This window comes from Aptenodytes patagonicus, chromosome 4 (assembly GCF_965638725.1).
Source record: "Aptenodytes patagonicus chromosome 4, bAptPat1.pri.cur, whole genome shotgun sequence".
In the NCBI taxonomy this organism is placed as follows: Eukaryota; Metazoa; Chordata; class Aves; order Sphenisciformes; family Spheniscidae; genus Aptenodytes; species Aptenodytes patagonicus.
Window position 1 is genome coordinate 50,639,220 of NC_134952.1, and position 288,358 is coordinate 50,927,577.

At 40.6% G+C, this 288,358-nt stretch overlaps 2 protein-coding genes across 7 annotated transcripts; both read left to right on the forward strand.

The window, feature by feature from the left end:
• Positions 1–3,694: 3,694 nt before the first annotated feature.
• TMEM154 (transmembrane protein 154) lies at positions 3,695–21,165 on the forward strand. Its single transcript, XM_076337629.1, has 8 exons — positions 3,695–3,838; positions 12,248–12,559; positions 14,331–14,358; positions 15,405–15,490; positions 16,951–17,011; positions 19,316–19,346; positions 20,442–20,670; positions 20,988–21,165. Exons 1-7 carry the CDS (start codon positions 3,772–3,774, stop codon positions 20,442–20,444), a joined length of 588 nt encoding a protein of 195 aa, XP_076193744.1. The 5' UTR covers positions 3,695–3,771; the 3' UTR covers positions 20,445–20,670; positions 20,988–21,165.
• A 26,805-nt stretch (positions 21,166–47,970) lies between these two features.
• On the forward strand, positions 47,971–240,965 carry FBXW7 (F-box and WD repeat domain containing 7). Of its 6 annotated transcripts, none has more exons than XM_076336695.1 (12): positions 47,971–48,014; positions 128,706–129,263; positions 210,276–210,358; positions 213,385–213,526; positions 220,926–221,060; positions 225,119–225,242; positions 227,138–227,274; positions 228,952–229,065; positions 232,180–232,361; positions 233,370–233,595; positions 237,738–237,948; positions 238,947–240,965. In XM_076336695.1, the coding sequence occupies exons 2-12, from the start codon at positions 128,775–128,777 to the stop codon at positions 239,213–239,215; spliced, it is 2,112 nt and encodes a 703-aa protein (XP_076192810.1). In that variant the 5' UTR covers positions 47,971–48,014; positions 128,706–128,774; the 3' UTR covers positions 239,216–240,965. The 6 variants fall into 6 exon arrangements, with proteins under 6 accessions (XP_076192810.1, XP_076192811.1, XP_076192812.1 ...); XM_076336696.1 differs by lacking the exon at positions 47,971–48,014 and adding an exon at positions 58,056–58,066; XM_076336694.1 differs by lacking the exons at positions 47,971–48,014; positions 237,738–237,948; positions 238,947–240,965 and adding exons at positions 127,787–127,802; positions 234,354–237,731.
• Positions 240,966–288,358: the final 47,393 nt, after the last annotated feature.

Sequence of the window (288,358 nt, forward strand, 5' to 3'; positions counted from 1 at the left end):
GCTTTGGGGATTTGTATTTTCTTTTATGCTGCAGTGAATTGCAATACAGTGCAATTTCCCGTTCTTTCATGGTGACTTGTTGGAAAATTTTATCTGTCCTTTCCCAACATACGTCAGAGGCAGAAATAAGTCATTAAGGGACTAGCAGAACTCGACTGGCGCTAGCCCCTGCCTGCACTTCAGAGCAGGCAGATTAGCTGCTGACATCTGCGGCAGACAAGCTGCACTAGCAGGAGTTTATAATATAAACCCTATAACTAGCCAGCAACTTGCTCCATCACTCTCAAAAGTTTAGCTGTTGTTGTTGTTGTTGTAGTTTTCATAGGAAAAAGGAACAAGAAAAACGTGAGTCAAGCGGCTGCAGCGTTACAAAACATTTCTGTTTTTCTGAAAATGTCACACTGATGACATCCTGTAATCTCAGTGATGCAAACCTTTCTCTGATTAGGGAAGAACATTAGCAAACAGCCTAGCTAGGTGATCAGAAATGCCCTTTATAACATAAAAATCAATGAAACAGTGCCGAAAGCATGTGCAGGTGTTTCCAGATGGGTAACATATGCTGAAAACACCCAGGAAACTTAGTTGTCTCACCTGTGAAAAGACATTTCTTTTCGCTAAGGTGCATTGTAGATCCTAGGAAATACACTAAGGCCTATGAAATTATCAGATGCAATCTACACAAATTATCAGATACAAATCTCTTACAAAAATCATCTATGATTGAAGCCACCTGGGTTTCCAAATGCACAAGTTTGTTTTGCAGTGAGGTTGTCACTATAGCTCTTGTTTTCCGTATTTCTACCGTGAAGAGAGAAGCATGCCGCTGAAGAAGATGACCGAGGCAAAGATACTAACCGGGCTTCCCAGGCAGGCGAAAGGGAGCCTGCTGGGAGTGCTTCAGGGGGAGCACGATCGCCATGCTGGTGGGGAGGGACCGAGGTAACGGCCCTTCTGAGACAGTCCGATTCTTCAGCATCCAAAATATCTCGTTCCTCTTTCTCTACCTTTTTTTTTTTAAATTAAAATAGTCAAATGCGTGCCAAGCTGCCTTTGTATCACTCTGAAGTCTTAATTAAAACGTAATGTGGCACGAAGTCACATTTCCTGAACTTTAATTTGCCTTAGAAATCATTAATTGTGTACACATCAGTGGGTGGCTATCTTGCTCTCAAGGGGCAGTGACGAGTTGTTAGCCGAATGTGTCAAAAATAGTTGATGGGAATACGAATGGGAAATGCCACAACCTATACAGAAAGGCTGGAATGGAAAAGAGGAAAGGATATAGTCTTGTACATTAGAGATAGGAGATAAAAACGCAGCAAAGGTACAAAACAAAAACAACAAGTCCTTTCCTCTTTTCCCTTCCAGTCTTTCTATCTAGGCTTACGTTTTAGTAAGGGATGAGTGAGTTGGACTAAGCCCACAGAATGGGGCAAAATAGCCAAAAACAGAGGGTGGGATAAACTGAGAGAACATGTTTGCAGCCCATGTGGTATGAGAAAGACGGAGAGTGGCAAACTCGGGGAGGAGATGGGGAAAAAATAACAAGGAGGATACCACATCCTTTATGCAGAAATCAACGACAGATAAAAATACTGTTAAAAAGCATGTCTTCGCCTGCTATTGACTAAAGCTAAAGAAAAGCTGAGGCTGGACAACAGTAATAGCCTTAGGACCTGAGTCTGTGCTCATCAAAACACAGACAGCCCTTGCCTGCGCTGCCCCAAAGGCTGATTATCGGTTTTCCTATCGCCGGACTAGACAAAGCCACAGCACCTCTGAGCTACCCAGGAGATGCCTGGGTAGCCTCAATTTCTGGACTTTCATAATTGAAAGTATCTATATCAATTAGACACTATTACTAATACTTGGAACTTCTGTCATTTCTTAACAGGAAAATCTTAAAAGCATTCGCAAGTCTCACCTCTAATGCTTCTGTCTGGTAAGTATTATCATGTATGGCTATAACGTCATATTAAAGAACATCTCCTAGTAATATTTAATTAGTCAGTCAGCAGTTTCATAACTCAGAGCTCCTCTTTATCTTTTGTAGCTGCAATATTGTAACTTTGCTTTGCTTCCCCCCTGCCCCATTTTATGAAGTGCATAAATGTACATTGCCAATACTAAGCAACCAGTTCAGATTTTTAGTTAACTAAATCATTCAAGTGGTTTAAATCTATTAACAAGCTGGTCATTAAATGAATCACTGACCTATTTCTCAGCTACTCCAGCTAAGAAACTGTAACTGATGACCTATAAAAGCATCAGTGTGTTAAAAGAAATTATTAGTTGCAGAAGGAGAGCAACAAATGGTCACTTCAGCAGCTCCCACCAATCTAAACACAAAGATTCACCATTGCCAGCTTCAACTAATTCCCCAGAAATCACATTTTGACACAGACTAATGTCTAGGGGAAGTACCATGAAGCTGCTACACTGGCAGCATACATCTCTTCTTCCGTAGTTTATTACTGGAAAATTTTATGCAAGTATTTAAAATGGCTCAAACCTGGGATGCTCCAGAATAAAATCTGGGGTGCAGACTCTCCCGGACTCAGTGGGATGAATTTTAGACCTAGCACTTACTTGTACAGTGGAACAAACCAAACCTATGGTCCAACCACACACACCCCTGCTTGGGAACAGGTATGGTTTAGACCCAGGTCCAAATTCTGAGCCCTGGCTAGGCCCACCCCATATAGCAAGAAGATTGAAAATGTTGGTTTTGATGTTGAGCTCCTCTGTTGTTCTTATCCAGCGACAGGCGATACGTGGAAGCCCCTAGTCAACCCTTGCGTGTTTCTGAGTGAGCGGGCGGTGGTGGGGCGGTGGGCGCAGAGGGCAGGGCAGCGTGGAGGGGTGCAGCCATGTCCCGCGGTCTGCACCCAGCCAGAGACCACTGCGGGGGGAGAGAAAATCAGGAGGAGGGAGGAAGGGAGGCAGGAGTTACCTGCCCCCTCACCACCTCCATCAACCGTGGCACCGTGGACCCCCACGCCAGGCACTGCATCCTGGTGGGGCTCGAGACCTTCTGTCCCCCGTCATCTACAGCCATCGTCACACTGGCATCTGAATGCTTTCCAGCTAAACCACCTGCTCCTAACAAAAAATGATGTGGTTTTCTGCTTTTTCCTCTTCCCCTGCTCAAACCAGCCCAAAATACTCAGTTACAGGCTGCCAAGCGAACCAGCCACTTTTCCCATTTGCATCAGACAGCCCCACTTGGGGGTTGCCTTTTGGGATCATAAATGCACCCAGTGTCCCACTGTGCTGGGGCGAGAATTACAGCTTGAAAACCAAGGCGAGGGGGAGGCACTATTGAAATCTGCTCACTCAACCACCCTGAAAAGCAACCTAAAACCTTCCTGCTAACACACACAAATGATCTTTCCTGTCAGATTTGTATTTGTGTGATGTTCATCCCATGGCACTGCATGTAGTTGAAGACAGATGGTAGTAAAGTCAGCAGTCAAAAAAGCAGAGGAGAGTAGGAGCGTGCTCACCTACAGCGTAAAGGTGCTTCAGCCGAGCTAGTGCTTGAAGAGCAACTTCTTTTTTTTTTTTTTTCTTCTTTCTTTTGCAATCATTGCTCGCTTGACAGGCCCAGACGGAATTACATCACTTCCTAAAACCCATCAAAGAGAGTCCATCTCCTGCAGAAATGCAGCTCAGATGCACCCTGGCAGGAAACAGGAAATGTAAATGTTCGGGTGAAGCAGGGAGCCAGCCGAAGCACCCCTCGGGTGGGAGCGCCGCCAAGGTAACATGCGAAAGCAAAACCTCATCACACTACTTTCTGCCCTGCCGCTGGCCGGAGGATCTGCCGGGAATGGTGAGTAAGAAAGCGCCTTTCGCCTTCCAAGGTTTGACCGTGTTTCGTGCCTGCAGCGATGGGACCAAGTAGGAGGGCAACACCCTGCAAACTGAGCGCTAGGAGCAGATCTGTGGGGACGTGCGCTCTGCTTCTTTTAGCTGTGTTTACCCTCCCTGTTTTCAGCTGCCTGGCTTTTTCAGAGCTTTGACTTTTTTTCCTTAGACCTAACCCCGAATGGCAGCAACCAAATCCTACAATTCCTACATTTCCTAAGTTGCATGTGTGTAGGGAACCAGAGTTTCCATGCTGGCCTGCCAGGCATTTTGGTTCTATTTTTAATTATTTGTTGTACTTTTTTAACCCCACACCCATACTATCAGCATTTCATAGTAAAGTTAAAGGCGGAGCACCGCTTCCATTCAAAAGCCGACTGCCGATTTCCGTAGTCCCGGTGCACTGAAACCAGTTTAACAAAAGAACAGCCGGTTCCAGAGACAAATATTTTGAATTCTCGGCTGCAGAACAAAGTGGTCGGCACCGTGGATTTAGGTCCCGACCTTTTGAAGGGAAGAACCGTGAGTGGAAAAGCCGCTTGTGACAAAATGCTGAAGCGTTGGGGTGTCGCTGCAGAGGCTCTCACCCGTTCACAGGGGGTAGTTTGTGCCACTGGCATTTTGGGCGGCCAGCGACTGCGCAAGACAGGCGGCTCGTTTAGTAAACCCCTGCCAGGTGGTGCTTATATGCCTTTTGGTGTCAAACAAATCACTGCCGAAGTGCCTCAGTATGGAGTAGAAATGTTTGCTGCCCCTGTGCTGCTGTAGTGAGCAGAAGCTCTCCAGAGAGCAGGGAGAGAGGACAGTCACTCTCAGCTATCACTGAACTTCTTCCACTAAGGCTTTAAAATGCATTGGTGAAATAGGTGGTTTGGTATGGGTATTTTTTTCCCTGAAAACCAGTAGTATAAGCAGGGTGTAAAACTGGGCTGCTGGCTCCCGGCGTGCTGCCAAGCTGCTCACAGCTAGGAGTCTTGCTTAGCTGTAAGAGTGAGCTAAGCGAGGTATAAAATGTTTTGGTCTTGTCTGCGTTACTAGAGCCCTGCTGCATTACACAAGTTAGGAAAATATGCTGCAAGTGTTGAACGTAGCTCAGAATCAAAGTGGTCAGAGGAAAAAATCCTGCCAAGGACAGAGCAAAACGGAGGTCCGAGGGAAACGGAGGGGCATGATTCAAGCAACACAGAGTGATCAGGCTGCAGCTTCCTTAGCTCATTTGCAATGTACTGATCGCTAGTATCTCATCACCATCTCCACAGGGCGGAGGGACACCTTAGTCCCCAACCCCCCCAGCCCACGGCTGGACCCCCCCTGCCCTTCTTTGTGATGGCATTAAAGGCTGCACAAAGTACCAGGCAGATGTCACATACCAGGTGCCCCAACCCACTCCCCAGTGCCTTTAGAGGCTTCCTACCAGTAGGTCCACTTTTAAATTTTGGTTGATTTTGGAACGGTTCCTCCATGGGAGTGAGTCAGTCCTGCCAGAGCTCTCCCTGACCGCTGTCAGCCCTGCCTCTCTTGAGCCAGCCCCCCACTGCTGGGGAAGGGGAGGAGAGCACCCACCCGGAGAAGACAGGGACCCTTGCTCCCCGCACAAAGGCGGCTTTTGTTTGTGCAACCAGCCCCAAAACGTACCCGGGGCTTACTCTGACTGCAAGGGTGGGAGGGGGGAAGTTGTGAACTTCGGCCTTGGGGTTGAAATTGAACTGGAGGGGGAAGAGTTTATGAGGGGCTTATATACTCCATAGGCACTGGTGGGTCGGGAGCCTCTCTGCTGAGGGCAGTCTGACAGGGGAATCCTTTGCTCTCACCCCTGCTTGCTCACAGGTTAACAGGGCGGGACCTTTAAAGGAGCTTTTTTCCTTTTTCCTCCAGTCCCAGACACAGTCTTCACCTTTAAAGTGGTCTGCTGGAGAAGCAGGGCAGAAACTTTTGGGAATCTCCCAGGTCTCACCTCTACTGTCTAGAAACCATTTACAAAATAGGCAATAAGAGTATGATTAAATCTTGAAGCATAGACAGATTGAAGCCTGTATAAGTCCTGTTCCCATACCTTGCTAGAGCCTTGGAAAACCCTTGCCTTGCCATTTGGATTATGATTAACAGATGGTTTTCTCCCAGCTATGCTACAATTACTCTAAGCCGGTAGCTCTAAGAGCATGCCTGAGGTCTCAGCTCTGGGTGCTGGCCCTCTCCCGGCTCCACACTGAGGGGACATCGGGGTTTGCCCCAGTCCCCTTCCCCCTGCCCATCCCCTTGCTTTATGCAGGCAGAAAGCCTTGCTGGTGCCCTGCTGAGGGCCAACAGTGGCCCTCCCTGCTCTGGTGATGGTGGTCGCTGCTCAGCCTTGCAGCAGCCCCTAGGAACAAGTATTAAGACCCTTACTATAGCTTATAGGAAAAGGCTCTGACCCTACGGGCATTTACCTCCGTGCTCGGTGAAACATGCAGGAAATTGCAGCATAAGTGGTCTGATGCGGGGAGTAAGAAAATGTGTGAGGGAGAGGAGCAGTAAAGCATGTAAGGTCGTTAGGTGGAAGAGCTGGGATGGTTGCAGGTAGTCCTTTATTTTGGCTGTGTCTCTGCACTATTGTTTTGAGCTGTCATTCAAAGAAATGTTGCTATCAAAGATGCAGATATTCAGCAGCTTGTGCCGTGAGTACAGGCAGCAGCTCTGTCTTTGGCAGAGAAGCGCCTTTTAGACAAAGTCCCCTACAAAGCCAAGGTCTCTAAGGGAGTGATATTTTTGACCTGTTCCCCCCTGGAGTAATGAACTCAGAAATGGGTTTGAACCCATCAGAGTCACCTGTTACAATTTTCTAGCAAAGCAACAATATAAGAAATGAGGATTTGCTACATCCTCTCTTTCCAAAGTGCAGCTCCCTAAAAAGCAGATGAAAAACCCTTTCTAGTGAACACATCAATTCCTTGTACATATTTACTCCTATTCATCCCTTTTATCCACACACACAAACTTCCACTGTGTTTTATTCAACTGCTTCAGGGGCATTTCAGAAAATCTCTCCTTTACATCAGCAAGAATGTATACTAAATTTCAGATAGTGACTCCAGTCTATTTTCCCTCAAGAGATTTTTTGACAGCTGGAGAGCCTCCGGAGTTTTGAATCTTTAATTTCAGGGTCCTCCTGAGAACAAGGAGCACCGAAAGATTCGCATCAGAGTGAGGTCGCTCGTATATCACTGATGCAGAGCTCGAAAGCCATGAGGTTAAGTAAGATGCAACTAAATGCATAAATTGGTCTGGAAAACCTTTAGTACTGGGGGTGAGAAATGAGACTACAGGTTCACGGTTTGACTCTAAGATGCGTGACTGAATTTGCAACACTGGCAGTTAACGCAGCATTTCAGCTGGATGGAAGTACAGTGAGGAGAAAGCAGTTTCCATCATCTAGAAATGAACTTAAACAGTTGTTTCCTCTTTCAGGTTATACCTAGATAACACTTTCTAAGCACCCCGTTTTAATAGGCTCTTGTCTACAGATTAGCCATCCTGAAATGTTTGTGCTCCCTCATCAGAAGAGCGTATGCACCCGACAGCCAGCCTGCAGGCTTTTAAGGATTCCTCTTCTAGCCAGACTGACAGGCGGGACCTGCCGCAACAGGCAGCTGGGCAAGCCCTGGCCACGGCAAAGAGCGGCCCTTCTTACAGCAACGTGAAATACAGGGAGAGGAACAGAACAGGGATGAGTCAAGCAATAGGAGAGAGGATCATACGGACCACGTGGAGTCGTATGACTGTAACACCAGAAGGAATGTGTGTATGGAACAGAGTGATATAGGATACGGTAACTTTGCTCCAGCATACACAGCTTTACAGCCTTTTCTTGATTTGTCACCCTCTCATGAGCCTTCCTTTCACTGCATTTTTATAGCTTATAGGAAAGTTTGGAGAAACAAAAAATTTCCTTTCAAACTAATAAGCTTGACTATCCCATTGACTTAGCTCTTGCTTTTCCTCTATCCCATCCCTTTTTCTTCTGGAAGTAGGTACTATAGTGTAATTTGAAAAATTCCCTTCAGAGACCTCAGTCCTCGAGTCTGATGAGAAGGCAGCAGGGAGACTGATGATTTTACAGCAGAACCAAATGTGCTGACTGCCAGCTATTTTCCTCTGCCTCGCATCCAACTGAAATCAGAAACCTGTTTGCCTGCTTACTTCACCAAGAAGCTCATATCGCCACCTCTGAGTGCTACAGCACAAACCTCAGAGGAAGAAATGCTGCAACAACAGAAATGTTTGTTTGTTTGAGATGCAGTTTGGACTCCAGTCTGTAAAGCTGCTTGGTACATTCAACTCCCTCTGTCTCCCTTGAAAGGCAGGCTTGGGAGCACCTCCAAAACTCACACAAAGTCCACCAGTAATCCAAGCATATTTTTAAAGTAGAAAATATTGAATAATACCTTATACCATGGTACCTGCATACAGGGACATAGCTTTTTTGTGATTTGTAAGAATTGTCATGGAACCTTTTTTGAGCCGCTGCTAGTGCTTGCTCAGGCATTTTGGTCCCCTGAGAAACAGATCCTCTAATACCTCAGTGGTGGGAACCTGAGGACTTCTTAGCTTCCAGCTCCAGCTTCTTAGCTTCCAGTTCCAGATGTGCCCAGCTCTCCATCAGGGTGGGACGCAGCTGCATGCCAGCCCCTCTCCCTTCTGCTCTTGAAAGCATGGAAAGCGGCAATATGGGCTGGGCTGAAGCTGTGGCGTGCTCCCATCCACTTCCCTCGACATGGGGAGAAGTCGCCAGCACTCATGCCCCAGGCGGTCCAGACAAAGCTGAAGCCGATGTGGTTGTTGTGTGAGCACCTGCTCCTTGGCCGAGATGTGCAGAGGGCCAAGTATGGATGTCAGACAGTAGCCAACAGCACAAGGCTGAGCTCAGCAAGAGGAAGGGCATGGGCTTTGCAAAGTCAAGGAGATATCGACATGGTCAGATGTGACTTGCTCCTTGTTCCACTCCATTGGCTTTGGTTTTCCATCCTGAATCTATGTTATGTTATGTTATGTTATGTTATGTTATGTTATGTTATGTTATGTTTGTTATGTTATGGTCAGACTCCCTGTTGGAGGGAGCGAGTAGATCTCTGCAAGATGAAACGGGAGCACAGCTGACAAGACAGTTCATGGGATGAATGATCACCATAAATCTGGCTCCCTCCAGGCACGGAGAAAATCTTTGAATAGTGTCTCACAAAATCTCTGACTTTCAGATGCTCTCTTGCCCTGCTCCAAACCTTGCAACGTCCAGCTTTCATTCACCCTACAAAACAGCCACTGGGGGCAGCTGCAACACAGCCTGCTCGCTATTTTGAGCACTTTAAACTGAAACACTACAAAAAACAACGACTACCTTGGGGCCAACCACGTGGGTCTCATGTGGCTCTGGCAGCTGGCTGCGGAGAGTGCTGAGCCTGCACCAGGAGGCCTGAGTCCGTCCCTCCCCGCCGGGCTGGAGGTACAAATCCTTCCTTGGTGCAAGCCACCAGGCCCACCCAGGTGCATTTGTGCAAAATGTGATGTGTGGGTGGTGTGAGAGCAGCCCCTGTGTGGCAGGTAGGGCATCCCTCAGGTCCGAGCTCTGGTCCTCAGAGGTGACGGGCAGAAGAGCTGGAGGGAGATGTGTCGAGGCAGGAAAATAAGAGCCATATCCTTGCAAGAACATTGTGCAATTGGCTGCCCTTCTGCTGAAAGATGTATTTAATTCTCTCGGAGAAAAGATACCTGTAAGAGGAAATGGTGTTCACAGAAGAGATGCTGTTTTGTCCCTGGAATTACACAAAGTGAACAAAAATACATGGCAGCAAGGTCACTCCCTGTGATTTGCCATTTTCTTTGCCTAGGGACTAGAAAAGGTAATTCTATTTCACACAGAGACAAATGATTTGAAATCTGCTTCATAGCTCAAAAACAGGCAAATAAAAAGTACCAGAGACACTGGAAAGGTCTCTCTTGGAAATCAAGCGCAGCATACGCTGCAGCTGAAAGCTTAGCACTGCAGTTAATGAGGTGTGACTGTTTGCTTTTGCTTTAAACTCACACCATGCTTTAGACATTTGAAAAATCCATTTTAGGTCTAAGAGTAAATGAAAAATAAGGTATTTTCCCCACACCCTTTCCCATTTGTACTATTATAAGCAACGGGCTTGTCCTTGTCGATATATCAAATGCGGCAGACGATGGGTTTCAAGGGCGATGGCTAGAGCAGGAAAATGAAGCAAGGTCGTCGAAGCGGTTCAGTGAGGCTGCGGTGGTCCATCGACTCTGCCAGCGGCGCGCTCCATCATGCTGCAGTCTGCGGTGCGGACATCTCTAGTGATACTTCGCCGCTTTGTGCAACAGCGATCGAAATGGAGCGGCTACAGGCACCGGGGACTATAAACTGCCTTGGGAAAGACAAGTCAAGTGGCCAAACTAATAAGGGAGAGGAGCTCTCCCTCCCGTCCTCTGCGATAGGATTAAGGACAGCCAGCAGATCATGGGAAGGGGTGGAGGAGCACACGCGTAAGGAGTCATTACCTGCAAGGGAGGCAGAGATCATGTTTTGCTCTTGACTGAAATGCTAAATACAGAAGAAAGTGACAGAGAGACTATGGATACAAAGTGCTTTGCCACTGAAGAGCTAACATTTTCATTGTCGTATTGTGGTGAAAGAGTCTGGTGACCTTTGCAGTATTCAATACTATAGTCAAGTATTAGGTATTATTTATTAAGTATTAAAGTTCTTTCCTAGCTTTTAGGAAAGGATGAAACAATCAGGTGCCTGAGTGATAAGCACGGCATAAAGATCTAGATAAATCGCTGCTGTCACACTCAAATCATTTTATTCATTTGAAATTGGGTTTCCTGGAATACAGTCTCATGAGATACTCATCTCCTCTTCGAGACAAATTTGACAGGAGAGGAGATGCTGCAGAGTGGATTAAGCAAGAGATAGCGCTCTAATCCCAGTTTTCCTCTCTCACTTGGCGTCCCTGGGAAGGACAGCATCCCTGTCCTTCTGATTTCTCATTTGTAAAATGGAGATGATAACTGCTCATCTCTCAGGGCCATTATGAAGATTAATGTGTTTACAAAAGCATTTAAAATGCTAAGTACTTTTGGTTCCAGTCCTGTGAGATTGGAAATGCCAGCACTGAGGTGCTGAAAACCTTAAGCTTTTGCTAACTCTGGTGGAGACTATGGCTGCCCAGCACTTTACAAGAATGGGGAGAAACATGTCATTGAAAAGTCATGAAATCCCATCCTGCTTTCCTGCATAAAATGAGAGCTGCACCATGCCGGCATTGTATCTGAAAGGGCAGATAACACAAAAAACCATCATTTAATTTCATGCTAAGAAAATTATTGAAGGCTTTGCATTTGGAAACACGTTGGTGTAATTTATCTAAGGACTGATTCCTGCACCTTTGGCTACAACAGGATTTTTGGCACCAGGATAGAATACAGTATCAGCCCAGAATTTGCTGTTTAAAGCTCTGTTAAGCTTTAAACTCTGTGACAGTCAACATAGACTCTTAATAGACTCAAAAAACCCCTTGTTTCACTATTACCAATATAGCCAATTTTAGCCACTTGTCTTGCAAAATGCATGATAAATGAAACCAAAACCCAAATCAAGGTTCAAATCCCCCAGCCTTAGCATTTGTGAAGAATAACCAGCACTGACTCTTTACCATACGCTCCTTCAGCCAGCCCGTAGGATCAGACAGAGGAGCAGTTAATTGGATCTGTATCCAGTAAAGTCCCTGTGTTACTACTACCTCTTCCAGTCCACGCAGAAGTGAGTCAGCAGCTTCTGCAGGCTTCAGACTTCCTTTCACCAGTTCTGTTTTTCACAGTGGAACAAATTTAACAAATTTGAGAAAGGCACAGAAACAGGGAGATGAGTGAGCCGGAGGAATTGGTGAACCAGGGATAATGGTCTCCCCGACGGGAGTACTAACTCCTTGGGTAAGGGGAGGGACGAAAGAGATTGTGGCTGTATACGCCAAGGCTGAGGAGCAAAGCAGGGTGGTGTGGTTTACGGAGAAGCAGAAGATTTTTACGTAAGAGTGAGACTGGATGCCAACCTGCAGAAAAAAAGTCTGTTTGTGCAAGACAGCTGCGTGCAGACAAACCACGCACGCTGACATGTCCCAGTAGAAGCAAGGTCAGGACTGGTAAGATTTTGTGACAAATTTGCGATCTAATTTTATATCTGATGCCCAAGACTTCAAATCTGTGTGTATGGGGCATCTGCTGATTCTTTTTTAAGACATCAAATGAAAAATAAATATTAAAGCTGTACACTTTGACTCACTGATAATACCAATAAAACCCATAAAATGTTAATTCATCCTCATATATTTGGCAGGCTCTGAAAATGATGGTTCAGGAGATGGATCGCCGATATTATCCACTGTTAGAGTAACGCCTCCTCCTGCTATGTGTTCTTCGACCGCGGATCACCACGAGCCAGTACTTGTCACTGCGAGTGCTACTGAAAGCAGCTTTGAAACAAAAAGTACTTCAAGTACTGAACTGAATGCCGTGAACAATCAGGACAGCCTAGAAGCAGCAGAACAGTCTATCTTGATATACGTTGTCCCCGTCGTGCTGCTGGTCTTGCTGATTTTGCTGATCATATTTTTTGTAATACATCATAAAAGGAAAAAGTCTAAGCAAGGTAAATTTGTCTTCTCGTGCATCAGAAGGCTATTTTTAGGATGCGCTTGACAGTCACAAAACATTATCTGGAGGCCTGGGATGCCACATTTAGGATGTACTTCTCTGGTTGTAGTTGCACATTTGACAGATAGGAAAGGGATCCACCCCCGGCCAGCGGTATCTGGGCACGCACCTCTCCTTGGGTGGGAGCTAGTTCTGCTTCTTGGCACCTCCTGCTCACGCTGCACACCCACAGGAGCCACAGCACTGAGCTCCGGCTCCTGGCAATGCCGGGAACGGCGTACGGATGTAACCGTGTGGCTGCAAATGCTTATTCTGTCTCCATGCTTAATAACTTCATGCAAGGTGAATTTAATGCTTCTATTGCCTATACTGCCCACAAGGTAAAGCTGCTCAGAGCTTCACTAAAATAAGAACAAGCAAAACCATTTTAAGGAGCACTTTTAAGGGATCCTGTAGGGTGGTGGCAGCTATGAAGATATCACAATAAATGAGCTAGGAATCCCATGGTCAGACTGCCTGTGATAGTGAGAGCAGCGCTTCAGGAAGGTACCTTGATCTGTTAGCAAAGAAATCAGTAACTTGGAGTGTCAAGCCACAGAAAACAAACTGAAGTGTGATATTAAAACCACGCAGCTGGTAAGTGAAATCCCGAAATAGTCGTATCAGTGTCTCTATAGAACAAGAGTGCAGCTGTAAGCTCCTCAGCCTGCAGGGACATACGCTCAACATAGATTTTAAGTCCATTTTTCAGGGCATTTTTAGGCTGCACCTGCCTTATCACCGGGTCATCCTCGTAGCAAACTCTGAATTCACAACCAGGCACCTAGTTGCCCGCCTGTTTCTGGATGACCTGAAATGCAGGTACACTCTTCAGAGGGATGGGAAATATGGTGCCTTGCACGAGCATGACTGTGGGATCTCTTGCCCTGTGCCTATTGCTTGGAGCTGGGATTTTGGACATTCTCAAGGTGGGGGCAGACGGCTCTGTGGCCCTGGGGTGGCTCTGCAGTCAGGGAATATGCTGGAACAAGTGGGAGGTGTCAGCGCCCATTTGCAACAATGAATTAAAACTAAGCTGATTTAAGACAGTATACGACGTGAATCCTATATGTAGTTCTTCATTCTTTTTTGAGGGCTGAGGCTTTTCAGTCACTCGATTCCTGAAGGGGAAGTTATTTATCTGAATAATGGCTGTTACACTATTTTTTTCCCCCATATTTACTTTGTCTTGGGGTCATAGCTACCTTTGGATCCCTTTTGACATCTGGCTTCATTTGCTTAACTGAGATTTAATTGGCCATGCAAGTCCATCCCCCCCTTCTTCTCTCCATGAGCGGCTCCCAGAGTCTCCAGGCAGAGCCGGATTGCCTGCGTGTAGTCTGCAGCAAAATGTCCCAACGCTTCCAGTAAACAATTTTTTTGCAGCAGTGGTTCCTTTTCAGGATACCATTTCTCTCATGACATCTGTTTTGCTCAGGGAAGCGTGCATCTGCCGTGTCCTGCCCACCGCAGCGCTGACAGTCGGTTTCCTCCCAGCATGACTGAGCTAATAATGAGCTGCTTTTAGTGTGTTCAAGATTAAAAATAATGGGTTCCTCTGAAAATTACAAACAGGATGAGATATTTTGTGTTTCATCTACAAGTTAACTATTGTGCCTTTTGAAAATGCAACCTGTTTTACGTGACCCTATTCAAGGCTTGCTTGCAGTCTGGACCCTGTATATACAAAGAGCAGAACTATGAACACCAAGTGTTTTCTTTTCCAGATGAGCTGGGAAGCGAAAATGTGAAAAGGTAAAGTTTATGAATATCACTCTTTTTTTTGATTCTTTTACTCTAACAGGATATTATGATTTTTGGCTCCTTCACCGCCTGTTTTAATTTAACCGTACACTAAACACCATTACCTTTTGCCATCAATTGCTCCAGTTAAGTATCTCTAGAGGTGGCTAAAGTGTGACTTCGGTATCCAGCTGAAGGTGTAAGACTAGAGCAGGAGAACAGGAGTTACGGTGGCCGAGGCGAGCACTGCCCCACAGGCACCCACCGCCCGCAGCCGCCGCTACGCCTGCTCTAGGCACCCCCGGCTCCACCAGCCACAAGATGCCACAAGACATACGAGGTGCCCCGTGAGCAAAGGGGATCAGTTCCCAGGCTCATCACAGGCTTTTACTATTCAGAATAAGCTCTGTGTCTTGCTCCCCTGTTTTTCAGGTTTGTCTTCTCACTCTGAGGTGAGGCAGAAAGGCTCGCCCAGCTGCCATGGAAGCAATGCCTTAGCTGCTGGGAAAACAAGCCAAAAGCTGCGTGGCTCTTACCAGAGTGATAATTTTTATCATTAACTTTTATTGAGCTCCATCTCGCTAATCAATGCTGGAAGTTATTAAATCGGCTTCACAGGGAAAAAAAGGGGGATTTTGCTAAAAATATTTTTTCTACTGTGTGACTCCAGGAATGATCAGCAAAGGGAAGCTAGGACAAGACTTTAGGCCCTCTGCTTTTATCACTGGAGCAACGGGACAGTTCTCGAATAGCTGCAGTGGTCCTGTGCTCTGGCATACCCCAGACTGCACCGTCTGAGTCCCTCTGCATGTGATGTCCCAGGCAGCCCTCCCTCTGCCCGGGACTGGCATCTCGCCGCCGCTCCTTCGCATCTGTTGGCAGCCGTTTCGTTCACACCCATTGGGCTGACATCTTCTCAGATTACTAGGCTAGGGTGGCTTTCCAGTGTTTATACATGTGTCTGGAATGATGAAAGACTCATACAAAATCACTACATTGTAAGTTACTTGAATGAAGCGTTCTGTGTAATGCCTTTTTTTCCTCTCCCTCCTCTCAAGTCCTATTTTTGAAGAAGACACGCCCTCTGTTATGGAGATAGAAATGGAAGAGCTTGATAAATGGATGAACAGCATGAACAAAAATGGTACGCGGTAACCCTTCTACTCCATCATCCCTCTCTTTCTAGCTGACGTAGATCCCATGCGTAGAAAATCAATGCAAGGCATTTTGTATGTGTGTCACTGCTTTTTGTACATTTTTATTTGCGTTCTTGACTCCCTGCTACTAAAATAGCAGCACAAATGTCAGGGGTAGAATTGTTCAGAGGAGTATTTTAGTTTGTGTGGGAGCTTATTTTTAACATATGATGGATTATCATAAATGTTTTGAGTTTCCAGTAGACATTTCTATTAAAGACATGTATAGCTGTGAACGGTATTTATATTTTTAAATACACATTTTTAATGCTAAATGCCAGTTTCTCTGAAGCATCTAGTCCTTTCAGAGTTTCTACAGTTCTGTGCTCCACATTGTGCTATTGTAGAAGCAACACGCATTTACTCATAGTTCAGACCACTGTTTACATAAAATTGCTGCCAGCATCCTATGAATACATCCCTCCCCGCTCTGTGTCCTTTCCCTCGCTTGCCATCTCTACCGCATGAAACACAAGCTGCTCTTTGCTGCCAGCACCGTTCACCATCTACATCCTCTCTGGCAAGTCTATCAGCCCATGGAGCAATTAGTACCTGCGGTAACTACCACCAGCAGCATCTTCAGCTCCTTCTTAGCTACTTCTAACTATCTTGTATTTTTTCCCCCATTTTCCTCCCAACTGAAATCTCCTGGTGAAAATCTCTTAGGGCCCTGCATCCTCCTTCAAGGCTCTCCTCAAAAAATGCAGGTCTTCGGTAAGGTGTGAATTAACTGAGGCCTGATTTTGAACTGCTAACAGGTTTTCACTGGCTAGGAAATGCTGAAACCCCGATATTTTTTTCATTCCCGGTCCCTCGCCTGGTATCCAAATAGCTCATTTGCCTGACCTCCTAGGGATGCTTTGTTTTTCAGGGCATAAAACTCTTTGGAGCATTTCTTTGCATTAGCACAGTGCTCCACAGGATGGGGTTTTGACCTTCACGGTCCATAAGCTCTAGCAGAAAACATGTGCTAAGCAGCAGTAGTGAAATAGAGACATTAAGTATAGTACACGGGGAAATAGTGCTGTAAAATATTTTTTAAGATTCTGTGGACAGAAGGGAGCAAATTGTTTACATACAGGGGTTTTTTTTGTTAGTGTTCCCTAAACCCCAGCCCCAAATTCCCAGCTGGATCACAAAGCATAGGTGTACATTTGTATAGGTGTACATAAACAACTGAAATATATATAATAAAGAAATTACAGCAACACCTATCAAAGGTAAGGAGGATTTAAAACACGTAACATTTACGCTTATGTGGACTGTGCTGATTTTACAGATAAAAGAGTGCAGAATAGCATCTGCAGTTTTACATTCTAGAGAGACTGCACCAGAAAAGTTGATGCGATTTGGAAATAAATGGAGAATAACTGCCAAGAGTAACTATAGTTTTCTTACCCTTTTTCAGCTGACTGTGAATGTTTGCCTACTGTAAGAGAAGAAGAAAAAGAATCAATTGCCAACCCAAGGTACTTTTAATTCATTATACTATTTGAAAAAATATGGTCCATGTCATTCTAAAATAACCTAATTTTTCTAATATATAATTATAAATAGAGTGATTCCTTGGTCTATTTAAGTTTTAAAGGTTTTATATATAAGGACTTTGATTTCAACTCAAACAAATGGTTTGACGCTCTTTTGTTTCTAAACTGGTCTCTGCCTGTAAATTGCACTCCTAAATAATCTTGCGGTTGTAAACCTGCGCGAGACAGACAACCAGATGGCACAGACAGAGTTTCACTGGCTGATCAGACTTTAATCACAGTTTCCCAAGGTGTTAATACAAGCATTCAGCTTAGCTTCCTTGGCATTCCTCACCGGTGCGGACACCCAGCTCCCTCTGCCACCAGGTGCCTGTAGGTCCCTGAGAACCGCTGCCAGATGTTTTGGCTGGTGCTGTGACCTGCCGGGCAGGGGCTTGTCTGACCCCAAGAGAAACCCAAAGGATCTTCCCGGTGCCCCGTGCAGCGCTCCCCCAGAGCTGGCACTAGCTCATGGTCCAAGCAGAGATCTCAGAGGGATGCAAAACCGCAATCCTGACAGTTTGGAAACTTACTTAAAAACTTTCTGGCTGGTTTCCTCAGGATTTTGGCCAGAACCCCTAAACCCCTCTCAAACTCCCATTTTCCCTAATTAAAAATTCTGGTTCCAGCTGGAAGCAAGGGGCTGTACATCACCCTTGCCTGCACGCTTGCGTTGCAGCTGCATCTTGGGGAGTGGGCAAAGCAGCTCCTCTGTGCCAGGTTACGATAACAAACAATTAAGCCACCCTGTGTGCCAAGAAAATCCCTGGTGCAGTGGAAGCTGCGGGCGCAAGCAGGCAAGGCAGGGAGCAGGGTGGGGTGGCAGGAGGAGGACCTAGGTCTTCCCCTTCCCGTGGCATCAGATAACTCAGCTCAACATGCCTCTCTGACGGAGCTGCAACTCCCACTGTAGACCGTCATAATATCCCAGTCCCCCTCTTTTCTGAGTTTCCTTGTTCAGGAGTGAAATGGAGGTGATGTTAAATCACCACTGCTGGAGAGTTTGCAACTCAGTTGCTCCAAAGCTGCAGTTTCAGGGTAGCTTTTGGATGGGGCTGCTCCACTGCTGCTATTTGTATTTAAAAGGTTTCTGCTTATGCCTATTGCAAAAGAAATCGTTGTTGTTGTTGTGTTGTGGGGTTTTGGTTTTTTTTGTTGTTGTTTGTTTGTTTGTTTCTAATAAAGACTTAGATCCTAGGTTCCAGATGCAAGCAAGCGCAATAATTTTACCCTGAGCAGCTGGAAAAGATGCTGGATTCACTAGCCATCTGGGTCTTCCCTTCCAGCCTCTAAATGATTACTCAGAGGGGGAAAATTGTTAAGGAGAGGCAGCTGCACAGTGGTTCTCTAAAACAGATTTGCTGAGCGTACCACTGCCTGTAGTAGGGAGTATAGGACCAAGTGTGCTTGAGCCATATGCTAACACCGGCAGAAGTTAGTCATACTATAAAAGGCTTTTTAGGTACAACCACACCCTGAGCATTAAGTTTACTTTTGAAAACTTAAACAGTTCATTTTCAGAAAAAACTCGTCATGACCTACCAGCTTGAGCTGACATTTTAAATACCATCCTTGCTAAAGTGCTTTTGTACTGGGTTTGCATTAACCCCATCAGAAGGTGGGGGTTTTGCTCCTGACTGGCAAAAGGTCTCTTTGGGCTACACTCTACCTCAAGTTCCCCACCTGGAAGACAGAGATATTGTCACTTCCAAGCACTATAGTGAGGCTTAAGCCTTGATGCAAAAGCCCTGTTCAGATAAGCGTGCTTCAGTCAGAGTGAAGGCACACACATTATTTAAGCATATTTTCTTATGACCGGTATCTTAGGATCAGACTGTAGAGAAATTTATGCCTCTAAATTGTAGGAAGGCAAACAAATGCAAATAAAAGGAGGAGATTTATCTCTAAAACATTCAGAGCTGCTCAGACAAAGGATATTAGTTGAATACAAAGTGCAAGATTATTAGGTTCAATTTCAAATTCTGAAAGACTGCTTTGTTTGGGCAAATTTCTTCTCAAATGATGGTAATTCCTTTTTTAGATTTTATTGATGATATTTCAATAAGGGAAACATCTCAAGGCCTCACTGAACACAGCTGGCTGAGTGTTGTTTTCCTGCTTCATAAAGATGCTGGGGGGAGTTCATCAAGACCCAAATGTTTTGAACTACGAATTGATTTTGATAAGATATCATTTTGAAAGCATCTGAGACTAAATGTTTCAATAATGACATTTTGACATTTTCAGAATGAAAGTTGTCCCAAAACTACTTTTCAGAGTAAGTGACTTTTTAATATAAAATTTTAAAAAGGTTTAAAGAACAGAACCCTGTGGTGGTGAAATATTTCTAAGTTAAGTGTTTCCTTTAACTCAAAACTACTTTTTCAAATTTCATTTTACATGAAATTTTGAAATGTGCTTCATTTCAAAGTGAAAAGGTATCTGAAGTGGTGGGATTTCCTGGTAAACAAAAAAAATTGGTTCCCGTTTATTTCTGCAATTGAACCTTATCAGACCAAGGTTTTCCTTGCTGCTGCTTTTCCTGACCAAACTCTTAGCTGAACAAATAATGTCAGAAAGAAAACTACGGACAGATAAATAGATGTTTTCAGCAGCTCTTTTGAGCAAGAAAAGTGAAAGACTATGAAGTAAAACGGAACAAAGCTGCTATTACGGCAAAGATTTGTACTCATGAGCATCAAGGCTGCAGATTTGTGCACAAGAGGCAAGACATGACAGCCCAGGCTCCTTTGTTAGGTGGAGGTCATCTGCCTTGCGCATAAGCTAAGTTAAAAATATATATGTGTATATACTTTTTTTTTATATATGTATTTAAAATAATATACCTTGCCTTTGAAACCTAGTGCTAAAATCCTGATTGTGCCTGAGCAGAGAACCACGAAATCTCCCCAGCCTCGCTGGGGCCGGGGTTCCTATCCCGTGCATGCAGGAGGCAGCGGGCAGGCGGGCGCAGGGGCGGCAGGCGAGGGCTGATGCTCCTGTGGTGCACAAGTGGGTGCAAGACCAATCTCTTCTCTGGGGACCTTTACTCCCCCAGCAAAATGGAAGCGCAACCTGTCCCCTTCACAGCATGGGTCTTCGCAGGCTGCTGAGTACGATGAAGCAACGCCCCCCCGCTTTACCACACCTCCCGAGGGGGTTTGGTTTTCCTTGGGCGCTGCTGGGCACCCTCCTAGTCTTTCTGTCCAAAAAAGGGTAACTCTTTCTTATGGAGAGATGTTCTGGGTGGGGAATAAGTCGGTACGGGAAGAAATACTCCTTTCCCAGGCTGTGCCTCAGTTTGGCGAGGTACTGAGACAACTAACCCAGCAGCATGACACTGGTGTGTTTTTTCTTTTCCATGTATATGCAGTGACGGTGAATCATGACGTCAGAACAGCAAAGAACTGGTTAAAGGGAAGCAGCGCTCAAGCTAACAATCCCCCAGATATTGGATGAACTGGATTTAAATATAATTCATCTCAAAAGGCCAGAGAAGCAAATGCTTTTGATGTGTCCTGCTACATACAGTCTTCAGAAAGGAAACATCACCAAGGGGAAAGAAAAAAAGAAAAGGAAAAAAAAAAAGGAAAAGCACTATAGTAAGATTAGGGGCTGATTAAATTCCTTCTGCAATGAAATTCATCACAAATCAAGAGAAGCTTCTTTCCCCCCCCCCCCCAGAAAAATTCTAAAAATAGTCCATGTTTCTGTCTAGTTCTTCAGTTGTGTATCGTGCAGAACCACTTCTGTTCCAAGTTTGGTGGTTTCTTTGTATTTTTTGTGGGTGTTTTTTTTTTTTTAATATAAACAGCATCCATAATTCTGGACTACCCTGGTTTGGTGGATTTGAAGCTCATGCCTATGCAATGTTCGTTTTTCAATTTGCTTTTTGGTAACGGTGCACTGATTTGCACAGGACTTCTGCTGAGGAGGTACCAGACTAGGACTGACAGACCAGCTCGGAGGACGGACAGAGCAGCTGAAAAGCCTCTCAAAGGATTCGACGGAAGCGACTGCAGCCCAGCAAGGGCATGGTCTTTGTAGCGTGCTTTTTGGTTTTCAAATTAAAGGCATTGTAGCAGTGAAAAATATTATTTTGAGATTACCTTTCAGTTCGTTATCTCCACAGATTAGTACCCTGGGCTAGCTCTCACCATTTAGCCCTCCTCCCTGCCCAGTGCTGTTCTCTAACAACCACCTACTTGAGGAATACTCCACTTGAAAACATTTCTTTTTTAAAAATAAGAGAGGTTGAAACATTGAACAATTCAGTGCTCACACCAAACACAAGTTGAGATAAGTACGTGTTATGTGTAACTATTTGGACAAGGTTTTCAGATGCAGTAAGATTTCTGCTTCTTTTGTTTTTGAATATTGAGCATGGAATATCTGAATGATATTGACTTCTAAATGTGCCTGGTCACCTTTAATTACACTGAAAAAAAAATCAGACTCCTGAGATACCTCAAGGTGGGACTATAAATATTGTAATCGCGTCCGTTGATTTTAGGTGGCATGTCTCTTATGGATGTAGTTTAAATATGTAACACACACATGAAAGTGGATCCTTGTCTGTGCAAAGCTTCCCCAGCCTTGTTTGAAATATTAAATTAACGCCCTACCATAACTTATGTCCTACCCTATAATATCCTACCTACCCTCATCTTCTATTTAAATACATAATTCCTTCCCACTCAATACATGTTTAATACGATCGGTTTTGTTTTGCCTGCAAATATTTCACTAATATGTTATCATGCATGGCTTGGTTAAAGAGAGCAAACAAACGCCCCAAGCCTCTGGGATGACAGCTAAGCGTCACTAACAGCTGACAAATACAGAGGAGCTTTGTGAGTAATTGAGGATGTGTCAAAATATAAAATGAAAAAAATGTTTACAGCTAACCATATTCATTCATTACTGAATATGACTTGACTAGTAATTTCCTCAAAGAGTAAAAGATTTCTTCATTGTTCCAAAACAATTTATTGCAAATATTGGATTTAATATATGAGTGATGGTAAATTAATTTTCCCTGCTTGGATGATTTTTAACTTCAAAAAAATATTTTATGTTCATCTTTCACAACTTTTTTTTTTTTTTTAAACATTTCCACAAGTTCCTGAGAGTAAACTCATTCTCTAGAATATTGATTTAAAATAATGCAATCACAAGGGGAAAAAAGTGAAAGACTGAAATATAGAAAATTTTAAAAAAAATGGAAGTGGATATTTTCCGGTAGCAGCTTTGTTAGCAACTTCTTTCCAACAAATGAAGATGTTAGACTTCCTACAGTCTGCAAAGCAGTAACCTGAACGTGCCCAAACCAGAGAATGTTTTCTTTAACAGTACAAGATAAAAAGATGTATTTTGAGGCCATTACCGGCTGTATGGTTGGAGGGCAGTCCGCGGTGACCCAGCGGTTTGCAACGTCCATGTCCAAGTGGTGACTCGTGCCCTACCTTGTTTCAGGCCACGCAGCTCCGCGTCCAGCAGCCACCACCCTCTCCATGAAGAGAGTTGAAGCGCAGCTGGGACAAAGAAGAATTGGAGCCCTCACCTTTTTTTAAATTTTATTACTATTTTTTACTTCTGAAACTTACCCAATCCCCCCAAAAATGGCATTATATAGCATAAGTCAGCTCTGACATGCTGATGATCCTTCACCCTGTCCTAGCTACGCGTCTACAATAGCGTAGTGCAATAACTCAGTCTGCTACAGCATTTGAGAAGAGGCTGTGTCATGCACGTGTTTTGTTATTTGTTTGGGATTAATGTTAATCCCAGATGGTCCTTTTGTTAGATAAAATGCTGTACAGTTTCAAATAAATTTCTCACAGACATTTAGTTTCACTTAAAAAAAGATTTAAGTTTTGCTTGAGGGAATACATATTCTGTAAAATCACATTAATAAGCATTAATTCTTATTCCAGAGTTCATGATTAATCAATTTCTACATCAAGCTTTAAAATCAATTTTGCCCAGAACTAATGTCTAGATGAGAGCTTTATAATTATCCAGGTTATGCCATTTACCGTCTCCAAAATCTGGCATGCCAGGAAATTTCTTTTCCTCTTCTGGAACTTTCTAAACATTGCAAAATACAAAAAATGGTTCGGACGCTTCCTTGGCCAATTTTGAATATAAATTATCTGGATCTACTGCTTTTTAAAAATACAAGTCTCATAGTTGCTGAGTTACTATTGAAAAAGATAGCATTTCGTCAAGTCTTATCTTCCCCATGTGAAACAGATCACTTGTCAAATAATTTGCATTTCAGTATGGTCATGGATATTTCTAATAGATTCCCTTAGTACTAGACAAATACGATTTTTAGTATTTCTATTTTCCCTAAACGTCTTTACATCATTGTTATTCTTCCTCTCCGAACAGAAATGCTAGTCTTAAACTACGGAGGGGATGATTCATTCATCCGATACCTCACCCCGGCGCTGCACTGCCCCATTTCACCCCTCTGGTCTCTTTCTTTGATCTTCATTTTTACGTTGACTTCTGCATTTGCCACGGCCACCGCCCAGGGTCCACTCACTCAGGTTACAGCCGAGTCTTTCTGTGGGCCCCGGGTTCGTGGGCGCAGCTCCAGCGTGGTCGCTGCCTTGGCTCCTCTCCTCCCTCACCCATTTAGTATTTCCCTCTCCTGCTTACTTGTGTGCCCCTTGCTCTCTTGTCTGTTTTACACTTGTCATTAGTTCCTGGTCATTTTCTTTTACACACAGTTTATCTCTATTTTAGTCTTGTAGGTGGATTGAATTACAGGGGATTTAGAGCATTTTACTCCTGTATTAGTACAGCCAAAACACTGTAATATTCCAGCTTACAAGTATTACCTTTACACTTTCTGTTGACGCACCTTAATTTTCCCTAAATAATGCACACAGTCAGGTCCTCTAACCCACAAAACAAAGAGCGGGACAACCAGACAGCAGATAAGATACTAGCAGATTTTTTTTATTATTTTAATATTGCCATACGCTGCACAGTATTTTTGCCTCTGCTGTAATATCCTCATCACCAGCCTGCTCTGAGGTGACCCATCTCACCATCGTCTTGCAACATCTACCACCAACTGATAACTTAAATTATTCTCCCTCAGTAGAAACTGAGAAAAAGCACACAAATAGAAAGTCATGTGCACTATGTATTATTCTAAAATGTTTAGCAAATGTGATGATCCCTAAGGAACTGTTACCTCTTCTTCCATTTCCTTCAAGTATTTCAGTAGTTATGCAGCACTGCTCAAGACAATTTGACATCTAATTTGCCGTGTGAGCACTTTTTGTCCTACAGAAGGCAGAAAAGCCAAAGAAGGAATAGTTTGAGAAACACGTGGATAAAAAGAAGGGTAATTAAGGACCTGCATCTCTCCTACATATTGCTAAAAATCAGTATCTTAACAGAGAATTTTTCAACAAAATAGAAATAACTCCTCCCTAAAGTTACAAACATAAGGTTACTGGCATTACCAGCAGTTAATTAATAGCATAATAGTCATGCATTCGACAAGCACATAACCCTTACACTAACCTCAGCAAAAAAGAATGTTGGTTTTAGTTTCTAGGTAGTCGTAAGTCATGGATCCATAGATAACTATTGATCTAGGAAATAAAAAAAGGAAATTGTTTTGCAATGCTAAGTCTGATGGAGGGCTATAAAAAAAACCCCAGCTTGTGTTTACTTTCTGTATATGGAATTGCTGTATGTGCAATTGTTTTATCAAATAGCTGTTTCAAATGATTTTGTAATTTAAATATTTCAAAGTAATAATATTGCTCAGCTGTATATAAGAGTTTGAGATTTTAAAGAACCTTTTCCAATAAAGGTTTATAGCAGGTTTTAGTGTCTACAGGTTCTCTTTTTCCCCATAGTCCTGCTAATCCATTCAAGTCAATGGGTGCTAATTATTTGTTGTTGATGTCAAGATTACTCAGGCCTTAGAAGATGTACAAAGATATATATGGTATGCTGATATGTTACTCTCATCAGCTAGCTCAAATTCAGGCAACAAAGCCTAAAGGCTAGTGCACTAGCCTTCCCAAATTACAGAAGTGCTTTGAAATTAATTCTACTTAAGCAAAAAAAAACTGCTTTATATTTCATTATATTTTTGTTTGGATATTCCAAATTGTCTTTATCAATAGTCAAATTCTGTCTCCAGTGCAATTGGTGAACACTCCCATGATTTCTTCTTGGGTGACTGTAGCTGTCTTTCTTTAATGATCGATCACTTCTCAGGTTATTCCAGTTAAGCACCAAGATGGGAGTCTCCAAATTGATAAAGCTGCTAAAATAATTTTCAGTGGATATAAGGGAAAAGGGGGGAGGGAAAAAAAGAAGGGGGGGGGGAGAGCACAAGGTATTTCCAGATAGAAATTTAGAAAGGATTAATAAAGCAGAGCATTACTTTCATCTATGTTTGCAACAGACAGTTTCATTAGAGGGCAGCAGAATGGCCCAGGGGTATCCAGAAAGCTCAAGTCAGTCTTGATTCTATGTAATGCTTTTAACGTTCAAACAACCTCAATATGAGAGCATCGTAGCAATGATCAGGCAGAAAGTAGTTCTCTCCCTCTCTCTCTTGCCTAAATATCACATCAGCAAGAAACTTGTCTTTGGTACAAGTACAGACTCTTAAAATCTGTATTTTGGGGCAACACTTGTCTAGTTCTTTAGGGAGGTGCAAGAGAGGACTTGACTACAGAGCCCCAGGATCTGTTTTGACACCTTGGGGAGTAACGCAGAATTACTCCCCCATCCCCAGGTGCTCACTCATGCCCTGCTCTGCCCCGTTGGCACCGCCGTGCCTCTCTGCTTGCTGCCCCACGGACCAGGGGCTCCTCCAACGTGCTCTAAAAGGAGGCTGGAAGGAGTCATGGGGCAGCTGGTTTGGCAAGGGGAGATGAGATGAGGGATGGGCAAAGGACAAATCCTGCACCAACGTTATTATCAACATACATGGAAATGCATCCCAAGCACTCTGTGCTTAGGTTTTAAGAAGGACTTAAGTCATACTTTACGTGAATATCGGTGAAAAGAAAATAGTAGCAGCATGGTCTTACATGACAACGAAGGGCAACATCAGCCACTCTCACACAGGCTGCTGTGCCCTTCCAGCGCGTGGTTGCTTCAGGTCTGGTTTTATGCTGGATCAGTTCTAGATTTTGGGTGGGATCCCACACGCTGAGGGCTGGGAGTGCTGCCCTGCTGCTACACAACCAAGCACACAAGCAGATATTGCAGAGGGGTGTGTAGGGGAGGGCAAGCAGCATTGTCACCCCTCCCCAATGCAAAACACAGCCCAGGGTCAGTTGGTTCACGCAATCATGTAAACGATCATAGACAGGGGGTATTTTATATGTATGTTAGTGCTATTGCTACCGTCTGCTCTATGGGAAATCATCTTTCTCTGCTAACAAAGGCTAAAAGCATACCTGAAATAACACTCACAAGAAGAAAGGTTATAAACACAGCATGGCTCTGGGAGCAAAACTGCACCTCATTTCCACACCCAGGCCCCGAGCAGCGGCAACGCACTGGTACGAGAGCCACAATCGCACCGACACACTCACAAGTTGGGGATTATTTAAGTAGTGCATTATTACAGCCGGATTTGCACTCTCCTATAGGCTTTTATTTGTATAGTAAATTGCTTTTTTTTATTACCAGATTTTCAATGGTTATTTTTATACCAGCAATGCATAACTGTAGTTTGAGAATTGTCAGATTGGTTCTGGCAACTGGAGAAATAAAAATTGCTAATTTGGGCACCTGAAAGACACAGGAAGCCATTTGATACACAGTAAGAGGATTTTGGCAAAGATAAGGTTTCTTTCCTTCCCCCATTTTTTGAAGAGATTAGAAGTGCTATAACTTTCAAATAGAAGGGGAACATAAATACATCTAGCTCTTATTCAGCTAATTTTGATTTTAAAAAGATATCTCAATAGAAGGATCAGGACATCTTTTGACTAGCTGCTTTTTCATGAAAAGGATGATTTTTCTCAAACCCAAACACTTCTAAATATAGACATTTCAGTGGTTTTTAACTTCTGCAAAAACTTTAAAAATTACTGAAAAGGGATTCTCAACATATTTTGGAAGAAAGTTTTGAAACAAATGTATTTTTCCATATAGAATACTAACATCAAGTCCAGAAGTGGCGTGAAACATATTAGTTCAATTAACTTTCCTCCTTGCCCCCAATCAACTCAGATTTTATTTATTCTTACTTCAATTCACAGGAGGAGCTAATGTTTGAGACTTACGCTCTTTAAAATAGAGGAAAGAAAGCTCACTACAAAAATACCCACCCAGATATTACTGTTAAAAATACCAACACAGAAACCTACAATCAAGTCTGAGTTTGAACTTCCATATTTAATTTTGGGAAGCAATACCTAATGAAAATGCACGAAGATGTCAGCACCGGGAAGGTGGTATTATCTCAATATTGTCTTCACAAGCTGAAGAGATCTATACACTTGTGTAATGCACATACACACAGAGTAGAAGTTGAAGACTTGCCTTATAATCTCTGACGTTTACCAGATTTGACAAGTTTCATGAATATACTTGGGATTTGCTTGTTGTAATCAAACTTCTATTTTACAACCTGAAATAAGGAGCAAATGGCATATGTTATGGTGCTGTCATTGGGATTTGTATGACAAGGCATCAAAACTAGCAGGTTTCCCCAACAGAAGAAGCAGTTTTGTTAATTCCTTATTCAAGTAATTGTAGCAGATTCAGCCCCCCCGCCCTTTTTTTTTAAAAAAATAAACATAGTAGTTTAGTTTCATTGGCTTTCTACTCCAAGGGATGCTAGTTGGGCTTTTTGTTGAAAAAATTGTGTTGCTTTTACAACAGGCCCAAATAATACCTGGAAAAAATATTTACAGTCTCTCCAAGCTCTGTAGCAAATGCATTCAGGCAGTAGATGTAACGGTAGCAATAATTTATCTGCCGCAGACCTCTGAGGTCACCATTCGCCACAGATTAGCTGTAACTTTTATTATTGAGTTTACTGTAGTCAGGTTGTAGCTATCAATAATAAGCATACACCCTTACTGGATTAAAGGACCTGCTCACTTGTCCTGCTTTACATTTTTCTTGCAGAATACAGCAAGCAGCACTCACCGCAGGGAAGTGTCCAGTAAACTATTAGAAACACGTGAATTATGCACAGGATGGAATAATATCATCAAAAAGCCCTTGTTCAGATTTCCTGAATATAAATACATATTTGGGCATGGTATTACAATGAACCAAAGTGCCTTCTTTTCAGTGAGTGGCCGGAGGCTTGCTGTGTAGCTCGCTCCCCCAGCTATCAGTAAAGGAGCATTTTTGGTTCCAGTCACACTGCCTGGGGACTCTTCCAGCTGTACCTTGGCTTAGGGCACCCGCTTTGCTCTGCCTTAGACGCATCCAGCTCTGGTTCAAAATGATACTCTGACTGCCACCCCCAGGAGGGAATCCCGATCTGCAACTGCAGAAGTGCTTTTTACTGCAGTGCATATTCCACATTGAACTGTAATTCATATGACTGAAAGAAGGAGCCCAGGGTTTGGGGGTAGCGAGTCTCGGCGGCAGTGCCTGCAGCAAGGGGACAGGAGCGGGAAATACTCTTTCCCCAGGACACACTGGCTTGGCTGCCTTGCTCCCCAGGGTTTGGCCCAGGTTGGTTACAAGCCGATTGCTCTCTCCCCAGCAAAGGGGTGCCCAACACTTTCCGGGGAGCACCGCTGACCCTAGTTGTCTGCCCATCACCCTGGGGGCTCACTGCAGCTGTGGGGCTATGAGATGGCTCGCTGTGCTGGTGGGGATCAGCTGCAAAGGTGATCACCCCAGGGGATGAAGCTGTGCTGATCAGTGCCACAGCCAGAGGAAAACTCTTCCCAAGGGAACATCACCCAGAGCCCAAGCTTCTTCTACAGGACATGTGGCTTTGACTCCCACAGCACACTAGAGCAGTATGATCTTCAGCCAGACCTTTTCAGTCTTAGTCGGTACTAGTCATGCAGACCAGTCCGAATGATACAAGGAGACTCTTCCTGAAGCACTAAAAAATTAAACTTAATCTGTATTTTGACAGTTTTCCTCAAACTTAAACAGGACTTCTCTCAAGTAAGGACTGCAAGGTTGGCCCTGATTGTTTAACAGCAGCATCTACTTTCCCAAGCATTACATGATTTTTTAAATAAATCTTAAGGGTATTTTGTAGCAAAACAGGGGCAGTTTAAGAAAGCAAAGAAACACAATATTTTTTTCCCCTAGAATAACTACAAGCATTTTCCTTGGGGAAAATAGATACTTCTTATCTGCTAGGCTGTATGGTGTTTGTACACAAAGTTAATGCAGAAGAAATCAGACAGCAACTCTCGGGAGCAGGTTGATTTAAGAAGTCTAGCTTCTTTGAGTCACTATATAGCCGGACATGTCAAAGGGTTTAATGCTTTATTCACAAACAGTGACGAGTGAAAATAGGACTTGTGGAGACAGTAAAGTGGAAATCTTTCTGAAGCTGGTTCATCCGGTGTTTGGATGACAATGCTACAGGGATACGTGCAAAGAGCATCACTGTCTGTGGAGCGGTGAGTGTCAGAGTACACAGATAAAAGGGGTAACCAAGGAGAAATAATAGAGTAGATGATAGAAAATAAGGAGCCTATAACCCTAGAGGAAAAACAAGGATTTGTATAGCCATGCATTAGTTGGATTCACAGAGGAGATATATTTTTAGAAAAAACACATGAACAAAGAAATGCCTCTTTACTGTAATTTAAATACTTATGGTTAAACATACTGCTAGCACTTAATTTAACCATAGATAATTCTTTTCAATTTTTAGTGTCATGAGCAGCTTTGTAGGAAAACTTAAAAATATAATAAGAGCAGAACTAGTCAACTCATAAAGGACCATAGTCTAAAAAAGGACAGATCCTTGTGTTACCTCGCTTGAGCCAAATTGCTGAACTGAAAGCAAAAACCAGGAGGAGGCATGAATCAAAGTATTATCCTTGTGCATTCCAGGAGCACGGGAAGAGCTGAGGTCTGGGGGAGGACTCGTAGGTCCAGGCAGGCAGCACAATAAACTGGCTCCTTTCTGTTCTATTTATCTTGCACAGATTGCATCTATTCTGTGAACACAAGATTAGTCACAGGAGACTCGAGTTAATGCTATTTATGGATATACATATTAGCATAAAATAACACCAGCCCTAAACTGCTCCCTCAGTTTTTGATCAAGTTTTATTTATTTATTAATAATTAGGTTTAATGCTCTCACACACTAGACCTCAGAACTTGTTTACACCACTTCATGCCAAAGCTTCAAATACATTAAAGGGGAAGTCCATTATTTTTGATTTATAATTATCTATGACAAGAAAGATCTTAAACAAGAGCTGAAGAGAGCGGGAAATGATCTACTCATCCTCTGTTTATGCAACTACTACAAAGAGGCATGTGATGGTTTTGGCCTCAGGCCGGCTACCACTCACCTCTGTAGGACTCTTTCTATGACTCTCATACAAGTATCACAAAGCCTTTTTTAATGTTGAAGTAACTCAGGTGTAGACAGGCCACTGCTCGCAGTCTACCGAGATCCCAAGCTGCTGCCTTATGGCTGATGAGCTATTAAGTGACAGAACAAAAAATTGTTGATATATGGCATTATTGTTCTCTTGTAAATAAATTTTCCTGTAGCCTCAGTGATTCACTTCCCTCCCGTCCCCATGTCATTAACTATCAACTGGGAAAGTCAACTAAACTTGTGTAGTTCTGGGAAACATAGGCCAAGAAAACAACCAGCCAGAACTGTTGTTTAAAACCAGTAACACGTGACACTTCGGTTATGCCAGCTCTGGAGTCATGTTGTTCCCCGATGTGATCCCTGCGCACCTAGCAGGAGCGCCTGGCAGCAGCCCCCCTGTCCCCTCCTCATGCCCAGGCAGGGCCGCTCCAAGGGCTCAGCAGCCTGGGGGGCTTTGGAAAGTGCCTCTACACCAAAGTCAGTCCCAGTCCCCCCCTCAGGCTCCATCCCTGCAGCACTGCGGCAAATATGACTTGACAAGCAAGGCTTGGCAAGTTCCCTGCCCAGCTCGCTGCATCCCATCTCTGTCCGTCTGCCCCCTCCTCAATAAATGTTATGAAGGCATGGAGCAGTGGGGAGTTTGTCCCCACAGGAGACACGCTGGTTGGACATCTACAGTTTTATTATTAGGGTCTTTTCCACATTACATTGGGGAATTGAATCAAAGCAATTTGTAACTTTATAGCCATCAGCTCTTTGACCTACCCAGTATCTGTGTCTTCTTTCCTCCTCCCAGTCTATTCAAAATGCCAAATATAAAACCCTAATGATTTCTTCATCTCTTCTAGAAATCCTTTTCAGGGTTTTGACCACATCCATGCACATAGGCATTTTATTCCCAGTAGCTCCCCACCTCATTACCCTTGTCTTACCTTGGACCCCAAATTTATGGTTTTGTTTGCTGCTTTCTTGCATGCAGTTCTGTGCCTTATTTATTTTCCTGATGTTTCTTTGCCTGCCTGCTTAACACAATCCTTGATCCTAGACAGACATGGCCTGCATCTTTTTGCTTCAAAAAAATAACTTCCCCCAGTGATTCTTCCAGCAATAACCCTTTAACCTCTTTCAGATTAATATGAAAATCCACATATATTGTTTTTACTTTCAGTCTGCATATTCTTGCATTTATGCATAAAAAATGTTTTACACTTGAATATAAATCTGAAATTAAAAATAATAAAACCAATTAACTGCTCGCATCCTCCCATCCATTCTAAACTGCATTTATAGAATTTATTCCATTGCCACATAAGCATCTCAATCCTTGGCCCCCAACCTGGCTGCCTTATAAATATAATACAGAGTTCCTCCTGACATAATCTGCTGCTCTGTTTTTCTTCCCCTTTCACCTCACTCTGCATCCCGGTTCTCCACACAGGAGCGGCGCAGGGCTGCTGCGGGGAGCTTCGGCCATCTCTGCTGGCAGCGGGGGATAACTCGGAGCAGGACTGAGTCTGTGCCAGGTTACACTGGGGCCTGGTTTTACTCCTCCTAGGTTTGGACTGGGGAGAAGCAGAAATATGGCTTAAAGCTATCTTTCATTCCACCCATACAAAGGATACTGCAACTGCTATCCAGCTGCAAATTCAATTCTTTACTTTTTCTGAGGCAAAGGCAATTGAGGCATTACACCACCACCCCTTCCCCAAAGCAAGCTCCCCTCCCATAGCTGCAGCATGGTGGTTCCCCAGCTACGACCCTGCCCGCCTGGGCAGCCATGCAGCTTGCAGAGGAGAGCTACACACCCGCTCTCACCGGATCCAACAGCTTCAGCACCTAATCTGTCAGTGCTGTGAATTACTGACAGGATTCACACTTAGCAGGGCTGCTAAGAACAGCAGAGAGAGCATTTCAGCTTTGCAGTTACCAGCAGCGTCTGAAAGACAGAGCCACTGGATGTCTATAAGCAGAGGGAGCAGAAGATGATTTTTATACACAGATTGCACAAGCATGTTTAGGCCTGTATTCATCATTAGTTTTGAGATAAAGCCAACAGGTTGTTATTCTTTTCCCAATTAAATATATACGTTCTCAATCCCAAGATCATGCTTAAACCAATGTGCTTTGGGTAGAGGCAAATGTGTCCACCTGTACTGTTGAAGGCAGTTAACCCAAGGGAAATACTGGGATGGGGAGGAGTGGGAAGCCAAGGCTGACTGAGTACACATCCAAAAGAAAGTGTGCAAGAAAGACCCTGGTGTAATAGCCCAGGAGAAGAGGCAGGGGAAGAGCAAGAGCCGAAGAAGCCAACTGCTTGTGGATCCTTATTCCATAAAAAAGGCACTGAAATTAGATGACATCTACACATCGTGATAGCTTCCTTTATACAGATGGATGTAGTTTCTGACTAGTGACTGATAGAAAGCAAGCAAGCACAGCAGTTACTAATTTTATTGTGAAAGAAAACCAGAACAACACAGTGATTTCAAATTGTCATGTCTGAAAGTGACTAACGGAGAAAGAGAAAAGGGCTTCTGATTACAGCACCTACAAGAAGCTCTTTAGCCTCCTCACTCCTTAAGTGTTCTTTCAGCATTGGATGCGCCTACAGCTCTGAAGTGCTTTGTTTGGGTGCCGTTAGAAGAGGTTTCCAGGCAGATGCCTTATGCGAAGCCTGTAATTCTCCAAGTACAAAGCTGCCTCCATGAAGAATGATTTATATATAAAAAATAATACTATGTTTCAGGTATTATTTTTCCATGTGACACATTCCAGTTGAAATTGTAGCATTTTATATGTCTCAACACTGGGAGATTTTTACCATAGAGAGTTCTTGAATCTATAGTCAGTATTAAACGATTCAATGGATGAAAGCTGGAGCTAGACAAATGCAAAGCAGAAATAAGAAACATTTTTAATAAAAAGGATAACTAACCTAGGACCAGGATGCATTTGTTATTCTAAGACTTCTGAAGAAATCTCACTTCCCTCCATGACATGGGAACTCTGAACTACCATCAGCAGTCAGCTAGAGACATTTGTTGGCTGAGAGATGGTTAGAAGAGTTTCTAACATCCCTAAGGTCCTGCAGTTATAAAGATGCCTCCCGTGCACTGTCTTCAATGCACTTGGAAAAGAGCCTGGTTTTCGAGGACACATGGGTATGGCTGGAGGATATCAGCACAGGTGAAGGTCCAAGATCTGGGAGTTATAGGCCAAGCTTATTCCTTGTCTTCCACTTATCTTTGGACTATCTAGAAGTCAGTAGATTAAGAGGATTTGAATTGAGAACCAGATTTTTTTGAATCAGTGTTTCTCAGACTTGTGATCCCTCAGCACACATCACTCTGGATTACAGTTCACAATGAACCTCTTTGCTGAGGCACCCCCCCATCACCAGGCTGCCCCCCAACCACCTGGTGGGTCATACTCTGGCACATTCCACCCTGCAGCTCCTTCTCACAAGCTCACACCACAGCAAGCTCCCACTGCGCTTCTTACGTGCCCGTTGGGAGTAAGTGCTATAAAGGGTTTTATCTGGCTCCTAGCTGTGCAAAGGAGAGTTTCATCTTTGCTTCTCTCGCCACAGACACCTGCCAAAACATGAACCTAAACATTTCCAGAGTTTGTTGCCTTCAGCCTCCTTCCTATGTAGGCAGAAGAAACCGCCCAAATTTGAACCCATACCCTGTTGCTTGCCAATATGTCTAACTGAACCATCCCATTGCTGTTAGACGTTCCAGCTGTGCTATTCATTTACTGCCACTGTGTTACTTTACAACCCCCCCCCCAAAGATCAATTTGAAGTGTCTTGCTTGTTTTGTTACATTACTGAAATATTCCCTCTAGTTATTTCTTAACCTTCAGCAGTTCTGGGTTTTTTGCTAGCCTACTGTGTGTGGTTGCTCCTCAGTTACCATGACACCCACTAATGTGCAGAAGACTAGAGCCTAAGAACAGAAAACAGCTGAGTCACATGAGAAGATGGACAAGTTGTCAAGCAGATAAGGTTAAAAGCACACAGAGGCTCCTCAGCTGATGTAAATCGGTGTAGTGCCATTGAAGTCAGAATTATAAATCTCCCTCCCTGACTCAGTAAATACCTTCAGGGATCAGAGCGCCATACCTGCAATTTGCAGTGCTGGAACAAATGTTTTTCTACAGATACCTTTTCGCCATTTCAGGCTACACAAATCAGGGCACAATTGATTCTAGGTATATGCTTAAAATTGTTCTTCTTTTTCCCCCGCTCCTTTTGCTGCTCCAGACATATTGAAATACTTCAAAATACCTAATTTCAAGCAATACCAGGCAGCTAGAAACATTTGGTAGCAACAATGAAGAATAACAATACGATGCACTCACTATTTGTCACATTACAAATCCGACCATCACTGAAGCACTAGTGACCTAGCCAACAGGACATCTGTTGCCTGATGTCTCCTCTTTTTGGTTTCCCTTTGGTCACACTACAGACTGCCTGACTCCCAATGGGGCCTCTGAACAACAGTCCAGAAAACCCCCATGCTGAGCCAGGAGCTGCTCAGAGGAGACCAATAGAAACACTCAGCACAGGGATATGTCCAATTTCCTATGTGGCTCTTCATTAGACTAACACAAAAGCAGGCCAACTGAAAACAGCTCCAAGAACATAGGAAAAAAAAAGAGACTTCTTAGGAAACCTCTGTCTTCAGCATTCACATGTAATGGCTACTTTCTAATCCAACATACCATTAAGAGCAATCTCCAAGGCATCTGTTGTTTTCCTGGCATGACACAAGATCAACACACCTAACTCATAGTTCTGATGCAAGTTTCAACAGGTTCATAAGAAGCCATTATTTAGGGTCTGGTCAGCCCAAGGCTCCCTAATGTGCATCTTACCTTGGCGCCACAGGAACTAGCATCATGCTGCCTACTTCCCCTGACAGGAGACCTCAGGCAATCAGCCTTGCTTTTATTTCCATGCTTATCTCGAATCTTAAGCCACAGCTGTGAGCCAGGAACACAAAGTTGTGGCACTACTGCTTGAAGTCTACAGTGTAAGAGGACCACACCAAAGCAAACTGGTGGGCAAGGTCATGCTGGGTGATACCCACTCCTGAGGCTGGGCTGAATTGCTCCCAAGGGCTGAGACATAAGGACTTCCAGTGCGGGTGGTTGCTGGTTGGTTCAGGTGAAGGATGGTTTGAAGAGCAGGCTTTGATGTCAGCGCAGATAAAGCCTCAAAGGTTGGTCACTGCCTTACCCAGATTTCAGGCACCTGAGTTCTGTAGTGACTCCAGCATCTAACTAAGATTGTATAGGAAGCTTGTGGCTGATGAGAAAGTAGAGCATGAGAGAGGCTTCAAGCATTCAGCATTGTCAGATACTGGTTTTCTTTGTATTTGGTTTGGTAGAAATCTTTTCTTTCCTTTTACAACCTAAAAGGCAGAAATGTCTGACATTTCAGTGCTGGTCTTCCCTTAAACAGAGACTACTAATTGTGGCTATTAGAAACCAGATTTAAATAATGAAATTCATATCACATGGGAGCTATTCTGAAACAGAATTTAGGACTTTATCAGCGAAAGCCTAACGCGTTAACCCTACTATGCTTCCGATGCTGGAATTGTCATAGACGGATCTTAATGAAACACGTTGTAGTTACTTTTCATTAAAAAAAAAGATAGACAAGATTGTAACCTATTTTAGGTAAAGAGAGACAGATGAAGGAAAAAAAAAAGTAGGAGAATAAGTCATTAAGCAATTTGTTCATCAAATTCAGTATCTTGACACTGCCCATGACAAATACCTTCTGCTTCAAAGGGCAAATCCTCCTACAGTATATCTAGATTCCATGGGTGTATAACAATAAAAATTCCTCCTTGGTTCCTGTAGTTATTATAAAGCATTGGATTTAGTTATCTGACTACAGACTTAAGGCAGTTACCTAAAAAATTCAGCTTATTCTATACCTTTTAAACAATTATCAGCTTTTCTTATGCAACAAGATTTTAAAGGGGGACTATTTTTAGTGTAACAATTTAAAGAACAAAATGTTTGTAGTTCTTCCATCATAATACTGCATGCCAAAGCTGAGCTCTGCAGCCAGTTTGCTGAAATCCTTTTTAATCATCAGGGTGTTATTCACCTGGATCGCCTGCTGAATTTTACTAAGTAGAGAGAGATAAGATAAAGAAAGTGAATGCTGTGGGTTTTGTTGATGTAGTTGAACTTTTAGAAGCTACAGTTACAGATTTCAGAAATAAGCACAAACACGGACATAAGTATGAAATTCAGCATTTATCAGAAGATATTCAATGACTTTTCTGGAAGTATAACAACAAAAAGCAGCTAACATTGTGTATGAAATACAAACACTGAAAGAAAAGCAGAGGTGAAACTATAATTCGGATCCAAAGGGCATGGAACAGATTTGAATTTCATGGCACAAACTTCCCCCCCCTCAGAGACTCAGCCGTGAATATCAAGTGTTTAAAATCCAAGTGACCGACAGGAAAAAATGAACCAAGTTTCACACTTTCTTTCCTGCTGGAAAGTAAAAGTTAAGAAATGCGTGGTCGTTCATCTTCTGCATTAGAAGATCAGGCCATATCCAGCTTGAAGGCTTTATGGCAGCCGTGGGACAGGTAAGTTTATGATGACACCACAAGAAATATTTGATTGCCCTTTTATTTAAATGGGTGAAGTCCTAGTCCTAGTAAGGTCAATGTGACTTCTGCCAACTGGTCAGGAGCCTGTATTTTATGTTTGCTTTAACAACCATTTAAGAGAAATGAGTGAAGCCTTTGGAAGGCTAAATGAAACGAAACCTGCCGTACACTAGATTCAATAGCAGGCTGGATTTGGGAAGTTCCTGCTTCCTCAGCCGCTTGTTCTCAGGTAGGCTCAGCGCACCAGCCCCCAGCATCACCATGTCATAGAAAAAAAGGGAGCAGTTAGTTGACTGAGCTTCAAAATAAACCTCCTAAGAAGGGGTTATTTCTGATCTGGTTTTCATTAAGCCTGTACAAAATGCTGGTATTGCAGTCGGGGTGGGGACAGGGCTGGGCGGCATGGAGGTGAGAGCTGGCACACACTGGAACTGCAGCATGACACTTGGTGCTCCGTCCTCTGCAAATGCACGGGGGAAAGCCCAGCCTGCGTTTCTGAAGCCGCTGCCAAGTCAGGGGGCAAAACTAAGACAGATCTGATTTTTTATAAATCTGCAGATCCCAAGCAGAGTCTGAGATTTCAAAGCATTTTTTACTACTCCTCAATTCTTGAGTGAAAAGCCAACCCCCTGCGACCCCTTTTCAGGTTGGCTAACCTGGCTGATCAGGCAGTAAAATGACGACTTTTTTATTGGTAGCAGCATTAACAAAAATCCAGAAGGCCACACCCTGTCTAGCAGCAGTTGCTAGGGAGCATCAGGTTTTGTGTGCAGCATCATTAACACACCAACTTGGAGGCTGAAGGAGCGGTTCCTGCTGCAGCCCGGGCTCCCAGGGGAAGGCAGCGATGCAGTCTGCTGGTGTGCACCTGGCCAGGCTCTGCCTGCTGAGCCTTAGCATGCTGCTTTTCCTCTATAGCCTTGCAGGCGGGAGTTTGTATTTTTTCCTAACACCCCCCTTCCCAAATTCTGCTGCAAAATTGTGCACGGTTGCAGTGCAAGCAGTGTCAGGAACCGGTACGAGCTTTTCCTCAGCTCTAGCAACCGTTTTCAGTTCTGTGTCATTGAGGCATGCTCCCAGGAGGCCTGATGAGCGTAATGCTGAACAAGTCTGCAAAGTTTAAGAACTATCTAGATAAAGGCTCTCAGCACTATTAATATTCATGCAACTGATTGAGTGTTATAACTCCAGGCATTTTTTCTACAAATAACATGGGTCTTGAGGTTTCCTGCTGAATTAGGATAAGTTTCATTGCATGGTAGCCTTCTGAGCAACACTGAAGATGATAATTGAGTAGACGTTCTGGCTGAGGAATTTTTGTTTGTTAAGTTGTTTTCTGGTACTGCTTCTGCTAAGGGGTAATTCTGCAAAATAACATGTGTAGGCTCATTGCTTTGCTTAATAGAAACACTGAAGAACCTGACTTGAGCAGAGCTGCAGAAAAGATATCATGTTATCTTGCTTTTGTTCAAGCTTATGACATGGTTCAAGCCCATTATACTAGCTAAGCTACAATAAATACTTGACCTGTGAGTGCTAGAAGGGAATTCATCCTTATTTCCTCCTCCCAATTACATAAATCTGAATGACAAGCTATTTAATCTGGGTAATAGTTAACAGTCTCTGATTGCAGCTGTTAATATTACCCAAAGGAATACCAGCTACTAGTCAAGAAAGCTTTGGTAACACCTTGCTAATGAGAACCATATTTGAGGTTACTCAGACTAACAGTTTGATTCCCATAAACACATTCATTTTTTTAAAAAAATAAATTTGGCTTTTATAATGGCAGGGTCAGTTAAGAGGGTCCAACTATATAAGAATCATGTAAATTTTTAGAAGCTTATTTGGACTGCCTCTGAACATCCTGGAATTGCCCTTGGCTTTCCCTCTCAGGCAGCTGAGACTACTTCTTACTTCTAATAAGCAACTGCTTTCAGGTTGGTTTCTTTAATTAAAACTTTTAAAGCACTTTACATTGCACGATATAGCCTGCACAGAAGCACCATCTCTGAAAGTGATGATGACCCTCAGAATAACCCTTGAAAGCACTAGGGAATCAAAAATTGTTCCCCCCCCTCCCCGTTGTATTTCAGGACCATCTTTCCTGCTGATGCTTGGAGATCTCCAGCTTTTCCTTTCTGGAAAAAGGTTTTATGCTGCAGTGCTAACTTTTATATCTGAGATAGATGGAACATAATAATCTGAAGGGATCACTCATGATAGCAATTGTCAGGGCTGTAACACCTCCTCTCTCCAGGGTTTCCTTTTTCAGGGGAAAAAGACAGTATTCAGCACAAATTTATGGTATCATTTTTTCCCCTCCCCTGGACCAGGGTCTTCCCTGGGAGCCTGTGTAGCTCTCGACGCTACTGTCTTCTGGAAAATTTTGTGTCACCTGCCTAAAGCAAAAGTATGCTCTGAAGAAAGAACAAACCCGCAGCCGTCCGCTTGGTTCCTCAGGTAATGTCTATTGGTTCTGCCTTTGAAAAGCAAATTTGGGAATTCTCTCTGTGAAGCTGGGCTCTTGGATGCAGATACTTTCAACGTTTCGTGTTCCCTACTTGCTGAATGTTTCTATGTCTCAATGCATTTGGTTGCCTTTGGACATAATGTGATATGGGTTTATCTGATGAGAAAAGCCATTTTCTAAAGGAAGCCAGAAAGTGTAGCACTGCGCTTTAAACCTGCCATGCAGAAGCCACTCTTCATTATGTAATTTAATTACTTCCTGTTAAATTATTGTTAATTTATTGAAAAATTATCCCAAAGAGCACTGAGGAAGTGTAAAATGTTACACCTCGCTGTCTTTCCATTCTTCCTAGGGCCTGGATTTATGTATCTGAAGCTAAATAAAAAAGGGTAGCAGCATGACTGGCTAACCAAAACTATTATTTTGGATTGCACCATTAAGAGATAGCAAGATCATTCCTTTCTCACAAGGCTTGCCAATGCTGTATAGTTTTCAGATTGTATTGTACAATTCTGTGTAACAGCTATGTCTTGATTTTTTTAGTACACAGCTAAGTACTCTAAAAGTTGTTCTTGCTCTCTCTCTCTTTCTGTATGTATATATATAATTAAAATATCATTATTGAAATATAAGTAGTTAAATTAAAGTCTGTTTATTCTGGAGCGGCACAACTACAGAAACTGGATTATATTTTATTCAGTCACGGGAGAGTTTGATTTGCTTAGACATGGGAGAAGTAAGAATGTACTACCAAGTAAAAGAAAACAACGCAGGAAACAAGTTACTAACTGGAGAGCATGCATGCTAATTGAAATAAAGTTCTAGGCTTATATTCATTTGCCAGTATTTTTGATTGCAAAACGTAATCTCAGAAAAGCCTCCAAAGCCTAGAATTTGATGAGATACTGTTGACACTCTGCAGCAGTACTAATAGCCTAATCCAGATAAATTGAGAGCTGTCTTGCCCAGATAGGCTTTGGGAAAGTGCCTTTACCCCCATTCCGCTGACTATTAGTTTGGAGGACCAGGTGCCAATTGCCTAGAACTTCAGTGTCCTGTTTTATAGCCACATAATTAAAATCTAAAGTAGAAATGTCTTCAGAAACTTTGATTGCTGAGAATACCGTGTTGCCTGTTACAGTTAGTGATTATTCTCCCAGTTAGCTGAATACATGAGTTCAATGTCTTTTTCTTCCCAAAACTGTCTTTTTTACATCTGTGCAAACCTTTTGCAGGAGCTGATGTACTGAATAATTGTTTTATAAAATGTAACTGTTGCGGGGGGGGGTGTTGATGGCCAAGGTAAAATGGCTGAACAAAATGTTAATTATACTGGAGAGCAGGACAGTGTCAGATGGTATTTGAAATAAAGACGAAATACAGGTGTTCAGATTTAAATCAACACAGGAATCTTAAATTTTGTGGAATTACAAATCTCTTCTGGAGACGTGGACAAGAAATTAATGACATTTCAGAAAAAAAAAAGGGGGCTCTGCTATGGCTTGGGCTTATTCACCACTAAGATCAATCTGTCACAGAAAACAGCAAAGTTACTGAAAACAGGTTTCCTCAGTCATTTCTTATGAACTGTTGTTTAATGGTATTATAAATAGTTTAAATATTACAACTGTAACTCAGTTATTTTCAATACCGGGGGTTACCTTATTAGCATTTGCTCCCACCAAACCTGCTTTGCTTACCATGACAGTTAGACTACCACGGCTAAATATAGATTATGGAAGAAAGGTGCTAACACTTTCAAGTTCAAGTACACACTTAGACAAATACTATAAATAGGCTGATGTTTTGTAAACTAGTACTTGACAGAGGCACAGAATAGATGCTCTCCCGTGGGAATTTTCTGTGCTCCTTCTGTGGCTTTTATGGGAGCAAGTAGCTGCTCTTAGACAGATATCTGAGCTCCCTTTTTATTACTATTAATTTCAGGTCCAATAGCAGCAAGAGACTGACAAAGCTTGCTAGCAGTGAGATTTCAGGCAAGCTGCCCAATGTAGTTTTGCCAATACATTGGTCTGCACTACCCTTGCTAAGTCTGCCCTCGCTTTTCCAGGGTACAGTTAATTTTAAACAAGGTTCTAATGCTGGTTTAGTCCTGCTGTAATCAGGGCCTTGGTGGACCTGACAAATTTTGTGTTTTGGTGCAGATTTGGAGAACATTCAGAAATCAGTTCACCTGGGTGCGTTATCAGGTGTGTTAGTAGGGATGGAGTTAAATACCTGCCCATAAGGTTTCTAAGATTGGAGATTTGAGCCTGCAATGTTGCACAGGTCAGGTCAAACTGGGGCTCGGTTCCAAACATTTCACAAAAACCAGTGTTTTTGTTTAAAGCTGTGTCTTTTAAAAGTTTGATTTTGCATGCAGTGTTCAACAGTACTGTAAAGAAAACCCCCAGCAACACTCTTGTATTATAAGCAAACTAGAATATCCGTGTGTAGCATACTTAGGCCAGACCTGTTTTAACTCGAGTTATATTTGCATTAAGCTATAGCCAGACATGCAAAGGTAATTAACTCTGTTATTAAAACGAGTATATTTATATAGACAATCTTTAGCCAACCTTCTCACTGATTGCACTGTTTCTCTTATTTTATAAGTTACTCCTGCCAAAACCATTATAGTACCTATAACAGAATGAGCAGAAATGGAGAAACGGAATAGGGAAAAAAAAACCCAAAAGGTCTTGCAGTGTATCATCTCTGTAAGTACCAAAAATGAGGCCATTTTCCTGAGTCAGGGTAAGAATTCACAAACCCTCTCTGATACGATATTACTGCTATGAAATTTATAAGTAGATGTCCATGGCAAAGGATGGTGTTGCCACCGAGACCTACAGTTTGAGATTGAAATTCCCTGTTGATGAGATCATCTGTGCTATCAGCTTCCTGAGCTGGTGCTGTTGCAGCATCGTCCTTTATCTTTACTTGCAGCCTGATCCTGGCTCTGCTGTAGTTATGTCTGGCTGAACTTTCATCGATGTTGGTTGCAGTAATTTACTCCCTTTGTTTCCCAAGCAGGGAGGAGGCTTGGGAAATAGGCTCCAGTTATTTGACTGCATCCATGAAAACTGGCCTTATCTATCTTGGAAATTTCTTGTCTCTTTCCCAGACTTTCTGTCTGCAACTGGGAAGTATTAGGCTGTTACATCTCTTGAAAATGAGATCTTGGCGAGCTCTTTTTTTCTTTACCTGTTCCTTTTATTGGAACAGAAAATTTGCATTATAACTCTGCTTGAGCTCAGTATGTCCGTGAGGCCCTGTTTCCTATAGGAATAAAGATGAAAGATTTTCATTCTTGTTTTCTTCTTGTCACTTCTGTTGTATCTTCTGTATTTTGTTTGAATGCAATAGGTTCTATCTACAATCATGATTTTATTGTCTAAGTGCGGTGCAACTTGCTTGTGCACAGCTTTACAGTACTCAGTAAAACCATGGGAGAAACGTGAATTATGCCTTACCAGTGACTCTAAAAACATTCTTGAAAAGAATAGCAAGAAAACGGAAATGAACCAAACGTCTAGCTGCTGGGAGGGAGGAGGTTTCAGTTCCATCACGCAGGGTATTTAAAATGACCTTCCCAAGGTCAGCTAGGACAGCAGTTTCATTTGTTGGGAATTAAAGGTAGAACTAACCGTGACTTTGCTAGGAAGGTTGTCTATAAAAAGAGAGAAGCTCTTTGCTTCTTGAAGTCTGTCATATTCTTACATGAAGCAGATAGATAGGATGTTCCATACCATTTAGGAAGTGGCAGCAGGCAGTCTGAATTAGTAGATTTAGTATGAAGGTTCTGACAGCCTATGTGTAACATATGCACTGCTGCTAGTAGGGTGAAGTTTGAGACAGATGAACCACTCTGTATTTCACTAACAACAAAAAGTGTGGCTTTACTCCCTCGTCACTTGCTTATCTTGGCCATTTTGCTACCTTTTGTCTGCTCCTGAGATTTTTTTTTTTTCTCGCTTAGCAGAACATGCTGTGATTAAGACAGCTGCTGATCCGGCATCCCCCGCTCTGTTGCCTGCCGCCTCCTACACCTGCAGCACAACAGCACAGCTTCCCCACAGCTCTGGCCTGCGTTTGGCAGGGGGGATCCAAAATGTGGATAAGCACTAGGCTGCAAGTGGGACTTCGTGTCTAGTGGGACTCCCTCCTCGCAGGAGTCTTGCTAAAGGGTCTGTTTCTCAGGCAGCAGCCCTGCCTCAGAAACCCTCCCCAGCCCAGAACTCCCACATGTGTGCACCACCTGTGACCCCAATACATGGGCTGCCTGCCTCTCCCATCCCAAACCCTGACGCGTGGAGCCTCGGATATGGGCAGGTTAGGGAAGCTGAAACATCCGCCTGAGGCAGCACTCGGTTTCCATTCTCATTTCTGCAGGCAGTGTGATGCACAGCACTGCAAGCCATTAGGATATATCTATCTGTAAACACTCAGGGCAAATAGCCTTAAAAAAAAGTAAGAATGTGAATTTAAATTGCCTTCGTCAAAATGAACTAAACCTTGTTCGGAAGGCCTCCTTCAGCATTAACTTCATTTGGATCCAGGTTTTCCCACACAAAGAAATGCTTTATGCTTCCCTTTATCTGCCAACAGCACTTCAAGCTTACAAAATTTATCACAGACATCTGATAAAACCAGAAATATGGGCAAATGAATCAGATTTTAAAAATGGTGGTTTAGTATTTGAATTTGCTCCTTTCATTTGGTTATTTCACCTTATTATTTATGTCATTTTAAAGATGACATAGGGTCAGCTTTCCTCTATAATAACAATTTTCTTGTAGATTTGTTACTAATGCATGTGCCCTCTCTCTCCTGGCTAACTCACATTTTCAAATCATCATCTAATTTTTCTATGCCTTTTAGCATGTAATCTTTACAGTTACCAAGGTCGTGGGGAAGTTTTAATGTATTTCAGTGCAGTTTTTCTTATACATGCATTTTAAGCGTAATAAAAAAATGACAGATTGCAGTCTTGCCATTAAGCTTAATAGCAGCTTCTTGTACAGATGGTAGTCCATCAAGATTAAAAATGCTATGGGAAGAAAATACATCCAGACAGTCAGCAGGTATCCCTTCAGCCTATAGACAGAGCGCTCAAAAACAGCGTTTCTCTCGCTCTGTCACTATTTCATGCACAGTAATAACCTCTGGCAAGTTTTTTGTGTTTCTCCCTCGATTGTATGTTGAAAACAATACAGTTCTGCTTAAAACTGTTCTATGTCTTATTTTTAAAATAAGTTTTATTGAAACTGTATGTGTGTGGTGGCCTTAGAGTCTGGCATACGACAGTGTTAATCTCCCTGCTTAGTTCTGCCAATGCATTGATCTGCAGTACGATTGCTATTTTTATCCCTACTGTTTGAAGTACAGTCAGTCATGACCACGTTTCCACTAAAGACCAGGCGCGGAACCATTTTAATCTGTGACTAATAAAAGATCGTAACATTTTCATTAAATCCACATACAGTCTCAGCACTATCATCGGTGCTGGCAGAGTAGTGATTTTCTGTTTCTTGAGTGATGCGTCTGCCATTGTCAGTGATCTACACTGATTAGACAGCCAACTTTTTCCTTCACTCCCAAGTAATATGTACTCAGTATTAGTGCCCCAGATATGTTTGAGCTGTGTGTAAATCTATTATTCAACTGGCAGAGGGAGAACACCACAGTGAAGTGGAAAGCCAGAAGAATAAGCAATAGGTCCACGAAATTGGACCTAGTAACCCCTTGATGTGGACAAGGGCTGAGGGAGAGACCTCCATTCTCTTAGCTCAAGGGACAGGGATCCATACTGTAGATGTAAAAGTTTTAGCACTGCTATTTCCTTTGTAGAGGGCAAAAAATGCACACGCATTTTTGTAAACTTAGGGAATTGTGCCCACAAACACGGATGTTAAAATAACATCGTTGTTCTTTTAGTCTAACTTTACCAAAATGAAAATATTAGATTACTCACGCAGACTTAATTCCTGCCTGCTCCAGGAATATAAAGTTTAATTACCTGATTATATATTTGTCTATGTATTTATTACAGGGCTGCTTTGTCATTCTGTGGGAAAGGTGAGCGATGCTCTGTGAGGAACCGGGGCTCGCTAGTGGGGGAGGCTGCTGTCTGGAAAAGCCCCCCCCTGCCAATTTGTGACAGAAAGCGTAAGTTGGGCAGCGGCTGAAGTGTGGAGCTTCAGCTGGTGAGGAAGGGACCTGGCTGTAGCTCTGAAGAGTGAGAGTGCTCCTCTGCTATGTTGTCCCAGTGGGGACAAGGGAGAGGTTTGGAGACTCAGGTAAGCTCAAGCATCTGCTTTTAATACACAGGAAGAGAAAAATCAGGTAAACGAGGTTATGGGAAAGGGTAAAGAAACATCCGGCATAAGATGATGGAGAATAAGAGGCAGTATTAAAACCGAATAGCAGACGGGAAAAAGCTAGTGGGCAATCAGAAGGCTTTTAGCGTGGTTAGACAGCGTCTGGCCCAGAGCTGGCACGGGGTCCGGGCAGAGCAGCTACCGGCTGTCTGCGGTCTGCCCGGGAGATGCATTAATGTGGCAGAGATCAGCACTCAAAAGGTAGGAAATGCCAGACAAGTTACATGAGTAATCTTAATTTTGCTCTTGTGTATGCGTTTTACGATAGTGACACGATCAAATACCGCTTTTTTTACGTTCCACAGGGCCTAAGCTTTTCTCGGTGCACAGGCTGGATGCTGCGAGCAGCCATCCCACGCACTTAATGAGCGGCAATTAAATATTTTCTTTTTTCCTTGTGTTCAATGAACAGCGTCGTATCTTCTGCATCGCGTATTAAAGGAACCCTGGAGGAGCTCTCCTGTAACGGCCACAACTCTGTAACAAATGCTAGAGGCTCCTGTAATTACTATTTTTTTTTTTTGTCTTTAGGAGAGCGGGGCCCGTGTAACCATTATCCCGATTACCGAGCTGGAGGCACCCAGAGCTCAGCGGCGTTGTGGAGAAGCCCGAGCAGAGAGACAAGGTCCTGCTGGGGGCAGGTACATCCCACGGCTCCGGAAAGACCCGCGCAGCGGAGGCACAGCAACGGCCGCTGGATGGCTAACGCCTCTCATCGCCGTTTCTTAAAACCAAGCGGTTCACGGGTACGGAGCAGTACAGCCAGGGGCCGTTGGGAAGCGGCGCGGCCTGGGCCGCCGCCGCCGCCGCCGCTCTCGCACCGGCCGTTCCCATGGCAGCGCCAACGCCCGCCCCTCCCCGCCGCCGGGGCGGGGGCACGCGCACGTGCGCGCGGGCAAGGGCTTCGCGCCCTCCCCGCGCCCCTGACGTCACGGGGGTGAGCGAGCGTTGCCGAGCTGCCCCGCCCCGCGCGGCGGGAGGGGGCGGGGCGCGCCGAGGCCGCCGACTGCGGCTGCGCGCAGGCTCGTGCGGGGTCGGCCCCGCCGCGTGACACCGCCCCCTTGTCCCGGGCTGAACCGTGCAGCCGCGGCGGTACCTGCTCGGCTCCGCCTTGCCGTCCCTTAGCGTCATCGCTCCGCGCCGCCACGGGCGCGGGGCGGGGCCTGTTGCTGGGTTACGGCTGTCATCCGCGCGCGCCGCCGCCGTGCTCGCTCTCTCGCCCGCCCGCCCTCCCCGCCCCCTCCCGGCGCCGCAGGAAACGAGCGGATCCCGGGGCGCTGCTGCCCGCCGCCCCCCCGCGCCCGGCCCCCCGGCCCGGCCCTGCCCCGCCGCGCCGCCCAGCGCCCCGCGCCGCCGCTCCCACATGCCGGAGAGCGGAGCGGCCGCGGCGCCGAGCCCCGCCGCCCGGCTGCCCCCCGCCGCCCGGCTGGGGCCCTAGCGGCCCCCCCCGCCGCTGGAGCCGGGGCCCGGCGGCGCCCGCAGTGCATGAGAGGGAGAGCGGGGCGGGGGCCGCGGCCCGAGCCACTCGCCTCCCGGCCGGCGGCGGCGGCGCGGGGACCGGCCCGGGGGGCAGCGAGGGGCGGCGAGGCGGCGGCTCCATGTGAGAGGACGCGGCGGCGTACCTGAGCCGCCGGGACACCCGCAGCCGGGGGGGAGCGGGCCCGGGGCCCGGCCCCGGGGACCACCTGCCCGCAGCCCGCCCGGGGAGGGCTGGACCCGCCTGCCCCCTTGAAGCCGCCCGGCCCCCGGCGGCAGCCCCGGGGCAGCGGGTCTCCTCCCGCCGGGGGAGGGGGGCTCCGCCTCGCCGCCGGCATCGCCCCGCCGGCGGGAAGGCGTGCGCGCCGCGAGCGGAGGGAGAGCCCAGCGGAGCCCGTCCAGAAAAGTGAGTGCGAGCGGGAGGAGCCGCCGGGGGAGGGGGGCTGGGTGCCCCGGGGCCGCCGGTGGAGCACGCGGGGGCCGGGCCGGGGCGGGGGGCGCGGCGCCGCCGCTTCCCATGCGGCTCACGTTGCCGGCTGCGCACGGTCTGGTGCCCCGCGGGCGGCCCCCGCCCCGCTCCCGCCCGCCGCAGGCTGAGGAAGGGGGGCTCCGCCGCGGCCCCCGGGAAGGGCTGAGGTCTCCTCCGCAACTTCTGCCGCCCCCTTTGTACCCGCCGCGGCGCGGGCCGGCAGCGCCGGCCCCTGCGAACAAAGGCGGCGGGCGGTTAAAGGGCTCGGGACCCCCGAGCTCCGTCCCCGCCCGTGAGAGCCGAGCGGAACCGCCGGGGCGGAAAGTTGTGCAAGGCTGGGAGCGAAGCGCACGGCCGCGGTGCTGTAAGCCGTGAGGTTTTCAAATACACCCCCCCCCCGTGGTTTTTTTTTTTTTTTTTTCTTTAAAGGGTTGAGTGGCTCCTAATAGACCCTGTGGCTGCCTCCTGCCTGCTCATTTGCATAACACTTGGGTGGAAAATGCCGCTGTTATTGTCGCGGGAGAACGCTGTTAAGGAGTTGCTTTTTCACGTACAGCATTTTTCAAGACAGTTTAAAAGCCAGAAGTAGTGCTGGCTCTTCCTGTTTATCGGAGAAGTTGCTTCTTCGCGAAGCACGGGCAAGCTCTCAAGCCAAACCTTACTCTGAGGCTGGGGAACGAAGGATCTCGTTTGGGAATGGGACTCTGTTTCTTTGCTTGGAGTTTGTTTTGCTTTGCTTTTTAGCATTTCTGCAGCGTGCAGAATTTCCCTCTGAGCAACAACTACAGCAAAACTTAGATTGTTTTGGTAGAGTATCTTGACTTGCTCTTAACTGAAGAAAAAACACAGTAGTTAGTCGGGGAAGGAGCATTTATGTCTGTCAGTGTTAAATGGTACTGTTCAGGAGTTAAAATGTATACAACAGTTTGTTACATGTGAAGAGGATGTACTAAAAAGTGAAGAGAGTAGGTTGAATGTCATTTATTTGATGAGACAGTGTTCAGACGTAGATCCAGAAATCGTAACTGTGTGAAAACTGTTGTCTGCATGAGTCTAGCCTCAGTGCTGATTCCTCTCCACATCTCCCTGGAAGGAGTCTGGAAAGACTTTGAATGAAAAGATTGTAGGATTTGTCTGGTTCTTCATTAAAAGAAGAATAAACAGTTTGTGAACATCTCGTGGGTCAGTTGCTAGGGTCCTGCTCTTCTGCATTTTCTTTACCAGATGGAATTGAAAGTAGAGAAAAATAAAATGTAGCAGAAATGTATAGTGGCTGAAAGTCTAAAATACATGTGTGTGAATGGAAAGCCATACTCCAGAATTCCAGCAACGTGTGCTCGCTCTGTGCTTTAGTTTGTGGTACGCATTTGAGAGTACGTACAGTCTGTTTCCCAACTGTGTACTTGCCTGTTCCACTGAGAGACAGCCTCTGAAAACTCAGGGGAAAACCTAGTAGGAAGTTCAAAGGTAGACGGGGCACCTGACGTTTTGCAGTTTCTTTTTGAGACCAAGTATGCTGACAGGTAAGATGACTCTTTTTTTAGACCAAAATATCTCTGTATCTTAAGCTCCCTGTCATCGCTGCTGTTTTAAGAAAGGGGGGTAAAAGAAGTTGAACTCTCCATTCAGTTCACTCTTTGCTTTTCTTGGCCTCGGAACTAGGAGGTCAGGAAAGGAAGTTGCATTCTTTTCAGGCCATAGTGTTAAGGAGATGGTCAATGCTATGCTGTATTTAATATCTACAGGAGCTAAAAGGCACCATGTCCTTTTTTCGATATGGTGATTACACTTGCTTTTATGTTACTTCCTGGTTCCCAACTTAAATCATAGAATCGTTTAGGTTGAAAAAGACCTTTAAGATCATCAAGTCCAACCATTAACCTAGCGCTGCCAAGTCCACCACTAAACCATGTCCCTCCCTAAGCACCACATCTACAGGTCTTTTAAATACCTCCAGGGATGGTGACTCAACCACTTCCCTGGGAAGCCTGTTCCAATGCCTGACAACCCTTTTGGTGAAGCAATTTTTCCTAATTGTGCTGGGGTTAAACCACAATGCTAATATCCAATCCAAACCTTCCCTGGCGCAACTTGAGGCCATTTCCTCTTGTCCTATCGCTTGCTACTTGGGAGAAGAGACCGACACCCACCTCGCTACCACCTCCTTCCAGGTAGCTGTAGAGAGTGATGAGGTCTCCCCTCGGCCTCCTTTTCTCCAGGCTAAACAACCCCAGTTCCCTCAGCCGCTCCTCATACGACTTGTGCTCTAGACCCCTCACCAGCTTCGTTGCCCTTCTCTGGACATGCTCCAGCACCTCAATGTCCTTCTTGTAGTGAGGGGCCCAAAACTGAACACAGTATTCGAGGTGCAGCCTCACCAGGGCCGAGTACAGGGGCACGATCACTTCCCTACTCCTGCTGGCCACACGATTTCTGATACAGGCCAGGATGCCATTGACCTTCTTGGCCGCCTGGGCACACTGCAGGCTCATGTTCAGCCAGCTGTCAACCAGCACCCCCAGGTCCTTTTCTGCCGGGCAGCTTTCCAGCCACTCTTCCCCAAGCCTGTAGCATTGCATGGGGTTGTAGTGACCCAAGTGCAGGACCCGGCACTTGGCCTTGTTGAACCTGGGCCAAGTGGGCCATACAATTGGCCTGGGCCCATCGATGCAGCCTGTCCAGGTCCCTCTGCAGAGCCTTCCTACCCTCGAGCAGATCAACACTCCCGCCCAACTTGGTGTTGTCTGCAAACTTTCTGAGGGTGCATTTGATCCCCTCATCCAGATCATTGATAATCTGCCCTTTCCCACTCTTATCATCATCCGGTTGTTAATGGCAGCCTGGTTCTGTCTCTTGATGGCACTTAGGCATTCTTATTGGTGTTCCAGGTTCATAAATATCTCAAGAAGATATATCACTTTATGTTATTAAAATGATATTTGTCAAGGTTTAAGTTTTTCCTCCTATTGCAGCTTAGATCTAATCAATGTAGCTCCTTTGTTCAAGCTGAATAATTTACTATTACAGCAGTGTCTGGAACCATAAATGTTTATCAGAAAGTATGTGAATTTCATTTGCATTAACTGTTAGAGAAGCTTTTATAATAAGTAGCTTTTTCATTTAGGGAAAGAAATAATTTTTATCTTTAGACTCTTAGACTGACAAATTAACTTCCTCTCATTATGTACGCACGCGATCCTTTGCAAAAGTTTTGTTAATTACTTCAGTGGAATTTGTTGTCTCTGAATCAGTAAAAGAAAGGAATGGTGTGTGATGATTTAGGCCTGGCAATGTTGTTGAACAGAGAGGAATGCTATTCTTCTGTCTCTTTAAAGTAAACTAAGTTAGTTAAGTATCTTTTGGTCAGCATGTTTTAAACTCGGGCTGTATTTAATGAACATGTTTAATCTTCTGGATCTTTTTCTGAAGAACACATGCTTGTTAACTGACTATATGTATATTACATTTGAAATAAAAGTAACATAGATACCCTATCTGTAGAGCTGCTTCAGCCTTCTCTTAAGTGGACTGCATATATCAGGTAATTCTTGAAAGAGATGATGAGGATTACATGTAATCGCCCTTGAAAATGCTCTTCCATGACAGAAAGTATTGTGATTTAGTAATTTGTGGAAACTGATGGATGGTTCTGTCCTGACAATGCTCCATGTATTCACAGGATAGACAAAATCTGTTTACCAGGATCACTTCTACAGACTTCAAGATAGTCTCTTGTGACAGCAAAGGCTACAAAGACTTCAAATATTTTTCTGATGAAGACCTAGAACCACGTAAGTGTAGAAGTTAACTTATTGTTAACAAACTTCTTGGTCTTGCCTTGTGGTGGTACGGCCACTGGTTATTACACAGGCTGTTCTGGCTTGAATCAAAGGTCAGTTTAGCCCAGTATCCCGTGTCTCCCAGTGGTCACCAGTGGATGTCTGTGAAAGACTGTAGGCAGCACTATGTGCTTACAAGTCCCTGTCCCAGAACACCCTTCTGGTCACTATCAGTGTGTGCTTTAGGGCTGTGTAACTTCTGTGCATTTGTCAACCCTTAGTGGCTTCCTCTTGGGTGAATGTGTTTGGTGGCTTTGAGGGAAGAGTGGGCAATTCCCTGCTTAGTGACTTGTTTTGAATAGATGAGTCATCAGCTGTGTTGGATACCTTCTAATTCCTGTGTGAGGAGAGAGGAAGAGTACTTGATCCCTGTCCACTCCTCGCCTGTCACAGTTTCGTGTTCAGCAGAAAATGAAACATGGTTCTCCAGCTTTCACTTTACATAGAATATGGGTGAAATAATAAAGTAGTCATTTTTTAGCTTTATTCGCTGATTAGCTGGAATCAGTAACTAAACGTAACGGCTTGATTAGGTGCTTACTTAAATATTAAAGTACACATTTGCTTTTCTCCTTTGAGAACTTTGCATATGCAAGATGTTTTTTGACTGTAATGCATGTGAGAGGCATTGCAGCTCACTTGTGAGGGAACATTTCTTGGGCAGGGAGAAGGAATGGGAGCAATTATTCTGTTGCAGTGTTGTGAATCCTGTGTAGTTCTTTCCACCAGTGGTTCTGATCAGCCACTCCAGTGTTCATCCTGTATCAATGCATACACTGCAGTTAAGCGTTTTCTAATCCTTGCCCTTTTTTTATCAGTAATGTGGATATGATTTATGTCTGTAAGCACTTCCACTTGCAGCCCATATTCCTAATAACTCTGTGCGTGGGTTTTGTTTTGGTTTGGTTTTTCCCTATATTTACTTGGAAAGAGCAGATTTCTTTTCAGAGCTTGATCAAAATAATTTAAATTTGGAAACATAATGCATGTATATTATATTATAATTTAGTTTGTAAGGTCAAGTACTTCAAAAGTAAGGAATGTCAGCATAAAAAGGAACTATAGCATTCAACCTTTTTCATGCTCACCGTGACAAAAAGTATGTGGTCATCTCTTCAAGACTGCTCATCTTTGCAAAATAGACAGGTCTTTATTATTCAGTAGCTCTTCAATATTTTGTTTTCTCAGTAGCCTCTGAAACAATTACAGTTATTTTTACAAGAGTGAAACAATGTATTTTTTCCATAATGTTGTGTCTTAACATACCAGCAGATGTCTTCTCCCATTTGCTGCGGCAACTGAAGATGTTACCATCAGCTAGAGAATACAGCACCCACAGCTTGGCTGGCAAGATCAGTGGTGGCCGTTGCAGTATGAACTAGTAAAATTTGTCTAGATTTTGACCACAAGTAGAGCCCTAAAATGGAGAAGCATGGGATGTTTTAATTGTATGTCCTGTTTTCAGTTTTGGCTGTAATTTAGAGTTGTACCAGTACGATACATTTTGCGATGCATTTACCTCAGATTGTATTTAAAAAAAGAAAAGCAATTTCCCTTTAATAGTCTCACAAAAGGTTGAGAGTGCTGTTTGGATTTTGTAAGCCAAATACATTGTTATGAAACTGATTAACATTTTGATGTGCTCTAGATGTCATGTGGGCGCAGGGTCATTGGGATGTTGGGGGGGGGGGGGGAAGTAATGTGTTTCTTGAAATTGCTTGATCTGTGTTTCTGATTGGTCACACAAGACTGCTTTCTAGCAGCTACAGCATCAGGGAAGCCTGTAGTAGGTAGTGGATGGCTAAGCTGGCCTAGGTGAATTTAGTTTGTCTTGTGACCTGAAATTGGATGGCTGCTTATAGCAGAGGGACAGCTCTGAGGTAGTTAAGGTTAAGTAATGCTTCCTGTTTAAAGACTGACTATTCTAAGTTGTCCAAAATGTGAATGTTTTGAAGTGCTTTCTTTCTTGAAAACCTTTCAGTAATATGGATGGTGTGAGCTGCCTGTTGCTTCTCCAGAGAAGCAGCACTGAGAAGTCTGTGAGCTCTTCAGCATGGGCAGGCTGAGGTGAGGTGTACTCAGAGGGCAGGGCATACTGCTGAAGCAACACTTTCTAAGCACAAGATTTGCCTCTTTACCAAGGCAGGAGAGCTGCCGAGAGGTGTGCGTGTGCTGTGGTGAGACCTGGCCTTGTGGAGCTGTGGAGAAGGGGACATTGGGGGAGGAGGAGTTGCAATAGTTTCCTCTAAACTCTTCATAAACCTCGATCAGTGAGTCTTGCCACTGCAGTATCCCGGGTCATACCACGGATTCATTCTTTCCCTTCTCTGGTCCCCCTCTTTACACATGGGTCTGTCTTTGAAAATTAGAAACCTGAACTGATTCTGGGATAATCGTTATGCTTGTTCCTGTGTTCCCTTCTCCAGTTCCTCAACCTCTTGGTCTGATGTCAAAGCTTGTCGTTCTCCCTCTTCAGCGCTTCTTCCTTTAGAAATGTCGCTCTGGGTGGCCAGGAAGGTGGGAGGAGAACTTGATGTGATGCAGGTTACCAGAGACTTACTTCCCTTGTGTGTTCCCTTGCTGGGATTATCAAAGAGCTTAAGGGTGGTGGTGGAGAGCTGACTGCACATGGAGTGTTGGGGGGGTCTTTTTGCTGGAATGAAGTACTCCCGATCTTGGTCATGCAGAGTTAGGGTTACCCAGCTGTGATTTTGTGGTGTTTGTAGTTTGTGGCAGTTGCTTTGAACTTCTGAAGGACAGGAACTGCAAACCCAGGGTGCGTGTTGTTGACAGTATCTACTTAACTCTGCCCTCTTTGACTGGTGTAATATCCTTACTGCACACATTGGCTCTGTGTTCTCACAGATGCTGGTGAATACTTTTGGAGCACGTGTTTTTTGGGATAAAGTATATCATGTTTTGTTTAAGGTGAAACGTTATGTTTAGATCTGCTGTAGCATGCAGGACCTGCATATGCTCGTAGGGAGTTTGCCATATTACAAACTGCATATGAAAGGATATTGTTCTCTTTATGTAAGAAGTGCTATGCTTTATAGGCTAGAATGTGTGTCCTTACATATCTGCAGGAACGAAAATAGTCACAATGTTTTCAGAAGCAAACAGGCTACTTCAGGACAAGCTACTTGTCTTGCTAAATGACTTACAAGTCCAAAACACCACACGCTAAAGCCAGTGGGGAAGAAAAGGTTTCAAGCTTTTTCCCAACTTCCCTTTTTAGGAGGGTGAGCTGCTCAGTATGTTCCCTGGTGAGTGCAAGCCTTTCAGCATTGTGGCATAGTTAATGCTTGAGAAGTCCCTCAGTAGGTAGTGCAGTAGCTGCAAAATCTAGCATTTCTTTGCTAGACCTGACAATACTGGGTACGTGTTTTTTTGACTTCTCCATTGCCTAATAAAGCTAGTTTTTAAAGAATATTTTCTTCAGTGTTCAAGGCCATAACCACTTAATAATGATAACCAAAACTACAACTTTGAATTCAGGCCTCTCTGAAGAAATGTTACTCATCTTTTGTGGCAAGTGTGGTGCCATGTAGCTTGGCATGGTTTTGAATCTCTGCTGAAGACAGGATGTCTACACCTTTGCTTTACCAAATGCTGTGTCTTTGCTAAGCAGTGTTACTTGTGGCCCTGAGCTCGGGCCAGGTGGTCAGTAAGCCTGCAGTTTGCCAGGAGTGCCAACTTCTCTTGCTGTTTAGATCTTGTCATTTTGTTTTAATTCATGCAATGATGCTCAAAGCAAGAGATCTTCTAGCACAATAGAAAAGGGCCCTGAAACTGCAGTCCTGGAGATACCCTCGTCTAAGTTATTTGTAACGTTTGTTTCTGATTTCTGCTGTGGCAGTTTTGTCTGTTGTTGCCAGAGCTGATGAATATGTCTTCAGATCCGTGGCATTTCTGTGAGTGGGTGGATCACTGCAATGACAGGTAACTTTTTTTTCTCTTTACTGCAGAGTACAATAGTGACAGTTTTACGCATCTTGAGGACATCTTCAGCATCTTTTAAATCATGCTAAGGCAAAGTTGCTGTGTTTTGGGTTTTGGGTTTTTTTTTGCCAGGAAACTTTTGACACTGTTTCTTTCTCCATGTACCTAGATAGCAGACCCTATTGGATATTCCAGCAAGATGGAATTTGAAATAATCAGTTTGTTTGGGGCACTGTGTTTGGGAATTGCTTTTCTCCTAACTTGCTACTTGTTGCAAGAGTCCTGGGGGAGGAAGACAAATGATTCAACCTGCTATGCTTCCCCCCACCCAGACTGCCCACCTGGTGCATGTTTAAACTTCTCTGAGTAGCCAAGAGGGGGGCAGATGCACACCCTTGTGACAAGTCTCTGGTAGAAGGGGGCAGTTGTACCCCTCCGCTTTCATGGCATGTTACTTGTGTTATCTGTGGTAGCAGATGGATTCTGATTGTGCTGTCTCTGGTCCAGTTAAGAGCAGTGACTTAGTCACTGCTTGACTCCCAGCTTGCTGGGCTTTGTCTTGCCCTGGACTTGCTCTGCACTACCAGCTGTGTGGCACATGGTCCTGAACAGCCGCTTCATGTTCGTGAAACATGGCAAGAGTAGCATGCAGGCTTTGGTAGCCCCTTAGTAATACAGTAGTAATTCTAACTATGTTTTGACATTATGTGTCTTCGGGGAAGTGACAATATGTGTGAAGTAGGTCCTACTAAGAATACCTTACGTGGTCTCTAATCTTAGGTGGGCTCTAATAGACAGGTGTCTGAACTTCCCATTTTTCAAACCTGTAATACAGAAGTGTGTTTGTGTTAATGACCCTGATTATCTCCATAATGGCAGTTTCTTAGCTCGTCTAGATGTTTAACTTAATTTTGAAAGTTTTACATGCCTGAGAGGGCACTAAAACTAGGGTGGTTCTTAGGCATGGCTTGCTGTAGCAAAACAATTTTGACATTCACAGTTACATTTGATTTGTTTCCAGGACATACTGTTTCTTCATTTCAGGTTTTGTGTTGTATTCCCAGCTTTATAGCTTATTGCCATGGTAAATCTTGCAAATTGTTTTGTTGTTATTTGTCCTTTGAATACTGTTATGCTTCACTATTTTGAAATCAAGTAGTTCCTGAAATGCAACAGAAAAGAAGTGGGCTGATACTGAAATAACCGAGGGTCAAACTTCAGTTCAGCCATTACTGATGTTCGGCTGTGCCTGGCAGGAGCACTAGATAACAGTATGACTCAGGAGCACAGGCAGGATTTTTTGTTTGAAGGGTAGAGGTGGGTGGTGTCCCATGTCATGGGGTGGATGTGTGGAGCTACATGCTGCAGTTGCTGGCTGCCTATGTAGGAGGTACTACAGTCATCCCGCTCAGCTTGCGCGTTGTTTACACGGGCTGTGGGAACCTTTCAAAAGGGTGCTGGGAATGACTGGAAAAACAAAAGCTTGTTTGGTGGCACAAAAGAGATGTTAACGTTTTGGTCCTTCTCATGGCTATTGTTTGTTTACACTGCAGCATGGTGGGAACAAAATTGATTGCATAGGTTAGGAACGACCTAGCAAAGATTAAAAAAGAGAAACTTAAACTGAAACAATTTACTCTTCCTTCATAAAATCTTTCCAAACTTTGCAAAGATTGAGGGTTCCTGAGACGTTATATTTACTGGTCCTTTACAGGGTTGTCATTTCTTACTGCATTTGACCTGCTTAGTTGCTGCTGAAAGGAATGGTTCCAAACAGCTTCTCCCACCCCCAACCTCTTCCTGTGCTAGCTACTGGTTTAATCTGACTTTTTGGTAATTAGTTTTGTGCTGTTGGTTTTCTACCATTTTAGTTCCCTGAGTTTAAGTGAGAAGGGAACTAAAATCAAATTGAGTTCACTCAGTGTGACACAGGATGTGCGTTAGAGCTGGCACAGGGGATGCACAGCTGGTAGTGAATCCTTTGGGTACCGGCTGGCCATTAGATCAGCTTAACTGTGCCCTGAAACCTCACGGTTGTGGTTTGATGATCTGCTGAAGCCGGTGTGGAGTATGTGCTGCAACCAAAAGGGCTGATCTTGTTCTCTCCCACGCCTTTTTGGCTTTTGTGGTTGTGCTGTCCACTTCTCAAATCCAGCTGGTTGTGAACGAACATGCGTGCTAGTGCTGCGTGACTTCTTAGCCTTTTGGGTAAGGGGAGAGTCGGATTGCCCCTTTTAACAGCAAGACAAATTTAAGTAATCTAAAAATGCTTATAATCTGTATACTAAACTGCAGAAGTATTGTCTTATGTATCATACTGTAAACTATATGCATGACAAAAAACACCTTCAGCTACTACTGCCAATTCAACCTACAAAATTGAGCATGCACTTGATCTTCAAAGGTTTTTCCCTGGAGTTCTCTTCATATCACAGTCATAGCTGTGCCAATCTGGACAAACTAATCCCTTTATTCAGTAGAGCTACATTTACACAGTGATCAAAGCTACAGTGTGCAGAAATATTAGTATTCAAATCTGTAAAACACGAGGGAAACAAATTGTTCTATGAGCAGCAGAGCTAACAAAACCTAGTTTCCTGTGGATTTGTATCTTCTGTCTGCTGCTGTATCCCACCACTGCAGTAACAGTCTCCTCATTACTGTCCTATTATCTTCTGTGACCTCCCTTATCACAGTATGTTCAGATCCTGCAGTCTGACTGCTATGCTACTCCCCATAAAACCTACCAAACTTTTTTTAGTTTGCTAGCTGGGCTAAAGGCAGCATGTGCTGTGACTATTGCAGAGCTATGTGTATGCCTGCTGGCTGCTGCCAAAGAGGAAAAAAAAAATCATATTAAAGAATTCTACTGATTGTAGAGCTGAGAGTTTAACTTTTATGCTATTCTCTCTGCCTATTAGTTGCCATCTCCAGAAAAGAATTAGGATTTCCTTGTAGGACATGTATCTTTGTCTTTCTTTTCAGAATCACTTTTTGGAAAGGTGGGTAGTGCCACTGAAAAGTTTCATGTATAAACCTTCTAGTAGTTCACTATTCTTCAAGATCAGTCTTAATTGTTGTTACAGCTTATTATGCTGTTTAATAAAACATGTAATCCTTTTAAAAGTATGTTAGGTTTGTAGTTAAAGTGATTTTTTTTTTTTTAACTAAGTTTGGGGATCTGGGCAATTGTTGTATGGAAATGTATTGTCTCATATTAATCATGAATTTCATAGTAATGTTATGTTATTCGTGGTGTTTTAACCCCGTAGTTTAGTTGAATATATTCTTGTTGTTATAAAACTCCAGTTGAACTCAAAGTTCTTGGTTTTTTTTCTATACCTTTTCCTGCGTATTACTCTGCATCTCTCAGTTACAGTTAACATACCTGATCTTTCTGATGCTTTTTGACATCCCCTTTAAGATGACTGTCATCAACTTTCACCTTTTTTGAAACTGTTTTACTTTAATTAGCGTTTCAAACCATTTTTTACATTATGTGCCTGCTTGGAGTGCTGTATATTTATAGAGTGCCTACTTGGAATGCTGTATTCAGTTTGTAATGTACCAATTGTAATATTCTCTAAAATGTTTTATATACATCCTAACTTTTTTTTTTTACTGAATATCATTCTTCAATGAACTATCCAGAGTGAACGTGTGTGTCTGATTTCGTTGTTAAAATCCAGAAAGTTGGTGAGTAGAATATTTACCTTGACACGCAATACCTTGTTGATTGTTCTTTTTGTCTGTCATGTATTTCCCTTTTTATCTAGCTTGGTTAGACTATCTGAAGGTCTTACAGTTCCTTCTCTTGTCTTAACCTTCAGAATTTTCATGTGAGTGAGTTTTGCCACATTTGCTTTCTGGACCATTAGGGAATATGCAAAGTAGTTCTAGTACAGGACCCTGGCCTTCTGCTGTTAACCCTTTTGTGCGAGTTAAACAGACCACTTACTGCCCTTTTTTTTTTTTTGATGCTTTGTTGCTGGCATCTAAACACAAATAATGTTTTCCCCTAACACCAAGATTAATTTTACTTAATGACCTCTTGAGACTTTGGGGGAGGCTTTTTGAAAGTCAGTTTTTCAGCAATTTCTCCTTAGTTCATTATTGTTGTTGTTATAAAATCCTACTAGCCTAAAAAAGCATAGTTTCCTTTCCAGAAACCATGCTGTGTATATTCTCTGATATCAACCTGAGTATGTTTTACAATAGTATTCTCTAAACAATTGTTTCAGCTAGCTTGCTGATGCATGAAAGGCTTGTTTGTTTGTAACACGCTAAATCATATTTACTGGCTCTTTTAAATGTAGGTAAGTACTGTGTTTTCTCACATTCTAATATTAGATATTTTTAGTAGGAGGTTAATGTAATTTTTTAATATTTACCAATTGATTTTTTTCTCTTGCTCCTCTGACATAACCCAGTTCTGATGTCTGCTAATAAAATGAGAAAATGCAAAAGTACCAGATTTTCTCCAAGGTGTTAATGGTTTAGGTTTGTTAGCTCTGTTTCACTCCCCCAAATTGTGTAGTGGAGTGCTGGCAGCTGAGAAACACATGTGCTCAGGTAGTCTTTCTTAGACTTTGGATTTAGGAGGTCTTGAATTCAGATGACAGAAACACTGTGAGATGTGCAGTGGAGAGGGAACGAACAGGAGTATAGAGGTCTCTCTAATTAGTGAACAGGCTGATGCCTATGACTTGTTCTTCCATCTATTTTTTTTATCCCGTTTCAGGAAGAAAAACAACCTGCAAACCCAACCCAGAGTGAGTAATTTAGCTTTTCTGAGGAGAAAAATGGCAGCTGGGACTGTTTGGTAGTAGACCATTCTGCTGCCCGCTAAGAGCTTGTGCACGCACAGTGTGTAGGAGGCAAAGCTCTGAAACTGCTGTAGATGTTTTGGTGGAGAATAATCAGTAATGTTATTCCATTGGAGGTGTAATAACTTTTTAACTAATATTTTGAATGAAAGGTCAAGCTCATTAAAACACTTGAATTTAATGTATTTTATCAAGCTGGAAGTTTTGAGAAGGGGATCCAAACATTAAAATACTTTTTCTATATTTTAATCGGAATGTTCTGTTTTAAAATGTGTTTATTAAATAATGCTAAAACAGAAGAATTGCCACACTGGATCACACTGACATTCTTTCTAGCCTAGTATCCTGTGTCTGATAGCAGCCATTAAAGAGAAAATCATGTACAGGAACCCAGAAGTTCCCTAATTCTTCATATGACCCATCTCAAAAACATGTGTAAGTGGATGCATGGGGAACATTGAGAACAAGATAAGTGTTAGATACTTTTCTTTTCGTGCTTGCTCTCCAGCTACTTTCAGCTCACGGAATCTCTGAGCCAGAGATTGTTTCTGTTTATTAAGAAACTCTTGAATGATTTCTTTTCTGTGAACTTGTCCAGTTTCTCCTTGAACCCATGTAAATTTTTCATCTCTGTTGCATCCTTTCACAACAAATTCCACAGGTCTACTAGCTATTGCCTGAAGAGCCACTCATGTTTTGAAGGTGGCTCCTACTAGCTTCATTAGCTGCCGTCTAGTTTGTGTTGGAAGGAGCAATGAACAGTCAGTCAGTTACTATCCTTTGCTTTTCGTGTCACTTGCCTCTGGCATAGTCCCTTGAAATCGGGCTCTTTGGTCCGAAAGAGGGCATTTTTCAGGTGCCAGTTCTTATATACTTAAGTAATTTTTGCTGAAACAGTGCACATCTGTGAGAAGACAGATATTTCTTCACTAACTGCTTGATTTTATTTTTTTTTTAATTGAAAAGGAGAGGTGCTATTTGGGCACCAGTGCTTACTAGTGTTTCAGGATTGAAGTCAACCCTAGGAATAGCAACTACAACTGAAGTGTAGGCTGTAGGGGGGATGTTTACTGAAGAATTGCTTGACCCTGTGGAAATGACGGGTACTACAGTAAGAATGAGGAATTCTCATCTGTGTCTCCAGGAAATGGCAATTCCTGTATAGCTGTTCCTGTGGCCATCTTTTAACGTAGTTAGAACATCAGCGTAGCAACTCTTAAGTTTCGGTGTCTTGATGATATGTATCATAAAAAAAATAATAATAAAGAAACAGTAGGATCTTTCTGAAATAGCAGGTTTCCTATGTTAGTATTACAACTGTTGCAACCAGGCAAAGCAAACAAAAATTCAGCTCTTGTAATTGTAGTTGTCTTTTGGTCTGCTGTGTTGATAGTGCATTGTCAACTTCCATTTTTTAATTATGATCATATATATGAGTACTTTTGTGAAGAAGAGTAAATTTAGTGCTTATTGGTTTTCTGTAAACTTCTAAAGCCTTTATTTAACTGGGTGATTTGTAGAAGATAAATGTGTAAGAAATAGATTCTGAAAGCCACGTCTTGAGGTCTTATTAAGGTCTTAATGGCTTGTAACTTAAAGTGTTTCCTTAAAAGCTGATTTTAAATAATAATCATAGATTTATAAAAATTTTTTTGGGTCAAATTGATCGCTATCATGAAGACAAATCTGAAGACACTTGTGATGCATTTTAACTCAGTGGTTAATTTTCTGTTGCCACTACTGATAGGCTATCATATCAGTTCTTGTGGAGTACAGGTGAACATAGATAAATGAAATCCAGGTCTGATCCTGCAGTCATTGGAGTATATGCTTAAATTTGGTCATAACAATACCTGTAGAAAGCTAAGTGTCTGCATAAATGTTTGCCGCATCGGTAGCTACAAATGTAAATTTGTCAAACTTCTTAGTGACATACTTTTGTTGCCTCAGAACAAAACTGATTGTCAGTTTTTTATTGATAACACAATCTAAAAAGTACCGGGAGCTTTTCATTAGTCTAAGCTCGCATTTATTTGATTGGAAGAGCAAGAAGTTAATCTCTGAAGAGACGCTTAAGTCATTTAGGAACATAAATTCCATTGACTTTGTACTGTGAGAGGAGTAGAATTGAACTGAAGCAGATCATTAATTTTGGAAGTTAAGCAAACTGAAAAGTGCAGTTGATCACAAGTATCAGGCAGCATATTGCATTATGGAGGTCTCATTCTTGTATGAATCTTTGTAAGCCTAAATGAACATCTGACTGTAAAATTGTTGAAAGACTTGGTCAGGTATGGGCAGGGAGAATTAGCAAAATGTGATTTCAGAACTTAATTAGGAAAGCATTATGTTTAAACTTATTTTTAATTGCTGTTTAGAAGTCATGTTTATTCACTCTCGAGGATGTAGGAAAAGCGTTCTGTAACGCTCTCTTTAGAATCAGTGTCTTTGCAATAGTTTTTGTACTGCTCTTTTCTTTGCCAGCACACATCAGTGGTGCAATAGTAGGCAAAAGACTCCAAAATCCAAGAAAAGCTTTAAGTGAAAACCTTAGAAGATGGTTGAAACGTTACAATTAAGTAAAATTACCTGTCCGTTTTTGCTATGAAATGTAATGGTAGTTTGTTTGCTTCTTGACTACTCATTGATTGACTATTTGTTTGGCAGTAGCTAGGAAGACTGCAAAACTTGTTGTATCACTCTTGTTTCAGCTATCAGTTGTCTTTCTGTGCCTTATCAGGCTGCTTGACAACTGTTTAATTGAAAAGTTTCACATGCTATTGAAGTGTTATTGTTAGAATAAACACTTAATTCCAGGAGGAGGATATAATCTCATGGCTTGATAGTGAGAGTCACAGTGTAGGGGGAGGGATGCTATCACTGTCCTAGATAGGAGACTTGTTTATTTTATAAATACAGATTATTTTTTCTGAATAGCAAAGGACAGAACCTTGGCTAATTGTAAATATCTCTGAGTGGGGACACATATTTTACCGTTGTTCTGTTACAAGAACTTCCGCTGAGAATTCAAATGCTATATCCAGTGTAACAAATGGGAATCTTGTCTCTGAGATATTGCAGTAATAAGGGTGAAACTTGCTTATTTATTTTTGCTTGGGTAGTTGTGCATATAAAAACCCCCAGTAGTTAGCACTATGCTTGCCAAAAAGAAGCAGATGAGAAATGGTAGCAGAAGAATGATTTCGGATTGCTTCTACAATGGCTTGCCACTAGGACGAGGGGTACTGCAATGTTAAATATGAGTAATAGAGTGCATATACATACTTTTTCCACCCTGGATCTTGTTTTGCTTTATTGTCTGTGTTAACGTGTTATGCAGCTACAATACTTGTATGTTACTGCTGGTAAAAATGTCTTTCACAGATTCTAAATACAGTGGTTTAGAGGAACTATATCTACCTGGCTTTTTTGCCTAGCTGATGGTGACTAGATGGAAAGATGCTTTTTTTTTTTTTTTTTTGGCCCAGTCTCTAATGGAGCTGACTTGTTAATGAAGCAAGTTCAGAAATTGTGAGTAAGGGAGGAGACTTCATTTTAATTCTTTCAAGGATTGCTGATATTGTACAGCTAAAGTTATTAGGGTAAAAATACTGATTTTGCTTGGAGGAAGTTTGTGGCCATAGTCATGTTAGAGCTGGTTATCCAGAATAGTTACAAAAAACCCCACACAACAACACTGAGCACTGGGGAATTAAGTTCAAACTTTGCTTCAGTTTAATTGAAAGCAATGGACCCAAGTACTTACAGCAGTTTTGATCTTTTGCTCACTACAGCTCTTCTAATTTCCTTTGTTTGTCAAATCCAAATGAATCTTTGGATCCAAACAGAGTGCATCCATTGAGTGATTTTGTTGTTGTATAGAATTATGGTGCTCTCTTTAGTATAGGTTGTCGGTGTTACACAGGAAGCTTTGCATAAGTCATTAATATGATAAATTTGAGCTTTTGGCAGGGGGGATACCTTCACCAAGAACCCTAAACTTTTCTGTTGATGAATAGGCATGAAAGTTTGCATTGCACTTACTGTCTTTAAAAAGTCAATGCTAAGGCTTTTTATTATCAGTTTAAGGAAGTGGAGAAGTTAACGGATTTTTAGAACTTTTGAGTTGGTGATTTTTAAGAAAGCATAGTTAAATGCATTCTGTGAGGCTTCTGATGTTTCATAGACTAACAAAAGGTTGCTTTATTAGTAGCTTTAATGAACAAATCGCTTTATTGGCTTAGACATACTGGTTGCTTTGTCGGTCCAAACAGCTATGGGTTCTTGTTTCAATTCACCATTGTGCTAGAGTAGAGAAGTGATAGCCATTGACCTTCTGTTAAAGCACAATAAAAAGTTTTTTGTGAAGAAGGAAAGTGTGCAGGGAAAAGAGCAATGCAGTTCTCTGACTTGAGTTCAGCAGCATAAAAATCAAGAGACCGTGTACCTCTCCTATTGCTTTTCTTGCTAGGTGGCTCAGTATAGTGAACCACCTGAAACAAGAAAAGGCGAGACTGACTTTCTGAAGGCTGTTTTTTATGGAACCTGTGTGTAAAGTAAGAAGGTATTTGTATTGTAGCTGTAAGGAAGCATATCAAGTGGGTACTCATTTAGTTCTGAATGGAAAGTGTGTTAGTCTTCAAAAAAAATTCTTTTTTATTATTGATTGTCTGGTTTGTTTTATTAAGTGATTAACACGCATGACTTAATTCAGTCGAAGGCTATGGCTAAGTGACCATATTTTATTTCTTGAATTACTTCCGAAGAATTTGTTTAAATGAGCAAATAGTATTTTTTTTCTGGCTGTATGGTTAAGACAAAGAGGTAATTTGTCAGATGCTTTAGAGTTTTGTTAATGATAATAATTAGTTCTCAAAGTTGATGTCTGTGTAATGAAATGATGGTAAAGCAGGTGGGATGACATTGCAGTCCCCCAGCTCATTCTTGGGAGTTACCAGATTGCTTTAAAAACTTATTTTACTTGTAAAAGATGAACATCTTCTTGTAACTAGAAGAATAGCGTTGCAGTTGAAGCTGGGGATTCAGATAGATTTGCCAAATGTATTTACATTACATAACACATGAGGTTATAATCATGGTTAAAAGGATTAAGAACTTTCTTTTTAATGAAAGCACTGTACGAGAACAATTTACCGTTCTCTGCAAATATTTTTTTTTTTTTTTAGGGTGGGGGAGTACAGTGCAGCTCAGATGTTCTGTAGCTGGCTGGTTTCTGGTTTGCAGATTTGCACTGGAGCACTGGTCATTTGGTAGGAGCAGCTGCTGGAATGTATTTTACACTTTAGTTATACTTCGAGTTTTATTGTAGGGATCGTGTTGTATGCTTGGTGGTTATGATGTGTTGGGCCTAGTTCATAGTGGTGTCTCTACTTGTATTACAAGAAAGTGTTTGAATTACTGCTTTTTCTCATGGAGCAGTTTCGTGCCCTACGGCGTTCCTAATTCCTCAGGAAAGCAAGTTTTCCCTGAAACAATTTATTGGGGAAAACTATGACAAGCAGTGAAGCTTTTCTTGCATAAATTTATCTAGATTTAATTTTTGAGACAGTTGCTCCCTATAAACTTGGTTTTGAAGTTAGGAATGAGATTGGGTGAGCTTTTATATGAATACATTGAGGAGAAGCAGCGCACTGAGAATGTGTTCAGACTGTGCATTGCCGATCCTGTTCAGAGAGGAGCTGACTTGCCATCATGCTCTGGTTAGCAGCTATAGCTTAGCAGTGCTATTTAGAGGAAGTTTTTCTTACTTTCTTTAGTTTTCTTCTGAATCTTATAGCATCAAAATGTGGTTAATGTAAAATTTGCATGGCTTTGCATGGAGGAAACTTAGAGCAGGAAAGCATATTTTTCATTTCCCCTTCCCATGAGGAGATGGGTTGGAGTTCTTTGTTGCCACTGTACGCAGTGCCCTCTTTCCTACCTCTTCTGGTTACTGCCTTCCCTGCTTTTCATCTTTCTCTTTGTGGTCTTTCAGCATGTGCTAGGAGGTTTGTTTTGCTCTCTAGTGTGTTCTTTTCTTTGGTGCTATCTCCCTATCTCCTTCTGGCTGCAGTTTTTTTCCTCTCCCCCCTTGCTTGTCCAGTTCTGCCCTCCCACTCTTGTTTTGCATTTTAATGCTGTTTCAGTAGTTTTATACGTCTTCAAAATGCTTGGTTTTCCTTTGTGAGCCTGAAAAATGACTTGAGTCAGCCCTGATTTTTGAAGGAGCCACTTCTTCCAGGGGCCATGTTAGCACCCCCTTCTGCCAGATATTCACAGATGTTCCTCAGCAACTCTGTGCTTGCCACTGAGTCTGTACCTCAGCTCCCTGATGTACAAAATTAAACTTATGCCATCAGAACTGCTTAGAATCAATCAAGGTATCTGAGTTTTTGGAAATTATAATGGTTACTGTAAAAATACTGTAAAAGTAGTCAACAGAAATTTAGTTCAGAGGCAGCAGTTGGCTAAACACAATTCATATTTGTAAATTCTTAATGTCTAAAGTATCGTTATGAGTAATGGAATGGAAGAGGTTGTGTGGCTTTGAATAATACTTTTTAACCCTTCATCCTACTATGTGGAAACTTGTGTTTCAACAGCCCGCTGTTGGGGAACTGGTTTTGAGGTTGTGTTGATATTATAATGACTGCGCACCATCTGTAACTTGAGTATGTGATGGCAACTGATGCCAGCTGTACATGTCAAAGAAAACTGGTAATTCTGGTGCAGTTTTCATTGGAAAGATAGATTAAGTAAAGATAAAGAAATAAAGCAAATTGCAGCATTCTAGCTGAACAGAGCTCTGCTGCAGTTAGCTTTTCATTATACATTCCTTCAACATCAACTTCCTAAACATCTATCTCAATAACAAATGGCAGGCCACAAACTGCATGTATTGAAGAAAGAAGACACAACTAACAAATGTTTGTTTTAAAACCAGCAACCATCTGCAAGATACAATAAAATGTGTACTGTTTAGCCCTTAGATATCACTGCATCTGCAATAAGGAGAGTGCATTTGATATTCATCTTTCAAAATATATACCTCAAAACACTATTCCTCTAGAGAAATAGTAAAATCTTTGAATATCATGCAAGAACTTGCTGCGGTACAACGAGAAAAGTCCCTGCAGTGGCTTAGCATTGTGCCTTGGAATCTATACAGAAAATTATTAAACATTACCAGCTATAGTGGAAAATGCATGTGGAAGAAATTTCTCTCTGACCCTCTTCCCTAGCTTTCTAATAATCCCCTACCTTCAAGTTCATGATCAGAGCCAAGCTTTTTGTAGGTGAATTTGCATCAAATAGTACCAGGCCCTGCAGAGCAACAAATGCAAAGCTTGCCAATGAATCTTCACCATCCTATGGTAAATATTTGCTCTCCTCCCCACTAAAATCAACAAAATCTGTGGGTCTTACATACTCGCACACCAGAATGTAATGTACTCAGCACAGTTCACCAAATGTTCTTATGGGAGTAAAGGGAGGGAAAGCAAACAACTGCTAAGCACCCAAATGAACTCACGTCTACAAATGAGAAAAGACCTAACTACTCTATTCTTTCAGGCAAGCCCGAGGTATCAAGAGGAACTGGGTAGTTGGAGTTTAAGCAAGGTGGGCCTAAAGGAACCTTCAGAAGACAAATCTGGGTCTTTAAGTATGGGATTATGCAGCCTATCATGGCCTCAAGAGAGGGGTTTTGTGGAATGGCATAAACTTTCCCACTCCTTTAAATCGTCAGTATATCAGAGGTAAATAGCAATTGTCTATTTTGCCCTCCTTGAATGACAAAGGCATTTTAACTTTTCCCATCTTCCTTGAAAAATCTCTCTCCATTCCACAGGTTTTCAGCCACCTCATATTAATTAACATAGCCCAGACGAAATAAGAGCTCATATTCTCAACTTGAAGTTGTTCTGAAGGTTGTTCTCTGTCTTTTTGAAATCTGGAGGTCTTCTGTAACTGCCCTCTTCAGCTATATCTGTTTGACTAATAGAAGAGATTTTTTGCTTTATAGTATCAGTGCTTCTAATACTGTTCTGCAGACCAAAATCGTTGTCTTAGAAAACTCAGTTTCACTTAATTTGAGCAGAATGTTAACCTGGCCTTACAATGTTCAATTTCCCTATCTTAGAGTCTAGTTCTGCCTTGAGTGAGACTCTGACTCGTTCGCTTTCCATAGGGCTTCTGTCTTCATCACTGCCTCGCTAATTGGAAGTTATTTTTAACTCACGTAGCTGCCTTTTTCATCAGTCCTTTGGGGGTGGAGATGTAGACAGAGCAGTGGCATGATAGTTGGAAGAATTGGGGTTTCTATTCCTAGCTTCTGCCACTGACTTTCTTAGAAATTCTCTTATTTAAGATCATAATATTCCTTTTGTGCCTCGTCCTCTATAAAATGAGAGCACTTAGCCACATCTGTAAAATGTTTTGAGATCTTTGGGTAAACAGTATTCTAAGTATTTGTATTTGTTTCAGGGGATCACAGTCTGTGATGATTTCTTTGCGGAAAAGAAGCAGCACCAGTAGTTCACCATTCTGCGTTCAAATGGCAGTCTGTAACTTCTGTGATGTTCTTAAGTTAATGTGGTCTTTAACATATGTATAAATATCCATTGTTTAATGGGAGCAGTGACTTAAAATGAGTTGCTATTAGTTTTATTGGACATGAGATGTTTTAATGAAAACGGGGTTTTATATTAGTTATTTCAGTGTTTGTTTTAGCAGGTGCTAAACTTCTGTCCTGTTGGTATTGCTCAAAACACATTTAATTAAACATAAATATTGTTTTCCTGTAATGCATGCAATATCCAAGACAGACTCACAAACTGCAAATGAGAAGTTACTCTGCTTAATGGTCCACATCTTATGTTTCTTCACTCTCATGGAAACAGCTTACTGCTATAGTTGCTGCATTAATCCATAATCCAATAAAGGGGATTTACTTGAGGGGTTGAAGGCACAGAGAAGAAAAAGAATGTGTCTGTAGTGCACTGTGGGCAACAGTTATGCTAAAAATAAGATAGAGCTCTTGAATGGCCCCGTGTTTGCCTTTCTCAATGTGTGAGACATACACACTAAAGTTTTTCACAGTAAAATTTTAAGGTGTGATTATATCCTTTCTCCTACTCCTCAAGGAAAAAGACCACACCAACAAACCAAACAATCAACTCCCCAGGCCCAAGTTGTTCTTCCTGTTATTTCAGCTGTCACAAATGCAGGGATAACCGGGCCACTACTTAAATCCATACAGTTGGCCTGCATTAAATATTGTATGATATTAAATGAATGCTGACCTTCCAGCTTTGGTAAGAACTATGTCAGTTTAGCATACAACTCTACTGTGGTATACCTAGCACAGCTCTAGTAGCATATATGCACAAATATATAACCTCAAGACTTTTCTGAAATTAAGCATTGTACAGGTACATCTCATGTTGAAGGTCCCATGTAACTTACATGTAGTAAAATGTTTGAATTAAAGCCATTCCTGATTGCAAAGAATGCATATGAATGGCTTGTACCTGTAGCTGAAGGAGGGCTGGCAGATTCTGCATGTGGATTTTTAAAGCTTTAAAGGCAAAACTGAAAGAAGGAATGCATCGATATTTATTGACACTGATGACTGAGTACTGAAAGTTCAGTGACAGTCTGGTTTCTCCAAGGGTATGCTGACAGGCATTGCTACAAGTTCTCATGTTGATACCTTATTGCTAGAATTGCACACTTTTTTCTTTTTCCTCAAAGGAAGCTAAGACCTTGATGTATCTTTGAGTTTGGTGCTTCATAGAAACCGAATGCAGGATCTTCGAACAACATTAGTTGTTTTTGCTAGAGTTTGAAAGGTACAATTATGTGACTCAATCTCTGGAAAGTGAGCTCTGTGGAGTTTTTGACTCTAAATGTCAGGTGCAATAATTTTCATTCCTTTCCCCTTCTTCTGATGTGAAGGCTTTGCCTATAATTTTTAATGAAGTTTGTACAGAGCTCTGAAGAAACTTTATCAAAATGCTCAGACTTCTGAGAAAAGATGTTAGTACTTACCTTTCTTCTTTTGAATATGGGTTGACTTCTATGAGCTGTTAAATGCCCTGTCCGGATCTTGTAAATCACTGTCTGTAAGATAGACTGTTCATACTTTATTTGAAAATGTTGCTCGTTTCCCATGTCTGAAATGAATTTCGCAAAATAGCTGATTTTTAATGCTTGAAAATTTCTCATGCTGGAATCGTCATTTAATGAACTAGTGCTTTACTCTGATTTCCAGTGTACAGTTTAGATATGAATAATGGTACTGCGCTCTTAGGGATAGATATAAAAGTCTGGAAATCATTTGTTGCTCAGATACACAAGTATCTTCCTGTGGGTCAAATTAATTGGAAAGAAGTTTTGAACAGGATTAAGCGAAGATATATGAATTATAGGCCTAAACTTTGATTTTGGCACCTGCCATCATGTGATACAGTCAAAGCCTTGAGCTGTCTACAAAATGCTCGAGCCTGTGGGCTGCAGAGAGAAGCCTGTAGACATCACCAGAGTGTAATCCACAAAGCATTGCCTGCCTGGAACTGGAAACAGCACAGGCAAAAACTGCTGTGAGTGACTGGGAGATCTTGAAGCAAGGTGAGGAGAGGCAAAAAATGGCTCTAGCAAGCTTGTCTCAGTTTGAGTCCATGTTCTAGGTAGTAGTGAAGGGCAGGGGAGCTTGATGCATCCCTCTGGGTCAGATAGCAAGCAGGCAGATCCGGTGTTCTGGCCTGCAGCTCCTCATTCCTCTCTCAGCTGGCAGTGGACTAGTTGCTTCTAAAAATAGTATGTTACAGATGCTCCTGTTGCCACTGCATGAAGGAATGGGATCCTCCTGCTTTGTGTGCGTAGAATTACAATCCCTGAACACGAGCAGAAGCAGAGCTGCAGAAACCCATGTCTTGGTGGATATTGGTGTCTGGAGCACCTGAATCTGCTTGTGGTGCTCATCAGCTGGCTTATATATTGTTTCTTCTAAGTGTAGGTTTTGCAGGTCTGAATACTGTCATGCTAATTTAAACAGCAGCCAGCAGGAGGGTCTAGCACGCAGTATGCCATTAGAAAAGATTGACTTTTTTCCTTTATTTTGAGTGTGGGAATTTGTATAAAGGACATCCAGATTTTTGGACGGAAATACTCCTCAGATTAGATTGTTAAAGTAGAATTCTTTCAGCAAAGACAGTCTTTTTTTTTTTTTAACAAGATTGGTCCATTTAAAGTCAGTTTCATTTTTACCCTTACCTTCTTGTGCTTCGCTGTTGAAGTGGTGGTTACTGGGAGAGAGTACTGTATCCCATTTAAGTTTTAATTCTTTTCTGTTTGTTCATTCTGAGTGTTGCTATTTTATAAAGTCAGAATGTTTTGTTAGCAAACAAATGGGAAGTATAAAGCAAACAGCCCTTCCTTCTCTAATAAATGCTTCCATTATTCTTTCTTATTAGTTAGATAGAATTTTATGTCATGGGCCAAACTTGAGTTGGTAGCCAAGCTGGAAATGATAATAATGTCTCAGTTGTGGGAAATGGATAAAGTTACTGATAAACTTCTTATTTTGAAAGGTGCCTGGTGTCTTCTTGAGAGTCTTTTGTATTTAATTAGTTTAGGCTTACTGGCTTTGCTAACTCTTATAGTAATACTTTCTCTTTCTTTTTTTTTCTTTTTTTTTTTTTGTGTTTTACTTTGGGGTTTTTTTGTGAGATTGGAATTTAGTACTATACTGATAATATGATACCTCAAACTATTGGAAATTGTTGGCATGGATTATAAAGAATTGAGTTTTATCCAGTTAAAATAGGAGGATACATGTAATGAATGCAATATTTATTTTCCTGTTTAAATACTAATATCATAAAAATATTTAGATGGCCACAGAGCGGAAAGATCTTGCAGGATAATTTAACAATACTGCATATGAATCTGGATGCAGACACAGATTTAGCCATTAATCTGAATATCTCAATTTACTAGAGTATTGCACAAAAAAATCGGTGGCTGTATGCAAGTTACCGAGAACCTGAGACATGTTCTCATTGAGAGTAGTTTCAAAGCTGTCCCAAGAATTGTCTGCCTATCCAGTACCTTGTGGTAATTCACTCTTAAAATAACAAAGGCCTGGATCAGCTGAGCTTACATGTGTGAGAAATCATATATATATAGATGAATGGACCAAATGCTTCAAAGGGGTCCGTTGGATTCTGGGTATGCAGTAGAATGACGGGTATGGTGCTGTAGACCAGAGTACTTATGCTATTTGTGTCTCTCACAATTAGCTACACATCCATATTAACATAGAGAAATGTTAGATGCCTTTGGTACAGACTCTTATCCAAGACCATGTTGGGGAATTTCTTGATTTTTTTTCACTTCAGTGATGTTCTGCTTGCTAGAAAGCGAAATTTATTCTGTCTGCTGGTACAAGGTAAGTAAACAGTTTTCCATACTTGGTGCTAAATTTAGACTGATTGTTGAAAGAATTTGAAAGACCCCAGGGACTGTTAAGAGTTGCTTTGACACACCATTCTTTAATCTTATGCAAACTAATCCAAACAGAAAATAAAATTGCAAACCCTCCTTAATATCAGAGACTGATTGCTAGGCTCTTTGGCTGTTTCAGTAGAAAACTTGGCATCTTATCTCTTTTGACACTGCAAATTCCCATTACTGTAAATTTGGCTGCCTTTCTGCAGGTATCTGCATCTGTGTTGCTCTGTGAGGTTTTTTTCTTCGTAAATCATGGTCTGAAAATAGGTATGGAGAGTACTGCTTTAGAACAGTAACAGAGAATAAGCTTGTCTAACTTTATATGCCCAATTTAATGGCACTTAAGCCATTAAAAGACTGGTGTGCAAGGTCAGTAATAAGTTTTTGCCTACACAGTAGTTTTTCTTTAGTCTGAGAGAAGATGTTTCATTACCCCTACCAGGAGAGGTGAGCCTCAGTCTCTGAAAGCATCATCGAAAGAATGCCTTGCCATTTCTGTTTACTCTCTCTTCCAATTGTAAAACAGAATTGTTGTGCGAGTAGTTTGATTCACTGGGTTGGAACTGTTTGAGGTTATCGTGGATTACTCATGGGAACTATTGCATCCTGAAAAGTTGGTTATTCCAATGCTTATAAAAAATTAAAAGAAAAATCCTCTACAGCCAAGGTATCATTGGTGGTAGTTTCAGACAGATCCTAGGAAAATGAGTCCTTGATGGGACCAAAAGATCAACGTTAAATGCTCTGTTAATGTCCTATTAATGTTTTGTATTTCTTTGTGTGAGGTGGCATACGATTGCTTCTTCCTTCTCCCTCAGTTAACTGAGTTAACCTCAGGGAGGCTGTTGAAACTTCCTTATAGAAAACTGAGAAAATACACAGATTAATGCCTAGGCTGTTTTGTTGCTTAATGTTTCCACCAAAGTCATCCTAATCACATCCACATCTGTAAGCATGCACTGGCATTCATAGATCTGTTAAATTGTCTCCATCTTTCAAACAGGACAAGCTTAATGCTGTGCCTTACCTCTTTGTGATTGTCTGTTTGAACAGTTGGTGGTCAAAATACACAAATAACTGTTAATCTTTCACAGTGACCATAGGTTAAATTTCAGTGCCTTTGTAAACTTAACTTGAAGTTATTCTCACTGTAGCTTCGTATGTATGCTGTGGCACGCATTTGTTTTCTTCATGTTACTGCTAAATTGCTGAAATAATTTCCTCCTTGTCCAGCAGTTGCAGACTTATGTTCAGTTCTGTTTAGTGGAACCAAACCTTTATAACCATAAAGAATGAGGTCAGATTGCATTGAAAATGCCCATTAAGTTTTGATTTGAAGGCTTTAAGGCTGCACAGATATAACTGAGGACCTAATTGGGATTTAGAATTTCTATTGCTGTATATGAAATCAGAATAGATCATCTCAACATTCTTATTCTATTCTCTGTTACCAGCTCTGATAATTAGCATCCACTTCGATCCAAAATTTCAGTCAGCCCACAGGCGTTATTCACCAACCTCATTTTTTCCTTCAAAATAAAAAGGAGGAGGCAACACCAATAACTCAAAGGTAGCTCTGAATCTCCAGCTGAATCCTGGGTCATCTTGACAGACAAGCTGAAACAGTTCGTTCCCTTCCTGTTACCTTGGATGTATAACTGTACCATTGAGAAAATAATTTTGGCATACCATTAATATTTTGCAGCGTGTATGGATTGGGGGTCAGAAGATATCAAAAGCATGCAACTGAAGATCTTATGCCCATGGCAGTGTGATAAGGATACTCTTTTTGTTTTGTCACCAGTGTTGCACTCAAAAATGCATGTATTTGACAGAGTTCTTTGCAAGCTTTTTAGCTTCTTGGACTCCTGATATAAAATTTTGCAATTAAAAAAAATGCCTGTGGTTGCAACTTATTGATGCTCTGTTTGGAGTTAAGTACTGTGCTGTGTTTATATGATGTGATCTTTCTGAAGCAATGTCAACTGTGACATTAGTAATGGAGGAGTACACTAGAGGAGCTCCACTTCATCCGTGTTCTAGTTTATCATCCATCTACCTTAAAGCTTTGCAGTGGTTACCTGAAGTATCTAGTGCTTTTGGATATGGATAGTAAAGCACACTTTAAATATTGCATAATGATGTTCTCTAGCCTCTTCCTTGTTCTGTCATACGCCTGTAGTGAAGTAAGTCGTTAAGCAGTGTTCTGAGCTGATGAAGGAAAAAAATCCCCTTTGTCTTTTGTAGATATTTAGAAAACCCGTGTTCTGAAGGTGTTCACTCAGCTTCTGCCTCTTCAGCTTTGAATAGCAGTATTGATGTTTACAGTGAATTGTGATTATTTAAATTAGATCTTTGAAATACAGCAAAATGAGTTTATTTTCTGTTTTGGGAAGCCACCATGGCTTTGAACTCCGAAGCGTTTCCTCCTTTATCTCCACTAGAGAGCACTACCAGCTGCAGTGCTAAGGCCTCTCATGAATTTAGCAAAATGTTGATTGTGACCTGACAGTTGGTCCTGTGTAAAATGTCATTAGAAATTCTATTAACCTCCTGTTATCTTGTCACATGTGCTCATTAAGAGAAACTAGAGCCGGAAGGGACTTTGGGAGATCATTGAGAGCCTTCTTCCTCAAGACAAAAATGCACTGTATCTAGACCAGTGTATGTCAGGAATGTTTTGATCTCTCTTTAAGTCTTCAGTGAAGGAAAGTCCATGTTTTCCCTAGCCAGTTTCTTCTGCCACTTTGTGATCTATAGACTTGCCCTACCGCTTTGCGCCCCCTTCTCCCCGATGTCACCTTTCCTGCACCTCAGTTCCATTTTTTCCTCTATGTTTGCTGTAGGTAGGATAAATAGTATTTGGTTTCTTTCCTCCATACACACATGCTTTTTGCTTTTAAAGAGTGCTGTTTTCCTTTCCTCACTCTTGTCGTCTAAGCCAGAGGTTAACAAATCCATGTGGCACTGTAGCATCGTCAGTGGTGCGGGCATCCAGTGGTGAGACAAGTGCATCTAAAATCATTACCAGTGTCAGTTCCTGGCTCTGCTGGGCCATATAATGCTCTGAAGTGGCTTGTGTGTCAGCTGTGGTGCATTGCCAGTGCTCAGGTGTTCGTGCTTTATAACTTGCATCTTGCTGAGGGGCTACCATGACCACAGGAGAGCCGTGCATGGCTGATGCCTGCCCTTAGCAATGCTGTAGGGGTTGGGAGCACTCCTGTGCTGGAGGCTGAGGAGGTGGCAGCAGCAGAGGGAAGAGTGCTTGTGGCCTGGGGGTGCGCTATGGAAGGGGTCATGCTGAACCTTGCTAGTTTTGCTATGCTGCGCTAGGCTCAGCGACAAAAAAAGGTGGAGAAGCACTGCTTCAAACTGAACAACTCCAGTTTCTTCAGTCTTTTGTTGTAAGCTGCCATTCCAGGCTTTCGATCGTTGTTGTTTCCTCTACTCATAGATAAGATGGTGAAGACTGAAGTGTTTCTTCTGTTCGATTTGTGAAGGTGTGGTCAAAGGAATAAACATCAATAGGATTTTTATTTTTTTTTATTTGCAGTACTTCATCTTTTGTTGAAAGTGGCATTATGGAGAAACTGATTTTCACACTTGTGGATTCAGGGATGCTGGTACCTTTTTCATACTTGAGTTACTCGTTTCTCTACACTTGCTTCAGACAGTATAGCTTCAGGTGAAACTTTGGACTGACCTAGGGAAGAACACAAATGACAGACTACTTTAATGTCCAAAAGTCTGACTTCTGTTTTATAAAACGAAGAATTAGTTCTCTGTGCTTGTTCAGTCACTGTTTTGTGTTTGCTGTCTCCAGAGTGGAGGGCAAGGATTTAAAATCGAGTATGACTACAGCTCCTCCCAGTGGCGGGTCTTTCTCTGCTTCTGTTTGCTGTTAAGGCAATGCCAGACTAAGTGGTATTCTGAGAAACACCATCCATTTTTTACAGAGGTGCGAAGGGGTCATTTTATGCCTGACTGGTGGGATCAGTACTAAGGAAGTGACTGTGTATCTGTAGCAGCCCACTGGACAGAAAGACTGCCAGAAACATTGATAAGGTCTGCTCCCTCATTCAACATCATTTCATGCTGTCTCAATACAGGTTTGAAAAATAGTGTGTCGCCACAAAGAAAGAAAACGCTGCTGTTGTTTTGCACATGCAATCACCCTGGTTCTGCCTGCAGAAAATCTGTGAGATTCATATTCTATCCACATAGTTAAACCTCTCATCCCAGCTCTCATCATCTGGCATCATGATTGCTGCAGCATCCTTTTATCAGGCCTTTACAAATGCAGTCTTGCTCTTGCTGTATCAACTCAGACTATTGCTGCATGCTGAATTTTATTCTTGTACAACAAGCCATTTCAGAAGTGTTTGGGCAGTGCTTCCAGGAGGCAGTGGAGGAGATATCATGATTGTTGGCACCAACTGGTTTTGGCTCTATGCCAATCCATGTAATTTTGAAATCTTTTCTGTGCTGTTATTTGTATATATATATAATGCCTCTGTGCCTCTGTGTATGTATACACACACAATGTGAATATATAACAATGTTTCATATTGTTAAAAATCACACAGGATTTTTGAAAATCATTTACTCATTAGACTTTCTCTTGCATTTCTGATTGCACAGGCAGTTGCATTTATTGAATTCTGTTCCAGTTCTGCTTACAGTATTCCCTTTTCCTTACATCCTTAATTGGTAAGCATCTATACGCATCAACAGACTTGCATTGCAGAGTCTGTCCTTGGAGGTTTTTAAGAGCTGACTGGACAAAACCCTGAGCAACTTGGTCTGAATTCAGTATTGACCATCATTTGAATAGAAGGTTGGGTTAGAGACCTCCTGACATCCTTTAAGTCTAAACTAGTCTGGTATTTTTTCTTTTTATGTGTAGAATGAAAATCTGGCGCTCTAGTCAGGGCCAAAGCTTCAGTGCTGGAGGACTAATACAATGGCGAGTCAAGGGCTCAGCTTCCACTGACTCCTATCAGTGTACTGGAGCGCCGAACAAATATCAGAAATACCCTGCATTTTCCTGTCTCTTTGCTTTGGGTGGAGTGCTAGGATGTGCTTCAGTGCACGTGCACAGCCGCAAGAGAAGCCTCCTGGCTCTGAGTATGTATGTACTCCATACCCTGTGGATGATGTAAAACTTTGAAGTGGCTTGAGCATCATTAGTGATGTGCGCTTCACATCTTGATAACCGCCGTTCTTACCTGTTAGATTATACTGGCCTCATCTCTGTATGGTTGCTGTCCTTCACCTCCATTATTACATCAAACAAATACTGTTTGTACTTTCTTCCCTTTTTTTTTTTAAATTTTTTTTAACTTTTATGGCTTCTCCCTATTTTGGCAGTCAGCTGTAAATCATTAAAATATTGAGACCAGATATTAACAAAAATTCATTTGATAAGAGTTTAAAAAGGTCTATCAGTCTTCTGTTGTAAAAGCAAGTGATGACATTTTTTTCATAAGAAATTTGAGATTGGAATTTTTGTTAATTAGACGTTATTGACTACTGACATTTAAAAAAAAGCCTCAATTTTGATTATAGGGAGATAGAACAGAATAACACTAGGGAGACAGTAGACTTAAAAAAAAAAAAAAGGGGGGGGGTTCTACAACCCTTTCCTCATTTTTACAGGCAAAAATCAAACATCAGTCTTATACTGGTGTGTGTGTTAATGTATTGTTTTACAATGTGATACAGTTGACTCTGCCCGCCCCCCTCCCCCCCCCCCCCCCCCCCCCCCAATCCTCCTTTCAGTTTCATGGAGTCATAAGGTGATTTAGATTAGGAGGGACTTTGGAGGTCATCTAGTCCAGATGCTGACTCAAAGCAGGGCCAGCTTAGATGAAGTTGCTCAGGGTTGCTATTTAGGGTAAGTTTTTAATATCTCCAAGAACAGATATTCCACAGCTTCTCTAGACAGCCTGCTTCAATATTTGACTGCCTGTGGTGTGAAACTTTTTTTCAGAACATATAGTCAGAATTTCTGTTGTTGCAGCTTCTGTCCGCAGCCTTTGTCCTATCATTACGTGCCTCTAAGAAGAGTCTGCCAGAGAGATTCTCTGCAGGATAGATTGTCAGTTATGCAGAGTTAAAGTCGCTTCATTACTTTGCTGTGACAGTAAAAGGCCCATGACATATGAAATTACTTGAAAATATTTCTAGTCTATTCCTTTTAAGACATGCAAATTAATACGTTGGACCTTCTGTAGCAAGCATATAAATTTGAGCACTGGTACGGTATAAGCTGCTCTGTCTGGTATGAATTAGTGTAGGAAGATGTTTGTCTTCACAGGAGTTGTAGCTTTCAAAGGTATTTGGGATTTTTGATATGTGGAGAGAAGTTTGTCTTCAGTGAAGCCAAAGTAGGGTGGCTTATTATGGTGAAATATTCTTTGTTCGTTGTTCTGTCTGCTGTTAAAACTAGTCTTTCATAATTTTAGGATCTATGCAAGATTCTTACTTGGTCTGTGCTACCTAATACAAAGGAGGCTGAACCAAAACCGTTGAATTTTGGTCCCACGGGAGATCTAAGTTGTGGAAGGGAGCACAGACACCTCCCATCCTTTCCTTCAACTGCCAGTCAGCAGTTACTAGACTTGCAAAACTCTTAGCAGCCTTCCTCGAAGACATCTGAATCATTATCCTTTGGTAGTTAATGAATGAGCTTTTTAAAGGGAGCTGCTCTTGGTGGGTTTGGCCAAGGGTCACACTCACTTTAGGAATACCATCCCCTTCTTGCAGCCTGTGTGCTTTCATCTGTCCATCAAGTCTGATCCTTGTTTGGACTTTTTGTGTGCTTGTGTTATTTGGTACGTGAATTGTGTGCATTGTAAACTTTGTCAGCAATAACACTTTGCAGTAAAATGAAGGTAACTTAAAATAATGCATTAATTATTTCCAAAAAGATATTTTATAAAAATCAATTTTTAATGATTTGACATGTTTAAACCTCAACTAAAAGGTGCAAAGGTGAAGTTGCCCAGCAAGTTGCTCGTTGTTCGTTGTCTCTGGTTTAACTTGAAAAGTAGCTTTCTTAAGAATTTGACACCCTCCCCCCCACCCTGCAGTATTCTCAGTGAAAAGGAATTCATGGGGTTTTTTGAAATAGGATCTCCTGGGACAGTCATTCAAAAAATAATGCTTTTTTTTGTTGATGATTACTTTAAGTAGTTGTAGCAACTCTTGATTAATCAGTGTTGTGGGTTTGATCATCCCCCCCCCCCGCCTTTGAAACTCCATTTTAAAAATCTTTATCTTTTTGTGTAATATTTCCTATTGCTCAAATCTTGAGCTAGATGCATTTTGAATAATTAAATGAAACTGTACTTGCACTAGACTATTATCCACAGAAAGATCTTGGGTGTTTTCTAGCAAATTCATTAGATACCAATTGCAAATTGAATTTAGAATTCTGTTCCTTAACTTTAACACTTCAAACAACACAAATTAGTAACTTCATGTAATTTTTTCCTTTTTTCTTTGGAGAAACCACAAGTACATTTCCAGGGGGGCTCTTCATGCATATTACTCCACTTTGTTCCAGAGCTGAACATCATGAAAATATTCTTTAGCTGTCAAAGTCTCTTTTTGTAAGATAACATTGCAGCTAGTGATTTAATATGATAGCCAGCCCTTCATTCTTTAATGTCTGCGAAGAGAGTGCTGCTGTTTCTCGTCTTTTCCTTGAATGGCCTTTAGGAGGATGACTTGCCTCCAGTGAGATAAAGCTGAAAAGCAGCTGTCATTGCCCCGATGCAAAACAACCTAGCCGTCTTGACGGTGGCCGCTGCTGTCTTCTTGCAGGGGTGGCAAAAGAAGACCTTTTGCAGGAGTTGATGGATTAAGCTCGTCCTGAGACTGCCTGCTGGGATGGTCTTAACTGAGAACACCTCTGTCTGCATTGTGGACTGAGCTGCTTATGAAGCAGCTCAACTGCTGCAATTAACAGTCAGGCATTTTTAAGGTAAACAAGCATGAATTTAGTTCGGGTCAGAAAGCCACTTTTATAATTCAGTTTCAGTTGCACAAAATATATGAATACTTAATAACGTACTTGCAGCTGTCTCTTTAACTGAAGTTTTGAAGTATATGCTGATTTGCCAGCTACTGGAGGATGATGAAATATTTAGCTGAATATAAAGTTTAGTAGAAAATTATTCTTTTGGGAAAAATTTAGGGGAAATGCTTTCTTAAATTTGGGTGAATTTTTAAACTTGTATGAAATGCTAGAATAAAAATAAAATCTTTCAATTGGAAACTGTGAGGGGGAGGGTTTGAAATAGAGTTATGGGCATTGTTTGTACCTAGAGGTGATTGTACAATGTTTTCTGCTCCTCACTGACACTATTTTGGCTAATGGGTTCAATATGTGACTGGTTGGCATGTTCCATGAAGGCTTACTTAATTGCATACATTGCATTAAAATACTGAGTAGAAAAAACAGTGGACAGGAATAGAAACTATTTGCAGAAAGCTGAGAAAATATGATTTTGAGATCCTAGAGATGACATGAAGAGTTCCTAAAGAACTTCAGCTTATTTGACATGCTCCAAAGATACTGCTGCTTAGCTAGGGGGGACTAATACTCAGAGACTGTCCTGAGATGAGTGTGTAAAATACTTGGAGGTATCTGCTCTGAAAGGTCCATGCTGCGTTCAGGAGTAGCAAATTGTGTGGCAGCTCTGAAGAGCATTGTGATAAAAGACAGGCTGACCATTGAAAGTGGGAACACTCAAAGTCAGGTTGTTAAGGGTCTGGGAACTGGACTGCAGTGAACCGGGGCTATGGATACAGGTGACGTATCCAGGTGTTAGGATATAATACTGGGAGGGACAGTGGCACTCCTTCATGGGAAAGGTCATTGACTGAGTAAATATAGAATTGCAAATAACTATTTTTTGTGTGTTTTAATATCATTCCTAGCTGTGAAGTCTAGAAGTACAATGTTTATGTAAAACTGAAATGCTTAAGATACATCAAGTAAAAAGCTCCAAGAAACAATGTGGGAGAATTCTTCCTCGTGTCTTGTTGATTCAAATCTTAGTTACTGAGAAATTCAGTATTTGTACCCAGACTGTATATGTTTTCTTTTATGCTGGTTTGAAAGCTTAGTGCATAAGAGTTTTAGAATTACTTAAAATTTTTGTGTTGTGGAATGCGTGAGACACAGGATATACTAGGCATCCTGAAGAGTGGATACAGCAAATCGTAACAGCATCATAGCTGTGATGGGGTAGAAGAATGAGAGTAAGACCAGGCTTGTTGTGCAGTGAGGGGCAGGAGTGGGAAGAAGGGTAATATCCCTTATTATACCAGCTAACGAAAAGGGAGGGGGCGGAATTTTCTAGTGTATGAATTCTTAGGTCTAAATGGCAAATGATAAATTAGTTACACTGATTAATTAACTAAAGCATTTAATTTAATTGAAGTTGATTTAGTTATGTTATGGCAGACAGAAAAAAGCATGAGTAAACCAAGACTTCACCTTGACTGTGTCCTTAAGCACTCTATTTACAGTGCTACAACAAATGAAATAAAATGAGGTTTGTGTTTGAATGGCGACTACACAGAATGAACAATAGACTCTTTATGTCCTAAAAGGTCTTGGTGTCATTGTCTCACTCTCACCCGCTCCCAACTAAATAAAAGAGGGAAAAAAAAAAACCTCCCAAACAATGAAAAATAAACCAAACAATAAAACAAACCAGCTGGTCTAACAAGATCCTGTGCTATTCTGTAGGTTTTGCGTTCTTCAATATGACCCTTAGGAAACTGAGCTGGGAATGGGTTGCTCAGGATGAATTGTACGAAGTACATTGCATCACCCATGTGTTGCTCATCAGATGTTATAAGGTGATTCTTCATTAGGTGAAGGATCTTTAAGAAAAACATTCTGTGTTGCAGGTAAACACCTTAGAATTATGTTGGTAAAAGCTCCACTTGTATTATTCTTTAGTTAATAAATTAGGTTAATAGTAATGTCAATTAGGGTAATAGTAATGTTATATTATAGTATTGTTTTCTGTCTTCAGGGTTTGGTTTTTTTTAATGGTGCCTGCAGATATCCTGTTAATTAGCTCAAATATGATTGTCAAGGCTTTGCAGAGCATGTTAACTTTTCTGTATGTCATAGGTCAAGGAAAAAGCTTTTCTGAAGTCTGTTCAAACCTGGGTCTGAAGTCTGGAGCAAATAATGTCACGATCTTAACAGGAATGATAAGCTGCTTGTTCTTTAGGATCTCAGTTGTTCAGGTATCTTTTGCTAGTTTTTCTGCTCATCAACTTCGAATGTGAAGTGGTTGTCATTTAGGGTTCTTGCATATACTTGTACACTAATCAGTTCATCTTGGTGTTGCTTTAGGGAGAAAGTACTTCCTGAAGTTTAAAAACCAGTAAGTCTTATATATTCTAAAGATGGCTTGTAAATTGGATATTCTGGGACTAAAGATGTTCAGAACTATAGAGAAATTGAATATTTTCTCTTAATTATAAAAATAAAAACTGCTAAAAGGCATGTAATCAGATGTGAATTTTGCAAGATCCTTGTATTATACATACTTCTGCTTCCAGTTAATCATTTTAACTTATTAAACCTTACATGACTTTGTATGGCTTGCTTCATCTGCACTAGCTGCCTACTACTAAGTGGTTGCAGAGATGTGTGTATGTAAAACTTGGCTCCCAGTATGCGCACAGGTAACCTCACTGTGACCTCACTACTTAATTGGTCTTTCACATCTTGATATTAATTAAAGCTTGTTAACATCCAAGAAAATAATGAGCCTTAAAACACAAGAACTAGTTGTCATTTAAAAGTAAACTCTTGTTTTGGTAATACGTAATGGAAGTCTGTTTAGGATGTTATATTGATGGCTAATTATCCTGTATAGCTAGAGTACTAGTTCTAAGTCAGTTCTCTTCTTCCCCTGTAATGTTGTGAGTCCACTTGCTGCTCAAATGCAAAGGCAACCGTGGATGATTAAAGGGCTGGAGTGCTTTGAGCAGCACATTAGAGCGCGTCCAGCTCGAGCTCCCTCTGAGCAGCGTTCAGAACATTTATTGCTGCGGTTCTGCTCGCAGTTTTGAGCGCTTCTTTCTCTCTGGCAAGCTGGCTCCATCATGTTAAAACCCTTAACATTTATTTCTCCTATACTCTGGTTACAGGAAAAGGAAAGAAAACTACTTATTTCTCCCGTTAGCAATTTTTTCTTGTCCTGTCTTCAAGAAGAATTGTATCCCTCTTTTTCTAACCCCTCATTACTAGCATAGTAAGTAAATAACTTAGTCTTTAACTTCTTTACCTTACCAGAGTGCTCTAATAGTAAGCATTAGTCCTGTTTTATAGACAAGGAAGTGAGGAATGGAGCAACAGATTTTTTTCATCGGTATGGTGTATGACATCCATGGATTTGGTTGTGCTTGAATTCCTGTGATAACCCTGCTGTCTCAAACAGCAATATCCCCTGCCTCCCTGACCCCCTTCATCTCTCCTGTTCTCCTCTACCCTCCGCCTCACCGTCCACCTCTGTATTATGTTGATGAAGTCATGTATAGCATAGCAGAGTGATCTAGATTGGCCATCTTATGAAGTGTGGCCTTCTTTTTTCCTGGGTTATTTTTCATCCAAATCAATTTTCCTATTCTTCCCTCTCTGACTAAATGAACAATTATACCTCTGTATTCCCCTCTGTACGGGAGGGAGAGGGGTTTGAAACGAGGGATCAAAGGCAAGGCTGTGCAACCTGGCATAAACAACACTGCTGCTAAGAGCGAAACTAGTGTTAGGCTATAGTTTTTGGGTACTTTAAAGTAGGCAGTGCTATTGAAATAAATTCTTCTGATCAGCTTCTGACTCCTGACTACTTCTAGAAGTTTTGGAGCATTTGTGCAGCGAACTAGATTTCAGAACTATTGCAGGTTAAAGCTAATTATCTAGAGAACATCTAAAATGTCTGTGCAGTCTGCACAGATTCTTGCGCCAACACAAGGCCAGGGATGACATGGGGATGGAAACACCTGAGAGGGGAATGAAGTACATTTTTGAAACTAGTGTAAGTGGTTCTGCTGCCAGTGCTTGTCGGACTGCAGCAGCCTCAGGTGAACTTCCCTGCAGTGAGCACTGACAGTGGGTTACTCTAGCTCAGCAAAATTCAAGATGTGACTGTAGCGGGAGTTAATAACGCCTGTGCTAGTGTGTGTTTAGCTAGTGTCTTGAATGATGGAGGGTGCTTCAGTTTTGCATTCTGGCACACGCTTAACGCCTGTAGTGAAGCATCTGTACAGCTCTTGTTACTTGTGTTGTCTAGATTAAACTCATACACGATAATACCTCGATTTTTCTGTGTGGAAAATAGATGGTATGGCATAAATAGGTAGGGAGAAGCTAATTGTCTTTTATTTTCTGTCCTGTAGATAAATTGATAAATACAAATATATTTGATAGTTTAGAAAAGATTTAACTATTTCTTCAGTTCTTTTTGTATCCGTCTCTGATTTTTGAATGGATGAAAGTATTATAAGATGTATAAAGAAATTCAGTATATAGCAGTCATAAATACGGAATGTCCTTGTAGGTTGTTCCTTACTACTCAACTCAGTTCAAGAACTGACATCCTGTATATTTTTGTGAACAAATTTTGCACTGCATCTCTATGTATGTGGATTTATTTTGCCACCTCCTTTTTGTTAAGAGGAGGTTGATGAAAGAATGTTGTTTCTGTTTACCTTGAGTTAGATTGAACTTCGTATTTTTATCTGTTTTACTTTTAGAGTTGAAGTTCACTTAGTCTTTGTTAAGGAAATGTGAAGTGTCCTCTAGGAAGTACAGTCTGCAAAATGCTCACTTTGACTGATAGCTTTGAATTACTTTCACTTTCTTTAGCTGGAGGACACAGTTTCCCTTCTAGGATTACCAGATTGATGATCTCATATGAAAAAAGTGAACAGGCAAGGTGCTTTTTTTTCATCCTGTTCCATCAACATCTGTTAATGTTTTCTGCTGTTAAGAGGAGAAGCTGGCTACATTTAAGAGGCCCTAGCTTTACACCAGAAAGTTAACAGGGGCATAGAACATAATTGTGTGTTGTGATGAACTTCTATCTAAATTAAAAATAGCTTTTTAAACTTTCATAACCTTCTGGTGTTAAGCTAGCATTTTTCCACATGACTCACTCATACAGATTGTATTAACTGTAGCCGTGGGTAAGGCTGTGCAGAAAGATCTGGACCGTGACTTCCAAAGGGGTAATGAAAACGCATTTGGCAGTGAATAAGGACTTCAGAGTATTGCAGAAGGTAATATTTATAGTAAATATTTTGCCTTACTGTAAGCCTGTAGGTGGAGGGTGAGGCTTGAGTGGAGAAATGGGGCAAAAAATGTCTGTTAATTGATAATGGTTATGTTAATGTTGTAAGCTTTTATTTGAAGTAGCCAGTCATCTTTGACTTTTCTATGTCTTAAATGTAATAAAGGCCAATCCACTTGTTTCCTGCAGCCTGAAGAGCATAGAGGATTAGAATAGCTTCATTGTTGTTTTGGTTCTTTATTTAACATGAAATATAGTGGGAACATTGATCTATATAAGGCTCTTGTCCTCTCTTGAACTTTTGAAATTGGCTTGTAGGGTTTCTTACTTGAAATATTCCTATTGGTTAACCAGAAAGTGAAGGTCTACTTTCCTCTGTACTCAGACGTGGATAAATCTCACATTTCTTGGTTTTGGTTTGGTGTGTTATTTTTTTGTTTGTTTTGGCATTTTCAAAAAATATTGCCAGAAAACTGAATTTCATAAAGCTGACTTCTGTCTGCAGCTCTATGAAGACCTAGATTATGGATGAGGGTAAGTTAGAGTAATTCTGAATATTGCTTGAAATTACAGTGAACAAAAAGAATTACAGGTCTTGCTTTATGGTGTGATTTGACATGGGGACATGATAATTTCTGTATCGAAGGGTTGGCTGTTTTGCCAGAGAGCCTTTCTCCTCTTTTTCCTGTTCTTCCCAGAAATGCACCTTGCTGGATGATGTGGTACTTCTTCCAGTAGCAGGGAAGGAAGCATGGTCTCTCCTTTCTTGTCACTTGGCAGGACTTGCCTGTGAAGGGGCAGTGGAGTCAGGCTGCCCATATACAGCAGGCCTGACACTTTTTACAAGCATCGGGCTTTCATGACACATAAATGTAAGATTATGTCAATGTTACTTCTCATCCCTCCCCGTTTGCCCCAGGTTGACAAGGGGACCAGGGGTTAGATGCAAAGTCTGGGCTAAGTTACATGTGGCAATCGTACATAAAGGGATTGAAAACCACCGTTTAAGACTCGTGTTTCAGCCTCGCCAGGTCAGAGGTATTCTATTCCAAAGGCATAGCAGGAAACTGCCTGGTTGTTATCCTGTGCTTCTTGTGGAAAAATTACCATCCTGTCAGTGGTGACAGCATGGCTGTTCTGAGAAGTAGGTTGTCCTCATCCTCAGCTCCATCAGTAGTAATGGAAATGGGTGGCTCTGAAATTTGCAGTCAAATGGCCAGCCACTTGCTTCCTCTGTGATATTTATTACAGGCTAAGGCATTATAGCAGCATCCCTCTTTCTGTAAAATGTCAAGTTTTCTTTTACAATACTTCGGGATTTTTTTCATTGCCTTTGTTTGAAAAGGGGGAGCACTCGTAATTAAGTCACCTTTAAAAAGAAGTACCAAGCATAAATTGAGAGTGTTTCCTTCTTAAATCAGCAGATAGCCTGAAACAAGAGCTCTGAAAGAGAGAAACGTTCAGTGCTTGCACTGAGGGTTGCCTCTGAGGAAAATAATATTTCAATACTGGGTTGTAACTTGGCAGTCAGCTAAGTGCTTATCCCAAACTGCTTCCCAGAGCTCTAGAGGAGGAAAATCACCAGCTGTTAAAAACAGGCACGTGTGGATATCTTTAACAACTTCTAATACTTATGAGGTAATATTTTAGCATACTGAAAATGAGTAGGTAATATATGGTAGTGTGAATTTTTTCTTTACTTGAAGGATTACTGACTTCTTGTATTCAATTGGTTTATAATCTCCAGCTGTTTTCCTGTGCTGTGTAGAAAACTGTCTTGTACAGATGGTTTTTAGGGGAGAGGCGAGAGGAGAAGGGGAAGCAGTGACTGTTCAGTAAAGCCGTAAGTGCATTTGGGAGGACTGGAGGAGAGGAACAACTCCTGTGCAGATGTCCCTGTATTTAGCTGTAATAGTGCCGTACCTAATTTGGTGCGAGTGGTTGCTGCTGCCTGTGTTCATGACTAAAATGTAGGCTTCCTATCTAATGCCAGGAACCACATGTCTATCAACAGCACTACTTAAGCTAAGTGATTTTAGCTCCCAAGCCAAATTATGAAATCTGTTGTCCTTAAGCCCGCTAGAAAAGGCATCCAGAAATCTGCTACTGGATCATCTCCTGCTCTCTCAGGAGACATCCTCACAGGCCCCACACTGATTACCCTCATTAGACTATACTCACTGTGTGGGCTAAACCTTTTTTTCTCTCATATAGCTGGAAGATGGTAGAAAGGACTTTCTTCTGTTTTAGCAGGTGCTGGGAATTGTTCAAAGTATGTGATTTTTACTTAGGTAGTCAGCCCAGATGAGGAGGCAAATATGACTCCTCTGGGGAGTGAAGTATAGGGAAGTTAGCTAGGGAGGGAAGACCTTTTTTTTTTTTTTTTTTTTTTTTAGCTCCTTGTTTTCCTTGTTTGCCTGCAATAAAGGCAATTAAACACATGGAGCAAGAAAGACTTTGTTGGGGGTGTTGCATGGCCAGGGGAGTGGGGAGACTAGCCTACGTATGGTCCTTAGGTAAGAGCAGATACAGGAGATTCTCAAAAGTTTTACTACAATTTTCCATGGTATGCAACTCCTGTGGATTGGAACAATTAAATTTTAGAGTGCCAAATACCTTCACTCTAAAAGAGATGTTAATTTTTTCCCCCACTCTTAACTTTTTTTTAGGCTGTTTATGAGTATGTTGGAACAAATGTTGAGAACACTTTAACCATACACAGGAACAACTTCTTCCTTGCTGCATCAACATGCAATAAATATCGAATGATGTTTCAGCTGGGAGGAGTACTGTAGCTAAGTTGAGACAAAGAAATGCAGTTGGTATGTGTGTGTGTCTCAGGTATAATGAATAAACACATCTCAAGTCTGGTAAGTGATGGAGTGGTTCTTACAAAATTATAGAGAATGAGTTGTTATCCCATCACCTCTTTTTCTCTCCAACAGAGAGTCCAGGTAGATGGACAGCAAACAAGATGAATACTGAAAATATGAACACAGTATGGAGTTAATGAGAAGGTGGTGTGCCTGTACTTTTAGGCAAAGGGAGCCTCTAATTTGGATGGGTAATGATGATCATGTATCTATACTGAGATATTTGTCAGTTCAGTTAGTTGGATATGTCACTGCATTTCCCGCAGTGAATGGTTTTAAGAAATTAGAACAGCAGTGGTGTGGACCCTTACCTCAGAGCAGATGAGCGAAAAACAGGCCCCAAACCTCCCAGCATTACAGTGCTTTCATGCTCTTGGAAGCCAGGGTTTGGGTCACGTGCCTGTACTGTGCAGGGGGAGATGGCAAGTCCACTGATGTCCAGAAGAGTTCAAGAAAACACATCCTGGTATTGCAAATGCTAGGACTGTGTTTGTCCTTTTATCTCTATGAGAGTCCTTGAGAAAAGCTGATGAAGCTGAAAACCACCACTTCTGTAGCATTGTGTCTTGGGTGAAATTGAACATCCTTTCTTACATCCTTCCTTAAAACTGCTTTGAAATCTGCCAGTTGCAGGGGACAGTGTACTTGTCTGTTGTGATGGCTTTTTAAAAAAATTCAAATCTTTCTGGTTTATTTTATTATCTTTGACATGAGAATCCAAAGAACATTTTCACATCTTTAAGTTGGAACCTTCTCTGATTTCTTGAGTGCTGCAGATGATGTAATTTTTGAAGCAATTTGCTGCTTCTCCCAATGGGGGGGGGGTTAAAGTTTTTATTACCAGTAGCAAACCTTCAATTAGAAGCTATCTTTTGCCTATTTACCTGGTGTACTGGTATATGAAAGGACTTTTAGTCCTTTATATGTACCAGTAAAGCAGCTTTTTGGATTATGAAAGAAATACATAGCTTAGGTTCAGTTCATGGCACTACAAGTTCTTTTATTATTTTAATGAGATTTATAGAATTTCAGATTGCTGTCATCTTCACTTGAAAAATAATTTTTAAAAGCCTACATATTATCTTGTATTAATCTTGCCTTGCACAAACAAATGTATATTCTGACTGTATTAAAAGTTAGGTATGTATTTAAAACAGCTTTTTTTTTTAAAGCAACAAATTGAGAATTAACTTTGAGAAGATCGATTCATTTGCAAGGAAGTACACTAACCAGCCCTCTTCTTGACCAGCTATTGAAAAGTAGAATGTAGGTGGTTGCTCTGCATGTTGGGTTTACTTTCTGAGACAGTGGAACTGGCTGCAGACAGATCAGGGGAGCTGGCCAGGCCGTGTGGCCAGCCCCAGGGGTCTCTTGTTTCCGACTGCCTTTTGGAGAGTTGCCTTAAAACTTGTTCATCTGTTGCAGAAAGTATCTTCCGTCCTTCTGAGCCCTTTAGAGTTGTATCTTCTCTTGCATTCTCTTGCTGTTTTCTAAATGTAACAAATAAACCTGTTGGCTTTTTTCAGTTTTAGTATCTTACTGTACATAAAGCATGTTGGATGTTTAGATCTCAGCAATATGTTTAGACATTCAAACTTTACAATGAATTGTATATAGTTTAGTGGTTTTGCCCTGATTGTGTATTACTAATCATGTGCTACACTGATTTGGCAAGAATTTATTTTTGTAGGAAGGCTTTCCTCCAGTTCAAAGTTGTACATATTTGGTTATTTGTTCAGTAACTGTTTCATAATTTATATATTGTTTCTATATGTATGTCCTTGCGAACAATTAAGTGAAGTATATATTCTGCATATTTTTTTTTTTTATTGATACTTACACTTTTCATAGTCTACAGTCTCTTCCACTCTACTTATCCAAGTGATATTTCATTCAGGCTCTTTAACTAAGAGTGTGTCTGGCTGTTTGCCCATTGAGATTTCGCATACAGGAGAGTATGGCCTTAGCTTAGCATGAAATCATCTCTCCTTTGCATTTTTTTAAAACAGAAAAAGTCTGTGGCTTGTAATGGAGAATATTGCAAGAAAGCTTTGTTAGTATGATAAATGTTTCTTTAAAACCATAAACAATCCTGCTGTGTTTTTAAGTTTGGATTTGACTAAGTTTGTGGAACTCATGAAAGTTAATATAACGATAAAAATAGCTGGTATTCTGAAAGGTAACAACAGTTCTGAGGATGTTGTCTTCATGACTGTGTCCTGTAATGAATATTATGAAGGAGAACATTATGCATTTAATACTTTAGTTAGAAACAGGGAAGCAACAAAAAAGATTCATAGCAGGCAATTTTAATTTCAGGTGAAACATATCGTAGGGAGTAAAGATGTATTGAAAGTTTTGCTGAAAAGACACTAGAACAGTAGAAGAAACAAAATATAGCAGTAACACAAACGTAAAATTTATGCAAGTCTGTCTCTGTGCGTTAAATGACACTATAGGATGCTTTGGGGGGGGGGGAGTTTGTTTATCTTTATTAACTATGTCACTGTGAGTGGGACTTCAATTCTGCTGTCCATAGATAGGCAAAAAAAAAATCCCACAGTGATAATTACTTTGATATTCTTAAAAATATTAATTTATGTTGCAGATACTTATTCTATGAAACTGTGGCTTGTTAGTCACTGGCTCTATCTGCATGCACCCTGGGATCAATAGTACATTAAGGAAACTGACATGAGGAGGGGAAAAATTCATAAATAATGAATAGCAGGCTTCACTGGTGGCGGTTCATTTCCACCGAGAAGAATACAAATTCTAGTGAAGTACCCTTGTACTTCCTAACCCTATTAGACTCGAAACCATTATCCCAAATATTGATGCCTTCCTTTAGTCTGTTTCTTGTTAAGAAATATATCTGTGTAATCCGTAACTACATGCTGCCAAAGGAAAAAGCTGGCATTTCTATCTATCAGAAATACAGGTACAGTAAGAATATTTATATTAGAACCGATCTGCAGTCTACTGAGAGACCAGGATTTGAAGTAGGGGGATGTGGGAGTTGCTTTTAACAACATTTTCTTAGCTTTATAAACAATAGATGCTTGTGAAAAGATATTTTTGTGGTATGCAGGACATGTGAAATGTTGAGCATTAGAGCATGATCCTTGCACTTTAAATCTGTGTATTAATTTTTTTCATTAGCTCTCTCTGCTTCCACATCCTGCACATTGCTGGCAAGCATGCATCAGCAATAAGACTTTCTTCACTAGTGTGTCTGACATACCTGAAATGTGGCTGGTCAGAGCTATAGCTGCTTTTTTTGGAAGTTGGTTCCTTTCAAGCCATTTAAGTAATTTCACCTGATATTACTTTAAATTTTCTATATAATGTGCTCTTTCGATGAATAGCCGTGTAGAATCAGCACAGGAAGAGCAAAGTCCTTGGCAATACCAGCTCAATTGCATCTGCAGATGAGGATTTAAAATTCTATGCAGCAGACAGTACCTCCAGCAGGCGAGTAAAAGGTTACTGCATTATTTTGCTTGTTTGCATCTGTAGTCTTTATCTACCGAAGGTTTTTTTTTTTAATCGTTCAATTTGTTGTGCATGCTTGTATATAGATACTACTGGAAATTGATTTAATAGAAACATGAGTATCAAAAGGGCAGAGCAAGGTGAAGGGAGAGGCTCAGTTCAGCTTTAAACCGAGGAAACAGAGGGGGAAAGAGAGAAAGAGTAAAGGGGAGGGGAGAGAGAGCAGGAGAGAAATTAAGCTTTCAATGCAGTGTAAAAATGAGAAGGTTTTTTGCGACTATATTCATTTCAGCCGCTTTCACATCACTTGCATTTTTCTTAACCTTTTGCTAAAGAGGATGCTATTGAACAAGCACTGATAGCTATATAAATGTGACAATTATTTCAAGTCAGATTATCCCGTAATCAGGTTAAGCAGTTGTGTTAATGTGAGACCTTCTACTTTCAGAAATAGTATTGCATACCATCTTAAACCAATTAAAATAAGCTTTTTACAATATTACTTGCATTTTTTTTCTATGGAAAGGAAAAAGTAGTATATAGTTATTGCATTAGTATCTCTTGCAAATGAGAAAACATTTCCAGCAGTAAGTTACTTGCGTGTGTTAGAGAGATATTCAGTATATTTTGAGCAGAGTATATTTCTTTTTAAAGGTTAGAAGACCTGTTTATGTCTGGCTGCTCATTTGAAGTAGTTTTGCCTTTTTTGTTTTTCTCGGAGCGAAGGGCTCCTCGAAGACTTTATTAAAGCTGCTTATACGATCTGCCTCTAACTTGCTTTGAGAGTTGGTTGTGGTACCTTTGGATATTCTACTATAAATTCTCTCACGCTTGTTTCTTCCCAGGTTTAAATTTCTGTTGGCTTTTCCTAGTGTTGTTCTCATTCACGTAGCTTTGTAGCAGCCGTTTTTATTTCGGGATTTGGTAGACCTGGGTAGCATTTTTTTTCATGCATTCTGACTTTTCAGGAAGACTTTTTGTTGTTGTTGTTTTGTTTTGTTTTGTTTTTCCCCCTCCCAGACGCTGCAAATAGTCAGTTTTGGAGTGCAGCAGCCAGACAGGTCTTGTCGTTCTCCTGAAAAGGAAGGTCCTTTTCAAGCATAGGCGTTACAAAAGGTTGGCAGCTCTGCATGTGTGCAATAACCTGCTCTGTGCTGTGACTGTGAGGAGTGGAGGCCCTCGCCGGTGCAGAGGATGCTGTGGGCGAGCGGAGGATGCTGTGGTTGAGCGCATGGGGCTGCGTGGGGTGGGGCTCTCGGCTGTTGGCTGCTGGCGTAGCCTCCTCTGGCCGGGGCCCAGGCTGGATGGGCTGCACTGCTGGGGAGGGTAAAACAGACTTGAAGTGACAAGAGCTACAGAAGGAATAGTCAGCAAGCAGTTTGGAGAGATTGCCGTCCCTGAATTTACACCTCTGTTAGACAGCTGTCCGTCTTTTCAAAACAGCTTACTTTGCAAAGAGGAGTAGAGGGAAAAACGTACACGTTTTTTAAATGCGAGGTATTACTTGCTGATGAGACTGGCTGACATTTTTTTGAGAAACACTTTTTTTTTTTTTCCTTTCTGTTTAGCAGTCTTAATTTCAGCCAGGGAGCTGCAGAATGAGGCAGCTGGCCAATATTGAGTGTTTATGGGACAGTACTGGTCCTAATTTCTTTAAGAATAAACTCGTCTGATGAGCAAGTCAATGTGTGGCTGTGGCTGCAGCATTATTTCTTCTTTAATGAAGAGGCTGGGCTGTTCGACCTGCTGCTCCAATCTTCTATCTTGCAGTCATACATCAGAGCAGTTGCAGAGACTATCCATTGAATGTCTCAATCAGCCGAAGAAGGTAACTATATTTAAATTTTAACTATACCATTAAAAGGATGCTGTATAATTTGGACTTACATGATAAAAAGACAAATTTCAGATGTTCTTAGCAGTTTTGTTGACCTTGCAGTAGCTATCCAATATCATTTTGCCATTATCAGGTTGTGTAGCAATAGAAATGTGCTGCAGTAATTGATTTTGTAATAGGATCAGGTGATTTACCGGCTGCACTGACAACCACTTGCTTGCTTGTTCTGAAATGTGGAGCACTCTAATGGATGTTTTGATTGCAGCCTCGAGTTGCTCTGAAACTGCTAGATACTCAAAGATGTAACATCTCATTTGTCAGAATAAAAACTTCTCTAGCTGTATTCTCCAATAACATTGGAAATTAATTGAATTTTTTAAATACCGACTCTTCAGATTCTGGATTCTTTGTAAAATCCTTTCTGTGTAGAATTGGAAATTGTCTTAGTCAGCTGTATGCATGTCAACTTGTACCCTTTCCTGATAGCCACTTAAAACACATTAATGCACGTGCTTTATGCATTTCCTGAGAATTTGGTCCGCGCTAAACATAGTCCAAGTCTGTGTCTAGAGGAAAGTATGCAACAATTCTTTATGGATTGCTATTAAATGTCGTATCTTTCTGTTAATATATTATGCTTTGGAAGCAGAAATCTGGCTCTAATTAGAAAACAAACTAAACAGAACTACACAAAATCCATTCCGTATCAGAATATGGATTTTACTGTAGAAAAAGTCATTAGGAGCTGTGATCCAGTGAATGAAGTTGGGGAGCTTAATTGGGTCTACCTTTTGGACCAAGCTGTCTTAGGCTGATAAAATTGAAATGTGTTGTTAAACTCTTAGAGCTTTTAAGATACATAGTGCACCATTCATCTCCAGGTTAATTGGAGGGTAGTATCAGCACAGAGTATGTTACAGTGGTTATTTATAGTTTATACCTAATTCTTTTAACTTTCAAAAAAGTCTTAGTTTTTATCCATTATTGTGCAAGAATAAACATGCCCTTTTGAGTGCTTGTTCACTGTTATGTGCCGTATCACATAAGAATGAAAACTTAAAAAAACCCCACCAACCCATTGAGTTATTAAAAATAGCTTTTAATTGTTGTTGTGCCTATTTTGGAGTAAAAACTGATGGGGAAAAAATTGCATCAGGAAGTAGAAGAGTCTCACGTGGACCTTGAAGTAAGAAACAGTCAAAAGATAACGAGTATGCTGAAGTTTAGAGGATGACACTCACTTTGGCCTGAGGACGTCAGTATGCTGTGTACAATAGGTGATTAAATAACTAATAGCTAAGATCAAATACGTAACAATTTCTGAAGTGATCATATGTACAGTGATTTAAGTGGCCCAAAGTAAATCAAGGTGGCTGGATTTGAAATTGTTGAACCTAATCATGATTAAACTAAACTAAAAAGATCTTTCAGCCAGTTCTCACTTGATAAAGATCAGTGAGCAAGAAAGATTTGATTTAAACCAATAGATTTTAATTTTGTTTTCCATTTATGCCTCAGAGAAGGTAACTAAAAGAAAATTGATTCTCACTCATATAATTTGTTACACCTTTTTCCTAATGAGGAGAATGTACTACTATTTTCATGTTTTTTTCATGTAGTGAATTGCTTGACATTCAGATTCTTCTCAGCTGTTTGGTTTGGGTTTGTTGGTGGGGTGGTTTTTTTGGTGGGTTGTTTGGTTTTTTTTTTTGACATTGTGAAATGAGCATGAGTCCCTCTGCAGAAATAGGTTTCTATCTCAGCAATTTATACATGTGAAAAGAAACCCAAATTCCCATTCTCCAGCATACAAAACGTTTTTTCAGTCTGAAAGAACTGGTCATTGTGTTGGAGTAGCAGAATGAGCCCAAGCGTGGTTTTTGAACCTGCAGAGGAGTAGTGTTCAAAGGTGGTGATGGTGGTAGGGGGTAGCACTTCACTGAGCTCGGGTTGCAGGATTTACTTAGTGATTATTGAGTTCAGTGATTTGACTTTAAAAAAGGTGTGTGGGGATGCCACAACCTCGCAGTGATTCAACTGTTTACTTTGAATTGCCTTAACAGGCAATAGGAAATGCAACTATTAGCTTGAGAGAGGGAATAATTAAAAATCACTTCCATTTAAAGGAGTTAACTTGATGAGAAAAATAACCTTAAATAGTTTGCTTTTACTTTGTTTTTATTTTTATACATCTTTCTCAAGGTTACTTTATACTACATGGGAATTTTGCCACCATAATGTTGTATGTTATTAAAGTATTTGTGAGAAAGTTGATGTGATCTGCTGTATTTTGTGATTCTAAACACAATGATAAAGAGCTAATGAATTATGTTCTGAAGTTCAAGAGAAAAAATCTTTGTAAATCACTGAGGAAAATAGTTGGAAAGAATTGCATTTTTCAGAGAAAATGGAAAATAGGCTCTTTTTGTAAAATAGTAGTGTGTTGTGTGCAAAACTGCACTGCAAAACATACAACTCCATGAAACTGTAGCTAGGGCAGGGAAGAGCAAAGGGCCTTTCTGTTGAGAGTGATATGCTACTGAAATGGTAGTAAATACTGATAATATGTACTGCGGGAGTACTTTTGTGCTAACGGAGCAGGAGGAGTAATGGAACTAATTGAATAGTAGTAGCAGGATCACTGAAATTGGATTTAGCTGTCTGAAAGTTCAGGGGGAGACTTGTCAAAGCACCTCCAGTGTGTGTTGGTGACCCTTGGGTAATGCGGTCTGAGGTGCCCCTGCCCCACCGCCCTGCCCCTGGGCACCCGTGGTACACCCCAGTGTCGGCTCCAAACCCCCACCGCTCAGTCGCATCCAGGGCAGATGGGGCAGCTAGTCCTTATGTACAGCGTGTCACTTTAGGTCCTGGCACCTCACTGGTGCTCTAATTGACAAAAGCTAGCACTTTGCCAGATTTAAAACGAGAGTTTCTGTCTTATTATTCAGCCAGAAGATATTTGTAGTGGTAGCTGCTACAATAGCCCTGAAAAGGACTTGTTTTCTAAAGAAATTGTCATGAGAATGAAACTTTGAGTGTATGAAACATTAGGCTAAACATTATAGTAAAAACCTATATTAAAGTCGCAAAGAAACTGGCTTTATCTTAAATGGTATGGTCACTGTTGAAAATTAACCTTGGTAATTAGGCCTCAACATTTGCCAAAATTGATTTAATTGTGCACGCCATTTAGTGGGATGATTTTGTAGACTTAAAATGTTGCATGTTTGAGGTGTCTCCCAATGTGTCAGCGAAAGGAATCTTCCAACAAATTAAATTAATTTTTTTTTTCTTAAAAAGGCATGTGAGAGAATTATATTGATTTTTATAAAAATCAATGGTGCTAATATACTTTTTACCTGCTTTAACAGAACTCTTAGAGGTGTTTCCCAGAGAAATACTGACAAAATGCTGTTTCATGGAAGGACTTTAATTTTTAACCAGTCTAGTTTAATTTGATTTTGCTGAAATGTGATAGTACTAAGGTTTTTTTGTGCATGTACTGTTTTGCATAACCATACTAGCTTCTAGGGAAACTGGAAGTGTTACCAGGTTGTGAATGCTTGTTACCAGTAGGAGAAACCCCGTACTTCTGTTTACTGATCTCTTTGCAAAAATTAAGTGAAAAAATCGCTGTGTATCACTCTTGAAATATTTCATTCCTTTGCGAAGTTCTAATATTTTCTCTATATTCTGGAAATGGAGCACAGACCTTCATTCCCTTCTGACTTAGCATTACAGTGATATGGATAACTTGAGAGTTGGACATGGAAAACATATGTTGTAATGGTGTCATCAGTAGAAAACATGTTATAATGGTATCATCAGTCTCCACTGAAAGTAGAAGCAGCTCAGCCTCCCCAGCCGGTCTGTGGCAGGGCAAGCGGAGTCTCAGCTTTCACTTGGGCAGCGCTTGCTCTGAGCAGCAGATGGTTTCAGGGAGAGAGTGGCTGAGCAGGGGAGCAGTTCCGGGGGTCAGGCTGTTACCTGGGATGCTCACTGTCTGCGCTATACTTGAGGGTGTTTTGAGTTGGGGTGAGAAGGGGTGAGTTTAGAAAATGAATGAAATTTTGCATGAGTGTGGGAGCAACGTAGCTAGGTTAAGAGTAAGTTATTTCTAGCAACCTTAACTCCTCTAATAGGGTTGGGATATCGGCAATGAGCAAAGTCTGTTTCTAATGCAGAACTGTGGAGTGAAACTCTCTCCCATAGTCTACAGTGAGTGCTTTGCTGTTTGTGAATGCCTGTGTAGCTAAAGACAAAAGATAACAATCTTCTAAACTGGTTTTCTCACTCTCCCTGACCTTCCAGATCAGTTGAGGGCTTCTGTATCTGATTACTTAATGAGGAATTGACCAGATTGATTAATAGCTTCCCCCCCCTCTTCCTGGTGATTTCAGTAGGAACAAATACTAGTTCACCGGTGATTGCAGGTCGTTTTAGGGCCTCATCTAAAGCTAACTTGAATTAAATCCAGAGTAAAATAATGTGACTATGAAAATGGATGCATGGTGTATCTTGCACCTCAAAATTTGGCAGACATGCTAATTTTATAAGAATGTAGATGACTGTATTCTTATATGTTTAGCCCTCATTTCAAACTGGAAAAGTACCAGTAGTGGAGAAGAAGAAATATTTTATTAAAAAAAAAAAAAAAAGTCCTGCATGAAATTGGAGGAGGACTTGAGGAAGCTAAAGACGGGATACTAAGGGGAGAAGCAATAAGTTATAAGGAACTAGAAACAGGCAGGGATTTTATTGAAGGGTGGAAAACCTTGCTGTAAGCCACTGTTCTTATTATCTGTGTATGTATGAATCTTGCACAGCTGCTGAATCATAGTTTTGTTTTTGCTTTTGCAGATAACATGCAGGGTGTGTGTGTATTTATATACACACACACGAATTTTATAGTGGGGATATGTGTTTTCTTGTTTGTTTCCAGCTGCCCTCCAAATTGGTGTCATTAGAAACTTATCATGGGATCTGAAAGTCGGGCTTCATTCTCTCAGAAATAAAATTTGTGATCATAATTCTGCATTTTAGATAGCAGTCCTAATGTGTCTAAAAGGAACCTGGTAACTCCCACATGGCTAAATTTAGCTCTGCTAAGAATAATGTTTAAAGAAAAAGAAAAATCAGAGCCTTCTTTTGGTAGAATGAAGAGAAATATAAATCTACATATATCCAATTAAAAAAGCACAATTATGCCTTTTTAGGTCAAGATCTTTAGTAAATTTAAGGTTAATTCTTCTTGTAAATGGATTTTCATATTTAAATGTTATGTCGTACAGATGCTGAAGAATAAAAGTTCCTAACTTCTGTTTCCTGTGGAGATACCTACTTCCCATATTTTCTGTATGGCAAAAACCAAGTAGCATAACAATGGCATGAAGTATTTCAGCTGAGCGAGCAGATATGTATTTTTTTGGAACTTCTTCAGTTGTGCCATCTTGCATCCACTTTCTGGGTTAAGAGCTTAGCGTAATTGTAAGATAACAGAAGAGAGAAGACTTTGCTGAATTCCAAAGTATGGTGGTCTCTGATTTTTATGAATGAATGTTGATTTATGGGGTGGTGTTTTGTTTGTTTTAAACTGGTCCTTCTCAGCTGTGGGCTGTTCTGTTTGCCAGCAGCTTAACAGTGGAAGAGTCTTGCAGACTTACGGGGGCGAGACTGGAAGGCCATGATGCTGTGCATCAGAAGGGCGGAGAGGGTAAAATGGACTGTGAATACCCCAAGCAATAAGTTTAACTTTAAATAGCAACAGACCTTTTCTTCTGAATAATCGGGGGGCAGTGAACCTTCCTTGGTGTTGTTGGAATGAGGTGGTGAGGGTGCAGAACCGAGAGGGAGGAAGCCTTCTGTGTGTGGGAGACAACAGACTACACCGAGGAACTGAGCGGGGGGAGAAAGGACAAATAGATTTTTAAGGTCAGAGGAACCATTATGATTATCTAGTCAGACCATCTGCATAGCGCAGCACAGGATTGCACCCATGCTGTAACCCTGAGTTTGAGGTTCAACTGTAACAGTATTCAGAGCTAAATCGTACCGCTCGTTCTCTTGATGCAGACTGTTCTGTACCACAAAGCCCTAATCCAGCATTTGTTGCATTGTCATCTATTAACTCTTTAAAGATTTCTTTCTATATTAGTACTTTGATTTTCCTTGGTCTTTGACAAGCTAAAGACAAGGACTTTTACTTCTTTTTAAACAGCAGCACGTAATTTCTTTCCTGCTGTTGGCAAAACAGGAAAAACGATGACAACCCAGTAAACAGTAACGTTTTGTGGTAAAATGCTATTACCACCATCAATATTGTCATTATCAGAAGAACAGCAATGTAAGAGATAGCAAAACCATTGCAATGTCCTCTTGCTCAAAGCTGAATTTAGAAAAAAAAAGATCAATTTCAGAAATAAATGAGATTTCCCCAAAATTCCTAATTGGGACTAATTGGGAAGGTTTACCAGAACGGTAGAGTGTTTCTTCATCTCAACAGGCTGACATCGCAAGTCTTGATTTGAGTATAATCACTCCTTACAAATTACAAGTACTACAACATAGACAATCCTGTTAATAGTATTAAAGACTGTGAGATTCTGGGGTTCAAACTAAATGTCAATTTTAATCAAACCAACTTTTCATATACAATCTTAGTAACTCTCCCCCCAAAAAAGGTTGCCTTTTGCTCATTAAATTACACAAGACAGCAATGAGCCATGGAGAGTGAGATGTTATCATAGCGATAGAGATCTTCAGATTCTTGAGCAGTAATATCACTGGAGCAAAAAAGAAATGCGTGCTTGGCTGGGCTAGTTTGAAAGCCCCTCCAAGAAACTTCTTGCCTACTGGTAGCTTAATGCTCCTTCTGTTCCTGTGAATGAATTTTCATTTTGCTAAGTACCAGACTTTACTCTTTGGGACTTTGTGCCGTGACTTAGAGCTTGTTGACTTTCAGCCTTAGTAGATGGTATTCAGGGACACATCAAGAATAAAGCTGGTGCAGTATGAACCATTCTGGTCATTTTTGCAACACTTTCGGTTGCTTAAAAATATCTTACATCCTCGTAAGCTGAATGCTATACTCTGCTCACTGTTTTTGGTAAAGTGATTGCGAAGACTTTTTTTTTTCTTGTACATTTTTTTTAAAGCTTCTGTTCTGAAGCTTTCAAACAGTCGTTTCCCCAGCACTGTTTTTATTCCAGTTTTAGTAGCATTTTATCTGTCACCTTAATTATCTTTGCAGTTATACTGTAGTGCAAGAAAAATAGAGAAACAAACATCTTGGATATTGGTATGTTATGCTTTGTGGATAATATTAGAATTAAGTTGTAAATTTAACAACTTGCTCTGCACAGACTTCAAAAGATATATATTTTTTTTATTAATACATATTATTTTTCTTAATTCCATAAGAAACCTCTTTTTTCCGTTATCCTCCCTGTTGAGATGTCACTGATGATATTGTATTGATCCACTAAAAAGGTTTGCAGTGAAGCTTTTTACTTGATGTAGGCTGTCTTTAATTATAGCTATGGCACTATGCTGTGCAGAGCTCTGTAGTTAGGGTTGTGTCAGCACTTATGTTTTAAATCCCTCATTTTTATCAGCAACTTAATACTGACAATAAAAAATTGCTTTGAGGTAAATCATAGCAAGATCTTAGCCTTCAGGGTGAGTCAGTAAGAGTTCACTATATTAAAAACTATTCAGATGAATCTGAGTTAATGAAAGGTTACAATCTTCTCTTTTTTACACACACACACGCACACACAGCCTGCAATACTGTTTTCAAAGTATTTCCCTTTTTTTTAAGGCTTTTTTCTTACTTGCGATGCTGTCATTCAGCATCTAAAAAGCAGCAGATTCATTGCCCCGTTCTCTGGGCATCTCTAAGGGATCTACAGTAGCTCCTGAACCTGCCTGCCTCTTTGTCTTGGTTTCCCTCCCCTCCTCCTTTCCTTTCCTTTCCCCTCTCCCCTTCCTGCAGTGGCTTTGAGGAGGACCTAACAAGAATGAAGGATGACTGTCTCAGTTGCGTTGTGTTTGCTGTATGTATACTTACAAATGTCTGATCCCACCTAAGAAAGTAACGTGTGCGAAGGGGTAGGGATTATTTTCTCCTTATATTAGAAACATAAAGCTACTACTGTGAAAGAATGTTTCTAATATTGCAGACTGAGACTGTTGGAAATGGCTGTGCATTATATCCATGCTGGCTCACAATCCAGTGCACAGAGCTATTTTCTAATGATGGGAGCTTAAATGTACAGGACTTGTTTTTTCCAGAATGGTGTTAGTGCCTACCCTTTGCACGAGGGTAATGGCTAGAGCACTCAAGGCCTGGATCAGTTTCTTCCTCATCCTGCAAGGGTGTAAACGCACATCCCTCCCTTTTCTAGAAGAGTGCTGAGAAGGTGTTTGGGTGGGGGGGCATCTTCCAGCTCTGTTGTGGTGTGTAGGCCACTGTGTGATCACGGGGGAAAGCAAGCAAGAAGGAATGTGATTTTGCAGACTTAGTGTACTTTGCCCTGAGTTTGGGGAAGAAATGCTCAAGTACCAGAATCTGCTGCCTGCATTATTTCCAGGTCTCTCTCAAAAATTTTACAACTATGCAGAAAGAGCAGGACTTAAATACAGCTTTCCCTCCTAGCTGATACCCTAATGACTGGTTAGAGTCCTCATCCCTTCTGTTATTCTGCGCTTTCTTGGTAGAATGCTGTACTGAGGAGAAGGAAATGCTGGTTTAAATCTTCCTCATCAAATTTCACCCTGATAATGTGCATGTGTCTGTTTCTTAATTTCTCATCTGTCTAACTGAGCCTGACATACAGACCTTACGATCTTTTGACTTTTTTGTTTTGTTTTTGTTTTACGGTCAGGTGTTAGTCTGGTCATTGGGCCCTCCTGGGATGGGAAAATGCTAGAGGAAAAAGAAACATAATCAGCACAGGCAACTGGTCATGGGTGCAACAAGTGAAAAGAAGAGGGAGGAGGTGTAGTGCTCAAAAAATTGAATTTGAAGAGTCAGAGTTGTAGCGTAGCTGTGCTTTGAACTCTGATACTGCTATAGATAGAAGTCTGGATTTCACAGGAGCTTGATACCACAGTTAAGTTCAACGTAGCTGACCTTGCGGAAGTCTGTGCAGGCCCGTCTGCAGAAGGGAGACAAAATCACTCTTTCACCTTGTGGTTGTTGCTAAGATAAAGCAGTTAACTATGAAACGTACATACATACCACAGCATTGAGCAACCTAGAGAATACATATAATAAAATATACTGTGGAAACTTCCACTGAATAATGAGGGTGGAAAAATACCTCACTAAATACACCTTATTTGCATTCTGTGGGCATGTCGATAGGCTCTGAGGGCAAAAATTGACACGTGAGACTATATTGTAATGCATGTGCAGGAAGAAGTTGGACTGACAAGGCAGTGACATTCTTGATCCTTTCACTTTTTCAAAGCCTTTTTGCAGGGAAGCATACGTAATACACATCACTTTATAAATGGGGAAACAGAGTCTGAAAGTAAAGAGGCTGAAGGTCCCTCTTCAGGCCCCTGGCAAATCTGAGCATGGAAACCAAGTCTCCTCAGACAGAATTCAGCTATTTTCCCACTAGATCACATTTTCTCCACGTAGTATTTCCTTTGTGGGAAAAGCACAAAGAAAAGTTAAGTCTCAAGTGGCTGAAAGGTGGCAAAATATTTGTATGGCTATTCCAAGTACCTTAAAAAGGCGATTGCTACTTGGTATAGCTGGAGAAATAAGGCACAAGGAAGATAGTGACTCACCTAGATTCTAACACCTGGAGTGGGGATAAAAATTAGATCCAATTCCTATCTTTTTAACACTTTTTAACAAAATGGTCTCTCTAGCTTCTTATTTACAGAAAGATGGATCTTATTGCTTCAGTTTCTTCTGTGCCACTTCTTCACAAGTACGTGTATAGCATCTTTGCCAACCGTTGGGGACTGCGTGCCAACTAATGCAGCTGTCACTTGATTATTTTTTTTTTTTTTTCCTCCCCAAGCTTTTTGTTTCCATCTGCTTGCCTGGTCACTTCCATTGTTTGCTTTCCACTTCCCACTGTGCTGGCTTCTAGATGCACAGTTGTCAGTAATAGTCAGTTTGTCCCTTTGGCCCCTGCAGTCTCCCCAAAGGATACAGATTACACCTTTCCTTCCTCCAAATGCCTATGCCCATACTCACAATTCAGGATGGGGAGTAGAAGAGGCTTCCTGAACATGTAATAACTTAATGTATACAAAAGCATTTTCCATCTGCTTTCCGCCCACAACCACAGCTATTTCTTACAATATCTGGAGTGACAACAAAATATTTTTCTTGAGCAGGTTTTGGTTAGGTGGCATAAATTGAGGAAGAAAGGAAACAGCTAGGCAACATGGACTGAGGGATAGTACAGCAGCTGGGAAAGCAGTTCTGTAATTTATTTCTCTTAAAGCTGTAACAACCTCTAATTTTGAGTGGTAATTTACTGATGAAAGATTGGTCACTAATTCTTTTTTCTACTTAGAAAGATACCTTGCATAACACGAGCAATTCAAGATCTTACGATGTACAAATCATGTTGCTAAGTCAGTGCAGAGCATCAGAATTAGTGTGGTGTGCCAGCTGAATTTGAAACAAAACATGAATTGGCAAGCCACTTAACCTAATTCAGGTGAGTAATGGGGATAGATTCTACCTGCTCCTCCCTCATGCCTGTTTGAGGCTCAGTTTTATTTATTTATCTATTTATTTTAAATATTGGTATGTCTCTATATATCTACTTGCAGCTGACTTGGTGTCAATTTTTGTTTTGCAGCTCAAGAAAGCAGCAACAAGTAGCAGTTACAAACCGATTAAGTTTTGCAAGTATTGTTGGTCTAAACTGCTCTCATTCCATTTTTGCAACCAAGATTTTATCTTGCTTATGTGTACATGTACATTAGTAGCTTCTCCTTTAAAAATTTCTTATGATCAGATGGGAACACTGATGCCTATATGTAGGTTAATTTTTAAGTACTTTGTGTATCTTGCTTAACATTTTGCACACCTGGCACTTTTTCCTTTAGAAGAATGAGTAGTTAACGTGTTTTCGCTGTATTTCATATTTGTAGAGCTTCTAAACCCACAGAATTCTGGGGGGAAAAAAATAATACTGCATGTACGGATAATTGTCATTCTGAAGAGGCAAAAAATTGCCACTTCCCAGTTTGATTCTTATTAGAAAAGTGGAGTAATCTTTCCCAGACTGAGAAGTTCCTGGCCATTTGGTGACCATAGTTTCCATTGTGGACAAACTTGCAGAAGAGGCATCTTTCTTTAATAAGAACATAATGGATTTTTATGTTTCATTCTCAAATTAAAGGCTTCCTCAAACCTGTTTTATACAACATATAACATTAATCCTTTCGCTATTCTATAATGCTAGTTGTTTACATGAAAATCCCCCCCCCCCCCCCCCCCCCCCCCGCCCCGTAGTACTATCCTTTCAAGTTCCTTGTGGACCTTAACTTTTATAAAGTAAAGTAAAATAGCAGCCTTCTGTCTGTGGAAAAAGGTAGACAAAGAAGCATAGTGGGTTTTTTTGGAAACTACATTCAACGGTTCTGAGCTGTTACATTGACTCAGTGGCCAGCAAAGGTAGCAAAAATGACTTGGGTTTTGGAATGTTTCAGATCCTTTATGATCCCATGGCATCTAAAAAAAAAAAAATCCCTAAACAAAACAATGCCCCCACTACCACAGAACAAAAACCAGCTATGAACCCTGTTCTGAGAGAACAAAGATACAAAATGTGTATTGATATATTAGAGACATTAGCTCATTTTATGGCAGTGACTATGCTTTCTCTAAACACACCAAGCCAAATCCTGTCCCTTTAGTTGTTGCATCACATCTGAGTAAAGGGAGGAGATGGCACGTTAAGAGTAAGACGAATCTATAGCGCAGAGCAGGCATTGTTTTCCATTAGAGAGGTGAGTGCTTTTATGCAAAGGCCCTGGTCAGCCAATACACAGCAGGGTAGTCTGGCATTTTCTAACAGCTATTATTTATCCTCAGCTTTGTTATGGGTGGCTAAGTTTCATCTCTTCTTGAACAGAGAAGAGTGATATTTTTTTCAGACTCTACAAATACAGGGAAAATTGAATGTGAATCAAACTGTAAACCAGGTAAAGAGTAGAGTTAAAGGAGCGCAGAGCCTCTGGAAAGAATTTTATCAGGACATTTTTTGGGATTTTGTCTACTTTTAAGTCAGCATAAACTTTGTTATATAGATCCAGCCAAATTCAGGATGAAACATATTGAAGTTCTCACAACAAGGTCTTAAGTACCAAGCACTTCAGCTGTCATTTGATGTACTGAATGTGCCAGTAGCAGCAAGCGGGTACAGGATTTGATTTCTCTACAAGTCAGTAGATGAGGCTGTCTCACTGTGTGTTAGTGCACAGAGTGGCTGTTTGTGGAGTGGTGGGTTGCAGAAGTGCTAAAAGCCAGTGGCATCAGATTTTTGTAACTTACGGAACAGACTCCTAATGTCCTCTCTTGTCTGCTGATGTAAGAAACACACTTTTAAAATTTCCTATGTGTGCTAGATCTCCACATACTGAATGAAGTGGATGCTATTCCAACGTGTGTAGTTGATCTTTGACTCTCAGAATTAAAATTCTAGGTGTAGAACGATAGAAAATAATGCATACAAGAACCTGCTTGTGGGAATAGCTGAGAAATAAAAAGGTGATAGCAGTTTATTGGCTGTCTAACTGTTACCAATTTATTTTAGCCATTGCATCTGAAAAGGTTTTGTATTAGCACATGCAGCTTTACAGATGTTTGTGACTGGTTCCACGAGCAGGAAAATGTAGGTAGTTGAGCACTTAAATCTTGTGCCATCACTTGCAGAGTGATGGCTATGGAAAATGTCCTGATGACATATATTATATAAGGTGTAATTAGGTGACAGATGGCATCAAACTTCACTTGCAGTTGTAGTTGGCATAGTGTTTTGAGGAGGGAACAGTAAGGACACGCTGGCATTTTTGCACTTTATTTAACTACTTCTATTCACAAATAACAGATTTTGTGTCTTGTCTTATGCTGTTTGAATGCAATTATACTTTTGGTTTTAAAAAGCAAGGTCTCAGATGGCCAGTGAAGGTATCCTTGATGCTGAGGAAGGCAGCTACTACTGCTACATAAATTTAGGCTTTGTTTTTAATGTGTAAGTATACAGTGGTTATTGTATCTTGACAGGCCATCTATCACAGTAGCAGGATTGATATTCCTAGAACCACAAGTCCACTATTTTCCACAGTAAAACTTACTACGACTGTAAATACAGGCAAGTACTGCTAATACATGAAGACTTTTGTCTTCTCTTTAGTTAGTTTATATTAATGATTGTACTGATGGCTGGAAAAAAGCTTGTGGTATCAGGCAAAATCTATCACAACAGAACATTTGATTTCATTTTCATGCAAGGATTGTAGTACAGTCTTTGCATTTTCTCAGGTAGAGTTCAAAAAGGCATTATTTTGGTATTTCATGGGTTTTAATTCTATAAAATCTATTGCTGTCCCAAGGTCAAATTTTTGTCTCTACTAGTCACAATGAGAGGGCCTGTTGTTTGTAATCTTCTAGTCTTGAATTTGGTTTTGCTCATTTACTTGGTCAATAACTCTCATTAGAGCTGGTATGACAGATGTACAGTAGGATCCAAATAACTTGGCTCTTGCTAGGAGTCCCATGCAAAGGTGAATAGACTTGCTGCTTTCACACGATGTGGAACTTGGAATGTGCTTTAGTAGCCCTTACGTTTCAGGATTGTACACAGATTTACACAGACATATGTTGGGTATGTCAAATCAAAGTGGTTCAGAGAGATGAAGATGTTTTGGAAATACTTGCTTCTTAACACTGCAGCTACTTCAGACATTAATTAGTCTAGTTGGTGAACTTCACTGGCTGACTGGTTTAACATCTTAATTGTTAGTTTCCATTATGAAAGTGTTCACCTAACAGTATCAATAATACGCTGCAAGGACAATGCTGCTTAGGCTCCCTTAATCTCCATTGTTAGAGAAGCTTTAAATATTATTAAATTAAGGAATTGAGTTCTTGGCCTTTATGACAGTGTTCCTCTTCTGGGTGCACAAAGCCAATTTATCTCCAAGCATAAAATAAACCATCAAGTACTAATGTTATGAAGTGTCCATTTCTGCTTGTTTCAGCTGTTACTAAATATAAAAATTGATATGCTGGAACACTTACTCCTGAGTCGTCGTCTTTTTCCAAGCCCTCCATAATACAGTGGATCAATAATGTACTTTCTTGGCTACAGGCACTGAACAGATCTGATCCTGTTTACTCTATATCTAGTAATGAATTATCTATAATTCGTCTGAGACCTTATATTGTATAATTTATTCTACTCTTCACATATTTTTTTTTTCCTTGCTATCCCCTTATGCTTACTTCACATCTAGTTTTATGCTGCCACATCTGCCTGGAATATTCTCTGTGACACACAGCTTCTAACTTCACCTTCCAATTTCTTTTTAAAACACGGTTTTTCTGTGATCTCATCAAGTCCCACTTTCCTGTGTTACTACTTCTAATTTCCTTAGTAGTGGAAGAACTTACAAGCAGCGTATCTATCCCATTGCAAGCAACTAATTCTATATCTTGATTTTACATATTCCTTTTTTTTCTTGGTCTGAGATTTGCGAATTCTGGTGAGCAGATACTGTCCTTTAGACAGTATAAATGATGGACTCTGCTGTACAAGAGTTACTTGGCTCATTCTCTCTGGAAGAGTACATGTGTATTGACAGTGGGAGATCCTAGTATTTGTCAAACCTGTACTTGGAGAAAGGATTTGCCCTGTGAAGGGCAAATGAAAGCATCTGCATTTGGATTTCATGTTTACGTACTGGGTATGAAGCTTACTGGTAACTAATTTGGAGGTGATACGTGCATACTAAGAAGCAAGCTCTGTGGTTGTTCTACTCCCGCAGATCCTAAGGACTTGAACAGACTTTTCAGAAATGCACTGAGGCTGCGGAGCAGTACTGAGCATTTCAGCTGTGGGGTATTGTGTAGTGGAAATGGTAAATGTAATATGTGACCAAGCAGAATAGATTCACTTCCTAGAGCCTTTTGTAGGATATGTTAACACTTGGAAAGATATGTCAGTCTGTCTTCCCCCTCAGATTTTCTTTCAAAAGATAGGGTGGAGCTTTTACATGCCACTTCATTGCCATCTTTCACTACCCCTGCTGTCTTTCATTACTACTGAAGCATACAGTCACCAAGTGTGTGGTCATTACATAAGCAAATAAATGAATGCTCAAAATCAACTGCACATACATTTCAGAATAAACAAAGAATCTTCAGATATTTTGGACTTCTCATCACATCCTGTAAACTTACAGTAACAAGTCCTTTATAAAATATGAATGAATGCATGATCTACAAGTGTTGGGTTTTGAGGGTTTTGTGGTAATGGCTGGCTGATTCCAGATCACTTTTGAAATAGTATATGGCACTGCTGCTACCAGAACAGAAGAGATTCAGTTGGCGTAGATTGACCTGTGTTTTATTTCTTCTACTTTATTACAACATCTGTGAATATCAAAAGTCTGTGGCTGTTTCTGCATTCAGTTGTGATCTTTCCCATTGCTGCTTATTGATGAGGATTTGATAAGAGCAGCATGTACTCCTGAACAACGGTACTATATTTTGTAGCTAGAAATTCCTAATTCTTCAATCATGTTAAATTTATTGCATATTCATGAAGTATCTTAACTTCTAATCTCTCCCACACATCCCTGCTTTGTTTAAAAAAAACAACCACAAAACAAAACCAAAAAAAGGGTGGGAAAGTCCTTGAAGATGTTCAGTTCCTTGAGGGATGCTCCAAGTACAAAAGCACCCCCTTCTTCCACCCAGTTGTCCAATGGATGGTTCAGCACAATCATGTTAACGTGGAAGGTGTTTAGAAAAGGATAGGGTTTTTTTGTAATAGGTTTCAGAGGTTTAGGTTTTTGGTTCCTTATTTTCGGTCATCAGTCTGAATGGTTTAGCTGTTCTGTCTGTATGTCTGTATCTCAGGCTCTCCCTGTGTATAAACTGATCGCTTTGCTTTCTACTTCTAGATAAAGAATGCTAGGGCAAAATTTTTCTCTCAGACCTTCTTGGAGAAGTGAGTAACAAGAAGTGGTAGTAGAACAGAAGCAGACACATATGTGAATGCAACATAACGGTAGCAAAAATACTAAATCCTTTTTGTTTAGAAAGACTGTTTTTCATAGTTCCAGTTGTAGAATGCATATGTCCTTGCATGGCACTTCTCCTTGAAGCCACTGATGAAGGGATTGGATATCTTTGCTTATGCTTTCAGAGTATTTGCAGACTTGGCTTATATATTGTTAAACTTCTGAGGTTATTTTAACAACTTAAGGAAGTTTAAAAAAAAAATCTTTTAAAACTATTTGGGAGTAAAGCAGTCTGGCCAAGTAGTAAATTCTGTGGTGAGTTTGCTATCTGGATATATGCATGTACTCCCCCCCCGAAATTATCTGTTCTCATGAGCTTTCTCAGGATGCTCATTTATGAAAGTGACTGCCAAAGAAGCAGGAAGTCCACGAATTAGGGTAGTAAGATAGGATCTTTCTGGAGATTCTAGTTGAATCTCCAGAAAGAGAGATTCAACTCCTTTCCTCATTTATCAAACAAAAATAACAATAAAATAATTTTGTCCCTTGGAAAATATTTAACATTTTAATTGTATTTACAGCTTGTTCTCTGCTTAAATAAGAGAAGTGGTAGCAGTTTGTCTCTAAATATCAATTGTACGGTTCTTATAATTTCTGAGATGTGTGTTATATCTCAAACTTCGTAGGCTGTAGATGCCAGCTGCTTTGTAAGACTAGGGTTGATATCCTTGGTTCACTTTTGATGGGTCTTATCAACACGGGGAAGCTGTGAAACAGAACAGACCATGAATCTGAAGTGAGCTCTTACTAATTTCCCAGGATGCTGCTGAGCTGCAGTGGGCATTCAGTTCAGGTTCAGCTGGGCTGATTGCAGGTTACAGCCGCGTGGCGCCTGTCCTGTCCCCCTGCTGAAGGAGATTGTTCGTGTCTCTAATCTGCTTGTGGAACTGCTCGTGCGAGTGCTTCCTAATCTGTTTCAGGCAAAACGAATCTGCTTAGCTGAGAATTTAAACTTGTAAGCTAACCTGGCTCTGTCTGAAGCGGATTAGTGATGCTTCTGTGCGCAGGTACGCCAGGAGATCTGGTTGGATGCAGTGATAAGCAGGGTGGGTGTGGGAGGCTGAGCTACGCCTCAGGAAGAGTGTATGCATGTCTGTCTACACTCCTTTCTGAAAGTTTCTTTAAATAGCTTATTTTAACCTGTCAGGAAGTCTACTTTGAAAGCAAAATAAATCTTGTGCAGAATAAGTGTTCTGGGGAGCTTGCTGAGCACTTGCTTTCTACTAGCTGCTAGTCCTTACCTATTCTAAACTTTTTTCTTTTTTTTTTTTTTTTAATATTAGTGCTCTGTTGCAGTTTTATCTCTTAATTCAGTGAGCTAGGATTTCCCTGTGATGTTTGTTTTAGTCCTAGTATATCTCTGGCTATAAAAAGTTCAGCTAATATTTCAGTTCCCAGTGGAACTGTATGTGCACAACTAAAAAGGAAAAAGACCAACTAAATGATCTTTCAAAAATATCTGTTAAAAAACTGCTGTCAGACTTTTGAAGTCGATTTGTTACATTTCGAAAATTTCTGCTAGAAAATCTGCTGAAGCTTTCTTTCATTTTTCAAAGAGGTGTCACCAAGTTCTGTTGCATAACTAGGAGAATTTCTGTGCAAGCTCATAAAAATCTCATGCTTTCTTGAGGTTGGTAATGTGATTTCTACTAAGTCAACCATTTCTTGTTGATGGATGGTGCCTGCATCTGAGCTGCTTAATACTTCCATGTTGGGGTGTAAATGATGGAGCACTCATCATCCAGTCTCTGTTCCTTCACCAGTGGCAGAAAGACCTAGTGATGTCCAGCCTGCTGTCCTGCTACTGTGAGTCAAGTCTTTTCCAGATGTTAGGACTCTTCAGAAAAAGTTCCCTGAATGCATTCTGTCTTGTAACTTTATCATCTGGGACTGAATAGACTTGGGATCAGACTTTTAAGTTGCCTCTTCCTGTCCACTTGTAACAAGTCCTTTAAAACGGACAACTCCAAATCTGTTGAGTTAAGATTTATTTCTGGTGAGCCCTAGCGCTGAGCATGGCAGATGTTGCTCTCTGGGACAGTTCCACCTTCCAAGCCAGATGTGCAGCAGGCTGCTTTTTTTTTTCCCTACACAGAGACTCAAAAATCAGGGAAGGCAAGACTGTATTTGGGCAGTCTGTAAAAAGTGGCTTTGGGCGAGAAGTTTCAAACAGAACCACAACTGCCTAAACTTACACTGACCAGTCTTTTAAAACGGTCAGTGCTTCAACAGAGAAGTCAACATTGAGTGCAGGAGCTGCTGCTGAGAACAGCCACGGTCCTGAAACAGTTGGTGCTCTCAGTGTCAAAGTAGTTATTTCACATACTGAAACAAGATACCAGAAGCACCTAAAAGAGCTTGGGGGTTTCAGGTCAATGCCCACCCATGAAGATGAGATATCTTGGAAATGTATGCTTGATCTCACTAGTGTCTGAGGAGTAAGTGCAAATCTGTGGACCCCATTGGTGCCATTACCCCATGGTAACTGCAATACCTTTGAGAATGGCTATGAACTCCGTGGGAATGGATTTCAGTACATGAGCCCTGCACTGTTACAAGTAGAAAATATTGCCAGGCTTTGATAAAAATCTGAGTAGTGTCACCAGGAAATGAAAGCATTTCTTAGAGCCTAGTTTCTTTCTAGGATTCTTATTGGGGAAAGAAAAATTATTTGCTAGATATTTCCCAGGTGTTGAGATGATAGGAATGGAAATGTAAATACCTTAGAAAATTCAACTGTATTTTTTGTACCATTTTACAATTTATACCTAATCATTGCTTCTATTGAGCAAATAGCTGACTCCTATGTCCTGATGACCAAACAGTAATTTCTGAACTTTGGACAGAATGGTACATTTGTTAATCAGCCTGGCATCTGAGAACATGGAAGTCCACATGTAGACTATAAGAAAAATCAAGATAGACACAGACATGAAGGCTATGATGGATGACTTCGACTTCACGTTGCCAGTGTGGTTTGTACTATATTTTGTTTTCCTCAGTGGAGGACTGGACCTTTTGAAAAGTTGAGCTATTTAGTGAGAGAGCTGTACAGTTACTAAAAGCCTTTTTGGGCTGCTGCAGTGAGAATGGTTACTGTAAGGTCCATTTTGCAGGCTTCAAGCTATGCCTGTCATAGGACATAACCTAATCAGCCAGGTTTTCCAGTAAGGACAAATATAGATGCCCTGTTGTTGATGGTGGTGCTGTTACCGACAACCAATGTATTATTCAGAAAGTCATCCAATTTGGCGTTCTCTCAGTAGAAACAGCTGTAGTGAAATAAAACTGTTAGCAGCTGGACTGTTCCACATATCACTCTTATACGGTAGTGATAAAACCACATTCTGAATTAGTTGGATAATGGCCTCAAAATGTGGTTTAAATCCGTCAGTTATTTTACAAGTCTTTTTCTTGAACAGCTTTCTCTGTTAGAAAATAAACAACCAACGCAGAAATGTGCCTTGCCTGTTCAGTGCAGCCACAGCTCTGTTCTCTTGTGTCGACAGGTTTGACTCTTCAGGCTCCCTTCCCTATTGTGTTGTGGGTCCCCGTGGCACATAGGAGACAAACCATGTTGTCTCACAGATTGTACCATCTCAGCTGCTTTTCCACCTGTTACCAGCAATCTGGCAAGTCTCTGCCTCTGAACATCAACACACACTTCACTAGGGCCTGAGCAACTTCATCTACTTGCTTCAGAAATGTGCTGGTCTCCAAGATCAGCATAGCAGCTGACCTTTGCAAAACGCTGTACACCTGATGTAGCAGCAAGGGCAGACACCAGGTTTGGATGGGGAGTAGTGCAGTCTGTATTTGATCAATACAGCTGATGCTGCTCAGCACTGCTGTTCGGGCAGGATGGTGATTACTCTTCACCTACGTGAATCTGCACTGACAATGCCCTTGAAAAGTCAGGAACATAGATTGGCCTGCAGTAAAGGTGGATCGAGGCAATGACATCGGGGCCTCTTCCTCTTTGCAGCTGCCCTTGTGTGATGGGTTCACTGTTGCAAAGAAACCATCCTTGCCCTGCATGCCTTTCCACATAGGCATGAGAAATGGTGGCTCATGCATGCCAACTCTGACAGACCAGTGGTTTGGTGGGACTTCTGACAACAGGCAAGTTTAGATCCCTAATGCTAGCAATGAAGCATGGCTTGCTTTTGTTAAAGAGTGTAGCTTTAAGTTTATGGGTAGGTGTTTATTTTGCAGTGGTGTAAGATGTTAATTGGTCCATAGCTGTTACCTGCTCTCTGCTGGAAGGGTGTAAGGTCTTCTGTCCTTACAACAGTTCACATCAGTCACATCACATCACCAGTGCCATCAACATTATGTAAGTTAGAGGAAACTGGTGAGCTTAAGTTGACTTGCCTGATTTTGTCTGGAATGGGTTAGGGGTCACTCGGTTGACTTCAGTGAAACTCCACTGGAAATATCCTGTGGCAGAGCAGTAATAGCATCTTAAATGACATCAGTCTCTGAAAGGGATCTCTCTCTACAACCTGTTTTTTATCCATTCAAATTATGATCCCAATTTCAAATTTTAAAATTGTTTATTATTTTTACAGGCTGTATCAGTATCTCTTTTAGTTGGTAGTTCAGGTAAATCATTTATTTGTTCATCTTATCTGTGGTCAGTGCTTTCCTGTGTTGCACTTGGCTCTTTTTACTGCTTGTATTCACCTTTCTGTAGTAGGAAAGTGCTGTAGAGCAGAAACATAGAATATTTAGAGTTGATAGCTTCACAGGGTTTGAAAGAAAGTTTGAATGCCTGCCTGACATTAATATCGTAGGCCACCTTACATTCTTATCTAGGTACCTACTTTTACCTCTGGTCATGCAGATACAAAAAATTACTTTCCTGGTCCCAGAAATAGTTTGGCCAAGCAAATTTAGGTTTCCGTAGGTTGTTAGGCAAATGCCCTGCTGCTGAACCATACTGCTTAATCAGTTATTGAAATAAGATTCTCAGAGAGCCATTTTAAGGGCATTAAATCAATAACAATAATTGCAACCATTTCCATTTCTCTAGTGGAGCCTGCTAAGAGTCTGTCTGGGCTGGGGCCAGATTCTTTTAGGCAGGTTGGGGTATCATCTTCCTTCAAACCTGGCAATCTCGCATGCTGTTTGTCAGCAAGTGCCTTGTTGTTCTGCAAGGTCAGATCTTAGATCTACTGCCGGAAAGCTTCCCTGTGACACAGAGAATGTAACGCTTAGGAACCAATGTGTGGTAGGCAGTGTTCTGGAGACATGAGGTTAACGAGAAGGCATTTGGTTTTTTTAATACCATGTGGAGACCGTAATTAGTTTTTTTTGCTTTTATGTGAGATACTAGGAAGGGGAATTTGTTCTACTGTGTCCTGGTAGTATGTGACCTTGTTTTACTTATGTCTTTCTGCTGCTGAAGATGCTGAAAATGCAGACAAACCAATGTACTAACAGATTTCAGCAAGTCTGGTGAATGCTGCCGTTCTGTTTGTCTTTGTATTTCTTGCCTTTATTAAAAGGAAAAAAGTACAGGTCAAAGGCGCCTTATCTGATGTTGATGCAAATTAAAAAAATTTAACGAGTTCATTGGCTAGCTCTGGAAGAAAGTACATGATTCGACGTTCATCTTTGAAAATACGGTATTCAGAATGGAGACAATATTGCCCAGCGGATACTGCACAAAATCTGATTGAATGTGCACAGCTGAACATTTCATAAGATATAAATTGGGGCTGTGGACAGATAGGCATTCTTCATAAAATATGTATTACTCCTTGTTCTTTTACAGCAACCTCACAGGAATAAGGCTGTATTTTTTTCCCACCAAAATGGTTAAATACACCAGTGTTGATATCTTGCTTCGTGCAAACAACACGTTTTCTACCCCAACCTGATCCCCAGTTACCTTTTCTTATATCAGAAATTCAGTTTATAACTCTGCTGAACTAAACACAAATAAGAAATTATCTTTGTCCATAATATATTACAGCCTTTTACTCCCAGCTGCTTTAACAGTACTGATAGAATTACTTCATCTTTTTCCCAGCAATTAAGACTACGTGACAGCTGAATATTATAGATAATCGTCCTTCAGACTTTTTTTAAAGAATAGGCAAATGAAAACAGGAAATTAAAATAGAAATTTTTGGCAGTAGCCTGGGATAAGCATTGTCCACTATGGATCTTGAGGTAGAAAATGTTGTTGATGATAGCTTGGCAAGACTTGGGGGTTTTGTTCTTTTTCTGTTGTCTGTCATCTCCTTGTATGTTTGGAATAGTATAGAAGGACTGGGAATTTAAAAAAAGTTTTTTAAAAAAAGTGTAGTGTTCAAATTAATAAATGGCTATTTAATCTCTGGTAGGGTGTTCTTTATTTTTACAATAACCTGATAATCTTTTCTAGAAGGTTAGTCTGATGCAGAAGCCTGCATCAGAACAGAATAGAGATTGCACTTTTCATGGCATAACCTGCATTGCTTCTCCTTTACTTTATTAGTCATTATTAAGAGGCTTGAAAATACTGTTCTGTGCCTTGAAGCTTCTTGGGAATAAAGGGAGTTGATTATTCTTGGTGATTAGAAGTAGTGTAAGAGCTGCTTGAAAAGGGGGTATGTATTTTAAACTTTTTTTAATCGTTCAAATACAAATGTTCTTAAATAGTAGTCATTGCTCTTGATTCTCACTTTCCTCAGCTTCAATCTTGCTGTCTTTTTCTTTTTAACCACTAGAATGCTTTTCAGTGTAAAGGGTATGTGTGTTTCCATCAGTTTGTGTGTTGTCATTCCACATTAGAGGAGTCTATCTCAAACAGCTCTGAGGTACGGGAGAGTTTAGTACTTCGTGTTAATTTCCTCCCCTTCCTCCCATTTAAATTTAACCAAATTAGGTTTAAATTCAGCTAAATTTAGTTGCTATTTGTCCTCAAGATCTATTCCCCCACTTCAGTTAAAGATGACCTTTTTTTGGTCCATCTTTTCAGCTCTAAGTTGACCTTTTTTTTTGCTATCTCTGCTGTTCTGCATCTCTGCCTGTTTGTGCTGCACTTCTGCAGCATTTGAATTGGAGATTCAGTCCAAGAAATCATGCTACTGTTTTGCCAGAAGCTGACACCAGCCATCTGGTAAAATTACAATTCACTATCAGTAAAACACATAATTTGGGAAATGTACCCAAAATGACTTTTATGATTAGTGGACAGGAAAGAAACAGAGACAGAGAAGTCAGTTGGGTACTCTGTAAATCACTTTGAGGTTTTCAGACCAAACGTCTTAATGGCAGCATTCTTGCTGCCAAATGCTGTTTTGCTTTTGCCTTCAGAATAGTTTGCATTAATAATGAGCAACTGTGCTTAGAAGTTATTTATGTATTGCTCTTACGATACAGCTTCGCAAAGCAGCACCATGCTAGGTAGCAGACTATGTGAATGGTTTAGCATATCGTACTGCTAAGGTCTGTATGTTTTCCCATTGGAAATGCATCCCAGCCCCAGGGCCACATTCAGCAATGTTGTGAATGCTGAAGAAAAATTTATATTAAGTCTGTTTTGGCCATACCATGCTAGCCTGTATGTTAAGCCTGGTGGTTGTGAAATAAGCCTGCGCTGGAACTAGGCGGGCTTTAATTAGCAGTTCGGTAACATGTTTTGCCTATATGTCACTGTGGGAGCAGAGGGGCAGTAACAACAGCAGCCCTTGTTTGTATACATTTCCAGGGAGAGGTGGTCAGCTAACCATGCCTTGGTAGCTGCGCATGTGCTGCATGTTCTGCAGTGTGTTGAATGTGTGTGTTAAACTAAGATGGAGTATATTTAAGACTTAAAGTGGTGATGAATTTACTGTCTTCCTAGTAAGCTATTACAGTGAGTAATTATCCTCATAGTTAATTCCATTTGGATTGTTCTCATTTCAGCATTCAGGGATTGGATCTTGCTTCTTGTCTATTAGATAAAATCCCTGTTCGCCTAGATAGTTGGGAAGAAAGTAGTTGTTTCTCAATAGTAGTGACGTTGCCTGTTTACTTAAAGTGAGTGTTACTGAATGATTGTTCTGGACTTCGTAGTTGAGATTTCCAGTTCCTTCTGTTGGTACCTATAGCTTAACATGTGTGTTAACTCAGTAGAGTTTTCCATGACACAGTAACTCTCCAGCATAGCTTAACCGAAGTTTACTACTAGAAAGCAAGACTAGCAGTGTTGTTCTTATCGCTCCTTGGGCTCCTTTCCTATGGATGAAAGGCCTTGAGCTGCATAAAACCATCCTAAGCAGTTGTTCCGGGCAGCTGGAGAGGTCCCCATATGCAGTGCTGTTGATGATGCTGTAAAACTGACCACGAGGGCTTTTGTTATAGGGAATATGGGTGGTCTGGTTTGGGGGCAGAAAGGCATGTGTAGAAAGTGGAACACAATGCTTTAGTGCTGTGGAGATTTCAGGCCAGCTTGGAAAGCTATCACAACTACCACAGACCCACAAACCTCATTTACTTATTTTTGAGGAAGAGGGGTGACTTCAACCCCAAAATTATCCAAACCTGTTAAGTTTTAAGGACCGCTTAGTCTCCTGTTGCACTGTAGAGGATTCGTGATCTTTTTTGTAGAGAAATTCTGTATTACGTGTGTATCTATCATGAAGTAAGAGTTGGGATGATTCTGTTTGTACATTTCTAGCCTTGCAAGTAGGCATGCAATCTTTAAATTTGAAGGGAGTATAATAAACTGCCTACCTATTTTTCTAATCTGAGAATTTTTCAGTTCACGTGCTTCTCAACTAATGTAACTAAAGATACTCTGTTTATGTTGCTGTAGGTATGATCTAATGTTTGCTTTTGGCAAGAAACTCTTTCTTGTTAGTATGCGCAGAAGGTGTTACATGAGACTGAAATGTTAACGGATAGAAACTTGCTGTTCTAAGTCGAGCAAACAAGCGTGCTTGTGCTGTATCGCTAGCAATAGTAGTATAGGCTTCTTGTAGTAATCTAATTTGTGAAAAAACAGGTATTAATTATGCAAGGTAAGAATTTTTTTATTTAGAGAGGTAAAAATTTTAATATAGGAACCCAAGTAATGGTACAATTGTCAAAGCAGAAAGGATAAGACAATGTAATTGAAAGTTGTGTGCTTTACATTTCTAGTGCAGAGGTCCTTTCAATGAGAAAATGGACACTGCTTGATATTAAAGATTAAGTGGAGGCATGGAGGATTATATGGAGGACTTGCCTGTTTTGTTTTCAATAGTTGGTGGAAAACTTGGCACCCTTTAAATAACTCAAAGCTTTTTTCTGCTTTCCCTTTTCTGAGCAAAGGGGGAGAGAAGCCTTTCATTAGTTGCACATGATAGTTAACTTGTCACATTTTACAGCTTAACCCTTTTTCTTTAAAGAGTTGTTAGTGAAAAGACAAACCAGCCATCTTCTGTATAACAGTCATTATTAATATAACTACTTAAAATAACATGATTATTTATATGAACACAGTGAGATCAGTCATAATACTGATCTCCTCCTGTGGAGTGTTGCCTCCCATGATATCTTTCAAGGAATTTAAATAATTTTATTCTAAATTATATCCATTCACTCTTCTTGATGAAAACATAACAGTGCAGAATTAAAAATAAGGAGTAACTTTTGTACTTTTACTGTTGGTCTTGGCTTTCAGGGAGCTAAGAGTTATGAACAGGATTCTTGATAAACAGACACGAGCTCCCCACTTCTTCAATGACACTGTACTGGTGTTAGTAACTTGTCAGTAGGGATATGGCTTTGAGGAAAAGGACTTTGAATTTTAATTTTATTTTTTTTAATACAGTTTTCCTATAACTGGGTAATGGAGGCTTTCAACAATTTCCTCATGGGTCACTTTCACATTTCCCTCTTATCTCCACCCCATCCTCACCAGAGTATCTTACAGTAATGCTCATTTTCTTAACTGTCAAATTTTAAGGTAAAAACATAACTTGTGTAACACACTATTCACAAATTATTTGCTATGATATTTTTCTCCTTTTGGAAACAAGGAAAACGCAGGCTTTTTTTTAACACTTCAAATACAAGAATTAAGGTCATGAATTACTTATGGAGAAGTGTTTCCAGAAAAAAAATCAGTGGTTTCCTCTCTTCCTGTTATGTGTTGACTGCTTGCTTTAATTTTCTCATCAGGTCTCTATTAATACGTTTTATAGCATGATTCTCTGTGCTGGAGTGTTAAAAATGGCTACAACTTTAACTCAGATTGATTCCGCCCCCCCTCCATCCCCAGCAAGAAGTCTTTCTGAGTTACTCTTCTGCATAAAATTTTAGCCAGAGCAGTTCTGTTTTTGAGGAGAACGCACGAGGAGGGAAGAAAGGACTTTTGGTTTAAAGCATTAAGACTTGACACTCCTCTTGCTGTTGCAAAGAGAATCCATGCAATCCATTTTAGCTGTAGTACGTCCAGATTCTGCGTTTGTGTGTGTGTGAACCCCGTGGGTGGTTGTGCTGCTGCTGAATCTGTGTGTGCCCTGCCTGCACGCAGCAAGGAAGCATGTTGCACCTTTTGCAGCTTTTCCCACTCTTTACCCACAGTCATGATCTGTGAGGATTAAGTGAACCTGTATCAAAGAGACTGGGCTTTTACAGTGATGGCTGAGAAGAGTTTTGCTCATCCGCTTACTCATGCAATACAATGTTACTTGTTTCTGAATAAAGAATTGACATTAAAAATTAATGTTCTGTGGTGACGTTAAATGTGCACAAATGGAGATTATGTGGAAACACTACGGAAAAAATAAATGTAAAGAGAAGAAATGATAGATCCATAAACTGGAAGAATTTATTCTCCCACACTAACAGGACAAAGACCTATTGAACAGAAAATCTTATCTTTGATTCAGCAGTTGAGTTTTAAGGAGGGTTTGGACATCTGCAGATGGAAATCTATGTATGAATGTAGCTGAAGGTCAGAAGACTGCAATCTGAGTGCTGGACTCTTGTTTTCTTAGTGATATAAAATATCTTAATCTGTATAAAGTACATGATCATACATATTTTATCATAATCTAAAGAATAAGTGTGTTGACTGCTTGTAGCTCAAGCTGCTTGCTGCTTCTAAACTCTTGCTCATGAGAGGTCTAGTCATCTCTCTTCTACCTCTGATATTTCCTTATCCTGCCACTCAGCTTAAGTACTGCTAAATATATGTAAATTCTTGTAGCAATTACTCATTTCCTAAACTACTTTTTGTATTCTCATTCTCTAGTGGGTTATGTGTGCTATTTCATATTTTATCCTATATTAAATACTTTACCTGTGTCTACTGAAAGAGGTAGTATTATGTGATAGGTCCTCCATACCCCTTTGTCTTTCCAGCCCAGAGTTAGTTTTCTTTTTAATGGCTTCTGTGTGTTTGTCCCTGTAACTGATAGCAAGGGACATTGCTTTGTCGTGCTCGTACTACCCACGTATCGTCAGCTATTGTCTCTCATCTGAACCCCTTCACTTTTTGTGGGGCATGGATCAGGATGGAGCGAAGTGTCTGGGACTGTAAAGTAGCACTGTGGGTCAAAAGGGATTGGGAGACTGAGGCATGGGATTAGAGAGGGAGCTGTGTTAAGAGCAGTCCTGGGAGAAAAAAGTAAGTTTGGATGATAAAATAGGGGGAGAAGGGATAAGGTCTGTTGGAATAGGATTGTGGAATACTAGAAGCAGGTGAACAGAAAGAAGAGACATCTTACAGTAGACCATATGTGGTGGGAAAACTGGAGCTGTCTTTGTTCAGAAATATTTAGGAGGGGAGGTCAGGGCACAAGGACTTGATGAAAAGCCTCAGAAGGTAGATACAAAGTCGTGGCCAGATTACAGTAGGGAGGGGGATAATTAAAACTGGCCACACAAGAAGATTAGAGGCAGCTGGGCTTAATTAAATTTGCACAGGAAACTTTAATTGTGGTATTTTTTTTAATTTAATGAATACTAAATCTAGTTTTTTGTGTGTTGTCAGATTTATGTTTGACATAAGTAAGTAATTAGAGGAGCACTTTCATTTAGTGTTGGTTACTTTGACCACTTTGCACTGAATAAACAACATGAATTGATTGTTAAAGTATCTAGAGAGAGTGAAAACGGGAGCAGGATAACTTCTAATCCAACAGAAAAGTTACGTGTGCTGCTCCACAAAGTGTTGGCAGAGCTTTGCTGGGCAGCGTGATAGTAGAGCAGGAGCAGAGAATCTTCTTAGCTGCTAATTTGTTCTGTAGCTTGGAGCTGTGAATAATGGAGTTGACCGAGAGATTTGAGGTGTGTATACGTTTGGAAGAAGCAGTTTGTTGTTCTTAGGAAAAGCATGCATGCTTGTAGAATGAGATGCGTTGTTAATGATGTATTTTATTTTGATGAAAAGTTATTGAAAGTTTTTAAAGCTGTATGTTAATCTTGCTCTAATCAACACTTTGTGCTGATGAAATATAGAAGGTTTGTTTATTTTCCTCTTCTGTACAATGTATTCAACTCAGAATTTTATGACTTGAGGAGTCCGTTACTATGATCAAGTTTGCCATCCTGTGTAACGCAGCAAAATTATTATCCTGTAACTTTTGTTTAAAGCTCATAGCTTTAGTTTAAGTTATGGCTTTATCTGAATTATCTTGTCTTCGTTAAGTCCTTGCATGAGGATAATTGTCCACTACCATAACCTATAAAAGAAAGTGGTGGATTCTTCATTTGACTTTGTATAGTTTCAGTTTCTAGTTACTGCACGTTGATTGTTTTGGTTTGTTACTTTGCTGTTGTTCAAAATCTTTCCCATATACAAACTGTGTAGCCAGTAATCAGATCAATATATTAAATGTTTTCCTTAATACAGCACGTAGATTGCTTGCTCGTAGCGTTTTGCATTGTTAGCTATCATGGCCATATGCTCAAAATATGTTTTTCTTTCTTTTTTTCAAAGAACATGGTCCACAATCTTATCAGTGTTAATTATGTTGTTTATTTCTACCTGCTTGATGCTGCATTTAATTCTCTTTGTATGCATGTTTTTCAAATGGGCTTAACAGGTCTTAGGTGGCTGGCAGCGCTGGTGCATACCTGTACCCGTTGTTAGGTGCATTTGCACTTTGTGTTGTAGTCCAGATTTGGATCGAGAGCATACTTTTAAAGTATAACTCCTGATTGTCCCCACCTGCTCCTCAATAGAATGAGTTAAAGCACAGCTGTCCCAGAGTACCTTCTGGTGAAACTAAACCAGCAGATGTGCTCCAACTGTGAGGGTCATTTTAGGCCCCGGGGATTAGAGCTGCCCTGGAAATAAGAGCCCTTTCCCCTCCCCGGAGCCCATCTCCTGTGGGTGCTGAGTGTCGGCTTTGCACGTCTGCCCCTACTGCACTGCACTGCTTGCTGATGTAGACCTAGCTTTAAGTTACCGACACGCCAGTGTCAGTCTTGGGCAAAGTGTGCTTATAAGGATTTTATTTTTCTTTCAGAAGGTAGATTGCAATGTTGAAATTAAATCATAGGAGATCCTTAGCTTGGGTGGGATGTTCCTTTTTTACTTTCTATTTACCTCAGTTATAATTCAATATTACTCAGTTTAATATATCTCAGCTTTTTTACTGGGTTATTTATATTAATACATGTTAGGCAGGATTTAATTAAATGTCTACAGAAGTTTTTGTGTTAGTCCAGTTGTCTTTGTCCACCAAATCTGTAATCTCAAACAGATTTGTTCTGGGAGCGTCCACTGCCCATAAACCACGTTGTGACTGTAACTATTCTGTCTTTTCACTAATTGCTGTCCTGGTCAGTATTAGCATGACTTAGGTTAGCATCCAAGTCAGTCTAACTCTCTAATTTCAAAGTTAATTCTTTAAAATCTTTTTGAGTTCTGCTATACTTTGTTAAAAAAACAACAAAACCCCCCACCCTCTACCCCTCACCCCCACCTCTCTGCACCCACCTCATTTCCTTTTTTTTTTCTTTACAGTTTCAAGTGATAAAAAAGGAATAATAAAAACCAGCAGTACTGATGGAGACTTCCCAATTTTTCCCATAGTTAAATGTTTTTATAGGTTAAAGATGTTTAACAACTTTTGTATCTACTAGAGGGACAGAGATATTTCAGCAGTAAAGCAAAAACTGAAGTGGTCGTCCTTCTCTCTCAGTACAGAATGCAACCTGTTGTGGTAGGTAAATCTGAGGCGTTTTCTCTGTAGTTTCCCAGTGTTGCTTGGTATTTCTTACAGGTGGTTTTGAGCAACTGTTGTTCTGGGTTATTTTAAAAATCTATCTTCTGTGCAAATTTAATGGATAAAGCTGAAGAATTCTGCTTAAGCAGCATATAATCTTCAGTATAGGTGGGGGATGCATTCATCAACTCTGAATTTACAGTTGGATCAGTCCAGGGACTTCCACTTTCTTTAGGGATTCCTTGTATTTTGCTTTTCCATAAGACCTGCTGCAACTGTTATGAAACTTACCTGGGAGTTGCCAGGTTAGACTTGTTGACCAAGTTTAATGAGTTTTGCATGTTTATGCAAGGCATTGTCACTGAACTGCAATGTTTTGGTGTCTGTCTAAAAAAAACTCTTTTGCGGTCTGAGGTGGGTAGGAAACCAATGGCTTTCCTCTGTGGATCTGCTGGGGTTCAGCTGATTTGAGTCATTTCGGGCTCTGAGAGTATAAATGAAGGAGGCACTGTACTAGCTGAAAACACAGCATTTTAGTTCTCTGGTAGTTGATTCGTAAATACACTTCTTCCTGCAAAATAATAATCCTGTCTTAGTCCTTATCTACCTTATATATGGAAATGATTGTATCTTGTGTATTAGCTGACAGTAGTTAATTCTGAAAGCCCTTACATGACAGAAGGCAGCTTTAATGTTTCAAATCTCTCAGATAATGTACATCCATCTGTTCTTTAGCGAATGCATCACCTCTTTGCACATCGATGATTTCTGAAGTAGCACGCTTGTAACTAAATTCTGACAATGCATTTTACTGGCTTCTGGAAAAACCAAGTCGAGTTTATTCATGCAAATACAGAGTAAAACTGAAATCACTTAAGACTGAAGCTAATTTTGTGAATTGATGGTCACTACAAAAATGTAGGAATAATTAAAAATGTATGATAGTACTAGTGTATGTTCTTTTTTTTAATTGGCTGGAATTTCATTTGGGTATGTTAACAGTAACAATAGTGTTATTTTTGTCACTTAAGCATTTAGCAGAATCATGCATTTTATTACTTAAGTATTTCAGTGGTGACCTTTCATGTTGGTTGCTTATAGATACAAATTGAAAGTATGTATTAAATTATGGAAACAAATGCAGCATTTGCAGTTTTATCAAGTAAGTCCTAAACCAATAATTAATGCATATATTTGAAATAATGCTGTTGATACTGAAAAAATGTGATTATAACTTTTATGCTTCATTCACGGCTATTTAAGAGAATCATTTATGGTGGAAGCTAAAATTGCTAGATTGTAAAGATGTAAATCTCTTGTTTGGTCTTTTTTTTAATTACTGTTTTTTACATAATTTAATGCTTCAAAAACTTCAAATCTTTCCTCTTTTCATGAGGAAAATAAGATGTAGTATTGTCACGTTCATAATGCCCAAGCCGTGTAGCAAGCCTGATAAATAGGTTGTACTAACCTCAGATTATATATGCAACCAAATTTGACATTTGATGAAATGGAGTTATTAAACATTACTCCAATATGCTAAGGTTTCCAGGCTTTGGGGAAAAATGTTAAGTGAAAACATTTCTCTTAGAGTGCACTCTTTGTGGCATCTTTCTCAAGCGCTACTTACTGTAGTACATTCACTTTTGATGCCCCTTGCACTCAAGGTTGGAGTCATTAGCTTCTGGTTTGGGTCATGTGCACCCCAGTGCCCTAATGCTTTTTTTTCCACTGGTAGAAGCAGGAGTCAGCCCAGCCTCTGCTTGCTTCCATCACGTCCTTGCCTTGATGTGTGGAGCTTAATTGTCTTGTAGTACTAGTTTCTCATTCACTGATTGGAGCTAATTGCTAGTGGACACTTTCTTTGGAACACATATTTCAGCTTTTGAGCTCATAAGGTTTTATTTGGGGGCAATTGTCATCTGAGTAGATATGTGGAAACTTGAGAACCATGTCTTTGGGATGTAAGTAATGTTTCCCTGAGGAAGAGGGAACAAGTGTGCAGAATCCCATCTATGAATCCTTCTCAATGCAAGACTTGAAAAACATCTATAAATGTGTTTCTGTGGCTTTTATGGTACAACACAATGAAAATTACCTTAGAGCTATGGTTTCTGGTACTTTCTTCCCTCCTCACCAAGAAGTTGAATGCTTTTACAAATGTCATAGAGCCAAGTTGGGGTTTATCTGTTCCACACCTCCATCCAAGGCTCTAGGTTTTTTGTTTCAAATTTTCTTTTTTTTAAACTATAGGAGATAGAGGACTTTCTAAAAAAAGGAGAGGGGGTGGGAGAGATTAGGAGAATATCTTCCTGTACTGAAGTACTCATGGAAATTTACATCCTTCACTGCTCCTACTCCAAGGAGACTCGGCAGTTGTGCTCCCTTCCAGTATGGTATTGTTGTGCTTTCTGAATCTCTCTCTCACAGTGTAGCCTGCTGAGCGTGTGGTGTGGTCTGTGGACACCAGAGGACAGTGGTTCTATACATGATGAAAGAGCTAGTTATTTTCTCTTTGCACACATTTGCACGTGCAACCTGTGAATCTGACTACTTGTTGAGTTCATCTCTGACTTCACCTACTCAACACATCACCTGCATCTAGGGGAACTGGAGTCAGGATGTGCCAGCCTGAAAGGTTGTATAGCAGAAAATCTAATACCAAATTTAAGATCTAGCTAGACTGTGTTATATCCCTCTATTCTTGTATATTGCTTGCATGCACATGTGTAGCTGAATGTGTGGACAATTTGGAAATTGCATTAATAGTTTTCAATTTCTATTAATATGCACCTAAACTTGGCAATTTTTTAACTTCTCAGTCTTTCATTTAACAATTCCTGTAGCTTCTTAGAGTTTGCAGAACTTTACTGCTAACAGTGATTTTTGCCAGGCAAGGAATGTGCTGTTTCTAGGCTGCACAGGCTGCCTAGTGATGTCTACTTTTGACCACTGGGCGTCTCTGTGGCCAATTTAAGACTTGAAAGTGATAAGGCTATATTCTTTAGTGGGTGTTCTCTTTTTCATTTATCTAAAAGAAAATCATAGTAACAAGAAATGAAACTTTCAATTATACCTGAAAATATGCCTGCTCTTAAGGCATAAGACCAAAAGCAGTTCATCAGTTGTGAGTAGTATATAAAGACTGTAATCAAATGAGAGGAAAAATATAATGCCATTTGAAAATGATCTTTGTCCAATTTTTAGCAAGTACTATCACATACTTGGATCTTCTGTTAATGTGAATGTTAATGGTTCTTGTGGATTCTCTAGGAGGGCAAGTAGTTCTTCTGAATTTTGCAGAATCTGGTGCTTACAGAGATCATGATCAGACTGTTTGATAGAAGACATAACTCTCTTGCTACAAAGTTGTCCGCAGTCTATTTGGGTTTTTCCGGTTGTGTGTCAAGTAGAAATCATTCCTTGTTTCTTGGAATTTGAAGTTGTCAGGACTAATACAATGAAATACGTTTTTAATGCTTTATGTAATAAGAAATATAACTTTGGTAATTCCCCACTGTTTCTTTTTTGGTCTCCTTAGAATGTGAAAGCATTTGCATCTTCAGATAGCCTAGCCAAGGTCCAAGAAGTAGCAAGCTGGCTTTTGGAAATGAATCAGGAACTGCTCTCTGTGGGCAGCAAGAGGCGACGAACTGGTGGATCTCTTCGAGGTAATGCTTCCTCAAGCCAAGTAGATGAGGAGCAGATGAATCGGGTCGTAGAAGAGGAGGAGCAGCAGCAAAGACGACAACAAGAGGAGCAGCACATCGGGAGGAATGGGGAGATAGGAGGAGAAGAACCTGGATTGGATGACAGGCATGAGTCTCAGCAGGAACAGTTAGAAGAAAATAACAATAGACTTATTACAGTGGAGGAAGAATCCACTTGTAACCAAGAGGAAGAAGATGATGAACATGCTGGTGATCAAGAGGAGGAGGTGGAAGAGGAGGAGGAAATGGACCAGGAGAGTGATGATTTTGATCAGTCTGATGACAGCAGTAGAGAAGATGAACACGCTAACAGTAACAGTGTTACAAATTCCAATAGCCTCATGGACTTGCCCATTCACCAGTCATCGCCATTCTACATAAAGACAAAGGTGAGAAACTACATTTTTTTGTCTTCTTAATCCTCGTTAACTCTGGATTTTGGAAAATAATTTGCATATTTAACTTACACTAAAGTTTTACAATGAAGCAAAGATTTTGCTTCCTAAAGAGCTCATTATGAAGAATTTACGCAGTCCACAAAAACTATACCTTTTTAACTGTTAATAATCAAATAATTTGCATGCATTTGACATGAGCAAATACTCCTATATATTTTAAGGAATAGAGCTCTGATGACTATGTTTAAAAGATCAAGGTATTTCTTTATGAATATTTTAACATGCTAACTCATACACTTATTGAGGCCCTCCCGGCATTATTTATGATATTTTTCTTCTTGAAGCAGGCAAGAAGGAAGGTAAGTAATTGTGCATATGTGGTGTTCTCTGAGAATATCTGGTTCATTTAGATGAAAACGTTGTAATGAAAAAATAGGGTGGAATATTACAGAAACATCAAGTTCTTCCTTCTGGCCAGGTTGTAGTGAATTCATTGACAAAATACAGGTTAAAAAAAGAGTGTTAGCCAGTCATTCAGTTACAAAGTCATTACACAATGTCACATGGTATCCTGCTTGTGAGGACCTTGTAAATTGTGTGTGATGATTGTTGAGAAATTCTGATTTACAATAAGAATTTGGAAATAAATATTTGTATTTTTATTGCTACTTATATCACCTAACATTTTAGATTTTAAAAAAATTATTTTGGAGTATTAGCTCCGGTGTGCTTTAGTAGTTCACCGTATTTTCCAAATTCTTCATGAAGGAGGAATTCTGTTAACTCTTAGCAGCAGCAGCAAAAACTGAAAGAATAATGAAAGCGGTGATACTGACTAATAAAAAAGAGGAGCAGGCAAGTGTTCTTGTGGAATAATGTTGTTCCTAAGCCTATGTACCAATTTCTTTTTCTTAATCATTAATTGGTAATAGAACACCTAGCCTCTTCTCACCTTTCAAAAATCAAAACAACAACCCCCGCTCAAATTTTTACAATGTACTTTAAAAAACAAAACAAAAAAACTGATGTAAAAACCACAAAAAAATCAGTTAACGTAAATTAACAGGGTTCCCTATGTGTTTGATTATGAACATAAATGTATAGAGATGGAGAATCAGTCTTGAAGATACATTAGAACAGGTAAATAGGATGAACATTTGCTTTCAGAAGCTGCAGCAATATGTTTTTGGTGATAGTGATTAGGATGTAATTCACTTGTGTGTTTAAAGTATCTCAACTAACATCTTTGATTTTTTGAAGTCATAATGTTTTCACATGAGTTTTTAGTAAATGATATAATTTTCTATTGATAATTCTACTGTTCAAGGTACTAAAATATATGCTTTCTAATTTGGAGTGAAATACTGTCATATTTCATGTCATTCAATTGGCTTTTTACAACTCAAATTCTTGTTTTTATTCCAATGCTTTGGTTTTCCCAGATTTAGTATGACTTATTGAGTATCATGTAACAACTTGCATTCAGTATGGACTTGGTATTTAATGTAGGAATTGCTTACACTCAAAAATATATTTTTAAGTCTCTGAATTAGAAACTTGTTGAAGTGCTTTGTAAATAACCATACTCAAATTATATACAGACAGAACATAGTTTTCAGTGGTGGTCAGTTCTGAAGCTTTTTTTATCATCTCCAATAATGAATGCAGGTGTTTTTCTTTCTTTTTTTTTAAGGCGTAATTGACATAAACTGAAACAAGCTGATTTAGCCTGAAAGAAGTTGTCTGAAAGATTTTTGTATAGATGCACAATTTCTGTGTGGTCTGATAGTTGCTTTGCATATTGTTTTTGTGCAGTGCTGGCCATTTTCATCTGTGCTCTGTCCCCAGGCTGTGCTCCTGCAAGAACTCTTGGGGAGCTAGGTAGCAAACTGTATTTGGGAATTGTTCTTGATTCATGCATGGTGCAACTCTATTTTAGGTAGTTTTAACTGTGTACCTGAAGGATCAGCACAGGTTAGAAAGCTGCTTGAGTCGGCACTGCTCTAGGTCATGGTTACACAGTAAGACTAACAAAATGTAACATTAATGTTGCCAATTCATTAATAAACCAACATTTAACCATAGGAACACATTCTATGTTCATAGAATCATTGAGTAGTTTGGGTTGGAAGGGACCTCTAAAGGTCATCTAGTCCAAACCCCCCTGCCGTGGGCAGGGACACCTTCAACTAGATCAGGTTGCTCAGAGCCCCGTCCAACCTGACCTGGAATGTTTCCAGGGATGGGGCATCCACCACCTCTCTGGGCAACCTGTGCCAGTGTTTCACCACCATCAGCATAAAAAATTTCTTCCTTGTATCTAGTCTAAATCTACCCCCGTTTAGTTTAAAGCCATTCCCCCTTGTCCTGTCGCAACAAGCCCTGCTAAAAAGTCTGCCGCCACCTTTTTTATAAGCCCCCTTTAAGTACTGACAGGCTGCAAGAAGGTCTCCCCAAAGCCTTCTCTTCTCCAGGCTGAACAACCCCAACTCTCTCAGCCTTTCTTAATAGGAGAGGTGTTCCATCCCCCTGGTCATTTTTGTGGCCCTCTTCTGGACCCGCTCCAACAGGTCTGTGTCTTTCTATGTTAAGAAATGTTGTAGAAATATTGCTGTGCTGGAGCATGAATGAATTACCAGAGTAAAAATAAACATGACTAATTGATATGCTGCTTTTGAGAAGAAAAAGGACTGTTTGTAGACTCATAAGCTGTATTTACAAGTGATTTCTGGTTCTACCTGTTGAAGATAGACTCATCCTAGGAGACTCAAATCCGATAGACTTATTTTTACCTTTTCAGATATGCTTCTCAGCATTTGTAGTCTAGTATAGTTCTCCTCATAACTCTGGCTGAATTACCTGCTCCCTTGCTGTATGTTGTACTCGCTGTGAAACTTGCTTTGCGTCACCAGTATCGGCTGCGATGGCTGAATCCGCTACTTACTGTTTGTGTGTCAGATGTAAACCTGGGTCCTCAGAAGCATGCATTTCTGATCCAACACAGTTGCTAGTTTGGTCTGGTTGTATGTAGCAATATTGACAACACAGTTTTCATCACTACCAAATACCAAGAGATAATAGTAAGACTGAATAAAATAGTAACTGCCACTGCTGTAGGTGTCGTTTTGCAGCTCATCTCAACTTTTTGGTATCTCTGTTCTTTGTCCTTCTACTTCTTATTCCTTTCCTCATAAACTACTGAATAAAGTCTCTTTCTAATCTGACTTTTTTTGCCTATTGGCTTGCGGGATCCTGTGCGCTTAAGGAAGGAAATGGCAAGGTTCCCACATAACACCACAATGTATCCTGCTTGTGTTTGCCAGCTGTTACCTGGACTTCCACTTGACAGCAGCAAGCTTGCTGTGTTCTACCTGATAAACTTCATCAGAAGCATAAAAACCATTGTATTTATATATAAATACATTTTATAGATATTCATGTTTTAGGTAATGTTTATATTATATATATATAAAATTATATATAAATATTTGCTTCATACTACTGCTCTATGCAAATAACTGAGATAATTGTTGCCATAATGTTGTGAAAATGTTATGACTAAAGGGCATGTGCACTTGAAATGAGAAGGCCAGTGGTTCAGGAGAGTCTTCGTTGCATTCACCAGCAACACCCAGGAATCCAGAAGCGTCCTTGTGGTTACCTGTTAGGATTTCCTGCATAAAATGTTAGGCTGCTCTGTATTGACTTCTGCACAAGCTAACATGTATTTTTAGAAAAACTTCACGATTTGAAAACAGGAAACAGTCCAGCAAGGCAAATCTATTTCAGGCCTAGGCTAATAGTTTGTTAGTCATCATCAGTGTTTAAACTTCTGCACTTTACTCCACTCTGCCTTCTTCCTGTTATCTGTCTTTTTTTGACCATAACAATTTATTATTTTTGTGTTGTACTGAAGAGCTGTTTAACAAGTGGGCTGTTTTTCCCACATACATAAAACAATCAAGTTCACTCCTAAAAGGTCTCTTAAATGTAAATAATAATGACACTGTGTCCGTTGGGCATATTCTTCTGGTTTTTTGTTCTCGTTATGATACTTCCCTGAACAGTCTCTCTGATTTTTGAACATCCATCTTGAATTGTAGATACCAGAACTGAGATTAAAACTCCAGTAGCAACTGTGCCAATGACAACAAAAATTGGTTCATGCTATATATTTACCTGTTTATATAACAAACGATTCCATTTACACTTTTGACTGCGGCATTGCATTGGGATTTCATGTTCGACTGATTTGTCTAACATGATGCAAGCTTTCTTCAGAGAGCCTTCTGTTGTGTAAGTATGGCCTGTGTTCTTTGTGCCTAGAGATAAGAATTGACACTTGGTTATATTAAAGTGACTAGAGTTTTCTCACATCCAGTGTACCTCATCAGATCCTTCACGGTTTGTAATTTTTACTCCAATTGATCTGTGTCCTATCAAATGTTGTCATGTCTGTTATATAAAAATATTAAATAGCACAGGAGGGCAAAGTAAATGATATGTGCAGGACTTCTACAGAAACGTGTGCTTGATGCTGATTGTTCACTGATTGCATCGTATTTGTGGCATCCATTTCCAGTGCTCTGTGATGACTTTGTATTACTTGAGTTCCTTAGGAATGGTAGTGTAACAATTAACCACAACATAAGCAAACAAATACACTTACAGTGCATCACATATTTCATAGCAACTGCCCTTAAATGCTTTTATCCCTCAGTGCCTGTGGGATTCTGTAGCACTGCGAGAACAAGAACATATTACTGGTAGTCACTGTCACTTGGAAATAGCTCATGTAAATTACCATTCTTGCTTATTTTAGATTTAAATTGTTTGTTTACCTGTGTTCATACTCTTGAAATTGTAGTATTAACAAATATATCATGCCAGCAATATTTTATGTTTAACAAAAATGGTGTTTATGACATAGGTGATAACCAGCACGCTTTTATGGAAAAATTGGCATCAACGCTGTTCATCCTATTCTATGTCAACCATTGCATTATTTTCTCTTGGACTGACACCTGGGTTTCAGCCTATGGTTATCCAGGTTGTACTCTGTTTCCTTTTCTAATTTTTTTCTATATATCGTTAGGTTTATTTGAGATTTCTGGAATATTTTGATTGTTCTAATTCTTAAAAATAATTTTGATCATAATATATATCACCTTTAACTCATTCAATTTTTTGTGTCTTTTTGTTTGCCTAACTATTTCTGCACCTCCCAGTTTCGTAGTTTTTAAATATTAATGACTGTCATCTTCAATATACTTAAATCTTTTGTTTTTAATTAAGGCTTTCCATTTCCATCAAGATGAGTTGTTTTTCTTTAACTGCTGTGAACTTTTCTTATTTGGAGGGGTATTGGCTTCTTGATTATCTTAGAAATTGTTTCTAAACAGTTAAAATAATTTACAGGCTCATTCGGCTTTGGTTGAATTTGACCTATTTTGTGGAAGGGAGAAAAAAGTCATGGTCACTCATACCCAAGCTACCATGAATTTAACTTTGTTCTATTAGTTTTTCTTAATCTAAAATTCTACATTACATAATACTTTAATCTTAAATGTGTCTAATGTTGAAGCCACCTCAGTTAGGAAACAGTCACTCAAAGAAAAAAAAAAAAATAAACCCATGAATTCCTGAGAAGCTTAGCTGCATTCATTCCAGCAAATATTGTCACAGATTTCTATGATTAGGCAAAATAACTACTTCGTATCAGACTAAGATATGCCTCTGGAGATCTGGTGCGAGATCTCCAGAGGCAGATATGTACATGCTCTAGGTCAAATTGTGGTATCAAGGCATGTTTCCTTTCTTACTCCTGCTTGCATGCTTGAAGTTGGTCTCTGGCAAAAGAAGAAAACAATCTGAAGATTATACAGAAACTAGAAGATGCAATTTACTGCGTCCATGGCAAAAAGTTGTATCGTACATGTAGGAAACAGTTGTTGGTAAATACACAAATGGCAGCCCTCTTTCATCTTAAAGTATGCCTTTCACTTTAGGCAGGTGCCATCTTGAATTTTCATATAATTTCTTCTTTTATGCCACGCTCTCCCATTCGAGGTAGGATTCCAGGAGCCATTTCATATTTCTCCACAAACTGTGTTTTGAGGGGAGAATACACCAGAAGGCACTAAAGGTGTTTTCATGTATTCTGTAAGGACCTGAATTTTAAAATCCAAGTGAGCAGGTAGGGCAGGAGGATTCTTAGCTGGTGCGTGGCCATTTTTCTTGTTCTGGGTTTCAGGAAACACATTTGTCTGCTCTGCTTGTCTAGAGGAATGTATGAAGGAGTGTTTTAGCCAGTCTGTGGGAGATGCTCAATCTTTTTGGACAACAGGCACTGTTCAACAAGAGTCTTTGCAACCAAACCTCTCTTACTTAAACATTTATTTCCTTTTCTTCTATTGAGGTGGTGTGGTTTAACCCGGCAGGCAGCTAAACACCACACAGCCGTTTGCTCGCTCCCCTCCCCCCCTGCAGTGGGATGGGGGAGAGAATCGGGGGGGAAAAAAAGTAAAATTTCTGGGTTGAGATAAAGACAGTTTAATAGGACAGAAAAGGAAGGGAAAATAATAATAATGATTAGAGAATATACAAATGCCCAACCAGTTCCTGAGCAGTGGTCACTGCCCCCCAGCCAACTCCCCCCAGTTTATATACTGAGCATGACATCATATGGTATGGAATGTCCCTTTGGCCAGTTTGGGTCAGCTGTCCTGGCTGTGCCCCCTCCCAGCTTCTTGCTGGCAGGGCATGAGGAACTGAAAAGTCCTTGACTAGTGTGAGCACTACTTAGCAACAACTAAAACATCAGTGTGTTATCAACATTATTCTCATCCTAAATCCAAACCACAGCACTGTACCAGCTACTAGGAAGTAAATTAACTCTATCCCTGCCGAAACCAGGACAGTATCCACCCCTTATTCTATACCATCTATGTCATGCCCAGCTCCCACACTTCCCAATACATTCCCATTAATCACCACCCCTTTTCTTGTTTTTTGATATATATATATATACACACACACACACTGATATCATTCCCTTAGTCTATGGGCCATCCCTCTAAAATGTCCATTGAGTTCATTTAGTCCATGACTTTGGGCTCCATCTGTCATCATAATCTTTCAGGGCAGGAAAGATGGGGATGGTATGTGGTGTTGAATTGTTTCATGTTGAAGTCAGTTCTGGTTCCATCATCACTGTGCTTTGCTTGGTTTCATCAAAGTTCATTCTTCATTAATCTGGGTGATTCTTATTGTAATATCATTGGTATGGCATATAATATTATGTAGCAATTAACATCACATAATTCAGATCATTGGCTATTCTCACCCAAAATCAAATCCCCTTGAGGTACACATCGGACTTCCCCATGCTTCCGCATTATCCACCAAGTGCACCCAGGTCATTGAGCAAAAGCAATCCCACGGATGGGTTTGCCTTTGCCTGAGGCAGGAATAACCCAGACTGTCTTCCCCAGCATATTTTTTGCGTGCACTACAGGGACTTTATTCCCATCTACAATACATAAAAGTTTTGACTGGGCAGGGCCAGCTCGATTGGCAGATCCCCTAGAGTTGACTAACCAGGTGGCCTTTGCTAAATGTGTGTCCCAATGTTTGAATGTCCCACCACCCATTGCTCTCAGTGTAGTCTTTAACAATCCATTGTATCATTCGATTTTCGCAGAGGCTGGTGCAGGATAGGGGATGTGATACACCCACTCAATGCCGCCCTCCTTGGCCCAGGTGTCTGTGAGGTTGTTTTGGAAATGAGTCCCGTTGTCTGACTCAGTTCTTTCTGGGGTGCCATGTCGCCATAGGACTTGCTTTTCAAGGCCCAGGATGGCGTTCCGGGCAGTGGCATGGGGCACGGGATATGTTTCCAGCCATCCGGTGGTTGCCTCCACCATTGTAAACACGTGGCGCTTGCCTTGGCGGGTTTGTGGGAGTGTGATACAATCAATCTGCCAGGCCTCCCCATATTCATATTTCAGCCATCGTCCTCCATACCAGAGAGGCTTTAACCGCTTGGCTTGCTTGATCACAGCGCATGTTTCACATTCATGGATAACCTGTGCAGTAGTGTCCATGGTCAAGTCCACCCCTCGATCACGAGCCCATCTATATGTTGCATCTCTTCCTTGATGGCCTGGGGTGTCATGGGCCCACTGAGCTATAAACAATTCACCCTTATGTTGCCAGTCCAGATCCACCTGAGCCACATCAGTCTTGGCAGCCTGATCCACCTGCTGGTTGTTTTGATGTTCTTCAGTGGCCTGACTCTTGGGTATGTGAGCATCTATGTGACGTACTTCTACAGCCAGGTTCTCTACCTGGGCAGTAGTATCTTGCCACAATGCGGCAGCCCAGAGGGGTTTGCCTCTGCGCTGCCAGTTGCTCCACTTCCATTGCTGCAACCACCCCCACAGGGCATTTGCCACCGTCCATGAGTCAGTATAGAGATAGAGCACTGGCCACTTTTCTCGGTCAGCAATGTCTAAAGCCGGCTGGATGGCCTTTACTTCTGCAAATTGGCTCGATTCACCTTCTCCTTCAGCAGTTTCTACAACTTGTCGCATGGGACTCCATACAGCAGCTTTCCATCTCTGATGCTTTCCCACAATACGACAGGACCCATCAGTGAACAGGGCATATTGCTTCTCACTTTCTGGTAGTTTATGGGGGGGCCAGTGGGGCCTCTTCAGCATGCATCACCTCCTCCTCTGGCGATATTCCAAAATCTTTGCTTTCCGGCCAGTCCATGATCACTTCCAAGGTTCCTGGGTGACTGGGGTTTCCTATTCGAGCCCGTTGTGTGATCAGTGCGACCCACTTACTCCACATAGCATCAGTTGCATGATGTTTACAGGGTGTCCTCCCTTTGAACATCCAGCCTAGCACCGGCAGTCGGGGTGCCAGGAGGAGCTGTGCTTCAGCGCCGATCACTTCTGAAGCAGCTCGAACCCCTTCATATGCTGTCAATGTCTCTTTTTCAGTGGGAGTATAGCGTGCCTCGAATCCTCTGTATCCCCGATTCCAAAACCCTAGGGGTTGACCTCGAGTCTCCCTAGGTGATTTCTGCCAGAGGCTCCAGGTAGGGCCATTCTCCCCGGCTGCGGTGTAGAGCACATTTTTTACATCTTGTCCTGCCTGGACTGGCCCAAGGGGTACTGCATGAACTATCTCCTCTTTAATTTATTCAAAGGCTTGTTGTTGCTCAGGGCCCCATTTGAAATCGTTCTTCTTTTGGGTCATTTGATATAGAGGGTTTACGATCAGACTGTAATTCGGAATATGCATTCTCCAAAAACCCACGACGCCTAAGAAAGCTTGTGTTTCCTTTTTGCTAGTTGGTGGAGACATGGCTGTTATTTTGTTGATCACATCCATTAGGATCTGACGACGTCCATCTTGCCATTTTATTCCTAAAAACTGGATGTCCTGTGCAAGTCCCTTGACTTTACTTTGTTTTATGGCAAAACTGGCCTTCAGCAGGATTTGGACTATTTTCTTCCCTTTCTCAAAAACTTCTCCTGCTGTGTTGCCCCACACGACGATGTCATCAATGTATTGCAGGTGTTCCGGAGGTTCACCCTGTTCCAGTGCAGTCTGGATCAGTCCATGGCAAATGGTAGGGCTGTGTTTCCACCCCTGGGGCAGTCGGTTCCAGGTGTACTGAACACCCCTCCAAGTGAAAGCAAAGTGTGACCTGCACTCTGCTGCCAAAGGAATTGAGAAAAATGCATTAGCAATATCAATTGTGGTATACCACTTGGCTGCCTTTGATTCCAGTTCGTATTGAAGTTCTAGCATGTCTGGCACGGCAGCACTCAGCGGTGGCGTGACTTCATTCAGGCCACGATAGTCTACTGTTAGTCTCCACTCTCCATTAGACTTTCACGCTGGCCATATGGGACTGTTAAAGGGTGAGTGAGTCTTGCTGATCACTCCTTGGCTCTCCAGTCGACGAATCAGCTTATGGATGGGAATCAGGGAGTCTTGGTTGGTGCGATATTGCCGCCGGTGCACCATTGTGGTAGCGATCGGTACCTGTTGTTCTTTGACCCTCAGAAACCCCACAACAGAAGGGTCCTCCGAGAGACCAGGCAAGGTGGACAGCTGTTTAATTTCTTCTGTCTCCAAGGCAGCTATATCAGAAGCCCACCGGAACCCTTTTGGGTCCTTGAAATATCTATGCCAAGGATGCACGGAGTCTCTGGGCCAGTCACAATGAGGTGCTTTTGCCACTCATTCCCAGTTAGACTCACTTCAGCCTCCAATACAGCTAGCTGTTGGGATCCCCTTGTCACCCCAGAAATACAGATGGGTTCTGCCCCTTTATAGCTTGATGGCATTAGGGTACACTGTGCACCGGTGTCTACTAGAGCCTTATACTCCTGTGGGTCCGATGTGCCAGGCCGTCGAATCCACAGTCCAGTAAACCCGGTTGTCCCTTTCCCCCACCTGGCTGAGGCAGGGCCCCTCTAGTCCTGGTTGTAGTATCCATTACTCATTCTTGTGAATGCAAATCAAAAGTCCCTTTATTAAGATCAGAAGTAAAATCAGCCCTTCTACTCTGTCTGGGGAACTGCCCACTGGAAACTGGAGCAGCAATTTTCGTAGAACCACCCCCTTTTGTGATTGTTTTTCATTGCAACTCACGTACCGGTGCCTCTAGGGTTGAGGTAGATTTTCCATCCCACTTCCTCATGTCCTCTCCGTGGTCACGTAGGTAAAACCACAGGGTGGCCCGTGGTGTGTACCCTCTATATCCTCTCTCTTGAGCAGAGGGACGCTTGCTCCTAATGGCTGAGGTACTGGTCTGTACAAGTGGGGAGTAGGACATATCCTCTTTGAATCGCTGGAACTCCCGGGACAGTTTCTCCACAGCCAAGATGCAGGCTTGTAGGGAGGAAGAGAGACTTTCTTCATATTGCCGGCGTTGTCCAGCCAATTCATCCACCGTTTGTTCCTCTCCGTCTTTCCAGGTCATTACTGCCAATGAGTTGGCGTATGACGATGGTGCGCTCCTTATAAACTTCTGCCCCGTGGGTCGCACATACTTGACTTCATCTGGATCTTTGGATATCTGTTCATTGTTCAGGTCATCATAAATCGCCTCCAGCACGGCTAATTCCCTCAGGTACTGGATATGCTTCTCCATGGTGGTCCACTTGCCTGGGTGACATATGACATCTTCCTTCAAGGGATACCTTTCCTTCATGCCTGACAGGAGTCGCCTCCAGAGGCTGAGGGCTTGTGTCCCTTTTCCAATCGCTTTGTCAATGCCCCCTTCCCTGGAAAGGGATCCCAGCTGCTTGGTTTCTTTACCCTCTAATTCCAGGCTACTGGCCCTGTTATCCCAGCATCGGAGCAGCCAGGTGACAATATGCTCACCTGGATGACGGCTGAAATCTTTTTGTGTATCTCGCAGCTCACTCAGGGATAGGGATCGGGTGGTTACCACCTCATTTATGGGTTCTGCCTTTTCCTCCTCCTGTTCTTGTGATGGCCCTGGTTCATCTTCATCTCTTAGTAAATGAGTTGATTTTCTTGTGTATTTCTTCTTGTGTATAGGGGTGACTGATACCAGCACGGGTTGGTTCTCTGGTTCAGCTGTGGTGCCTGTTGCCGCGCTGGAGTAGCTGTGGTGCCTGTTGCCGGGGCTGCAGTAGCCGCGGTGTCTGTTGCCAGGGTGGATCTCTGGATGGTATTCTTAAATAATTGTTTAACCTTAAACAAGACCTGAACCACATTCAGGAGACAAAGCAATAGGACCATACTGGTTTGAACATCCCAAGGATATTCAAAATTCTCAGGAGCTGTTGTTACTAGCCTGAAGGAGAAAGGGAAGGTGAAGGAGCGGGGGAAAGCATGCCCCCCTGTGTTCCCCAAGGAGGAAAAGTAAAAGGTGTAATTATTAATAGTTTCCAAAAAGTGGCTCCTGAGGTATGGAGATGACAGCAATGCTGAATACAAATGCAAAAGTACAAATACAAAAATTAGTCTCATGACCAATAATTTTATCATATCATAAGCCAGTAGTGTTACACAGTGCAGCAAAGTGATATCCTTGATCCAGCTCCCAGAGGCGATAGACAGCACAACAGGGATGTCGTGGTTTAACCTCAGTCAGCAACTGAGCACCACGCAGCTGCTCGCTCACTCCACCCTCCCCACCCCCCCGCCCCAGTGGGATGGGGGGGAGAATTGGAAGAGTAAAAGCGAGAAAACTCATGGGTTGAGATAAAAACAGTTTAATGATTGAAATAAAATAAAATCCCAATAATAGTAGTAATAATAATAAGAAGAATATACAAAGCAAGTGATGCACAATTTAATTGCTCGCCGACCGATGCCCAGCCAGTCCCCGAGCAGCCGCCCCCTGGCCAGCTTCCCCCAGTTTATGTACTGAGCGTGATGTCACATGGTATAGAATGTCCCTTTGGCCAGTTTGGGTCATCTGTCCTGGCTGTGCCCCCTCCCAGCTTCTTGGGCACCTCCAGCCTTGTCAGTTGGTAGAGCATGGGAAGCTGAAAAGTCCTTGACGAGTGTAAGCACTGCTTAGCAACAACTAAAACATCTGTGTGTTATCAACATTGTTCTCATCCTAAATCCAAACCACAGCGCTGTACCAGCTCCTAGGAAGGAAATTAATTCTGTCCCAGCCGAAACCAGGACATGAGGCTGTCACGAAACTTAGCAAATTAGGGTGTATGAATGTGAAACGTTATTTCTCTGCTATTTGGATTGTGATGGTGACCCCTCATAAGGGATCAGACATTCTGCATGCAGAACCCTCCACTAACTTTCCGAGTTAGTGTCCTCTTCAAATGCAGGTTTGCTTGTTGCAGGATTGTGGGCTGTGATGGTGATTGTTTTGTTGGTTAACCAGAGCTTCCTAGGAACCAGAAAACAGATTAGCTAAAATGAAGATGAAAAATTCTTGTGTAGTTGGATCTACAACCACAAAAAACACTTCGATACCCCTTCAGCAGTTGTCGTATTTGAGCATTTGCTTCATTACTAAAGGTAATAAGATGATTTTTTTAAGATGCCTTTCATATATAACATATATTATGTATAACAATGGTAAAGGCTGAGAAGCAGCTTAATTTTCTTGTAAAAATGGTGTAGTTTGATTGCAGCATCCTCTGATTCTGGGTACCATACTGTCTGGCTGTAAGTCAGTGGGTGTGCGTGTGTAAGTAATGGTGCTGTTCCAAGACTGCCTTTTCTTGGTTGTTCGTTGACCCTGGAGAGCGGAGGGGGGGAGAGACAGAACAAATAAGCTGGGTTGACTTTGGTGGAGCTAGGACAGGATGTACCACAGGGAGACCTGTCCCTTGGAGCTGAAATACCCATACAGTCTCTCAAGTTCTGAGACAAATCTAAAGCCACGTTCACATATGTAGCTTTAAGATCTCAAATAGCACAGACTGGGACAGAATTTTTTACTGCGAGGTGTTTGGTCCACACTAGTACGTAGAGCCACAAGGATTTAAAGGATTTATTTTTCCGTGATTTTTGACTTTGTATGGAAGGATAGCATTAATTTTTAAAACTAAAGAAAACTAAGATTGTACTAGGCAGTTTGTGCATATGTGAAGTGAAAAGGGACTCCTGGATGAAAGTCTGCAGTTATTGTCAGAATATTAATAGACTAAAAGCTTTTTAGGGATAGGGGGAAATAAAGGATGATTAGAGAAATGCTGATCCTTGGAAGTAGATTTTTGTCTTGTGTACAGGCAGTACACACAATTGAGAGAAGGTTGGAATATTGTGTGTAGGTGGGGTGGTGGTTTTGTAACAGTGTATGTTAATATTTTTCTCCATTCTGAGCAGCAGAGGGGGCTGCTATTGCTTTGCTTGCAGCCCTGCGGAGACTTGTGCAGTGTTCCTTTGCAAAGGTTTTTCCGCCTCTTGCAACTAAAAACTTGAAGCGTGTTTTTTAAGTCTAGGGAATAAATACAACTGGAACAGAAGAACTCAATGTTTTTTATTTTTGAAGAAATTTGTTTCCAGTATATGAAATGATGTAGGAATATTTCCTTTAAAAAATATTAAACATTTTCAGATGACTTGTGTGATAAGAATGGAATGTATAGTTCTCTGCTCTGAGTGCACAGGAGAAAAACTTTATACTACAAAAAGAGATTCTTTTTTTCGTCTTTATTTTTTTGCAGGGATCACACACAGGGTATGTAGATTCTTCATGCCTTTCATCTCCTGAGTTGTCTAACAGTTAATGTTTTAAAGAGTTTTTAAACTAAGTAATAATTTGGCTAAAGCTGTGTCAAAAAGGTTATACGTTAAGAATCACTCTGATTGTAAAAAGAAAAAAAATTGGCAATATAATTTTTTTTTCCTCTTGCTTCTCCCTGGGATCCTCCTTTTTAATTAAAGCTTCTTTCACATCACTCTTTAAAAGCTTAGGAACTGGCAAATTTTCTCCTCTCTTGGTTAGCCTGAACTACAGCACTAAAGTACAATGAGTTAAGATAAGTAAATGACTTAGGATAAACAATAAATGGTCTTTACAACAGCCAGTCAGAATTACTTTTGCATTACCATAACAGTTTAGTTACTTCGGAGCAAGTTTCGCTGTTTTAAAAAAATATATTTTTTTTTTACTCTTCTGATTTTATATTGGACTGTAATAACATTAGAAATATTCATACTCTGAGATTAGTATCAATCAATACTTTTAACCTTTGACTTCTTTCTCCTTTATATACTACACAGTTTGGTTGCTAATGATTCCAAGCATGCAGGATCATTTGGAAGGGTTATGCAACTGTCATTAAGATGTAGTTTGTTAAATATTAAAGCATCCATGGAAGGAATGCAGATTCTCAGTTTCTCTGTAGATAGCAAGGTTCTTCCCCATCTGTACTAACCTGCAGCATGCTTCTTTACTACAAATATTAACACTTCTTTTGAAAAGTACTTCTCACTTGCTCTGCTTTTACCTGTGTTAAGTAATAGCTTTATTTACTGCCCGAGTCTTGCAGAGGTTTAGCTGTACTTTTGCCTTTTGTAAGTAGAATTGCTCCTATACCTTCACTTGCAGGTAAAACTGATGTTAAATAATTGCTGCTCTGCTAATTTTCCCTACTCTGTAAGCGGATCATGAAGCTTGCTAATTGATACGTGGGCTCTGCTTATAGTAATGTGGATATCCCTGATATAGTTTGTGGCTTATCTAAAAGCTTGGCTATCTAGTTCAGCTTTCTCATGCAAAGTTCTTGAAATACCTAATAATTAAATTTAACTGTTATGTTAAAATGTCACTTGCAGTCAAAGGACAGGAATGTCTTCTATAATAAATTCTGGTTTTTGTTTCCCTTAATGAAGGGTGCCTTACCTCTTTTCAATGATTTTTACAAATATTACTACAGAATTAAAAGATAGTGCTAATGTATAATTTGTGAAGTAAGTAATTGTGTATGGAAAAGAAAGTCAAGAATCTCAGTGCCTGGGAAGGAAGAAAAGTAGTTTAATAGAAAGGATTGATGCTGACAGTTTGGGTCATAGTTTTGACTACAAGATTGTATTTTTAATAAGTAGATTTTCATTGGTTTATTTTTTCCCCCTTCATTACAGAAAGATGCATGTTTTTTGATGTGGAAAGAGGTAGTGCTGATTTAGTTTCCCATTACAGAGATTGCTTACTAGACTAAAGATCTAACTGAGTAAGGCACAAGCAATTTTCTACTTCTGTGCCAATAATTGAGGTCAGTCTTTCAACTCCAGTCAAGGGATTTACCTCAACTAGCCACACTAGAAAATAAACCTACAGAGCTTTTGGCTGTGCCAGATTTGTCTGTACAGGTATCTGACTTCATGTACAATTGCACCTTCTTTGCAGTGAAGCCTGCATGTCAGAGTGTATACCTTCCTTATTTCCTGGTGGTTCTTACCAGGCACGTCCAGTAGTTTCTCCTGAACATACATGTAATTCTTTTGTAGCCATGTTGGCTGGTTGTTCGCAGGCATATTTCCAGCAGTTCCCTTAAGCAGAAAAGATGCCAGCCACATTTCGGGGTGGGGAAACAGCCTCTTGGTTTAGACTTGCTCAGAATTGATGCATTGCCACAAGGTTGTATTGACTTGAATTGTCTTTTAGTTGAGTGGCCTATGCAGAGCTCCTTAAAGGTAAATATTGGAAAGGAACTTGCCTGTGTTACTCAAACTGCCATATCAGTTTACTTTGTGTAGAATAAATTAAATGGATACCTTCAGGATAACTATTTGAAGCAGTGTCTTGTAGTTGCACACTTTTTCATAGGTTTTGAAATCAGTGTCAGTTAGGCACCTACACGGTTTTTGCTCTGCATCTTTTTTCTCAAAATGAAAATGAGCTTTTTTTAAAAAACAAAACAAAACAAAAAAAGAATTGCAGTAATACCATTTCAACTTGCCAATTGTATGGCAACAACATTATGAAGTAGAAATCATGAAAATGTGCTTGAGAATACTTTCAGTATGCTTACTCTGTTGGGATACATGGCTTGTCTAACAAATACATTTGGGAGCTCTGCCCCACTTAAATATGCCATTTGTTCCTTATGTTGTTCTTGACTATGTGGCAGGTGCTGTTGCCTGATGTGATCGTTAGCGCAAATATCTCCAGTCTATAGTGATACAGCTGTATTTACTGAGCATTTTGTCAGTGGATGCTGTTGCTCTGAGCGTCAATTTTAAGCTGCTTCACCTTTTGGGGCTTAACTGAAGTTGATATTACTGGTTATGAAACTTGATGCAAATGGTGAATCGAAGTGTGAAGAAAGTAAAACTTTTGCTGGTGAGTTAGTTTTCGGTTTTGTTGACACCCCCCCTTCCCAAACGGATGGAGTTAAATATTCTTTTGGCTATGAATTTGCAGTGTATGTTTAAAAATGTAAGTTACGATCAGTACATTTCTTGTATTTACTGATGTTTTATACTTATAAAATTATGAGATCTGAAATTAGCTTAGAGGGCCAGAGGAACAGAAGGTGATCTGAGGACCAGAATTACGTTTAACAGCTGCTGCGGGACTAACATTTTTTTCCTGATGCATTTCTCACTCACTGTAATCTGCAAAATAGCAGTATGTCCTTTATTTCTGTAGGAGACTTTTCATTATCGGCAGAACATGTTGCTATCTAGCAAACTGTGCACAATAAAGTAATTTACATATCTTTACAAATTCTTGAGTATAAGGAGGAAAACTAGACAATGTCAATTTCTATGCTAGTTTAATCATTTCTGAACAGGCAGAATGCCTAAAACCGAAATTTCCAAGCTGTCTGAGCAGAATGTTTGAACAGCCAGCACCTAATGTCTATTGACAAAGGATGATTTTTGACACATGAACTGTTTCCCTTTGGTAGTATACAGTGCCTGATCTGTGCATGAAGCTATGCTTGTGTAGTAATGATATAATGTGCATTTTGTGTAGATTTATTAATCTGCCGTTACATTTTGTTTAGGTTCTGTGTGAACGTTTTACAGTTTTCTTTATTGGTGACATTTCTGTTAGAAAAATCCCTATAAAACCTAGAACCAGTGTTTCTATAAACTGTTCTCTTTGTCGCAAGCATCCACAGTGTGGTTAATGAAAACACTGTCTAAACTTCAACTTCATGCAAATTTTGCTAGAGTTCTGCCCATTCTGTCCTGGCCAAACAAGTTCAGGACTTCACCGAATTACTATAAAATGTGCTTTATGTTAAAAAAACTCTATAAAACTTTCTGTGCATTGACTCTGTACAGTACAACTTATGATGTAATGTTATATATACTTAATTGGTATTGAGATTTTAAAGGTCAAAGTCATGACTTTTTGTGCATAGATGGGTATCTCTATAATAATCACTGAAATACAAGTAGAAAACATTGCTGCCGGGCTTCTCTTCTGTTCTTCTCTCTTATTTGTCTTTTCTCCTCTTCTTGCTAATTTTAAATTTTTGTTTCTTTAGTTTGTAACAACAAGAATTGGGAAGAGGGAGAGGATCTGAGAAGGACACAATTACTAAGGAAGTGCAGAGATTTCTATCCCAAGTCAAGGTGGTTCACACCAACTATTTCTTTATAGAATCTTAATTCTTTTTATGTTTGTTCTTACTAAAAGATGATGTTTTCTACTGACTTTACTACCTGACCAGATATTGCATAATATGAAAGGAACAAATTGTGAATTTTAGTAATATTCAGTGTAGTTCAATCTTGGGAGACAGTGGCTATGCTTTTCAGCTGTGTCATGAAATATTACTCTGTTAATGCTTATTAAATTTTAATACATTCGTTCAATCCCTGGTGCCTCTGCTGAAGTGGAAAATGTACCTACCGCCACCACAGATTGCCAGCAGGGATAAATTCCACCTTATTCATCATCAGAAGTCATTGCTACTTTTAAGTAACGTATGAGCAATGTTTCCTGTAAGTGCAAATCACATTCTTATTCTTATGTCATCCAACCACTGGTTATCTATGTTTGGAAGTGGGCAGGAGACCGTTTGTTCTTCTCACTTAAATTATGGAGTGTCCCTTAAGGATGGCAGCTACCGTGATCATTATTGACCCAAATACATTGAGTACTAAAAAAAATTAAAACATAACAAATAATTAACATTCTTTTTACCAATGTCATAATTCCTTCAGTTCTGATGCCTTGGTCAGATTTTCTAAAACACACAGAAAATAATTCACTTAATTAAAATGAATACGTAAAAAATGAAATTTAGAAACTGGAAGTGACACAGCTAAATGGAAGAAATTAGACTTAAAATCGTTCATTATGGATCCCTCGTTCTTGCCAAATGTAATAATGTTGTTCCTTCTCTTTAAGCTGGACTTCATCCAAGGCAAGGACACTTTCAATTGATACCCTGAGGCATTCACCCACCTGCACAATTTTTGGCTTTAGTATAAACCACTAGTATTACAAGTCCTACAGCAAGTATGCTAAAGGCTGTGTTTACATGTATGCACGTGTATCTGTTTTGAAGAACAGACTGTTGAAACTCTTCCTACACTGTGCCAGTGAGAATTTGGTACCGCTGCACCGCATTTCTTTGCTGGCAGGGTTTGAAGTCAGAGCATCAGACAGCCAGTAAACTCGAAGCTGGATTTTGTTGTCCATATACAAAAAGTCAATTTCTATGAAATACTTAGAAACATTTTAAATAATAAGTGATATTTGAAGAACTCGGAGAAAGCCGGTGTTTGTTAAATAAAAATACAGGCAAGGCTTCTTCCCCTTCCTCTAAAAAGAAAAAAAAAAAGGGGGGGGGGTTTTAAAAAAAGGAAAGGAGGCAAATAAGAGGTGGTGGCAACCATACCAACCAAGAGTGCCAGCCCTTCCACAGACTACCTGCTTTTTTCTGTAGTCTAGGCATTCTTTACTTCACATATCTTGAGCTTTATAAATAGCCTCACACCCCTTTGCAGTATGCTGTTAACCAGCTGAAAAGGATTATATAGCTTAATTTGGTGCTATCAAATGAATGCCAGTGTAACAATCAGTTGTTGCATTTGTTAGATTTATGTGTATTTTACAGTTCTAGTAAGAAAAACACGATCTTGTATCAGAATAGACTTTGATATCTATATTGTTTCAAACATACAAAATGTAATACTTTGCATTGTTCAACCTTTCATGTTGACAGTAGATAATATAGCTAATATGAAGAGTGTTACTGTGTTGTCAGGCTTTATAAAAGAGGAATTTTTTTTCATGCTGAATAAACGGTATCTGGACAGAATTTTTCACTACAGAAGAAAAAAATTTTTTTAGGTTTATTAGGTGACAAATATTTTTAACACCTTTCGGATGCTTTGGGGATTGTTCCTTTTCCCACTTAATATGTAGAAAGGAAAAAAATTCTAACTCCAAAACTAATTTTTGGCAGTCTTTTTTGGACACTATTCAGAAACTGATAATCATGTTTTAAATATTTGGTACTATATTGCGTATATTTTGTGCATGTATGTATATAAGTAGAGAATTTCTCATTTTAAGTCTTGCATTTTACATGGAAAGGTGATACAGTGATAAGAAAAGCTGAATTACTTGTATGGAAAACTAATTTTTTGGTTTCCTATCTTCCTTTTTCATGAAAGCAGCCTCCTTACTAATAAAAACACCTGCTTTCCCTTCCCCCAGCTTATCCTCAGCTGGGAATTTGACTTGCATTTTAATCCAGTGTTAAATATTGCATGACTTGCCTACCTGTTGTTGTAGTTGCTAATTCTTGTCTCAGCTTTATTTAAAGGTGCAACAACAGCATAAGTAAGTGGTCAGCAAATAAATTCCTGCAGAGCAGCTGTAGCAATTCTTTTTAACAGCTGGTGCAACTCTTGACTAGACCAAAGAGTTAAACTTGCTTATCCAACAAGTCATACTATAGCCAATGAGGACTGGGCAGACATTTCTGGGATATTTGTAAAATGCAAGATGATGCAGCTGGATTTCAGTTACATACCTGGAATATTTTCTGAAATGTTTAATGAAGACACATGCTTTAAAGATAGTTAAAAAAAAAGTGACAATGACAACAAGACTCCATAGTACAGTAAATAAAGTTAGGAGGCTTGTGGAATAAAGCCAAAAAATATAGGCCTCTGGTTACAAATGATTATGTACACTTACAGGGATGCCTAAATGTGGTAGGAATTATTTTTTTAAATGCGCATGGTTAAGTATATGTTTTAATGATATGATAGCATCATTAATATTGATATTATATAGTCTTGCCAATGTGCAGTTTCCTAGACAGTCTATATGTTTCTTTCATAAACAATTAATGTGACTTTACAAAAAGTCAGCTTGTGCAAATGGTCCCTTGTAATTTGTCAAATGCTCTTTTGCACTAGTACCGTCGTGACTGAGAGCAGATCTCACGCCTATAGCTGCATGTACCTGCATGTTCCCTTCCCTTTCTTTTGAGATGAAATTCTGTATTTGTTGAGATGCCTAGGAAGCTTTTAGCACTGACGTCTTTTCCGGACCAGTATTGCATGCTAAGGGATCCATGGACAAAGAGAGGTGATCTAATAGCTCATTGTTGCCCAAAGATGGAGGTCTTGACTACTCTCCACTTCCAAACACTTCTGCTGTTTGTCTTGTGTTTGTCTCATCCTGCATCTGGCTGCTTTGTGAGCTGTTTACATTTGCTAATCTAGTGGAAAAATAACTCAGCAACAACAAAAATTGAGGATTTTCAGATATCCTACTTACTGGAGTCATTTCAGAGTTCACAAGCCTGACAAGTTCCACAGACAGTTTAAGGAAGAGTTTGGAATAAAATGGCCAGAGCAAGAGGGGAGGTGCTGCTCTTTTCCTTTTGCTACTAGAATCTCCAGTTGCCCTGTTTGTCTCATTTCCACTCCAGAGATCAGCTGTGGGATCAAACGGATCCAATGGAGATCTGTTATTTTTTAATGTCAGTCATTCAAACTCACTTGCATTGGTGGTCGCAATTAGAAACTGAAACTAGTGAACCCTTGCTATTGGTTAGTCTCACCTACTGCTTCGGTTCCCCAGCAGGCAAGGCTAGTGTACTTAAATGCCATATACGAGTATTAAAATGCAGTAGGTCAAATTTGAGTATGATTTCATTTCTCCATGTACTCACACTTAGATACTAGGATGCTTAAACAGATATGAGCATGCACGTAGGCATGAAAAATGTCTAGTAGGTATGTTTATCTGATGATTTCCCCTTTGCTGATATACTTGATATTTCATACCTTCCTTGGCCTCTACTAGTGGATTTCTGGGGAATGCTATCTTGTGGAGTATGAAGTATTTTGCCGGACAGCAGCTTTACCATCATCCTTACCTATATTCGTTTGAACCTTTATAATTTTTTTCAGTATAGGAGTGTCATACAAGTTGTACCATCTTCCACCAGCAGCTGCGAAAGGCGTATCTCCTCTTGTCCTTTCATGGCAAAAAATTTTAAAGCAGCTTTTTTGTATTATATACCAGCCTCTTTCATCACAGTAGTTATTAATGGCCATGCCTCAATATGATTCCAGAGCCAGAATTATAACCAGGAAGTATCATCGGAGTGAGTCCAAGTTAAGAAAATCTGGATGATTCTTCACTATCTCACTAAGCTTTGTTGCCAAAGAAAACAAAGCTTGTGCAGTTGAGACATCTGCCTGTCATTGTCTGTCTTCCTTTCCAGAGTTTATGCATGTCTGGACTAATTTTCACCCAATTTGACAAAGAGAGAAATTAAGATTACACAAGTTTTCAAGGTAACTAGAGGGTAGATAGGAAAAGGAGAGACTTATTAATGCATCTGCTGAGGAAGAAGTCTACAGGGTGACCATCACCTGGTTAGACATCATTGAATCCTTGTGGAATTGGGTTTTGCTCTGACCATGTAAGTGGGTTCAGTTGACGCTTGTTCCTTACTCTACACCATAGAAGCCATTTATTATTCAAAACTCATAGTAAGGCCTAAGCCTGAAATAAAGCTTTGCTATGGCTGGACTGTTCAGAATGACTCTTCCGTGTAAGTCCCCTGATGTTTTGGGACCATAAGGCCTTGGAGAAGCCGTAGTGTAATTCAAGCACAATTTGAACTGGCGTGAGAATCTTACCTGGAGCCAGGCTTTGTTCATTCTGTTGCTCGTGGTACAACATGTCTACACTTGGTTTTTTTCCATGAAGTACAGAGAAAGCCATCAGTTCACATGTTTTGCTAGTAGTTTTGCCCCTTTTGCATACTATTCAAGTGTACATTTTTTAGGAAACTCTGATCTTGTGAGATCAAAATGATCTTCTCCATTGATTCCCTCCGTACCCTCTTCAGGGGTCTGGGTCATTATGTTTTCTTCTACATGCAGATTTTTATATTGGGTAAACTTGGATACAATAGAGACTCTTTAAAGCAATAGTTTTTTTCTGTGCAGCACCACTAATACAGTTGCAGTTAGTTTTGTACAGCAGTGCCTTTTTTCTATACAGCTTATTTGTTTGCTTGTACAAAGCAGACTAATGTGCAGTGTATCATTTGGGAACTACTTGGATACTGGTATTAGAAATCCCTCACATAAATAAACTTGGCACCACAGTTGCTATTAAAGAGTAGTTACTAGTGTAGTATAGACTGCCTTGCTTTGTTAACAAAATGGTGCTCGCTCTTTCTACGCATGGCCAGGGACCAGCATGAATATCAAGGGAGCAATAAGGCTTGTGTATAATGTAAATTATAGTGCATTCTGTATGCTACAGCTATGCAGAGCTTACTAAAAATGTTATTTAGGAGGTATATATTCAAATAATATTCAAAGTATTATTATGCTACTATTATTATATTGAGAAGGCGACTTTTAAAATGTTGCAGTGCTCTGCTTTATCCATTTGAGGGCAGCTGTTCACCGATGTTAAAAACTGGAAAAACTGTTTGGGGTTCTGCTTTCTTCATTTTAATCTTTCTATACTTGCAAATACTTCATTTAGGTCTCTCGAGGTCTTGTACTGTTCCAGCACCGTAAGAAAATGTCATGAGTTTGTTAATTTTTTTCAGTAATGTTAATATGCAAAACAATTGTCAGCTCCAGGAGAAGATTCTGTAAAGGTGGAGTAAGCTGATTTTTGTTGTTGGGATAAAATCTTAGATCCATGTCTTAAAACCATGGCCTTCCTGAGTTAAGTATACTGAATGAGCTAGTTAATTTCATAACATTTGCTTTCTGGTAAACAGCTCCTGAAAAGCTCTGCTACAGAATCATTTTGAATTACTCTGACTGGAAGGTATAAAAATTATTGCTGGTTACTACATGCTTTCATTTTACAAAGACGTCTCTTCACTGGACCAGCCAAAAAAGAAAGAGGAGTCTTCTGGATTCTTAAGTTTACAGTTAATAGTCCATGGCAATCTCAAACTAGGATTTTCAAACTCAAGTTTTCAGGCACTTTTATGCATCTAAATAAAGTGATATGATTTCAAACATGACCTTCTGATTAAAATGACAGGCAGGCACTTAAAAAGAGCGTCATTGGAAGTCAGCCCCGCTTTATGTAGAAACAGGATGTTAGAGATATGTATTACAAAGCATTAAAGCTCAAATTTTCATAGTTTCACATTTGTCAAGTTTATACATGTTCTCACCCTGTATAATATAAAAAATATGCACTTTCAAAGATAAAAGCAAGAGTGGCTCTTTAAACTTTACATTTACAGCTTAAACTAGAATTTTATATGTAATAAATAAAAAAAAAATCTACTACATGCAATATATTCCTGACGCTTCTAAGATAGCCAACCCTCTCCATTTTTGTCTTTCTGTTACACCCTTTCACTGCTTAAATTAGACTGTGTTGTATTTTCAGGCTAAGGACTTTCATTTATTAAAAGTTTATAGCTGTCCAGCATAGCTTGGGGCCTTTAAACATTACTGTAAGACAATAATACCTACATTCAGTAATGTGTAGCAAATCTAAGACTAAAGAGAAGTGATACACGGAAATAAAATTGGGCCAACAAGATCTCATCTGGTAGTGCAAATGTTTTTGCTGGGAGACGATGATAAAAAAGGGGGAAAAAATAGGCAGAGATAAAAACTGAAGCTTTTCCTTATTGCTATGGTAAAGTGTGAAATCTAGCATTGTAATTTCATGTGGGACAAAAAAAAAAAGCCTTACTTTGCTTTGGCTTTATCCACTTAGAAAGGGGACTACACTGAATGTGAACATGATACTTTTTGTCGGCTAGAAGTGTGTCCCTGTGGAATTACTCTAGAATAGTTTGGAAGTTCCTGGAGAAAGACTAATGTACTGTTGGGACTTTTATCTCAAACGACAAAAGAAGAAGGGCTGACAATCAGAGTTTTGTCTTTTCAGAGGTGTGAGAATAACCTGTGACTGGAGACTTGCGCTGTGAGCGGTGCTTGGAGAATGCCATACTTCAGTCTTGTCTGCTCCCCAATTGTATGTAAATCTGTAAATGGGCCAAGTTATGTTCCTGTTTTGCACTTTGGTTATGAGCTAATATTTTTAAAAAAAAAGGGGGGGGAGTAAGCCTGTAAAGTAGTGTGATACTAGGCTCTGATATCAACTAATAATGGCTGGTACTAAAATAGTGATCTGCCACACTGTCAAATTCTCCTTTCAGCAATTGCGCAATGAAATAATCCTTTAAAACTGAGTTTATTTCGGGAGTTTCTCTTAGTGTGTACACACACACACACACACAGAGACATTTCTGTATGTAATTAAATGAAATGCTGAGTATTTATTAAACTAGAATCTGAGGTTTGCTTTGTACGAAATACTGTATCTGATCTTGTTGTGTTACATACATACTATTCAAATCTCAAATTATATTAATATAAATACATTTTGGTAAACTTCCCACTTTGTTGGAACGATTGAGACAGTGACCGGTACATCAAAAATGGAAAACTTTGACCTGTTGCTTCTTTTTGAATGATACATCAATAGGGATATGAGAGTTGATCTCTTTTGGGTTTTTGGCTCTGTTCTTTACTTCAGTTATTCAAAGTAGAAACAAAGGGCTACTCTTTCTCCCTCTTTGGAGTACTTCAGTGAAGTTTCCTTATTTGAGTGAAACTGAGATCCCAAGACACCTTTTCAAAGTCTTCCAGCCAAGTGAAAGCCTAATATTTGTTGTATAAAATATGAAGTAATTCAGAATGAAGCTATAAACTGTGATCTAATGATATTGCTGTTGAGTACAGGCTAATGGTAAACTGTTTTTTGGAGTTTATAGGATGAAGTATAAAGAAGGAAATGTAAAGAGTCTTTTAGAAGAAAATGTATGTCTAAATGTGCTTTAGAATGGCATTTGAATGGAATGGTAGAAAAGAAAAAAAAAAATCAATGCATGAAAATACTGTGCTACCCAGCATTCTATCACAGCTTTTCTGTATGCAACATCTGTAAGGAAATAAGGATTTTTGTTTGTCTGAGAAGGAGATATTTTGTTATAAGTGAATGCTTACTGTAATGTATATATACTCAATGAAACATTTAGGGATTTTTATAGAGGGTTGGGGTTTTTTTTGTTTGTTTGGGTTTTTTTTGTAAAAAGCATTCAACAAGCAAATGTTTGGTCAGGGGAGGCCCTCTATATGTGAGTGAGACAGGCTTCCAGCTTCGCTTTTGAAGGGGAAACAAAGGACTAAGTGGAGATGCTAATACAGGCATATTTTAATGCTGTCTTTTGTCAAGTTACAGTGTTGTGCTTCAAGCATTAAAGCATGACTACACTCCCATCTTTTGCCCTCACATAATTATACAGTTAATTATCTTTGCTGGGTTGTGCATAGAGGGACTTGTAAGATTTCTTAATGGTCATTTATTCACTGTGTTTTGGACTGTACTGACTCAGTTCATACAAGGGCTTTGGCTTTCTGTGTCTCATACCAGCAATTTCATAAGACATTTTCACAGGCATTTCTCTCTCTCTACTAGTTTTGCTCAAAAAGGTTTTCAAAATTTGAATATATTTTTAAGAAACATGTCCAAGTATAGGGATTGGAAAGGGATTGGAAAGGGATTGTGGGAACCTAGAGGCATTGTAGGACAGCTAATTTGATCAAGAAATTATTTAAAATGGAAGCAAACTACTTGCAGATAATCTGAGTAATAGACGTTGCTGTTCTAGCTTCGTATGGTGGAGTAAGAATTTTTCTCCTGAAAAATGGCCCTCAGTCAGGTTTGTTGCTAAGGGCAGGCAGACCTCTCCCCACAGCCTTCAGGGGACACTGTTCTCAGAGGAAGAGCCCTTCTCTTTTCCATCAGTGTGATGGATAGGCCTGAGCAAACTGGTACCCAAACCTGTTTGGGTAAGGGAAAGGGAAGACTATTCCAGTATCATTGCATCCCTAGAGCCAATGCCCCCCGGATGCTGCTCCCCCCACAGCAGCAGGGAAAGGGGAGGAGGTGCAGGCTGGGGTACCTATACATAAGTAAGGAGGGCCAGGAAGAAGGAGCTAATCACAATGTAGGTGAAAATACAATGATAGCCTCTACTTTAATAAAAAGAGCAAGTTTTGAGCCACTATCTTCATTTTAGGGGACTCCCATTTTTTTCCAATTTTTTTTAAATTTTTGTTTCCTTTTTTAACTTTTGGACTTAGCAATATATTATGTTTGTGGAGACGGTGGTTGAGAAACAGCGAAGTCCAGGTTAGTTTTTTAGTCACTAGCTGTCAAATCTTATTCAAAGTCCAGAAGAAGTCCGCCCAGAGAGTGGAGGAGTTGATCCTGCTGTAACACTGTTACTGTCTGAAGGTTGCAGTCTCCTTGGATTCTCCTTCTGAAAGCACAATGCCAACTTGTAAAAAAATAAATAATAATTAAAAAAATATATATATTCCTTTAAAGCACAGGTATAAGCAGCTGTGGCTATTAAAACTCCTGGCAGTCATGATTTTCTTCTTCTTTTTCAGTCTGTGGATCCCTTTTTGGAGAAGGGCTCTTCTGACACTGCAGGGGAGGTCCACCAGCTGTTTGACTGGCAGGAGCAGTCTGCCTGCCCCTTGGTAGTTTAATTCCTGTCTATACTAGGATAGCTTGCACTTCACTGAGCAGCAGACAGGTCAGGACACTTGGCAGGAGAAGGTTGAGAGACAAAGGCAGCAGGCTGAATCACCAGTCTGAAACTTAAAAAAAAAAAAAAAAAAAAAAATCATGCAACTTTAGAAGCAAGGTTTTTAGCAATGTTCTTGCATTATTAGTAGACTTGACAAAGTAAGAACGATAAAATGTCCAAACCTGGGAAAACTGCTATCAACCATGGCTTGGTTCCTGTTGATCTTAAAAGTGCCAAAGAACCTCTACCACACCAAACCGTGATGAAGATATTTAGCATCAGCATCATTGCACAGGGCCTGCCCTTCTGCCGTAGGCGGGTGAGTGTAAAAGTCTTTAAAATCTGAATTTTGATCACTTGGCTTGTAGCTCAGTGCTTTGTCATGGTGCATTCATTCCATGAGGAAATACTTATATCTGTATTTTCTATTCTCTCAGGGTGCCATAGAGGAGCCCTCGGGTCATTTATTTCAATAATTCTTGTGCTTTAATTTAATTAAAATCCATACATGTTGTCTTAGCTATTACTCATTTAAAGGGACATGCCAGAGATTCTTTTATAGTTGTAAACCACGTAGATGAAAACAAATGCTGTACAAAATAGGTGCATGCATAAATGTGTGTTTTGCTTTTATTCACTCTTCTAGGTGATGTAGATAGTTTGAAGTAAAATCCATTGAATGCAGTTCTGAATTGTACTGGCACATACGACATTGGATACTAAAGTAGAGAATTTAGAGATGTTAAACTAATTAATACTTAAATGTTTTTAGTAAGAATTCTTAAAATACAGTTTTAATACTTCTGTAACTCAGTAATGCAGATAACATTTTTGCTGTTACAGAAAATAAAAATAGCATGTTACTATGTGGAGGTTGCGATATAGTTTATATATAGACAATCCTAGCCTGACAAACTATCACGGGTCTTATGCTACAGCTTCAGGAACTATATGAATAAAGTGGCTCTTAAAGCACATTATATAAGTAAGAAAAAAAGTGTCTTTTAAATTTTGTTCTCTCTGTAATATACAATTTTCACTAAAAAGTGAGTATTTTCAAATCAACTTACGTCATGATTTCGTTACTCAGTTTGCATACTGCGGAGCTCATATTCTTTAAAGTAAAATGAATTTTTCTTCTTTATTACTCTTTGGAACTTTTTTTCAGTAAAATTATAAATAAATTTGCACTTCATAATGAATTTTCCCCACACTACTTTGAGTTTTCTATTGCTACTGAATAAATACTATTTCCATTTATTGCTGCAAGTTTTAAAATCCAGCTCAGCTCTTGTAAATGTGCTGGCTTTCCTTGAATGTCAACATACTCCTTTTTCGTAAACTCAGTTAAATCACAGACAAAATTTAAATTTGACAAGATCACCCTTGAAACGTTGATTTCCTTTTACTATCTTGCTTTGAATGTCTGAGAATGTTTCTTATATGCAAAAGGTATATGGCATGTGTTGAAAGCTAGCAACATAATATCAACCTGCAGCAATGCAAAAATTACAACATATATATATACACAAATGACTGTTTAATATTGGATTATGTGCATTTCAGAAAAGAATTTTTTTCTGAAATTAGATATTATACGTATGTGTTTGAACATTGAATAGGAACATTTCATAAGGTTGAAAGTGATAAAGTAACCCTTTATATTTTAATAGATGTGCGTTCAAATTTTTTATGATTTGAGAACTGTTTGCTTGAAAATAAGCATTTGGAACATGTTTGTATAGTTTTAGTTCCTTTGTCTTGGATAAAGCATAGTATACCACATAGAAGGTAAGTTTAGTAGATATATTTCACAAGTCTTTTTGTGGCTATATTAATAGGTTATACTGTTGGAACTTTAATGCTGATGGTTTATGTGTGTATTTTCTGTAATGAGAAGTGTGGTCATACATTAACTTATCACAAATACGAAAAAAATAATTTCTAAAGCAGTTCTCTGAAGACTTTGCTTTGTTCCAAACCGACCACAATCTATCTTGGTTGTCCTGTCCTACATCGCGTTAAAGCAGTCAGTTTAATGACTCAGAGGTTTTAGGTCTAGGAGGGTTTAAGAAGCTGTTCAGCATCTACTTTTCTTTTAGCATTAGGACTAAGGAGGAAATTAAGAAGTGCTGTAAATGTATGTTTTACCAGCTAAGCTATCATCAATCTATTTAAGTTTATCTTGTGTTCTGAAACTAATAAATCTCAGTATGATGGCTGCTGATAGTGGAAAAGATCAGAGCTCCGCCTTTAGTCGTATGCCTTCCAACACTCAAAGCCTGCACGTAACTCATAACGATTACCATATTGGGTTCCTTCCATGCTAACATGTGTAGGTTGCAGATAAGATCTGAATTTGCATTTCTGCATATTAAAAAAAAAAACCAACAAAACCCCCCTGATTTTGGATATCAACAGATGAGAGAATCAATACTTTTGTTATGTATATTTATCATTTTATTAAACATAGCAAGAACCAAAAAAGTATTTTCATGTAAAATATGAGTTCTGATACAAAGTCTTCATCAATATGCAACTCTTAGATTTTTTTTTTTTTTAATTCTGCTTTTCATTTAATAAGTAATGTTTTGAATTATTTAGCATTTAATGTTCAGACCGAAACTTGATGTGCTTTAGAACATGAGCTACAGTTTGCTTCTAGGTTATTGAGTTGGTAATAAGTCAATACCAACTTTATTCTGGCAAGTGTATGATTGGGCCATTCAAACACTGACCTGACTTAAAGATTAGCGACCTTCTCCTTGTTTGAACTCATTTCTTCCCCTCCTTAATTGTACATTAAACCAAGCAAAACATCTTTAAAATGCGTACTATGATCCTTGGGAGTAAAAATACTTCCGTTATGAGAGCTGACAATTCATAGCTTCTGCATCCTCTGCATTAGTTATGTTGGGCTTCTATCAAGAAGTGCACTATAAATGGTCACAAGACTTAACAGTTTGCCCTTATGCATTTTGTCAGTTTGCTCATGTAGTTAAAACACTTGTCTGCAATACTACTAATCTGAATCCAGTTAAAAATAGTATTGCTTAGCATTCTTTGTGTAGCACTTGAGAATAACTTTAGTGCATAGCTCTGAAAGTACTGTACTTGCACAATAAACATACGTATTCCTTCAAAGCTGTCACTAAAAGCATTGATGCAGTATCGTCAAATGTAGACATAGCCATGGTCCTCTTTAGCCGTTAACATATCTTTTGTAGACACTGAAGCAGATTTTGCAGCATAATGTGAAGAAGCAATGAATACCTTTCAACTAGTACACACTTCAGGTATCAAATATCATTTAGCTCTTCAGTGCGATGTAACTGCAGCTGATCATTGAACATACTTACGAGATAGTCACGCATGTCACGTATGTTCCAAAATTAAGTGCTGTATTTTTGTTTGCCATGGTAAATACTTTCAGTTCACAAAGAATTGGTCTCTTAATTAACTATGTGATTTTTCCCCTAGACTGCTCTTAAACCACTAACAGTAGAAGTGTTTTTCCTTCTGAACTGTTACAATTCTTAATTATTTATCAAAAGCTGTACTTTAAAAAATAGATTTCTTCCCTCTTTAGTTTTCTATGGTTTTTCCTGAAAATTCCAGTACTTGTTGCTCTTGGAGGGTGCTGTATAACAATATTCAACAAAATGTTGAATATATGTTTTTAAGAAGTGCTAACAAGCTGGAGAATTGGTGACAGTAACTCGCTCACTTGCAGCCTTCCTTCATTTCGAGTGGCTTAAAGTAGCACTGAATTGATATAAAGTAGGGGTTTCAGTGTGCACCCTGTGGTATTCCAAGCTAGAAAAGTCAAGGTAATAAATGTATCCATTTTCAGTGCCCGTACTCTCAGAAACACCAAACGTTCTGTTATACCGTACTGTTTTGTGAGAATAGTTTTGCTAAATGTGCGTATGTTTCACCCTTAAAATGTATCCGACCAGATTTTGGCAGTTCATCGACTTAGTTCATCACTGAAATGCTTCCCTCTGTAGGATGCACTTGTGTGTTAGGTGAACATAGGATAAAACATTTAAGCATTGATTTATATACCAGCCTGTGGTTTTTATATCTAAGAGCATCCACTGGTCTTATGCATTACATGTGGTATCGGTCCGTTTGTTACTACAGTAGAGCACTTGGAACGAGACTCCAGTTCCTTTTCCTTCCTCTGGTTGACTGGTATGCTAACAATTTATTTAAAATACTAATGTGTCTTATGCATGAACAACTTCACCTATTTGGGCTTGTTTCTTTATCCCTTTATTTCTGTGTTAAAACAACCAAAACACCCTTTTCATTGTCAGTCAAATCTATGTAAATGCTTGCACCATCAGTTTAACCAAGTAGTCCGTCTGTTCAGTTTTTCAGGGAAATGTAGTCCTGAATTTTTCTGCAACAAATCATATTTCTTGCTTGAGTACAGCACATTATTTCATGGGTAATAGTAAGAAGTTACTTAATGGACAAAAAACTATTTAGCTTTCTCTGATATGGTATATCCTCCCATCTTATATTTCCCTGTATTTCAGCTGACTTTGGATCAGGTCCTGAGTAATATGAAAAAGAACTAAACTATTTTCCCCTTAAACACAAAATGATAAAAATTATCTCTTTTTCCCTTGGAATTTCTTACCATTTGTTACGAAGACACTGTCAGAAGAGCATAAAGAAAGAAATGTGTGAAAATGTGCATGTGTGTGTGCGCGCACATACGTATGTGTATCTGTATAACTTTTAAATTTAAAACTTAAGGGAGTCTTAAGAGTCTGTCACTGGACAAATAGCACGTGGGCACTCCCACATGCGTCTTCTACAAGACACCTTTTGGTTCTGGGCTTTGTGGCAGGTAACTTGCATTATGGCCACTGGTGGTAAGAAGCCTCCTCAAGTGGCTGTCAAAAATAACTTTCAAAGCTGGTTTAGCCTTTACTTCAAATTCCCTTGTTTGTGTTAGAATTTGTGACCTGAATGCAAGTACAGATCATGGACTGATCAGTTGGTATCTGCATGAAAGGAAGTTTGTTCTTGTCCCCTATGCTTGTTTCTCATAAAGGAGCGTGTCCATTGCTCTGGATACCCAAATATTCACAGTAAAGCCAGCCTTATAGAGGTTTTACTTTTCATTGTTAAACTTGTAATTTACAGTGTTTGTTTTCTTGCTTTTACTATTTTTGGAGTTTCAGTTTTGGAAGACTTTTGGAATGAAACAGAAGTACTTCAGAGGTCCAGCAGAAGGAATTTAACTGAAAAGGCAGATGGTTTTGAGCGGAAAGAAAGTAATACTGAAAAGTTACAGAAATGAGCAAGACTAAGTCTTGTGTAACACTCTGCCTAGAGGGTAACTCCTGTTAGAAGATAAATAATCTGGAATAATGAACTACTCCTTTCTTTTTTTAAGTATATGCAGTATCTCCACTCTGAATCTGCTTTTCCCATGCCTTTCATCTCTTCTCACAAGGGGAACAAAAGTTCTTCCTACGTGAGGTGACAACCTTGAAGAAAAGCAGTATGTTACTTATTTTCTCAATGTGGAACAGAGGCAGTCTAAAAATTATCTTCTTCACCCTTATTTTTTTCCTTCTTTCTGCAATTATCTCTTTCATTTTGCTTGCAAACCAGTTGACTCTGTACTGTACTTGAGAGGGAATAAAACAGGAATCACAGAAGTGGAAAAAGAAGTGGACAGATCCTCAATTATCTCGTCAACTCAAGGTGGGGTAGTTCAACCTGACTCAGCTGAAGAGCCCCAGGATCTCCCAGGTTATACTTACAAGAGGTTTGCCAAGCCATACCAAAATCCATCTTTTTTTTTTTTAACCTCAAAACTATGGATACAATCAGATGTAGCCAGTGTTTATGGCTCTGTAGAACTAGATACAGGCAGAAGTATGCTTCTATCTACCCCTCCCCTTCTGTGGGGTGTTACAGAAGCTCTGGGCTTAAGATAGCCATTTGTAGGAGGGAGCACTTAGTTTGCTCTTCAAACAGCTGTTCCCTGTGTCCCCTGGAAAAAAGAAAATTGCTAGCTAAACTGTGCATATCTAGTCCAACCTGCTGTACTGGGTCAAAATACTTGGACAATCTTTGACAACTTGCTTGGGGTTTTTGGGGGGCCTTTTTTTGGTAGGGTTTTTCCCCCCCCGCCCCCTTCAAACCTCCACCGCAACACATGTCATAGCACTCCCAGAGACTGCCTTTTCAGAATATTCAGTGATCCTCTGTCACCATACTGACTCTTTGAGGAACACTTTTATATTTAAATTGTTCTACCTATTTCTGGCCAAGATAAAAGCAGCAATCGGAAACTCATTTATATTTAATGCTAGCTAAAATGTTTTTCTTTGTGGTTTTGATGCATTTAAAACTTCCGTTTCTCGTGCAACGAGCAGTGCTGTCCATTACAGACTGATGCGCGGGTGCAGATGCTAAAAGCGTGTTAAGACGATTCTGCAGTCAGTCGCTTCCCTTCAGGAGGTGTCAGAAGGAAGGTTGCCTGGGCAATTTTACTCCTTTGTGCCCAACTGTTTAGACATCTTTAGAAACCTTTATTGTTACTCACGTTGAGCTATTCAAACATGGACTGACTTTGTGAAAGCTCTTTACCTGCTTAAAGTCTGTCTGTTTTATCGTCTCAAGCTGTGGAGGTTGTAGCATCCAGCAGAAGAAAAGGGGGAATGGGAGACAGCAGTGATGCCATAAACTGACCCAGCTGCCTCTTTGCTGGTTGATCATGCCGGAGGGGAACTCATGAAATGTGTAATTAAATACTTCATTTATTGCTTTGAAACCTAATTGCCTTAACTGTGAATCTCCTTCTTCTCTTTTTGCAGTCCCTTGTATCACTAAGTAAACACTTTTTGTCCTAGTACAACAAATGAAGCCATTTTAATTTCCTGAACGGGTCTTTTTCAGGTATGGAGAAAGGATTCTTTGTGAGGAAAAAATGCTCTGCCATGTCATGACTATCTCTTAATACAGAAACACAGAGAGGGCAAATTAATTTTAACTGCCAGTCTTTGTTCTGGCGTTCCCCAGATTTTGAGTGGAAGTCGAACTGAACTAGAATGACACCCAGACAGGTCATAAGCAGGGTTGTAGCATTAGCATCTTGCTCTTGGATCTCTACCACTTTTCACAACCGATTGATTGTCGTTCCTTATGTGATGAACTGTTACTGTCAGGGAATGATGGTTTTGCCAGTTTAAATAGTTCTGCTCCTCAGAGCGAAGATCCCATCTCGTTCCTAGTTTCACTGCTCGGCTTGTGTTTTTCTTCCAAACTTGGTCTGAGGCTCTGGTCTGCTCTATCTCACTTGCCCTTCTCCCAGTTTTGGACTGCTAATTCTGCTTTCTCCCAACAGCTTCTCATTGATATTCTTCCTCTGTTAAAAGTGGGCCTCTTTTTCCTCTCTCTCCCTTTGCCCTCTTTCCAGCTCCTGGTACAGTTATTTATCTTCATTTCATGATAAAATTCTTTGAAAATATAGTTTTGCATAGGGACAACAGCAGTATCTTTCTAAATTCTATTCAGGCATTCTATAATGTTACTCAGTTGTTTGAAAAGGCAAGAAAACAACACTGGAGTTGACATGACTTTTCCCCTTCTTTATTTTTAGTCAAAGAAGTCTGTACCTTTGATTTGTTGTGTTCCTTAAAATATTTTTTGAGTAACTGGTTTGATTGCAAGGTTTCTTGGTAAGAGGATCAAGATGGTTGCAGATCATTAGTGTAGTCATGTGCAGTTTAATCACATTTCAGAAAAACTTTTCTAGTTACTCGCCTCTCAAATAGTAAAATATACACTCCATGAAGTAGGGTAATGATTTTTCTTAAAAATTCAGATGATAATTGCAAACTGTACTACATTTTTAATATGCTGCAAATATACATTTTTGTGAAAGAGCAGTGCTGGTTATGTATGTCATATGAAAATGTTGATCTTGTGCAAGAAGGTGATACAGTAAATCCGTTTTTAATAACTTTGCTACTACCATAACATTTTGAAGTAGTAGGCAAAACATTGTAAGATTTGTGTGTGCGGTGTTTTTCATTTGTTTTGCAAGACCACCAAAGATCTGCTGACACTAAACTGATTGATAAAGAGAGGAGAGAAGCATGAGTTAAAATGCATAAATGGTATTAAAAGTCTAAATATATTCTTATATGTATGTTCTTCCCTTATCTGAGTTTAGCAAAAGTTCCTTAACCCAACTTATTTTGTACTTAGTATCAAAGGAACTCATGACACTTGGTAAATGCTAATATATTAAACTTCTTTGTGAGCTAGGGAATTGTTTTTGTTTTACAGGGAATAGTATAATAATGTGGAAAAGACAGCAAATGTTTTGTGTTGTAATTAGTAAAACATGCTGCTTTCTCTCCTGTTTTCAGATGATTCATTATTTCAGATAGTTTATTAAGCTTGTATGTGCTGCATTGCTTTGCATATGCAAGGTAGTAGATAGAATTTTATTTATAAATTGAGAAAAAGACAACTTGTATGTAGAAGACTCAGGTAAAAGACTTCCTTTAGGAATCTGTAATATGTAAATACATGCAAATTTGAGATCAGCTACTTTAATATGCGTACCTTCCTGTGGAATTTCTAAAATTGCATTTGACTCAGTTTCTGTAGTCAGCATATATTTCAGCTTATAATGTAGCTAGTGTTATAATGAAGGTAACCAGTTGCAGCATACTGCTCTTACATGGTATCGTGTGGGGTCTTTCCTCATGATTTAGATGCCCCCATTTATATATACAGACATGGGTTTAAAAAGCATACTTTTATTTACAGGTATTACTATTCATATTATAATAATATTGTCCTTAATGCTGTATGCAAAATTGTCCCTGCACAGAGAGCTTACTGCTTGTAGAGATGAAAGACAGAAGACAAAATGGGAATAGAAACATAACGTGTTGTTAGCTGCCAGAAAAAGAAAATCGTTCCTTGGCTCATAGGCCAGGAGTCTGTAGGTGACATTATAGTGCTCTCTTTCTAAGGATACTCTCCCAACAGAATTTTATTCTCTGAAAATTGAAAAGAACAGCAGAGGAGGTGCTACAAAGGTATTTTTGGTATGTTTTTAGTGCCTTTTTTTTTTTCCTACTTACCCTGTGTTTAGGTAGACACTACTATACTTAAACAGTTGAGATTTTGTTGCTCTAAGTCAATCTGCATGATACAGTGTTCTGTAAGTACAAATGGCAGTCTCTTGCAAAGCATGTTGCTATTAATAAACCCTCACACAAGATTACTTCTCATGATAACAGCAGCAGCTGGCAAGAATGTTTGCAATTTTAACATATTTGCAGCACTACTACATTCCGTCCTGCATTTCTCCTGTGGTTCGTTGTCAGTGAAATTTCAGGCTGAATTCTTACCATTAATTTCTTCATGGCCTCGCAGTCTTCCCTTCTTTTGCCTCCCCTTCTCCAAATCCTGTCTAGATACCAAGCTATCAAACAAGTCCTCTACTGTCTAGTGCCTGTTCTGTCCACATAGCTTTTCTAAAGCATCTCTCTTTTCTTTCCTGCCTTTTTACACCCACAGTGTTCCTGTCCTTTGTCTCTCCGCTTATGTTGCGTGCAGTTCTGGGAAGCCCTTCCTGCCCACACAACCTCCTTTAATGAAACGAGGAATTATCTGTAGCTGGCTAGTCTAATATTTCCTGATTGAACCAGATGAGCCATCGGGTTGAAGAAATATAAAAATACAGATGCTACAGCTTCTGTTAATTATTTTTTAAAATACATGCATTTAGGTTTAAGTATAATAAATTAAGTATTAAAATATTACATGTCAATTTCCACTTCTTACCCTCGCTTACCCTCCAGGCAGATAAGAAACTCTCATAGTTGGTACCAATTCTCTTCTCTTGAATAACATCCAGAATAGATGCTTGGGCACCTTTTGTTTTTGGGCGGAATGTGTTTGTTTAAAACAATCTTCTTTGTTTTAAATAATCTTCCGTGCCTTTCATGTATTAGACATGTAAGCTTGCCACTTATTGGCAGTTTCCATTCACACTGATGCAAGAAATAAGTAAGATTATCTAACAGACACTGCACATGGCAAAAAAATAATCGTACAAATTAAAGAAAGCGAGGCTGCATCATCCCTTTAGCCTATGGCAGGATCTATGGTGTCTGTGCTATTTCTGACTGAGATTTATCTAATGGTATAAAATTGCTTCTGACAGAAATTGTTAGTTTTCTCATCGTTTGAAATATCGTTACGTGTTGAGGTCACTTTCCACTATAAAAATTTGACACTAATTGCAATTAATGTGAGGGCTGAAATTAATTTCCAGATTTATTAAGGACATATGTCCATAGCAGTACTACTTCTCTTCAGAAAGAAAATGGATTAGAATAATAACAGCAGCTATTTTGGTTGGTGCCTAATTCATATGTAATATTATGTGGATTAAAATTGCAAAAGCAGATTCATTTTAGGGTTTGTTTGTTGATGCTTTTGAAGACACCCCTCCCCCCTCACAGGTTAGAGAAAGTTTGTTATAATTTTGTTGGAATTACTCCATTTAATTGTCAAAATAGTTTGCTGTACATTTCTTTTAGTTTCTTCTCTGCTTCTGTTTTCTTGTTGCATAAAGAGCTGGTCATCATGGGGGAAAACTTCAGTGAGTTGTAGCCATTCCCTCCCAGAAGAAGAAGGGGAGGCAGCTTGAACTGCCTGGTACCAAGCTGTGTGAGTGATCGTGGGTTTCCATGAGATCTGTTGGCATAACTGAAGTTAGCTTTCCAAATGGCCTGCATATTGCGCTGCCTTACTGAGTGAAATGTCTTTGGAGCATCTGATTAACATGGATCACTTTCTGGACCTGGCACCAGCTCAGTTTATTACATCTGTTCAACCTGTCTTCCTTGGTTTGTCCTGTGCATTCCCATGAAGGGTTGTATCCAGATGCAGCTGTCTTGCAGGCACAGTACTAAGCCCTGCGCCAGTCTTGAGATTTCTGAGAAGGCATCCAAACTTTTGAGAGGGTCAAGAGGAAATAGTTTCCTGTTCTGAAGTGCTGGACCATTTTAATTTGAGCACACAAGTGAATGTTTTAATGTCCAGAAATACTGGATATTTGTCTGTTTATGACCGTGTTTAGCAGGTCCAGCCTTACTTGGATTTAGGAATCTTGATCGAATTTAGGAAGAGCTCGATTTAGGAAGAGCTTGGATCAGAAGTGATTCTGTGTGTGTGGAGAAAGTAAATGCTTGAAGACATCTAAGACATCCTCAGGAAATTAATTAATTCCTGAAAACATGGCAGTGAGAAGAGGTGGGTGCAGAAACCTTCGCCCACGCCCCCCCCCCCCCCCCCCCCCCGACATCTCTCTTTCTCTCCTTCTGATACAGAGGGAAACCTGCAGTAAAAATTCTCACTGGTCACTGAAGTGCAGGAATATTAAAAACCATAACTTGCGCCCCTCTCCACTAATTTGGAGTGCCTTTCTGACTTGGGAGACCTAATTTATAGTACCAGGTAGCATTAGCAGCTCCTTGCAGTGGACACATAGACCATCTGAATTCATAATTGCTGAAAATTTTCAGCATATTCTTTGGGCTTCAGTAGACAATTTATGTCTCCTGAGGTTATTCAGACATAGTTACCCAGTCATAATAGGTACTGCAAGCCTAATAAAACTAATCTTTCAAGAGATGTCTGTGTTTGTTTGCTCTTAGCATTGTCTGTCTTTTGCATATGTATGTTGATATAAAAATTGACACACGTTATTTAATAATTGGCCCTAAGTCCTCATATTTTCTTGGCGTTTTTAAGATTTGTAGTTCAGATTTGCACTACTTAAGCATGAACAATGTTAGTGAGGAAAAAACCTTTAAATTGAACTGTCCTCTCTATGAAGAGGTAACTGTAATCTTCATGATATAAACACCAAAATGTGTAAATTTTTTTAATGTAGTTTAACAAGTGTATGCGTAATGTGCAGTATTTGTATATTCATGTATTTGGAAGAAAGTAAATAGAACCCTTTTTGCAGAGGGACTTGCCTTGACACAAATCAAACCTCAGTGGGGTGAAACGTAAAACAGAATTATTGAAAAATAAAGAAGTATACTAAGTAGTAATTTTAAATGTCATTTAAACTATTTTATACTCTTTCTCTAACTTTAATTTCAGATTGCCTGTATCTTAGAGTTGTTCTACCTTTTTGCTTAGCCTTCAGAACCATCAAGTCAGGACACCTATTTGTGCATTTTCATGCAAGAAATTCCTTGCTGTGAGGCTACATAAGACACACACTTTGTTCTTGGTCCATTTTTTCTGTATTCCTGTAATGTAGCACAAATTTGAAGCTTTGATCTCTCTTTACTAGGAGTTTTAACTTCTTTACAGAGTTTTGAGAAATAGTTCATATTTTGATGGTATGTGGACATATGGGGAATGAATATTCTGTGTCAAGTTCTGTATATTTAGTCTTGAGACTAAACTGTTGAAATCCTAAAGTATTGCTTTTTTTTTTTTTTTAGCTTACTAGGAGACAAATTTGGGGGGAAAGAGGAAGGAGGTGGCAGAGAAAGGGAATGAAATGCAAACATTAGGACTTCGAAGAGACTGTATTCCTTTATAGATGTTTCCAATTTAATTTTCTAAAACAAATACTGGAATTAAGGGGAGAAATAATTACCACTGCAAAGTAGCCAACAAAATGAAAGCAACTGAATAAATGGTCTTTTTTTCCTAAATGTGGCCCCCTCTGTATTGTATGTACCTTAGGAGAGTATCATCCAATTATTTCATTCCAATCTTTAAATTAGCTCAGCATTATCATTAAGCTTTTTTTAATTTTCTCTCAAAGAACAAAAAATCAGTATGCATTCCAGTAAAGAGGACATACAAATGTATGTTGTCTTTGAAGAATCAGAGTGCCAGATATTGGATGTGGCATTCCAAAGCGTGTAATGACACGGATCACAAAGCTGTTGCCCTATTAAAAACCTAATATATGCAACCATCTTTGTATTTCTAAAAGAATGTCAGTTGCTACTTATAAATATGCTAAAAACCTCTCTGAACTTCCGAATTCCTTTGACAGTGCTTGTGAACTTCATGGTCTATTTTTAAAATGCAATATATAATTTTCATTCCGTAGCATGCAATATTAAAGCTAGTAGGTAATTGCTTCCTTTCTTCTTCCATTCAGAATTGGGGAGTCATAGCATCTCGTTATCTAATACTACTTAATAACAATCCTCAGAATACATACACAGATATAGATGCTGTGCTTTCAGGGAGAGTTTTAAGATTTCCTTCTAGCTTCTTGCCAATAAGTAGCGGCCGTGCTGCTTCGTAAGACTCTGCCCTTGATTATGTGTATCTATCACAGACATACCAAAAACTGTATCAAACACAAAGGCTTTATGTGGCCTGTTTTAGGTGTGCCTAAATAGACAAATTAGCAAATTTACTACTATTATCCAGCAGAATAAACCGTAAGTTCTCCCTTTTTCATTTTTCTTTCCCTTTATCTTATCTTATATTCCAGCTTTAAAGTAATCAGAATTTTTTCAGTATAAACAAGAGCTCAGTTTTCAATAGGAAAAATATTAAATGGGGAAAAACCTTGCATATTGTCTTTTAATGTATTATAAGGAAACTTTTTTTCTTTCTCCAGTCCTTTGCCCCTCATGTCTTAAAAATAATAATGAAATAAAATTCTCCCAGCTTACTTTCAGTACGCAGTTTCTATTCTGTTCGCACAAGAGGGGAGACAAGAACCACGGTGTAGTTGTAAGCAGTAGCTTTATAAACAAATCTGGAAACTAAGGTAATCTTGCCTTATGCCCTTCCTTTCCTTGTTTCTTTCACCTCATGAATGGCTGCTGTCATAGTCTCCAAACTTGCAAACAGCTGCTGCTAAGAACCCCTGTCTTTCCTTGCTTGACTTGGAGAAGCAGGAGTGGTTTCTTTCCTGTTAAGCTGAAATGGAAAAAATACTTGTATTGAATGCTGGCCACGTGTCCGGTTGCAACAAGTTAAAAGTTGGAGGTCTCTGAGATGATGCAGAAAAGACTGGAGGCTCATGATGTTCTGACTAGTTCCCTGGTCTAGAGGGCATGTAGCACAAAGCCAAAGGCAGATGAGACAGCTCCATCCTGTCCTAATCCCATTGGGAATAATATAATTTCCACTGAGAGGGGAGACCTCTTGGAGGTCCTGTGATCCTTTCTACTTTACTCGTTTGTCAAGTTTCCCTACTAGTGAGGCTTTAGGAATGCATTTGGTTTTGTGGACGTGAAATTCAGTTGTTGCATCAGTGTAGCTTGCTTATTAATAAATGGTCTCAAATGGAAATCTTCCTCAGATTTTGCTGTCCTGTTTTAAGTAAAATTGTATATATTTCTTTACAAATATGATAAGAAATTTTCAATATGTAAATGGAACTGGAGATAATTGAAATTCACTTATTTTGTGTGATATACATATATATATTTAATTTGGAATGGGGAAAAATTGTCTGGGATATATTATTTTTTTCTGAAAGTGCAGTTTTGCTTCTGAAAATGTGTTTACCTCATTGGGTCCAAATAGTTAGTATTCATTCAGTCAAGATTTAGAGAAAGACAGTTTTTCCATACAGAAGTAACAGAAGGTGTAGCCAGGAGGATGAACTACTGCTGCATAGAGACTCTCTGAAAAGAGAATTTGAGGGCACTACTTTGTAAACAAGTTCATTAGATGTTGAAAAATCACCACAGTTAAAGTATAAAATGTACTTTTTTCTTCATTTATGAATGAGAATGTTTGAGCTCCAATTTACAGCCGTGTTTATTTTTGTAAAAATACAAAAATCCCTAAATCTGATTCTCACCTGAAAGCAAAATTGGAAGTGGTCAGGAGCATTTGATAGATTACTCTAAATAAAAATTTGAGAGATTCAGCTTATCTACAGATGTAACTTGAGCTGCACTTTGTGTGGTCTTAATGCAGTGATTTAGTTTCTTTACAGTAGTTGCTTGAAGGGAAATGGCATTTTCTGCTTCTCTGATAGATGCTTCAAATTCAGAGACTGTTTAGCAGTTTATTTATAACTAACTTTGTAGTTACCGTAGGGTGGAGAAAGCCAGGCAGCGCCACACTGGTCCCAGGCATGTGTCGTAGATACAGCATTGCTTTGTTGGCTACAAATGACATGAGATATGCAGAAAGTGAGACTGACAAAAGACAGAACAGAAAAATGGGTTGCTATAGTACCAAGCAGCCAGAACTGTATTACTAAAAACGTGGCTGTTTCTGTGTATGCATGTCAGCAAAACAGAAATTTTTTGTAGTGGTAGAAGGTATTGAAGTATTTTTTTAGTACTCCCAGGGTGGCAGTCCCAGTTGACAAGAACTTTACATCATGTTAAAAAGTGACACTGTAAGTTATACAGTGGTCTCTCGAACAAGAATATATTCTTGGGAAAGAATGTATCATGACTTGTTTGAGAATCCATTCATTTCATAAAAAGACGACCTGACACCGAGTGTTGGACAGCCAAACTATGCCATAGTTCCTTTTTTAATCTTGTTTTAGGCCTTGCTTGCAGAGTCAAAGCTGGATTGGTTGTAGTTACAGAGATCTGACCTCTAGGTGCCACCAGTATGATTGATAGAAATACAACCCCCTCTTCTTCATCAAAAACCTTTCAATTAACCTGATGTGGAAGTTGTAAGTAGCAACCTCTTCCGGGGTTTCTCCTCTATGAAAGAGGTCATGGTGGTTCCCTTGAGTGCCAGCTTCACTTCAAAGCTCAGAACGCGCGTTTTAAAGGAAAGATCCCACATAGGATGGCGATTGACACTTTTGTGTAAAGAAAAATCATATGACTGGGCAGAGGAGAAGATAAAATAAAATACATAATGGCCCAGATATTGTCACTGAAATAACTGTAGTAACTGTTTTTCAAGTTTTATTATAAAACATAATTTTATTATATTTATTATAAACAAATATTATATTTATTATAAACAAAAATTTGTCTTTTAAGTCCCCTTGTTTCTACTTGCATGTAGTCAGAAGAGAAAGCTTGAATTTTGTTTTCCCACTGTTAGTGGAGAATCCTTTGGATATTATTTTTATGATTATGGAAAAATGGATTTTTGCTATACCTAGCATAAATATAGCATTTGCTATACCTATATACATCATACTTATGATCTTTTTTTATTTGAAACTATTTCTTGTAACAGTTTGTTAGTGAGAGGATGCACTACCCTGACCTTGGTGAAGAAGCTGTGTAAGAAGTCCTTGTAAGCTGGATTCTTAAATAAGTGTAAACACACAAAGCTACAGTAATAATAATGTAGTAAAATCTGAGGGCGGGGGGTTGCTGTAAGTTCAAACAACGGAAGATCGTCTTTAAGTGTCCTTTTTACCATTATTGTGAAGAATGCAAATTGCACTGAAGTTTGAAGTCTCTCAATGCATATATCTCCAAAATACATCATTCGGAGAATTGTTTTGCACCCTTTTTCGTAACTGTTGATAATCCAACTTCATTTTTCCTCTTCCTCCTTGAAAAAGTTGTGCTTGTATGCAGGTGACTTGAATAGTCTAATAGACATGGGTTTAGTCTATGATGAAAATTAAATTATCAGCAGACTCTGCTAAGCTAGATTGATTTTTTTAGCCTGATTCAGAGAGACATTCATGATGTACTTGTGAACTATAGCATGTCTAAAATGTCCCATGGATTTAATAAAGAGCACACAGAAGGAAGAACTCTGGTGTACCATTTATTTAGAGTTACCGTACCAATGTAATGGACAGAATAGATTTAGGGTATTTTATAAGCAAAAGAGATTTCTAAGGCACATTTTCTACTTAAGGCTATGCTTATCTTATATACCATATGAACATTTGTAGTACGTGAAATATTTTGAGGATAAATTCTAAAAAATTGCAAATTTTGCCATTCTAGTTTTTTAAAAAATGTATTTGCCTCTGTGCAATATAATGGTTTGTTTTTTGGTCTCATGGTGTACCCCATTTTGTTTTCATAATTAAAAATGTAATTTTGGATCACAATGACGTTCAGTAATGTCCTTGTCATCTTGCATCTCTCTTATGCTAATTTATCATAGTGTAGGAAGGGCTAGGAGGAACTCCAAGTTCTTGTCCTGGCTTGAGAGGGATTTCATAATACTGGGGAAATCCCCAGGTTACTGTAGTAATGTTTTCTACAAAGACCAGTTTCTTAGGGGGAAAAAAGCTGAATTTCTCCCTTTTCTAATACTGAAATCTGAACTGAGAAGAGCTAGAACTTAATTTCTGCCATTTGTTTCTGTATCTTATGGATTTTCTGCAGAAAAGTCATCCATGAATTTCTGGAGATTAAAATATGTTAGGTAGTTTATCTGAACAAACGGTATGAACATACATTTTTTTTCCCCTGTTAACGTGAACGAGTAATATACTTTATTGTACAATAGCAAAAGACTTATCCTAGCAGGTCTGGATAGAAATGCCACCTATAACATATAGTCCTACACGCAACCAGACACTATTAATTTTAATAAAACCTAAGAAATTTGTTTATTAATGTAATAAATTTACTCATATCATGCTTCGCTCCTCTTATTTTTTTGGTTACTAACTGTTCTCAAGTGCATGCAAGCTACAGCTATTGAAATAGAAAATAGCTTCTTATACTTTTGACTTGCCACATGTCTGTAGAACATACAGAAAAGTAATACCTTCTGTTATTCCTTTAGTTTTTCTTCAGAATAGAATCACAAAATCTTGTTGTCTTTTATGTTGTTTAAGAACAGTATGAAGATTGGACTAGTGCACCTCGATTTCTCAAGATTAATATTCAGTTCGAAACTGAATGGCTCTGCTGCATTGAAGAGGTAGAAAATACAGATTTACTCACACTAGAAAATAAAGTATAATACATTTCTTGCTTTTGTATTTGATTTAAATTCTTTCTTTTGAAAAGGCGAGAGATTAAACCAGCAAGAAGGTTATCCAAAACTAGTATCATTAGTAATGAAGAGAGGGGAAGAAGGGGGAGGGGGGGATGAGGGTTTATGCATTAGAAGATTGAATTATTTATGAATAAAGTTCACCTTCCCCGTAGTAAAGTGTTTCAAGTTGTATGGATGTGCCATGTACTTGTGAAATACTGTGTGCTTATACTTATTAGGTACCTACCTGCAAACCAAATGAAGATGCCAGCTGCCTCATTTTCTGTGCAATTTTCTAGTTATGTTTTCCCAGAAAACATACTATCATCCTACCAAGACTTTTAGAAATGATCCATGACTCTACATTCATACCTTAGCCACAAGGTGTAAATATATACTGATTTTTTTTTTTTTTTTTTTTTTTTAGTTGTTCTCAAAGTATAGTCTTTACGAGAAGGTTAAGTCAACAAAGCAGTGACAAATTAAGAAACTATTAGCTTACTCTTTGGAAAACGTTATTCCTGACTTGACGGAAGTCTTGCTTAACGCTTTTATATATACAGTGGACTTGTCTGCCTGGTGCATGTGCTGATGTTACTCTGAGGGATGTGCCTTGTGGAGATATGGGACACCTTTTTTTATCCAATCTAAAGTTTCTGACTGATGTTCTACTTAATGCTACCTGAAACAAAAACCCATACACCAATCAGAACAACAAATTTAACATTAAATTACAAGCAAAATATCAATTGAATTTCAAATCAGAAGAAACAGGACTCTTGGGGGAAAACTGTATTATTTAAAAATTTGAGGGAATTTGTAAGAAGTATAAAATAGCTTAGATACTCATAAACAATTTCTCATGCCGTTAAGAGTTGATTCTGATGGAAGCTTTATTGTTCCGTTCTTAACTTAAAACTTTCTGTCATGGCTAAGTATATCCATTTTAGTATGTTTTTTTTTTTTCCAGCAAAATGTTAAATTTAACTGAATTGTTTTTGTTCTTGAATTGTAATCCACCATGTAATCAGGTGAAAAATTGATACTTTTTTTAAGAGAAAGGACTAACTATGAATATCAAAGTAAAAAAAAGTGGTTTTCCCACTAAAGTAAAAGTTTAATTTTATTCTAATTCTCTTCCATTGTCTGTATGTTTTATGGGGGGAGGGAGAGGCTGTCAAATATAAAAATTTAAGAAAATTACAGTTTAAAATAGTTACCATGTTAATGTTCAGTGAATTCTTTCACATCATGCAGCTTGTGGTGTTGTTTCTGTAGTGGACGTGAAGGGGCAGTGTAGTGCTGTCTATAAATCTTCCTCTATTTCATCTTTTCAGTCTGTTCTGGAATATCACGGTTTGAAATACGGTTATTTTATCTGTTGTGTGTATGTGCATTACTTTTAAGGGAAGTATGTTAATCCTTTTAAGTTAAAGAAATATCCTAGAAATGTCAATACAGTTAAGATCATTCTTGTTTACAATGAGTCACTGTTTTATCCTCGATACTGTTTATACTCATGAATATAGATAATATTCAGTATTTTTTCAAGACTGTTGGTGTTTAAAGGTTTCCATGTGCTAGAAGCACGTGAAGGGTATGGATGAGTGCTGGCAAAGTACAGCTAGGCTTGAAATATAAAGAGTATCGACAAAGCAACTTTGATTCCTATTTTGTTTGGGTTTTTTAACTTTGGATATTAAAGTACATTTGAAGTACATTTTCCTTGTTAATGGCAACCATTGTATATGCATTACTTGAGACCCTGCAGAACCGAACTACTGGAGATGCCTGATATATTTTTCTCAAGTAGAGTAAGTTGGTATCCAAAGCAGGCACTGTGTCAGTGTCTCTTGAAACCACCATCGCAAACAGAAGGGTCATCATCTTGGGATGTATGGTCTGAAATAATGATTATAGATATAAGCCTTGGATATAAGGAAGAAAAGGTATAAGGAAGACATTTTTTACAATGAGGGTGGTGAGACACTGGAACAGGTTGCTCAGAGAAGTTGTGTTCAAGGTCAGGTTGGACAGGGCTTTGAGCAACCTGATCTAGTGAAAGACGTCCCTGCCCAAGGCAGGGGAGGTGGACTAGGTGATCTTTAAAGGTCCCTTCCAACCCAAACTTTTCTGTGATTCTGTGATTATTTCTGATGTCACTGTTTTATCAACAGAGCCAACATTCACTCCAGTCTTTTCTTATGATAGTGTTCTGGTTGGTGTAGTTGGTATTCCGTCCAGATGATACAGTAATGAAGATTTTGAGGTTAAACTTTAGGAATGAGTGAGTGTAGCTTTGCCAGTTTCAGTGGCAAGCTTTTTCTTGCAGACTGTGTCATATTTTTTAATTTTTTATGTTGGGGTTTTTTTGTAGACAACTCTGGTTTTGTTTCTGTGAATGTCTAATTTTGTTTCCAAGTAGTAAAACACTGAATTTTAGAAGATTTCATATGCAACATGGAACATGCAAAAACGTGGCACCTTTCAAGTTTAAATCTTCCAGAATAAGTGGGGCTTTTCTTGTTCGTTGACTCTGCTTTAGCACCCCAGTCTGTATATCAGGACCATAGTCTGAAAAGGTAAATAATGATATTGAGAAGCTCAGGCTCCTTTGAAGATAACAAGCAAGGCAAACCTGGGTTAGCAGCATAGCAAATACCATCTAGATACAGCACTTCTGTAGTATCATATTCCTTCCTTCTGCAGTGCTGATGAGCTGAAGAAATACATAGATCTGGAAAGAACCAAAGTCATTTTGGCAGATAATTTTTCCATCAATAAAGTATTGTACCTTCTCTCATAACAAAATACTTTCATTTACTTAGTGTTTTTAAGCAAACAGTTTTCATCCTGCTGCATATTAAACAATTCAGAGAACAGATTAAAAAATAAGAACTAAGAGTGATATGGTAATTTTTAAGTACAGAAAATTATGGGAACACTGATAATTTTAATGACTGATAATAAATATATAGACTGAATATTAACACTTTTTTAGCCAATGTTGTTTATGATTAATTAATCATTAGTTAATATTTTATGCATCTCTGTTCAAAATGTCTGTTACCTGTTTTGTCTTTTGATAAACTCTTTATTAATTCCTTAAGGTGCTTAAAATATGAAAAATATTTTGAAATGTGTGCTAGAATTCTCCAAGAAAGATCAAAGTACACGTTCTTTAAGTTAAATTCAATAGATTTGACCTACATTAAAATTTGAAATTAGGTGGAGACTTCCAGTGAACTTTAATAGTGATTTTTTTTTTTTCTTCTGTTTATTACAGGGTTATGATAGACATGAGCAATAAAAATGTCATTTGAGAATGCCATTGTATAGCCGCATGACAAGCTCTTTCATGCCCTGAGAAAATTGCTTTCTCTTTTTTTGTTTATTCTATGTCACCAGTGAAAAGAAGCCAGTAACACAGCCAATTTTGTATGTGTGTTCTGTTTAACTCTCTAAGTGTGATGTATAAAGGTTAAAAGATTATGTGTGCTTTCTTAGGAGCTGTGTTATGATGACCTTAGAGGTAAATGTATTTTTTCCCCCCAGATGGGGGGGGTTCACTTTTCATTACTTTTAGAAGCAATATAGTGTTTTTATTGCAGTATGTCTTAGTAGATGAATTTTTGAAAAATACCTTACTAGCCTTGCTTGTCACAAAAGACAAATGTTAGGGTGCTGAGGGATTGAAACAGTAAGGCTTTTAAATTAGGAATTAAAAAAACCAAAGCCCTACATATCAAACTTTTGACAGAGCACTTGTTTGGGCAGTGTCAATACACCATCTTTTTCCATGTTTTTCTTAGAAAGCATTAGGCTCCAATTCTTCAAAAGCAACAGTAAAACTCTAGATGCCATTGGGAAATCCTGAACAAGAAAAAAGTCATGTATTTTCACATCAGCTTTATGTATCAAAACTGCATGCATCTTTCACATCTGCCAGTAGATCGATGCATGCATTCTCAAGTGCAAAAGTGCATGTGCAATTTTTAGACTTTATGCAAACAGCGTATATCTAATTAGCTACTTGCATAAACAAATACTCAACTGCATGCCTTGTATGTACATCAGCTGAATGCAGTTATGCACAAATTTTCTTAAAAGCAAGTGTCTTTTATGCTCATTGCTTAAAAAGCTTGTCAGTGTCTGGAGGGTAGCATGGATGTTGTCAGCATCTTAAAAAATGGCTTTACAAAAATGGATAGGCTGAGAGGGCTATTATGCAAAAAGTTAATAGATAATATGGTGCTTGTTGGTCACACATGCTGAAAGTACCAGAAACTGAAGTAGGAGAGCGTGTTCCTCTTCTTAAGGACTTCCCCCACCCCCAGCCGATGAAGAGATTTGTTAATGAATGGAAAACTTTCATTAACAAGTTGCCTCCTTTAAAAACTAACTGAACTTGCAAATGATTAGAATAGCATTTGGCATATCATTAGTACACGAGGAATAAGCCTTAGAAAATTTGAAGAATTGGTTCATGCAGTTCAACAAAAGTACTTTAGAATTTGGGCTTTTCTTTGGTAGCTTGTGCCCCTTTGGTCTCTTTTCATTTTCTTGCTATCTGTGCAGACCCTTTACATTTTTTCCAAACCTCCCCCCACCCCTGTTCAATAGCTAATCTGCTAAATTCATGCTACAACTGCTTCATTGAGTGAGAGCGTTGTTCTGCCCGCTTCGTACCAGCTTTGTTACTGTGCAGTATTTTTCAGCTGTTTGTGCTCATTACCATACAGCTGGTATTTAGAGGAGAGAGGGAAGCAGGCAGAAGCTTTACTGTCTGCAAGTATAAGGAGCTCTTTTGCAAATGGGGTACTGGCAGATGGGACATGTGTTTGAACGGGTTTTGCTGATAACAGACTGCATTAAAAATCATTCTGAGAAAGTCTAAGGTCAGCCCCTTGAATTCAGAACTTGAGAGGTATTCAGCTTTTGGAAGACCTTTATAGAATATTAATTAACCTTGGTCCATGAAAGTGACAAATGGATTGTTTGCAGAAATGTTAGATACTATCCTGCTGCCCCCACTTTATGGTTCATTTCCTTTAGCATATCCTGATTTGGTTTGTGGTTTTTTTAAAAAAAAACATAGCATTGTATACTGTGTTCCTGATCAGGGCTGTTGCCAAAACAAATGAGTGAACAAACAGTAAAATGCCAGATCTCATGAAAGGAAAAATAATTTTCCTTTTCATGTTGTGACTGAACTTCACATCATGTACAATTATATAAATCTTTGCCAGAAGCCAACCCTTTACATATACATGGAAATTGATTCTCTTGCTAGCAATATGGGTAGTACTGCACTGGCTGAGATGATCTGAAGAGATCATTGAACAACGTTTGTGTCTGGAGCTGGTACGTCTTCTACCGGATGTATTACCGTAGCTGGGAAGTGGGGACAAGCTTTCGGGCATACGGGCTGCTCTTCGAGGCCTGAAATGTAAGCAGGAAATTTTGAGGCTAAGTGCAAGCTGAGAACAGGTGTTCTGCATTTAGACATACATGTTAATCATTTACTGTCTGAAATACAAGGTAATTGGTATGTGCTAGCACAGCTCTGCACGGGTCTAGTGCATGGCCCTTGTAACAGGATCATCAAATTCCTGGCTTCCTCCTGGAATTCGGTGCATTTCGTGCGGTGCCCCAAGCCCCTTGGGACACCCGGGGTGACTAAGCAGTCGCCTCTCACAGATGGAGCGCTCTGACAGCTGATGAAGGATGGAAACACCAGTGGGTTAACATTTCTTAGAGTACCCGCACTGTCTCTGACCCTCTCAGTCCTAACCCTCCAGGAAGAGCCACAAAATGCTTTCCAAAGCATTGAGCCTGGGACAATAAAGCCATAGATTCAATAGAGGTATTGATTTCATGGCACGTTATAATCTTTTTTCCCCTTGTTTCGCCCCTTTCTTTCCCACTGGAGACAAACTGCATTACTAACACTACCCTTTCTGCTCGGTGGGAACCAGAAAGTCTCAGATGCATACCTAAAAGCAGACCAGGTGGTCTCAGAAGCATAGCCGAAACCTTGTCAGGTCATCTTCTCGCTCTCCTCCCCTTCCCCCCGCCCCAACTATGTTACTTGGAGTAGCGAAAGATACTGCCTCTACCCACAAACCTTGCTTTACTGATAATAAGGAGCTATGCTGTATTTGTGGATGTTGGTCCTGCAGTGCAGCAAACTATTGTAGTTCCTAAAGCCAACGCCTGAAGTCAGAAGATGAGCTCTGATTCCAGACCTGCTAACAAATGTTTGTACAATGTAGGCCAGATTTTTATGTTCTGGAGAGAGGAAATCAAGTTGAGATGCTTCTTACCTACTTAACTATTTGCTCAGAGTTTTATTTCAAGAATAGTTACAAAGCATCCAGAGATTTTCAAAACAGCACTGTTCAGCTGAAAAATACCATTGTTGCTTTATAGCGTGAGCTACACGTCGGAAATGTGATGCAAAGACTTTTGCTTTGAATGGGTTAGACTGATCATGTTTAAAATATATAATTTTAATGATAAAATTGAAGATTAAGATGGGGCTTTCTATGTGTAGAAGGTAATGTGCAAGGTAAATGCTGTTCACTGGTTAACTTTCACATTGTGCTTGGCAAGAGTGAAGTGCAGAATTCGCTAACTGCAACTTGTTGAAGTTCTTTAAATCAAATATAATTTATTAGCATTCTTGATGTGTATTGCAGTACAACAAAACAAGTGATAGCTAAAGTAAGACCCTGTTGTGATAGCTGCTGCACCAGGGGTAGTTCCCCTTCACCCCCTGAGTTTATAAACTCTAGCACTTTGGTTTTGCACATCTGTCTCAAAATGCAGTTCTACAAAAGTACAAGAAGAGGTTACGAACAGCTGCCATCTTCTGGATGCAGCTTTGCTGGTTAGAGGCTTTATTTGCATACCTCTGCCTTTAACTCACCCTCCTCCTTTCTCCCTCTTTTCCCAGTACTGCTGCTCTGCCAGAAGTTGTTTCCTCCCATCAGCTTTGCTGGCAAATGGATCCTGTAAATGCCCTAATTTGCTTTAGGCAAAGTTAGTTAAGTTTAAAAGGCTATCAAAAGTGATTTAAGCTACCTGGAAAATCTTTTGCATGAAGGAGATAAAAAAGCAGCAGAGCTCTAAGGTCAGTAACCTCTTGCGGAAAGGTGGTAGAATACCCGGGGGTAAAACTTCTTTAACTGGCCAAGTTGTTAAGAGTGAACATCTGTCCATGGTGCATGTAGAGCAGATGTGTTTCTGTCACCATAAATGCCCTCCTACGACTGCTTGTGCTAGTATCACTACTTTGATTAAAAATCACATGCTGGAGGTTGTAGACAGATGTTCACTTGGCTAAAATCCATGCCACTGGAAATCTTAATCTCCCCCTAGCTGGTTGCTATTGCCCCTTTGGTGGCAGTTACGGCCTCACTAGAGCCAGCAGAGCTCCCACACCGGCTGTGGGGCAATCAGCCAGAAAAGCTTAGCCAATTTAAATGGGTGATTTGCGCTAACCCAGCTAATTTTGCCTAAAGTGGATTTAAAAGCTCTCCTATGGATTGTTCCTTTGGTTCTGCAGTGGGGACAGTAGCATCTTCCGTTGGCACAGCTAAACATGGGGTAGGACGTGGTACAAAAGCTGCATGGTGTCCAGGTGTGACAAATGGGCAGCATGTTGAGTAAGGACCCTGCTCAGCGCTGTGCCCAACCCTGTGGCTTAAAGTTATGGAAATACTAAAGCTTGCTGTGAAGTGGCTTGAGTAGAGATGAACAGAAGACTCTACAAATATATTTCAGAAGTCCTTCTAGATAAACTAAGAAGGCCAACTGTAAATTAACTTAGAGGGTTGTTCTTGCATAGCAGAAAGCACTAGGTACTTTGCAGGCTGCGGATAGGTGGTAACAGGGAACTTTATCATCTAAGTCCGGATGTTTATAAGCATGATGTAATTTCAATGTTAATTTGAGTTCCGTTCATGTGTAAAACTAATTCAGTGGGAGTATTTGGCCGGTAAATAATTTAAGCTTTTGCTGTAAAAGAAGTCAGAATGTCTAGATAAGTTTTTCACACTAAACACAAAACTATTACATTCGTGGTACAAGTTAGAATCTTCCAGATCTATGATGTCATCTTTGTATTTGCGGTAGGGAATCTCAATGACTGAGACTTATGAGAAGCAAATTACATCTTTAAAGTTGTCTAAGAACCACATCTTGGAAAGCCTTTTGCGTGTTCCTACCTTAAATATTTTGAAAAATTTACAGAATTCCTTTGTATTATTATAATTTTCACAGGTGTATAGTTTGTCTGTTCTACATTATTTAAAAAATAATGCATGAGACTACTAATGTTTGCTTAATGTGTAATTAACGTTTGATGCTCAGAATTGATAGATGTATAGATTTGAACAGATTGAGAGATCTTGGGCGACCTATCTTTGCCTGCTACACTGTCTACACATGAGTTTTGTGATGAAGCTTGTCATAGAATCTTAAGGGCCCTTAAGGTAATAGATGATCTCACATTAAAGACTAAAAAAAAATTTCCTAACAAGCAGACAGACAGCAGGCACCGCTGTACATGAAGTAGAATGAAGTTCCATCCAGAACCTCATCCCCCTAAAGGTATTTTATACTGATTCGTTTCAGGGAAGTTCACCTTTAGTGAAAGAACAATAGTGTAGTTATCTATGGGAACTGAAAACAGTGGAGAAATCAATGTAATGAGTAATCAACATCTGAAGTGATGACTGGCAATGAGAACACATCAAAGACAGTTTTCAGTGAAAGGATGGAAATTACTGAAACTTCACAGTGTTTAGAGACATTGTGGTTCTGCCTTTGTTAAGCTGAGGTCCTGGATCTCCTGCACTGGATGCTTCATTGTGTTTGCAACCTGTGGGCAAAACCAAAGTTGTCAGTTACTGACACCAGAGAATGTCCTCTTGAAGTTTTTCACTTTTGTGAAAAGATTGTCTGCTTCTGTAGTAGAAGACGGGCTTTTAGCTCAGTTTTCCTATTGTGAATATTTCTGCTTTGGAGAACTCTGCTGATGGGCCTTCAGCATGTTGGGGTTTGGACCAATCATCCAACCCAGTGAAGTTACCCGGTAAAAAAAAAAGAGACATCAGTCCTGCATCCCTGGAGTCTGTGTTAACAGCTGTACTTTAAACTCAAGAGCTCAGTGTTGCTTCAGTGATGAATCATTTTTGATGCTTAGTATTCAATTAGGAAACATTCTCAAAAAAATAAGAGGCAAAATAATTAGGAAATTGTTGCAGTGTTGGCCCTTCATGTGTATTGTTGAAACAGAAGTATACCCAGATGTACGGCAGGTGGAAATACCACTAGGCAAGGTATACCTGCAACAGCATCAAAGTCCTGAAGGAAGGAAGGTGGTTAGTAGCCTTATTCACCAGCCTTGCAATAATCCACTTTGCTGACATATGCCCTTCTCTAGTTTTACATTGGTGCCACTCTCTTCGATTTTATTTGTTCAGTCACCAAATAGCTGTCCATAACTTTGGTTAAACAAAATTCTTAGATGTTGTCCTGTAAATATATTCTGTGAAGCTGTGCAGAAGTCACAGATGCTGTATTTTTGTCTTGCTTCAGGTCTTGAGCAATCTCTGGAAGTACCTTTGGGTTACGAAGCATCTTTTATAAAAATTCAGGATGGAATTATACAGCCTGTTCCTAGCAAGTTTCTTCAAGAGGGCTTTCAGCATAATCCTAATCCATCTACTGTTCTCTCAGTTTGTGTATGACTAGTGACTGTTTCAGTCATTTCTGTTCCTGCATCCTACATTTGTTTTTAGGAGAGAAGGAAATACAATCCTAATTGACATTAGTTTTGCAGATATATGGAGGGAAAGCTGAATCAAATTGATACATTTTTTCAGCATATCATGATTTCCAGTAAGCGCAGGGTGGATACACAGTGTCAGAGAAGTCAACCTGAAGGCCTGTACTGAAAGAGAATACCACGGGGAGCAAGATCTCCTCTGAGAATAATGTTGATAGAAGAATTGAAAATGGCCTTAATTCAAAATAGGAAGCGCAAAGAAACAAATACCCTGTCCCCTTGAAGGCAGTGTGAGAAATACAAAGATATCCCCCGTTTGTGAAACAGACAGACAAATTATTATGACAGATGTCAGCTGTGAATAATGGAAAGCACTTATTCTGGTCCATATTAGTTTAGGCAGTGTGTACCAGGAAGAGTAAGAGTACGGCCTCCATTGGCTGCAATGCAGTGATTCACTGAGGTCTTGAAACTATGGATAATAGATTTATTCTGGTTAGCTGAAAACATCATCTGATGAGGAATTTATAAGTAATAGCCCTCATGGGTTCAGCTATTTCCAAAGCAGAAAGATAATCACCTTCCTCTTGGCTACAGAAATCTCCTGTTGCAGTGTGTGCTATAAATCAGCTGAAAAATGTACATCAGACAGCATGGTTTACCAGGCAGAAATTGGATTTTGGTGTGACACCCGGTCCGTGGGTACCCATGCTCCCTGGTGATGCGCTCACTAGGCTGCTAGTTGACCTTTTTACCTTGGGGGAATGGGCATGGGGCAGCAATAAGATTATTATTATTATTTGGTCTCCCAGTCTCCCTAGTTGTCAGGATTTAAGAGAAAACAAACTGTCTCAGAAAGCTGGTGATAATCTAGGTGCAATATGTCATTTTTCAGAGCAGGACTGACACAGACAAATGCTGTGCTGGCCGATGGAAAAGTGGTTCTCAGGCTGATGAAGTTGGTGGTGAACTTACTTCATGCTTCTGCCTCATCAAGAAGATCTGTTATTTGAGGATCTTTTCAGTGCCACCAGATTCAAAATGGTGGTTAACATTTGCACTGCAAATGCTCTTTTACCTACACTTGGGGAATACCAAAAAGTTCTCAATTTAATTGCAGTAAATTCTTTCAGAAGGGATATAAGAAGTCAAAGATCTTCACTCGTGTATTTCTTAACAAAAATCAGGACAGACACTTTTGAAAATCTTAACGTGAACCATGTTTTTCTTTTTCCCCTCTGTGAGGACAAGCGCAATGGTTGGACTGCACTTTCAGTCCTTCCAGCACAGCACCAGTTGATTCTCTGTGGGAGTTGTCATGTTTCTTATCCATTAAAGCAGACTCCTTAATAGCTCCTATCACAGTCAGGCAAGCTTTAGATGTTTAGAGCGTCTCTTATGAGACCTGGTATTATACATCTAATTCAGACAAGTATGTCTTGCAGTCACGATTGCATTGTTTCCAAAGAAGATACAAGAATTATCCTTTCCTCTCTGACGCATCAAAGCCTAACTCTTAGGAGGGCTAAATCTCCTGGCAAGAAGGTTGTGGTAAGATTTGCTATTCAGCTGTGCAGCAGCCAGTGCACAAAAGCTGACTAAATACCGTTGTATTGGCCATCAATATTTAGATGTGCATTCTTGACAGAAGTTTTCTGTTTGATGTGTTCCCTCTATGAGGCGAACTGCGTAGATTGTGTACAATCTTTTATGATGCTTTTGGTTGTTGAAGCTCAAAGAGTGATTCTTTTTTCTACAGTAGAGAGGAAAAAATATGATCATAACCGTCTGTAGACAGTAGCATGATTAAAAAAGGAAGAGAAGCATACTTCATCTTACCTGAGGAGCTTGTTTCTTTTGAGTAACAAGTTTCCAGGTGATGGTCCACATTGGAAAAAGAGGGTCCATCCAAAATACAGAGAGAAATTTATATTAAAAGTTTGATTCTGTTTTATCAGAAGATGTTATCTGTGATATGGAAGATAAGTGAGGGAATTTCAGCCCGCAGGTTAGGACATAATTCACCTTGACTGTGAAAACTGTCGCATGGTGGGAGTTCCAGAGAGCAGGGTGAATGTTGTTTTGGTGCCAGTGAGTGGCAGGTCTGGTTTGCCTGTAGTTTCCATCTAGCATCAAGAGCAGCACCTGAGGCAGGAGGTGGAGGCAGGACCACCCCAGTCGGGTATGGCTGCTTTATCCATTGGCATTGGACAGACCCCAGAGTGTAGGGGCATGAGCTTTGGCCCTGGCAAAGGGGAGAAGCTTTGAGGCCAAAACAGAGATTTTGCAGCTTCTTTCCCCAGAGGCCTTTTCTCTCATTTCAACTTGAGCAGAGTTGAAACTGCAAGGGGGAACCCAGTCTGCTGTCTTTTGTTCCTGTCGTAGTGGTGACATAAGCTGTTGGCCACGGTATTTGTTTTGCAGTGAGAGCCACTAACTGTTTAAAAATCTTCAGTTTCTAGAAGTGTATTCAAGATCTGAAGCAGTATTTTTGAAAACAAAAAAAGACATTTTTATTAAAATGTGAGGTTATAATAACGCCTTTCTGGTTGTCAAATAACTGATTTGCATCAAGCCACAACTTAAAACATAGTGCTTGGAACACCACGAATACAAAATTGTATCCTTTCCTATCCCATGTGTAGGAGGAAACCATCATAATTGCAGATACAATGAAGCAGTGGATTTTGACATTTTATTAAGGTTTGGACATATAATCACTCTTCAATGTTCTGTTCAAAGAAGCCTCTGCAGAAAATAGCAGAAAATTATCGTGCACTGATAACGGAGAGAAGTACGTACTGAACTTCTAACTTACACTCTCGTTACTTGCTCCATTGCATTCCCAGTTCTTTGTGTTTTGTCTTTATGGCTTCTGGTGTTCTATGAGTAAAGTTCCCGTTCATTTTTGGAACTAAAAGGACATAAATGATGATGTCTGAATTCAGATACGACACAGGTTAACAATAAGTATAGAAATTCTTTACTCTCAGCTCTCAAGAGCAAAGCTAATGTCTTTTCCTATTATTTTCTTTTGATTTCTTTTCCAAACATACAAGAAAAGTTAGCTGTCTCTGACTATTAGCTGAGGGTGATGTCATGTTATATTTCTTTGTGGTAAAATTCTTATATATTGTTTAAATACTAGCATCAAATTCTGGACTCTGATTATAAACAAAGTCACTTTCTTTTGTAAAGTTACTTGTGTAATTACTATCTTGAGGATTTTTACGTAAAAATACTCGTAAAAATTGCCTTTTGCACACATCTTGGTACAAGAAACTGATCCTATCTAAAATGGAAGGAAAATTGTTTATGGGGTAAGAGGCGCTTTCTCATCTCAAGAAAAGTATACCATGCTTAAAGAAATCCATGTTTTTACTGATAAAAGAATTATTCAAATAAATCTACTGTGTTCAAGTAAGTAATAATCTTTCACCTCATGTCTGCTGCAACTTAAAAAAAAAAAGTTTATTATTGTGACTTCGCTAAAATAGGTGGAAGAGGAATTGCCTGTTCTGTTTATTTACCAGTGAACAAATTTGAAAAAAAAGAAAGTGTGTGTGTGTGGGGGAAGATCAGGTATTCAAACAGGAGTTTTAAAAAAAGGCTCACAGAGAGAGAAGGTCATAATTTCTTTGTACTGTCTTTGACTTTGTACTTTTTTGTATATTTGAACTCTCCCTCCCAGGATTTTTTTCGTATTGCAGATTTCTGTACATGAGTGGATTTCTTAAAGAGTTTGCAGATACAGCCTTTAAAGGTGTCCTTCAAGTCAGTTAGTAGATGTCCTAAACTTCTGTAAGCAGATTAGGCTTTGTCGAAGTTTTTGGTATCTTTTTTTTTTTTTTTGTATCTTTATTGCCAAAGTATGGTCTAAGTTGTAGACTACCATATTATTTTTCATTATCCATTGGGAAGTCATCTGTGACAGCTTATACTTTTACAGTCAAATCACATGGATGATGAATATGCCTTCAAGATAGCATACAGAGATTTTCTGGTTAAAGAAAAAAGCTGTGCATATGGTTGCTTCTGCCAGAGTACTTTTCATAGAAGTGATGATCATTTCTGTTACAACTTTGCTGATGTAGCCGTAAGGTCTTATGCACTGAAAAGTCCCAATTTTTACCTGCTATTTCTCAGCTAACCAAACCCTTCATTTGGTTACAGCTAAGCTGGGCAAAGAGCACTTTCACTGGCAAAGAGCTCCGATCCAGTCTTAAAAAGAAGCTGTAGCAGCTTAAGATACTATTTCTTCCAGCTGTTTGTGGGTGCTCTGCTCCCGCAGCACAACTGGTAGAAGGAATATGCTAATGCTCCGCAGCCACGTCTGCAAAATCCAGGGGCTTAGTTTACACCGTTGCAGTCATTGATAAACGTGTCTAAGTCTCGTAGGTCGTTTGCCTGGGTAAGCTCAGCGCAAGCCCTCTGTTTAAGGGAAATGACCTCTCAAATCTGCTGGCAAAGTTGTTTGTTAAAATGAAATGGATATTTTAAATAGTAAGGCTCTGCCAACCCGGCTTGTTTGATCGGCGCGGATTAGGTCGGGCTGTTTGCGCAAGAGCTGCTTTGCTGGCGGGGGCAGGGGGCTGCAGAGGAGAGGGTGAGTGACAGACGCCTGAGGCAAGCCTGTTACCACCTGGGGCGCGGTGGGTGCTGCTTCCACTGGTACAGCAGAAGTATGTAACTGTGTCGGCGTGGAGGGTAGTCCCAGTCTTGGGGAGGCTTTGTTGGCATCGGTATGGCAGGAGCAAGGGCTCTGTAATAAAATCGTCTTGTGAATTAGCATGGCAGTACAAGGTCTGTGGAAGGTGGTGAAGGAAACGTGTGATTGAAACTGCTGTAGATATTTCATCAATGGGTTTGGAGTACCTGTCTTAGTAAAAATTAGTTGTTTTTGAAATGGAAACTTTTATGTGGGTGCAAATGCACGTCGTGAATAATATCTGAGCAGAATGACTTTGATCTCATGGGGAAACCTTTCCACCTGGTGAAACCAAAAACACTTCCAAAACACATCAATAAAAAGTTACTAGAGTTTGTTTCTCTCGTGTCATTTTATGCCTGCAGAATGAAAGTGCAATTTCATTTAGCTGGTCTGAGCTATAGTAAGGGAATCATTGTGGAGTGGGCTTCAGAGCATGTGTCCAGGGTCTCTGAAAAGTTTATACTTCATCTGCTCGTATGTATTAAACCTTGTGCTGCTGTTTCTCACTGCTTCTCTAACCTGTCTCATAACCCGAGAAAGCAAGGTCCCATGAATCCAAGTCTTCACCGACACTGGCTGCTGATCACTGTCTACGAGCTGACACCATGTATATTTACTAACATGTAATTCTTAACAGAACTTAGGCCTCTCGTATATCTATCCTGTGAGTAGGTTACTATAGTTTTCCCTTCACAGAGCCAAGAGATGTTGCACAAAGTTACATGTAGCAGCACTAGAAACAGAACTCGGGACTCCTTTAAAAAAAGAAAAAGATAAATTAGACCAAAGACTTGTTTACTCAAGTAAGTTGTCTTTTGAACTGAATAAATGAAATGTGTTTTAGCAACGCTATCTGCATATCTATCTGTTCAAAGCACTTGTGGAACAGATGACTTGGCCTGCCCCATCACACAATAGGGGGTGTGGGGGTGTGTGTGGGGGGTGTGTGAATGAGCTGGGACTGCCACTAGAGGAGAAGAAGGTCCTGTAACTGCAACAGTGGATAGCAAACACAACTGAATTTTATGACAGATCTCCTGATATTGGATTAAGTAGTTGACCTCTAGAATTTCTCAAAGAAAGCCACTCTTGGAAGTCGGGTATGCCAGTCTTTGCAGGTATCAGATTCAGGAGGTTTTAATCGTTAAAGCAGCAGTAATATGGTTTGTAAGATCTCGGTTCAAATCCTGGCAGTACCATGAGTTCCCAATGAATTCAGATCATTTATCCTACCAATAGGGAATCCAATGTATTTTGGCTTCTATGAGTCTGACCAGTTGGTACTGTGAACATGTCATCTTCCAACTCAGCTTTGTTGGCTGAATAAACTGCCGCCCTTCAGGCTACTTGCAGGTATTTGTCATGCATCCTGCCAGCAGACTTCTGCTGTTTCAGATCTGCCACTTAAGCTGCTCATGTCATCACTTCTTAGCCTGTTTAAGGGGAAAAAACTGCATTTTTTGCCAAAGATCTGCTACTATATATAGTTGTATAAGCCACCTTAGCTCACTGACTGAAATAGGTCAAGGAGGGAAGAGTAACCTCCTCTTCTGGTACAGCTATATCCAGAAGAGGATATGCTCATGGCTTTACATGTCGAGAGTTGGTTTTGACTAGTTTGTTTCAGAAAAGCTTATGAAAGGTACACTCAGTCCCTGTCTTACAGTGAAGGAAATCTGTAGAGGGGTGTGGGCATTTCATTAGGAGGAGATAGTAGTAGGCATGAGGAATGTTTCTGAACTAGACAGACCTCTGGTCTAGGATTGTTCTTGATGTAAAACATGTTTGATTGTCAGTGGTCATCTTCCCACAGATTCGAAAATGGGTTTTGAACTGGGAAAATCACAGTATCCTCCTCTTCTAAAAGATTTATTCCATGTCAACTGCAGTTTTCTACTGATGTAGTCTAAAGTCATCCTCTCTGGTCTGTATAGAGGCATTGATATGGAGAGCGTGCACTTGTAGACTTGCTGTTCCCAGCCATTGCCCCAGGGTTTCTTTACAACCAGAAGGTGGAAATGGCAACATGAAGAAACAGTCTGATTCCTAGCCAAGTTTTCAGTCCTTTCCTCCTTTAGGTTAGTTAAGCCCTCAGCTTGTGGGCCCTTTGCTCCATTCGGTCCCACTGAGCTGGGGTCTCCACCATATCTCTAAGTAGTTCTTACTTTGAAAGGGTGATCTTATTACAAGGAATATTGATGTTATTTGACAAGCCCTTATTATACACATTGAGCTATCTGTTCTCCTCCTTTCTAGCTTCGAGATCACTCCCAAAAAGTGCTAACAAATGTATTAGGAGCTCCTTAAAATTAGTTTAACATGGAGAAGCAAATATACTCAATTCTGTTACTGGTTTAACACAGATCAAGATAATATTCTCACCTCATTCCCAAAGGCCTCAAAAGGAATAATGCAATTCTGTGCCAGCATCCATACAGATAAAAGGTTGTATAATTGTGTTATATGGAAACAACTGCAAGCTGCTCCTCTTTTCCCTTTCATTTAAAAACATTTTGAAGACACTAATGCGGGGGGGGAGGGGAGGCTTAACATCTGGGCACTGGGAAATTTTTTCTTAGCTGTGTGCTCTTCCAGAGTATTTCTGAGAACTGTGGTTTTGTCTTGGGGAGATGAAAAGCTGGAAGAACTGGTAGAAGGTTTAGAAAGGCCTGTCAGGGGCATAAAGTGGTTAATTTGCATTCCTGAAATTATTGCATTGTCTGGAAGCAATCAGTTGATAATTTCTTTCAGACTGAGGTTTTCATTGGGCAGGACCGGATTTGTTCAGATATAGATGTTCTGTTCAAACTTATGTTAGCGAGCATAAGCTAGATACGTGACGGGGCCCAGCTGGATGATACTGCAGCAGCCTTTGTCCATCTAATTTCAAACTACCCTCAAAACACTTATTGACACCATCAGCCAGCTGGTTGCATGGTGGGGCCTTGTTTGGAGACCAGTTACATGTTCTGTTTCATCAAGTGCTAAATCTGACAGTACCTCAGTGGAGAGAGATGATTAACTGTATTTGAACCACTCATTGGGATATCATTGTAGGTATTACGTATACTTGAGCACAAATTCTCCTCAGGAGTTGAAGACATTTTGCTTGCCTATTTGTATATTTAGGTAGATATAAAACTAGACAAATACTAACTGCCAGATGCAGATAAAGAAAATAGCCTTCAAAAAGGTAGAGAGGATTGGATTCAGCCTGCTGGTTGTTCTCACAGCTTTTATGACTGCTCTTCAGGCTGGCACCCCATTCTCTCATACTTGGGTATCTACTAAACTTGTAAGTTAGAGTTCCACTTTCTATTGCAACAAAAAAGTATGTGTTTTGTGGGGGTGGAGGGGGCATTATAATTGCCCCCTGAGATGAGATTTCTTTTGCTACAGCCATTTCTTTAATCTTGGTGTACACTGCCTCTGCTTAGAGAACAGCTTTAGGATCACAGCTCTTCAAAACAGATACCTTTTAGATTGTAATAGATGTCCCGTGGAACTTGGAAATGGGAAATGAATTGGATTTTCCGTGTCTTGGAATTGTTGACCCATGCTTTAGATCAATGCAGGCTCTGGCTGAGTCTTCCTCTTTTCTCTTTCCCACTGTCGTGGTTTAACCTCAGTCGGCAACTGAGCACCACACAGCTGCTCGCTCACCACCCCCACACCACACACACCCCCCCCCCGGTGGGATGGGGGAGAGAATCGGAAGGGTAAAAGTGAGAAAACTCATGGGTTGAGATAAAAACAGTTTAATAATTGAAATAAAATAATGATAATAATAATAATGTAATAATGATAATAATAATACACAAAGCAAGTGATGCACAGTGCAATTGCTCACCACCCGCCAGCCGATGCCCAGCCAGTCCCCGAGCAGCCGCCCCCCCCCCCCCCCCCCCCCCCGCCAGCTTTCCCCCAGTTTATGTACTGAGCATGACGTCACATGGTATGGAATGTCCCTTTGGCCAGTTTGGGTCAGCTGTCCTGGCTGTGCCCCCTCCCAGCTTCTTGTGCACCTCCAGCCTTGTCAGTTGATAGAGCATGGGAAGCTGAAAAGTGCTTGACTAGTGTAAGCACTGCTTAGCAACAACTAAAACATTGGTGTGTTATCAACATTGTTCTCATCCTAAATCCAAACCACAGCACTGTACCAGCTACTAGGAAGAAAATTAACTCTATCCCTGCCGAAACCAGGACACCCACATTTAGTGTCTAGTGCTGAACAGCTAACCCAGCTCACTATTCACGTTTCTCCAGCTCTTCCGAGTGCAACACAAAATGTCCAGCTGTCCACCTGCTGTAAAAGGAAAAAAAACAATCCATTCTTAAACTAGATGCATGTAATATAGTAATGTAACTAGTTATCATGAACGGGGAAGTGAACGAATCCCAGTTAGTGTAAATGTTCTTGCTTCTTGGTATCCTCACCTGCTGAGAGACATTTAACATTCCTCTGTGATACAGCAAATTAAGTACTTAGCATTTTTTCCCTCGGTATTTTGTGTAAAGAAGCACAAGCATATTCAGATTTTCTGGTCAACAAGATACTATTCTGAGAGCACCTAGTTGGTGGCTCTTCACTACTGAGTAGCCCACACATCTTGCTACAGATTTGGGGCTTGTCTGTCTAAAAGGAAGAAGATTTCGGAGAACTCTGAAGGACCGTACTGATAAGGAGACTGACATCCCTATCTCAAGTTGAAATGTATCTTATTGACTAACGTGATTTCCTTCTATGACAAGGTGACCTGCTTAGTGGATGAGGGAAAGGCTGTGGATGTTGTCTACCTAGACTTTAGTAAAGCCTTTGACACTGTTTTCCACAGCATTCTCCTGGAGAAACTGGCTGCTCATAGCTTGGACGGGCATACCCTTCGCTGGGTAAAAAACTGGGTGGATGGCCGGGCCCAAAGAGTTGCGGTGAATGGAGTTAAATCCAGCTGGCGGCCGGTCACAAGTGATCGTGCCCCTGTACTTGGCACTGGTGAGGCCACAGCTCGAGTACTGTGTTCAGTCTTGGGCCCCTCACTTCAGGAAAGACATTGAGGTGCCTGGAGTGTGTCCAGAGAGGGGCAACAAAGCTGGTGAAGGGTCTAGAGCACAAGTCTTATGAGGAGCGGCTGAGGGAACTGGGATTGTTTAGCCTGGAGAAAAGGAGGCTCAGGGGAGACTTTATGGCTCTCCATAACTACCTGAAAGAGGTTGTAGCGAGGTGGGTGTTGGTCTCTTCTCCCAAGTAACTAGTGATAGGATGAGAGGAAATGGCCTCAAGTTGCGCCAGGGGAGGTTTAGATTGGATATTAGGAAAAATTGCTTCACTGAAAGGGTTGTCAGGCATTGGAAGAGGCTGCCCAGGGAAGTGGTTGAGTCCCCATCCCTGGAAGTATTTAAAAGACCTGTAGATGTGACGCTTAGGGAGGGACATGGTTTAGTGGTGAACTTGGCAGTGCTAGGTTAACGGTTGGACTTGATGATCTTAAAGGTCTTCCCCAACCTAAACGATTCTATGATTCTATGATTTATTGTTTTAGCTTTTAACCCAGTAGTCTGCAGTACCTAAAATGCCGCTCTGAATTACAGGGAAGGTTAGTTATCTTCTGCTCTGTTTTCCTTGGCAGGTTGATTGCTCAGTCTAAACCTGAGGCTGTTGGATTCCTTCTTAAATTAGCTTTCTACCGAACTTACTTTGTGTTAATCAGAATCAGTAAATATTAGCATACTTTTCATAAGGCACAGGAAAAGACTGTTGCTGCAGTTGTTGGTTTAAAAAAAAACGAAACCTTTGCCAGATGACTTGTGACCAGGTAATGTTCTCGTGCCAACTTAGGTTAGGGTGAACGTGTTCATTTTTTTTAGTTTTGCGTACCAGAGAATAAGAGAGTTGCTCAGTGTAATGTTGCATGCAAATCCAGAGACCACCCGCTATTCCTAAACACAGGGATTTCAAATAATTTGTAACCAGGAGAGACTTTGAATGAAGTTTGGCAGAAATCTAGTAGGAACCAACATATGAGAGTCCCTCGTATTGGTCAACCAATTCAGCTTTTTGAATCAACATAGCCTAGGAGTTTCTAATCCCTCTGGTGATAGTGGTTTGCCTTCTAATTTTAGTCTCTTTCAGTTTGCAGTTACGTGTAAAGCACAATAGACCAGTGGAAAAAATCTGCATTTTAAAATAGTTTTTGAAGAACAGCTTAGGCATGAGTCATACCTGTCCCTGCAGGCCGTAAAAAAGCTGTTGACAGTTAGCTGGGAAGAAGTGTGTTTAAATTTTGTTCTTGCCAATTTAAATCACTTTATTCAAAAGCATGAATGAGGTTGTAGTATTCCATTAAGACTGTTTTTATCAAATTTTAATGAGGAAATATATTTATACAAGCAGCAAATTAGTTTTTCCCAGAATTTTCTTTTTAATCAAATATTCCTAAATATTGTCTATAATTTTACAAGGGACAAAAGTGAACATTGTCAAATCTTGTCCCAAGGGGGAATTCAGCTAACAACTGAGACTGTATTTAAATAACTGCATAGAGATTTAAATTTAGGTTGATTAGCGAATGATCTGGTCAGTGGCTTGTAGCACATTTTGTTGGAGGTAGGTAGTAAAACGGGGATTATTCAGATCTGGCCAGTTTTCAAGGCGCTGGTTTGTTCTGCATATGGAATTAGAGTAAAGGGATGAGACCACACGATGTGCGAAGCTCGTGTTGAAGGTTAAATTACAAGGAACCTAACGGTACTCTGCGCATCGATTTTTGCCAACTTTCTGATCAGAAAACTGAGACTTACGCTAAATACCAGACTGCAGACTGGTGCTCTCGTACTCCTCCCTCCTGCTTCCCTTTCCCACTTCCATTCAGCCTCTCCCTGTCACATCAGCAGGCCTACAATGTATAGCAGGATTTCTTTTTCCAGTTCTGTGAGAAAGGTTGGCATACATAAACCAGTTCGGCACTGATTGAATATTAGAGATGGAATATGATAATAAAAGGAAAGTGGGGAAAAAAAACCCTAGAGATTTGTCAGAACATTGCTGGCATTGCCTTAGCAATCTTATAGCTAATAACATGCTTTAGCAGTTGCTTTCAGCAAAAGAGAAGGAATAGGAATTAGGATGTACATTTGCACAGGCTCTGTTGCAGCATCTTTAATCCCTCTTCTCGTGTACTGATTTCAAATAATAGTTTGTAATATTTTGCCTTTTTCTAGAATATTAAAATAGTTTAAGATGCAAAGAATAAACTTACCCATGCAGCCGACCACATTGGTGACTTGGACTATTCCTAGACATTTCGCTTTGTAGTATTTCGTTGGTTTCATTTTTTTGGTAAATCAGTAACATTAGGTGGGCTACATTTCCTTCAGTAATTGGATTTGTGAAATACTAAGAGTCTCCATAACATTACAAACTTTAAAACCATGGTTGCCATCTAATTTTGTGGTTACAAGTGAATGGAACAGCAAGCCAAAAATTTCTGAAATCTCTAATTTGCTCCATCCTGTCTATAAATAAAGAAACTGTAAGTTTCAAAACCCAGGAGTTTAGATAGCTGACTTGCTATTTATCCCACAGTGAATGGATTGGTTTAGGTAGCGCATCAGTTGCATCACACTGAACTGGCAAGTTGACAGAAGTTTTGGGAGAAATGGTTAAATATGTGATGTCTGATGTTATGTAAAGGTTGCAATATGCAGTTTTCCTTGAGGGTAGAAACGGTGTTTTTTGACTTGTAATTTTTTATTTATGCTTCATAAAGGGAGCATAAGCTTTTACTGAACAAAATGGTTTCCCAAAAGAAGCTTAGACACAACAGTGGACAGGTATGGCCATTTTCTTTGTAAGCTGTGGTTCTTAGGTTTCATACAAGTAGCACTGTTTGAAAATATCTCTGAAACACCGTGAAATGTGCCACCTTATTTCATACTTTTCGCATTCTATGAGAGATCTCTGTTAAAAATCTGTTCTGAGGTCAAATGCATTAGAGGTATCTATCCCTAATCTTACCTAAATAATGCTAGATTCAGTGTAAAAAAATTAACAATTCTCATCCCTCTCGTCTGGATGAGGGACTGCTTTCCCTAAATTATGCAGTGCTACATTTCTTGTAGAGGCAGGCAAGCATGTTGTATGGTTTCTAGACTGGAAGCACCTGTTCAAGAAGAGTTTGTTTAGAAGGGGCAGGTTTGCTGGCCTGCTCGCTCCACCTGTAGCCCCTTTTGACACGAAATTGCACAGCGTAAGGTTAATGACAGTGGGTTAGCAAGGCTTCAAAGTGTCTGGTGTGACCCGGGCATGCCTGGCATTCCTTTCTGCTGTGCAAAGGTTTGGAATCGATTCCGCCACGGCCGGAAGAATGTACTCGGGAGAAACCAGCTCACATCGTGGCTCCCCCGGGCCTCTGGAGAGGGGAGAGTTGTCGTGGCAATTAAAACATGAGGGTTTGCGGAAGATGAGTAAATCCCCTTCTCTGTGCTCTACCATAGGCATGGGTTGCGGTGAGAAAAGGAAGCTGGATCAAGCAGGTATAATGTATAATTGTCCCCTTTATAACCACCGCCATCACTTACTGGTAGGGCAAGTGTGTGTCGTGGAGAAATGACCATTTGCATGTACCAGAGACACTTTGGGCTGCGAGGACTCTGTGTCCCACCAGGTCATAGCTCTGACCAGACTGACCTGCACCCTTCCCCTGGACTCACCGAGCATGCTGTAGCCAAAGGCAACATGGGCAAAGCTGCATCTTTCCCATAGTGGCTGCCTCCAGCTCCTCCGCAGATGTGACCAAGTATGGGGGAAAAAAGCCAAATATCCTCTATGTCCTGCAGTCCAGACACACACCCCTTTGTTGATGCTTGGACATTGTATAGAGAAATGCTTCCCCTGAATTCCAGGGAAGGAGAAAGCATGGAAGAGGATGGAAAAGGAAAGGAGTAATAAAGTGGGACAATAAGTCTTGTTAGACTGAGATGGTGTGGAGAGGGCAGGAGGGAGGAAACTAATGGGGAATTGCTGGGCCAGGAGATTGATACAGGGAGCAGAGGGCAGGGGAATGGAGGACCCTGGGGCTGGTGATTACAGAGAAGCGAGGATGAGGAAGGGACGGGGGGAGCCCAGGAGATTCATACACATTCAACACAACAAACTCCTCTCCAAAGCTGAGATTCATGGGTCCTATCCTTCTGCTATCAGCAGACTGCCCTGGAACTTACTGGCACATAACGTTTTATCTTCCTCTAGTGCTGTTGCACCAAGGGTGGCATCCTGCTGTGTTCCTCACTGCTGGTTACCTGCAGCATTGGGGCATCATGTGGGGGCTCAGGCTGTTCCATGCCACTGGCATGCCGAACAGGGAGTCACTGTGTTGCCAGATGATGGGAGGGGAAATTAAATTCCCTTGATGTTATAAAATCCTGCCAGGATGCCATGCCTAAAACATTTGCAAGTTTGCCTTTGCAAACCTGATGCACATGCACAAGTGGGTAACAATGTATCTTAAATTACAACTTCAGACGCTGTTTTTTCCACAGAATCTGTCTCTTTTAGTATGCACCATGCACAGGGCTGTCTTGGTAAGCAGCTTTTTAGGAGTAAAAGCATCTTACAACAGTCATTTCAAACTCCTTTGAATGCTTGGTTTTGTAACCTTTATACTCTCTTTAGGTAATGCAGGTAGGAAAAGAGATTTGACATTTTTAATAGTTTCTTCTTCAAATTCTTCCTAAATCCTTCTGGTATAATCTATAATTCCAGGAATTCTTCTGTCTGTAGCCTAAAGGCTCACGACTAACCCCTTACCATTCTCACGTACCACAAATGAGGGACAGAAACTATTTTGTAAATAGATTTCTATAGATTATGCCAGATAAATAAACACTTCTCTTGGCAATCAAAATTAGGCTATCTCCAAAGAAAATAAAAATGGAAAACTTAACAGAAAACAGGCAGTAGACACTAGTGCTCTATTTGTATTCAGTGCAAAGGACAGACATTTTTGGAAAGCCTTCCAAGTCCAAGCAGACTTTTCTTTTTCTGTACAAAGGTGATTTCCCAACCTGCTTATATTTGAGTGAAAGCAGTTTGACCACTGGTGTTCAAAGGCAGAAATGCACGCTTTACCAATTTGGAAACATTCTTGTCAGTATAAACAAAACCACCTCAGCTCTATGGTTGAAATACTGAAAAAAGGAACTGATCCCTATTAGGGTTATGTTTTTCTTGATATTGTGGTCGTCATCTGTTGATCAGCAAGAAGGGCTTGTGCTTTGTGTGCCTACGGTAGGATTTAAGAACAGTCTCAAGTGCATTGTTTTCTAACTTTATGGACTATGTCACAAGCAGAATTTGTGAAATGACTATAATAGGAATATAAGATAAAATTACTAAAAAATGGAGCCATGGGGTAGTATTTTAGAGAGCGACTATATAAGTGCCCCAAGAGTGAGGTGTGGACTGCTATCTTTGTGTTGCCCCAAACTGAATGCCCTGTGCCCAAGTGGCATCTGGCTGCTGGCGTGGCAGCCACTGCCCTTGGCTTCAGTGGCGTGTAAGGATATCTGGGAGAAGAGCGGGCCAAGGGAAGAACCCAGATGGGCTGCCTGGTGCTAGCTTCCTCCACACAGCAAGTGTGGGTGCCCAGAGGGTTGCAGGGGCTGTTCGGCGGAGCGGGGTGATACCAGGCTGGCTGGCCACAGCAATCTGCGCGGTGATGTAGCACGCAAGGTCATCTCTTTGGGAAATTTAGGAATGTACTTTGGTCTCTGAAGCAACTGCTGCTGTGTCTCAGACAGAAGCACAGCCCTGTTCAATGTGAACTTGAGTGATTAGCACAGCTATTACTGCATCTATAAATAGAATTCCTCTTACAATATATTAAGTTTAATGATATAATAAATAGATTACAGTTAACTTTAATAGGAGCACAATGAATGGAGACGCAGTTCTTACGAAGATCTGCTGCCATTAGTGAATGTTTTGCAAGATGCATTGTATGTAATACCTTCTTCCTTTGAAAAATGAATAATGTAACAATACTGTGTAGAAACAAAACACAAAAAAGCAACTCATAATGTTCCTGTTGCATGGAAAGCAGTCAAGTACATGAAAGTGCAGGTTGCATTAGCAACCTTAACTTTGCTCCTTATGAATATGCATTATAAAAAATGTTTATTATATGATAATATTGCTAGTTTTAAAACAAACTGTACAAGATTTCTCTGTAGGAAACTTGCATGTGGTTACTGTCACAGGGAATTAAAAGCAACGGGAAGCCTAGCTCCACTGATATTTTTGTTTTCATTTATCTTTAACAAGGGAAAAAAAAATGCTTTGGGAAGAAAATGTTTTGGGTGTTTTTTAGTGAAATAATATACAGTTCTAATGAGACAAGCTCCCTAGAGTTTTAACATGACATGTTTAAGGAAGGTTGACATTATACCCCCTGCCTGTGGTTCACCTTGTTGTGCTTGTTTTATGGTAAAACTTGAATATTTGAGTGTCCATTTCCATTTGACAGAGACTTAAGTATGTTTTTCAACGCAAATAAGTCACTCTGTGGTAATAATACAGCCCCCCTGAGTTGGGAGGACAAAGCCTAAACCCCAGTTCCTTGCTATTTCACCTAAGGCTGTAGTCTGGCAAGCTTTAAGGTAGCTCTTCTGGGGCTTGGGGAAGTTAAAAAGGAGAGCAGGCTGTACCTCTTGCTATGCTGGCAGAGACGTCTGTGTGGCCATGCAGTGAGCGAGATGGGGTATCTGACCTGGCTGAAAAATAGCCCAGCAAAAAAGTGTCCCTAGGTCAGTTGCCACCCTGGTTGATCACACAGCCATACAATGAAGGCTGTGGTGGCACACCTGAGAAGGTGACGCAAGCGTAGAAATGAATGGCCAAGGGCAGCCGTGGGTGCAGGGACTGCTTTTTTTTTCAGTGGCTGTGCTGGCTTAAATGCACATCAAACTATAGCTGAGAGTGTGATGCCTCTAGGTGTAAATAATAGGCTTATGCTCTCTGCGTGAGGCACTCAGGTCACAGTTCCTCATACCTTTTTCTCAGTGGTGTAGCTGGCTCAAGAAATTTGTGCCCTGCCTGTGAATTACTCATTTGCTTCTGCTGGCTCAGTTGTTTGTGAAGGCATGGTGGAAAATTAAACCAGTAACTGGTTCTAAAAAAAACCCAAAAAAACCCCAAAGGAAAAAACTTAAAACTATTTCTCCTCACCCCACATCAGTTAATGAATCTGGTTCACAGAGCATTTCTACAGATGTTTGTTCCTGCAGAAATAAGGGCGAGAGCCATCCGGGGATGGGAATGAGCAGGTGACACTGGGACATCTTTAAGCTGGTGTTGCTGTTCCAGTGGGTGGAACTGTCCCCTTCATAAATGGGCATATGACAGCTTTGGCTGCACTCCTTTAAAATAACCTAAGCATCGAAGCATATGTTGCAAGTTCTGTGCCCAGCTACAGGCAACCCACAAAGAGGACAGGATATGACCTTCAGAGGGGTGTTCTGCTGTGCTGGAGACACAGTGATGCCGTATTACATTAAGCCTGTCTTTGCAATCTCCCTGCTCTTAAAATATAATTTGAAGTTTATTCTAAATATCCAATGCTGAAGTCTGTTACATACACTTCATATATAAATCCTTTTCAAAGCTATTTTTGTGGCCGTTAACTAGCACACCTTTTGAATCCTATCACAATATATTTAAAACTTAATATTTTTTTAAAGGCAAATGTTAAAAGGAAGTGGTTTATGGGAAATCTCTGCTACAGATATTTACCTTTAAAAATTGTATTTATAATCAAAGTTCATACTATTCTAATAAAATCAGGATTTATTAATAAATGTTAATCTGATTTTTCAATTGCTATCTATGCCATTTCCTTCCCTGCAAAAACAAAACTTAGGAGCTATTCACAATTTTGTTTAACTACAGTACCTTACTTTGCATGGAAATAAAGAAGAATAATGTGTGGGAAGTTTCAGTTTGAAAGCAGTCTTCAGAATGCTTTGCCAAGAAACATTATACAATTAGTAAAACAATTCAGTAGTACCTATCATACTTTGCAATATGTATTCTCCACTCCATTTAAGTAAGCTTTAGAAAACTTTGTGCAATTTACTGTAGTGCTTCTGTGTATCCTTCCACCCATAACAGAGTTCCTGTTGCTTTCCCTACTTCATCGCAAACCTTAAGTTCATCAACACTGCAAAAATGTGTCATTCATCAGTAAGCTACTGATCACTGCACACTGCAATGTGCAGGATTTTGTTTGATTTGTACTACATGAGATCATAAGCTTAAATGTCTTTCTGTAACTATGTTGAGGCAAACATGCTGGAGTGGACCTCTCTAAGCCTGCTGCAGGCATTATAAGTAAATTGAGTAGAAATTCCTCCATCTGAACTGCTTCCAAGGAGCCAAGTTGCACTTGTTCTTCCTTCATACTCGGGGCGTAGCAGCTGTTGGTCACAAACTGGTGCACTTAAATTCATTTCTTCAAGTCTGTTCTGTGCATCAATACTAATTGTATTTTCTACACAAACACAACGGATAAACCTGGGTGATAAGGTGCATCATACGCTGTGCCCTTGAACTTTGCCTGTTATTCAAATATCACTTTTCCTTAACTGGTCAGTGTCCTAAAACGTTGTCTTGTCCTGCTCGCTGGTATGGAATTTACCCATAACATCGCTCTAGCTCAGCACCTAGGATGCACGCTAATAAATGTCAAATCAGTGACAGCCTTAAGGTCATTGCCTAGCCCAAGCTGAACCAGGAGAAGCCATGAGAACATGGGATTTCCAAGATCCCAATGGGTCACTTGTTTCATTTCATAATACGTTAAAAAAGAAAAAGATCTGACAATAATAGCAGTGCCCTTTTGTAGAGGAAAGGCCTGCCCTGAATTACTCTGGAGCATGTTTAACACTTGGTATCGTATGGGATTTTTTTCTCCTCTTCTGAGACTTTATACAAGTTGGACTCTAGCATCTGCGTTTCTCATTGACTGAATGGGGAAATTAGGCTTTTAAACGTAGGTGTGCTAAGCTGTAGTTAAATATCTAAAGCAGATGGCAGAAGTACCTCTCTTGTGGGGCCAGATTCTTGCCTGAATGGGAGCATTTGGCAAATTAAATGAAGTATGTGGTCGGATGAAGAGGTCGAATATAGAAGACGAAGCGCTGGCTGCTGCAGCTGCCCAAACTAGATTACCAAGCAGGAGGGAAGTGTTTCCAAACCTAAGTGGGTCCAAATTTGAGAAAGGGAAAAATAACTAAGCATGACTGTCCTTCCTGGGTCGTCTTCGCTGTCTCCAGGGTAAATCTTGCACAGCTAAGGATTTGGCCCCACTTGATCAGGGCGTTTGGTTTCCTGGGTGGAAAAAACCGCAATCCTATTAGACAACACACAAAAATCCCTCTGAAATGTTTCTAAAGGAGTCAGTCTGCTAAACGTCTGCTAAATGTGCAGAGTGCACACAATCCCTTCTGGCACTGTCTTGAATGATGCATTTACCAATATTAATGGAGATACCAAACCATATTGCTCCACAGTTCCTCCTGCACACATTATGCTCCTAATGCACATATGTGTATGTGAAATGCCAATTATGGTTTTTGCATTCCATGGTTTAAGCACCAGTGTACTTCCAAAATGCTGACTGGCCATTACCACGGCCAGACAATCCTGTGGTCTCTCCACTCAAAAATGTTTCTCCAACCAAAAAAACAAAAATGTTGTTTCTTTGGTCTGTTGCACTGTAATCTCCGTTCTTCTGGGGATTATATAGCTCTGCGGGTGATTTCTGTAATTCATTCTAGTCTTTCATTAGAAGTAATAGACGGTCTTAATTACAGCATGCCACATGACAAACTGGTAAAGGTGCTAGAAATGTTGCCAACAGGAAAAGAATTGGATGGTGTGAATTTTTATTAATTAAGCGCTGGCAGTACTGATGGGAAATAAGATTGGACTTGTGTCCACTGGAAACTATGTAATTTTGGTGTAGACATTTTTCTAAATGTCATGAATTGTATGCTGTCTGTGGTTTTAAAAACTTGAAAAATTATCTTCAGCTTAAACAAAATAAAACCAACCTTTGAAGTTGACTATATCTCAAACAGGGAAAGAAACACGGCAACTTCTGATTTTTCTCTTAACATTGCTTTATAAAGTATAGTCTTCCTCAGTGTGCCGTAATTTGTGATGAGCATGTACTTTATACCATTAAGTAAGTATTCTTAGAGCATATTAAGTTACTGCAATAAATATTATTGCAAATGTCAGCAGAGATGTAAACAAATGTATCGTCTCTGCTGTCGGGCTCTCAAAAGCATCTGAGGGGTTGGGGTCTTATTCCTCCACCATCGCGTTTTCCAGGAAGGTGCAGAGTGAAGCTGTGTGACCTGCAGCGCTGCTCAGTCCTCCCGGCTTGGGCAGTTCCCCGCTACTTTTGCAAAGCCTTAAGTAATTTCTTACAATTGAGCGTGTGGTGTATTCATGACGCTAAACTTTTTCGAAGACAGGGGAGTTCTCAAAGTCACAGAGAGAAAGCCCTTTCTAGACAGTAATTTAGAGCAGGAGCCTAACAGTAGGTGCCCTTAGCCTCTGGCGGAGCGTGTTCCTCTCCATCGACTACAGAGAGCCCAGGCTGTGGTTAGGCATTTTGGGGAAGAGCAGACTCCCAACCAGAGTAGTCTTGCAACTACCCAGAGACTTAATTTGAGGTAGAGAGGATGATTCTTTATTTGTAGAGAATCAAAAGTCGTACCACTATAGAGAAAAATACTAAACAAGTGAGAGCCAGAGCCATACCCATATGCAATTTTTGTCTCTTGCTCTGAGAAAGGCAGACTGCTAGATGAAAGATGGGCACCATTCAAATGTCAAAATCTGTGTGGTATCTGTATCTAAAATTAGGAAAAACCCAAACCTTTTGTGCAGAATAAATAACCTGGTATACCAAGTTTTCTACCACTAGCAAATGATTGTTGGGGTTACTACATGGGTCTTGACTGAGGCAAAGAGATTAGCAGTTAAGTCAGTGGTTTTTTACCATGAGAGAATATCTGCCAATCATTATCAAAAGAAAAGGAATCGTCAATAGTGGTACTCCAAAAGAGAGGAAAATAGTAATTTCTAATTATTATTCAACTCATTGACTGCTTACTCCGAAGCACATTTTGTTCAAATCTACTTACGCAGTCAGGTTACACTTGCCTTTGGGCTGGGGGAGAGGCTGATCCCTGAGGATTTCCTGCCAGTGCCCGCTGCGATGCTGGAGGAAGAGTAGCTGTCGTCCCCCCTCTGCATCAAGTGCGCTCAGGGACTGGAGAAGGGGCAGAGATAGCTGTGAACATTACAGGGCATTATGCATGCATGTATATAAAGTACTTCTAAATCCCCACAGCGATAATACTCAAATTCTTTCTTACTCTGATGATTTGGGTATTAATTTGCTTCCTGTGATTATTTAATGTGTATATGCAGCCTATATTTTTTTTTCCTTCCCCTTTGCATGTGATGTGCTAGCAAAGGAAGGCAGTAATAGTCTCCTGGGATATGTACAGCTCTGTTCATATCTGAGGTATGAAGTCAACTCAAGACCATTTTGTTCTCATAAAATATACAGCACTGCAGTTTAATGGATAATGGCATAAATGCCAAGATTTGATGGGCAGAACCTTTTTCACTGGGAGACAAAAAAGACTATGAGGACTCAGTGTTGGATGGGAGATATGTAAAACCGTATAGAAGCAGGATCTTGTGTGCTGCGGGGGTAGTGATTTTGCCTTATCTGAGTGTGCTAACACCTGGCACACTTAGCTAGTATAAAGTAATGATACATACGAGGTTTTTTTTTAAAGTACTAATGAGGAAGCTGACGGGTTTTACAGAAAGTAATTCCACTCCTTTGGATGTGTGTTTGTTTTTCTACTTTTTTTTGTACTGCTTTGGGTGATAAAGAAAAAGATGGTTTCCCTGCAGGTCAACAGGAACTTGACTGCGTGTTTGCTTCTGTTTGAGTGCATCGGTCTGGAGGGCTGCTGAGCGTCTCCAGTTCCCACTGCACCTGGGGAAAACTACAGGGGAACGTTGCAGCTTCAGATCACGTTCTGGGTATGCTCTGCTCTGCTCTGAACTTGGGCAGAGAACTTTGCGGGAGAGGAAAAAAAAAGAAGGAAAAATTGCAGAAGCTGGAGTCTCTTATTTGAGTTGTCTGTATAGACAACGAAAAAAAAGCTGCCTAGCTGCTGTGCTGGTTGCAGGTATCTGTCTGAGAGCCCAACCATATGTCAGGAACTTCAGTGCCCTTGAATCGAACCATAAGGGTGAATTGAACAGATTTGTCAATGTGCACAGGGTAGGAAACGACGAAAAAATGAGCGTTCCTTAGCAAGTAATTACCTAGGGCTTTCCTTACGCTTTCACTGAAATATAGGTAAGAATCCTTCATAGGGTTTGTATTTGAAGACCAAGCTAAGATGGCTTGGTGTCGCCTGAGGGCTGGCTTTTAACAGAGAGAGGAGCATGTGCGCGCAGGCTGCTCCAGGTGCGCGGGGAAGGCTGCCTGCGTTCTGGGGAAACCCTGGACCTGCTCCTGCGTTTCACAGCATCACCGCTGCTATGCTGTGAATTAATATTTTAATTCGTATTACATAATTGTTGGATTCGGGTCTTCCAACTCCTAAATCCTCAAACCCCGTTTATTCTATTGTTTAGCCAATAGAGGGTATTTCAGCATCTTTTTCCCTGGCAAAACTGTAGCGTATTTCAAATTATTCTAAAATTAACCGCACTTTTGAAGGACTAATTTGCGCCCGTCCACAGCATGCAATCATGTAAGAGTCCAGCCAGGCTCGCCGAGGGCGACGGTATAATTATAATTAGTGGAAATGAGCTTGTTTTGCTCCCGCTTGGAAAACCGTGAAGCGTGTGGCACTGGGGGGAATAGAGCGAGGGTTGGGGGGCAGGCCCCCGGCCTCCGAGGCGGTTTGGGGGAAGAGGAAAAAAAGGGGGGGGAATAACCCCAACCCACGCGGCGCTGGGGGTTTTTCCCCCTCTTCTCCCGGGGTGGGGGCGGTTTCCCGCCGCCGGGCCCCGCGGGCTCGCTCCCGGCCGCGCAGCCCGCAGTGCCGCGCCGCCGCTGCGGAGGCGGGAGGGGAGGGAGGGACGGGGCGGGCGCGGAGGGAGGAGGGAGGCGGGGGCGGGAGCAGGCAGGCAGGCAGGCAGGCAGGCCGGCGGGCAGGGGGAGCCGGGCTCTGCGCGGCGCGGGCGGGCAGGGCAGGGCCGAGGCGAGCCGGGCCGAGCCGCGCCGCCGCCGCCCGCCGTGCCCGAGCATGTCGGCGCGGGAGGCGGTGACCTACCTGCCGGAGAAGGGGCTGTACTGCCAGCGCCTGCCCGGCCGCCGGGCCCGCGGGGCGCCGCAGCCGCGCAAGGGGAAGCGCGCCGACACCATGGGTTTCTACGGCACCCTCAAGATGATCTTCTACAAAGTGAGTGGCCGCCCCCCCACCCCGGCTACGCGCCCGCGGAGGGAGGCAGGCGGGCAGGGAGGGGCGGGGGCCGGGGGTCGGGGCCGCGCGTCTTCCGCGCCGCCGCTCCGCGGGCGGAAACGTGCCGGCGGCGCGGGGCTGCCGCTCGGCTGTAGCTGCAGTGTGCTGCCGGGGAGCGCTGCCAGCGCTTGGTGGCGGGTGGTGATGCGGAATGCAGTTTGCTGCCCCTTTTCTTTTTTTTTTTTTTAAATATACTGCAATCTCAATTATTTCGATAAATAAACGTTGTCTAAAGGAGTTGTGTTTTCCTAGCGACAGATTAAATATTTACGGGGATGTTTGCTCGGCGGTGTCTGTCTGTCGGTTACACACATACCTTACTGGTGTCTAAATCTTGTCGCTAGACCTCTCTGCTGTAGAGAAAGTTTTATCTTCTTCGTACAGTAAACGACGTTTTTGGCCGTGTATTTACTTAGCACCTTCTGAGATGCTGAGAGTCTGTCTGTGTGGTGGACCCCATGAGAAAGTTCCCCAAAATACCTGGAGAAAAAAAACCCTACCAAAAGAAATGGGTGAAATCATTATTAGGCAGCGGAATAGAACTGCATATTGTTTTCTTTGCTAATGCAAAAGAGTAAATCGCTATAGCTGCTGCAGGCTCCGTACTTGTTATTTTTAAGGTGTGCTTTTGCAAAACTGCATCTCCCTCTTACGAGAAGCAGAAGAGGAATATGATGACGATAACCTCTCAGAAAGGCAAGCTGGAAATAAAAATTTTCCTTGAACAGAAAAAATCCTTTCTGAAAAGTCTATCATCAAATACTGAAATCTGTGCTAAAACATCTTATTTATGCTTTCAGTAATTTTGATGGCTTGCTAGTCCAGCACAGCGATAAAAGATGGTATCCGCTATTTTTCAGTGATGCTTATAACTAACTGGTTTTCTTGGGGGAAGCGCGGGGGGCTGCTCCTCCTGGGGCGTGGGGAAGCGGCGGGGGTGAGGTTGGTGGTTCGGCAGCGCTCGGGGCGGTTCTGGCTGAATGCTTGTCTGGTGAGATGCTGTGGAGTGTCCCATGTGAGGCACGGGCAAGAAAACGCGGCTACGAGGCAGGCTCTTCTGGTTGCGTTGTAGCTGTTACTGTGAAAATGAGAATAGTTAACCTTAGTTATCTTTCCTTTGTAATCACTAATGAAGCAAAACACAAGATCTTCAATGACTGGTTTTAAGGAAAGCCATAAAGGTATTTTAAAAGTAAAAAGAAATTAAAAAAAAAAATCCCAACAAAAGTATATGGACTATAAGCTTTAGAGAATCCTGTTGGTTTTTTGGTGTTTTGGTTTTAGGCAGGTAGACTGATACAATAAATGGTTAAATAACTGTGTTATAACGCAACATTAAAAAAGATCCAATCAGTGGTGTAAGATGCCAACTTTTAAACTGTATCTTAAATAAGAAATTTTGGGGAAAAAAGGGAGCAAATGGTCAGACTAAAGTCTGAATTGTTACAGTGGTAGTTTATGCATTTTGCAGCTCACAGTTGTAAACAGCAGTAAGCATCCTTCTGCAGGCTGAAGGTTTTGGTGTATCACATCTTTAAAAAAAAAACAAAAAAACAAAAAACTCAGAAATTGCATTTGGCATACATATGCCTGACCGAGTCCAAAAGCCTGTGGTTAAAGATTACCCAAATATGTAGAAAGTAATCTTTATTTGTCTGACTGGATAAATATGGCTTTCACTGGTTTCCATCTCTCTGGTAATTTTTGCAGACTGGCTTCCCCTTTCAGCAGCTGCCCTGCTCATTATTTGGTCTTGATCATATCTAATTGCGGGTGACATTCAAGACCGAGGTTTAGTGTTTTTCATCCTTACTCTTCTTGTTAAAATGTTGGTTAATCTGTCAGTCAGTTTTACTGCAGTTTTATAAATGTCTTCAATGTACAACTTTAAAATAAAAGCGTAGACAAAAGACAAAATAGGTTTGAATTAATTTTTTTTAGGCCCTGAAATGAGTACTTGGTTTATAATGCAGACAGGCTACCTAAAATTTAACCATTTCCATGAGAGACTTAGCAATGAACCTGAACACAAAGAATGCAGGGGTTTGGTTTAGTTCTTTCCCTCCCCTCCCAGGAGAATAGAGAGAGAACAGGTTAGTAAATAAACCAACACAGAGTTCTGCACACTTTTTCACATTTGAAATTTGGAAATTAAAAGAATGTAATTCCAATAGATTTTTGGATCCTAAACCAGCAATAATATGTACATGCACTGTATAAACATGTATCAAATATCGTTGAAGCTAGAAACTAAAATGTTGCTTTAAATCATTTTGTGAGCATCAACTTCGTTGAAATTCGATATTAAAAGGTAAAAATGGATTAATTTTACAGAAGTGCGCGTAAGTAAGGCTGGTCATGTAACTAAATCCGTGTTGTTACTCTTTTCCCTCACCTTGCAGATGAAGAGAAAGTTGGACCATGGCTCCGAGGTCCGTTCTTTCTCTCTGGGAAAGAAACCCTGCAAAGTCTCAGAATACACAAGGTAATTAAATGCAATAACAGATCACTGGATCCTGATTCTTGCGTATATCCCGTCTTGCCAATTGCTAAGCCTGATTCAGGGCTCCTCTTAATGTTAAAGCACTGTAAAGCAAAGAAGGGGTGGTATCAGCATTCGTATATTGTATAGCTAATTTAAATTACGTGAACTGAAGATGAGTTTTAATAAAGTAGCCAGACTTGCATTTCTTCGGTTGAGGTTTGTGTTTCATTCTAAATATAGCACGCCTGTTTACTTAGAGACTTTTTGAGGGCTGAAGCATTCCTGGGAATAAAATCAATCAGATTTTTAAAAAGGGACATAATGATAAACCCTAATACTATTACAAACTGTGATCAAATGTATCCCTTTGCTATGGTAACAGGAATGAGAGAATGGAAATTTATGTAGGCAGAGCAGACCATCTGATCTTAACGGGAACACACACGTACTTGTTACCCACAATATGAAATTATTACGGGCTCTAGTCTGCTTCCTTACTACTCCTGAATGGTACCAGATCGCACAAATAACTGCTGCTGTTCCGGTCAGATGCTTTGTGGGGTAAAGCACTCCTGAACATGAGAGGCAGTGGTAGAGTAGGGCCCTGGATGCACGCCTTACAACTGCAGATCTTGCTGTATAGTTGCCATAACAGTTGTGCTCGGATGTCACGCTGCTTCCCATCCTGCTGGAATTTACACTATTTTACGTTTTTTCCCTGTAATAAGCATCAGCCCTCCCACAAGCGTTGCGCTTGCCTCCCAAAACCGGAGATGTTATTTCTTTTGCACACGCTATGGTAGTGTCCTGTCAGTAGTCACTGATGGATCTTTCAAAAGTAATTTATATTTTATTTCTCTTCCTTTAAGAGGTTTATCAGGTGATGAGTGAAAAGTTAGGACAGTGTGGGGAAACAAGTTCCAGGGTTGCTTTTCAGATGCGTAAACGCTGCAGCAGAGAAAAAGAGGCGATGTCTTGTTGCTGAGAAGCACGTGTTGCAGCTTCCTCATCCCCCTCAAGTCGCAAGTTGATAGCTTCTCCGGGTTTCTAAATCAGTCTAATGGAAGAACACTCTTGTTGGCCACCAGTTCTTCGGGTGACACGCCGTTCTCTGCACTCCCCTAAGAGTAAACAGTTCAGCAACAAAGAAAGTACACTTTTTGTCAGGTGTCTCTGTCCGATGCAGAGGAACCGCTGGACTTGTCCAGCTTCCACAGAAACCCGACTGGCTGTTTCAGGGGAATGAAAACATACAGGAAAAATAAAGCATGAACAAAAATCTTGTGGTGTAATCTCAGCTCAAAGGGAAGAGGCTTTTAGATCCTGTTCTGAATAACTGTTTTTGACTGAGAACCAGTTTACAGCAGAAGAAATTAAAGTGTAACTGTTGTACTGGGGCAAGCGCAAGGCTACGTATTGCTCAGATCCAATATAAGCCAATTTTGAGAGCCTTGTTTTGGACCTTAAATGATAGGCCTTCTGCTGGATCTCTGTACAGGTGATGAGAATGAGTAAGCTGTAAGACCAGATTTTATTTTAAAAACACTTCCAATTGACATTGCTTGGATTTTGAGTCATTATTGGTGTAAAAGAATCCTTAAATAACATCCGATCCTCTCTCTCTTAAACTGTTTGATTACATTTTATTTAAATAATACTTAGGCAGATGATGCAGTTCTTGTGCCTGCTTGTTTCCATTTTCCCTAGGATCAGACACTCTTTAAAATTGACAGGCCTGATGAACTTTCTTTGCATGTAACAGGTAAAGCCAGTAAACAAACGTCGTTAAGAGGATCCTTCATGTGTGAAACGCTATTTTTATATCAGCTTCTGTTTCTGTTACTACTCAGTAAAATTAACATTAAAAATAAGCCTGTTCAAACCAATCTTTTCTTTACCAGTGCGGGTAAATGTTAGGACATGCTATGATTGTCCTTCAGAAGAAGGAAGAGTAGAGTGAAATATTTGTAGAGGATGATGAGATAAATATTAAAATGAACTTGCCTTGCATCATTTGAAGCTATTCCTGTAGCCACTGAAAAGCCAGTAAAACCCTGAAGCTCATACCTACTAAAAAGCTGGATTTATCATACAGAAAAGCAAAGGGTTTTCTGGAGTCCCACACTGTATTTAAAATTTTCATGCTTGTGCAAACACTACTGGAGTTCCAAATTTCCTGCTAGGGAATACAACTTTGATATTCTGTGAACGAAGTACTTTACATTATTTAAAAAAAAAAAAAAAAGAAAACCCAGTCAGCTGTATTTCTTTAGACTCCTACAATAGCAGCTTAATCCCAGCTCTTTTAAAAGCTCGATCCCATATGAATGAGCTGGTTTTTAACATGTCAGAGTGAAAAAATCAAACTGTAATTCAGAGAGCACCTTTGGCTCCTTTTCCCTCTTCACCTCACCCCTCCTTTAATTCCTGCATCACTCCATCAACACGCAAACTTTAAAAGACTGTATAGAGTATTTCAAAGCCCAATTCTAAACCACTAAGCCACTAGAACTGCTTGGTATTACTAGCTCTTTGTCAACAAAATATATTAAGAGCTAAAAATAGATACGGTTTTTTTGTTTGGTGATGAAGCAGCGCTAGCACATTTCACATACAGGTGAGAATCTGAGCTCTGGCTTCCTACATCACCAGTAAGAAGGCACAAATGCAGGCCAGAAGGAAAGGAAATACTCTGGAAGGAAAGGAATACATAAACCTGCATCTTTAGAGACAACCTGCTGGCCAATTAAGGGAGTGGTAATTTTCCAGCCTTGAAAGGTGATCCCCATTTTCCCCCTAGCTGGAGGATTAGTACTGCAGTGGTAGAAACCGGTGGATTTATGAAAGTGAGGGAACTGACCTCTTCAGTGACCAGCAGAACAATTTTTCATGTTACTGCTTTTGCATGAAGTTAAAGAGTTTAAGTAATAGTTGCAAATTCTGTACTAGATTTTTTGTTCTGCAGTAGACTTCTAAATTTTCCTTAATGTTTTACACGTGACTATCACTTTTTATTTGTATCGTAGTACTACAGGGCTGGTGCCATGCTCTGCCACACCTACTACTTTTGGGGACCTGAGGGCAGCCAACGGCCAGGGACAGCAACGTCGCCGCATTACATCTGTGCAGCCACCGACGGGCCTTCAGGAATGGCTGAAAATGTTTCAGGTAACCAGTGCTTAGAGAAATAAACATCTGAAGCAGCTTACCTCCATGATTTAAGTAAAAGGTTGCTTCAGTTTTGGCAGTCCTCCTTATACATCCCAGAATGTCTCTGTCACTGATTTTGTGTACTGTTGCAAAAACAAATGGGCATCAGCTTTAAGGAATTGTTGTTCCCCGTTTCAGCTAGTCACTGTAGAGCTTCACAAAAAATATCTGCTTTCTCTGGTTTCTTAATAAAATAACCCTTCCTGTTTGAATCTTTCACATTTTCTGCCAAGTCTGTCCAACATGTAACGGCTACCTCCACGGCCTCAAGCGAACTTGCGATGTTTTCACTTGGAGACTAGTAAGCGTTAATGCATGGTTTGCTTCAGTGCAGGTACAGCACTAAATTTGTCATAAGTCTGGTGTCTTCTAAGAATAGAAAGAAAAGTTTAGCAAAAATAGATTAAAAGGAAACTCAATGTGTATTTTTACTGATCTTTGTATACTGAACACAGTGTCAGCCAGGACACGCGTACACAGTTGAACGGAGAGGGGAAAGAGGTTTTCTGTATCTTTCCAACAGCCTTCAGCAATGCCTAAAACTTAATCTGATAAAAGGTGTGAAGGACAGTGCTATGCACCACTTGAACAGGTTGAAACTGAAATCTGCATGGACACCAACCTGGTAACACCTAAGCGAATTTTGTGTACGTTAATACAAACACACTTTGGGGCAGGCCTCTGCTCCTATTCCATAACCTGTACCGTGGAGATGTCTCTCTACTGTACAGTTTTTCTCTGTATTTTTTAGAATCCGGCATGAGTCCTAGTTACTGATTTGAAAAATGGAAATACTATGTCTTCTTATCTTGATTAATAAACTGTTACTTCTAAAAACATTTTCAAAAGGAGTAACTAACTAATACAGGCATTGTTTCAATTACTGTAACAGGCAAAGATAGAAAAGCAATATTGTAGATACAGTAGTGAGCATACAATTTTGCAGGCAGAAGCGTGCTTTTGGCTTGATTCATGCTGCCACATAATACCATTGATCTCAATCACTGTCAGTTCTGAACATTCAAATAATAATGTAGAACTCCTTCCCTCTTTATTTTTACACGTTTATAATCTGCTTAAAACAGTGGAAGTTTGGAATTAAGATATTCTTGTACACGTCATTCAGTTTCTTAAAAATAATTCACATTTAATTATTACGGTGTATCTTTTTTGAGACTGTTCATAGAAATATGTCTTTTTAACCCCTAAGAATGGTGCTTTGTATATATGATAATGTAATACTACTCATATTTTAACATTTTGTAATGTTAAAGCCTTTGTACTAACACAAGCTGTTTTGTTATCTACAACGTACAATGTGTATTTTATCACATAAGATTGCTAGTTATCAATAGTTACGTATTTTAAAAAAAAGATTATGAAAGGCTGAAATGTTTGAGAGAGTGGTGCAAACATGCTGGACAGTAAAAGTAATGCTATCGGCTGTTTGGTCAGGATAAGGAAAAGTCTGTCAGCCTGTGGAAATTTTGCCTGTAGTTAAGTTGTTATTACTTTAGGGTCCCAAATTTGGGGTTAGTAATGTAGAAACCATGCTTTAATAAATATATAATTGGGTACTTTCAACTTTTCAAAATGCTTAGTTCCAGTACTAAATTCCTAAATGCTGATCTGTGTATGCTCTTGAGAGAGAGAGAGAGGCCTCTCTCTCATAACTGGAGATCTTCGAGTAGCACTTATTCATCACTTCTGTCACTGGTAGTTTTTACTGTATTCACAAAAGGGGAGTCCCTTATTTTAGAACCAAAAGCTTTCAAAGTCACGTAGCTGTATCTCAGTGTTACATCTCCTTGGCTAATGCCAAGCCACCTCATTTTCTGTGTGCTTATTTTCCACGTGAGTTTTATGAAAGGGGCAAGTCTCAAACAGTCAAATGATAAAAGCACATTCTTAAAGTAAGGGGAGCTGGCTCTGCCCAAAGGGCAGAATTAAATGGCACATCTAGCGTCGTTCTTGCAATACAAAGTTTCTCCTATACAGAAACAGAAATGGGAAAGCTTTCTTCGTGTACTGCATGCCTGCTAAGCCTGCTTAATACCACTATCTTATTTTACAGGAAAATATATTTCCAATTAATTTTAAAGCTAAATTTCCAGGGGCACGTTAGCTGGACATACGTACTGTTTCAAGGTAGAACTGTCCTTTGGCATAGAAGCTGGCAGTAACAAGTGATACTCAGTTATTTTGAGGTCTGTCACCTGTACGTTGGCCTTCACTCGTTCTCCTGTCTTATCTTTTCAAACTAAAAAGCAAGACCACTCTTCAAATATTAAGAAAACTTAAGATGGCCTTTAAGGTTTTTTTTTTAATTTATTTTTATATGTTATTGCTCCTGTTATGTTTTATAGTTGATCGAAGCCTTTTATTTTGAAAGTGACAAAAAACTAATGCAGAAAGGGGAAACAGTTGGAAGTGTAGTTGCACTTTCCCTTTAAAAATGAAGATGTATATTGATTTCAATGAAATGTTAGTCTGGAAAGAAAAGTAGAAAAGCATTTTAATAGGTTCAAACCCTTTAATTTCTTAAAGGCCTATTTATTTTTTCTGTTTTGCAGTGGCTCTTTGCTTCAGGTCTTTTTAATATCCACTATAAGATTTTTAAAACTCAGTGCCCATGTGTATCTTTACAAGATTTTTTCTTTTACAAGAAATTTTATTTTATTTGAAGCAGGATATATTTTTTAAGTCACCAAATTGCTTGCCATAAGGAAAAAAAAAATCAGGTGCATGCCAAGTTCAGTCAGAGATGGTACTGCTTTAAAAATTATTAAATTCTCTCTTTCTTCATTCTTCCTACTTCACATACTTACAGTGTTGGGTTTTATTTAAGTAATGTGATAAAAAATTTGCATTTTCTTGGAATATTGATGTTGAAAAGTTGTTCCATACTCAGTAAGTATAGGCAATCACTCTGAGTAACTAGTGAATGCTGTTATTTTACCTAAATTGGAAGCATTTTTTTCTCAGCAGTTGAGATAGCGTCCAAAATGCTTTTGCCATTTCTGGCTGGCAAGAGTACTGTTCCTTGCTTTTACATAAATAGTTGGCTAAGTCACCTAAGTTCAAATTACTTACCATTTTCCATTTCTTATTCTTCCGAAGACGCTCATGAATGCGTAAATGTGCAACTGAGTAGTACACCTCTTAGGTGAGGCAGGTGGTAAAGATTGTATCATAACCAGCATTGCAGCATTTTCTGCTCTGTATTTTGTGGTGGGACTAGGTCAAGGGTTTGGTGTTTCTGTACAGCCCCTACGCACAGAATGGGAGAGATCCGCACTACAACTATATACCCCTTTCGGCTATATCACCGTTATCAGTTTGTTTCAGAGGAATAGTGCAGACTTAGAGCAGATGTCCTGATCATCCCTGCTTATTTCCCATTGGTTTGGGTCTCAGGGCAGTTTTGATACATACAAACTAGACTCCTTTCAGAAGAAACTCTGCGTTGTCGAACCCATAGCGGGGACGTAAGGGTCTGAACCAGTTGCTGCTCCTCTAGACAGGTTCACATCACGTGTGGTGCAGATATTCAGCCCAGGGAACCAGACTAGGTCGAAGAGGTGGGTTAATGTGGGGGCTTCAGCACCAGCTGCTCCCGAACCCCTCCTGTTGTGACAAACTACTTGCTGATGTAGACGGCGTTCCTTTCAGTGGATTTTGCTTCTGTGCTATTTTCATTCAGACTGAGATACCTTTGAGGTGGAGGATGGCAGGGTTCTCGGTAACTGATCCAAGAGTCAGACAGAAGCAGGCTCCAGGAGAGCCCTTCCTGCAGGTCTCTGTAATGACAGACCTCCATTAACAGAACTCAGTAACAGAGAACAGCGCCCTGAAATTAAACCCTTTAAAATAGGTGTCCTAAATATACCTATAATAGAAAAAGGATGTAATTGCTACAAACTGTAATTGTACAGATTGGAGCTAGCAGTTGAGAGCTGTGCAATAGAAAAGTGGAAGAGTAGAGGTGCAGAAACAGAAGATGATAAAAGGATAGGTGGCAGGTCAGACAGGAGGGATGAGGTGGAAGTTGTAGAAGTTGTAGGAGCAGCAAAGATGTCGTTTATATTGGTTATAAAGCTGTTCTGCATGCCTGAAAAAGAGAGAAAAGACATTTAAACATAATAGCAAAGGGGAAAAAGAAGGGGTAGTTTACAGGTAGGTAGTGCCATGGTTGCAGCAACTGCATTACTGAACGAGGAAATGGTGTGAACCAGGCAAAAGGCCTTGGACGACAAATCAACACCTCCCTGAGGAAATGGGAGGGAAGAGGGGGGCTGTTTGTTTAGGAATCTCAGATCATTCAAAGAGCAGTATCAGTAGTCCCTGCTGGCTTTCCAAGGGGTATGTGAATGAATCCTGGAGTTACCTTTTCTAGGGGAACCCCTGCCCGTAATAAAAGCTTTATTTTAATTTTGCATTAAAATTAAACTTAAGTCTTGAAGACAAGGAAAACCAATTAAACAAATGCATTTTAAAGATAAAGTATATTCTTTTCTTTGAAGGGGAATCAGCTGGTAGAAATCCAGGGTGTCTGGACACTACACCACATGTCTCAGAAGTCTCTGGTCATCTACAGTGTTTGAAACTTTGCAGACTGTTTGGTGCACATTTACTTTTTTTTCCCTCTTCTGTGACATTTGTTCACTGTTGTTTCTCATCAAAGCCACAAACATATTTCTTACCCTCTCCGCTCAATGTGCTACATGCAATTTTTTTTGCAAACGGATCAAGCTATGGGGCCCAGAAACAGGAATTTACTAGTCTTGCCTTCGTTAACGCAAACAGTTGTGTTCATCTGGCAAGGCTTCATCCCAATTTTCCATGCCAAACGTTTCCCTCAGAGACCCCTTACCAACTGTAGCTGGGGGTTTGTTTGCTGAAGTGAAAGACTAAGGGGACAGTGTCCTAGAGAAGACATTTTGTAGCAGCTGATTGCTTAAAAAGAGCCTTAGGAAGCTGCCTGTAGCTATCCCCTAATGATGAATGGACAGATGAAAGAGGGTACTGCTTTTATTCATTAGCATCTCTTTCCTATTCTTGAATCTTCTTCCTTTTCTGTTCAGATCCGTATATTTTATTTTAAAAACAGAAATGTTGAAGTGTAAGAGAGTTACAGATCAAGATAGTGTAGAGTGAAATTATTAATCAATAAATTGTTCGTAACTGCTAGCAATGTTTGCCACAGCAAAAAACAATAGTCTTCAGGTTGAGTTGTTCTAATTTAATAAATGTAGCTGCTTATAAATTAAGGGTAGACTGACCTTGGGAATTTATACTATAAGGAAGGTAGCACAGGTATTACTTTCCCTTTTTTTAATTCTCCTAAATTCAAACACGGCTGACAGATGAGATAAAAGATTGCAAACATTTGTACCTAAGACCAGCTAAGCTCTGGGTTAATGAAACAAACAGCAGTTGGAAAGTTGGTGAGATAAACAGCTCTTCAGTGCATGATTTATGGAGAACTGCTCTGTGATGCAAATGGTTCTATTGGAAGAAATTTATAATAAAAGCTGTTTATAAGAGCACTGCTGCAATTTATGCTGAGACATTCTTGTTTCTTCTCAATATTCTGAGGTATTGGGTATGAGACACGGAAACCCTCATCTCATATGGTGACAATCTACGTACACACACACACACAGATGGGGAATATTTTCTTGCTGGCTTAGACCATCTTACCAATTGCCAAGAGTGTGTGAAAAGGCTCAGGTCATAGGAACTTCCTTCCCCTTCCCCTCCTCTGTTAGGGTAGGCTGTCCAGTGTCCGCCACGCGTTTTGCTGTAGAGCAGGAGCACGCACCTGGGGTGAACAAGCTGCTGCACGCTGCCTGCCTTCTCACAACTGTCCCGGCAGTGCTCACTCCATAATTAAGGCAGCTCAAAGCTGCTTGCACTGCCCTGATGGAATGGGGTCACCTGAAAGTCAGGTGGGTCATCATGTGGGTAAATGATACCTTTCTTGACATTCTAAGTATTTTGACGTTTTAATTAGGGAGAAATGATGCAACATGATGATCTTTCTACATTGAGTAAAGCCGGGTATTTATCTGCTTTGCGTTTGCTTTCAAAAATTCCACCTTCTCCTTCACTTGCCTCATTGTTCTGCAGAAACTTCACAATATACAAATGTTGTAGTATTGCAGAGACTGGAGTTAATTGTCAGAATCAAATCCAGAGAACAGAAATTTAGAGCATGAGTCACAAAGGTCCTGAGATACATGGCAGATTAATACAGAAATCTTAATTGTAAGGTATCTTCCCTTTTTTTTTTTTTTTATTTCAGTTAGCCTCTTACCATAACCATAATATCATTTGTATGTGCTAATTTACTTGTAAATGTCACTGTAGGAGACATTCAAGAATATGAATGTGAATCTGCTCTCAAAAACTGTGATGTCTTATTTTCTCTCCTCTCTAAGGCTTTATTCATGCTCTAATTCTGTTGCTAGATCAGTGAGCGGTGGCTGTTGTTTTTTCCTGTAGAAATTATTTTTTTCTTTAAATTGTTTTCACGTAACAAATCAAAACTCTGAGCACAGATGAGTTTAAGACATGCTTTTCAGATGTGTAGTATATTCAGTTACTAATTTTTTTCTGCAAATGATGCTGCTAATCTGCTATGCTTTCAGCTGAGTGCCTTATTAAAATCTTCAAATTTAATGGTGCCCATTAGTAAAAATGTGAAGTAAGAAAATTACCCATCAAAATTCCCTGTTTATTCAAGTGTAAATTGATACCTACAAAATATACGTTGGTTTATAGCCAGGATTCTGAAATCACAGCATTGTCACTTAGGGACATACCGTAGTAATAATCAGGCAGTAAGCTAATGTACTTTTAGAAAAAGTTTCTTTCTTTCCTTTCCTCTCGTTTCCCATAAAGTTTTTGGTCTACCAGATGAAACATAAAGGTTAAAAGTTACCATCTCACTTGAATGCACAGTGAAGAAAGGCGGAGAGGGAGCGCGTTCTGTTGCAAGCCCTTCATTGTCAGTAATGTGTGTGTAGGTTTCATGAACTTCAAAAGAAGCTTAATTAATTTAATTATTATTATTAAATATTATTATCTATTTAATTGCTAATCTGTATGTGTGTATAACAAATCCTTTCTTAGCTTATGAATCAATGTAGTAATTTTCAATACTTTGTGTTGATTAACTTCTAATTTTTGTGTAATTAACATGAGCATCTATCTTCCTGGCTTTTTATATGCTTGTGTATAGCTCGACAAGGAAGCTTAACTTGCCTTATTGGCAAAGCAGCGGCACTTACTAATAGAAACCAAACTAGTGTATTAGACTAAGCTTACTGTTTCTTTCTTTTTTTTCTTGCAGAGCTGGAGTGGACCAGAGAAATTACTCGCTTTAGATGAACTGATTGATAGTTGTGAACCAACACAAGTAAAACACATGATGCAAGTGATAGAGCCCCAGTTTCAAAGAGACTTCATTTCCTTGCTCCCAAAAGAGGTGAGAAATACAGGTTAATACGGGACTATGCAGTGCATCAGCTGCCACCTTTTAAAAACTTCCATGCTAATCACAGCATTCAGTTTTGCCAACGTAGTGGTGGAAACTGATGTTAGAGGTCCACAACTTGGTGCACTGCCATAACATGGCTCCTGTAATTTCAGATTAACATATCTTCATCTCTTGATAGGCATTTAGATACCTGGAAATATGGGTAATTCCTTTAAAGAAAATCCCAGTAGCTTTAAAAATATCTCTGTATCTTAATTGGGCTGGTTGTGCTTTTTTTTTAAAAAACTAATTCTGTTAGGGCACACACACACACAAATTTCCTCTGGATGCAAGACCTTTCTGCACATTATTCTGTTAGTATAAGCATTATTGTTTAATGCTTTAAGTGGTGGGGTTTTATAAACGTTATCTTTGAATTTATTTTTAAGAAACTGAGCCCTAAAATCTCTACCAAAAAACCAAACGTAAACCCAAAAAAGCACTTCTCATTAAGGATAAAGCCAAACCCTAATTAAGCAGATACCTTACAGTAAGCCCGTTACTGCAAATCAGATCATGTTGTACCGGGTTAAAGAGAAACTAAGACTCAGATTTCAGCGTGTGCGCTTTTCAGCATGTGTAACTAAATGCTGTCCACAGAAGAGTAATTCTTGATGTCCTTACAACTAGAACATGAGGGTGGATATGAAAGATTACAAACCCGGTTTGCTACAGGTATTAAATGAATGTATTTTAGTTCATTTAGAAATGGTACTTCTGACCATGATTGATTTTAGGGAATTGGAAATTGTTTTGTTATTTGGAGTGGGGAGGAAGTCCATTTTCTTTTGCCAGATCCACTGCATGTTGGATTTTCCATGTGAAAAGAGGGCTGAAGTCTTTGTAAGTCTTCAGTTACTAACATGTTACAAAGCAAGTTCTTAAAAGATACTCTGGAGCGGGTATTTGGTTGCTGTGTTTCACATGGTCTTATTACCTGAAGACTGTTCTGTATCTCCGTTTCTTGACATTTTTTCTGGTGTATATCCTATTTTTGAATACTTAGATGTACAAGACCCTTCTTTCCTTTTATATACTGTCGTATCATCACGAGTCAGGAAGTGTCACAGCCTTCCCTTGCTGGTTGGCATTTGTAAGGGTTGGAAGCAATTTATGCAACGAGTATTAACTTAGTACACGTGACAGGAGATCAGTATTTACAGAAGCACTTCCTGTGGCAGCCTTCTTCATAAGTGGAAAGGACGCTGGGCGAGGAGAAGAGTTTAGTAAGACCTCTGCACGGTTGCCATGTTTCTAGAGAAGCTGCCCAAAGCAGCCTTAGTTCAGAGGTGGAGGAAGGCAGCTAGACTTTGTATTCTGAGAAGACAGAAGATGCTTTGCCACTTCTGCATCTGTTAAATCTGGGAATTTAATACAGAATTGATAACAGTGCTCACAGCTCAGTTGTCTTTGCATGATTTAGTGGCAAAACTAATTCAAGTACAACCAGTGATGTAGTTACGCTGTGACTAATGATCATGTTGTTATTTCTGTTTTAGCAATTTCTTCACAGAAAAGATGTTATTTAGCTGTAAAACTTTCTTTCTCATTTATGTTTCTTGACTCCATTGTAAGCTACTTGTTTAATTTGTTTAATTTATTTTTAGTGTTTGTTCTTGCCTCTTGAAACCAGAATATTGTCAAGCGCTTAGCTTCGTGAAAGGCTGACTTCACCACTGAAGCTGGCTTAAATAATTTTAGCTTCCTGACCCCCAGTCACTGTCACCAAAATTAACCAAGTTAAACAAAAAAACCCATCGAGCTAACTCCACCATCTCCTCTCCTTTTTGAAGATCATTCTTCACCCAGATCTCCTAAGTGATGCTGTCTCCAGCTACTTACGCTGGCTGCAGTAGGGGGTGACGAACTGAGCTGCGCGGGCAAGAATAAGTTGTTGGGGTCAGTAGTTCTGTGAACAGGCTTCCCTGTCAAAGCCAGCATCCTGTGAAAACACGCTCTCCTGAGTTGTCGCTCCGCATTAACATCTATAGTTATCTCCGGTGCTGCTGGATGCAATGCAGTGATTTTATTACCTAAGCAGACAAGAAGATGATTTGGACAGGAGGGCTTTTCTTCAGAAACGTTTTCAGCAATGCAAAGACAGTAACTTAATAGCTGAATAGCCAAGAAAATGTTTGCTTTCCTCCTGAGGAAACATGCAGTCAAACAATTAATCTGAAATGAATACTCCTGTTTTCTTGCTGAGACTTTAGAAATAATTATTGAAATTACTTGTTTGTGAAAACCAGGTCTAGAAACCAACAGATCAGGAGTTTTGCTGAAATCAGCCAAAGAAATTTTGTTGGTGCTGTGTGTGTGAGTGAAGAAAAAGGCGAGAGACTGCTTATTGTTGGGTATTAACACTACAGCAGAGAGTAGTCACAGTTGAGTCAAAGGTCAGATCTTTGCTACCTGAAGTTTTCTTATAACTAGATGCATGATCCATGTCCGTCTGACAAAGGGACATCATCTTTTATGCACTGCTGATCTTCAAGTCAACTGTGGGCTGTGTTGACCCTTGGTGACTAGATAAATATAGTCTAAAATAAACGTCACCCGTATGTAACCTGTTTTAGAATCAGTTGGCTCACAGGTTTTAATTAACACCATCTTAGCAAGCGTCCATATCTGTATAGATAGGACAAGTGATATTTAAACTCTGCTGTCAGTTATGGAACATGCAGCAAAAATGGAAAGCATCTCTTTCATGTTTGAGTCCTGCATGCGGCAAGACTCAATCTCATGTGTGGTAGGAAACAGCACTTCTTAAATAATTTTACATACCAGGAATTAAGGCAGAAAGTCTAAAAGGATGGGTACGGTTGTCGCTGTTGTAGTAGAGAGTCCTACACCAGATCCTAAACGCTTGACTCCCTGCGTAGGGACAGAAGGAAGATTCCTCAGCTTTATGGCCTGGGGTGCATACGGGATCTAACGCGTTAACTTAAGACACAGGTCCCTCAAACGTGGAGTCCTACGTGCTCAACGTGAGCTGCAGGCGATGTCTTGCAAACAGCGCGTGTGTGCAGTCAAAATGCAAACAGTTCTGGTATACTGAATTTTTATTTCCTGCTCAGTCACTGGCTGGTCTAGGTTACGGAAAGTAAACGTTTCTCACATAATAAGGTCAAAAATCTGCCGAGGTCAACAGCCTTACCCTTAAGGATAGCTGTCCCTGTATTTTGGATTGTGTTTTAGATGCCTCTGTCCCTGCTTAAGACTTGTGGAGATTGTGGGGGTTTTATCGTGGTCATTATACGGCTTAGCTCAGTCAGCTGAGGTCTGGATTCTCCCAATAACCTTTAATTTTGTCACATGGAAAAGTTCTTCTGTTGTTTATTGGGATTTCCCATATGTTTTGGGTAACGTTCTGTGTGCGGTATCGAAGTTACCTATTTCAATCCTTCTGCATCCCAGTCTGTAAAACTCCCTGTAACACCACTTAGGAGTGTGTTTGCGTTCTAATCAGAAAATGAGCGATACGTATGCTGCATTCCCTACAGCTGCAGAGAGTGCTTTTGAACTCAAGTGCACGTAGCATTTACTTTTTCTGGATTCAGGCTTACTGAGTGACGTTACTCATCACAACATACTTTCCCATTTGCTCACATGGTGAGTGTTGTATTTTCTAGTTAAACTCTCAAAATAACTTCTGGTATACTTGTTAGCTAAAATAACATAGACATAATTATTTTAGTAATAATTCTGTTAATGGTTCAAAGTAATGTGGATTACGTTTTAAAAAAGATAACAGTGATTTCAGCTGACATCTACTCTTGCAAATACAAGAATCATTTCTGATGTGATGTGTATGGATTTAGTTACTTAAGATGACTGTTACACTTTCACGTGCCCACTGGAATAAACTGTAGCTCTGTTAAGTTTCTGAGATTGTTTAATAATTTATTGTTTCAATTTTCCGTGTTTCAGCCCCTGATGTGTGATAATACTTCGCTTTTCCCTTCAAAAGCAATGCAGAGAATGCACTTTCTTTTTCTTTTTTACAGCTGGCGCTGTATGTGCTGTCATTCCTGGAACCCAGGGACCTCCTGCAGGCAGCCCAGACATGCCGTTACTGGAGAATTCTGGCAGAAGATAATCTTCTCTGGAGAGAGAAATGCAAAGAGGAGGGTAAGGCTGAGCAAAAAGATGGATGTAACGGTCAAAGTGTTGCTGTCGTAAAAAGTGCAGTTCATTTACATAATAAGCTTAAAGTTTTATGAAGGCAATTCGGTTGACTTTAAATTTACTGCTAGTGGTGCTTTGAGCTACATGGTGTGTACCTCTGTTGAAAGTAAGAAGCAGAAATAATCCATGGACTACTAGAAATGAAACTACAGTTAAGTTTGAACATCCTATTTATGAAGTATACTAGGTGTATGTTTTTAAAATACAACTATTTTTGCTTTTTAAGGATTGTTTTTATTCAAAATACGACCAAAACAAATAAGAGCTGAGATGTAAAAATGATAGGAGTATAGTCTTGCAATTTGTAAATAACATGGAGGAAAAACTGTTTCAGTGATCAGGTAGAAGGGATGCTGTAATTTCACGTCATTTGTCGGAAAATTAACAGAGAAATGGCGCATGGTAGGGAGAGAAGGTGCTAACCTGATTGCTTAGAGAGGGACACACAATCCATGAGCCACATGGATATCGCCTGCTCATGCCAAATCGAGAAGATACAGTGGTTCAGCAGCAATATGAGTGGGCAAAAAAAGGCTCCCAGGAAGGTAGCCACATATTTGAGCATATGAAGAATGTAAGTTTTTATTTTTAAGGAGAGTTATATGTACAAGGAGTCTGTTCTGGGGGGGCAGAGCACATGGATGTGATCTCAGAGCAGTATCCCTCTTGGACATGGGCAAACACAAGCTGTCCAGGCTGCCTCGGAGTATGGAGACAAGAACTCGTGAGAGGTCGATGCAAAGGCTTTAAAAAACATGACAATGTCAAGGTAGCTGGCTATCTGTAAAGGCACCTACATTAATTAGTTTTCTTTTGCAGTGGAAACAGGTGTCTAACCTCTTAAATCTTCTCTGAAGATTCTCCTCGTACAAATTTCAGTGAAAATGCATTAAGAGGACAGAATGAGAAAAAAGGAGAAGACTGAGAGGGGAATGAGCCTACATTCGTGAGCTTAGAAGTAAAAATAAATATGGCCAGGCATGAGAGCACAGACAAACAAAACAGCGCTGTAAACTGCTTAGACTTAGTGAGGTGCTCGGTAATGTGAAGGAGCAGTTAATTCCAGACTTGCAGATAGAGACACCAGAGAAAGGGCTAAAAGCAGAAGAGTGAAATCCACGTACTGGCAAGAGACAAGACTCTTGCTAGTAATGAGATGCTGTGGAGAGAGGAGCTGCATAGAAAAGAGAGATGGGTGAGAGAATTGGGGAGGGGGGGGATGTATCTGTAGTAGCAAGGCTAAAACAAAGCATCACCGCTTAAGTGTCAGTTCAGAAAGGGCATACCTATATTTAAATTCCAGCCTGGAGAGGACAATGCCAAGAGCACACAGCCTTTCAAATCAAGAAAAGAATTAAAAGCTCGCTAATACCAAGAGTCACAGTGAACTTAAAGGTAATGAAGATGGGTGACCAGAGAGGAGGACCGTAGACAGAAAGGTTTACTTTTTGAAGGGTTCCAAAATGAGCGTACGAGTGGTTGTGGAGTTTGTTGGACGATACCCATTTGAAGGCGGCAATATTCTGCTGCGTTGCCTCAGAAGGGGGGACTCGGAACAAGCTAGTGGGTTGCCAGCAAGGAATGATGAAGTAGAGCACTTTCAGCCACAGTTACGGTAATGATTATGCTTGAACGACAAGAAAGGATGTCGTATAAAGAGCTGAGGAGCAGGGCGGCGTCACTGACACACAATGCAAATGTTGGCATGCGGGAGGTTGTTACGTCAATGCAGTATTTAGTGTCAGAGGTCACTGTAAAGGTTTGGGAGGGAGAGAAGGTGTTTTATTTGGGGTGGCCTCATCTCTCCCCCTCCCCCCTTCTTTAAAAATTCATTTTAGGGATTGATGAACCATTACATATCAAGAGGAGGAAAGTAATAAAACCAGGCTTTATACACAGCCCGTGGAAAAGCGCCTACATTAGACAACACAGGATTGATACCAACTGGCGGCGAGGAGAACTTAAATCGCCTAAGGTAAGTTTCTGAGCTATGTGCGTGGTGCCGTGAACAAAGCAGGATCAACTCGTAGGTTTGTTTTTTTTTTCCTAAGGACAAGCCAGACTACCCTTGCACAAAAAGCAATGTATTGTTACAGAAAAAAAATAATCTGTATTTTAGTTTACCCTGGGTTTAAGTTAACTTCTGAGTGCCATATTAGCAAATCAAAATGTGATTCTTCATACAGCAGAATTCTTTCACTGCTGTTCTAAAAATTTCTGTACAATTTCGTGAATTTCTATAAATAGGCCAGTCTCTTTGAGACAGATAATCTTAGAAACCTGACTGGAAATACTTATATTTAAAATTAAACATACACACACATATATAGTATGTTAAAATACATATATCTATATGTATGTATTTGTAGAGCTGGGCCGTATCACAACATAAAAATACTCCACAACTATTCTGTCATCAGTTCGTGCTTTATTTTTATACATATTCTTCTCAGTTGAGCAGCACAATAACTTCATTCCATGTTAAGGTTTTTTTTGTTTTTTAAAATACTAAAATTCTTTAATGACATTGATACATTATCATTCCATCTTTTCCAATATGAAGATACGAAGCAATACTTCAAACCTTTTGTAAAATAAAATAGCAAGTGTCTAATAGAACCTGGTATTGAACAAGCAGTCAGAAACATGAAGAAGACCCGTATTCATAGCCTTTTAAGGTTTTATGGCAATTTGCCTGTTTTCTTGATTACTGTACAACAAAATAATAAAAACAAGAACAAAAAAATTCCCGTGGAAAACCTATGGCTGTATCCTGCTGTTTATTTGGCCGTGACTTAATGTACATCTCTGGCGGCGGCTCTGCATTTCTTGCCTTGATACGCCACATCAAGTTATCTTGGAATTATTATTAAAATTACAGCCTCAGGGATTATCCAGATGCCCGTTTCATTTCGATGAACATCTTGAAAAGTGTTTGGATATCTTAAATAAAAAAATTCCTCATTCTGTGTATTCTGATAAGGACTTTTTTGCTGTATTGCAGTAAAATATACTGAATTGCCGTTTTTCCCAAATCAAGCATTGAAGATCCCACCTCTATAGAGCAACATTCCAGTGCACATTTCCAGCACATGAAATTACCGCTTTTGTTTGTATTTAATTGACTTAACGGTTTTCTAGTTTTTGACTTTGGTGCTGCCTGGCATTTAATAGATTACAATGCTTGGCTGGTAAGGAGAAAAAAAAAATAGATATAGTCAGCCTTGACCACCGAAATACAAATACAACCCCATCGTTTTTGTTCAAGATTGAAACAACTCTTGAAAGGTAGAAGTAACTCAACTAAAAAATAAAGAGATGGAATAACTGCAGAGGAATTGAGCAATGTCCAGTTGCTAATTCAGCCTGCTTTTATTAGGGATTTTTCCTGGTACTTTTAGGAGGCTTACAATAACTGTGGTGTGCTTGCTAAGCAATGCAGTATCACTCCATGGAAGAAGGAAAATACCTTCTTTGGTCCCAGCTGGCGGTAAATTAGACTTGACACGCAGGATTAAGGGGCCTTATTATTATTGAAGCAACTCTAGCATATGATAATTTATGAATCAGAAGAGCACTTTGTTTCTCCAGCTTCTCGCTAATCTCCCACATTAAATTGTGACTGTACGTTTTATATGTTCTTTATCGTCAGGTGCTCAAAGGCCACGATGACCACGTGATCACATGCCTTCAGTTCTGCGGGAACCGAATAGTGAGCGGCTCTGATGACAACACACTGAAAGTGTGGTCAGCGGTTACAGGCAAGGTAAGTCGGTTATTTCGCTGAATTCCTTAGGAAATGAGCTACAGATAGGGCACGCCGGTATGTCAAAAAAGCTGCTGTGCCATCGGACCGCACTGCAGGGTGGTCTGTAGTGCCGTCTGGTGCAAGAATTGGAAAAAGTACCGGTAAACATTTGGCTCATCTTTTCCTACACAGAAACTAGTCACCTTGATGTGAAATTGCAGTGCTGCTCCTGTTGCCACTGGCGTATATCCTTGTTCTCTTGGCAATTCCGCTATTCTTGTGGAGTTGTCTGTGACATGGATTCTAAAGAATTTGGACAGATACGTTACTTTATCTTCCTTAAAGCTTAATTTAGCCTGCTTTTACCCCTCTGCATCTCCCTTTCTCACTTGTCTTCTAGCATTCTTTCTGTTGTTTTCAAGTTATTGAAATGGGGTGTTCATTTTACTGGTTCTGATTTCAAATACAGAGTTTGTTTTTCTTTCTAAGCTACTACATTGCTGAGCCACCCAAAAAGGAAAAAAAAAAGTAACTTGCTTTAGGTTTAAATATTTCCTATTAAATTAGATCCAGCTCAGGCAGGAATTTAATAAGCTTTAATACTTTAATTTTGGCTTCGAGAAGCAAGACAGTATGTGCAATCAAAAAGACAGTACTGAACATTTCACTCATGTTAGAACATCACAGCTACTCAGCACACAGATTTTTTGTCTTAAGGTGACTGACTGACCATGCTCCAAGGATATAGAAAAGGCATCAGGGAAACAGTACTTTTTCCTTCTAGACAGTATTGTGTGTACTTAGCTTTGTTTTAATGATACAGTTACGTGAACAACAGGACAGCTGTTGAGGATAACATGTTTAAGATGTAAAAGGTATCCACTTCATAATGTTGAAGCTGAACGTATTAAGCATTTGTCTTTGCATGCCTAGAAGATCCTTGATGGGATTGTAAATACTACTGTGGGGAAGAATAAAATTAAAAGCAATAGGCAGCCTCACCCTGCCTCTGTTGGCTTCCCTACAACAAGCTGTCTAATGAAGGAACCCATATTGAAATTTACATTTTTTTAATTGAAAAGGGCAGCCTAAACTCAAATGAAAAATACTTCCTTTGTACATATCACCCTCTCAAAAGCAAAATGTTCCTTTAAATAGAGAAAACTGATGATAGTAGCATGACTTAACAATTCCTGTTCAGTAATTTTTTGAAAGTAATTACAAATCCTAGTGTGACTATTTATCCCAAACCTTTAAGAGAGCCAGAAATTGTATGTGAAAGATGGAAGAGTGCTGTATCAGCCCTCACGCTTACTGATGCTGAAGAATTAATAAAATAAAAAACCCTAAAGGTTGGTTTGTGCAAATGAACATGACTAAGTAATTCCCTTGACAGATGTAAAGCCCAAAATAAGGCTTCTGTGTTCTTACTGCTTTAGAAGGATGAGTTCTTAAAATATGAGCAAATCGGTTGAAATAAAAAAAACACCAAACCGGGAACTGTAAAAGTGAGTAACAGCTATGAACTGAAAAAGATGGATTTGATAGCAGTCAATTAAGCTAGGAGCCAGGAATTGCAGCAGACTGGTAAAAAATGTTAAAGAACAGGAAATCTATGTACAGCAAAAAAGCAAGACATTTTCAAGGATGTTTGAAAGAACAGGATATTAACAACAGAAATTAGTATACTGTCACTGATGCAGAAAAAAATACTTATTTTGGGAGAAAATTCATGTGATGGAAACATAGCATGCAGTGATAATAGAACACTTCATTTCAGCAGAAACTCACAAGGATGTTAAACAACAACTACCAGAGTTACATTTTTTTCTTACTACAGTTGACCCAGATAATCTGTATTTGATGATTTTTTTCTAAAGTAACTAACTGTGGGGTAAAAGTGGTGTTTTTTTCAAAAGGTATGAGCACGAGGAGAAGATCCAAAGGATGGCCAGAAAGCTAAACTGTGTCAATATTTAAATGGAGTAAACTGAAAGACTGGGTATTTAGGATACATTATCTATCTTGGATAAAACATATTGGACTACGTCAAGAGGAGTCAACTAACAGTCAAAGGAAGGCCAGGCAATTAATGCCACTTAGCATTAGATTACAGAAAAAGAGATCGTCAAACTGTCTTGACCTCTTTCCTCGTGCAGTTACAGGTTTGACTGATAAAAATAGTAGTGCAGAAATAGATGGCTATGTGCACTGCAAGACTGTATCCCCATGACACGATTGAAGAAAATAGAGCAATGCAAAAATCAACATGGCACATACTTAAATGGGTTAGAAAGTGGGTAATTATAGAGATCATGTTGTTAATGTAAATGCAGAGTCTTCATGGGAGTATCTTTCTGGAGGGGTCTTGCAAGGATGTCTTCTGGTCATGCTAATTAGCACTTACTGCTGCCTGGTGAGAAAGCATCTATAGTCGTTACTTGTAAGGAATACAGGCTGAGAGACGGAGACAAGTCATTGTGTTCCAGAGTGACGGAGGTTTTAGAGAAGTAGGTGTGAGCAAAGACTGTGTCTACATGGTGAGAAATCGTGTCATACATTTGGGATCAAAGAAGGTAGGCTGTGCTTATGTAGTGTGGGATTCTCTCCTGGGCAACAGTAAAGTCTAAAAAAGGTTTGAAACGTGATTTTGCCGTATTGATGCTGTAGCTATGGCTTACGGAATGCAATGTTTCTTGGATAAACAGAAAAATAAAATAAGAGTATATGGTTTATAGATTGGTGGTAAAACTACTAAGTGAATGCTCTCTCTAATTCTAACACTTACGCTTCAAAAAGCTATTGGAAAACCTGCAGTGACTCAGAAGAATGCCAGGAAAATGACTCAAGGCTGCAAAACATGCCCTGTATTGAGAAATTTGGAAAGACAGTTTAGTTTATCAAGGGGAAGATTATAGGGAAAATTCCTTATAGTCAAAGTACTGACAATGGAGAGAGAAATTTGATGAGTGTTTTCTAAAAGGTGGGATTTTTTTAGTGCAATCACAAAGCAGTCTCCAGGGGTCTTCTGGCTCTTGCTATGAGAGACTACTGTTACCGCCTAGATTACTTTTTCTTAAGTTTCTATTCAACTCTGTCAAAAGGGTAGCTAAGCAAAATATTTCTTTTCAGTGTTTGAGAACACTGGTTGGGCACACAGGCGGAGTCTGGTCATCACAGATGAGGGACAATATCATCATCAGTGGATCTACAGACCGAACGTTGAAAGTCTGGAACGCTGAGACTGGAGAATGCATACACACCTTGTACGGACACACCTCCACCGTGCGTTGCATGCATCTCCATGAGAAAAGGTAAGGCTTTGTCCAAAGCTACAGCTACAGTTTGGCTTATAATACACACTTGTGTTCACAGAAAATGCCTGTTAAACTTGGGTACCTCATCCAATGTTGAGCGAAACGCAAACCAGGCGAGGGACTCGCACGAAACTACATAAATCAACACAAGGGAGGAAATGATTAGTAGCAGCAAAAGCATGAGTGCTAATGAAAGAGCAGAAAATTGAGTCATGTACTTTATAAAGCCACATTCTGCATTATTTCAAAACTAATTCTTTGTTACGCTGTGATCCAGTCTCCCACGCTCTGGATAATTTCTCCCTTTTGTCAATGCTATAGACTTCTACTCATTTTACAGAATGACTTTTTAAGTATCGTCACTGCAGTGTTTTATTAAAATTTTAACTGATTATATCATAATTTCTGCAGTAGTAAACCGTGTCTCAATTCAGCAAACATGGGCAAAGCTCTTTCTTTTACTGGGCTGTGGTATGGAGCTGGACAGAGTGCCTGTTGGTTGCATTTCTTCTTTTTTGAAGAGTGAATGAGGTTTTTCTTTATCAATTCCATTACTATTAATTCCTTCTCATTTGTGTTCATACCTAAAGAAGCTTTTAAAAGTATAAACTGAAAAAATCAAGCAGAGTAACTGTTACTTTACTAAAACTTCTAAAGATCTTCTTTGTTTAATTGTTATAATTGGTTAACTCAGTCATTAAAACAGTCCCCATCGTTTCTCATGGCATCGTTTTGCTGTTCAGGAATGAAGTGCCTTTTTAAATACTGATTGCTAATTACATCAGATAGAGGGATCCTGAGGAGGTGAGTAGAGGAAGGAAGAAAAAGACTCAAGTCATTTGCGACCCTAATAAAATGTCGTGCCAGACCAGCTCTTTGGTGGCTAGTGGACTAACGCTATCTAATGTCCCAAATTAAAACTCATAACTGATTTATACCCGTCTAACTGTTTTAATACTTTTATGTCCAATGCTAAGTACAGGAGGGGTTTTCTTGTTCCTCCAGAGTGGTCAGTGGGTCTCGAGATGCTACACTGAGAGTTTGGGACATAGAGACGGGCCAGTGTTTACACGTTCTGATGGGCCACGTAGCTGCAGTTCGGTGCGTTCAGTATGATGGCAGAAGGGTTGTAAGTGGTGCATATGATTTTATGGTCAAAGTGTGGGATCCGGAGACAGAGACCTGTCTGCACACGCTGCAAGGGCATACTAACAGAGTCTACTCATTACAGGTATGTGATTTTCATCTGCTGCTTTAGTTTCCTTAAGTAACATTCAAAGTCGGTTTATTTCACCTTGTTTATTAAATTGTGGATACCTACACCAAAATCACACAGGCCACAAGACTATAGAGGCATCTGTGATAGTCCCCTCTTTCATTTTGTTACACTAGTTACATGTTGTCTTAATTTAGAGACTGAGATTTTTGTAGATGAGCTTTTTTTTTTTAAAACACCCGATACAATAAAGCCCCAATCTCTGTAAGTAGTTTTCTGGGTTGTTTGGTTGGGGTTTTTTTTTAAATCTTGCATGTATTTTGGAGCTACGGTTTTGGTTTCCCCAAAGAAATTCTACTGTTACTACCTTAAATAAATCAGATGATATAGTAATTGGAAATGTGCTACAAAACCCACTGGATTAATGTTCTGAATTATGCAGAACTGTTTATCCTTATTTTGTAGTCCCATATTGCAGTTCCAAACTGTAATTTGCAGTAAGGCTGAACCTAAAATTTTAATGCCCCGATGTAAATCTCCAGCCTTCTGCTTCCTCTTCTCTGAGTAGAGGCCAGATCTACAGCGGTGAGGCTTTGTCAACAGAGACATGCTACTGTAGATGCAGGTTATTACGGTACTGCTCTGTGGCATGGCTCTATTGCCTACCAGTCACCCGACTGCTCATCAGAACTGTGCTGGCAAAGACACACATAGACCTCATGTAGACTCTTCTTACCTTTACTAACCCAAAAGATCATCTTGTTCATTCACAGAGTCAAAGCATCACTTCCAGGCGCTGAAAGGCGAAAGAAATTAATTTCATGCTTGTGCCTGTTCTCACCACAATCTGGCAGGACTTGAAAAAGAAATTAACAAAGACAGTTCAGAATCGGGAAATTGCATTCGGCGTGTAACTACTCTGGTTTGTGGCTCGGAAAGTGAAGCTCAGTGCTAGAGACATTTTTCATAAATGCTTTCATCATAAGGTATCTCTCGCCATAATAGATTACATATGAACAAAATACCTAATTGGTTTTCTTTCCCAAAATAGGTAGTAAAATTTATCAGAAATCTCCAGCCCTTCTCTTAAATTCATATGCTGAGGAGGATTCTCTAGACAAGCAGCAAACAAGTTAAAAATGCTGTACTACCTGCCTATCTCTTAAAAATATTCTGAAGGTTGTATTTCATCTGGGGCAGTTTGGGAACAGTATATGTTATTCTGCCTTATCTTCACCAGTGGCTCTTATTTTGGCTTATGAATATTCATGTCTCGGTCTGATACTGTAGTAATAATGGATCAAATAATTGGGTTTATGTTACACAGACTGATACTATTTACACCCTGTAAATGGAACTTGGTATGCTAAAACAAATTTCTGGGGGGCAGGAGACTGCAGGTGCTTACAGTTTTAGAACAGACAGAGTCTTTAAAATTGTATGGTGAGCTCCTGCCCTTGGGCCCGAAACAGCCCGAAACGGCAGAACTCTCATAAACAGAATAATCAGGCTGAATAACCAGCCTGTCCTCCCTGTCCCCGCTCCATGGCAGGCTCTGTTATACCTCAGTACTTCCCCAGTTGTAGACCCCTAACGGCGAGATCCTTAAGCACTGATCCAAACCGTTGTCTGTTTGACTGTGGCAATATCAGAGTAAAGTTTGTCTTGATGCCCAGCCTTAAAGCTTATGTATATGGAATACAACTAATTTGCAGGAGAGGGGGGAACAATTCCAAATTTGTTACATCAATCTGGTTTAGTTCTGTTTAGGAAAGAAAAACATTCTGTAGTGTTTCCACCCAACAAGTCTGCTAGGCCACTTAGCACTCCTCGTCCTTTTATCTGAACTCAAATTTGTTCACATCCTCTTCTGGAAGCAGGGTGCCCAAAACAGAATGCAAAATTCCAGTCAAAGTCTTACCAATGCTTACTAGAAGTGAAAAGTCATTTTACATGCCTTATATAGCATATCCCTATTTCAGATACTAGAGTGTCTGTCTTTTTTTTTTTTTTTGCTATATTTTCACCAGAAATGCAACGTATACAGCAGATAAGCAGTCTGTATGTGCCAGTCGCTCTCGACATTCTTTTGAATGCAGGTGCCATGCTCAACCATGTTTGACTGCAGAGGTCTAAGATGTTAGTTTTCTGCAGGTTTTATAAAAAGAAGCTGTCTCAGATAGTTCAGTTCCCTTAATTGGGTTCTTTCTTCACCATTATGAGATACCCGTCAGTCCACATGGACAAGTAGTGCCGGATTGCCCTAGCTGTAACAAAGACTCCTGCCCAGCCATCATTCTCCCAGGCTGCAGCTGTACCTTCATTCATTCTCTGGCAAGCTCAGATCTTCACGGTTTTCCCTTGACTTTTACACTCTTTGCTTTGGGTCAGTTCTACCATTTCAAATGTCACCCAAATCCTAATGAAAATACTAAATTCCAGACCCCCCGGAACTCTTTTCTGATAGCTCTAATAATGCTGTGAACAAAGTTCTGAATGGGATAGTATCCCTGCGTCAAATTTGCCTCCCTCTTTGTGAAAATACAACCAAGACATCTGCTGTTTCACATGGCTTTTTACTCTGTCACAGAAAAAAAAAATCATTCTGGTTAAGATCATTTTCCCACAAATCTGTTTGCTGCTACTTACCGCATTGCTAAGGGCTTACAACCAGATTGATGGTTTGTCAGTTTCTTCTGGAAACTGAAGTTAGACTGACCGAGCCATCATTCCCCATCTCCCATCATCATCTCCTTCAATAAAGAAAGGAATTGTATTTGCCATCTGAAACCTTGTCTGTCTTCCATGGGTTCTCAAAGATAGCAGCAGATGTCTCTGAGATTGTCTTAAAACAACTTGCCTTATGTGGTTTTTTTCCTCATTCTAGCAAAAGCTTGTACTCAGTTGTCAGTGGTGTTAGTGCTGTGAGCCTACACTCAGATGGCTGAGGACTGAAGCAAAAAAAAATGAAATAGCTGGTCTTACTTAGTGTTTCCTTCCCATTGAGCATAAATGAGCTTTTTTTATTTTGGCCTTCCTCTTGTTTTTGTTTTACAGAATAGTGTTTTATCATCCTTAACGGCTCTTGCTAGTTTTATCTTGTTTTGTGCCCTGCCTTTCTGATTTTGTCCCAGTGTGCTCTTTTAAACACATCTATTGATCTAGTTTCTACTTTTTCTACAATTCCTTGCGCTTTAGCCAAGTCTTGGTAATTTACTACACTTCCTGTCTTTCCTTCACACAAGGATAGTTTGTGTCTTTAAGAAAGCGCCAACTCTCCTGAACTCTTCTTCCCCTCAGAGAATAGATATATAAAAACCTCATGGGAAGGAAGTCTCAATTTATTGAAGTATTCCTCCTTGAAGCCCACTGTTTTATTCTACTGCTCTTTTTCCTTCCTTTTTTGAGAATTCTGGACTCTTATGTCATTGTCACTCTCTCCCAAGGTACTTTCCAGCTTTATATTCTCTGTGTGTCCAGTCCTCTTGGTCAAAAGTGTCTCATCTCTTAGCTGACTGCTCTCCGTGTTCGTGTTCTACATCTTTTTATTTTACATATAAGACCAGAAAATCCAAGAATTTGGACATCCGTGTTAGCCTGTATACCTATCCCAACAATAACTAGGAAGTTAAAGTTCCTTACTGCACAGAATTGTGATTATAAAATGGCTAAACCCGGCATTTTTCAATTACATCCCTTCTGTTTTCCTATGTTTTGGTTTCTGTGTAGATGATTCTGGATTAATGTTGTTACCCTTCTCCAGCTTCAAGTCCCTCTGCCTTGTGAAAAGCAGGTTTGGCTTGTTAATGTCTTTATTAGGAAAAGAGCATTCTCTTACTATTGCACGCTGCAGTATAGTCAGGAGTCTGTTGTGTTTTAAAAGAGTTGTATTACATTTAAAAGACCAGCGGTTCAGAGTCTTTCTCCTTGAGCCATGTACCTCATAGGAAATTACACTGACCATGAATCACCTGCTCTGATATCAAACGTGGCTATCTCTACTTAGACTGAATTATTATTTTGTAATGCAGCTTCTGAATATATATATATAGTACCTAATGTTGCATTTCGTGAATTAAATGCTTAATAGCCTTCTTCATACAGAGCATTGCGAGAGCCTAATGTAATTGTTTGTAATAGATTTACCTTTCTTGTAGTTTGATGGTATCCATGTGGTGAGTGGATCTCTTGACACTTCCATCCGAGTTTGGGATGTGGAGACAGGCAACTGCATTCACACGCTAACAGGCCACCAGTCTCTCACAAGTGGAATGGAACTCAAGGACAATATACTCGTGTCTGGGAATGCCGATTCTACAGTCAAAATCTGGGACATTAAAACAGGACAATGTTTACAGACATTGCAAGGTGAGCTTAAACTACCTTCATGTAAATCAAGCTGCCTGCAGTAATCTACGTGGCAGGTTCTATATAAAAACCTAAAAACTACATACAAAGAAACAAGCACAGACCACTTACAACTTAAATATTTTTCTGATGACAGCTGTATGATCTTTCTCTGAATTAGAAGAACAAAATGGATTTAATCTAATCTATTCAAATCACTCGCCTGTTATGAAAGGCAGATAGTCGGACTGATAGCGATTTGCTACAGGTATATTAGCCTAATAAGCCACAGAAATATGAAGGAAACGACATCTCAAAACAGTCAGCGTATTTATTTAGGGATCACTTGGATGTTTCAAAGCCTACTGATTAATTGGATCGGGAGGCGAAGGACGCTGTCTGTTGCAATAAATCAAGAGAAATGAGTGGAAGATGTTTTCTTTATTTCCGTAAGAAGAAAGATTTCCACTTCCATTCTGACAGTTGCCACTCAGGCATCGTGCACACGAACACATTGTTTTGTTTCCCCTCCAAAAAAGGTCTTAACATCATTCCCATATATCATATGCAGCATCGCTGGCTGGAGCAGAAAATTAAATTTCACTGTAAAGCAAACTCTGCTGTTTTAACAGTATATATTTATATGTCAATATATAACTGTCAATATTTACTGATAGAGTAATCGCATAATAACACTCCAGAGGGACTTGGAGACAAATGCCTTCAGCAGTCACCTCATTCTGGATGGTTAAGTTCATTTTCATGAATGTCCAAGTGCACACCTGCCCTCCTGCTTGTATACAACAAAACGAGATCACTGTAACAAAGATTTTTTCTATACCTGCATTCACTTTTTGAAAGCACAGCAAGGCTTCTGTACCTTTTAATGCACAAAAACTGAGTTAACGCATCTAGGTAGAAAAAGCTGTATGCAAAGAGCTAGGTATTTATTCTATATGCAGTGCTGTCTGACATCACTTTCTAATTACAAATAAAAATGCTTTGGTTTACTGTTACAGGTCCCAACAAGCATCAGAGTGCTGTGACCTGTTTACAGTTCAACAAGAACTTTGTAATTACCAGCTCAGATGATGGGACTGTAAAACTTTGGGACTTGAAAACGGGTGAATTTATCCGAAATCTAGTCACATTGGAGAGCGGGGGAAGCGGAGGCGTCGTGTGGCGGATCCGAGCTTCTAACACAAAGCTAGTGTGTGCGGTTGGGAGCCGCAACGGGACTGAGGAAACAAAGCTGCTGGTGTTGGACTTTGACGTGGATATGAAGTGAAGGGCAGAAAGATGAATTTGTCCAAACGTGTAGACTATGTTCTCCTTTCCCTCCCCCTGAAAAAAAAAGAAAAAGGAAAAAAAATCCCTTGTCCTTGGTGGTGCAGGATGTTGGCTTGGGGCAACAGATCCTAAAGACCTACAGACTACGAAGGAGAAGACAAAGATGACAAACTATAACTGACAAGAGAGGCATTTGCTGTCTCGTCACATAAAAAGGCTACACTTTTGACCGGGGCAGCTTTACAAAAATACGACTTTTGAAATGAAACCAGGTGCAATTATTTCTTTACATTCCTCCAGCTGCTCCTTGAGCAATTTGGAGGTGAAAAAAAAAAATTGTTACAGTTCTTGTTAACAGGTTATTTTACCACAAAGATCTTGAAAGAAGCTGCACAGGCGAGCCTGCTCGTGCACCCCTGGGCCAGCCTGGGTCCCGGCAGCCCCTCTGAGCAACGCGCTGTCCCTTAGCCCCGCTCTGAGCGGGGGGTTGGACCGGACAACCTCCAGAGGTCCCTTCCAACCTCTACGAGCAGTCACTGGTTGACTTTCAAAAACTAGAGAGCATCTGCAATGAGAAAAACAAACAAAAACAAAGAGTCCATTCCTGGTGTGGAAAAGCTAAAATATTACTGTGAATTGTTTTGTACAGTTTTATCAGAGCTTTTTCTTTTTTTCTTTTATTCCTCTTTTTTTTTTGCCAACCATTGCCAATGTCAATCACAGTATTAGCCTCTGTTTAATCTATTTACTGTTGCTTCCATCTACACTCTTCAACGCATAAGTTGCTCTGAGGTGGCAAGTTGTCCTGGGTTTTGAGAGTCCTCTGATGGATTTAATTTGCAATGCTGGTGCTAGAAGTAGGTCTTCAATTACGGGATTGTTGTCCCACCCCTGTACTGTATTCCCAGTGGCCAAACTTATTTATGCTGCTAAATGAAAGAAAGAAAAGCAAATTATTTTTTTTTATTTTTTTTTCTGCTGTGACGTTTTAGTCCCAGACTGAATTCCAAATTTGCTCTAGTTTGGTTACAGAAAAAGACTTTTTGCCACTGAAACTTGAGCCAACTGTGCCTCTAAGAGGCTGAGAGTGGAAGAGTTTCAGACAATTAAGAGTGAAGTTTGCCTGCAAATAAAGAATTGAGTGTGTGTGCAAAGCTTATTTTCTTTTTTCTGGGCAAAAATTAAAACACATTCCTTAGAACAAAGCTATTGCAGCCTGTTCTGTGGGGAAATTTTTCTTTGTGAGGGCTGTGGTGAATGGAATGAACATACATTAAAAAACTGACAAAATTTTTAAAAAATATAAAATACAAAAATGAAAATAAAGTTGCTGGTCAGTCTTAGTGTTTTACAGTATTTGAGAAAAAAACAACTGTTACAGTTATTGCTGGGAGGAACTGACAGAGCAAAAACTTACGTTTTTGTAAAGATGTCACATGCAAACAAAATGAGAAACGAAAGAGTCAAATGGTTTGCCTCATTCTCCAAGAGCCACAACTCAAGCTGAACTGTGAAAGTGGTTTAACACTGTATCCTAGGCGATCTTTTTTCCTCCTTTTTTTTTTGTTTTTGTTTTATTTATAGTCTGATTTAAAACAATCAGATTCCAGTTGGTTAATTTTAGTTACGTAACAACCTGACATGATGGAGGAAAACAACCTTTAAAGGGATTGTGTCTATGGTTTGATTCACTTAGAAATTTTATTTTCTTATAACTTAAGTGCAATAAAATGTGTTTTTTCATGTTAGTTTGTCTGTCCTTTTTTTTTTTTCTCTATTTCTTCTTGTTAATTTAATATCATAGATCCTACGAAGGGTAAAGCAGGTCAAGTTGCTCAGCTGACTGGTAGATGCTAAAATATGTCGCAGGACTTTTTATGTAACCCTTCCACAAACAGGTGCGCAAGTGTCCTCTCCTCAGTTGCCGTATAGGATTTGTCACGTGGGCTTCGACAAACATGCGGGAAAGCCATTAGCTTCCTATCGCTAAGAACGTGTCAGGATTTGACTCTGGAGGGAGTTAGCTATAAAAAGCTGCTCAAGTATGTAAAACTTCTTCCGATAGCATCTTGTTACTGCATCTTAAATTGAAACTTGGTATTTATTATTTATGGATTTCAATCAATTGATTGCAGTCTGACAGCAGAGAATAAATCCATAAATACAACTAAAATCAAAGGTGGGGCTGTAGGAGAGCTTGAAATAAAGCTTCTGAAGAAAAAAAACCCAAAACACCCACATCATTCCAGATGAGTCCAACAGCAGTTTTATCAGTGCCCTGAAACCAAGGTAAGTCAGTCATCAGCCGTCTCGGAAACTTCCCACTTGAGTGTCAGTTTCTCTCCGGAATCTCCTTGACCAAAGTCATTTTCTTCTGTGCAAGGCTCTTCTGTCAGGGCATAGCATTTATTTATTCGTGACAGTTTTCCCTGTAGAAAACTGATTAAAGAAAACCAAACCAAAACATGAGAAGAGACACATGGATGGAAAAGAAAAATATTTATATACTTCTATGACTATGTGCTATTCAAATGTAGTTCCAATCCCTGCATTACGCAAAACAAGCATTGCTGAAGGGTCCCGCTTCCATCTGGCCTCTAGAGATTAAAAAGACGTACAAAATGACTGAGCAGCCACAAATTGTAAAAATCTGTTCATTGATTCGGTGTTTAAGGAAAAAAAAAATTGCAGCAAGCACTGACATATAAAAGCTATGATCGTCTTGGTATTTATGTAAAAACAATTAAAGAGCTAATCCTCTCCTAAAACGACGAAGATTGCCAGGACTTCACATTGTTCTGCTGAGAAGGCAGGCCAGGACTCTCAGCCCCCCGATGACAGAAGGTACGTCAGTCTGGGCTGAACTACTTGTGAGAGGGGGTGGAAATAGAAGGGTAAAAATACGAATATTTAACGCAGAGAACAGAGCAATAGCTTTTAAGATTATGTAATTTTCTTCCATGATTTGGAAGAAATTGCAACAATGTGTTTTCAAAGAGCAAAGGCTCTGGCCTGACGGTGCAGGAGAATGACAGATTTCTGAGTAACGTTGTGCTGGAGGGCAGGAATACAAATCGGGGCAGAAGAGTGAAATGACAGAAGAGGAAGACTAACAAATCCAAATCGGTTCGAGCTGTGTTTAAGTACGCTTTAAGCAGCCAATATGACCAGGAGCAAAATGCGCTTAACCAGAATTCAGCAGTTTTCCCATTGATAGTGCAGTTCCAACGCTATCTTCTGTTCAAATTAATGCAGAAGAACACGTTAAGCAAACCACATTTACAGCTTCCTTCATCCCAGATTTAGGTGAAAAAAAAATTTATTGGCTGCAAAGTCAAGATATGATAGACTATCACATTAAATACTAAAACCAACACAGTCCTTAAAAATTACTTTTTCAAAGGCTTTTCCCCTTCAATAAAGCGACTTTACAAAGTTAAATGTGGTAGCGCTCTAAAGACGTCTGTTTAGGTTTGTAGGAGTTGATGTTGCTTATGAGACAGCTGAACAACATAGCTCAATAAGCAGAAATTTGTTAATTTAGTTAAGTGACAGCATTTCAAAAATGGGCCCGTAGTAAACGCGTCGTGTAAGAAACTGTTCAAGCAGTTTTTCTTTATAGTCTCCTTATTACCCCCTTTATGTTGACCCACTCACCGTGACATAGTTCACTCACTCAGTATGAAGTGTCTTCAGTTTGGCAGCACATGCTCCAGCTGAGACTGTTTAGGAAACATTTTCACTTCGTGTAATTAGATTTTGATTTTAAGGTAGGTGGCGTGGTTTTTTTTAAATAAAAACATTTAAGAATACTAGTATAAGACTATAACTACTTTATGCTCTCAATGCGCAGGTACTTCTTGAATCTAGTAGCTTAGTCATCGTAGGCTATGTCAAAATATCTGCAGCTATCCTAGAGAGATAATTGCAGTAGAGTTTCTGGCATCTTACCCTCTTGCTTTAATGCTGATGCCCTTTTTTCTTTTTGTTTTAGCCCCAGAAAGAGCTTCCTCATTTTCTCCTGTATCTGAAGCCAAGTCAACAACATTGAAAGATTTTTTTAATAGGTATTATTCTTAGTGGACCTTCATTTTAGCTAGCAGTAAGTCAGAACCAGTATTGCCAGTTCCTCCAAGAGCCTGTTCCTATGGTCTTTACTCGTTCAAGAGATAAGACCAGATGTTTAACAGCTGTGTCTACACCAATTTGTAGTTCAGATTAGCAGCTCTCCCAACAGAGCACAGTGCTGCACAAACAGGATTCCTTCAGGGTGTAACTAAATCTGGAGCAGTTCTCCCGGAGCACACCTGGGGCACTCGAGCCACTAGTGGCGCATCTGGGACCAAACCAGAGCTAGTCCAACACCAAAAATACATTCATGTGGACGTTAGGTCCTCAGGACCAGCAAATTGGCGCTACAGCTCTGCTCCTACTGCGCAACACTAACAGCTAGTGCGGGCGTAACCTTCAACAAACCCTCTCCCACAGCACCCCTGGCTCCTGATTCGTAATCAGCAACCAGCTCCCATCAAACAGCAGCAGCAGCAAAACAGAATCCGCCTGATACCAGTACAGAGTTTTTGCCAGAGAAAAAAGTTTGGAAAAAAAGTTCTCTTTCAGCATGCTTATGGAGAGGTTGTTCTGATTGGCTTATGGAATCCAATTTAAAAGAAATACAAATCTCTCACTATCAGTCTGGCCAAAATTTTCTACCAGCAAGTCAACACCTGAATCATTCAGAAAAAGAAATCATGAAATTCTGTAATTAGATAGGCAAAAGAACCAGATTATAACAACAAAAAAGAAAAACCTGCCAGTAAGTACTTGAGTCACTCTGACCAAAAACCTGTGAATTACTTAAAGGGTAATATCCAAACATACTGACCACTGAATCTTTAATAAAAGTGGGAATATTATTTTCTTTCCATCTCCTGCCATTTTAGCTATAACCTTGATCCCTGACATTGTGCAAAGATACACATGCTGTGTGATGATGTTTAGTATATTAGGATGATCTATGATGTTTATGATTATACATGAAGTATATGATCCATATGATTACACCAGGTTTTTCAAACTTCATCTAAAAATGGCATATACAATTTTTCAAACACCTCTTCAAGCATCAGTGCAGGTTTATAAATACAACAGATGTTTTAACATAAAAGCTGCTCCAGATCCCTTCTGAGATAGATAGTCTGACAAACTAGGTGTCACCAAAAAGTCGGCAGCCAGTAGAGTCTCTTGCTCCCTGTTCAGATTGCCAAATGGCCAGCAGCTGTAGCGGTACTTCAGAGAAAAGAAATGGTGCATTGTGCTACCACGAGCACACGCTGCCGGGGGGAAATGCTGCAGCACTCTGTGTGACTGCAGTTGCCTAAGAACCAATGGCTTTATGCCCATGTATACTGCATTGCTCTAGCCCAGATGGGACGCAAGAGTCCTATAAAATCATAACTAAGCTAGGACAGAATCTCCCCACCAACTAGAGATGGCAGAAATCATTAATCACAGAGGTTGCCACTCACGAGCCTGGCGGCACAGAAGAATCGAGCAGTGTTTCTAAACTACACGCTGTACAGGACAACTGAGACCTGCCCAAAGGCATCCTCCAGCTCTCCTTTGTCCTCACCTCTGCCTTGCTTAGATCCAACTTCAACTACCTGATCCCTACTCACAAGCTGATTTTGTCCAACCCTACGTGGCAGCAATAGTTTTGGTGAAAGATAAGCCGAGGTATGTGTCTTCTGCACCTCTGTGCTGCTGGAATCTAAGCTGTACTTTTTGCCACTTTTTGCACGGGGACAGCACAACCTCAAGTCTAACACTGAATGCTCCAAGGTAGTAAATGAAGATGAGAAGACATCATTCAGCCCAGAGTGAGAGATTTATCATCAGTGTTGCTAAAATGATTTCCACCCTGAGTCTAGACTGAAAACAATACTCTAGACCTGGTGCAATTAGACAAGTTTCAAGTTGATTTCAATTCCTTTGTTTTTTCAGACACGAAGCTTTTAATGCCACAAACCTCATCTGGCCTGGGTTTCTTCATGCCTGCAAAACAGGCACATCCTAAGAAGCTTCACAGTTCAAGCAGGATCATGAACGTTGTTGCCTGGAAGCTGTGAGAGGTCATGGTCTAAGGACAGCAAAAAAACATGGAAAGTCTATGAGGTGAGCTGGATCAGAAATAACCTATGAAATTCAGAGGAAGGCAGGTACAATGAATTTGGGGCTTTTTCTGTCCAAGAGATCATAATTGTAAGTCCTACAACAGCTAGTGTGGGGTATTTCATCATCCTCATCAACAAAGCACAGGAGTAAGCTTTCTTTATGAAGCCTTTAGTCTGGCTGCCCTGTAATTGAGGATACAAACCAACCACGTTAGTTCTGACTCGCAGGAACTTCTCTGACCTAGGGCGGGTTGTTTCATGGGAAGGTGAATGAAATGCCCCCGGACCTCCTTCTTTTCTGTCTGGCTCCTCACGTCAGCCAGCCAGGTGTCTGAGATGCAGGTTTCAAAGGGTGCTTACAGTGCGTTATTCAAGAGTGCTTTGTTCTTTTAATTTAAAACAGGAAACATGGAATGTAGAAGATCCAAAAACTTCAAAGGCAGTTTCCATTGCCATAGGAGTTGCATTTCAACTCAAGTTCATTCTCTAGATTAAATATTCAAATCTGATAGTGTGGGAAGATGCTCACACCTTCGAGAGGATTGACGATTTCTAAGGGATAGAGGGATTCAGATTAGTTGGCTGTAAATATCAGTGTGGTAAACTGAGCAGTACCACTGTTCCTAAATGGGAGTTTTATTTTGAGCTCCTCAGTTTGAAATGAATTTCTAATAATACCACAGCTTTGCAGATACACAAACAATATAAAACGTTTCCTTTCCCCTGATATACAGAAGATCTGAGGACTACATTTCCCTCTCTTTTCAAACTGTCATTTGCTTTTAAGTTTCCTGATAGATTTCATTGCCGATTTTACATTTTCACATTATAGTTTGGAAAAAGGAGGAACTCAAAAGCTGCAGACTAGACAGGGCTCCAAAATGTGCCTTCAGACAGTTTGCTGCTACTTGTCTGCTTTGGTGTTCCTCCTGTCAATCCTCAGTTGACAGGAGTGAATGTTTCAATTAACTAGCATACACATTTTCTCAAACAAACAAGTTTTATAGAAACATGTTATGTTGTTGTCCCCAGGGGAAAAGTTTCTTGATTTTTTTCTGTTGGTGTTTCTATTGCCCATTTAGCACATGCTTTAGGCAGGCACTGGATGCTGTCTTTACCATTCTGCTGCCTACTGCCACGCTTCAAATACCCCATTTCACCCAAAACAATACAGTAACACAATGTTCCTTGTGCCCACCCTTCAGTCTCACATACATTTTTACATTCCAAAACCAGATAACTGATCTGTCTGGATTCACCTGTTCACAGGCAGTCATTTACCAGCAGAACCAGCTCTTGAGACCTCACCGTTTATCACTGTTGGCCATATGGCAGAATGGGGACAACCCAGGGCAGAGAAGCAATAAGATGGAGGAATGCTCTATGTGAGATATCACTAATGTGGCCATCTGTTAGTATAACTAAATGGGATATGGCTCCACTAAGCCCACAGGTCTCCAATTTGAGTTGAAAAATTCAAGATTACTGCTTATATTTTAAAAGGCTCAAACTACATACTCATTCTATGATTTCTACACATACACGTTTGTATCTTGAAACACTTCTGGTTTTACTATTTTGAAAAAGACTTGATGACTACATAATCTTTCTGTTTTCCTCTATTTGCTTCCCTCATTTTCTCTTTTCTTTGACACTCACACTTCAGTTTCCTTATGTTTCACTTCCTCCTTTGTCCTGTTCCCTATGTTTTTCTTTTCATGTTTTACCATTCATGTCCCTGTTTTTCACATTTTTTTATCTTCCTCATCTTCCCCCATTTGCAGACTTCTCTGCTTAAAACTGTCATAGCCAGCTTCTCTCTCTTCCTTCACCCCAAGATCTGAGTTTGCGAGCTAGAGTCTTTTTTCACACCACCCTATAGATATAAGATATACAGGAGATACGCAAGACAGATGAGAAGCAGATACAGAGCACTCAGAAAAATTCATTTATTTGTCTGCTTTAACATGAAAGATCTAATGTTTGTCTATCCACAGTCCAACAAATGACTCAAATGGTCCAACAGCAATAGGATCAGGCCCTCTAAGCACAGACTGGTCTACCACCAATTTCACAAACAACTGAGCAACAAGCATTGCCTAATTCAATACTCATCAAGCATTCTCTCTTCTGCTTTCTGCCAAAAGACAGTATTTTCTTTAAAAATCATGTGTTTTCTTGCTCCTTAGGAAATCTAGTGTGTAAAGGCAAGTTTGAAAATATTCCTCATTATGAAACATGGGTGATACATGGCTTTCCAAATCTGTGCAGAATTTGGAAGTTACTTTTGGTGACAAGCCTCTAGATAGATTCACCTCTGGACAGAAACTATCATCCCAAAAGATGCCTGTTCCATAAAGCTCTGTATAAATGAGAATTTGAGGTTGTAAATGAACCTATATTCCAAACTTAACAACAGCGGCTGATATTCCTTCCGGTACTACCAACACAGCGCAGCTGGGATAGCACGGTCTGTCAGGGTATGTTAGGAATAATATATAAACCACATCTAAAACAATCTAGTGCGCATTGCTCACTAATTCTTAATACGCAGTGACAGCATAAGCAATAAAAGCTCCAGAGCCAGCATATGATGTGACTGCATAGCGGGTATTCTACCCTGGAGCTGGTGAAATTTAACTGTTCTGGCGACACAATAGATCCAATTGAAAAAAGCCAGGGACATCCAGCACTTCTCTGAGACTTGGCTTCTGCATAGTGTTAAACCAACATAACTTAATTCAAAAGGATAAGCAACTATTAAGATGGACACAAACTGTGCCCAAAGCAACAAAGCCACAGATAAGACATCCTCATCTTTGCAGAACAAAAAGCGGTAAAAACAAACAACCCCCCCCAACAACGACCACCCAAACCAACAAAACTCAAACCTAAATCCCCGTATCTTTTATCTCCCTGTTTCATTTCAGCTTAATGATACTGTTAACAATTGCAGGTAACCTCCTCTCCTTGCAAATGCGTTCCCACCCATACACAGCCCAAGCTCTGTGTATACCGTACTCACAGACTGCGTGGCTGCATTTACCCAGTGAGAAAGATAAATAAGATTTCCCTCACAGTTTTGTTTTTATTTTTGCTCCTTCTATTCAAGCATTTTGCTCTTGCTTGTTGTTTTACAAACAGAACAGAACAGCAACTACTGTACTTCCCCACGGCTTGAACAAAGCTGACAATAGATGAGTGTTGCTGCTTATCCTTTCCAGGCTGAAGGATCATTGGATCGGGGAAAATAAGTTAGAATTAGACAGAGGCTCAAAGTCCAAAAAGCAGGACCCATGACTAGCATTGTATCTCGAATGCCTGAGGTAAAGAAGCCTTCCCCACTGACAACCGGACTAATACCCCGTACAGCTAACAGGAGCCCACCACATAGCGTACAAAGGCAGTTAAACCTGACAGTAAAGGGAGCAGAAGCTCTTCCATAGACGTAAGGAGTGCACCAGAGAAGAAAAAAAAAAGCATGGCTCTAATATCAGCATATTCTGATTTGCTCTTGGAAAATCCACAGAATACCCCCATTATGCAATCTGATTTATCAGACAGCACAATGCAGACAAAATTGTTCTGACAGGAAGACAAGAGTTCCTTTAATCTTCGACTCTCCAAACAAATTATGCTCTCTAATTAATACCTGAATCCAGTTATTTATGCACACAAACTGGAGCTTGAATTTTCTGCATCACAGAAGTGCCCTCTTCCCATACACCCGGCTAGAATGAGCACACGCAGACGCACCTCCAGCCGTGGACCCTTCCCTCCGGGCTGGCCCCAGCCACCACACCCCCAACAGACCCTCTATAAAAAGGATCGATCTCTCTCTCTATGGCTGTTCTCTAAAAATTTGGAATATTGCCTGTAAAGATTATTCTTCCTATCACTTTGGCTTTTGGTAAAAGCAATACAGGCGAGACAAAAGACACTGCTTCACAGGCCTGAGAATGGAAGAATTGTTCTTTTAGCCGTGTGATAAACAGGAAGAAATTATCTCAGTCATAAAATAAATGAAGTGACAATAGTAATACCTCACACTAAACCAAAATTTACCTTGTCTACATTTTAGGACACTTCCCCTGTACCTAGGTAAGAGGTACAGAGGCAGCTGACTCTGAAGTTCATGCAGTATTTTTCCTTTCCAGGAGGGATGGCTATTTCAACCTGCTCTTCTTACAAAATGTAGAAAACCTACTTTCAGTGTAACCCTTGTCTCTCTCTCTCCCAGCTCAGGATGTAAATTTTGCACTACTCTTGGAAAGCAACACAGGTTTTTGAGAGCCGCTCCCGTTCAGAAGCCTGCTGTGGGATGCGGCATGTCTTCCGAGATCCCCGTTTGGTAGTGAGAGCATCTCCCTGCCTAAGCTTCCATCTCACATCTTCTTAAGCATTTTCCAGCATCCACCCAATGTGCATTAAACAGTGAGCAATTGAGAGTTCAAGCAAATGATATGGAGGAATGGATAATTAGCCCCTAGGAACACATCCAGCTACAGTTATACCCCACGAAGGTTAGAGGCCCCATTCCTCCTCATTTAAATCTGATACTGAAGGAATTTATAGAGCTTTATCCAAGCTACTAATTTGCAATTTTACTGCAAACAATTTACAATCAAATGAAGTGAAAGCTAGAAGCAAAGAGTACATTAATGACTTAATTTTCCTTTTGCATTTCTCTTCATTTTATCTTCCAGTGAAGACCAATCTTAAAAAGTTGGATAATTGGCCAGTAAATAAATAAAAACTTTTTTCTTTTAATTATTACTGCATAAAAGCTGAATTGCTGATATGAACTACAGTGTTGTCTTCTGCTGAGGACATTCCTGTATCATCAACCTCCAGCAACAGAAACTGGGAAAATATCACTATTTCTCAGACTGAAAATTCATGCTCTAACAAAGCAATACAAAAAGTATCACAGTATCTGAATACAAAATTTAGTGTTCTGGGCTAGCAATATGCAATTTGTAAATTATACAGCCATGTGCATTATAAGAGGTTACTTAAAAATACAGTAACTATTCTATCAAAAAGGAAGCGTGAATGTCAAAGCAGCTTTTGTAATACTCCACTGGAGCTTCATCTGCACTAGGAGAGATCTAGGTGCAGCTAAATCAGTGAATTACTTTTTTCTTAGGTTTAGAGGCAGTCTAAAGGCATTGGTCAAGTGCCAAACCTCAGTCTAGGGGAAGGAGCTAGGACAGGTTGTTTCACGGGACAGCAGTCAGTCTGAGGCTTGCTCCTAGAAGTGACACCCTGCTGCCCTCTGGAACAGGCTCTAGTGCTGAGCTGACCTGCTGAAACAGTTGGAGAACTCACATTTTTATAAATAGTTCATTTTCCGGAGGTTTAGTGAGCTGAGCTGGCTCAAGGGGGTCAGTTAGCTGCCAACACGCAGGAAGCAAGTGACCAGGAGCAAGGCAGGTCTGCCTCTCCCAGTGGCAGAGAGCTGCTAAAACCTCAGGAGACACTGAGTCAGGCTAGTATCTCAAAAGCTCTTGGGGAAAGTGGGGGTGCTGCACTCATCTCAACTCTTCTATTCCCACGTCTCCTGTCTCACTTATTCTCATGCTCACCTGACACCCAGACCCTACTCAGATGCTTAAACCCCTTTGGCAGCAGTGAGCTGTCAGATCAGCTCAGGAGCTCAAACCACATCTTCTGACCAGCTTAACCATTGCAGCAAACCACCATAACACAGGACCAGACTGAACTGCTTTTCTTAAAGAAGTGATATGAAATTTTGCCCTAACTTAAACATCCATGGCTAGACAATAGCACAAACTGAACACCAAGCTATATGCTGCTGTTAGATAAAGAAAGGAATCTTCTGAAGGAAATGTAATGGCTGGAGAGACCTTCTATGCTCAAGATACCTTAGCCTGCACATCCTCAACACAACCTCTGCAGAGAAGAGGACTCAAGCACCTACACAGTAAACTTTCAAGCTCATCTCTGTGCCCAGTCCTGTTCATGTGCACAATGCCACATGGGAAAGCAGGAGGCTGCTGCAGGAGCAGAAATCCCATGTGCTGCTGAGGTGTTCAACATCTGGGGTGGAACCCACTGCTTTTGCCTCCAGGTATACCTGCACCGTGTTTGCTCATCATGAGCCCAAAAGAAATGCACAGGAAGAACCTGCAGTTACAGAGCTTGATCCCAGCATGGAGGAACAAGTCTGAGTCCTGCTTAAGATGTGACATTGCAAGACACTGAGACACGTAATTGGGCAGAAAGCTGGGCCTGGCCCAACTTGGCTGAGTGAAGTAAATCAATATGCCATCAAGAAGAGTAATGTGGCAAGGTAAAAAGAAGTTTGGTTTGCAGAACACACTCTCTCCAATGGTTTGAAAATTAAATGCTCTCTTCTTCTAGCTAAGCAAACAGAGCACAAAGCATTCCTCTGAACCAGAAGCGTATGACAGAAACCCAAGGTGCAATAAGCACTTTCCTCATAAATGTCCTCCTAGGCCGACAAAAGAGGCAGTGAGAACCTGTACAAGCATTAGTACCCACAAAGAAAACAGTTTCAGCCCAGGTCTTGCTGTGCTGAGAAAAAGAAGGAAGAACTGAATTTGGGTAACTTGAGCAGGACACTAAACATTACACCAGTGAACAAAGAACAGACATCAATTCCAACATCCAAATACCTGTCAAATAGGTCACATTATCTTCAGGACTGAATCATAGAATGGTTTGGGTTGGAAGGGACCTTTTAAGATCATCTAGTCCAACCCCCCTGCCATGGGCAGGGACATCTTACACTAGATCAGGTTGCTCAGAGCCCCGTCCAGTCTGACCTTGAACACTTCCAATGAAGGTCCATCCACATCTGGGCAACTTGTTTCAGTGTCTCACCACCCTCATCATAAAAAATGCCTTCCTTATGTCCAATCTAAATCTACCCTCTTTCAGTTTAAAACTGTTGCCCCTTGTCCTGTCGCTACAGGCCTCGGTAAAAAGTCTCTCTTCATCGTTCTTATATATCTCACTAATGATCCCACTAGAAAATCCTATGAGGAATAGGCTAAGGAAATGCAGACTGGAAAAATACCCTGAATGCCTAAGAGAAAAGACAAACGCCATACAGGGATTTAGAAAGACAGCAATCTCAACTAGAGATAAAAAGAAGATACATCTTGAAAAACGTAAGCAAATATATCAGATAGAAATTAAGAAAACGGACATATTTCTTTATCGTCTCATATTCTGCAGGACCATTCACCTTTGTACAAAAAGAGCAAAGTGAACATAAGTTGCAATAAGGCTAGCAGCGCTTGTACAATTACGAAGGGCTGCATGAGGTGCATGCCCTTGAGCCGAGGCCTATGCCCTCCTAAGGAGTACTTGGGGACGCAGTGATGCCAATCATTAGTTCTCACCACAGAATACTTGGCAAAGACAGGGAGCAAAGCAAAATGCCGTTGCAGTTTTAAATCAGCCTTTGCACTCTGCTACCCACCTCGGAGCTGGCTTCGTGGTGGTCCAGCCTTCCAGCACAAGGCAGAGGAGCTGAAAGATGCCAACTGCCAGTGGCCCCAGGGCTCATCACAGCAGCCACAGGCTACCATAGGTTTTCCTCAGGTGCAGAGATTACCCAGATACTCTTCTTTTCCCGCCTTCCCTTCCTTGCAATCACCTTTGAATGCACAACCATTAACCTAAAAGCTTTCTACTACCCAATAAACATTTCAATCATTTCTCTGTGCTAACGTGTCTTGAGTTTAAATTATCTAACTTGCATTTTGGCACCAGAGCAGGGCAAAAAAACTTTCAGAAATGACCTGCAAAAGGTATTTGTGAAACACAAATTTGCCAACTGCTTTGGCAACAAATGAGAGATTAGGCTGCACAGGCAGAGGCATAAGCGGAAGATGTACATACACGTACAAGGAAAGGATCATTTTAGGACTATGCATTTGGTGCCAATCATCTTAACGTGGGAAAACAATACAAGGATTCACAGGGCAGACATCCAAAGACCCCAAGAGACCTAAGATGAAGAGGACATAAAAACAGCTCACATAAAATCTACAAATATTTGAAGATGTGAAGCTAGGAATTTTGTGGGTTAAAATAAAGACAAAGATCTAAGTGTAACAGGAAGAAATTAAGAAAAATCAGACCATTGGGATAAAGATGCTTCACAGTAAAATGTAATAGGCAGTGGAATGGTTTCCCAAAGCAAGCAGCTGAAGTTTGAAAAACCTTGGCTTTAAAAGTGCATCAGAAAAAATATCAGAATAGCAATTTAGATTAGAAACTTGGAAAACATATAAGGCTGGAAATCACTGAGAATACAAGCGTACATGCTTTTAAAGTCCTCCACAAGGAAGTATCTCACAGAGACTATGCCATGAGATAGAAATACGGGTCTAAAGCTTTTCCCACTGGCAGTATGCAATTCTCTTTCCTTCCCTCGCCAAGCCAACATCGACTATTTCTACCATGCAGCAAAGTGGGACATGTTCTAGTGATGTGCAATTACTCTTTGGAACGCAAACAGTACTTCCGACACGCTGCTGTAATCTCAATGGTGGCCTCTAATGGAAGTTGTCTGCTTATTCCCATTTCCATTGGGATGGCAGCCTATGATGCAACTCCACTGCCGGTCTGGCCTAGGCTGTTCCCCTGAGACCCCAGAACCATTCAGCATGTTGAAAAACTCATTTTAAGAAACACAGAAACATAAGCACTTTATCCCTACTTGACTCCATGCCAAGGGAGTCGCACAAAAACCTTGGGATGTTTCAGTGCTAAATATTATGTAACAGCTACTTTTCTCATTTAAAATCCTCAGTTGCTAAAAAAAAAACCCCAACCAAACAAAACCCTCCTGATAATTAGAAAATCTTCACTCTGATAGTCCAGAAACTGCCACAACATAATAAGATTTCTCAGTTTCTTTATCTTCCTCTCCTACAAAGGCAGCATTTTTTATCTTCAAGCAAACTTGGTTTCTTTTCTCCTTGTTTCTTATGTAATGGTGTAGTGAGACCTGTTCCTTTCTGAACCACTATTCTATGTCACTAAGAACAGCTCTCTGCTATTGTAAGCACCAACATCCTTTAATCCCTTCATTAATTTAAATATATTCTAAAAGGCACTTAGCTCTCTACTGGGACTCCAAAACAACCACTCTATTAGGAGAGTCCTATACAAGCTTCACTTTCTAAGTGCAAGACAACTGTCACGCTCATTCCCTGGAAGCATCAAGACGGGTGGATGTTTCTGCTGGGAGGCAAAAATACCTACCTTCTCTAGCTCAGCAGGAAGACCAAGGGCTGCAAAAGGAAGAGCCCATCTCTCATGACTCATTTTTGGAAGAGATCTCACCGGCCTAGTGACGTTGAAGTCTCTAAGTGCCAGTACAAAAAGCTGAACACATTTTTTTTTTTTTAATGGAAGCCTGAAAAGGTTTCTGGAAAGTAAAGAAGTGTCACTTACAGAATACAGCCAAAAGTTCTCAGCCAAAGATCTCCAAGGGCTTTAACGAAATACCAGTATCTTTATCCTCATTTTACAGATGGAAAAGCAAAAACATGATAAGGTAACGCCGATGTCAGGGTCATCAATTCAACTCAGATTTCCTGGGATTGTTCACTGAGACACAAATCCATTCTTTATCCAAATTCATTTAACATGTAATGAAATAGATTGCATAGAACTTGGCCTTGTTCTGAACAGATAAAAATTCTTATAACATCTGTTTTGTCTGTACAAAAATCAAGATTATATGCACTGCTCTCCTTATTCTCTATTTAGTTTTGACTGAAGAGTGGTTAGAGAGAAAAAGTGAGCTTAGCAAAATGAAGCACATTACTTAAGGCTTGCACAATATAACCATACTTTAAATTCTAGGGTGAAATTTCTGACCTAAATGAAGCTCATACTGATTTCAGTGGGGCAAGGTTTTCACCCTGTAATGTGTGGTAAAAGGGAAGAAAGATAACTTTGTAAAGGCACTTTAAAGAAGCACTACATTCAAAGGAGAGAAAAGTTAAGTCAATGAAGTATTTCATGTAAACTCGGTGAGCTCATTTCCCAGATGAGCCAGATATCTGCTGAGCTTGCCTTAAAGGGCAAAAAGCAAAGATGGCTTCACCTCCTAAATGTGGCCTAGGGCACAGTTAGGATGATTTACCTTAAGACAGTTTAAATGCTCTTGGCTCATTCTGACTGAAGATCACGTCTCCTGACAGCCAAAGATACTGAGGCACTGAGGTTAGGTCAGAACCTGGCCCCAAGACTCCAGAATAAAATAGAAAAGGCACATCACAAACAGCTGAAAAAAACAACAGCCTTCATCTCAAAAAGCCATCAAAGAACAGCTTTGCTAAATAAGAGGGGGGAAGTAATAGTAATTAAAAAGAGTATATTAATTGAAAGGTTGACATTTTCTTGCACACTATGACATCTGCAAGCAAATAATTACAAGGAAGCGTAAGTAAAAAGTGTCAGCCTGATATAAGCAATGACAACAACCTTGCAGGCTAGAAAAGTTTCAAGAAAAGTCTTCAAGAACTTGTGGAAGACAAAGAGATACTTAAAGACTGGAAAGAGGCAGATACACAGAGTAGGAAAAGGAGAATAGAGAGAATCAGATTTCAGTGCACCTACCTGTAATTACTGGCAGGGTTAGAGAACAACAAAGATTTAATCTACAGACATGGAGAAGATAGCAAGGTGATCAGTAGCAGTCAACACAAATGACATCAATCCAAACTCCTATGACATTACTAGAAAACCTACCAACGATGCCCTAACCTACCTCATGCAACACTTTCATAGTGAACCAAAGGGAATATGAGTAACATAAAGCAGGCACACTCCTAGCTGAAAGGAGTATTTGGAGGATAGCTATCACCAGCTTGTTGTCTTACTGGGACTCATAGTGTACAGTCATTTCATCAATGCCTTGGATGATGTAATACACTTGCTGCGTTTGCAGACACGTAAAGTTGCAAAGGGCAAAAACTGCTGGAGAACAGGATTAGAATCCCAAACAACCCTAAGAAAATGGAAAAGTGGTCTGAAATAAATAGGATGTGCCTCAGTAAAGACTAACGCTAAGTGTTATACTTCAGATCTTGCCAGCAAGCTGAAGGTCACAACAATCAACTGCACAAATACTGGATGCAAAATGACCGGCTAGGAGACAGAAGAGGACCTGGGGGGTCAAGATGGCTCAGAAATCAAACATCAATCAACACCGTCAACGCTGCTGGGAGCAGAAAATAAACCCCCCCAAACATTACAGCGCTAAGAGCTAACAAAGCCTCCTCCGAAGTAGTTTGTTCAGTTTAGGACTCTACATTTCAAAAAATCCACTGACTGTACACCACTTAGAATTTAGAGGCGAGAAGACAAGGATGAGTAATGTCTGGATAGAAGACCCTTTGAGTAAACACTGAAAGAATGAGAGGCACTCCATCTGAGGGAGAGGGAGACTGAGAAGTCAGCTAACATGTATATAACATGTATGTATAACATGAAGTGTTGCTGCAAAGAGGAAGAAGTAAAATGTCCTCCATGTTCAGAGGTGTAAGAAACCACCAGTGAATTAAATATACTGCTTAGGGATATTGCTTAATTTCCATAATGGAAATCTCTTTGAAAATGTTAGATAAACATTGGTAGCAATCTTTGAGGTACTGCCCTGGAGATGGGGGTTAAACAGATAATCTTGAGGTCCCTATTTTATGTGATTTTTATGATAAACCCTAGTTCTTAGAACACGGCATATGATTCACTCACTAGGCATATGTGTCATTTACAAATGACTATTTTCAATGTGTTTTCTCTCTTTAGAAAACACAGCAATTTTCTTGACTCTGGTTTGTGATATTCCGCCCACAGTTTCTATCTACAGAAGCATTTACTTCAGAACTTTGCACATCAGACATGCACATTTGAACAGTATGCAGTATTCATGACACTATCCTGGCTGAGTAAGGCATAGAGCCAATGATACTCTGAGAGCGTAGGCAGGGGAGAAACAGGAGGGAGCAGAGTCAGCAGTGCTTGTGGAGGGAGGGGAAGTTAGGCTGGGAAGAGAAAAATAAAGGAAAGGACCCAGGGCTAGCCAGAACAGACATGAGAGTACAGAATTTCAAAGTTAGGGCAACACTCCAAATTTAAAGAAAAGTGATCTGTCTTGTTAACACACCCCACTGAGCATTCTGTTGTGCCTTTCCGTGGTTTTTTCTCTCCTCTCCTCCCTTCCCCTCCCCTCCCCTCCCGCCCCCCCAGGATAACTGGAGTACAGAACCATGTTTATACTTGTTCTGCTTATTGAACAGGATCTTAAAATTGTGTGAGGTGGAGGCGGGACTGATGCTGAGCTGTCAAAGAAACTGGAAAACAGAAATAATCGAATGTGAGCTTCACTGGGAACTGAAGGCAGAGTGGCTTTTGAGGTTTGTACTTTTTGTAATGGGCTGCAAACAGGAGCTTAGATGGAAACCAACGCTTTGTTTAGAAATTCTTTCCCGACAGTAGATATCCCATGCCTTCTACTTTCCTAAGCAAATGGTGGCAGAAGACCATGAAAAGATTAAAATTTCCACTCCCTTCTTAGGCACTTGGCAACTCTGCCTCCCAATATACTGCTTCTTATTTAATTACCACTTCAAACAAAACTGCATTATATCCACAGTCAATGCTTTGCTTTCCAACAGGCAGAACAACATTGTAAAGAAGATTTAAGGCGCATCACTTTAACAGCCGTAGGAAGAGAATACAATATCCTTAGCAGAAAGGCATAGAAGAAACAATGGAGGTGTGACAGGTTGCTTAAAAAGGGAGGGCGGAGGAGTTAGAGAAATTATTAGTAAGGACAGCGAAAGAAGGAAGGGCACATAGAAGTGAAAGGATGTGGATCTTTTCCCTTCAGCTTTTATGCTGAACATTGAAGGGGTATGATCTAAAACATCCTTCAAATTGATGCTAACATTTTATTCACACAGCCACAACACTTGAAGTACTACAGTTACCAAACTGGAAACACAGAACACAAAGCACTTGCTGTCGTTCACTATTTTACTTAGTAAGCAGCAGCTGCTACCTTATCTGCCCATCATTTTCCCCCCTATTGCTCTGCTGTTGCAAGGTCCCACCAATGCTACCATTAGTCCAAAGGAACAGAAAGGGCCTTAGGCAGTTTCTATCATTTGTACCACTGTATTAGTAAAATCAGTGGAGGTTCAGTTGATACAGCTATTGCATCAGCAGGCACAAGAACCTTCTCCACACTACGCTACCTGCCACTCTGTTGTTTCTTCTGAAGCACTGAATGGATGTATTATGAGAAGGAGCCATGAAATCACCTGAGATAAGCAGATATAGAAAACCTTTTTTCCAAAGTAGATTTTCTTATACTGAAAAGTGGCAAATTTTGCCTTGATGTAGTAATACATGGATTGAGTTGGGATGGTATTTTTCTGCCTGTTTAAATTTGCATCTCTGCAACAGATGGAACAGAATAGTTGTAGCCGTAGGCCAAACTGAGAATTATTCTAGTGTAGGCAATAATAATGATCACAAATGGTAAAATGAAGCAAAAGTTCAAATTTAACTCATCAATACATTATTCTCCTCCTTGCCACAGAAAACTTGGCAATAGCTGCTCCCTGCAGATCCTTTCTGAATGCAGCCAAAGACTCAGCATGGGATTTCCAAAAGTCATCTAAGGGACTTCAGAGCATAGCTGGGCAGGAATTCTCATGTTTCTACACCACAAACAATACCAACCTTTGGAACATAGCTAGGGAACATTTGTTCCCTAAAGGAATAAAAATTTAAATTATCTGTGTTTCCTACCAAACAGGAATTTCAGGATTTCCTTTCAAGTAAGTCAATGCTGCTAGACTACTCCATAGCTGAGGAGTGTAGGAACTGAAGCACCGACCAGCTACAAGCTTAGCAGCTCCGGGAATTCAAGGCTCATGAGGTGTCACAAGTCAGAAACACAGAAGTTTCAGCTGCCAACCAGCTGGTGCACAACCGAAGAACCTGGGATTTGGGGAAAATGACAACTCACCATACTGCCCTTAAAAGGCTAAGCAGATACGGAACCAACTCATGTGAGTTCTATGAAAGTGCACCTGGAATTTGTTGGGGTTTTTTTTAAATAAAAATTCAGACTTACAAATTGATTCTGAATGAAATCCGTGATCTTATGTCACTTAGGTCATTTAGAAAACCTTTCCCTCCTATAACTAGTATGAAAAAACACCTGCAGAGAAAGATTAATATAGAAGGGTAAGTTCATCTCTACATGCAACATAGTTCAGTTACACTTACCAGATTTCTTCTTGTAACAATATATTATGGTACCAAAAGGAATTGCAGCCCATTGACAACTCTTTAGTCCTAAGAGAAGCAAGAGAAGTCTAACATCACAATATGAAGCTTATCTGGGCCGTTAGGTACTTGCCAGAGTGGAACAGTACAGTACATTTTTGGGATGCTTAGTGCCAACGCTTCCTTGCACTTTACAGTCTTTTCAAGTTCTACACAAAGGCTGCAAGGTCTACAGGCAATTCGTCTCCATTTTGCTTATTATTATTAGATAACTTGTGAATACCCATAAATGAAGTGTGGGATCCAGCCAAGAAACATGTAATGGCTGGTCGCCTCTGAGGAGGAATAAAAGCATGAATATTTGGGTGCTGCCTTAAGAGAATTAGAAATCTTTCAAAAAGAATTTTTAAAAATGTTTTACATAGTTTTTTATTCTTTTCCTCCTCAGGTGCAATACCCCAATGGATAAGAAGCTACACTTCCCTGTCAACACTTAGCTGCAAAGCCATGCAAATATTTAAACTGAGTTGGAAATCCCTGGAAGGCAAAACACCTTTTCAAGGTCTCAAAAATGTTATTAAATTACAGCTTTCTACACTATACAATCTTCTTACCTACCATAGAAAATGGTAGGTAAGGTACCAGATTAAATCAGTTGCACAGCCACAAGGCATAGTGCAATGAAGAATCCATTACCCAAATCATTTTATACCTAAGCAAACAGAAAACATAAAGACATTTACATTAGCGCCTGATGCGAATGTAAACCCTGCATTACTGATGGGGAAATGATAGTACAGTTGTCCATTCTGTGTGTGATTGCAATACTGGGACACCCATTTATCAAACTGCCTCTTTTATTTAAAAATGTGTTAAATATGTGCATGAGCTCTGCATTGTATGGTAGCAACAAAGCCAAGAAACATTCTTCTACTATTTGTTATCTGCCATCAATGCAAAATTGAGGGCTGAGAAGTTATTATAAATCATATTTTTTCACTGAGTTTCTACACAAAGCCTATACATTTCTCTTAGAAATGTTTATTATTCCGGAGTTGATCACACAATGCAATCCAGGTGATAGCCATACTTAGGATTTCATTGGGTTTTTTTTTTTCCCCCGTTTTCAAAGCTCTGAAAAAGGAAAAACCACCAAATGCTCATCTGGACATTTCTTTAGATGTGGAAATTCTCTGGCTCAAGGACATTTATACAAGGCACAAGAAGATGAACCAAAATGGGCCAAATTTTGCTTCCTATATTTATGTGCATAGTTCAGCTGAAATGAGTCAGACTGCCTCTTCAACAGACCCCATCATCCATGAAATCCACATGCAGCAAACTGAAAACTAAAATGTAAGATGGAGTGAAACCGAAGAACATCCTTTGGTCCATAGTTGGACCATCCGGCAGCAACTTCTCCGATGTCAGCTTATTACCAGACACCTTCACGGATGGACTACCAGTGACTCAACACTACACGTGCTCCTTTCCGCATCCGTGTGTGAACAGCAATTCCCCGCCTACAACTAGGGGACACCGAGGTACTAGCGCTATGACACAAATGAATGTAAAGCAGTGCTCTCTCCCATCACTTGGGTCTATTAGATTGTTCACAGTTTTTTTCTTAAAAAGAGAACAGGTCTTGTCCAAATACTGTCCAAATCTCAATTTGGAAGACTGCATTCTGCCTTTCTAAGATTAGGTTCATCATCAAGCAAAGAAGTTAAAGAGGGAAAAAAAAAAAAAAGAAAAAGTATTTCCCATCAAAGTCATTAAATTGGACTGGTACGGGGACTACATTCTGCTGACCACAGTTTGTGAATGAATACATAGCTGGCGTAATTTATCATCATACCCCCTATGTTAATAAAAGATTATAACATGTACTGCCATGTCAGGTCACATTCAAGATAGTTGATGACTGCTCAAGAACTGTTAAAATGCAAGAAAAAGACAGCCCTATCAAAATGAAAACAGCCCTTTAAGAACATTATTTCAGTGCTTCTCAATTTCTATTACCAACTCAGCTGGGGAGAAGTGAGACACCAAAGTCATTTCCCTTTCTCGTATATAATGACAACGGTTGATTTTTTTTCTTTTTTAACGGAAACCACCGTATTATTCATTTTGTTTCCATTCTTATTCCAAGAAGATGTTTTTGTAAACAGCCACTGAAATGAAAACCAATGCATATATTAAAAATACTAAAGACTAAATACAAAAACAGCCTAGGATTTCTCACCCATACAGCACACAACTGAGCTCTTTCATCTCACCATGGTTAGAAGTTCCTTTCAGAAAATAAAGCTAAACAGAACTACACCTTTCATTTTCATAGCTCCATAATAATGATACCTCATAGAAATAAGTCTGCTATGGTCTTGTAGCAAGTATTTTTATAATAGTCTATCCAGTAAGAAGTGATATCATTTGACTGGAGAACAGTATCTGTAATGCCTACATTAAGAATAGGAAAGTAATATGAATGAATATAGTCCTGTAAGTCTGACCTCAGGAGTTTGAGAGAATTTAGAACAAATTTTGAAAGAAAGGTTAATGAGTGACATGGACATAAAGGCAAAATGGGCTAAAATTCAGAGAGTTCTCCAGGCTGACACGTTAAGATAATCCATGTTTTAGACAAAGACAAAAGAAACAGTCCATCTCATATAGCATTTCCAGTGGAAACCATTTGTCAATTTAGAAAGTAGTAGCTGGTAGGTAGGCAGCTGAGTGAAGGAAAAACAACAACAAGAAGTATTAAGGGGAAGAATGTCAGACAGCAGGGAGCTTGGCTACTGGAGTTTTTCAAGGATAAATCTAGTTTAGCATTTTGTTTAATAACCTTGGCATAAACACGTGGACTAATGAGAGTCAGCAGTGTGGGGTGTCATTGCCAACACAGAGGAGGATTACAATAACTACCCCCAAAAAAATGGATTTCTTTGGTGACAAGAACAATAGAAATGTGAAATGAGTCCCACATGAACAAAAAAATATTGTGATTCTGCACTTGGGAGCTAACTGCAAAAACTCCTGCAATAAGCTGAGAGCTTATCAATAAGAAATTACTAAGGTGGAGAATGTATGGTCTGTAAGATTCAGCTATGAAAGAGACAAATGTAATGTTAGGAAGCATGAATCAAGGCATTTTCAGTCGATAGAAAAGTATTAATACCACTGTACAAGGGCTTTCTTTCAAAAACTGCACGTGATAATGTCTTCAACATTCAAGACAGAGATTCACAAACCAGAACAGGGCAGAGAAGTGCTGCCACAACAATCCAGAAGTGCGTATCTTACAAGAGAAGGACAGAGAAGCTGAGATATTTAGCTTGATAGACAACTGGGATGTTATCTGTAATTACAACCGGGTAAACAGGCAGGAAAAAAAGCTGACACGAGAATAAGAGGTATAAACTGGCCATTAGGCTGAAAATTAGCAGCCGTTTCTCAGGTATTAGGGCAATTTGGTTGCAGAAGAGCCAGTCAGAGCATCTAAAGCTGAAAAACCCAACCCATGCTGCTGGGTACAAGACGCAGTACCCCCTGCCACTCCATACCACCAAGGAGGCCTAAGGTTAAAATGCATTTTATGCACTAATGATGCCTGCCGGTGCTGCAGTGACAGGGAGCAAAAGCAGAAAGTGTTCGAGGTGTCTTATCCGTTAGAAAACAGAGTCACTACATTAATGGTGGTGCTTGATATAATATAGCCTGCAACAGCAAGGGACTCAAGCTGACACTTGCAATTTTATGTGTGTGGATGTGCTGGCCTGCATTCGTTTATAAATAAAGTAAATAACAACAATATCCATGGAATACCAGAGAAGCAAGCAAAGCCTGCAATTTTATTTACTTTATCACATTTCAGGATTCAAAAACAGTAAAAAGCAATTTAGAAGAGATTAGTGGGTGCTAATGTGCTTTCACTGCATTAGAGGACATTCTCACAGGAACACTGACACAGTGTCTCAGGGAATGACACTGATAAATAAATACGGAGTAGTGAATCAAAAGACATGCAGACCTTATCTAGAAGCATTCCAGGATGACGAAACGAATGACTTTTGTGTATAATGTCTGAAGTGATTTTTTCCAAAGTGTGCTTATTCCTATAAAATCCAAGGCACCAATGAGAACAGATGTAACAGACCTTCCTCTATCAGTACAGTTGACTAAGCACGGCACACACAATGCTATCTAGCTAGGATGCCTGGTTTAAAAACATTATAGTAAACAAATTAATAAACTATCATGGTCTTAATAACATACGTCTAGCCATTATCATTAAATATTTTTATGAGTTAAACTTTGTTAAGGAAAATAGCTTCATGCTGTCCACACTTCAATACTAAATATAGCACTAACATGTCTGTTCCCCTTCTACTCAGTGTTAACAAGAAGTACTTAGGAGTCATACCTCTTACTATCAACTGGCATCAAATCTAGGCTGACTCTAACAGCACGCAAGTGACTGTGCTGGGGATGGGTGGGTTTGCTTTCTTTCTCCTGAATGGGAGTTTCTGGCAGCCGGTAACTACTCACACGGATGTAGATTTGCCACATAGGATTAAAAAAAGGTGAAGGAAAATTGAAGGAAAAGAAAAGAAGTCAGTCATTTTCCTGAAAGGACATTTAACATTGACAGCAAATTTCAATGTGCGTTTAGTTCAGTTTGTCTGGGCCTGACATCACGACGGCAGCTATGCAGAGCAGCTCGTTCCCCAAACCTGCTCCAGGCCTGACTGCTCAGCAGTATTACGGCTTTGACAGTTGAGGGAGACTGTCTCAAGAAAGTACTATTAATTTCTGAGGTGAAATTCCAGAGATTGACACTCATGGTTATTTCACACAATAAGTCCATTCAATAGCACTCAGGGACAAGCCAAACAAAAATGAGGTTAGGCCTCTTGAGTACACATATAGGGAAGATTACAATGAACCACCATTTTGCGCATCAAACAGAAACCACACCTCGCTGTGTGAATCTGTTTCTGGGATTACCAGAAGGTCTGAGATTCCCTGGATGCACGCAGGGACAGGAGAAGAGCAGACTGAAGGGACAATTAGCCTTCTTCCCATTGAACAGCTTCCATGGCTCACGCAAATCAATTTAACATGGCGGTTATGCTGCAGAAAAAAAATCCCAAACAAACTCCAGCACTGCTGAAAACTTGCTGCCTGCACAATACATGCTCTCCTGGGTAATCTGCAGCATCCAGACATTGCCACCGCATGAGTCCCATCCCTGCAAAGGGAGGTTAATACGCATCGTCGAGAGAAAGAATATTCTTTTCTTTCTCACAGCTCTGGCTAGGACATGATGCAAAACAGCAGTTCTCTTACTTTACCCAGCAGGAAAGTTCCCCACATCACTTTGAAAAACCACTCCATGAACATATGTTAACTCATTCAGCATCACTGCACTAGGCCCCCTTTCTGAGCCCTGCCTGAATCGGGCAATTATGCCACCCCGCCATTTTATTCTGAAGCTAGCAAAGCCATGTGGGGTATTGCTCAGACAGCTTTCTGAAATGTAGTGGGAGCTGCTGTTGCCTCGGGATTCCTGCAGCACTGCTGAACAGGTGGGCCAAGAGGCCGCTGCTTCGGACAGCTGAAAGATGCCATAAAACAGCTGACTTGCAGCATCTCACTCCCGTGGCAGAGCTGAACCCTGAGGTCTATGGGAACCAGGAGACTTCCCAACCCCAGAGGCAAGAATTTGCCTCCGTGATGAGGCGGGGCTGTTGGGTCAAAGCAACCCTCATCAGGTGCCAACGTCAACAGGGGCTAAAAGACTGCATAGGACCAGAAAGGAAGATTTTGTTCGCCTTCATTTGCCTGAAGTAGGCAAGGATTTACCAAGGGGAGCTCAGAGTTTTAAAGCTTTTCCCTTGTTCCTTGAACACACTGCTGGCAGCTCCCACAGTCCAGGGTGCTCCAAGGCACAGCAGCTCCTCCCCAGCTCCTTCAAAGCCAAAGAAACGTGGCACTGCCAGGTGGTAGGCAGGGGCATGCATATCTTACTCCAGCTGTATAACTGCCACTGCAGGACATGCCCCCAGCCCATGATGTGTCCTGAGAGTTCAACAACCCCGCAACACCTTTTTTGTCCGAACACTCATTCATCAGTGTTACAAAAGCCTCACCAAGCATGGGAGACAAAGCTGAACTGCGAGACTTTGCAGAAGGTCCTGGATTCACATTAACCTACTCATGCTTATCCACATTATTCAATATAAAAGCATGCTTTCTTCTTAAAACTATGTCCTGGAGATCTCTGAATTTTGAAATTTGTAAATTAACATAAGAAAGGGTAATTAAAATGAGGAGAAATGTGAGGCAGTTAAGACCAAGGTAAAGTGTATCACAGAGCAAGTGAAAGAGCAAGAGCTTTACGGAAATGTTGGATTTACTTAGTGAACAATTTGCACACTGAAGGCTTAAAAGTGTTTTTCTTGTGTGTATGTAATGTTAGTCTAATAACCACAGAACTGGTTTCCTCTTATTTCTTGTCTTTAAATTGGTGCATCTCATCTTTAAACCACACCGAACTGATTTTTTTTCCCCCAAGGTATGCAGTCCACTGGCTGCAACTACCTTGGAATCATACCTATACACTATTAGAAAATGTTTTGTGGACTTATATGGAAGATCCAAGAAGTGTAAGGAAATCTGGGATTTGAGATTGAGCTGGCAGAATTTTCCATTCATCTGCTGGTATATAAAACTTCATTTATCTTCTGCAAAAACCCACTAATTTCCCATTATCAGATGGCATGGCTGCAAACGAATGCTGTCCCTCTGCAGTTGTTGATCGCAGAGACTGCTGCACCCAGACTTCCAGTTGCACAGCCAGATGGCTCTGAGTGAGCTGCCCCGTTGCTGAACCAATATGGACTGGGAGAAAGGAGGACTATTAGAGGATAAAACCTAAAGGTTGCTTCAGAAGGAATTTCACCTGAAGTAGCCTCTCTGGCTACAGTCCTGTTTCTCAGCTGAGAAAAGGAAGACGGAGTGAGGGGACATGACCATGCAAGCCCATGAGGGCCAACCCTGCCTGTGGAAGTCCAGGACAACAGGAGCCTTTTCCAAAGCTTAGGCAGCAGCATATCACCACCAGAAGTCTCTTCCTTCACAGGACAAAGAAAGACTTCCTCACCAACATACAAAATGTCACAACTTCAAGTGAGCATCCAACTACCGCAGTGCTGGTAGAACTGGACTCTGCTATAAAGGAGGAGGCAATGTGCCAGCTCATACAGCCTGACAACTCAAGGACAATTTCTGCTGGATTTGATCAGCTGAGGTTCACAGATGGGCCACGTGACACGTTGCCACTTACCAACCAACAAAAGGGTTATTTCTTCCTGCTGATTTAAAGCACAGATGATCCCTCTGAAAGATTCATCAGCAGTAATACTGAAGGAGTCTAAAACAAAGCTGGGCCTCCCTCCTTCAGTGAGAAAGGGAATTTTTTCTCACAAGATTGCTATGATGTTCCACGGTCATTCAGGAAACCCAGATTCCCTGGCTTTGACTGGTCATTTGGCAATGAGAATTGAGTTGTTTAATTATCTCCCAAGGAGCAGCAAAATGACAGTGGAGCACACATTTGGAAGGCTGAAAGGCAGCACCTAATGACAAGTCTGTAAGCTGCTGAGCAAAATCTGCTTCCTGTGATAACTGCTTGCTGCTTTTTGAACATTATCTGTGAAGTCGGAGACTGATCTTCACCCACAGAGGCAAAGACAAGAAGGACAGTAATTGCATAAGTACTGTTGCAGATTCTCCTTACCCTGGACACAGGGAAGGACTTGCTAAAAGGCAATGCACAAACCAGTAAGACATGCAGTGCTGTTATCCATCAAACTAGCCTAGAATCATAGAATCACAGAATAGTTTGGGTTGGAGGGGACCTCTAAAGGTCATCTAGTCCAACCCCCCTGCCATGGGCAGGGACATCTTCAACTAGATCAGGTTGCTCAGAGCCCCATCCAACCTGACCTGGAATGTTTCCAGGGATGGGGCATCCACCACCTCTCTGGGAAACCTATTCCAGTGTTTCACCACTCTCAGTGTAAAAAATTTCTTCCTTATATCTAGTCTAAATCTACCCCCCTTTAATTTAAAGCCATTCCCCCTTGTCCTGTCGCAACAGGCCCTGCTCAAAAGTTTGCCACCACCTTTTTTATAAGCCCCCTTTAAGTACTGATAGGCTGCAATAAGGTCTCCCCGAAGGCTTCTCTTCTCTAGGCTGAACAACCCCAACTCTCTCAGCCTTTCTTCATAGGAGAGGTGTTCCATCCCCCTGGTCATTTTCGTGGCCCTCTTCTGGACCCGCTCCAGCAGGTCCATGTCTTTCTTATGCTGAGGGCTCCAGAGCTGGATGCAGGACGCCAGGTGGGGTCTCACCAGAGTGGAGCAGAGGGGCAGAATCACCTCCCTCGACCTGCTGGCCACGCTTCTTTTGATGCAGCCCAGGATACGCTTGGCCTTCTGGGCTGCGAGCGCACATTGCTGGCTCATGTCCAGCTTTTCATCCACCAGTACCCTCAAGTCCTTCTGGGCAGGGCTGCTCTCAATCCCTTCATCCCCCAGCCTGTATTGATACCAGGGGTTGCCCCGACCCAGGTGCAGGACCTTGCACTTGGCCTTGTTAAAACCTCATGAGGTTCACATGGGCCCACTTCTCCAGCTTGTCCAGGTCCCTCTGGATGGCATCCCATCCCTCTGGCGTGCCAACCACACCACTCAGCTTGGTGTCATCTGCAAACTTGCTGAGGGTGCACTCGATCCCACTATGTCATTGATGAAGATATTAAACAGTGCCGGTCCCAATACGGACCCCTGCAGGACGCCACTCGTCACCAATCTCCATCTGGACATAGAGCCGTTGACCACTACCCTCTGGATGCGACCATCTAACCAATTCCTCACCCTTTACCAGACAGTCCACCCATCAAATCCATACCTCTCCAGTTTAGAGAGAAGGATGTTGTGGGGGACCGTGTCAAAGGCCTTACAGAGGTCCAGATAGACGACATCTGTAGCCCTTCCCATGTCCACTGATGTAGTCACTCCATCATAGAAGGCCACTAGATTAGTCAGGCAGGAGCTGCCCTTGGTGAAGCCATGCTGGCTGTCTCGAATCACCTCCCTGTCCTCCATGTGCCTTAGCATAGCTCTCAGGAGGATCTGCTCCATGATCTTGCCAGGCACGGGCGTGAGACTGACTGGCCTGTAGCTCCCCGGGTCTTCCTTTTTTCCCTTTTTAAATATGGGGGTCATGTTTCCCCTTTTCCAGTCAGTGGGAACTTCTCTGGACTGCCACGACTTCTCAAATACGATGGACAGTGGCTTAGCAACTTCATCCGCCAGTTCCTTCAGGACCCGTGGATGGATCTCATCGGGTCCCATGGACGTGTGCACCTTCAGGTGCCTTAGATGGTCTCAAACCTGATGTTCTCCCACAGTGGGCAGCTCTTGATTCTCCCAGTCCCTGCCTTTGCCTTCTGCGGCTTGGGTGGTGAGGCTCGAGCACTTGCCGGTGAAGACCGAGGCAAAAAAGTCATTGAGTACCTCCGCCTTCTCCATATCCCGGGTAACCAGGTCTCCCGTTTCGTTCCGGAGAGGGCCCACATTTTCCCTCGTCTTCCTTTTATCCCCAACGTACCTATAGAATCTTTTGCTTGTTGCCCTTGATGTCCCTGGCCAGATTTAATTCTATCAGGGCTTTAGCTTTCCTAACCTGATCCCTGGCTGCTCGGACAATTTCTCTGTATTCCTCCCAGGCTACCTGTCCTTGCTTCCACCCTCTGTAGGCTTCCTTCTTGTGTTGGAGTTTGTCCAGGGGCTCCTTGTTCATCCATGCAGGCCTCCTGGCGTTTCTGCCTGCCTTCCTCGTTGTTGGGATGCATCGCTCCTGAGCTTGAAGGAGGTGATCCTTGACTATTACCCAGCTTTCTTGGGCCCCTCTTCCCTCCAGGGCTTTGTCCCATGGCACTCTACCAAGCAGATCCCTGAAGAGGCCAAAGTCTGCTCTCCTGAAGTCCAGGGTAGTGAGCTTGCTCTGTGCCCTCCTCGGTGCCCTAAGGATCTTGAAATCCACCATTTTGTGGTCACTGCAGCCCAGGCTGCCCTTGAGCTTCACATTCCCCACCAGCCCCTCCTTGTTGGTGAGAACAAGGTCCAGCATAGCACCTCTCCTCATTGGCTCCTCTACCACTTGGAGAAGGAAGTTCTCATCGACGCATTCCAGGAACCTCCCGGATTGCTTATGCCCTGCCGTGTTGTCCCTCAACAGATATCGGGGTGGTTGAAGTTCCCCATGAGGACCAGGGCCTGTGAGCACGAGGCTGCTCCTATCTGTCTATAGAGGGCCTCATCCGCTCGGTCTTCCTGGTCAGGTGGCCCGTAGCAGACCCCCACTGTAATGTCACCTGTCCCTGCCTTCCCTTTAATCCTGACCCACAAGCTCTCGGTCAGCTCCTCATCCATCCCCAGGCAGAGCTCCATGCACTCCAGCTGGTCATTGACATAGAGGGTGACACCCCCTCCTTGTCTCCCCTGCCTGTCCTTCCTGAAGAGCCTGTATCCCTCCGTCCCAACACTCCAATCATAGGAGCCATCCCACCACATCTCCGTGATGCCAATAAGGTCGTAGCCCTGCAGGCGTGCGCACGTCTCCAACTCATCTTGTTTATTCCCCATGCTACGTGCGTTTGTACAGAGGCATTTAAGTTGGGCCCCCAATGAAGCTGTCTTACTGCCTGGAGTTCCTTTGTGCTGCTCTTCTGTACCCAAGCCTGTACCCAAGAAGACCTGGAAGGACAGCAGCATCAGTACAAGCAGTTTCAAAAGCCTGCACTGCCTTGCATTATGAATGCCAGCCTAGAATCAGGTCAGTTTTTGTCTGCAATAAATGACTATTTTACTAGACTGTCAGATGTCAGAAAGCTCCTCTCAGACTACAGGGTTTTATTAGATGGGTGCGTAACAAATGAAATGTACCAAGGCTTAATAAAAAGACCTTGGTGTCTGCTTCTGTGACAGCTGAATCCAGGGAACTTTCATAAGTTTTGGTCCAAATGTCACATATATACTGCAATAAAACCGTATTCATTTCTCTAACAGCACCTTGCACTCCAGTGTCTTCAGCTGGGGATATATAACATCAGTTTTGCAGGATGTAGAAAGTGAAAGAACAGAATGACCAGCACTGATGCTGACTTTCCCTTCAGAGGCTGCTGAGGTCAAGGTTTGCAAGGTGTGGTAATGCTCTGAACCCAATTCTGATCCTTTCAGGCCACTGCAATGACACAAAAGTCTTAGAGTGTCAGTTCTAGGCATACTCTTCAACTCTTCCCATGACCAAGGCTCCTATGTTCAGAATAGGAGACAGCTGATATCAAGCTGGCAGAGAATTGACACAGGGCGAGTGCAGGGTCTGCTCTGCCCCACAGAAAAGTATCATTTTCAGGTTAACCAAAAGCATTGAACCAGGCTGTTATTGATGAAAAATACAATGGTGTGTGACATCATGTAAAATAGTGGCACAAATCCTTGGATTGCACTACTGCATCTGCTTAAAACAGCAAACGTAAAAGCTATGAATCCAGCAATAAGGGACAAGACTGTAATTCTACGAAGGCCAGGTGAAGGGCAGGTTATAGACAACAAGGAGCAATCCAATTTGGTTACACTAGCTAAGGTAAAATTTACAATGGCTATCAATCCTCATGCTTTAAGGCATAAACTGAGCACCATCTGGGGCCAGAAAGAAATTTCCCTCTGTGGTACACTATAACACAATTGGCTGCATGTATTTCTTCCTCTGAATCATCACATATTGGTTACTGTCAGAGACAGGATACAAGACACTACAGATCACCGGTCTGTTCCAGAGCAGCAATTTGTGTTGTTCATTTTCTTCACAGTACTTACAGATTACAATAATGTTATTAATACTGCAGCAGTCATTTTCCCAATATACAGTAATAGTTTCTCTAATTCTGAAACAAACACCGATACCAACTTAAATGATTCCAACAACTAATCAAAAGCACTAGTCTACATTTTTATGGGGTCTGAGTGATTTACTAGTTCTGTTTTGGAAAACAAATCTCACAATCTAATTACTTGTATTTTTAAATTACACATCAAACATATTATCTAGCATTCAATTTAACAATAGCAAAAGTATGAAGCACCAATGATGTTTAAAAAAGTAATTTAGAATTCAGCTTTGAATTTATTTTAAAGAAAAGATGTAAGTATTGTCTACCTGACTGAGATTTATTAATACTCCCCCTTTTCCATTATCTGAACATCTCACTTGCCCTAAAGCACATCTGTAAAGACAGTGAGAGACTGCATGCGTTTTCTATATCCATAAATTACAATGTTGCTCTGAGCTACTCATCTATCAAGACAATTTTCTGTAAGAGTAAGACCAACCTGAAAAGTATCCATCTAACAGAGAATATGGAAAATAATTAGTAAAAGCACACAGTCTGCAGACCTAATTTGTTTTACTGGGAACATTCTCTACCCAAAGCTTTATAATAAGGTGTGACAGAACACAGGGAAGCAAATCAAAGCCCAAACACCACTTCTGGATATCAAAACGAAGACCTTGATGCATCAGTAACATGCTGTTGTGTACACACACTGGTATAACAAACTCAGTAAAGAGGATATAGATAATTTCATGACACCTTCTGTGTTAAATAACTTACGCTAGTTCATATTTTCCAACTAATAACATTATGTCACATATTTTACAGGTTAGCATATCTGTTATATCTTGCCTACGTACATCATAATTATATTCAGTTCCATGAACACGCTATCTGCATCTATGGAAGAACTGTATCTAACATAATACGTGATTATCCTAAAGCTGAAGTGTATAGAACAAAAGGCAATTGAGAAGAAAATGCAAGCAGCAGTTTTACAAAGAAAGATTCTGCCATCAGAGAGCCCAGTTACTGTATCTCAACCTTTCCACTTCCATAGGCAATTGAAAAATGAATAAATGCTGAGAAAGCAGATAACAAGATTAAGAACAGAGAGCCTTTTCTAGGTTGCATAAAATACAGAACATGACTTAACTGAACAGAAAGAGAGAAAACAGTACTTGTGGGAGATAAAAGACAGACACACGCTTGAACACTTAATGCCAATCATCTGCTTATCCTAAACAGAAGACAAATACTGTATTACTACCTTTGGAGTTGGGTGAAAGAAAAAGACAGAGCTTTCATGTCTAGAAAAATGTCCCTTCTTCACTGCAATTTGCATTTCAGAAATAATAAAATATCCTGGGTTCCCCCTGGGTTCTCTCTTGTACAATCTCTGCAAAAGCCATTGTTTCCCTTTGTTTTGTAAAGCATTTTTGTAAAGATGAAACTACAGGTTTCTAAACCTATGAGACCAGTTGTTGGTTTTCTTTTCCTCCTCACCAAAACAGATATCTTTGGTGGTAGGAAGAGTACTTCAATTCTGCTCTGACTTATGCAAATAGAACAGAAAAATTATATGGGAGCAGCTGTAACACATGATACAACAATACTTTAGGCTTGATTTCCCCACAGTCAAATGAAGAATGTCTTATGAAACAAGGGAAAGAAAAGGAAACACATCAGAGTAGAAAAGATTAACAGCTACTTTTCATAAAATTATTGCCAGCTAGAAAACAAGTGTTTTATATCAACGGTTCCATCTCGCAGCCCCAAGGAGCCTACCTAAAATTTCTCGACCACCCACACTGCACCCAGTAGGCAAGACTTTCAAAACTGGGTGCCTGTCAGACTTATATCTGCATGTAGGTACTTAGGTAAGTGCCCTGATTTTCTTAAATGCTGAGCACCTAGTAGTCCTCTGCAGATTAAAACAAGAACTGCTGAGTACCCAGCAGAAAAAAAGATTGCACTTATTTGGAAGCCTAACTTTTTAAAAATTATCTTGGTTTGTATCATCACAGTTGAAGGACTGAAAGAGACTCCCTTTGGAGTCCATCTGCGCAACTCTTAATAGGCGGCAAGAATACCTGCTGAAAAGAGACAGGCACTGCCTCTGTTTCAAGCATGAGCACGTTTTTCCCACCACAGTATTCCTAGCCCTTGTGCACATGGGGAACAAGAGACCAGAGCTAGAATCATACCTAATTTTCTGGAAATCAGTGCCAATAAGATACAGGGCACACTCCCCAAATAAGCACTTTATAGGTTTAATGGTGCAACTGACTTACTTTAAACCTTCTATTTAAAACATCACTGTTTCTCACACAGATGGACCACTGCTCTTTACACTTCTAATACCATCAGCCCAGAAAGAGGAAAGACTCTGACCACTACACTTTTTCGTCATAACACCACAACCTTTTGCTTGATGGTGCAAAGAGAAAAAACCCAAACTTTCTTTTCCTTTTCAGTTTTTTTTTGTTTGTTTGTTTTTGTTTTTTTTTTTGCATAGCAAGTAGATTTCACAAGAAGGTTAGTAATGAAACCCTAAAAAAACATTTACAGGATTAAAGTCAAAACCTGGAAAGGCAGTAAATCATCTACTGTAAACACAACGAAATTGAGGGCAGCTTAAGTGAGGCAATATCTTTGATCCACTGTCTCTCATCACCAGTGAAATCTGAGAAAACACACAGAAATATGGTGTGTGTGTCCTCAGGAAACTGAAATACAGTTAATTAAGAAACAGAATTTTGCCTTTTGATCCTTCTAATAATTCTCCCTCTTTCTCACTGACGTGTACACAGAGCGATAAGAGAATGAAGGGTTTAGGTCAGTGTTGCTAAAGGCATTATTTTCTACCACCTTTCCCTCCCACGGTGTTATGGAGAGCTTGCAGCTCTTTTCTGTCCTCACTACATATTCTGCTTCTCATACACACACTGATACTTACAAATAAGGAATGTGGTTGACCTGGCAACCGGATGTTCATTTCCTAATTTATCCACCATTTCTTTTAATAACATTAGTCTCGGCTAAGTAGAGAACAGTTCTAGCATTACACAATTTTGCATGTGTCTAGTTATACCAAGTACAAACAGCAATCCCCAAACCACTCCATGTTGTGACATACACTTCACTATCAAGAATGTGTTTCTACCAAACAGGAAAATAGACCATCATAATCAAAACCTTCTATCTAACTTTCATAATTCAGTATTACCTTAGGACGTTTTTTCCCCAATTTGCTTACGAGAATCAGAAGGATTGAAAATTATGCCCTGCAAAGAAGCTCCTGGGCATGCAGTGGTCTTATGAGAGGAAGGGAAAAAAAGGACGATTAGAGTAGGGAAAGCAAGAGACCTGTCCAGGATGGACGGATGCCCGAGAAATCTCTGATCAATGCAAAGGCCCAAAGAGACTGACGTGATAGTGATGTACGTAAGGGGAGACCTTATCCCATGTCTCCCAGCCTTGAAAAACAAGAGGAACATTGGTATCTGAAAGTCTTGATTTGGGATGTCTAACCTGAGGTAAATTTACAAGGCCTTGATTTTTCAGAGAGGATGATCCACATTATCTGAAATGTAAGCCTTTATTTAACGAAGCTCCTGAAACACACAGCTAAACAGGAAGGTGAGCTCATGTTCCCATTCTGCTATGATGATTATTTTGCTCATATTCTGTATCTATTCCTCTAACCTTTTTGTACAGCTCTAAGTGATCCAATTTGAATTTGCCATATGATTCAATAGTCTCTCTGAGAAAGACAGCATCAAGATGCAGTTAGTTGTACCATAAGCAGTCTGCGCCACGTCTTGAGCTTAACTTCTCCAAATAAGCAGCGCTATAGATGAGCTCTAATCACTATCACAAGTGCCACCCTGCTCACAAGACATTCAAACCTTTCCAGCATATCTCTGCAAGACTTTGTAGACAAAACCACAATACACAGTGCAACTCCCCTCTCCTTAATAAAGACGACTGCAATCCCCAAGGCTGTTTGTGCAAGCTACTGTTGTGGGTGTATAATGGTTGCCTACATAGTAGCGCAGCACCAGTATCTAACTTTGTACAAAATAAGTAAGAGGATTCAGTCCTTTCTGGCACAAAGTACTTAACAATCAGAATAACCATTTTATCCTGTTTGATTACTCACCCCCAGCTCTTTCCAGCTAAATCAGGCTGTCAAGCATATTTTCAATATACATAGCAAAGTGTAAAATCCAACAACACATATTCCTTTGAACTAAAATTTTGCATCACCAGGTTCTTGCAGAAGTAGTGTATTAAAAGACAGCTAATTTGAAGGAAGTATTTGCCAGTAAAAGCTGGAACACAGCCAGAAAGCTACGGTATACAAGGATTTTAATGGCTATGAAATATTTGGTGAAATTAGTTAACAGACTAATTTTTCCTCTCTAGGGGGCTACACTCAAAAACCTGCAGGTGTGAGACCTGAGTGTAGGAGTATGCTTGTCCACACCTGAAGCCATTTGCCCACCACACAGTTTGAGCAGCACTGCACTGTTTAGGAGCACTGAGGAATAGTGCGCCTGTAAGTCAGGATTTTAAGCAGTATCAGCAGCATACTGTGATGAACGTGCACCACATCAGTTCACACTCCTGCCTGCCTCTAGACTGCAGCGTCTGTTCTTCTCACAGATAATGATTGAATTTGATGGCTATATTCTCCAGAGCATCCTCCCTCCAGCACTGCTTCACACCTGAACAAACTCAAGTGCAAAATGCTTCCACTCCGATTTGGTAGCAGTTAGACTACCGTCTTTACAGGGTATAAACAACATGCAAGACAGCAAAAGCTCAAGTGCTGTACGTAGCGACTCAGTAAGTCCATAGCAACTACATAAAAACATCTTCAAATTTTGCATTAGCAACATTACTTTTACCACAGTATCTACCAGACTACCCACTGGCTCCCTTGCTAGGTAGAGCTTTCCAAATAAGGCACAACGCTGGCAATACGTAAGCCTATGTATTAGCAAAAAAGAAAAAAAAAAAATTGAAATAGCTACTATGCATAGTTGGTAAGTCCTTACCAACATTTATCAACAGAAATCACCTATAAGAATTCATCCAAAATGTTCACAGTACACAGAAATTGTTAATTGATAAGGAAAATCTAAACTGGCAATTACAGACCCAGTCCTAAACTAGCTTGATACAGAAATGCCGTCAAATTGTTTTCCCCTAGCATGAAAATACATCTTTTAGGATCTTGTCAGCCCAGAAGCAAACTGATACAGAAAAAACCCTGCAGATACCTGACCATCCTTTTCTGGGCAGAAGAAAGTTCTCTTCTCTGCACATCATTGACTTAGGACATACCTGCACACAATCTGGAAACATTGCTGGGCCTTATTAATATCACACATTGCTAAAATGACAAAAAGATGTTTTGACCAACAAGCATATCCAGTCCTTTCCCAACGTACCGCTGGTGTTGAGACTGTCTCCTCAGCACCTTTATGATCATTTTAGCAGCAGCCAATGTTAGCACAAAGGTACAAAAATAACTTTTTATTCAGCTGATTCAGATAAGGAGGCAGGGTCTGTAGGAAAGCCTGGGGGGCTTCCTTGCAGCCAAAACAGTTGCCTGGCTATATTACTTGCCAGTGGGAGTGTCTTGGGGGGTGGTGTAAATCTGGGACAGCACTTCTGGTATCCCCAACATTGCCAGGTGCATTTTGTCCTTTGAACACTCCATTGGTGCACTCACATGCTGTGCAAATGGCGCTGTCACTCTGCACAGCTCCACTTACCCTATACGCTCTATCAAGCAGGTACTTACAGTCTTCAGGGTTCTCTTGAGAAGTCTCTGACATTCCTGTTGTAAGGCTAGACGGGATTTGTAGGTTGCCTGTACTAGGCCAAAACTTCTGCTGCTTCTCAGGGACAAAGTGGATGCCAGATACAAAACCCAGAAATGCACAATGCTCACAAAACCATCCCACCAGATACAACACAGGTACACTCACTGTGAATATGTCTGAAATACTTCTGACTGGTCAGACATGTTCACTGTCACCTGTGGGGAAGTCTTGTCTTGGCTCAGCACACTAAGAAATGGCAGGATTGCTGCTGCCACCCCAGAGATTCAGGGTGCTGCTACTGCTGCTGATAGGGGGAGTAGGTGCTGCTGCAGCAAACTTCCCTTTCCAGCAACAGCCCCTTCCTTCCTCATCACTCTGCTCATGCCTCCCCAGTCACTGCTCCTTGTTAGACTGAACAAGCAAAGGAGGGAGCATGCCACCCCCTCAGCTGCATTTCTTGATGAGGCAGTTCCCTTTCTCCTCCAGGGAAAATAAAGCAGTCAATGGAGCAAAAGCATCCCATGGGCTCTCAGTTGAACCACGCTGGTCTGCTCATCTTGTTAGGGAAGGAGATGATGCAGCTGTTCCTCCCAACACCTACTTTTATCCAGGTGTGGGGAAGAAAACCGGTCATCAGAAACGTGGATCCCTGCTGAGCAAGGGAAATTACTTCACAGATGCTTCTACCTGATTCACCTTCTTCTGTATGTCCTCAAGAAAATCAAAGGACAATGATTTCTATAGGCTCCAGTTGGGTATTATGATACTCTTGAACCACTGCTGCAGTTTCTGACAACAGACACTTCTCACTTTTTCCCATGACCAACCCAGGCAATTCTCTGCTGCACTCTGGAATCCCTGCTCCTGGCCAGCAGCAGCTCCTGCTGAATGCAGACCATCAACTACAGAAACGTGGTTGCCCAGGTCAGGAAGAAGTCCTTCCAAAATATTAGTATTTAGTAACGGACTGTTCAGAGTTAGTTAACTGTCACAGCAGAAAATATTTTCGTTTAGTCAATCACTAGCTGATTACAGCTAACCACATAATCCTTTAGTATTATCTATTCTTAAAAAATTATTTCTTTAAACAAGGTAGCCATCACTATCTGTAAATTTACTATTTTAGCATGGCACTTCTTTCACGGTTTTTCTACTTAGAGAAAGATTTTTATAGACTTTCTTGGGGGGCAGGAAGGGGGAGAGTACTGACCGTGCACCTGTTCCTCAAAGGTTTATAAACGGTCTCCATCCCTCCTATAATCTCCACATTCAAGACAGGGGATTGAATAGCGTTTGGGGTAGGAGTCTCTTTAGCACTTAGCCCTAAAGATGGTCTTTTTTATAGCCATAAAATCTGCAGAGGGAATAGATGAACTAAAAGGTTTATGGCTGGCTTGCATTTTACTGTGTTCCACAGGGACCAGGTGGTTTTACATCCTATGTCTACACTTTTGCTGAAGGTGGTTTAGAATTTCCATTTCAATCAATATGTAGCTTTTATCAGTGCTCTTCCCAAAACCACTGCCATTATATGGGGAAACTAGATTATATAAACTTGATTTCAAGATGTTAAATTATTGTCTGGGAAAGGCAAGTCTCTATGAAGTTACTCAGATTATTCTGTAGTATCAGTAACAGACTACTATGTAATCCTCAGTTATCGTCCCTTATTCAAAATTTTTTTTCAAATAAACCGCATTTATAGAGAGAGAGGTTGGGACTGGAGGTTTAGGGCAGCTTTGTGCAACATTTTTATTAGGGAAATTAACACCTTGGTGCTTTCTTTGTGCAGCTTTAGATTTGAAATCTCTCTAGAGGGGCAGTTTGGAAGAATATTCATTGTTTAGTACTTTAGTATTAGTACATTAGTTCTCTTCTCATTAGCGTCTGGAGTTAAAGATCCACAAGTAGGTGTATACCCAAGAAATTCTCAGAAGAATTACCTACCAGTAACTGAATATGCAGAAGTTCAGAAAACCGCACATCCTCCCTCACTTCAGCTTCTTCAGAGATTTTCTTCCTTTAAATTAGCAAAAACAAATGCAAAGTAAGCAGGACTGCATGCTCATGTTCTACTTCCATGCTCAAAGAGTACAACCCAGAGGCAGCTATAAAATCACTTTCTTTTCCAGTTCTTAAACTCAACACAGGCACACCTAAGAACATATGCAGGTAAGGTATGCTCTGAAAACAACAGTAATATCATTAACCACAAAAGGTCAATATGATCCTACTTAGGCATGCATACTGCTGGTCTGCGTATCAAAACTGTTAAGGACCAACAGCTGCTCAGAACCCTGGAAAAATCGGGATCTTGCATACAGATTTGGAAGCCGAAGCTTAGGTATCAATTCAACTATGTGGAGACTTTCACAGATTCTAAGGAAACCACCCTCTCTAGCAGACTATGATGTATGTCTTGTTTAGTCAGCCCACAACTACTACTTGATGAAATGGCATACAGACAACAACAGGCAGAAACAAACAGTAGGGAGGCTTGGGTAGAAAAAAGAAATCCTGCCTGCCGCTCACCAATACTAGCTGTTTGGAACCATTACTTCAAGGACTTTAAAGGACTCCATTAGCTTGATTCTTTACAGACTTTAGGCAAAACTAAGCCAAACCACTACACTAAAAATTACAGGTCACTTATTTGCTATTGCTTTACAACAAATTCCTTTTCCCCTAATAACTGCAGGGTAAAGGTTTGCTTATGGAGGACTGTTTCTACCCACGGGAGAAGCAAGCTGTTCCATATAGGTTACCATACTGTTGGGAGGAGCAATATAGCTCCAGCTCCTACTTCACCTCACCTCTGGCAAGGACAGCTATGCTGGCAACTGCTCCTGCCCTACTGAGCAAGGAACGGGCTGGAGTATGTAGGCAGCAGTTACCTGGAGAGGGAAGAAAGGGTAGCTCACATCAGTGCTTCTCCTCTCCCTACAGCAGCAATGGCTTTCCTGTCCTGGCCTCCATCCTCAGAGCAGAGAATCACAACTTTGCCTTCACTTCTGAGAAGCCTTAAGCCAGCTCTGTGTATGAATACCTGAAAGCAAGACAGCTCAAGGTAAGCATACTAAAATCATTAATTTTTATATGCCATTAATGTATACGAGCACACAAACAGACCAACAATTTCTACTTGAAAATCATCTATGGCAGAGCCAAACTCATTGTTATGCTGAGAGAAGCCATGATGAGGAATCTTTCTCTTTAACTCTAACAAGCCTGAAGAACAAAGTCATCCAACATTTTTCCATCCAGGGAAAAATCACCGCCAACGTTCTTAGCAAAATGAGTTTATGTCAGTTGTAAGTCATTTTATTTTCTGGAAAAAGAATTCCATTTGTATCATGCCAAAGACAACAGAAGGCCACAGGTATTCCTCAAGAAGGCTGGTTCTTTGCCTTCTGAAATGAGATGAGTCAATATGAAACTGGTCAGAAAACCAAGGAGAGTTGACCGAGTGGGGATACACACTGCAAGGGGTGTTTGCACCAACTGTCACATATCTTCCACCTGTTTAGATGTAAATTCAGTATTCCAGGTCCCAGACCACTTGCTGCCTAAGGAAATAACATTAAATCATGAGTGAGCACAGGAAGACTGGGGAGGGGAGAAGGGGAATGCCAGTTGCACAGCTTTTACACTAATTCTTATCAGACCACTCTCAGGGCAGAATACCTGTTCTCTCTTGCTTTCTTAGCTGGAAGTAAGGTGCCTTTCCTGGGAGTTAGCTGTGGATAAGAGGGAAATAATGATAAAAGAACAAATAATATAAAACGCTGGAGAACCAGCTGGTAGGATAACCCAGACTACTCTTGTAGTCAGCAAACAGGAAGATTTTTCCCCTCCCACTCACAAACTCCCCTCCCCAAACAACCCTCCATGGCAGCTATATAATTAGCAATGCTGGCACTGGTGCGGGAGGATGAGCCTGCCTCTGAGTTCAGCTCTGCCCCATGGCAGAGGCATGCTTTATTACTAATGCACCATTTTGCTGCTGATCATGGAATAGAAGTAGATTTAATCTGGGTACATATGTATGTTTTTGTTAAACTCATTTTCCATGTACTGAATGTCTCTGCAATTAGGCTGGAGTAGGAAAAAACAAAGATGGTTTCATGGAAGAGCTTTTCATTACAGCTATCGTGTTTAGGAGAAACAAAAACATCTATGAAAGCCCACTGTTGTAGGTCTACCCAAAGAGCCTCACACCTAAATACCAAAAATAATGAACAGGAGAGAGATTCAGTAAAACTGCTAACATGTAATATTGTAATGCAACTAGGAAACGGTACAATTGCATATTTATTCTCACAGAATAAAAACATGAGCGTGCCAAAAACATACACAATATTTTAGCAAACACAATCAAGCAGGATCAGAGCCCCAAAGATCCTACACTCTAACAGAAGCACTTATTTACAAATACATCATTAAACCAAATATTTAACCTGCACGTGAGAGATGCCACCCAAGCAAGCTTAATTCTGGTTTTCTTTCATTCTGGAATTTCTACTTGCTGAGAAAAAACCTGACACCCCAGGCCACAATTCCTGTTCTTCCCCTCTATTTCCATTCACACCCACCCACTTCAGCTCCTGCCCCTTTTTTTGTATTCCATCCATCTTGCTTGGTCCTGCGCTCCCATACCCTTAGCCCTGTTCAATCTCAGCTCTGCTTGCCCTCATCCCGCTTGCTATCTCTTCTCCCACGCACTGGTCACCAGTCCCCCCCTCCTCTGCCTCTACTCCTCCAAGACCCTTGCCTATTTTCTCTTCCACCCTACTACACCCCCCACCCCCCTTTCCAGCTCCTACCCCTCCCTCCTTGCTCTCCCCAATTCCCTAGGCCCCTCCTGGGGGGTTCCTGCACCCAACCTCCCCGCCTCTGCATGCAGTCATGCCAGCTTTTCTTCAGGCTGCAATGGCACGAGCTCTGAGAAGACAAGGGGAAAAATCAGTCCTGGCACTGCTCACTGCTGCAACGGGAAAAGATTAAACAGAGAGCAACCAACTCAGACCCCAAAGCCCTAAGATAAAGCGTATTCAGTTGAGTGGGCATCAAAAATACCCAAAGGGACAGAACATGCTGTGTGGACACAGAATCTTCAGAGCCCTAGAGCAATATGCATAAACGTATTTAGGCTTACAGCTCCTACCTAAATGTCTACTTCCCTGCCCCCCAAATCTATAGCTCGTCAGAAGACTGAACACCTTTGTGAATCTTGAACTCAGCCATTAGGTTCTGACAAGTCTGCCTGCTGTGTGAGCTAGCTTAGATTTTCAGAGGCTCACAAACTGACCAAAAATGGAGAACTTAACATAGCTAAATGTAGACTTGGATGGATGCCCTGACAAATTTCAAGTCTCTGCTTGAAAACAGACTAGAGCTTCAAAAGCAAAACAGGTATGCATATATTTCGGGATAGGCAAAACATCTTTACTCCTTAAACTCGTTCTCAGAAATGGACGAACTTACTTGAAACTCTCCCACAATGCAGCCTGAGGTAGATGCTTGGCTTGAAGTTCACCCCAAATGCTTCTAATTTGAAAAGTTGTATACAATTTAAAATGAGGTCTCTATAACAGAAAGCACCAGATTACACTATCTTCATTCATAATTAGCACACTCAGCTTTTTAATTGCTTTTTCCACATTCTTGCCATTACAGCTACTGTAAACATCACCCTTGAAAATGTAGCCATCGTTTTATGTCAGCACTATTTTGTTCTGCCGGGGGAGCACAGGCCAGCCTACTAGGTCTTTAAAGAGATTCAATGATCAGCTTTGCAAGAAGGCACAGACTGTGATTCCTATCAAAGATTCTCTGTATTTCTCCTCCCATGTCTCTTCAACTATTTGAAAAGGTTATTTAGAAGACTGTTTCACCAAGATGAAGCTGGTAAAGATGTCTGTATGTGGACAAATGTTGCAAGCCACTTGAAACAGAAAGGAATTAAACAAGGGTATGTTTCCTTTTGTTCGATGTTCCTGTGACCACTCATTTTGAGGATTCTTGACTCCTTACTGATGTTAGTATGATTTGGTGGTGCTCAAAACAGTGCACAATTGGCTTCTGCATTTCAGAACTGAACCTGATTATTTTGCCTGTCTCCTCTTCTGAGGGACAAACTTCAGAGAAAAGATGTAAAAACAATTTAAGAAGTTATTTGTGTATGTCACATACTGACCTTTATCATCCAGGACTCCACAGAGCAAGAATTCCATGTCAAGAATTACTGGAATTGTGAGGTTATTCACCAACATTTCACAAGGCTTCTTTGATGGAAAAGGCATGTTGCGCTCACCTAAAATTTCCACTAATGTTTATTTTATTGTAAAAAAGTATTAAATCTATCTTAGATTTCTTCACAAACAAGCAAAAAAAACTTGGCAGGCCTGCTGCTGCTTCCAACCTGTCCTCCAGGACCTTCATATTATTATTATTAACAGTGATTTCCCCCAACTATCAGTCAAACCTGCTGTGCAAGGCAAAGCTGAACTACCACACAACTTTTTGCTGATGGGCTCTGCCTGACAGTCTCAAGAACAATATCAGAATATTTTTAAAGCTGTTACAACCTGGCCTATATTCCTCCCCTGCAACAGTGTCAGCATAAATCTCAAAAATCATGATTCAACCTCTGAAACAAATTGATGGCTTTAATAGAACAGATACTTAAAAATGGGTCTTATAGATCAATACATCCATTAGAATGGGTCACCTGAAGTTATTCATAACTCTTTGTTGTGAGGGATGTCACAAGCTCAAGTAGAATCATAGAACCATTAAGGTTGGAAAAGACCTCTCAGATCATCAAGTCCAACCGTCAACCCAACACCACCATGCCCACTAAACCACGTCCCTAAGCGCCGCATCTACACATCTTTTAAATACTTCCAGGGATGGGGACTCAACCACTTCCCTGGGAAGCCTGTTCCAATGTTTAACCACTCTTTCAGTCGAGAAATTTTTCCTCACGTCCAATCTAAACCTCCCCCAGCGCAACTTGAGGCCATTTCCTCTCGTCCTATCACTAGTTACTTGGGAGAAGAGACGAACACCCACCTCGCTACAACCTCCTGTCAGGCAGTTGTAGAGAGCGATGAGGTCTCCCCTCAGCCTCCTTTTCTACAGGCTAAACAACCCCAGTTCCCTCAGCCGCTCCTCATAAGACTTGTTCTCCAGACCCCACACCAGCTTTGTTGCCCTTCTCTGGACACGCTCCAGCACCTCGACGTCCTTCTTGTAGTGAGGGGCCCAAAACTGAACACAGTATTCGAGGTGCGGCCTCACCAGGGCCGAGTACAGGGGCACGATCACTTCCCTACTCATACTGGCCACACGATTTCTGATACAGGCCAGGATGCCATTGGTCTCCTTGGCCGCCTGGGCACACTGCCGGCTCATGTTCAGCCGGCTGTCGACCAGCACCCCCAGGTTCTTTTCCGCTGGGCAGCTTTCCAGCCACTCTTCCCCAAGCCTGTAGCATTGCGTGGGGTTGTTGTGGCCAAAGTGCAGGACCTGGCACTTGGCCTTGTTGAACCTCATACAATTGGCCTCAGCCCATCAATGCAGCCTGTCCAGGTCCCTCTGCAGAGCCTTCCTACCCTCGAGCAGATCAACACTCCCGCCCAACTTGGTGTCGTCTGCAAACTCACTGAGGGTGCACTCAATCCCCTCATCCAGATCATTGATAAAGATACTGAACAAGACCGGCCCCAAAACTGAGCCCTGGGGAACACCGCTCGTGACCGGCCGCCAACTGGATGTAACTCCATTCACCACACTCTCTGGGCCCGGCCGCCCAGCCAGTTTTTGACCCAGCGAAGAATACACCTGTCTAAGCCGTGAGCCGCCAGCTTCTCTAGGAGAATGCTGTGGGAGACGGTGTCAAAGGCCTTACTGAAGTCCAGGTAGACCACATCCACAGCCTTTCTCTCATCCACTAGGCGGGTCACCTGGTCATAGAAGGAGATCAGGTTGGTCAAGCAGGACCTGCCTTTCATGAATCCGTGCTGGCTAGGCCGGATCCCCTGGTTGTCCCACACATGCCTCATGAGTGCCCTCAAGATGAACCGCTCCATAATCTTCCCCGGCACCAAGGTCAGGCTGACAGGCCTGTAGTTCCCCAGATCCTCCTTCCGGCCCTTCTTGTAGATGGGCATCACACTGGCAAGCCTCCAGTCGTCCGGGACCTCCCCCATTAACCAGGACTGCTGATAAATCATGGAGAGTAGCTTGGCGAGCTCCTCCGCCAGCTCCCTCAGCACTCTCGGGTGGATCCCATACGGCCCCATAGACTTGTGAGCATCCAGGTGGGGTAGCAGGTCGTTGACTGCTTCCTCTTGGATTATGGGGGGGTTCATCCTGTTTGCTGTCCCTGTCTTCCAGCTCAGGGGGCTGAATACCCTGAGGATAACTGGTCTGCCTGTTAAAGACTGAGGCAAAGAAGGCATTGAGTACCTCAGCCTTTTCCTCATCCTCGGTGACAATGTTCCCCCCCACATTCAATAAAGGATGGAGATTCTCCTTGGCTCTCTTCTTGTCATTAATATATTTGTGAAAACATTTTTTGTTGTCTCTAACGACAGCGGCCAGATTGCGTTCTAGCTGGGCTTTTGCCTTTCTCATTTCCTCTCTGCATGACCTAACAAGATCCCTGTACACTTCTTGAGTTGCCTGCCCCTTCTTCCACAAGCGGTAAACTCTCCTTTTTTTCCTGAGTCCCAGCAAGAGCTCCCCGTTCAGCCAGGCCGGTCGTCTTCCCCGCCCATTCTTCTTACAGCGTATGGGGACAGCCTGCTCTTGTGCCTTTAAGACTTCCTTCTTGAAAAACGTCCAGCCTTCCTGGACCCCTTTGCCCTTCAGGACTGTCTCCCAAGGGACTCTCTCAACCAGTGTCATGAACAGGCCAAAGTCCGCCCTCTGGAAGTCCATGGTTGCGGTTTTGCTGGCCCCCCTCCTTACTTCACCAAGAATGGAGAATTCTACCATTTCATGGTTGCTAAGCCCAAGACGGCCTCCGACCACCACATCTCCCACCAGTCCTTCTCTGTTAGTAAACAGCAGGTCGAGCGAGGCACCTCCCCTGGTAGGCTCCCTTACCAGCTGTGTCAGGAAGTTGTCTTCCACACACTCCAGGAACCTCCTAGACTGCTTCCTCTCTGCCGTGTTGTATTTCCAGCAGACATCCGGGAAGTTGAAGTCCCCCATGAGAACAAGGGCTAGTGATTGTGAGACTCCTGCCAGCCGCTTGTAGAACGCTTCATCTGCCTCTTCATCCTGGTTGGGTGGTCTATAACAGACTCCCAGCAGGATATCTGCCTTGTTGGCCTTCCCCCTCATCCTTACCCATGAACGCTCAACCGTATCATCATCACAATCGTTGAGCTCTAGACAATCGAAACACTCCCTAACATACAGAGCCACCCCACCGCCTCTCCTTCCTCGCCTGTCCCTTCTGAGGAGTCTATAGCCATCCATTGTAGCACTCCAATTGTGAGAGTCACCCCACCATGTTTCTGTGATGGCGACTAAGTACATATCTATCCCGCTGCAAGTAGCCTAAGACCAAACAAAAATGACCAAAGAGTCACCTCATTCTCTTTCTGAGGTAGTCTCTGTTCAAACAATACAGGATATTTCAGCAATCTCTACAGTTCTGTGAAGGTTATGAAGATTCTGTGAAAGTAGTGCAAGTAAAAAAATAAATGAATAAAACATTTCCAGTAACACGGAATTCTCTTTACTCAAACTTTCCTTAGTCAAACTTTTTAAAAATAGGTTATAAAGTCTGCTAATTATAGAGTACTGAACCTCATTCAGTCAATCACAGCACTGGATCCACTCAGAATAAACACTACCACTACTGATAAATGTACAATATTCTTCTTAATACCATTTAGCTCCTTATATGAGCAAGGGCATAATTAAGGTGCTTGATGCTGATCTATGCAGAATACTCATGTTTAAAGGAGCCACTGTCAATATTTCACATTGCTGGATGAAGCGTAACAAATGCTAATGAAGAGCTTTGTCATGGTCTTCTAAAGAAGAAGTCTAATAGCCTGGGAATCCGGACACTGAACACATTAGTTCATTCAAATCTCGTTTCCCAGTCCTTCACCTGCAACTACCCATCTTTGATTCCAGTCAGAAAAGTTAATCTATTTTTTTCCTCTGTCAAATATATCACTCTGCTCTCAGGAGCCTGTTGCATGAATCCAGACTCTCCATACACTCATGAGTACCTATCCAGAAGAGACAAAGCAAAACAGACAACATGCAGTAACATACTTTTACAATGCTGCAAGGAAACAGGACATTAAAATTACATATTCTCATTTGTTCAACACAATAACTTTACATCCAACTATTAGTGTTTTCACATTCTGTAATATAGTTATATGTGCTTCTGCGATGCCATAATCCTCTTCTCTTTAGGAAGCTACAGGAAACACACTTGTTGATTCACACTGGCACAGAACATTATTAAATAAAACTAGTATTCTTAAGTGTGTGATGTGCAACAAAAAGCAAGTAAAGTGGATGCCAAAAGAGCATCTTACTTATTTTTGCATCTGTATTTTTGCTGAGATTATTCAAAATGCATCCCAGTTACAAGAGAACTCACAACACAGCTATTACACTTGTGCAGGGATGCCATTCAAATTAGGTAATAAAACCTACTAAGTAGTAAGATTTTAATTCTCAGTATTTGGTATTGCACAAAGACTTTAAAACAGCTTTTTATGGTATTTGAATGAGATGAACAGAATAACCCCAATAAATATACAAAAGGGGTTTCTCTTAGTAGCTCTGTCCTACTTTTAAAGCT

Excerpts from the sequence above, each read along its gene's own strand:
- TMEM154 (XM_076337629.1), top strand. The coding sequence starts at position 3,772 with ATGCGAAAGCAAAACCTCATCACACTACTTTCTGCCCTGCCGCTGGCC. Across the intron at positions 12,560-14,330 it reads AAGGAAAAAGTCTAAGCAAG|ATGAGCTGGGAAGCGAAAAT; the intron begins GTAAATTTGTCT and ends TTTCTTTTCCAG. Across the intron at positions 17,012-19,315 it reads GAATCAATTGCCAACCCAAG|AATGAAAGTTGTCCCAAAAC; the intron begins GTACTTTTAATT and ends TGACATTTTCAG.
- FBXW7 (XM_076336695.1), top strand. The coding sequence starts at position 128,775 with ATGAATCAGGAACTGCTCTCTGTGGGCAGCAAGAGGCGACGAACTGGT. Across the intron at positions 210,359-213,384 it reads AAAGTCTCAGAATACACAAG|TACTACAGGGCTGGTGCCAT; the intron begins GTAATTAAATGC and ends TTTGTATCGTAG. Across the intron at positions 225,243-227,137 it reads AGAGAAATGCAAAGAGGAGG|GGATTGATGAACCATTACAT; the intron begins GTAAGGCTGAGC and ends AATTCATTTTAG.